Source organism: Dasypus novemcinctus, chromosome 3 (genome assembly GCF_030445035.2).
Source record: "Dasypus novemcinctus isolate mDasNov1 chromosome 3, mDasNov1.1.hap2, whole genome shotgun sequence".
Classification (NCBI taxonomy): domain Eukaryota; kingdom Metazoa; phylum Chordata; class Mammalia; order Cingulata; family Dasypodidae; genus Dasypus; species Dasypus novemcinctus.
The window spans coordinates 15,702,808-15,980,868 of NC_080675.1; the positions used below are offsets into that span (position 1 = coordinate 15,702,808).

The window sequence follows — 278,061 nt, forward strand, 5'->3', positions numbered from 1 at the left end:
CATTGCAATGTCGTTCAGGACAATTACAAGTCTCCAAAATGTCCCTATATTACATCTCTTTTTTCCTCTCCCGCCTTCAGTACCTCCAGTGGCCACTGTCTCCACATCAATGATATAATTTCTTCCACTGCTAGAATCATATTAAGTCTATACTAGAGTACTAGTAAATCCATATTTTATTCCCCAGTCCTGAGGACTCTGGGGTGGTGATGCCCTCTTCACCTCTAATTGAGAGGGGGCCTCAATGCCATATAACTGATGGATGGGACCAATTTGCTTGCAGTTGTCAACTCCCTCGGTTCCTCGGTATGGTGGTTGTCCATCCTCACCTCCTTGTTAGTTGTCCTGGGTGAGTCCAATGAACTGGAGAGTAGGTGTTGCAACTCTGCTGAGGCTCAGGGCACAAATGGCACATGGATATCCCAAAGATTCAAGTCTCTTGGATGTACACCTATCAACTCCAGCACCAACTATAGGTTCAAATAGAAGGAACGGAAGAGACACTTGGAGAGAAGTTACATCTGAGTCCAATTCTGTCACACTCCAGGAGCACAAACTCCAAAGTAGGGCCCACTGGCAAGGCACCAATGTCTGGAGCTATCTGCCATGACTGGGTGAGTCCAGAGCCCTCAGGAGCCCCAATATTTGGGGTGGTATCTACTTTGGCAGTCTATGAGAGCCTGCCGAGATGTGCATAAGTGTTACTTCTGGAAGACCTCCCTACTCACTTTGAAGTCTCTTAGCCATATAAACTCATTTGTCTTTACCCTTTCCCCCTTTTATTCAAGGTAGTTTTTCAGTTACATTGCTCTTTGGTGTTTGGTAGTAATCAGTGCCAGGGAGATTCATCCCTGAGAGTCATGTCCCATGCTGGGTGAAAGTAATGCATTTGTGTGCTGAATTTGACTTAGAGAGAGGCCACATTTGAGCAACAGAGGCTCTCAGGAGGTAACTCTTAGGCATCCTACAGCATGAGGCTAGATCGCAATTTCAAGAGCAAACGCGCATAAGCTTAATTGTCAATATCAAGGGCCCATCAATGGACCACCTGTCTTCACTAGTCATTGCCCTGCACCTTTTCTGAGTTTTGATAAATTGTGTCTTTCACAGAATTGTGCATTTCATCTAAGTTATCAAATTTATGGGCATAGAGCTGTTCATAATATTCCTTTATTATCCTTTAAATGTCTATGGGATTAGTAGCGATATTCCCTCTTTCATTTCTTTTTAAAAAATTTTTCCCATTATTTTTAAAGAAGTTTTAGATTGTATAAATGTTACATCGAAAATATAGGAGATTCCTCTATACCCCACGCCTGCCCCTCCCACATTTTCCCTATTAACAACAATTTTCATTAGTGTGGTACATTTATTACAATTTATGAACACATATTGAAGCATTGCTGTTAACTATGGTCTATAGTTTACATTATGATTTACACTTTGCATTGCACAATTTTATAGTTTTTGAAAAAATATTTAACAGCCTGTATCCACCATTGCAATGTCATGCAGGAGAATTCCAATGTTCCCAAAATGCCCCATGTTACACCTACTCTTCCCTCTCCCACCCCTCAGAACCTCTGGTGACCACTGCCTTTATAGCAATGTTACAAGTTCTTCCATTACTAGAATAATAAAAAGTCTACTTTGGCCCATGGTTGCATCTCGCCTCTTTCATTTCTGTTATTAGTAATTTGTGTCTTCTCTCTGTTTTCCTTGGTCAGCCTGGCTCTAGGTTTATCAATTTTATTGATATTTTCAAAGTACCAGCTGTAAGTTTCATTGATTTTCTCTATTGTCTTTCTATTGTAAATTTCATTGACTTTTGCTCTAATTTGCTTATTTCTTTCCTTCTGCTTACTTTGTCTTTAATTTGCTCTCCTTTTTCCACTTTCCTAAGGTAGAAGCTTAGATAATTGCTTTGAGCTCTTTCCTCTTTTCTAATATACGCTATATAATATATATGTTTGCTACAAATTTCCCTCCAAGCACTGTTTTTGCTTCATCTCACAAATTTTGATAAGTTGTATTTTCATTTTTATTTAGTTCAAAAGATTTTTTAGCTTCTCTTGAGACTTCAACTTTTTTATAAATGAATTTGAGAAAGATGGAAAGTTCTTTGAATTTTTGATAATTTTCCATTTGATGTTAAATTCATTCTTATATCAAAAATATAATTGCTTGTTAATGGGGAAAAGTGCAGGAGGGGGAGGGGTGGAGTATATGGGAATCCCCTTATATTTTTGATGTATCATTTATGTAATCTAAAGTTTCTTTAAAAATAAAATAAAATAAATATATAATTTGGTATAACATCATGATTATATGGTTTTTATATGCTATTTATTTTCTCCTATCTTGTGAAAAACATTTTTCTCAGATTACTAAAAAATGCACTTGAAAAATAGAGATATGCCTTGACAATGTGATGAAGATGATGAATTTTTAAATCCAACAAATGTTTATACTTTCAATGTAAATTGAATATATTTAACTTATCAGGCAAGTAAAAAATTTTTATGGGAAACGGATGTGGCTCAATCAGTGGGTTCCTGTCTACCCTATAGGAGGTCCAGGATTTGATGCCCAGGGCCTCCTGGTGAAGGCAAGCTGGCCCACCCAGAGTACCGGCCCACTCGGGAATGCCACCCCACATGGGAGTGCCGCCCGGCACAGGAATGCTGCCCCGCGCAGGAATGCCGGCTGACACAGAGAGCTGGTGCAGCAAGATGATGCAACAAGAGATACAGAGGATAGAAAATAAGAAGACATGGCAGAACAGGGAGCTGAGGTGGCACAAGAGAGTAATCGCCTCTCTCCCACTCTGGAAGGTCCCAGGATCAGTTCCCGGAGCTGTCTGATGAGAATACAAGCAGACACAGAAGAACACACAACAAATGGACACAGAGAGCAGACAACGGAGGGGGAGGGGAGATGGTATAAATAAATAAATAAATCTTTAAAAAATTTTTATTAGAGAAGTTGTGGATTTACAGAATAGTCATGCATAAAATACAGAGTTCTCATATACCACCCCATTATTAACATCTTCCATTAGTGTGGTGCATTTGTTACAATTCATGAAAGAACATTTTTATAATTGTAGCTTTAACTATAGTCCATTATTTACAATATGGTGTTGTATGATCTTGTGAGTTTTTCCTTTGTTCTTTTTAAAATTTTGTTCTAAAAACATGTATACAACCTAAAGTTTCCCCTTTTAACCACATTCAAGTATATATAATCCAGTGCTGTTAATTACATTCACAATGTTGTGGTTCCATCACCACCATCCATTACCAAAATTTTTCCATCAACTTAAATAGAAGTTCTGAACATTTAATAATTAACTCTCAATTCCCTACACCCACTCTGGCCCTGGTAACCTATATTCTAGTTTCTGACTTGTGAACTTGCCTATTCTAATTATTTCATATCAGTGTTTGACTTATTTCAATATGATGTCTTCAAGGCTTATCCATGTTGTTGCATGTATCAGAATTTCATTCCTTTTTAAGGCTGAATTATATTCCATTGTATGTGTACACCACATTTGATTTTTTTCATTCATCAGTTGATGGACACTTGGGTGCGTTTACCTACTGGTAATTGTGAATAATTCTGCTATAATCATTGATGTGCAAATATCTGTTTGAGTCCCTACTTTCAGTTCTTTTGGGTACATGCCTAGAAATGGACTTGCCAGGTCATAAAGTAATTCTATATTTAACTTTCTGAGCAACTGCCAAACTGTCTTCCATAGCAGCTGTACCATTTTACTTTCCCACCAATAATGAATGAATGTTACTATTCCTAGCAAGCCATTTTTGAGGGTGGAAAAAATCTGTTAAATTTAATTTACAAGACAATTGTCAAGAACCACACAGGATCTGAGATTTTATTCTACTTACAAGCTAGCAAGTTAGTCTGTTATTGTTTGTTGGATGCTGGCCAAGGACATAAAACTCCTGGATTAGAGACAAAGGACCTCATTAAAATAGGCATAGGGTCAGCATGATGCACATTCCAATTCCTTATGCCTTCCAAGTAAATGGAAACGGCACACATTAGTGGTGCCTAAACATGTTGTGGCTCCATTATAGGAGAAGAGCACTGAATTTGGGAAATTCACCATGGAAGGAAGACTGTTCTTGTCTAATGGGGACATTTCCTTATCCCTCAAGGTTGTTCACTGCAAACGCAACCCTGATAAAAGATAAAGATTAGCCAGGGTCTTGCATTCTTGGCATATGCAGCAGCAGCATGAAGGGGTGCTCAGGGTGCACGTGGATTGTCTCCCCCAAAAGCAACGCAGTGAAATATTAGTACAACTGTATCCTCAGAGTCTTTATCAAGTCATGCTCTGTGTTATGCAGCTTATACAATAAATCATACCTCTCCAACAGTTAATCTCCATTGAGGAAAAGCCCAAGCCACAGCTCTTTTTCTAGGTTACAATTGTATTCATAAATATCTTTAATATCAACTAGGGAGTAAATGTAGAGCTGAGTCAACTATTATATTATCTGCTTTTGTCATATAATAGGAAAAATAGTTGAACTTGAAGAAATGATTTCTTTAATACTTTGTAGTTGTTTATAGCAAAAGAACCTGAAAAATGATTGAATGGAAATAATTCTTCTTCTGACAGATGGAACTGCTACTTTTGTATGTTGTGATTTTGCTTTTCAACATGTTTGATTATTCATCAGGAATAATATATAATAAAGGTAAGTTTCAGTTTCTCTTAGACTCTCTGTTTCCTTCTCAGAACTCCTGATATAAATCAGAACTTATCTTTATCTTACTGTCCTTTTTTTTAAAAGATTTATTTATTTATTTCTCTCCTCTCCCCCACCCTCACCCCGGTTGTCTGTTCTCTGTGTCTATTTGCTGCGTCTTCTTTATCTGCTTCTGTTGTCAGCGGCATGGGAATCTGTGTTTCTTTTTGTTGCGTCATCTTGTTGTGTCAGCTCTCCGTGTGTGCGGCACCATTCCTGGGCAGGCTGCACTTTCTTCCACGCTGGGCGGCTCTCCTTACAGGGTGCACTCCTGGAGCATGGGGCTCCCCTACGCGGGGACACCCCTGCATGGCATGGCACTCCTTGCGCGCATCAGCACTGCGTGTGGGCCAGCTCCACATGGGTCAAGAAGGCCCCGGGTTTGAACCGCAGATCTGCCATGTGGTAGACGGACGGCCTAACCACTGGGCCAAGTCCGCCGCCTTACTGTCCATTTCCCCGCCCCCAGGAACTATCTATTATACTCTGGATCAGAGGTTTCTGATAACATTGTGAACCTATTGTTATTTAATTTTATACATAGAGATTTTTCTCTTGTTATAGTGTTTCATCACTTATAAGTCATAGCATATTTAAAGTTTAAAAAGCATTTAATATTGTAAACTTTAATTCATTAGAATATATCTTTTTAAATTTTTCTTCCATTAGTGGTTCCATGTAATATGACTTATAAACTGACTTACAAAGCTAGTAGATTGAGTTTGAAGAGAGTTTTCTGAAAGCAATATAAGGATTGGATTAGTCAGTAACATTTTTATGGTGGATAAAACTTTGTAAAAGGAAATAGACAAATCTATATCGACTTACATAGATTGTTTAGGTACTAGAGCATACTGTTCTGGATCCTAGAACACAGTAGATGCCCAATAAAAAATTTTAAACTGAATGAAAGAAGAGATGGATTCAGGCTATCTTCTATTCACTGGTATGTTGCAGAATTGAATGAGTTTTGGAATGACTCCAGTTGCAATGACTATTGCTACCAAATAATATATGACACCTACATGGATATAATTTAAGATGGAAGAGGCACAGACAAACTTGAGGTTTCATAGAAGAAAGAGGCTTCTTCTAGCTGGGAGGTTGGGAAAATAGCAATGTAGGTCCCCAAAGATGGTTAACATTTGAATATTCAAATATGGGAGAAGTATCCTATGAAGACATAACATCCTGGAGGATGAACAAAGTTATGGAGGTAGAAAATCACAGAGTGTATGAGGGGAGCAGTAAAATTTTCAGTGTACTAGAATAAAGGAAGAGAAGAAGTAAAATGTTTTGGAAAGATAGACTGGGGTATACTTAGAGGTCCTCTAATGTCAGGCTAAGGAATTTGGGGCTTTAGTCTATAATCATTGAGAAGCTATTGAAGATTGTTGGTCTAAAAGAGTGACATCATAGCTATAGTTTAAGAAGATTAATAGGGTAGCATTGTTTAAAATGAATTGCATGGAGTGGGGGCAATGAGAGGCAGAGAGTACAAGTAGAAGACCATCACAGTAGCTTCCATCAGGTCTTCAGTCTTTTTTGGTCATTCACCCCATCAATAAAAAATATTGAACTTACTCCCCAGTATTTATACTAATTTATTGTGTACCTTGTAAACCTATACAAGAAATAGGAGTTAAAAAGAGATTTAAAAGAATGAGTTAATATTTTTAAACCATTGTAATGTGTACTTATTAACATTAAAAACTTTTTTCTTATTTTAAAATTGTTATAAGATTTTTTGTGAGAATAATGTGATGAAACATATTTTTTAAAGTTTTTAATTCAAGCATTGTGTTGTAGAGATGTGAATATCTGTTTCTAATTCAACTTATTTTTCTATTTGACTTTAATGTCTTTCACAAAAATATGCCTATCTGAATGGAAGAAGTGCATGTTGGCTTAATTAAAGAAATCATGATACCCATTTTCAAACCACCTATCAATTTTGTAAAGTTTTTTTTTTATTGGTCTGTTTTCTTTTATTAGGCACAGCCTGTGTTCTCGAGAGACTGTTGCCTCTCTATTTCAGAACATAGCACGACTCCCCAGGATGGGAGCTCAATATTTTCCTGTTTATTGTGTGGGTCTCCCCCACTGATATAAGACACTATGGCAAGATGAACATTTGTGTATTCCACAGAAGCCTGCCCCAGGTGCACCCTGTCCTGTATGCCCCCCACATCCAACACACTACACCAGTAACCCTCTCCTGCCATATTTGCTAAAGGAACATTCCTGATGTTGTATTTTTAACCACAGACCTGCAAATCCCCAGAGTTCACCTGCTTCTTCCCCTGAACCCTCCCCCCAGTTCCAGGGATAGACCAACCCAACCCCCCACCCTACCCTCTTCATAGACCAGTACCGCCAAATCCAACAGCATCATTGCACCACTGCCACGCCCATCTGCTGTACAACTACACCCTTCCACCTTATCATAGATTTTGTCCATATGAGCATTGGCTCATAACCCTCTACTCTTTTGTAAAGATTTTTCTTGAAAAATTTTTGGTAAGTTTCCATATTTTTGTATGTCAACCAATTGCACTTCAAATGGTTTCAAACTCCACTGAAACATCTTTTGGAAATTTAAATCAGGTAAGAAAACACTGCTTCCAAGTTGTTAAAGTGTGAAGATAAGAGGGCTTTTTTAGTTGACATATTTATGAAATTTCTGGCATCAAAATTTCACAGTAGAAACATTTCTAAATGTCTATATTGAAATTGTTCTCTTTGTAGCATACATTTTTAAAAGGATTTCATTTCATATTAAATTTCGACTTAATTAGAAGGACAGATTAAGTCCTGCTTTATTTATTTTTTTTTGAAAATGTCTGCCAGGAAGCCTATTACTGATAGGTACTTGCCAACTCAGAAAAGTCCAGGAAATTTGGAACATTTTTCTGTTTTTGTTTTGGTAATGGGGTGAAAACCCACAACTCATCCTTAAATTAGACAAAAAAATTTAAGTACTTTGCCATGGTTCACCAGCAAAATTCATGCTACCTACAAAAGGCATTCATGGTCATTCCCCATCATGTCCATTAACATGCATTGCTGCAATTGTGTGACTATGAATAGAAACGAGTGATATATTTGTCCCAGAGTGTTTTTTATTCTAACCAAACCAAAATTTCATCAGTGTTTACACTCGTATAGTGTCCCTATATATCATGATTCTTATTACTGTTAAAGATGCAGCTTCTTGGTACATCTTTCCTTTAGAAGCTCACAAGAAATAGTTCTTTTGTACTTCACTATTAGAATCTAGAAAACCTATTGTTTGAGAATTTCTGGGCAACGGATCCATGTAGGTAGTTGCGGAGGTTGGGAGTTGCTTCTCTGGCTCCCTCTATGTCCTGTGTTTTATCCTGCCTCTACATTTACGACCCGAGTTCACAGGGGCCTGTTGATGAGTGCATAATTTACAAAATGATATCAAAGTGCAGAGGACAAACTGACTAGTTTAGCTATGAGACATGTATTATGAAAAGCTTCAGAGAGAAGGCAATATTTGAACCAGCTTAAAATGTGTTAAACTTTGAGGCAGAGAATGGAAGTAGAGAGAACCACATGAATTTTCCAGAGAAGTAGAGAGAACCACATGAATTTTTCAGAGATGCTGGAGATAGGTTGTGTGCAAGGGAGTTTGAAAGAGTAGCTTGGCCATTCAGGGATTGTCTGACAGAATAAAGAGAGAGTAGCCATTAGAGACAGAAGCAACTGAGTTCCAATCTAACTTTACCCGTTTTTAGTTGTATGACCTTGGAGCAATAACTCAGTCTTCCTGAGTTTTGGTTCCTTCTTTCAAGTAGGGACAATAATACATATGACACAAGGTATTGCAGGAATCGAGTAAAGTGACACATAAGCCCAGTATCTGGCTCAAAATATATTATTCAAAAGAGTTAGTTTCGGGGAGCAGATGTAGCTCAAGTGGTTGAGTGCCTGCTTCCCATGTATAAGATCCTGGTTCAATCCCCAGTATCTCCTTTGAAAAAAAGAGTTAATGTCCTTCTGCTTAGCTTCTTGCCCATTTAAGGAGTTTATTCATAGTCAAAAGGGTGTCAGTGAACACTTCTAAGCAAAGAAATGATTTGGAATTTAATCAGATCATAGCTTTAAAAATAGGTCTGATAGCAATTTTAGGTATCGGCAAAGTAAATGTGTGGGTTAAAAATACTTTGAAAACTGTTCAGCATTATAATCTCTTGAGACATGTTTTAAATCTTATTTGTGATACTTGCACAGATATGTTTCCTTTATTTTAAGAACAACATTGACACTGTTACGTTATATAAACAGTATGTATAATGTGTGATTATAACGTAAATTTTCCCATTTAAATATACTCTGTGGGGTTAATTTTTCTGTTCCTGGATGAATAATTTGGGTAGACCCCATGACTTTTTTGGTTACGGTTAGGTGATTCAATTATGCTCATTTCAGATTATAAAGCACCCCTCACATTTTAGTTGTAAATAAAATGTCCAAGCCCATAGAATAGTCAAAATTTAGCTCTTGTTTTGTAATTAGGCTTCTTCCTTCTTTTTCTGGGTGAGTAGGAAGCCTGCATTTAGGAAAAAGGTTAATATCAGCGTTTCCTTCTTCCCCACCTAGCGCTTAGGTTCCTTCTTGCCATTTGCTAACTGTGGGTTTTGGCCCTTCTGGTCAGCTTGTAGCAGAGGAGAGAAGTACGGAGAATGGCATATCTGCTCTCTGGATTCAGCAGATGTATAAAGCTGACTCTCAATCTCCTGGGCACTTGCACGAGTCTTCAGAGAACCTTCCTCCTCCCATTGTATTACTGGAGATCTCATATCTGTAGGTCTAATAAGAGCAAATCTTCTCTATTCCCTCTGGTCATTTATTCCTTCGCAGCTTCTGAAAATCCAGCTATGCCTTCAAATTCTTTCTGCTGAGATCTAGGTGCCATTTGTAGAGACCTCTGTGGACAGGACACTGGATGACTCTATGCTAGTTTTTTTCCCTCAGAAGTCGTTCACAATTGGATGACAGGAAGCATCCATGCATGTTTTGCCCCAGCAAACTTTGTTTGTGCACATCTAACAACATATCCCGCTCCTTCCCATCAACACATCTCCTGTATTCTCCACCAAACCATCTCTCACTCTGTAGATGCTTCATACAGGAGTATGAGTTTGTGCCCAAAACTGTAGGGGATACATGATATTTTTCTCAGTGGTCCCAAAAGTCTCTTTCCTAAGACTCAGGTAAGGAGAAGTGATTCCCACTGCCCCTCCACTCCCATCCAACTTTTTTGAGGTGAGGAGTTACCCTCATATCAATAGCTCTCTACCAAAACATACATTCTCTCTCCTGTCTCCAACCGTGGACCTTCAAGGGTGAGGAGTTTCAGAGTCATGAACAGGTTTTTGGCCACCTCCGACAATTTTACATCACAGTCTAGCATGTGGGATAGTTTATCTTAGTGTTTCAGCTGAACTTTCCTTTTTAGTTCCTGATATTACATCTTTAAAAAGATAAAAAAGTGAAAGATTGGAATTTTATCTAGAGTAATGAATTTAAATTATATAATTATAATAATGATTCTCTTAAAAAATTTTTGTCAGCCTTTAAAATATGGGTCTTCTAATGGAAATTCTCCTACTGGTGACCTAAAGTATATATATGTTTGTATTATTTAGGTGATCTGGAGTCATTCTTTGCTTGTTCTAGCCAAGGGGCCCCCCAAAAGAATGAAATAATCAAGCTGTACCTTTCCTCAGGTAACTTGGTAAGGTCCAATAATGGTGTGTATTATTGACCCTTTACATTCCTTTTAAGACCCTGTGTAAAAACCTATAGAACAGTACTCTTTTCAAATTCCTTCTACTGTTTTCAGACCCGGGGACGAGGAATTCTATATAACTAATCTTTTCTGTCTTTTCTATTCCATGTCCACTAAGATCAGGTGAAATACTTCAGTTAGCCATTGAGCATCCTGGGTGGTTTTGCTTTGTTTTTTTAATGATGCTTCCCTTTTCCCACATTTTTAAAAAAGATCATCTATAACTATCTTTTTTTAAAAAATGGAACTATTTGTGCTTTTGAAGTTTGGCAGATATTGCTTGTTAGAGAAAGAAAGTTACCACACATGACCTCGAGAAAGAATATTTTCCTTTTATAACTAGTACCACATGGCAATTGTCACTTTGGGTAAGGGATGATTTGATTCCTTTGACTCAAATTATGGAGCCTTTAAAAGAAAACACATGAACAAAATAGAATTAAAAGTCCTAATGAGGTAGCCATGAAGTGAATGCTAACAAAAACAAAAGTAAATAAAAATGCGTAGTGTATCTAAAGTTATAGACAAAATATAATAAAAACAAAGAAAACACCCCACCAGAACAAATATATATACCCAAAGTCTACTTTGATTTAGTCCTGGCCACTTCTTAATATGTCAAACATATATTTATTTTTAAATTTACTGCTGTGACATGTATGCCCTTTTAGAAATAATCAATTTTTCTGATTATATATTATACATATCATGGTAAAAGAATGGGTTTTGGAGGAAGACAGACCTACACATTTGGGATCAAATCTTAATCCTGCCATTTATGATCTGTGTGTCCTGGGGCAGGTTACCTAATGTCTCTGACCTCCAATTTTATCCCCTTAGAGAATAAAAACTTAATTTTTACATAGTTGTAGTGGCATAGTTCTAGTAATGGCATTAATAGTAATAACATCTAACATTTATTAGGTTTATGTATCAGGTATTGTTCAAAGTGTTTTATGTTCATTATGACTTTTAATCTTCACATTTAATCTTTTGTGAAATAAGTACTATATTTTTCCATAACAACCCTATTAAAATCATAATTACCCTCCCAAACTCCTGTATTCTCAATCTCCCTTTCCTACTTTATTCTTGTAATTTATTTATTTTACTTATTTTGTGTATCCAACCACCCACCCATCCATCCATCCATCCTTCCACCCACCCACCAATCCAGCCATCCAGTCTGTCTCCCTGCCAACCTTCTTTAGAATATAAGTTCCATGAGTGTGGGGGGTTTCTGTCTGCTTTGTTCACTTCTGTATCCCTTGCACCTATAACACTGCCTGATTCATTGTAAATAAGTATTTTTGGAATGAATGTATTTCTCCATTTTATAAATAGGGAAGCTCAGATAGGTAACTTACCCAAAGTGATCTTCACCACTAGGTGTACTAAATGAGATAAAGCACTTAGTATCTGTCTCATGTTTCAGTAAAGACCACCACTTATGATTATTGCATTTTCACATACTTTCTCGAAACTGGGGAACATGCAAGAAATAAATATGCAGTAAAATGAGTTTTGCTTTATATATCAGCTTCCTTTTTTACTTAGATTCAATATAATTTTAATAAAATGGGAATTTCTATGCATGATAGCACATGGTTTTGATTCTATGTTTATTAAAAATAATTTCATTCCTGTTTCTTTGACAGAAAAGATTATTATAATGATTGAATTGAAAGTCATATAACACCTGTGTAATATTTTACTGAGTTCTGAATGTATACTTTTAAAAATGGATTTTTTCCTAGCTATAAATTTAAATTAATAAAATATCAGTCTTTTGCACCATCTAAGTTTCATGATTTCTCCTCACTTTTAGAGTAATGTAATATCTTTCTCTCCACTAAATTAATTGTCAGTACTTATTTTCTCCCCCCTCTCTCCTAAAGAAAATCCAGTGTTTTTTCCAAACTGAAAATGAGAATACTTCAAAAGAAATTCTCAGCGTATTCACATCAGGAGGACTTGCTCCCAGTTTGGGGATCATAAATAGTACATATACTGGTATCTTCCACTTTAATTTAACTTTGGTAATTACATTTTATTTTATTCTGTGATATATTAACAAGAAGCATATTTCCCTTTTTAGGATGTGATTTTCAATAGCTGGTTCAGTAATATTATACCTATATATATGTTTTAAACCCAGCAGTGTTTTGCTTTAAAGTCATGTATCTTTTAAAGAAATTAAGAGAAAAGAAAAACATACATATGATTTTTAGCTTTTTACCAACATATTTACCATTTCTACGGCTCTTCATTCCTTTCTGTAGATACAGGTTACCATCTAGTGTCATTTTCCTTCAGCCTGAAGAATTTCTCTTAGCATTTCTTATAATGTGGAATCTGCTGGCAATTAATTCTGTGTTTCTTTTTCACCCCTGAAAATGTCTTTATTACACCTTCTTTTTAACAGCCCTATTGAGATATAATACACATACCATTCAAATCATCCATTTAAAGTGTACAATTTAATGATTTTTCTGTATAGTCACAGAGTTGTGCAACCATCACTACAGTCACTTTAGAACATTTTCTAACACCTGAAAGAAATCCTGTACCTTTTAATTATCATTCCTGAATCCTCCCATTCCCCCTCTCCTCCCAGCCCTTGGCAATCACTAATCTACTTTTTCTCTCTCCACATATTGTTTATTATTCTGGACATTTTATATAAATTAGTGGAATCCTAAAATATATGGGCTTTTGTGACTGGCTTCTTTTACTTAGCATTAATGTTTTCAAAGGTCATCCAAATTGTTGCATGTTTCAGTACTTCATTACTTTTTATGGCCAAAAAATATTCCTTTGTATGTATACACCACATTTTATTTATTCATTCCTCTAGATAGGCAGTTAGGTTGTTTCCACATATTTGACTTTTATGGGTAATGCTGCTCTGAACATTCCTGTACAAGTTTTTGTGTATATACATTTTCCTTTCTCTTGAATATATACCTAGTAGTGCAACTGCTTTGTCATGTTAAATGCTTAACACTTTGAGGAACTGCCAGATTGTTTTCCCAAGTGGCTACACCATTTTACACTCCAACCAGCTGTGTATGTGGACTCCAATTTCTCCACATCCTCACCTATACTTGATATAATCTGGCTTTTTGACTATTGCCATCCTAGTGGGTATGAAGTGGTATCTCATTATTGTTTTGGATTTCATTTCCCTGGTAACTAATATTGTTGAACATCTTTTTATGTATTTACTTGTCACTGTGTATTTTCTTTAGAAAAATGTCTATTGAGGTGTCTCATTTTTAAATTGGGTTATTTATTTATTTTTATTATTGAGTTTAAAAGCTCTTTATATATTCTAGAAATGGGTCCCATTTCAGATTTGCAAATGTTGTCTCTTATTCTGTGAGTCTTTTCAATTTCTTGATAGTATCCTGTGAAGCACAAAATTTTTAAATTTTTGTTGCACTGCAGTGTATCTGTTTTTCCCCTTTGTTGCTTGTGCTTTTGGTGCCATTTAACTAGAAACCATTGCCTAATCCAATGTCACAAAGATTTATTCTTATATTTTCTTCTAGGAATTTTATAGTTTTAGCTCCTAAACTTAGGTGTTTGATCCATTTTGATTTACATTTTATATATGGTGTGAGGTAGGGGTCTAACTAGCATTATTTGTTGAAAACATTATTCTTTACCCCAATGAATAGTTTTGGCACCCTTGTTGAAAATTAATTGACCATAAATATGATTTATTTATTTCTGGGTTTTTAATTTTATTGTATTGATCAATATGTCTATCCTTGCACCAGTACCACAGTCTGATTTACTCCTGCCTTGTAGTAAGTTTTGAAATTGGGAAATTTCTGTCCTGAAACTGTTAATCTTCTCATTTGGGTTAACTGGGCTTCTTGAATTGTCAGTTTACCAAATTTGGAAAGACTTCAGGCATTATTTCTTCAAGGAAATTTTCTGCTTCCTTCTGTCTTTTTTTTAATTACTGGGACACCAGTTACACACATGTTGGAACATGTAATATTGTCACACAGGTCTCTAAGGCTCTGTTCATTTTCTTCATTATTTTCCCCATTTATCAGTTCAGATCACTTCAATTGCTATATCTTTATGTTCACTTATTCTTTTCTCTGCCATATCCCTATTTACCTACTTAGTAAATATTCCATTTGTTATACTTTTCAGTTTTATTGTTTCCATTTGGGTTTATTTTTATATTCTTCATTTCCACATTGAGATTTCCTACCCATAAACTCATTAGGGCAACATTTTCCTTAAATCTTTGTACGTATCTGCTTTGAAATCTTTGTCTGCTATCTAAACTCATTGTGAATCAGTTTATTGTCTACCTTTTTCCATGAGCATAGGTTACACTTTCCTATTTCTTTTCACGTCTTGTGATTTTTGGTTGAAAACTGGACATCAAAGAACATAAACTGTATTAACTCTGGATTCTGTTATGTTCTTCTGAGTTTTTTTTTTTTTTTTTTTTTTTCATTCTAAAAGGTAGATAACTTGCCTTGGCTCAAACTTCAAACTTTCTTGCCTGTGGTTTTGCAGCTGATATTTCTGCTCAATTTTTTCAGTTTTCATTGCTGATTTATTTAATACCTGGTCCTCTGGGGTGGGGGTGGGGGTCTCTTCTGTGCCTGGATTGCTCAATGATTTGAACAGAGTTTGTATTTAGATTTTAATGTTTACCCTTCTTGTAGTTCCCTTGCTCCTGGGATTTTCCCCTTAAATTTCCAAATACTTTGTCATCCCCAACTTCTTCCTCTAACAAATCGAGCTAATAATGCTTCAGCTTTCTGCTACCTGGCCTTGGCTGAATAGAATTCCATTATATGGCTATTATTATTATTATATATAACTGATGAATATTTTAGATATTTTCAATCTTCTGTTGTTACAAAGAGTTATGTAAGAATGTTTTATTTCACATATGTGTGAGTATAATATTGGATAACTTACTACAGTGAAGTTTATGGGTAAAAGGTATATGCACTTAAAATTTTGACAGATACTTCCAAATTGGCCTCTACTTCAATTTACATTCATACCAATAATGTATGAGTGCCTATATCCCTCACACTTAGCCATACAAATATGTTATAGTTGTTGTTTTTTTTTTAACTTTGTCAATATAGAGGGTGGAAAAGAGTGTCATATGGTAATTTACTTTTCATTTCTCTTATGATTACTGAGATTGCCATCTTTTCATATGTTTAAGAGATATTTCCGATCCTTTCTTTTGAATTGTACGCTTTTGTCTTTTTTTAATCTGGAATTTTTTTTAGTGTTTGTGTTAAAATATCAAGGAAATTGCTCTTTGTGATGTGTTAAATATTTTTCCTGGTTCATTATTTATATTTTGACTTTGTATGCATATGTTTTTGTTAGATTTTCTTTTTTAAAAGATAGTCTAAAATATGCAAAAACAAGTGTTGTTATTACTATTTGTAAAGCATCGTTTTCTGATGTCTTTATTCAAGTTCAGTGATCGGGTTTACTGGTTGATTGATATACCTAGAGAAAACATCACAAAAAGCACAGGTAAGAGTGATCTGAATTAATTATTTTACCTATAGATCTGGATTTTCAGATTTAGCAAATTGAAAATTTATTATATTAAAAATTATTTGTAGTACTATGTAATATTGTTTTGCCATGTACATGTCCAGTATAATATTTGGAACAAATTTATATTACAAATTTTTTTGTTTAACTGAAACTAAACTTTAACTAGATAGCTTATATTTTATCTGGTCATCCTTTTACAGGTGGATTGGTTTGGTATGTATAATATTTATATTATCCTTTATTTAAATTAAACTCATTTTATAGAATTTGGAAATTGTATTGAGAACTTAGGGTACTAGATAATTTTACTAAAACTGAGTCATTGATCTTAAAATTTTATAGTCTGTAATATATATTGGATTATTTTATCGTGGGATCTACTGGTTAACTGTTATGTATCACCCTAGCTTTATATGCTTCTGTGTACATTCATGCAATGGAATATTACTCAGAAAGAAAATGGAAGAAACTATAACAACACAGATGAGTCTCAACTGGCTTATGCTAAGTGAAAGAAGACAGACCCAAAAGGCTACATATTTTATGATTCCATTTTTTTGACTGTGGAATAGGCAAAACAATAGGAGCAGAGTGCAAATCAGTGGATGCTAGAACCAGGGAGGAAATGAGTTGACTACACGTGGGGTAATTTTTTTGTGGGTGATAGAACTGTTCTGTATCTTCCTTATAGTGATTACACATTGTCTACATTTGTGAAATGCAGATTTCATTAAATGGTATGCTTAAAATGGTATATTTTACTGCATGTAAATTGTACTGCGATGGTTAGAATAATGTGTCAACTTGGCCAGGTAACGGTGTCAAGTTTGGCTGTTTGGTCAAGCAAGCACTGGGCTGATTGTAATGCAAGGACATTTATAGACTTTAGTCACCAGTGACTTTGCTACATAGATAGCTGATTACATCTACATCAGGCAGGGATATTGCAGTCAGCAATGAGTGACACTTTATCCAATCAGTTGAATTCCTTGAAAGAGGAAGTGATTTCATCCTTCAGTAAGAATTTCCCAGCTTGTCTTTGGACAGACAATGTCTCTCAGAAACTCATCAAGGACTTTCATCGGACTTTCATCAGGGCCCTGGTTTTCAGCCTGCCTCCAGACCCTGGACTTGTGCATCCATATGGTCATTGGACAGACTCTTATAAAACCTTATACTATTTACAGATGTCTCCTGTTGATTCTGTTTCCCTAGAGAACCCTGACTAATACATGTAACTTATTTTTAAATGAAAAAAAAAGAGAGCAAATTATGAAGAATAAATCAAGGAGGTATTTACTTTGACAGTTATATGCATTTCAAACTTCAAACATGGCGACATCTAATTTTGCTTTTAGTTTTAATTTACCTAATAACTAATTACATTAAGCATCCTGTTTTATGCTTGTTTACCATTTGGTGAGTGTCTGTTCAAATGTTTTGCCCACTTTATTATTGAGTTGTTTGCTTTTTAAGATTTTAAAGTTCATAATATACTCTGGCTACAAGTCCTTTATCAGATAAATCATTTGCAAATATTTTCTCCAAGTCTGTGGCTCGCCTTTTCATTCTCTTAAGAATGTTTTTTGAAGATCAGAGTTTTAAATTTTGGTGAAGTCTAATTTATCAGTTTTTTCTTTTATGGATTGTACTTTTGGTGTTATATCTAAAAATCTTTACCTAACCAAGTTCAAAAAGATTCTCTAGAGATTTATGGTTCTAAGTTTTGTATTTAGGTCTATGACTCATTTTTTTTTGTACATGTTGTGATGACCAAGGTTAATTTTTTGACTTATGCATATATAGTTATTCTGCACCATTTGTTGTAAAAATATTTTCCCCCATTGAATTGCTATTTCTGGAAACTATCCTTTCATCAATAGTATATCTTGATTATTATAGCTTTATAAATGTTATAATAAGTAATGTTAGTCCTTCAACTTTGTTTTCTTTTTCAAAATTGTTTTGGTTATTCAAGTTCCTTTCCCTTTCCATGTAAGTTTTAGGATCCACTTGTTTAGTTCTGTTTTTAAAAATCCTGCTATGATTTTTAAAATTTGAATTGCAATGAGTCTATAGATGAGTTTATGGAGATTAACATTTGCTCAATATTGATTGACACTTCCAATTCACTAACTCAGTGAATCTATCCACTTAATGCCTTCTTTGATTTATTTCATCAGGATTTTGTAGCTTTCAGCATAAAGATCTTAAACATATATTGTTCAATTTATACCTACATATTTCATGTTTTGCATGTTATTGTAAATGATATTTTAATATTTTAATTTCAATTATTCATTGCTAGTATGTAAAAATAATGACTGATTGATATCAAACTTGTATCCTGCAACCTTGCTAACTTTGCTTATTGCTTCTAGTTGTACTTTGTAGTTTGTTTGGGATTTTCTATATGGATAATCACACATTTTGGAATAGAGAGAATTTTATTTTTTCCTTTCCAGTATATATTCATTTTATTACTTTTTTCTTTTCGAACTGGCTAGGACCTCCAGTATGACGTTGAAAAGGAATGGTAGAAGAGGACATCTTTGCCTTGTTTCCAATTTTATTCAGTCTTTCACCATTAGCGATGATATTATCTGTAGGTATTTTGTAGATGCTCTTTCTCAGATTGAGGAAATTCCTTTCTAATCCTAGTTTGTTGAGTTTTTGCTATGAATTGGCACTGAATTTTATTAGATGCTGATTCTGCATCTATTTAGATGATTAAAAGGATTTTCTTTAATTTATTGATAACGGTGAATTACACTGACTCTTTTTTTAAAATACCAAACCAGTGATAATCTTAGGATAGACAACACTTGATCACAATGCATTATTCTTTTTAAATATTGCTGGATTCATTTTACTAGGATGTTTTTGAGGTTATCAGTCTGTGACGTTTTATTTTCTTTAAATATTTTAATATCATTATAGTATCTGGGTAGTGCTGTAATAATAAAAACAGTGTGGAAGAGTTCCCTTCTTTTCTTTGGTCTGTAAGTTTCTGTGGAATTGCTAACATTTAATCCTAAATATTTAATGGAATTCATCAATGAAGACATTTGGGCCTAGAGTTTTCATTGTGAGAAATATTTATAACATACAAATTCAATTTCTTGAATAAATATAGTTTCCTATTCCTTCTTGAGTGAGCTTTGGCAATTTGTGTTGTTTAATGAATTTGTCCCTTTCATCTAAATTATCAAATGTATAGGTCTAGAGTTGTTTGTGATATTTCATTATTATCCTTTTAATATCTGTAGGATCTGTCATTATGTCCCCTATTTCATCTGTGATATTAGTTATATATTTTTTCTTGTTAATTATTCTAGGTAGAGGTCCATGAATTTTATTGATCATTTCAAAGAAACATCTTTTGGTTTCATCGATTTGAATATTGCTTTTCTGTTCTTCACGTCATGGATTTCCACTCTATATCTTATCCTTCTGCTTGCTTTGGGTTTAATTTGCTCTTTTTTCTAGTTTCTTAAGTTGGGAAACTTTAGATCAGGGATCTTCAAAGTACAGCTTGCAGGCCAAATCTGGCCTGCTGCCTGTTTTTTGTAAATAAAGTTTTATCGGAACACGGCCACATTCATTATGTGTTTTCTATGGTTGCTTTTGTGTTAAAGGCAGAGTTGAAGTGATGTGACAGAGTCCAAATGGCCCACAAAATCCAAAATATTTACTGTCTGACCTTTTAAAGGATAAGTTGGCCAACACTAGTTTTGGATCTTTTTTTTCTCTCTAAAACTAGTATTTACTGCTCTATATTTATCTCTAAGCACTGCTTTATCTGCATCCCATAAATTTTGGCATGTTGTGTTTTTATTCATACAAAATATTTTCTAATTTCCTAGGTTATTTTCTCTTTGATCTTTGTTTATTTGGAAGTGTATTGTAGTGTCCAAACATTTGAGATTTTCCAGATATCTTTCTTTTACTGATTTTTCTAGTTTAATTCCATTATGTTCAGAGAACATGTTTTGTGTGATAGCTATTCTCTTAGATTTGTTAAGAGTGTTTTTTGGTGTATTTAGTGAATGTTCCATGTACACTTGGAAAAAACATATTCATTCCACTCTTGTTAGCTGGCGTGTCCTAGAAATGTTAATTAGGTTAAGTTGGTTGATAGTATCATTTAGCCTTTCTATATCATTACTGATTTTCTGTCAATTACTGAGAGAGAAGTTTTGAACTATCCACTGTAATTGTGGATTTGCTTATTTCTCCTTTCTAGAAAGCACCTGCTCTTGCCTGTTTAGCATAGTATTTTGAAGCATTTCTGGGCTCACTACTAAGATTGCTCCAATCATCAGCCTCAGGTGTTGTTTTGTCACAGTGCTGGCTTATTAAAACTGAAGTCTTTCAAATGATTCACTTGAAAGAGCCTTCAAGGAAATGGTAGCATTAGTACCCACTGTTCTGTGGAATAGATTTTAGATCTCCTTGAAAACACCTAGTATGTAGATGAGAAAGTGGCAGCCCATAACCAAATCTCCAGCCAAAGGGACTACTCTTGTAGGTTCTGGGCTAGGTGTAGGAGCAATTGAATGCATATAGTTAAAGAGATGACCTATTTTTTCAAAGTGGGACATCACCACCTTGGTCACTTATATTAATGGAAAAGTATTCTTTATCAAAGTAACAGAGTTATAACAGTTGGGTAGCCCTCTTTTTCATATTAATGTATTTTTCCTATTGTTTTCATTGAGCTCTTGAACAACTCAAATAGTTTGTGAAATAGATATGAGGATATGTGAGTCACCTACATAGGTTTATCTGGTGCTTTGGCATTGAACTCTTCAACTTCCAGGTTTGAAGCTACCAGATAATACTGTTCACACAGTCTCTTGGTTGTTTCATATGTATCTTTCCCTACATCAGCCACTTTACAGGGGGATCAATACTTCCTATGTGCTTAAAGTGAGCAGAATTAGTGTCACCACCAACAGGAGTGTGTACTGGTTAATAAGCCTGTAGAAAGAGATGTGGTTGGTGTAAAACCTGCCCAGAATATATTGGATATTACTGCTAATGAAAGGATCAAACCCATACTTTTCCTTATATTCAATCACTCCTTATACAATTGTATTAATCACATCAATATGTCTATTTCTAACAGGACTCATAGGAAGTTATCCAAGACCTATGGATCCTTAGGGCTCTTATTTTCATATTCAAAGATTTCAAGAAAGATTTGTGTATCCCAACTTTGAACAAATACCACCAAAGGCCAATTAAGCAAATTATCCAGCAGAAGATTGATATTTCTCATTGTGTTAGCCAGTCACCCAGGAAGCTCTTTTCATAGAAACATATTATATTTTCCTATACACATTATCTCTCACAAAGTCCTAGAACTGCTTGATGGAGAGTAGTGATAGTGAGAAGTTTTAGTAGCATTCGACCTGCTGGGCATTGGCTGCTTCATCAGCCGCTGGAATAGCTGCTAGAGTGGTATGTGGACCTATTGAGATTCCTGCATGACTATAATGGCTTGCACAGATGGGATGAATGAATTAAACATGTTCACCAGGCACATACCCCAGCCTTATCCTCAGCCTTGGTGCCACCACAGCAACCCCTACCTTCCTCAGGTCCTTCCTCCCCAAGAGGATAGAGTCCCATCTTTTAACTATTTTTATTTTAACTCATCTATGTCCTTATATTTAAAGTGGGTTTCTTATATAGGTCAATCTTGACTTTTACATCTAATCTCAAAGCTCTATCTTTTAATTCAAGTTTTAGGTAATTTACATTTAATGTAATTATTGATACGGTTGTATGAAATCTACCATCTTGCAGATTGTTTTCTATTTGTTGTATATCTTCCAGTGTCTGCTTTATGTACTTGGATGTACCCTGGTTAGGTGCATAAATGGTTATGATCTTTCTTCTTAATAGATTACTCCTTTTATTAATATATAGTGACCTTCTTTGTCTTTTAATATAGTTTTGCACTTAAAGTCTATTATTTCTGATATTAGAACAGCTACTCCTACCCTTCTTTAGTTATTGTTTCTATGTAAAACGGTTTCCCAACCATTCACTTTCAGCTTCTTTGTGCCCCTGGGTCTAGGTGAGTTTCTTGCAGACAGCATATAGATGAGTCACATTTCCTAATTCATTCTGCCAATCTGTTTCTCTTGATTGGAGAGTTTAATCCATTAACATTCAATGTTATTACTGTCAAGGAATTGCTTAAATTAGCCATATTATCTTTAGGTTTATGCATGCCATATGTTGTTTTTATTTTTCTTTTAATCTTTTTAGTTATTCTTACACTCTCCTCCAAATCTCTCTCTCCTGTTTTTTCCTTTTGACCTGCAGAATTCCTTTTAGTATTTCTTGAAGGGCAGGTTTCTTACTGACAAACTCTCTTAATTTCTGTTTATCTGTGAATATTTTGAACTCTTCCTAATTTTTTAATGACTGCTTTGCTGGATAGAGAATTCTTGACTGGAAGTTTTTTTATTTTAGCACCTTAACTATGTCATACCACTGCCTTCTTGCTTCCATGGTTTCAGATGAGAGATCAGCACTTAATCTTATTGAGCTTCCCTTGTATGTGATAGTTCTTTCTTTCTTGCTGCTTTCAGTATTCTCTCTTTGTCTTGAACACTGGACAATTTAACAAGTATATATCTTGGGGTAGGCCTGTTAGGATTTATACTGTTTGGTGTGGACTGCACTTCCTGGACATGTTCATCCATGACCATCTATAGAGTTGGGAAATTTTCAGCCATTATTTCCGCCAACACTCTTACTGTCCCCTTTCCCTTCTCTTCTCCTTCTGGGATGCCTATAATGCATATGTTTGTGCATTTCATATTGGCATTCAAGTCCTTATGTCCCTGCTGAATTTTTTTCTATCTTTTTATCTATCTGTTCTACTATCTGTCTGATTTCAGATGTACTGTTTCCATATTGCTAATTCTTTGCTCTGTTCAAATCTGCTGTTATGTGCTTCCAGTTTATTTGTGATTTCTTGGATTATGCTATTCATCACCATGATATCCATTATCTTTTTACATATGTTTACAATTTCTTTGGTATAGTCTCCCAGTGTCTTCTTAATATTCTTAATCTCTTCCTTCACTTCATTAAGTTGATTCATGATATTTTTTTGGACATCTCTGATTAGTTGTTCCATGTTCTGCATCTCCTTCTGTTTTTCCGTTTGTTTGTTGAACTTACCTGTGTCTTCCCTTTTCTTAGTATGGCTTGTAAATTTTTTTTGGTGTCTAGGCATCTGTCTTGATGGGTTTATTCAGTTGGTTAGCTTCTCTTTCCACTCTAGAGTTTTATTTTGTTGTTGGTTTTGTGTGTGTGTTAAAGTGAAACTTCATTCCTCTTATTTTATTTTCTTGCTGTTGTCTGTGTTCCCTTGTGAAAAAAAAGAATTAGGACCGAGAAAAGGATAGAGATAAGAAGAGAAAAAGAATAATAGTAATAATAATTTTTTTAAAAAGGTAGAACAGGAACTGTATAAGGCCTATGAAAATAAATAATTAAAACATAAAAAATCATAAGAAGCACAAAGGAGTAAGATTAAAAAAGTGGACTAGAAAAATGAAATGAGAAACAAAATAGAGAAATTATATAGAATGAATTAAAAGGCCAGAATGATGAGAAGAGAGGAAAGGGGGGGGGGGGGGAATAAGAAAAGGAAGAAAACAGAGAAAAAAAGAGAGAAATAAATTTTTAAAAAATTGAAGACCAAACAAAAAGAGATGGAATGGAAGAAAAACAACAGAAAACAGAAGATAGAAAAATGAAGGAAAGAAAAGAAATAACGTGGGTAGAAAAAATCGGTAAAAGAAAAAAAGAGGGGGAAACAAAGAAAGGGGAAACACAACAAACAAGAAACAAAACAGCAGCAACTTAAAAAAAGACTAATGAAGGAAAAACAGCTTTCCCTCTTAGGCCCCTAAGGAGCTTCTCAGTTCATCAGTCAATCATCTCTGCCCTCTGCAGGTAACGTACTGGCTTTTAGCGAGTAAAATAAGAGAGGGAAAAAAAGAAAAAGGAAACTTAAGAAAAAAACAGATCCAAGAAAACCTAACATAAAAAGAATGCTTATCTGTTCCCTGTCATAAGGTATCAGCTGGATTCCTGATAACCGGATGAATCACTTCTCCACTTCTCTAAGGAGACCAGGGAATTGAACAAGGGGCCTTGTTTGCCCAAGGTGGGAATGCCTCCAGTGAGCTAAATTGTCTCAAGTTGAACAGGCTTCAGAAAGCTATCTGCCCCCTTTCCGGCAAGTTTAGACTACAGCTCGCTAGAGTCCTGCAGGTTAGGCACCTGTTCCACCCTCTCTCTAATCTAGTTCCTTTCTCTCCCTGGGCTGGCGGGGCATGACAGCCTGCCTGAGCAGATACCCCTCCCCTCCCGAGATTCAAAGGGGGCTCAGCTGGCTAAATTCACCGCAAAGAAACCCCTCTTCCAGACCCCTCTTCCTCCCGGGGAACGCCCCCTCCCAGTCCGTTGGCAGCAGCAAGCCAGGGGCTCCACCAAGGTTACTTGCCCTGAGGGCGGGGTGTATGTTCCAGCCACAGGGACTAGCAACTCATGGTTTTCCTTTGGCCTCTTTATTTTTCCAGTTCCCTCCTAGATGACTCAGAGTACCTTCCCTTTCTTTATTTTTTTTATTTTATTTTTTTTAAGATTTATTTTTATTTATTTAATTCCCCTCCCCTCCCCTGGTTGTCTGTTTTCTGTGTCTTCTTGCTGCGTCTTGTTTCTTTGTCAGCTTCTGTTGTCGTGAGCAGCGAGCGGCACGGGAAGTGTGTGCGGTGCCATTCCTGGGCAGGCTGCACTTTCTTTCACGCTGGGCGGCTCTCCTTACTGGGCACACTCCTTGCGCATGGGGCTCCCCTACGCGGGGGACACCCCTGCGTGGCAGGGCACTTCTTGCACACATCAGCACTGCGCATGGGCCAGCTCCACACGGGTCAAGGAGGCCCGGGGTTTGAACCGCGGACCTCCCATGTGGTAGACGGACACCCTAACCACTGGGCCAAAGTCCGTTTCCCTTCCCTTTCTTTATATATCCAAAGTATTTCCTTTAGCTAGGTCCCTGCCTTCTCTTCCACGTTTTTTGTGAAAGGGTCAGACTCTGCCTTCCTACTTCCGTGCCATTTTCCCGGAAGTCCTCTTCCATATCTTATGCTTTACTTTTTTTCCTCTTTCTCTATCTTCATTCAAATTAATTCCATATTAGTTTGTTTTATTTATTCCTATAAAAAATTTTAGCAGTCATACTAGTGTTTACATTTTAATTAATCATGGTCTACTTTCAAAGAATATTCTACCACTTCACATGAACTGTCATAATTTGCTTTTTATCAAGCCACAACAGCTGTAGGAGAAAAATGATGATCCAAAATATTAATATCTGGATTCATTGCAGTGGTGGTAAAAGCACTTCATAATTCCCTCTTCCTTATTTTATCAGAAAAAAATTTGTAGGAAAAATGTGGAAAATGTTACATGTAAGTGCAGGCCAAATGGTTGGGAAATGAAAGGTAATTTTTGTTGGTAATGTTCATACTGCCTTAAATTTTACCAACAAGACACATGAAAAAATAGCTGATTATTTGTCTTTTGTTTTAAAACAGATATTGCATCTGTAGAAGAATGGTTAGTAAGGATCACTTTACACCATGGATTAAATATTTATACTACTGAAGGAACCTTATTGGATAGTGTTCGAGGTAAAAGGCAGCAAATAAAAGTAAAATAGAATTCATATATTCTTTAAAAACTTTGACACCTACTATATGCCAGATCCTGTGCTGACTTCCTTACCTTCCTTTTAATTTTTATTCTTTTATCCCACCTTGATATCATGCTAGATAGAATGTAGAGTAAAAATGAATAAGTATTACAGTTTAAGGTAAGAATCATCTGGGGAACTTAAAATGGTAATGCTATCAGACTCCACCACACACCAATTAAAATCAACTCTCTAGGTGGGGCCAGGCATCCATAGTTTAAAAAATCTCCCCAGATGATATGGATGTACAGTGAGAAGAAAGAACTGCCCTATCCCTAGGAAGCATATACAATTCTATTTAATCAGCATTATTTATAATAAAAAACTGGACAACCTAAATATCCATTAATAGGGGAAAAAACAAATGTTTGTATTTTCTGTTAAAAATGAAAGAAATAAAGCTATATATCTTATCATTGAGTGAAAAAATCAAGTTGCAGAAAAGAATCAGCTAACATTTATCTAAAATTTAGAAAATACATAGAACAACGCTATGTACTGTTCATGAATACATTTATTTATATATTTAGTAAAACATAGAAATGTGGGCTAGATATAAACTCAGCATTTCATAATAGTAGTTGCATTTGGGGAGAATTTGAGAATGGGCTATCAATGGGCAACGGGGTGCCTTCAATTCTATCTGTACTGATTTATTTCTTCAACGAAAATTAAAATGTCTGAAGCAAAAATGAATGAAATTTTTAAAATGTTTGTGCTTTCCTATTTTTTCAAAGTTTCCAAACTTAAAAAAATATTGAGCCAAGTTTTCATTTGTAAAGGCAATACTGAATATGGGAATTCTACTATTTTGATGTCCAGTGTTTTAAAGTACCAAAACACCATGGGAAAACTGTTATTTCAGTTCTTTTAAAAACTGTGAAATGTGAGCCATAGTGATTGAGTACATATTGAGACGTACTCAGAATTTTAGGCGCCACATTACAGTTTGACTTAATTTCTTGAGAAAGTACAGAGATACTGAGGCAGCAAACAGTCCCCCGTTAGGAGAATTAGACTTCATAGACTTATTCTGGAAAATAAGAACCATCTACTTTTAACTGATAAAAAGTAAGGTAATACTCTCATCAATTTGAATTATAGAATAGTTCCTTTAAATTTTCAAGAGAAAGTAATAATGTTCCATTTTCAAGAATGCTGCCACAATTTAAACACCTACGCTTGCTTTCCACAGAACCTATTCTTCAGTGGAATCTTGGGATGAAAATGAAAGAAGAGGATATTCGTAAATTACATCCACATGTGATCGATCTAAGGGTGGCAAAATGCCCCTGTGCCAATGATGTAGCTTTACTTGCTTTCATTTTGAATACAACACTTGATGGTAGGTTTACGGTTTTATTGATTGTTGGAAGTGGTGTTTTGTAATTTATAATAATAATACTTAACAGCAGTATGAATTAAGTAGTGAATATGCATAGTGAAATTTGAGTATTTCCCAAAAACACCTAAGAATTTACTTTTTGTCACTTCACCTTGTATACATGCAAGTATTTTTTCCTCTGTGACTTTTTGCAATGTTAATAGTAATTTTAGTATTTCTCCTGATTTCCTTTATTATCTGCTCTCTGTTAACATGTTACTTTCCCCTAGAAATTATTCACTGTGTTCCAACCCATCTGCCATTCCTGACGTGTGTAAATAGGTATTGTTATTCCTAATATATGACAGTTATTTTATTGTTAATGCATTTTTCATTTCTGTTGTAATAGCTAATAGTATTATTACATGTTTCAACTATTAGTAGTATTATTCTAATCATTGATGATGTCCTAGTCCCCAAATCTAATGGGAAAAAAAAAGAAGTAAAAGTATTTAAAAACAAAAAGCAAACTTTTTACTACTTATAATCTATGAAAAATCCAAAAGAATCTGTGGGGAAATTATCAAGACAAATAAGGGAGTTCTACAAGTTTGTGAGTCCTAATAACAATATGTTATTTGAAAACTAATTTGAAATTATAAATTTTTAAATCCTATTCATAAATTAACAAGCCCAAAAGATACCTAGGAATAAACCAAGAAGAAAAAAAATTGCCAGACCTGTTGTGGAGAAATTATAAAACTCTCATGAAGGCCATAAAAAAGACCCAAATAAATGGTAAGCTATTTCATGTTCATGAACAGAAATTTCTAGTATAATAAAAATATTAATTCCCTCCAAATATATCAATCAATTCAATGCAATTCTAGGAAAAAGTATAGCAGTGTATTTTTGTTTGCATGAAGAGCCAACATAATTTTAAAGTAGAATAAAAAAAATGGAACTTGCTCTATCATGTACCATGACCTATCATAAAGTAATAGATTAAAATTGTACATTGTTATAGAGATAAGTAAATAGACTTGCCCCGATTTTCTTTGAATTCCTGAGTAACTTACAGTCTCATAGTTACATCTGGTCTTTAGTATTGCTTTTGATGAATTAGTTTAGTTATAAATATTTCTCCTTCCCCTTTCTGCTCTCCCCGTACTACACTATACAACCCAGATGGAAACTTAGCTCGTTTTCTTGCTTTGTTCAATAGATGGTGTCTAGGACCATCCTCTTTATCCAACCACCAATTGGATCCTTGAACCACAGAAGAGGAACCATTCTCAGGTCTTCATGCTGGGTTCTACCACACAGTCTCAGCAAAATGGGATCACACCAACCATCTCAACATTCTAAAATAGAAACAGCTTAAGCAGCCAGTTATTTAGATGAAACCACATTTATTTTACCCCACTGGCCACCATGGTACTGAAACAAAAAGAGGTTCACACAGTATCAAGGTGCAGTTGCTTAAGCTAGTAGTTCGCTTGAGGAGGTTCTTGTTCATCCCCTCTCGCCTTCATACCACATGGAGTTAGTGGTGGGTGTGGATATACTGTAACCCTGCGTGTTCCTGTTTGGACTTATTGCCTACCTGCTTCCTCCAGGACACCCTTAAGACATATCCCAGCATGCCTCTTATTCCAGTTTTATCAGTCATCCCCAGAAACCTTTGAATTCACACTTTACCTTCCTCTGCTCCTTCTTGGTGGCCAGCATATAATGACCTCCTTGTCACTTCACTCATTCTTTGGTGAAGTTAGCCTTTGGATTCCTTCCTTTGTCTCCACTTTTCTTTTTGTCACTATTTTTTATGACTTCAGCATCCATATGGATGACCCATCTAATACCTTGGCTTTCTCAGTTTCAAGGACTCCTATCCTTCAATTATCTTTCTCCCTTCTTTTATGGTCACATTCTTGACCTCATCATCTCTCTTCATAGAGTTATCTCCAAAATCTCTACTACAAGCTCCTCATACTCTGTTGACCACCTCCTATTCTTTCAATCTATTTTAATACTCACTCAAAAATGTCTTCAATTTATTGTCCCTACCACTTTTTTTTACTACCCAACAACCTTATTCCTTCTACTCTCACCATAATTTTCATAGCCCATCATTATAAATAATTCTGTAACTTCTTTGTCCTTCTCTCTCTGCCTTGTCTGTACAACACCAACCCTAGTTAAAACCCCCTCCATTCCTGCCGTGGAGGAGCAGAATATTGCTAGGAAAAACACTTCATACTCATATAACTTTAAAATTACACTGACTAGTCTCACTTTAAATTCCTTATCAAAAATCTTGACTGGGCACTCAGCACTGCCCAGAAATCCTATCACTGTGCCCACTTATGTTTATTCTTCCACTCTAAAATGACTTTATTACACCTCTTCCCACTCTTCAAACACTCCATATCACCTTCTTTTCCTTCTCACTCTCAGAAGTGCCTTTGTCTAATACTTCAAGAAGAAAATAAAAATCACAATAAACTTCCTCATTTTTTCAACTTTCAAATTTACCATCCTATCTTCATTAGAACTTGTATACTTTGCTTTTTTCCCTGTTGCATTGTAAGCACTGTTTCTGCTCTATCAAACACCCTAACCCTTGTGCTCTGAATCCCATTCCTTCCTGCCACTTTTCCTACAATTCTCACCATTCTCTCCTGCATCATTACCCTCTGCCTTCTTACTGGATCATACCTATTAGCATATGAGCATACCCAAATATTCCCCATCTTAAGCAAAACCTCCATTAATCTCACTTTACTCTCATCCTCCATTTCTTTCTTCCACTTCAAAGCAAAATTTATGGAAAGAATTTTTTTGTCAATGGCACTACTTTTTCACCTTCTATTTTATCTTCCTTCCACTAAAAATTAAACTTTTGTTCTACCATCCACTGCAAGTTTTCAAGATTACCCATGATCTTCATATTGCCAATTCCACTGGCCAATTTTTGATTCTCACTTTATTTCCCTTTCAGTAGTATTCGATACAGCTGACCACTCTTCTTTTCTTGGCTCTCTTGACACTGCCTTCTATTGCTTTTCTTTTACCTCGTTGGTCACTACTTAGTTTTCTAGTCTGGCTCCTTTTCTGTGCGACACTTAAATGTTTATGAATCCAAGGTTTTGTCCCTGACTCTCTTTCTTTATCTAAACACATTCTCTCTCTGGCAGACTTAATATAGTCTCATGGTGGTAATGCCATCCTTGAGATGATAATTTCCAAGTCTGTATTTTTGGCGCTGACCTCTCCTCTGAGATAAAAAAAAAACAAACAAACTCCTGTATTCAGTGGTCTATTTTACATTTCTTTTTGATGTCTAATGAGCATCTCAAATTTAACAAGTCTAATCCAGAAATCTTAATTCCTTTCTGTCTCGAATCTGTTCTTCCCTAGTATTCCTCATACTAATTAGTATCCAATTGCTCAAAACTAAAATCTGGGACAGACTTCTGAGTGCTTTTACTCTCTCAGCATTTCAGAATAGTGCTACCTCCTATCCCCATTGTGACCACTTCTCTCCTCTGTTAAAACTTATGTCAACATTGTTTTTATACTGGAGCAAGTCACAGTCTCTTAAGTCTCCTTGTTTCTATTTTTGCTCCAGTACCACCCTCCATATAGCCACCAGAGTGATCTTCTCAAGTATAAATCACATCATTATCACTTCCTTGCTTCAGACAGTCCAGTGACTTCCCTTGACCATTGGAATAAAAATCAAACTCCTTATGATGGTCTGCAAAACCCTATAGGATCTGCTCATTTCTTTGACCTCTTACTCTATTATTCCTTTGTCCACTGTACTTCAGCCCTTCCTGATCTTTCATTTCTTTGCACATGCCAAACACATTCCCACAAGAATTTTGCATTTTGTTCTTTCTGTCTTGAACCCCAATCTTTATATGGGTGTCTCCTTCTCATCATTTATATCTAAGCTTAAACGTCACCTTTTTGGAGACTTCCCTAACCATCCTAAGTCAAGTAGACCCCTGTTAAAAAAAAACCTTTAAGTAGCTTTTCATTGCTTTTAGGATAAAGACTCCCTAACATGGTCCTCAAGGTTCTGCATGACCCATGCCTGCCTCCCCCTCCATCCTCTGGCTTTCTGTGTTCTGCCCCCATTGGTCTTCATTTAGTCCCTAGTCTGTGCCATTTTCCTGCCCACCCAGGTTCTTTACACTTGCTGTTTCCTCTGCCTGGAATGTTCTTTCTCCCTGATTTTCTTAGAAATTCTTATTCACCTCCATATTTCAGCTTAAGTGGCATTTCCTTAAAGAAGCTTTTTCTAACGTATCTGACTAGGGTGAATTGCTCTCTTATGGACTTTCATAACTCCATGTACCTTTAGTTAGGAGCACCTGTAACAGTTGAAATTTCATATTTGTTTATAATGAGTTTTATATTTAAAACTCTAAATTCCAAGAGTACAGGAAACTTGCCACTTCTTCCTTATCATTTTATCCCTAATACTCAGCACAATGACAAAAAATAGACACTCAATAAATGTTATACTCAGCTGCCTCTCCTCCATCAAGCTCCAGCAGTGCCAAGCTAACACTTGGAGATGTCCCTGTCTGGTGTTTCTTAGTGAACCCAGGGAAGAGGCTGTGGTCAGTATCCAACAGCTTCATTACAAAGGAACTTTGGTCGATGGGAGTGCTGGGATCTGGGGTTATGATCTGACGTTTTCAAACTGAGACTTCTCAGATTAACATCAATAAAACAGAGCAAAATAGAACTACCTGCTGTTTCTTTGTAACTTTTCATCATGATCAGATTCCCTAACTCTAGCAATAACAATCCAATTTTCTCCCTGTGATGATTTGGCTCATGTATCAACTCAGCTAGATAATGGCTCCCAATTGTTTGGTCAAGCAAGCACTGGGCTAATTATAATACAAGGGCATTTCATGAACTTTAATCACCAGTGAGTTGATTGCATAGATGGCTGGTTGTGTCTACAATCAACTGAGGAGATTGCCATCAACAATGAGTGACATCTCATCCAATCAGTTGAAGGCCTTAAAAGGGGAAGTGATTTTAGCATTTGGAGAGAGAATTCCCTTCTCTACTTTGAATAGCCAGTGTCTCCTGGGAAATTCATCAAGGACCTTTATTGGAGTCCCTAGTTTGCAACCTGTCCTAAGGAATTTGGACTTGTACATTCTACGGGGGTGGGAGACAATTTTATAAAATCTCATACTGTTTACAGATGTCTCCTGTAGATTTGGTTTCCTTAGAGAACCCTGACTAATACAGCTTGTTACCAGGACGGTTTTTAAGAAAAGGAATTTTAAAAATGGGATTTCTGAATTCATTCTGGGATTTTTCCAATTGCTTTCTGTTCTGATTAGATTCAAGGGAACTAATGACTCTGTTTCCAACAATAAGAGGCCACTGACAGTCCATGACATGAGCTGGCAATAGAGATATGCAAAATATCACCATTGGATGCAACTACTTCCATGATTATTAGAGGCAAGGATCTGGGTGAGAGTGTTTTTAACACCTTAACAGAGTTTTATGGCATTAAAAGGTATAATGATGTTGGCTGGCTATTCCTAAATATTCTGGATACAGTTACAAAAGAAAGGGACGAGCTGAAGTCTTCAAATTTGCAACCTAAGCACTGCATTCAAATGTGGTTTCTATGTGTACTCTGAAAGAAAATCTTGCTTTGTACAGCTGCAGAGTTGAGATCTCTGAAAACCAGACTCAGAGTCTCATTGTACAAGTAGCAGAGTTATAACAGAAACTAAAATCTCAACCTTTCAAAGTGTCTGCTATTAAAGTGAGGACATTGATTGGAAAGGAGTGGAACCCTGAGGATCGGGATGGAGACATATGGGTTGATGATGATATCAGAGGAAAATTGAAATTCTAAATTCTGCTGAGACTTTGCCATATAAACCTGTAATGGTCTGCTCTGAGGAGACCGCCCAATGTCAAGTTCACATCATCCAACCTCTAGCCTGCCCCAAGGAGTCCAGAGCTCCTCTCTGCCCTGAGATGGGTGCCACTCAATCTCAAGCTTGCACTATCCAGTCACCAGCCTGTCCCAAGGAGTCTTGACCTCCTCCCTGCCCTGAGGAAACCATCATCCAACCTCTACCCTGCCTTGAGGAATCTGCCATCCAACCCCTCCTGAAGAGATTAATTTTGTCTCACCAAATGACTGCAAGGGAATACCCTGAGGTAATTGGCTTGCAAGACACTTCTAATTCTTCTCCTCACCCATCCCCACCACCCCTCTTTTCTTCTAGAACTATAACTAGACTAAAGTCACAACAAGCCCCCAAAGGTGAAGTATTAAGTATTACCAATGAGAAAGAACACTACACTCTAAAAGAATTGCTTGAGTTTTCTGATTTGTATAGACAGAAATCAGGGGAATATGTGTATCGAATGGATATTAAGGGTATGGAAGGAATATAAAGTTGGATCAATCTGAATTTCTTGATATAGGTTCACTAAACAGAGATTCTGCATTCAATGCTGTAGCTCAAAGGCTTAGAAAGGGCTCTAACAGTTTATCCAGATGGCTGGCTGAAACACAGACCAAAAGATGGCCTATAATGCCTGAGGTTGAACTGTTTGTTTTACCTTAGTATACTGTAGACGAAAGTATCCAAAGGCTTAGAGAGATTGGAATGCTAGAATGGATTCACAATTTAAAACCTACCACCCACCCCAGGAAGTTCAAAGGGCACACCTATTTCCAGGACTGTGAGGAATAAATTTGTGAGACTAACTCAATCTTTCTTGAAAAACTCCGTGGTTGCTCTTCAGGTCAGATGTTACTGTAGGAACTGCTGTCATGGAACTAGAATCCTTAGTCACTGTGGGTATGATTGGATCCCAGTTGGCAGAAGCCAACTAACACCACTTAATCCCCAAGACAAGATGGGCATGGCTGCCACAAAGTAGCAATCAAAAGAGTCTGAATTATCTTGAGACAGTGTTTAGACCCAGAGTTTTGAGTGGAGACCAGAAAAAGAGGAGCTCTGAGATCCAGGCTGCTGTGCAAGATGCAATGCCACTTGGGCTATATGATCCAGCAGATCCAATGGTGCTGGAAGTGTCAGTGGCAAATAGAGATGCCATCTGGCCGGTATAGGAGAAACACAGCACAAACCCTTAGGATTTTGGAGCAAAGCTCTGCCATCCTCTGCAGATAATGACTCTCCTTTGGAGAAACAGCTTTTGGCCTGCTACTGGGCCTTAGTAGATACTAAATACTTAACCATGGGCCACCAGGTTATAATGAGACCTGAGTTACCTATCATGAACTGGGTATTGTCTGATCCATCAAACCATAAAGCTGGGTGAGCACAGCAGCACTCCATCCTAAAGCAGAAATGGCATATACAAGACAAGGCTCAAGTGGGTCCTGAAGGCACAAGTAAGCTACATGAGGAAGTGGCCCAAATACCCATGGTCATGACTCCTACCACATTACCTTCTCTTTCCCACTCCACAGCTATGGCCTCTTGGGGAATTCCTTACAGTCAGTTGACTGAGGAAGAGAAAACTTAGGCCTGGTTTACAGATGGTTCTGCATGATATGCAGGTACCACCCAAAAGTGTTCCTTTCTGGGAGGTCCCTGAAGGACAGTTTTGAGGGGAAATCTTCCCAGTAGGCAGAACTTAGGGCAGTCCACCTGTTTATTCATTTTGCTTGAAAGGAGAAATAGCCAGAAGTGTATTTGTACACTGATTCATGTGCTATTGTCAGTGGTGTGACTGGATGCTCGGGGACTTGAACATGATTTGAGAATTGATAACAAAGAGGTCTGGGGAAGAGGTATGTGGATAGACCTTTCTGAGTGGGCAAAAACTCTGAAAATATTTGTGTCCCACATTAATGCTCGCCAGAGGGTGACTTCAGCAGAGGAAGAGTTTAATAATCAGGTAAATAAGGTGACCTGCTCTGTGGATAGCACTCAGGCTCTTTCCCTAGCCACTCCTGTCATTACCCAATGGGCTCATGAACAAAGTGACCAAGATGGTACATATGGAGGTTATGCATGGGCTCAGCAACATGGGCTTCTGCTCACCAAGGCTGACTTGGCTACAGCCACTGCTGAGTGCCCAGTCTGCCTGCAGCAGACACCCATGCCTAGCCCCCCTCACCCCCCACCATATGGCACCATTCCCCAATGTGATCAGCCTGCTACCTGGTGGCAGATTGATTACATTGCACCACTTCCATCATGGAAGGGGCAATGATTTGTTCTAATTGGAATAGACACATAACTCTGGTTATGGGTTTGCCTTCCCTGCACATAATGCTTCTTCCAAAACTACCATCTGTGGACTTACCAAATGTCTTATCCACCACCATGGTATTCCACACAGCCTTGCCTCTGATCAAGGAACCCACCTCACAGCAAATGATATTTGGGAATGGGCACACACTCATGGACTTCACTGGTCTTACCATGTTCCCCATTATCCTGAAGCAGCTGAATTGATAGAATGGCCTTCTGAAGACTCAGTTACAGTGCCAACTAGGTGGCAATACCTTGGAGGGCCCGGGCAATATTCTCCAGGAGGCTGTGTATGCTCTAAATCAATACCCACTCTATGGTGCTGTTTCTCCCATAGCCAGGATTCACAAGTCCAGGAATCAAGGGGGTGGAATTGGGAGTGGCACCACTCACTATTACCCCTAGTGATCCACTAGGAAAATTTTTGCTTTCTGTCCCTGCAACCTTAAGCTCTGCTGGTCTACCTGTCTTTGTTACAAAAGGAGGAGTGCTTCCACCAGGGAACACAACGATTCAATTGAACTGGGAGTTAAGACTGCCACCTGGCCACTTTGGGTGCCTCATGCCTCTGAATCAACAGACAAAGAAGGGAATTATTATACTGGCTGGGGTGTTTTATCCTGACTATGAAGGGGAAATAGGACTGCATGTACACAATGGAGATAAAGGAGAGTTTGCCTGGAATACAGGAGATCCTTTAGGCTGTCTTTTAGTACTACCATGCCCTGAGATTAAAGTCAATGGAAAATTGCAACAACTCAATCCAGGCAAGACCAACAAGGGCCCAGAATCTCCAGGAATGAAAGTTTGGGTCACCCCACCAGGCAAAGAACCACAGCCTGCTGAGGTGCTTGCTGAGAGTAATGAGAACTTGAAGTGGGTAGTGGAAGAAGGTAGTAATAAATATGAACTTCAACCTCATGACCAGTTACAGAAACAAGGACTATAATTGTCATGAATATTTTCCCCGTTTTTGTCATGAGTATGTTTGTATATGTACTTAAAATGAATATCTTTGTTTTCTTCCCTAAACTTTCCCCTTATCATAGGACATAAGTTGTATTAGTTTCATGTCATAGTATTTAAGGATGCCAAGTTTAAAAGTGAATATTACCCAAGGACTTGTATCCCATTCTGGAGGGATTTAATGTGATTCTGGTTGTACACAGGACAATTGACTGTTATTAGAATATAGAAATAGAAATATATATGTACATATATATATACACATGCACACATATATATCTGTTGTTGTTTTTACCTGAAGACCAAGTATGGTTTAATATTAAGTAAATGGCTGCGAATTTGACAAAGGATAGACTGTGATTGTTAGACAGATGTGTCAACTCAGCCAGGTAATGGTGCCCAGTTGTTTTGTCAAGGAAGCACTAAGATCATTGTAATTCAAGGGCATTTCATGAACTTCAATCACCAGGGAGTTGATTGCATAGATGGCTGGTTGTATCTACAATCAACTGAGGAGACTACCATCAACAGTAAGTGACTTCTTATCCAATCAGTTGAAGGCCTTAAAAGAAGTGATTTCAGCCTTCAGAGAGATAATTCCCAAATCTACTTTGGACAACCAGTGTCTCCTGGGAAACTCATCAAGGACCTTCCTCAGAGTCCCTGGTTTGCAGCCTGTCCTATGGAATTTGGACTTGTGCGTCCCCACAGTGGTGGGAGGCAATTTTGTAAATCTCATACTATCTCCTGTGGGTTCTCGAGAACCCTGACTAATACACTCCCTCTTTCCTCATTAAAAAAGATGAAAGAGAGCTTTTTAGACACACTTCACACTCTTGGGTTCACATATGCAGTATATTATTCAATTTTTGAAAAGCAGAACCAGAAACTGTCATACATTTATAAATGTGGCCCTACCATCTAGTGATAGTAAATGCACCTGTATTTCTAAAATTAAAAATAGATCCTTTGTCTTAAAATTGTATATCAGCTTCTGTAATCCTAGGATACAAGTAAAGTCAGTTTTCCATAGAGAATGGCTTGTAACTTAATTTTAATCTAAAACATTAAACAAAATAAAGCACTTATTTACTGCTTACATCTCCGTGCAATATTTCTAAACTTTGAAGAGATTTGGTCATGTGATATCATGCTCAGCAGCTATAATCATTAATTTTCTTCTTTTGATTTTTTTATAACATCTGTTTTTTTAGGAAGATATAAAAGAAACTACTTGAATAATTACATACAGCTTGGAAGATATTTTCATAGACAGGATTAATACAGTTAAGGACTTAATAGCACTGTATTTTTCTTACAGGTCAATTAGATGGTTGGCTAAGATCCTGTGTTGTAACCCGAAGTTACTTCATCTTTTCAATGCCTGAGGAAGTGAGATTCAGACTGAGGGGAGGGGAGGTGGGGGAGGCAATGCACAGGCTGAAAGATAGAGCAGAGGCACGATTGTGCCCCTACAGACCTAACGCCAGAGAACTGAATTAATAACTTCGTAAATCAAATAGCTTTAATTGTCCTTTTCTTTCATGTTAGGTGTTTATCTAGGTCTAAGTTTTTCTGGATTTTGGAAATATAAAGATACCATATGGTATAACATGACAGATAGCATCTATTCTCAACTTGAAGAAGGTAATTCTTCTAGCTGTGTCTTCGACGTCAGCATTTCATTTATGTTAATTACTTGATAAATATTATGAAATATCTTTACTTTGTTGAGAAGCTCAGTTTTTTCTTCCTTTTTAACCCATGGTATGATTTTTTTTTCCTTTAGAAATAACAGGGCTTTCAGTGGTGGATCTGGTTTTAACAAATCATTTCTTAGTTATCCTCACCTCTTTGGGTCTTTTTGTAAGTGGAGATCTTCGTTATCCATCAGCCTCAGACTTAAGGGTATGTGCATTTCTTTAGAATGAATAATTAACCTTAAATATTTTTCTGTGATATCTAGAAGAAATATTTGATATTTGAGTTATGTTTGGTACATCTTAGAATTGAAATGCTTCTTCCTCTTACAAAATATAAAGGCATGATACAATTCTTCTTTTTTTTTTTTGCTTTATAGAGTTGTATATATAATTTGGAAGTTATGCTAGTGTTGTTACTACACAAATTATAATACATTTAAAAATACATGTTTGTAGAAAATATTTTTGCATGTACGTATGTATTTATGTATAGCTCTACATATTCCCAAAAATATTTTAAGGTAATTACAAAGATAGACAGAATATTACAAAATAACAAAAGATAAAAATAAGTGTTGGGATTGAGACAAGGGGACTATAGGTTTGGGTGAGAATACACGATATGTATAACAAGAAGTTATTAAATGTGTTAATAATTATATCTCAAAAAATTGCCATAATAGAAATAAGACACGTACAAGGATTTAGGAGCATTAGGGGAAAAAAGATGAGAGGAGGTATAGAAGGGGCAATTACATAGGTTGAGAGACAGATATTTCTTATCCATGGTAACCAGCATCTTTCTTCAGGTAGATGAGGGTCCAGTGCCTTCCTTCCCTCCTCACCCTTTACGAGAAAGTACCATCTGTTGCTCAGACAACATATCTGCCCTTTGTTTTGCTTATCACATAATTTCTAAAGTAGAGAGTTGAAGAAACTAGCAAGATTATACTGACCTTTAAAAACACAGAGATGTGGACATAGGCTGTACACCATGAGGTCTTGATCTCAGCACTTTACTGGGCTGGGCAGAAGAAAGAAAGTGACAAAGGAAAAGTGGTCAGCAGACTTAGTGTCTTCCTGAATACTTCTGTAACTTCGCTATTTGAATCACTAATAGGTGTGGTTTTGACTTCAAATCCTCTCTGGAATAAAGCTAAGGTTTAAATAAATAAAATGTGAGACAAGGCAAAGGCTGAGGGACAAATAAGAGGATATTGCGTTAACTATTTTGTGTTTGACAATTCTAACTACTGTGATATAAAAACAAAATTTCCTTTGGTATGATGGGAATTGTTAAGTTTTATTATTCCTTCTGATATGCAAGGAAAAATAAAATTTTCTTTATTTTCTTCCAGTTTTCGAGGGCAGACTTTTGTGGTTTTGAAAGGGTAAGAAACTTTAAATTTCAAAGGGTTGGTTAGAAGGTAGGTGCTTACTTGGTGACTTAAGAGATGAAATGCAAGACAATAATTCACAGTATATATTTAAATAATAATATCATTTAAATTTTAAACTAAGGCAAAAAGAATTTTTCCAGCAACTGTAAAACAATGATCTTCTCTTCTGTGTCAATAAAAGAAGTACCCCTCCTCAACTCAGAACAATTCCCATCCCTTCCTCATATGCTCTGGGCCCAGTGCCTTCTGTCCAGGATTGTTCTGATTGTTCAGGTTGTGTTCTGTACAAGGGCAACCAGTTGAAGAGAGTGGGGTGTGAAAGCTGGCTAACTATTTACTCCGTAGCCATGGACCCTGGTGTTAAGTCTTCACGTCACCACAAAAATGAATGCTTTTTTCTAATTTGCATGAAAGTGCTATCTGATTTAACATATCTGCTTCTGACCCTTTTGGATATTTTGTTCTATTGGTTATCTCCTCTCTCTGTTACAAAATCAAGTTTTGTGATGCAGAAGGGCATTTCCATTAGCATATAAGCCTGCTTCAGCATGAAAACAACAAAATTATGAGCATTCCCATATTTTTGCTGTGTCCTCTCCCCATTCCATCTTGATAAATGCAAATGTACATACACTCATACATTCTAGGAGGAGGGACCATTTATTTCTCAGAATGCAAATAGAACTGACTTAATGTACTAATTAGAGGAAAAATGAAGGTAAATAGGCAAAATTGATTTACATTAGAAAGAATAGAGAGTGATAACTGCCAAAGTGGAATTCCAAAGCTAGCTGAACTATATCGTACAAGAATGAGGGAAAAGAAATTTTCACATATATAGAGATTAAGTGAGTTTACCACCCACAAACCCATGAAGGAGTGGGATGACCTCAATGATAGCTAGAATGTAAGCCCTAAATTGTATGAGAGCAGGAATCTTGTCTGTGCTGTCACTACTGAATCCCACTGTCTAGGATTGTGCTGACACAAGGTGGGTACTTAGTAAGTATTTGTTGAAGGAATGGACTTGGCATAAATAATGACAGTTATAAATTTTGTCTTAAACAATTGGATGGAACTAAAATCCTAGACAATATAACAGGGAGGAATGGAGATACTTTGCAGTGGATAATCAAAGTATTTTAAGATCCTTGTTTGGGAAGAGGATTGATATGGTGAATAACTTTAGAATTCATAAGGAAAAAATGTATGTAATTCAAAATGTATGTTAAAAATTAAAAACTAATTACTAAAAAAAAGAAATATACCTAAAGCTTCCAAACTATCAGAGGAGGGAAAAAGGATTAAAGAATAATCTCTCAGTTCCACAAAAAGCAAGAAAGGAGGGAAACATGTACAGACAAAAGGATGGAAAATACACTATAAAGTAAGATGGTAGAAATAAATCCAAATATATCAGCAATTACAATAAAGGTAAATGGATATAGAAAATTAAACAAAATCTAGATCTATGCTAATTACAGCAGATATACACAAAACAGAATCACACAAAAGTTGTCAAATAAAGGGAGGAGGAAATTCTGGGAAGATTATGACCTGAATTGTGCTCTCTTCTCCTCAATGGCCATGAATTTCCACCTCTACTTTACCTGCATCCGTTAAGTCTCTGAAATCAGGTGAAGTCTCAAGCTGTAAGGGATCCCACTGAGGAGACCTGGTGTGTATTTCCTCTCTCACGGGTAAGAGATTGGAATGCAGGGGACCCTGGAGAGAGCTTGGCTTCCAGAGCCCTTTGAACTCCCAGAGAAGGTTTCTATCAGCCACACTGAGTGTCGGTCCTCCAGGGAGAAGCCCTACTAGGAGGGATGCACACTCCCTTTGTCTGCTGAGGTGGCATGTTGAAGGGGAGCCGCAAGCATTCTAAGTAAGACAATGGCAACCCAGTGGGGTAGAGGCCACTTTGCCTTCTACTACTCCAGTATTGCCACAGTTTGAGGTTCTCCAAAAACCAAAACATCTTAGTAGCCCAACATCCTGTCTCCAAAACATCTTAGTAGCCCAACGTCCTGAGAGAAAAACATCATTAATACAGATCATACACTAGAGCCGCTGGCGGAGAAGGCAACAACTGAGCAAGAACAACAAAATGTAATTAGTTCAATCATTTAACAAATATTAAATAAGCACCTACTATGCTGTTACTGATAGAAAAGAAGACAGTCAATGCCTGTAAGGAATTTCAAGTACAGCATGAAAATATTGTGGGACCAAATACCAAACATTGCAATTAAATAATAGATAGATTAACTGAAGGACAGAATGGCTACTGTTTAGATTCAGGTTAGTAAACAAAAGATCAAAAGGAATAAACTTTTCAATGTACCCAGTAAAAATTAGATAGTAATCAAGAGGGTAAAAACGAGCCCTTAAGGAGAGATCCAGATGATAGAGGTGAATGGTAGAGGTGACAGAGGTGAATGATAGAATCTACACAAGGAGTAAAAAAGGAACAGATAAGAGAGGCAATAATAACACAAATAATAGAAGAAAATTAAGCTGAAATTAAGAAAGACCCAAGGAGATTAAAGGGAAAATATTGCAAGCTTCCAAACAAAAGAGCAAAAGCAAAATATACTTCACTGATATTCGATTTCACTTCTACAACAGTAGAAGCTAGAAAACAGTGAAATGAACATCTATTAAGACAAAAGGACCAAATTCCAAGAATCCTCTTAGTAGCCAAGAGAGTATTCATCTTTCCTATTAAGAAAACCCAGAAATATATGTGGCTGTTTTGGGTGGGTGGTTAAAGGAGTTAGTACTTGATGACTCATTCATTCATTCATTCGTTCTTCCATTCATTCATTCAACAAATATCTGTCGAGCACTTCCTATATATCTTGCTTATTCAGATAGTGAGAATTCCATAGTGAACAAGATAAATAAAAATAAAGTCCCTACCCTCATGTAGCTGAACATTCTTTTGGGGAGATAGACTATAAATAATAATTTAAAAATACATAATATGATTTTAGACAGTAATAAGTGCTTGTTGAAATTGAAGTGGGGTAAGGGAAATGGAGAGTAAAATGAAGCTAATGTTCTGTTTTAGATAGGGTGATTATAGCAAGTCTCTCCAAGGAAGTGAAATTTGAACAGAAACTTGAATGTCTTGAAGGAATGGTTTCAATAAAGCATGTCCAGACAGAGGGAATAGTAAGTATAAAAACCCTAAAGTGAGAACTTGACATGAGGCAGTCTGTTAGTCATTCACCAAAATATGTTTAGTGGAAATAGCAGGGACTGTGGTCCCTTCCTTAAGGATAAAATTCAAACTCTTGGGAGACATGCAAAACCCTTCATAGTTAAAGCCTTCTTTAGCTCTTCAGCCTTGTCGTGACCTCCGATCAAGAAAAAACCTGTCTTTTCTGAGCCTATATCTTGTCCTGAGCTTGGGCTTGCTCCTGGCCTTAGGAATCCCCCCATTTATAGGAATTCCAATACCCCTCTACCCTCTATGAAATATATCCTCTCTTCTTGCCCTTCCCCTCCCCCCCCCATGCTATGTTGTATTTCCTAAAGCAGCTAATCCTTTGCCTCAGGCTACCCTGATGTAATTGTTTCTTACACTCCTTTAGATGTCCCCAAGTTGCTTCTGCCTGTAGGACAAGTCCTAGGAGAGCAACCCAGAGAGTTTCCTGATTCAGTGTTTCAGGCTTCCACCTGCTAGATAAGCACTAATATGCAGGCACCCTGTATGTTCATAGGAGCTATTCTGCTCCTTCCTGAGCAGGGTTAGGGACCTATAATGGGAATGCAGGCTGGCTCTATACCCCACTGGGAAGGGAGTAAGGGAGAGACCAGCAAGATCACCAGGAGCTTCTCCCATTCTCTTCAAAGCTACATTTTCTTGATTTAACACTTGCCCAGTTACTGCAACCCTTTAACTGTTTTCTGGAGTTTTGAGAAAAATGACTCTGCCAGTTTTTGCTAGTTATTTAAAGATTCTGTGGGGAAATGGCACCTTGTGGGGAAATGATATGCTGTGGCAAATCACCACCATCTCAATAGACCAAACTTAAAAAGATTTTTATGCATGGATTATACAGATTTTTATTACTGGTCTATAAAAATGCAAAAAGGTCTCCCTTATGTCTCCCCCAAAAATGAAAGTCTGACTCTTCCTATAAAAAGACTATCTCAAACTCTTGGCTATTATTTAATATCCAATATATACAATCTCACCTTCTTTGAAGTTTCTCTTACAACCCCAGCTTTCAAACCCTGCATTTTTTGTGTCTCTTTACATACTTAGAGTAGCATTAATAAATTGTATCCTCGGTTTAGATGGTGTTATGGTTTCTGAACCTTCCTTGCATATGAGGAGTATGGTTGTAAAGTCCATAGCTCTTCCAGAAAATCTTCTATGGTCTAGAAATAGTTTCCTTGGTTCCTAGATTCTAAATCTCTTCAGAGAAGTCCAGGGTAGAAAGGGCATATCCCAGATTAATCAGTCAGTCTTGGACTCTTGGAATGTCTTGGGAATTTGGGAGATCCTGAAAATGAAAGAGACACTTCTACGGTTCTGCTGAGGCTGGATCAAGAAGGCTCTCCAGAAACAATGCTCATTAAAACACATTTTGGAATATTTACCCTTTTGGAAACACATAGCTAAGTAATAATAATAGGAGAAGTTATTATATAAATTATTTAGTAAGAGATCACTCTGCCTTTGCCAAGTACTATGCTAATCATGTACTTTATCTCCTTCTACTTTCTCTGTAACTATTGTTGTTCTGGATTACAAATCTGGAAACAGGAAGTGAAGAGAGATGAAACAATATTCCCTTTAGGAGGTTTTGCTTTATTTGCGAGATTGAATTGGTTGTACCCTCGTGATACCATATTTCATCAATTTAACATGCCAGGGATTTTAAGATGCTTTATGTTATTAAATACTAAGAAAGAAGAAAAAATTATCAAATAAAAACTCTGACCCATCCCAATTGAAAAGATGTTCATATGTGGGAAAATATCCACAAAATGTAATAATCCTGTTGCTCCTTGCTGCTGTTCGGCTTCTGTGAAGGTGCCTCATACTTAGTTGCAGCTAATAAGGAATAAGAGATAAACATGTTACCCATTGTAGCTGTGATGAAAGGCTAAGAGCTCTTGGTAGCTTTAGAAAGAAGATTCATAGGTATGGGTATATTCATTGACATATGCAAATTAATGGGAAATTTATTTTCTTTTATTTCCTTCTTGTGTATTGTTCAAAATTTGTATTCCTACTGGGGGAATAAATGGAAGAAAATGTCACTGTACATACAGGACAGTAGATCTTACAGTGATGAAAGGCAAAATGTAAAAAAATGTTTTAAAAATATTTTTCATTATTTTTTAATATCCCAATTTTTTAGTTTTAGTTTTTTTAAAAATTTTCTTTATTATATTTATTATGTTTGAAACTATCATTATTATTTCATTTTCTTATTAATTGTATTTGGCTATTTTATTGGCTTCATTTTGGAAGAAGTTTTAGATCACAGAAGGGTTACAACTGTGGCCGGGGAGGGTGATTGATGTGGGGTGTCGTTGATGGGGGATACAAGGGAGGAAGTTCACCTGGGCATACATATAAGGCATATAAATATTTTCAATTTTTCATGAGGCATTGCCACAGTAGGTGCAGATTCACACAATAACCAAAAGAATATCAAATTCCCATCTTGGAGAGCTCTGCCACATTCTCTAATGGAACAGCAACAATCCCCCAAGTACAGGGGCATACTATGCATATGAGCCTTTGCCCTTGAAATTGAAACAGACTAGTGTTGTAGGGTGCCTAAGAGTTACCTCCTGGGAGCCTTCTTGTTGCTCAAATATGGCCTCTCTCTAAATCAAACTCAGCATATAAATGCAATAACTTTCCCCCAGCATGGGATATGACTCCTGGGGCTGAGCCTCCCTGGCACCAAGGGATTGCTACCAAGTACCAACAAGAAATGCAAGTGGAAAAAAGGGGGGTGGGGCTTGACCAAAAGGGGCAAAATGTAAAGACAAATGAATATACATGGCTAAGAAACTTCAAAGTGAGTTGGGAGGTCATTCCAGAGGTAATGCTTTTGCACATCTCAGCAGATCTCATTGACAGCCAAAGTAGATACTACCCCAAATAGTGGGGCTCCTGAGGGCTCTGGAAACATTCAGACACTAAGTTCAGGAGTTTGGTTCCTTGCCAGTGGGTCCTACTTTAGAATTTATGCTCCCCAGTGTGACAGAGTTGGACTCAGTTGTGGTTTCCCTACACATGGCTCTTCTGTCCTTCTATTTGAATTTATAATTAGTACTAACATTGATAGGTGTATATTCAAGAGACTTAAATACTTGGACTGTCCATGAGCCAACTGGGCCCTGAATCCCAACAGAATTGCAACACATACTCTCCAGTTCATTGGACTCATCCAGGACAACTAACAAGGAGGAGATGATGGATAACCAATATACCAAGGAACCGAGAGTGTCTACACTGCAAGCAAGAGAGTCTCATCCATCAGCCATAGGAGATCAAAGCCTTCTCCCTCCCCCAATTAAAGGTGGATTGGGCATCACCATCCCAGAATGCTCAGGACTGAAGAATGAACTATGGACTAAAATAGACTAGTATTCTATTATAGACTTATGTGATTCTAGCAATGGGAAGAAATACCACTGATTTGGAGGTAGTGGCCACTGGAAATTCTGAGGGTAGAGCAAGGGGAAAACAGGCATAATATGGGGGCATTTTTTGGGATTTGGGAATCATCCTGAATGACATTGCAATGACAGATACAGACTACTATATATCTTGCCTTAACCTAAAGAATTGAGTGGGAGAGAGTGTAAACTGCAGTGTAAACTATAATCCATGCTTAGTGGCAATGCTCCAAAATGTGTGTATCAATTGCAATGAATGTACCACGCTAATGAAAGATGTTGCTAATATGGGAAAATATAGGAGATGTGGGGAATGGGGCATATGGGAATCCCCTATACTTTTTTTTTTTTAAAGATTTTATTTTATTTCTTTCTCTCCCCTTCTCCCCTCCTACCCCAGTTGTCTGTTCTCTGTGTCTATTTGCTGCGTCTTCTTCTTTGTCCACTTCTGTTGTTGTCAGCGGCATGGGAATCTGTGTTTCTTTCTGTTGTGTCATCTTACTGCGTCAGCTCTCTGTGTGTGCGGTGCCATTCCCGGGCAGGCTGTACTTTCTTTTGCACTGGGCGGCTCTCCTTATGGGGTGCACTCCTTGAACGTGGGGCTCCCCCATATGGGGACACCCCTGCATAGCACAGCACTCCTTGCACACATCAGCACTGTACATGGGCCAGCTCCACACGGATCAAGCAGACCTCCCATGTGGTAGACGGACGCAGTAACCACTGGGCCAAGTCCACTTCCCCCTATATATTCTTCGTAACATTTATGTAATCTAATTATCTTTTGAAAAAGAAAAAACGAAAAGATAAAAAATTTATATTCTTGTTTCTTGTCCTTATTCTACAATTTTTTCTTTTATTTGCAAATAATTTGTCTCTCTTTTTTACCTGTTATTCTTGAAGTAGCAAACTTTAAATTTTTTAAATAAGTTTTTTTTCTGTTTTATATCTTAAGTCTACATATTGCCTAATAGATACTTTTATTTATTTCTATAGGTTGACTATATCAAAGGAAAATTGTGGTATAATGAAAAATGTTTTGCTAACAGAGAACGCTTTGAAGGTAAATTTCTCACCTCCTGAGATGGCTCCCTCATCTGTCTGTTTATTGTTTCTGCTAGCTGTCTGCTCATCTTTAGAAGGCACTGGGAACTGAACCTGTGACCTCCCATGTGGGAAGCAGGCACTCAACCACTTGAGCCACATCTGCTTCCTACTCATTGTGTCTGCTTGTCTGCTCCTTGTTCCTGCTCGTTGTGCCTACATGTTGTGTCTGCTTGTCTTCTTTAGGAGGCACCGGGAACCAAACCCGGGACCTCCCATGTGGGAGGTTGGCACCCAAATGCTTGAGTCACATCTGCTTCCCCCTGAAGATAAATTTTAATTGAAGATATATTAATAGGTTTTTTCCAACATACATAATATATATAGATTAAATAAAATTACATAAAATTAAAATAGAATAAAATGTAAAAATAACTTTGTTTTATATAAGTTAATGGCCTAAAACTTAAGAAGTTTTAATATAAATCAGAAATGGGCACACCCTATATAGTGACAAGAAAATTGTGTTTAAGTATATATTAACTGATGGTACATAACTTTCAGTATTTCTATTTATGAAGACTATTTTGTCAGCACTAACATGTCTAGTTTTAGAAGTATAAATGCTGCTTGTAATTTCTGTACCTTTATGTTTTGTAGTTGATTATGTTACTATCACATTTGATAGAAACAAGACCCTAAGTGAGGTATGGTATTAAATATTTTAAAAGGTAAGGAATTTTGTTGTGTGAATTTCATGGATCGTTATTAGTCTAAAAAATATCATCTGTAGACTGACAGACTTAACAATCACTCTTTGCTTCCAACGGTATCTCTACTTGGGTTTGATGGTAGTTACCTAGCTATTTTGAATCTGGACCTACACAGTGATGCCAGAAAAACAATCCATACCAGAAAGAGATGCTTTGAAGTGCCGTCTGAACTCATATCTCCCAGGAGAGAGGCACAGCTATTAGAGATTTTAAAATATGATTTGTGATCAATCAGGACAGCACAATGGGTCATTAGTTTGCCTAAAACCACTCACTCAGATTTACATTTCAAATGTGGCATTAACTTTTCCTTTTTCTTTTTTAAGGCAAGCTCCTGTTTTTATAGTGAAGAACCATTCTTTGAATGGTTACCTTGCTTACCTCGCATTTTAAAACTGAAAAATGTTCCTCAAGGTGTGATAACATTTCTTGTTGACCAGGAGCATGCTACTGGAGTCTGCCTTCTCCATGACAAGGTAGACCTTATATCCCGAAGGTGATTGTTCTGGTCACTAAGTCCTACAACAATGAAAATTTACCTTAGGGAAAGTTATTTCCAAGTTCTAATTGTCTTTGGCAATAGAACCCGATAAAACTAGCTACTACAAAATTATTTGTTTTTAAGACTCAGGAGTTTCTTGCCTATGATTATCGTTCAGTGTAATAAAAATGGAAAATACGATGATGTTTGCATAGTGAGTCTCCCTTGCTAATTCTCCAGGAGAATAAAAACTGAGTTTGGTTTAAGAGTCAATGAAATGGTTAGTTTAAGTGAACAACAACAAAAAAGGAATTGCCACAGATCTATATTTTCTATTCCAAAGGTTCTTAATGCTACCTGTGAATTAGAATTATTCTTAGAGTCATTAAAATACATAAACGCAGTAATTACCCTCAACATCATGATCCAATAGGATTAGGGTGAGGCCCAGGCACCCACATTTAATATAAAAGTTTGGCTGGATGGTTACTAGCATGAGTACTGGAGTCTGTCTGCTGAGACCAATAATGATAATAAATCTCCCTTTGCCATTTACTATGGGACTCGAGACAAATTATTTAGTCTATGGAACTTTACTTTCAACATCTATAAAATGAGTGCATGTGGGAAAGGGGTATGGAGTAAAGAGGTATCAATGATTGCTCATTCTTCCAGCTCTATGTTGGCTAATGGGTATGTCCCTATGTCAAACAAAACCCAATCAGTAGGGTTGAACATGTGCTACTAATGCTACCACTAATACAACTAATAATATGGCCTGCTTGTGTTTTGTTTATCTATTTGTAGAAAAAAACCTGGGCCTCTGTAAGCATCCTAAAAAATAACCAGCAAAATTTACGACACAAATTTCCAGTTTTTACATTTCCTTTATCATTTTCTGTTCCTGTTGGAATGGTATTCCATCCACGAAGTCATTTTCTGTATGCTTACGGTAATCAGGTGCGTACACATAGGATTTCACATTCTGGTATAGGTAGGTGTAAATCATTCACTTTCTCTATGATGAATGGCTGTGCATAAATTTTAAAAAAAGAGCTTCTTTGATTATCAGGGAAGTGGAAGAGAAGACAATGGATATTTATTGCCAAGTTATTGTGTGCTAACCTTAGTGCCTGTCTAACTTTGCCTTTTCAGTAAAGACACTAGCTAATAAAGATGAGCCATGGGTTCACCACAGTTACCTTGAATTTTTCCAATTTGACTACATCCTTTCCTGACTCTGAATGACCTGGATTTTGCCCTTAACCATTAAGAGTGTTTATATCTGGTCTTTCTAGCCTTTAATGTTTGCCTTTTCCTCTTTGACTTTGTCTAAGCTTGGCTCCCTGGAACTGTTGGTTTTTAATGTCCTTCTGGTAGCATTCTCCATTCTCTGGCCCCACCTTCAGTCATTTAATTCTGTAGCAGTAGTCTGAAAGCATGGCAAATGAGCAGTTAAACCATCATGGGGCATCAGGCAGTTTAAAAGTAAGGGCACGGCCTCTCCAGCTGCCGTGCGGCCTGGCTTTTGTATTCCTTGTTCTCAGCAGGTTTTGGGGCTTTGTGCCACAGCTGCTTGTCATGTTGGATTCTGGAAGTTATGGTCAGCCTGGGGTTGAGCAGCAAAGTTATTCTTCCTTTGGAAATCAAGGCAACCAAAGCTTTGGACAAACACTACAAAGCTATTCTGGCTATGGGCAAATGACTGACTTCTCATACGGACAAAACTGTGGTGGTTACTCCAGTATTAGACAAAGCCTATCAGATTATTCACAGCCCACTGGTGGTTATGAGAACCAAAAGCCAGTGATCTTATAATAATCAGGGACAGCAAAACATGGAATCATCAGGAGGCCAACGTGGAAGAGCGCCTTTATATGACCAGTCAGACCGTGGTCAGCAAGAGTCATATGGGCAGTGGTCAGGCTGTGATCAACCTCAAGGCTCACATGATGAGCAGTCCAGTTCGAGCAGTTGTATGATTCCTGTAATCAAAACCAGCAGTCCTACCTTTCACAAAGGGAAAATTACAGCCACCACACACAAGGTGACCGCCGTGAAGCGAGTAGGTATAGAGAAGATGAGAGGATGTGGCAGGTCACAGGGAGGAGGTAGAGGGCATGGGGGATATGACAAGGATGGAAGAGGTCCTATGACAGGGTCAAATCGTGGAGACTGCGTGGCTTCAAAAGGTTTGGTGGTCACAGGGATTACGGGCCCAGACCAGATGCTGATTCAGAATCCGATAATTCAGGTAACAGCACAATCTTTGGGCAAGGACTTGGAGAAGGTGTGTCTGCCGATCCATTGGGGGAGTTCTTTAAGCAAAAACGAATTATCAAGACAAACAGGAAGACAGGAAAACCAGTGATAAGTCTTTACACAGACAAGGACACCGGGAAACCAAAAAGGGAGGTGGCAGTGTCGTTTGTCGATCCTCCTTTTGCTAAGGCAGCCATTGATTGATTTGATGGAAAAGAATTCCACAGCAACATCATTAAAGTGTCCTTTGCTTCCAGAAGACCTAAATTCGTGAGAGGAGGTGGAAGTGGGGGTAGACAGCAAGGCTGTGGAGGGTGTAGAGCCCGTGGAGGTTTTCGGCGAAGAGGTGGAAACCCCAGAGGTGGGGACTGGGTTTGCCCTCATCCATCAGGTGGAAATATGAACTTTGCTCAAATTCCTGCAATCAGTGCAATAAGCCCAGACCAGAGGACTCTCATCCCTCAGGAGAAGATTTTCAGAAGAGAGGCTAGTGGAGAGAGGGGCTACAGAGGTCGTGGGGGCAGAAGAGGAGACCGAGGTGGCTACGGCAGGGACAGAAGTGGGTGTGGAGATGGAGGAGACCGGGGTGGCAGCTATGGAGGCAAAACGACGGCAGGAAATGATCAGCGCAGCCGACCGTGCTGATGACTGTTTTGAATGTTCCTTTGCCTCTGACGTGATCCTTAGTGAAATTGTCAGAGTTTTGCTTGCTGCGTTCCTTGTGGCCTCTTCCTGGGTAGTAATAGTAAGTGACATTTAGATTTTTATTTGGGTGGGAGGGCTGGGACAGTTTTTCTCTTAGAAATGTCCATTGAAATTTCCCTTTTTAGTTTCCAACCTTCTCCTTCCCAACCCTTGAGACTGAGTGTGTTGGAAAATATTGCCAAAATGCAAAGTGTTTTGTAATAGTGCAATAAAGGCTGCTTATTTTTGCGGAGGAAAAAAGTAAAAGGCACAATATTTGAATCATTAAGTGCACTGCATTGAGTTCCAATGAAGGCACCCAACTTCCTTTCCCAATGGTGTTTCCAAACACCCCTGTTCTATTAAAATTTTGGATATTTATAGTGATGATATTCCCTGTTCCTAGGTCTGCTTGAAACCTGCCTACCTTCTGTTTACGCTGAATTTTTTAAAACTCCAGTTTCCCATTTGATTCTCCTTTAACCCTTGAATTTTTGGCACCCATAACAAGAACACAATTGCTATTCTCTGGTGTCCGGGTAGTTACATAGACAGCAGGCAACCAGTGTCCATCTAGTGTACTTTTCTCTGAATTTCCCCAACTGCAATATAATCCTTTGACTTCATTTAGCCTTTCCTGCCATTTTTGCCGAAGCTGCTACTTCATTGTTTTCTGTTCTGGAATTCCTAGCGCCTGTGGATCAGAAACTAATGGTGATACAAGAAGTTACTGTATTTGAACTTAATGGTTACAAAGTATGTAGATCAGAAATTTGCTAGAACATGTTATACCTCAAAATTTTCATTTATGTTTGCTTTGTCTGTGGACAATAAGTAGATGGAATTGAAGTTATTGATCATAAATGGTGTCTTCCAAAACTAAGTTAAGTAAAGGGACCAACAGTTAAACACAAGCAGTTCAGGCAGGCCAAGGAATCGGAACTCTTATGGGAACAGATTAACAATAGCTAACACTGATGTGAGTCTAATAGAGGTTAAAATGGCCCAGTTAGATGAGAACATAAAATATATTGAGAATCCTGTGTATTTTGGAGGCAAATAGGTCTATAAAATCTAAGGTAATATTCTCGTAGGAATGCTCAGGGGTTGGAAGTAAATGATGCAGTTTCAGTATCCCCTTGGGCTTGGGTGTATATCTAATTTCAGTGTTCACTCTGCATTTTCCTGAATAGTTTGGGCACTTGTGATAAATTCAGGGCCAGTAAAAATATTATGGCTTGAAAGTGGCCTAGAGGGGCTAGATTGTGTCATAGGAAAAAAAAATATGTATGGAGTTTATCCATTGAGACTTACAAATAGCCTTTTGAATATAGTAGGTGCACCCTTTAATTATAACTCTTTGGATGTTGCGATGGATTTTGACCAACATTGCTAAGTATAGGTATCTGTCTACTGTTACCTGTTAACAAAATCCTGTGGCGATCATTGTTGACAGTGAAAATAGCTATTTCAAGGAGTGATAGCGGTGAAAGCATGGTGAAGAGAGGATGAAAGGAGTTAGTAACTGAATATAAGCACATCTTTTATAATGTTTTGCTGAAAAGTAGAGCAATGAAATGAGACAAAGTTTGAAGGGAGAAGAGAGGTCATCCAAGAGTGAAAGTTTTTTTCTTAAAGATTGGACGAATTATACTGTGTGCTGATGGAAATTATTCACTAAAGGAAGAAAAACTGATGCAGGAGAGGAGAAATTGCTGGAGTGATGCTCTTAAATGGGTGACAGGAGATGGTATCTGTGCACTAGTGGAAAGGTTAGCCTTAATAAGAGTCCAGACAAGCTTTTCTGGGTAACAGAGGGAAGGAAGAGTTTTGTTGTTTAAAAGCTGGCAGGTGGGTAGATGTGGTAATAGGAGGTCATGGAACTTACCTTCTGTTTTCTCAATGAAATAGTAATTCAAATTATTTGTCAGTGAAGATGAAGGAGAAGTGTTGAGGGTTTGAGGAAAGGGGGAGCAGAGAAAATAGTTGTCTATGAGAATGATGATTAAGGGAAATCAGTATGATTGCTTGAGCTTTGTGCTCACAGATTCGAAGTATGACATTCAATACTACTAAATATTTTTCTCCACATTCACCTGTGGGGGCACACGGTGAAGAAGGCAGAGAATTTTATTTAATCATGGTTGAAATTTTACCAACATATTAGTAAGAATTAAGAACGTGTCGGTAAAGGAATGGTTACAAGGATTGAAAATGGAATATTAGCTTTAAAGAGGAAGTGAGCACATGATGTTGAAGAAAGAGTGTTAGAACTATCTAGGAATAAGCCAAACAAAAAGAATGCAATGTCTTAATGGGGGAAATTAAAGTGTTATGCAAGTATTTGTATGAAGACCTGTGTATGTCAAGAGATATTCTAAATCCATGCGTGGTAGGATTCAATATTGTGAAAATATCAGATATCTCCAAATTAGTCTATATATGCCACAAAATATCCATTAAGCCATATAGTGTAATAATGATATAGGAAGAGAATAGGAAGAGAATAAAGGCTAGAATCTGAGGGATCGACATAAAATAACATCCTATTTTTTAAAATTTATTATTTATTTACTTCTCCCCCTACCCTCTTGTTTGCGCTTGCTGTCTGCTCTCTGTGTTTGTTCCCTGTGTGCTTGTCTTCTTTTTCAGAGGTACCAGGAACTGAAACCAGGACTTCCCGTGTGGGAAAGAAATGCCCAATTGCTTGAGCCACCTCCATCCCCAGCTTGTTGTGTATCTCATTGTGTTTCCTCATTGTGTCTCTTCATTTTATCATCTTGTTGCATTATCTTACCATGCCAGCCCATCTCTTAAGTTCACTGTCTTGCTTATCTTCTTTTGGAGGCACTGGGAACCAAACCCAGGACGTCCCATGTGGTAGGCAGGTTCCCAACTGCTCGAGCCACATCTGCTTCCCCACAAGTTTTGATATATTGCATTTTCATGATTTTTTAAAATTAGGTAAGTTACAGAAAAATCATGCATAAAGTACAGAGTTCCCTTATACTACCCAATTATTAACACCTTGCATTAGTGTGGTATTTTTGTTAAAATTCATGAAAGAATATTTTTATAATTGTACTCTTAACTATAGTCCATCAGGTACAATAGGGTTCACTGTGTTGTACAGTCCTGGTTTTTTTTTCTAGTAACATATATATAACCTAAAATTTCCCCCTTTTAATTCAGATATATAATTCAGTGCTGTTACATTCTGATTTTGATCTGAGGATAGCCAAAATTATGGAATTGCATAGTAGACATGGGCAGAAAAACTCCAAAAGAGACCCCAAAAGCTTGTTCTTTGAAGATATGCAAATGACCAGTGAGAATATGTAAAGATGCTCAACACTATTATTCATTAGATACCACTTTATACCCATTTGAGTGATTAAAATAAAACAGAAGACAATAAATGTTGGTGAGGATGTGAAGAAATTGGAATTCTCATACGTTGCTGGTTGCTTTGCTTTGAAAAACAGTTTGGCATTTCCTCAAAAAGTTCCTATTAAACACTCTAGGCCTTACTTGTGAAATGTTCCAAATATTTGAGGAAGAGCCAACACAAATCTTATACAAACCTAGGATATTGTATATATCTGAGGAGAGGCAGGTGGATACGTATGGGGAGAAACACACAGGTAGATGTAAATTACTGGCAATATGCTAATTCTTAGTTTGGGTCGTCAGTTCACCCATCTTCTGTGTAATAGTAAATAAAGCCATCCATGGACAATATACAAAATACTTAGATTCCAGTTGACCAAGATGATGGTGTAAGAACTCCCAGGGTGCCATTCCCCCAAAGAATCTTTGAACAGTCAGCAAAAACTGGAAGAGTCATTTTCCTCAAAACTCTGGAAAACAAAGTGTTTCAGTAACTGGGTGAGGGCTGAATCAAGAAAAGGCATCTTTAAAAGCAGTGGGAGAGGCTCGTGGCACCCTTGCTGGCCCCTCCCTCACCCCCTTCCTGGCATGGTGAGGAGCCAACCTGAGTTCTCATTGTGGGACCCTGGCCCTTTCCTAAGGGAGCAGAGTGACCTCTGTGTGCTTTTCAGGGGGCCTGTATGCCAGTGCCAATCAACCGGGTGGGTGCATCAAATATTGAGCTAGAAAACTCATCTCTTGCTTGCCCACTCAGTACTTACCCTGCAGACAGAAGCATCTTGTAGACAGCTAAAGCATGTAAGAAACTATTCAAAGTGACCAGGGCAAAGGAATACCTGCTTTAAGGCATACAAGAGAATACCCAGGACGGGGAGAAAGTCTTGTCCATGGAGAGCAGAGGGGGCATTTGAATTTCTCTAAATGGGAGAATTCCCAATGAAAGGAGCAAGTACAAGTCTAGGACAAGACACAGGCTTAGAAAAGACAAAAAGGACTCTGCAATTCTCGTTTGCCTTAGGCTGATCTTGATAGGTGGGCTAACCTCTGAAGAAGAACCCAAGCCAACACAGAGCCAATTTGCAAAGACAGTGAAAGGTGTTTTTTTGCCTTGCTTTGTTTGCTTTGTTAGTCCTAGCACTCAAGTAAGGAACAGAGAACAGAGACTAAATTCCAAACTAACACTTTAAAATATTAAAATGTACACTGTGCAAAAAAATATTAAAAGACAAAAAAAGAAATGGGTAATGATGTCCCATCCAAAGAAACAGGATAAAATCCAGAAACCATCAATGAAGGAGATGAGACTTTGGACATTTAAGACAAAGACTTTAAGAAAAAATGATCCTCAATGTGGAGGCTTGGAGTTATGTGCCCCCAAAAAACACGTTCTTAAACTTAACCCATTCCTGTGGGTATGAGCCCTTGTAAACAGAACCTTTTGATGAGGTTACCTCAGCTAGTGTGTGGCCCATCTGACTCAGAATGGGTCTTAGTCCCATTACTGAAGTCCTGATAGGGAAGGTTACAGAGAGAGAAAGGCAGAGGTAGCAGCGAGGAGCCAGAAGTCAGCAGAACCCAGAAAAGAAGCCAGGAGAGGCTGCCAGCTCATTGCCATGTGACAGAAAGCCACAGACCATGGACTGCCTGTGGCCACACTCAGAATGCAACTATATGCTGGGAGAAAGTATTGCCTTGATGACACCTTGCTTTCAGACTTCTCCTAGCTTCAAAACTATGAGCCAATAAATTCCAACTGTGTAAACCAACATATTTGCTTGGGCAGCCAGGAAATTAGAACAGTGTTCGGTACCAACAGTGTGATACTGCTGTTGCAAATATCTAAAATGTGAAAAAGACTTTGCAGTTGGGTAATGGGTAGAGGCTGGAAGAAGTGTAATGTGCTTGATAGAAAAAGCCTAGATTACCACCACACCAGAAAGCCAAGACTGCCTACAGCTGCAAGCAGGAGAATTGCATCCATCATCCATGTGGAATCTAAACCCCCTCTTGATGTAGAGCAGGACTGGACATAGCCATCCCAGGTCCACAAGATGGAGGAATAGAGTATGGATTAGAGTGAACTTACTGGTGTTCTGCTGGGGAAATATTGTGATTAGTAAGGGAAGAAACTGTAGTAGTGATGTGGAGAGGGTGGCCATGGTGGCTGCTGATGGTCAGGAGAGGGAAGAAAAGATATGGTGTGGGGGCCTTTTCAGGATTTGGAGTTGTCCTAGGTGGTGCTGCAGGGATGGATGCTGGATGTTGTGTGTCCTGTCGTGGCCCACTGGCTGGACTGGGGGAGAGTGTGGACTACAATGGGGACCGCTGTCCATGTGCTGCAGCGGTTGTCCAGAATGTATTCACCAGGTGCAGTGGATGCACCACAATGATGGAAGAGTTTGTTGATGTGGGAGGGGTGGAGTGGGTGGAGTGGGGGGTATATGGGGACCTCATATTTTTTTAATGTAACATTTAAAAGAAAATAAAGAAGAAAATGAAAAAAAGAAAAAGCCTAGATTGCTTTGAAGAGACTGTTCGTAGAAATATGGATATCACTTGAGCTACATCCACTCCGAAATAGGGATACCAAAGGTACTTCTGATGAGGTCTTAGAAGGAAATGATGAATGTGTTATTAGAAATTGAAAGAATGGTGATCCTTGCTTGAAAGTGGCAGACAACTTGGTGAAACTGAGTTCTGATGTTGGATGGAAGGCACAATTTGAAAGTGATGAACTTCAATACTTAGCGGATGAGATTTCCAAGCAGTGTGGAAGATGCAGTCTGGTTTCTCTTTGCAGCTTATAATTAAATGAAAGAGCAAAGGGATAACCTGAGAAATGAACTCTTAAGCAGAAAGAAACCAGAAATTGATGGTTTGAAAAATTCTGAGCCTATCCAGTAGTGTGCTCTGATACTAGGGTTAGAAGCATCTCTATCAGGGATTTCCTTGAGCTTCCAGAATGCAGGTCCCCAGAAATTGGGTTCCATGTGAGGGATATAGATCTAGCCAATCATATCAGTGGAAGTCAGGATTAGAAATGCAGTTATGCAGGATGGATCTGTGGAAGGTGCTCTTTTTTTCTTTTTTTAATTTTTTTACATTTTTAAAAATTATCTTTTTTCTTAAAAGATACATAAATCACACAAAATGTTACATTAAAAAATATAAGAGGTTCCCATATACCCCCTCTCCCCATTCTTCCCCCCACTCCTCCCACATCAACAACCTCTTTCATCAGTGAGGCACATTCATTGCATTTGATAAATGTACTTTGGAGCACTGCTACACAGCATGGATTATAGTTTACATTGTAGTTTATACTCTCTCCCAGTCCATTCAGTGGGTTATGGCAGAATATATAATGTTGCACTCCCCAATGGAGCAGCAACGACCCCCCAAGTGCAAGGGCAAAGAACAGTGAAGGATGATACAATGATCATCTTTATAAGCCTGTGTGCTTGAAACTTCAACTAGGCCTAGAGCTGCAGGGTGCCTAAGAGTTACCCCCTGAGAGCCCCCATGAAGTTCAAATGTGGCCACTCTCTAAGTCAAACCCAGCATGTAAATGCATTACCTTCCTCCTGGCATGGGACATGACTCCCAGGGATGAACCTCCCTGGCACTAAGCACCAGCTGGTGAAGCAACTGAAAAAATACCTTGAATTAAAGGGGGAAATGGTAAAGACAAATGAGTTTATATGGGTAAGAGACTTCAAAATGAGTCAGGAGGTCATCAGAGGGGTCATATTTATGCACGTCTCCTCAGGATCTCAGACACAGCCAAAGTAGATACAACCCCAGGTACTGGGGCTCCTGAGTGATACGGAGACACCCAGGTCCTATGGTCATGACAGATGGCTCTGGAGCTCAGTGGGCCCTACTTTGGAATTTGTGCTCCTGAGTGTGATGGAGTTGCATTCAGATGTTACCTCTCTACACATGTGTCTTCTTTCACTTTTAGTGAACTTGTGCTTGGTGCTGGGGTTGGTATATGCTCAGGAGACTTGAATCTCTGAACTGTCAATGTTCCAGCTAGGCCCTGAGGCTCAGCAGATTTGCAACACTTACTCTCTGGTTTGTTGGACTTATCAGGCCAGCTAACAGGGAGGTGAGGATGGTCAACCATCACACCAGGGAACTGATAGAGTCTACAACTGCAAGCAGGAGAATCCCATCCATCAGCCATGTGGTATCTAAACCCCCTCTCAATTTAGAGGTGGAGTAGACATCACCATCCCAGGGTCCTCAGTATGGAGGAATAAAATATGGATTAGAGTTGACATACTGGTATTCTACTATGGAAGAGTCTCTTGTCTGATGGTTTGGACTCCTGTGAACTACATGCAAAGCTGACATTGTGTGTGTGTGTGTGTATGAAATTTGTATGAGCAGAACCACTACCAGCATGGAATTAAAGGGACAGAAAAGGATCAAATTAAAAGAAGAATGATTTCAAGTGCAGATCCATGGAAGCTGAAGTCTGGGCTGAAGAGATCTCTGGGCCAAGAGAGTAGGCCCACCAATGTTCATCGCTGAACATTGAAACAATGAAAGGGCAGGTTCACCCCTGTGTTTGGAGGGGTCAGGTAATCTGATCTGGTACTTGGGAGGGGGCGTGCCTTGTACCCCATTGTTCAAGGGTGCAAGTTTCCATTCCATTGTTCATAGATGGTGGGGCTTGTGCCCCAGCATTCTCAGAGAGACTGGACACCACCCCAATGCTCAGAGAGGGTGGGGCCTGAGTCAAGGCATTTGTGGAGAGACTGGCCTCCATCCTGATGCTGGGAGAGGTTAGTGCCCAGTGACCACTGAGGAAGAGCTTGGAAAGAGTCCATCAGGTCAAGAGGACAAAACCTTAATCCATAGATGACTTCAGAATTTGGAACTAATGGAGTTTTCCCTGATTAGTTTTTTAATTGTTTGGGACATGTGACACCTGTTTTCATTCCAGTTTCTCCCTTCTGGAATGGGAATGTTTATCCTACACCTGTTCCTCATTGTATAGTGGAAGGAAATAACTTGTTTATTAGGTTTCACAGGTTCACAGACAACGAAATTGTGCCCCAGGACAGATCAAACCCATAACTGAATTTGATGAGACTTTCCACTTAGCATTGTTTCTGAAATGACTTGAGGCTCTGGGGATGTTGTGATGGAGTGAATGTATTTTGCAACAAAAAGAACATGTTTCCTCAGGATTGGATCCGGAGGGTGCACTGTGGTGGTTTGGAACTATGTACCACAGGAAAACATGTTCTTAAACTTAATCCATTCTTGTGGTGTGAACCCATTGTAACAGGAATTTTTGAAGCAGTAACCTAAACTAGCATGTGACCCAAGGTGCTCAGGATGGATGGGGGGGGAGGGGGGAGTGTGTCTTAATCCTATTACTGAAGCCTTATAGTGAAGGCCACACACACAGAGAAAGACAGAGGGAGTACTGAGTAGCCAGCAGTCAATGGGACCTGGAAAAAAAAAGCCAGGAGAAGGTGCCATGTATATTGTCATGTGACAGAAAAGCTGTGGACCACAGATCACCAGCAGCCAGCTCCAGAATGCCACAGTCTTCTGGGAGAAAGTATTGCCTTGATGACACTTTGACTTTGGACTTTTCCTAGCCTTAAAACTGTGAGTAAATAATTCCCACTGTGAAAGCCAACACACTGCATGGTATCCAGGAAACTAAAGCACTCAATATACCCACAGAGGTAAAGGAAAACACCAAGAAAGAACAAAGGATATCAGGAACATGATAAATGAACAATATAAGATTTTCAATTAAGAGATAGAAATTTTAAAAGGAACTGAACAGGAATATTGGTGCTGAAGTCCACAATATCTGAAATGAAGAATTCCTCAGAGGTTTTTAACAATAGATTGGAGCTGGAAGAAGAAAGAATCCATGAACTCAAAGGCAAGACAATCGAAATTATTCAGACTGAGAGGCAGAAAATAAAAGATTTAAAAGGTGCAAATAGAGCTTAAGAAACTTGTGAGTCACCATCAAGCATACAAATATATGAATTATGGGAGTCCCAGAAGGAGAAGAAAGGGAGAAAGGAAAAGAAGGGATATTCAAAGTAACAATGGCAGAAAAATCCCCAAATTTCATAAAAGACATGAATATGCACATTCAAGAAACCCGATGAATTCCAAACAGGATAAACTTAAAGAGAAATATGAAAAGGCACATAGCAAACTGTCAAATGCCAAGGGCAGGGAAAGTATTCTGAAAGGGCAAGATAAAAGCAACATATTATATACAATGGAGTCCCAATGAGATTAAGTGCAAGGAGGCACTTCTGGAGGCAAGAAGATAGTGAGATAAAATACTTAAAGTGTTGGAAGAAAATAATTGTGAACCAAGAATTTTATGATTGGAGAGACTGTCTTTCAAAAATGAGGGAGAGATTAAGTTATTTCCAGATAAATAAAAGCTGAGGAAATTTATCACTACTAGGTCTGTCCTACAAACAATGTTAAAAGTTCTTAAGAATGAAAGGAAAGGATGCCAAACAGTGGAACAAAGCAGCATAGGGATAAAAGTAATGATATGGGTAATTATAGATACCAGTACTATTGTTTTGCCTTTTTTTTTTTTTTGTCATTTAACTCCACTTTTTACTTCTTACAGGTTGTAAAATGCAAATGTATAAAAAGTAATGAACTAAAGATAAATGAGTTTGTATGGCTAAAAGACTTCAAAATGAGTCAAGAGGCCATCCCAGAGGTAGTATTTATGCACATCTCAACAGGATCTCATTGACAGTGGAAGTAGATACTACCCCAAATAGCAAAGTTCCTCAGGGAGGTGGAGACATCCAGACACTGTAGTCAGGGGAGATAGCTCAGGAATTTGGCCCCCTGCAGAGGGCCCTAATCTGGTGTTTATGCTCCCCAGTGTGACAGAATCAGACTCAGCAGTGGTTTCCCTATGCATGTTCTTCCGTTCTTCCATTTGTAATTAGTACTAGAGTTGGTAGGTGTACATCCAAAAGACTTAAATCTTTGAGCTGTCCATGTGCCAACTGAGCTCTGAATCTCAACAGAGTTGCAACTCCTACTGTCCAGTTCAATGACCTCACCCAGGAGAACTAATGGGGAGGAGATGATAGACAAACATACCAAGGAACCAAGAGTGCCTACAACTACAAGCAAGAGAGTCCCATTCATTGGAGGTATAGGATCAAAGCCCCCCTCAGTTAATGGTGGAGTGGGCATCACCACCCCAGAGTCCTCAGGATTGGAAAATAAACTATGGGCTAAAATAAACTTAGTAGTATTCTTCTACGGATTTATTGTGATTCTAGCAATGGAAAATATACCATTGTTGCAGAGGCAGTGACCCATGGATGTTCTGGGGTTAGGGAGAGGGAAAAACAGGTATATTAGGGGGACATTTTCGGGAATTGGGATCATCCTGAATAATATTACAATGACCGATATGGGCCATTATATATCCGGCCATAACTTACAGAGTCAAATGGGAGTGTAAACTACAATGTAAACTATAGTCCATGCTTAGTGGCAATGCTTCAAAATGTGTTTATCAATTGCAATGAATGCACTACACTGATGAAAGATGTTGCTAATGTGAGAAAATGTGGGAGGTGTGGGGAGCAGGGCATATGGGAATTCCCTATATATTCTCTGTAACATTTATGTAATTGAGGTATCTTTAAAAAAAATTTTTTTAAGTGAAAAGAAAAAGTATTTGAAAAGAAAAAAAGTATTGAAAAATTTCTATGGATTGGAACATACAATGTATAAAGATAAAATTTGTAACAAGTACAACTAAAGGTGGTCAGAGGGATATAGGAACAGTGCCTCTGTACGCTATTAAAGTTGGTATCAAATCACACATAAATGTTATATATTTAGGATGATAAATCTTACCCTGATGGCAACCACAAAGAAAATATGTAAAAAATATGTATGAATAAATAAAAGAGAAAGGACTCAAAATTGTGTAGTACAACAAAATCAAATAAATATGAAAATAGGTTTTAATGGAAGAATTGAGGGGAATAAAGGTATGGCACCTAGAAAGACCATGTAGCAAAATGGTAGAAGAATGCCCTGCATTATCAGTAGTTACATTAAATGTAAATAGGTTAAACTCTCCAGTTTTTAAATTTTAACTCAAAAGGCAGAGATTGGCAGAATGGATAAAAAAGTATGATCCAAATATGTGCTGTTTACAAGAAAATTACATTAAGTTCAAAGACAAAAAAAGGCTAAAAGTGAAAGTTATGAAAAAAGTCATACCATGCAAATAGTAACCAAAAGGGAGCTAGAATAGCTATACTAATATTAGACAAAATAGACTTTAAGGCAAAAACTGTTATGAGGGGCAAAAAAAGTGACTATATACTGATACGTCAACAAGAAGACATAACAAGTATAAATATATATGCATATAAGAGAGATGATCAATAAGGAAATAGAAGACTTGAATGATTCTCTAAATCAAATAGATCTAACAAATATATAGGACATTTCACCCAACAGCAGCAGGCTATCCATTCTTCTCTAGTGCACATGAATCATTCTGCAGGATAGACCATATGTTAAGATGCAAATCATGTCAATAATTTCAAAATATTGAAATAATACATTGTATCTTCCCTGACCACAATGGAATAAAACTAAAAATCATTAGCAAAAGGAGAACTGGAAAATTCACAAATATGTGGATATTAAACAGTGCACAAACAACCCTGAAGAAATGATGAAATATCTTCAGGCCAATGAAAATGAAAATATAACATACCAAAACTTATTGCAGCAAAGGTGGTGCTGAGAGGGAATTTAATAGCTCTAAATACTTATCTTAAAAAGAAGAAAGATCTCAAATGAGAGAGCTAACCTTAAAACTGGAGGATCTAGAAAAGAAGAACAAACTAATCACAAAGGAAGCAGAATGAAGGATGTAACAAAGATTAGAGTGGAAATAAATGAAATAGAGAAAATCAACAAAATCATAAATTGATTCTTCAACAATATCCATAATATTGACAAACCTTTAGTTAAAGACTGAAAAAAGAGAGAGGGCATAAATAAAATCAGAAATGAACAGAGGACATTACTACTGACCCTATAGAAATAAAAAGGATTCTAAGAGGATACTATGAACAACTGTACACCAAAAAATTAGATAACCTAGATGAAATGGACAAATTCCTTGTGGCAGTTTGATATTATTTATGAATTCTAAAAAGAGATATTGATTATGTTTGTAAACTGGTCTTTCTCTGAGTGTAATACCCTTTGATTGTGTTAAATTCAAGGGCTTTACATTTTACTTGATTAAATCAAGATTAGGGCTTTGATTTGACCATGTCATTAGTGAGTTCAGGGTTGATTCCCCACCCTCTTGATGGGCTATATAAATGGACGCTCAATCAAGAATACAGAAGTAGATACATGGAAAAGAAGTAGATACACACAGAAAAAGAACACAGAGGAAGAGAAACAGCTCCATAGACATGGCAGAGGCCCCGGGAAGAGAGATGAGCCTGAAAGTTTGCAGTCAAAGAGAACAGAGCAACTGAGAAGACCTGAGAGGTGAGTCTTTTACCAGCCTACAGCTGAGATTGGAAGAAGCTGGAACCACAGAGCCTTAAGAGGAAAAAGGAAGGCTGAACCCTGGCAGACATCACCTGCCATCTTGCTTCAACACGTGGCAACAGAATTTGGTGAGAAAGTAACTTTAAGGTGGACTCTTTAGGACACTGTAACTTCCACCCCAGATGAATATCCTTTATAAAAGCCAACAGATTTCTGGTACTTTGCATCAGTACCCCTTTTGGCTAATATATTCCTAGAAACACACAAACTATACTGACTCAAGGAGAAACAGAAGAACAAAACAGACCCATAACAAGCAAAGAGACTGAATCAGTCATCAAAAACCTCGCAAGAAAGAAAAGCCCAGGACCAGATGGCTTCATGGAGAATTTCACCAAACATTCCAAGAAGAATTAATACCAATCCTGTTTGGACTCTGCTAAAAAACTGAAAAGGAGAGAATACTCCCTCAATCATTCTGTGGTCAACATCACTCTAATACCAAAACTGGATAAAGATACCACAAAAAAAACGAAAATTGGAAAACGGACTTTGGCCCAGTGGTTAGGGCGTCCGTCTACCATATGGGAGGTCCGCGGTTCAAACCCCGGGCCTCCTTGACCCGTGTGGAGCTGGCCCATACGCAGTGCTGATGCACGCAAGGAGTGCCGTGCCACGCAAGGGTGTCCCCCGCGTGGGGGAGCCCCATGCGCAAGGAGTGCGCCCATGAGGAAAGCCGCCCAGCGTGAAAGGAGAGAGCAACCTGCCCAGGAATGGCGCTGCCCACACTTCCCCTGCCGCTGACGACAACAGAAGCGGACAAAGAAACAAGATGCAGCAAATAGACACCAAGAACAGACAACCAGGGGAGGGGGGGAAATTAAATAAATAAATAAATCTTTAAAAAAAAAAAACACGAAAATTGCAGGTCACTATCTCTTATGAATATAGGTGCAAAAAGATCAACAAAATGTTAGCAAGCCAAATCAAATAGCACATTAAAACAATTATATACCATGATCAAGTGGGATTTAGTCCAGATATTCAAGGATGGTTCAATATGAGAAAATCAGTTAATGTAATTTAACTACTACCACATTAATAGAACACAGGAAAAAAACCCACATGATCATCTCAATTGACGAATAAAAGGCATTTTACAAAATACAGCACCCTTTCTTTTTATTATTGTTAATATTAAAGAAATTTTCCATTACATAAATGTTACAATGAAAATATAGGGGATTCCCATATGCCCCACCTCCTCCCCCTTTTAAATTTTCCTCTATTAATATCGTTTTTCATTACTGTGCTACGTTTGCTACAACTGATGAACAAATATTGAAGCAGTGCTACTGACCATGGTCTATAGTTTACATTATGGTTTACATTTTGTGCCACACAATTTTATAGGCTTTGGCAAAATGTATATTGGCCTGTATCCATCATTGCAATGTCATGCAGAACAATTCCAATGTCCCAAAAATGCCCCACGTTACACTTATTCTTCCCTCTCTTTCTCTCCCCTCAGCACCTCTGGTTACCACTATCTTTCTATCAATGTTACAAGTTCTTCCATTACTGCAACAATACTAAATCTACTTTAGTCCATAGTTGCTTTCCCCCCTTGTGTTTATTCATGCCTCAGTCTTGAGAATTTGGGGATGGTGATGGTCACTCTGCTTCTGGTTGAGAGGGGGCTTAGATCCCATTGGGGCAGATGGATGGAACTGTCTTGCTTGCAGTTGTGAATATTCTCTGTCTTTTGGAATGGGTGTTGTCCATCATCACCCTTTCGTTAGCTGTCCTGGGCGAGTCCAATGAACTGGAGAGTAGGTATTGGCCACAACTCTGCTGAGATTCAGGGCTCAATCAGCATATAAACATCAGGAAGTCTTTGGGACACATATTGAATGAGTATAGTGCTAATTATACCTTCAAATAAAAGGATGTAAGAGCAATGTGTACTAAAATTATAAATGTGTCTAACTCCAATACGTTGGAGGGATAGGTTGTCATATATTCCAAGGTGAGGCTCACTGACAGGGTGCCGAATACCTGGGATTGTCTGCCCTGCCTATAGTTTCTAGAGGTCTCTAGAGCCCTCAGGAGCCCCGCTTCTTGAGGCACTGTTAACTGTGGCAGCCCGTGAGGTCTTCCTGAGACTTGCATGAGTGTAATCTCTGGATGACCTCCCAACTCACTGTGAAATCTCTTAGCCATAAAAACTCATTTGTATTTAATATTTCCCCATTTTGGTCAAGGTATTTTTGCAAACACATTGCTGATTGGTGCTTGGTAGTAATCCCTCAGTACAGCACCATTTTTTTTTTTAATTTAAAAAACCCACTTAGAAATCTAGGAGTAGAAGGAAACTTCCTCAACAGTAAAGGACATATTTGAAAAACCCTCAGCTAACATACTTAATGAAAGACTGAAAGCTTTCTCTCTGAGATAATGAATAAGACAAGGTTGCCCACATCCCCACTGTTTTCTATACTGTGCTAGAAGTTCTAGTCAGAACAATTAGGCACAAAAATAAGTGAAAGGCATCCATATTGGAGAGGAAGAAGTAAAGCTTTATTTGCAACTGACATGTTCCTACATAAAGAAAATCCTGCAAAAACCACAACAAAGAGATAATAAATAAATTCTGCAAAGTTTTGTGGTACAAGATAATAACACAAAATCAGTAGTGTGTCTATAAACTAGTCATGGGCAATCTGAAGAAAAAGTCAAGAAAAAAATTCCATTTACAATAGCAGTGGAAAGAATAAATTATGTAGGTATAAATTTTACCAAGGATGTAAAGGTCTAGGACATGAAAAACTGCAAAACATTCCTAAAAGAAATCAAAGAAGACCTAAATAAATGGAAGGACATTCTGTGTTCATGGATTGGAAGATTATATATTGGTAAGATGCCAATTCTACCCAAAGCAATTACAAATTCAATGCAACCTCAATCAACATTCCAAAAACCTTCTTTGTGGAAATGGAAAAGCCAATTATCAAATTTATATGTGTCTTCTGGGACTATAAAAATATAAGACCTAGGGCTATAAAATTTCCAGAAAAAACATAGGGAAACATATTTAGGACCTTTGTTAGACAATGCATCTTTAGACTTTAAACCAAAAGCATGGGTAACAAAAGAAAAGAAATGATAAATGGGACTTTATCAAAATTAAAAACTTTTGTGCATCTAAGAACTTCATCAAGAAAGTTAAAAACCTCTTCTGTTTTTTGAAGGTAACATTAAAGAAATAAAAAATAAATTTAAAAAAGAAAGTAAAAAGTCTGCTTACAGAATGAAAGAAAATCGGAAACCACATATCTGATAAGGATCTAATATACAGAATACATATAGAAACCCTACAACTCAACAACAAAAAGACAAATAACCCAATTTAAAAATAGGCAAATATATTACATTTCTTGAATAGACATTTCTTCAGAGATATTGCAGATGGCCAAAAAGCATATGAAAAGATGCTCAACATCATTAGCCATTAGAGAAATTCAAATAAAAAACACAAGATACCATTTCAGACCCACTATAATGGTTACTATTAAAAAATGAAAAATTACAAGTGTTGGAGAGCATGTGACAAAATGAATGAACCTTGAAGACATCATGTTGCATGAAATAGGCTGACACAAAAGGGCAGATATTGTATGCTCTCACTGATTGAAAAATTAGAATAGGCAAATTCATAGAATCAGAAACTAGAATACAGGTTTCCAGGTTACTGGGTGGGGATAGGGAATGTGGAGTTAATGCTTAATTGGTACAGAATTTCTGTTTGGAGTGGTGGATAAGTTTTGGTAATTGATGGTGGTGATGGTAGACAACATAGTGAATATAATGAACACTACTGAATTATACATTTTGTTGTGTTTAAAGGGGAAATTTTAGGTTGCATATATATTACATCAAAATGTTTTATAAAACCATAGGACTATACAACACAGTGAGCCCTACTGTAAACTATGGCCTATAGTTGATGGTGTAATCATAATACTCTTTCATCAATTATAACAAAGTACCCCACTAATGCAAGGTGTTAATAATGGGGTTGGAGAGGTATATGAAAACTCTATTTTCTATGCATAGCTTCTGACTTAGCAACTCAATTTTTTCAGTATTGTTCTATTTTCTATACATAACTTTGACTCAGCAATTCAATTTTTTCTATTGCACTTGAACATTAGTATGTACAGGCAGGTGAATGTATGTTCACTACAGTATTTTTTTATTACAGTGAACATTTTGATGCAACTTTTAAATTTCCATCAGTGGGAGTGTAGGATGTCTCAAGTGTGATATATCCAGGTATTACTTATTAAAATTAACTTTAAATATTTAAACACCAGAACTCATCATTTTAATGCTACTTAGGATATTAAAATAGGTAATGTGTTAGTCAGCCAAAGGGGTGCCAACGCAAAGTACCAGAACTCTGTTGGCTTTTATAAAGGGTATTTATTTGGAGTAGAAGTTTATAGTCACAAGGCCCTCAAGAATCCAACTCAAGATTGCATCCAGCATCCATGTGGAATCTGAGCCTCCTCTTGACATAGAGGTGCAATGGACACAACCAATCCAATGTCCACAAAGAAGAGGTGGCATTGGATTGGGAAAAGTGGACATGGTGGACGATGGGTATGGGGAAAGGCAGGAAGAGATGAGAGGTGGAGGCGTCTTTAGGACATGGAGCTGCCCTGGATGGTGCTTCAGAGGTAGTCACCGGACATTGTAAATCCTCACAGGGCCCACTGGATGGAATGGAGGAGAGTATGGGCCATGATGTGGACCATTGTCTATGAGGTGCAGAGGTGCCCAAAGATGTACTTACCAAATCCAATGGATGTGTCATGATGATGGGAACGAGTGTTGTTGGGGGGGGAGAGGGGGGGTGGGGGGTGGGGTTGAATGGGACCTCACATATATATTTTTAATGTAATATTATTACAAAGTCAATTAAAAAAAAAAAAAAAAAGAATCCAACTCAAGATACCATAAGAGGTGCTTTCTGACCCAAAGTCATTTACCATGTTTTGAAGCAAGATGGAGGATGATGTTTGTGAGGGTTTAGCCTTCCTCTTTCCTCTTAAGGCTCTGTGGACGGAGCTTGTTCTGATCTCAGCTGCAGGCTGGCATAAGGCTCTTCTCTCTCCCTGGGGCTCATTTCTTTTCTGGCTCAGCTGCTCTGGTCCCTTCACAAGGTCAGCTGTAGACTATCAGGCTCCTCTCTCTTCCCATACCTGGTTTGATTTATCCTCAAACAATTATGTAAAGATGAGAAAATAGAGAAATGTATTTGAAATAGTGGAGTTTGTAATTTGGGGATTTACTAAGGTCTCAGGGGATGCTCCTTGCTGCTATCAAGGGGCTCTTTATGCAAAACATGTTTATATCCATATTTGTCTAGAAAGTGAAGTCTCTTATCAGTGTGGGGATAAACCCTCTCCCCTAACCCAAATATACCCAGCATTCCATCCTTTTTTGAATAAGAGGCCCTATTTGGAGATGATGGAAATAACCAGTCTTTTATAATTCACCATGTGTCCTGTGTAGACCTAACACTCTACCACATATACTGTCATACAGGATGGAAACAGAGTAGACCTCAAGTAAGTAAGGAGTCTGTGTGCTTATATGTGTTTGTGTGTACATTGCATCTGTGCGTGTGTGTGTGTGTGTGTATGAGAGACAGAGTAAGAAAGAGAAAGGTAGGGTGTGGGAAAGACCATACTACATGACTTCTCTTATGTAGGAAGATCATGCTAGTAGATAATTGCTGACGGTTAATATCTTTATTGAGGTATTATCTTTTTATTCCTCTAGGTTTGGCTTTCAGTGGATGGCGGCAACACTTTTGAGCTGATAGCTGACTTTCATGGTGATGTCATAAGGAAGTCTTATCATAGTTTTTATACGTCAGATATTGCTTTTGTTTCCCAAAGTGGAAAGGTTTACTTGACAAAGGCAGGTAAGGAATTCCGACTTTTATTGGTCTAAACACTAAATGTGGGCCAGGGATTAGAAGATACATGAAAAAAAAAAAATCGGCCTTACTAATCAGCCAGTTCTAAAGCCTCAGATCTCTTATGGGCAACGGATTTGTAGAATCTACAGAAATAGGATCATATTAACAGCCCTGAAAAAGGAGGAGCCTGGATTATCATGTTGTATTCTCACTCTCAATTCCAGTGATGTTTTACTTTCCATAAATCATGTAATAATAGCTGCCTATTATTGGGTTAGTATTGAACTCAGCATTTTACAAATATCATCTCATTTAATATTCACAACACCCTGCTGAAAAAGGTACAATTAGCTTATTTTTACAGATTAAATAATACAACTAAGGCCACAGCAGTAAGAGACGGAGTTGTGGACATGATCTATGACTTTCCATCTACTTGATTTGGTAACTCTTGTGGCTTCAATGATCAACTCCACATAGCTTGTATCAGTTTACATATCAAAAGAAACAAAATTAGTACTGATTGAAATTATGGGCAGATGCTCACTTCTTTAAAACTCATTTGAATTTTGCTAACCAGTTGAAGAGCCTAGAATGATAAAGGGGAATGTTTTTATATTTATTTCTTTATCTCTGAGATCTCCATTTTAATTTCATTCTGTCATTCTATCATTGAGTCTTTGAGATATTGTTTTGTTGAATTTATTAACTTTAGGTCTTTTGTTCCAAAACATGGTGGAAAATTAACCTCCTATCTTGACATATGCTTTGTATCAACTGGATTCTTTATATATTTGCATGCTGTTAGTCCCTTCCCTGCCTTTTCTTCCCTTCTCCCCTCCCTGGCCTCCTCATTCCCTCCTTTACCTCTTTTCCTTCCTCACTTTTCTGCCTTCTTTCTATTCCCCATCCTCCTCTTTTGATGTAGTTCATCATTAAAGTGTGCTGCTCTGGTCAGATCTTCTCTTTGCTCTTATATAGTATAGATATATTATTATTGAGATCATTTGCCCCTCCTCAACTAGACAGACCCTGGGTTCATTTTCTCAATTCAATGCTCTGTCTTATAAAGTTGTAAACCTGGCTTCATTCAAGGGGGCTTGGTTTTTCCTTTTTTTCCTTTGGACACCTTTTTCATCCACTGTTAAGTTCTCTCTTGTTTGGAGGGTATTATTGAGAGTACTAAGGATTATGTTGATTTACCTTCCTTTTTATCAGTATTGTATCAAAAGACTGGATGTGACTAGTGTGACCTGTTACACAAGAATTTTCCTTAGCTCTTACTTTTCTACATCTTGGCATAACATCGTTCTTTTCCCATTTTTGATTGCTGCTGATGTTTATAATTGTGTCGTTGTAGTTTTATTATAATTACTATTTTATTATTGTTTTATAATAGCTTTACAGAGATAAAATTCACATACCATACAACTCACCATTTTAAAAACATACAGCTCAGGGGAGTGGATGTGGCTCAAGCAGTTAAGTGCCTGCATCCCACATAGGAGGTCCGAGGTTCAGTTGCTGGTGCCTCCTAGAAGACAAACAAAAAACAAACAACAAGCAAACAAATGAAAAAATCAAACGCAGGGGAGTCGATGTGGCTCAGCAGTTGAGTGCTGGCTTCCCACAGTCGAGGTCCCAGGTGCAATTCCCATCCCCGGGACCTCAAAAAAGGAAAAAAATAGTACAATACAGTGGGTTTAGTATATTCACATAATCGGACACCTATTACCAATATTTAATTTTAGAACATTTACAGCTCTCCATAAAGAAACACCATATTCACCAGCAGTCACTCACTATTCTTCTCTCTCCTCCCCAGCTGCTGGAAATCACTAATCTATATTCTAGCTCTATGTTTTTGCCTATTCTGGACATTTCATTTAAATGGAATCATACAATATTTGGTCTTTTGTGACTATCTTCTTTCACTTAGCATATTGTTTTCAAGGTGCATCCATGCTGTATCATGTATCAGGACTTCATTCCTTTTTATGCCTAAATAATATTCCATTATATGGATATAGCACAGTGCGTTTATCCATTTATCAAGTGATGGAATTTGGATTTTTTCACTTTCTGGCTATTATTAATAATACTGCTATGGACATTGTGCGGACATATGCTTTAAATTCTTTTTGGTATATACCCAGGCGTGGAATTTCTAGGTCATATGTAACTCTCTGTTTAACATTTTGAGGAACAGTCAAACTGTGCCTGCATCATTTTACATTCTTGCCAGGAGTGTATATGCATTACAATTTATCTTTACCAACACTTGTTATTGTCCAACTTTTAAAAATTATTTTAGCCATCCTAGTGGGTAAAAATGATACATCATTGTAGTTTTGATTTCCATTTCCCTGATAATGTTGAGCATCTTTCCATGTGTTTATTGGCTATTTGTCTATCTTCTGTTCAAATTCCTTGCCCATTTCTAAATTGGGTTAATGGTCTGTTTAATGCTGAGCTGTAAGAGTGTTTTATATATTCTGGATACAAGAGCCTTATCAGACACATGATTTGCAAATATTTTCTCCCATCTGAAGATTATATTTTTGTTTTCTTGATGGTTTCCTTTGAAGTACAAATGTTTTTTTTATTAATATTAAGTTCAATTTATCTATATTTTCTATTGTTGCTGGTACTTTTGGTGTCATATCTAAGAAATCATTGTCTAATCCAAAGTCATAAAGATTTACTGCATTTATTCTAAGAATTTTGTCATTTTCTTACATATTTTATTATTTTTGTTGCTTTATTTTATAAGGTGTTCATAAGATAATGAAACGACCAATTTCATAAAAGTGAAACAGAAATTAATAACTTACCAGGCAAGGGAGATTTGCCTTAAGAAGTATAGTATTATAGAACTCAAGTAGGACTTTTATAGATTATTGGGTAAACTTGGAGATTGACATCTGCTTGGAGATTTCTGATTAGGTCTAACAGGAGGGAGAAAAACACTGATAGTCTCCAAGACAAGAGTGAGGCTGTTGTTTTTGTTTGTTTGTTTGTTTTTAACATTATTAGCATTCTTGGTTGTCTAGCTTAAAACCATTTTCTTCTGGTCTTGTAAGTCCTGTAAAGCTTATTGTTTTCAAACAACAATCTTTCTAAATGTTTCTGGTATGACTTCACATAGCACAGTGTCTTAGGCCTCAATGTTGTGTCTTGGATGCTCATCAGCAGAAGAAATTTTATATTTATACAGTCTCCTCTTTTGATCCTTCCTTATTCAAGGATAAGGAGAGACTATGACATTCTGATTCTGTTTCCTTTTGTCTTCACCATTGTGTTTATTTTTCTTAATTCTGTCAATAAAACTTTTGTTCAATTTATGTTGGGACCAAGGTTAATCCTTCTGGTTTATGTGTCTAAATAATTTGTTGGAACAGTATCTATGCAGTAGCATTTGAGACTGGTGATCAGGCATCATATGATTATGAAACAAACAAAAATGGGGCAACTATTATAGAAGAGATTAGAAGGCAGGTCAAGGGATGTAACATTTCCAGAACTCCAAAAGCTCCTTCATTCCACTTTCCTATCAGTACACACTGCAAGGGTAACCATTCTAATTGCTTATACCATATATTAGTTTCACCTGGTTTTGAACATCATTTAACTGAAATTACACAGTGTATATACTCTTTTGTGTCTGACTTTTTTCAATCAACCTTATGACCCTGAGATTATGATGGCTAAATTCATTTATCTGCTTAACTAGGTTGTGGTGTCCAGTTGTTTTGTCAAGCAAGCACTTGTCTGATTGTTACTGTGAGAGTATTTTTGTGGATTTAAATCATTAGTCAGTTGATTGCATCTATGGCTGATTACACCTGCAATCAAGAAGGGGGAAATTGCCTTCAACAGTGAAAGAAGTCTCATCCAATCAGTTGAAGGCCTTCAATGTTTAAGACCTGGTGATTTCAGCAGTCAGAAAGAATTCTCTCTCTACTTCAGCCAGTTAGCTTCTCTTGGGGAATTCACTGAAACCTCCATTAAAGTTCTCAATTTGCTGCCTGCCCTATGGAATTTGGATGTGCCAACCCCCTTGGTCACATGCGCCAATTCCTATAATAAATCTCAGAATATTTACTTGTACAAGCATAACTCAGAGCTATTGCATGTTTGGTTCAAGACCACTGCAATAAAGCAATACTGCAATAAAACAAGCCAGGAATTTTTTTGTTTCTCGGTGCATATAAAAATTATGATTACACTATATGGTCATCTATTAAGTATGCAAAAGCATTATGTCTAAAAAAACAATGTTATACCTTAATTTAAAATTATTTATGCTAAAAAATGCTTGCCATCATCTAAGCCTTCTGCGAGTTGTCATCTTTTTGTTGGTGCAGTCTTGATTCAATGTTGATGGCTGCTGACTGATCGCGGTGGTAGTTGCTGAAGGTTAGGGTGGCTGTAGCAACTTCTTAAATAAGACAATAAGGAAGTGTGCGGCATCAACTGACTCTTTCACAGAAGATTGCTCTGTAGCATGGTCTGCTCTTTGATAGCATTTTACCTACAGTAGACCTGTTTTCAAAACTGGAGTCAATCCTCTCAAACCCTGCTGCTGCTTTACAACAAAGTTGATGTAATATTCTAAATCATTTGTTCTCATTTCAACAATGTTATAGCATCGTCACCAAGAGTAGTTTGATCCCAAAAAATCACTTTCTTTGTTCATCCATAAGAAGCAAGTTGTCATCCCTTCAAGTTTCATCATGAGATTGCAGCAATTTAGTCACATCTTCATACTCCACTTCTCTTTCTAGTTCTCTTGCTATTTCTACCACATCTTCAGTTATCTTGTTAAGTAAATTGGGGCAGGGAGGGGGAGAAAAAGGGAGGGGACTGTGTCTGTGAGGTTATGGCCATGAGAAGACCCTCAGAAAGATTTGTGGTTCTGATTTTCATTATCTGACTGGTCCAGTGAATCTCAAGGTATGAATTTGTTCTCTGGACACCTGGCAAAAGCAAATGAAAATCCTCACCCAAGGAAGACATCACCCAAAGCTTCATAGACTGCTCCAAACATTTTCAAAGGCAATTTCCAGTACACAGTGAAAGGCAACCAAATATAAAAGGAAACAAAGCACCATGAGTAAGATAGCACAGTAATAATAGTCAGGAAAATCAGACAAAATTTTTCAAACTTGGTTGTTGGAATTATTAGACAAACGTTAAAAAAGCTACTATATTTACTGTGTCTAACAAAATAAAAGGTATGCTTGAAAATATCTGCAGGGAACAGAAAATTAAGAAAATGATCTATTAAGTTAAAAATATGAAATAGAACTTCTGGTAATGAAAAACACAATACCAAATCCACATCATGAATCAAAAGGTTTAACAATAGATTAAACACAACTAAAGAGAGAATTAGTAAATAATATGTGTCTGTCAAATAATCCGAAGTCTAACACAGAGAGGTAAAAACAAAAACAAAATGAAACAAATAATAAAATATTTTAAAAATAAAATAGAAGTTAAGAGACATGAATTTAGAATGACAAAGGCTAAGTTAAGTTTATTCAGAATTCCAGAAAGAGTAAAGATAAAGAATTGAACAGAGACCATTTTTGAAGAAATACTGGCTAAGACTTTTCCAGAACTGATGAAGGCATCATTTTCTAAATTCGGAAGTTTAATAAATTTCAAGCAGGATAAATAAAGAGAAATTCCTAGTCATGGCAAAGTGAAACTGCAAAACACTAAAGACAATGGGGAAAATAATAAAAGACTGTAAAGAAAAAAACCAATACCTTCAATGGCAGTAGTTGGGCTGATAGCTTTCTCAACAAAACAATGGAAACTAGAAGACAGGAGAATAATTTCTTCCATGTGATGTAAGAAAATAACTGCTAACTTAGAATTCTATAAAAAAGCAAAAACATCTTCATAGAATAGGGGACTCTGAGAGAATTTGCTTCATGTAGAACCAAAGAATGTTCTTCAGGCAACAAAGAAAATAATCCAAGATAGAAGACCTGGGATATAAGAAGGAATGATGAGCAGAGGCTTCATATAATAACAACAATAATTATTTCTTATGGGATTAAAAAGCACTAGATACATCTAAATTATACAAAATAATTTATTAGTTAAAAGGTATTAGTTGCAGTCAAGGTATTCTAAGATCATCTGGGAGGAGGAATAAGTATTAAATTACTCTTTTTTTTTAGGACTTATTTTTTATTTATTTTCTCTCCGCCAACCCCCCCCCCCCAGTTGTCTGCTCTCTGTGTCCATTTGCTGTGTGTTCTTCTGTGTCCGCTTGCATTCTTGTCAATGGCACCAGGAATCTGTCTCTTTTTGTTGCATCATCTTGCTGCATCAGCTCTCTGTGTATGGAGCACCACTCCTGGGCAGGTTGCACTTTTTTCATGCAGGGCAGCTCTCCATGTGGGGTGCACTCCTTGGGCGTTGGGCTCCCCTACATGGGGGATACCCCTTTGAGGCACGGCACTCCTTGTGCACATCAGCACTGTGCGTAGGCCGGCTCACCAGTGGTCCTGGGTTTGAACCCTGTACCTCCCATTTAGTAGGCAGATGCTCCATCATTTGAGCCAAATCTGCTTCCCTAAATTACTCTTAACAATGATAAAAGAATTAAGTATATTGTATTTCCTAGGGAAAACAGTAAAAGAACAGAAGTGGAATGTATACATTACAAACTAGCAGAGGAAAAGAATAGAATGATTTTAAAAATTATTCAATACAACAATAAGGAAAGAAAAAAGAAATATAAAAGGTGGAACAAAGAGAAAGCACAACATAAAATGTTAGAATTAAACCCCCAAATAGCAGTAATTTAATGACATGTAAGTGGACTAAATGCTCCAGTTCAAAAGTCAAGATTGTCAGACTAAAGGAGAAAAAAAACCATTTATTAGAACAAAATGGTAATGATAAAAAAATATTTAAAGTAAAGGAATGTAAAAAGATATATCATGCTACTAACCAAAAAAAAAAAATCTGGCATAATTAAATTACTATCAGACAAAATAGACTTTAAGACAAGTAAGATTACTAACATAAAGAAGTATATTATTTTTTTAAGATTTTTTTTCGTTATCTATTTTTTTGTCTTTATTTATTTTTTCAATATTACATTAAAAAAAATTAGGTCCCCATATACCCCCCCACCCCTTTCACCCCACTCCTCCCCCCATAGCAACATTCTCCTCCATCATCATGAGACAGTCATTGCATTTGGTGAATACATCTCTGAGCACCGCTGCACCTCATGGTCAATGGTCCACATCATAGCCCATACTCTCCCACGTTCCATCCAGTGGGCCGTGGGAGGACATACAGTGTCCAGTAAATGTCCCTGCAGCATCACCCAGGACAACTCTAAGTGCCGAAAATGCCTCCACATCTCATCTCTTCCTCCTATTCCCCACACCCAGCAGCCGCCATGGCCACTTTCTCCACACCAATGCCACATTTTCTTCGAATACTAATCACAGTAGTTCATGAATAGATTATCAGTAAGTCCACTCTCATCCATATTCTATTCCTCTATCTCTCTCCCCTTCTTACCCCGCCCCCGCCAGTTGTCTGCTCTCTGTGTCCATTCACTGTGTATTCTTCTGTGACTGCTTCTATCCTTATCAGTGGCACCAGGAATCTTTGTTTCTTTTTGTTGTGTCATCTTGTTGTGTCAACTCTCCATGGGTGCAGCGCCATTCTTGGACAGGCTGCACTTTCTTTCACACTGGGCAGCTCTCCTTACGGGGCACGCTCCTTGCATGTGGGGCTCCCCTACGCAGGGGACACCCCTGTGTGGCATGGCACTCCTTGCGTACATCAGCACTGCGCATGGGCCAGCTCCAACACGGGTCAAGGAGGCCCAGGGTTTGAACCGCGGACCTCCCATGTGGTAGGCAGACACTCTATCCATTGGGCCAAGTCCACTTCCCAAGAAGTATATTATTAATCCATCCTGATTAAAGTTTCAATTCATTGGAAGATATAACTCTAAATTTGTATGCACCTAACAAAATAGTCTCAAAAAATATAGAGCAAAAATTGATATGACTGTAAGGAGAAATATACAAATTATAATCATGGTAGAAGATTTTAATGTACTTGTTTCAGTAATTGTTAGAACAAGCATAGAAACCCCTAGAATACTGATGCAAAATCCTGAAAACTATCAGCTAACTAAATCCAGTTATATATAAAAAGATATTGTATCATGATCTTGTTTGATTTATACTAGGATCCCATGTTGTTTCAGCATTAGAAAATCAGTCTGTAAAATACTGTTATAGCTTACAGGAGAAAAATCCTATGATCATCTCAACAGGAGCAGAAAAAGCAGTTGATAAAATTCAATATCCGAAACCTTAGCAAACCAGGAATTGCAGGGGGTGGGGGGTATATGGGGACCTCATTTTTTTTAATGTAACATTTTAAAGAAAATAAAGGAAAAAAAGTTATAAGAAATGTCCAGTCACATTAAACATTAACACATTAAAAGCTTTTGCTTTGTAATCAGGACAAGACTCAGATACATGCTATCACTTCTATTCAGCATTGTACCAGAGGTCCAAATAGATGCAGAAAGGCTAGAAAAAAGTGTAAATAGAGTAAGGTTGGAAATGAAAAAATAAAACTGTCATTATGACAAATGATATCACTATAAACATAATTTAAATAAATCTACAAATTATTAGTTTAGCAATGTAAAAATGTATTGTATTTTAGTAAATCAAATGCTTAAAAATGAAAATTAAAAATATATGACATTTAAAATAGCATTAAAATACCAAACACCTAGATTATTTCTAACAAAAGATGTGCAAGACTTCTACAGGGAAAGGTTACAAAATTTGACTGAAGGGACATGGATGTGGCTCAACTGATAGAGCATCCCTCTACCATACGGAGGGTTCGATCCCCAGGGCCTCCTGACCTGTGTGGTGAGCTGGCTCACATGCAGTGCGGCCATGTACAAGGAGTGCTGTGCCATGCAGGGGCACCCTCGCATAGGGGTGCCCCATGCACTAGGAGTACGCCCCGCACTGAGAGCCACCCTGCATGAAAAAAGCAGTCACCCAGGAGTGGCGCCACACACACACACAGATGAAGCAGCATGATGACACGACAAAAAAGAGACGCTGTTTCCCAATGCCACCAGATAATGCAAGCGGATGCAGAAGAACACACAGTGAATGGACACAGAGAGCAGACAACAGCGGGGAAAAGGAGAGAAATAAATAAAATAAATCTTTAAAAAATTTTGACTGAAAAACATTAAAGAAGACCCAAATAAATGAAGAGTTATATCACATTCATAGATTGGAAGACTCAGTATTGTCCAGATGTCAATTTTCTCTAAATTTAAATGGAAATATAAGAGTTAATCTCAATTAAAATACTAAAAGTTTGTTTGTTTTGTGGAATATAAAATTGACATGATGGAAAGCAAAGGACCAAGACTAGCTAAGTCATGCCTGTAAAATAACTTCCTCTACTAGATATCAAGTCTTCTTATAGAGCCATAGTAATTAACGCACAGCATGGTATTTATGCAGAACTTGACAAATTGACCAATGAAACAGAATATTCAGAAATAGACCCATTCCTATGTGGGCCCTGGGTGCATGCCCAAGATTGTACTATATAACAGTGTAGTGTTATTGGTGTCTATGTAGAAAAAGTGAAATTGAACACTGCGGTGGAGACAGCCAGCTAAAAAACAACTTTATGTTACCTTCTATAAAATTGAACTGTTATTGGGAAATGATTGTCTTTTATCCAGGTTGGGCATCTAACAACTTCTCATGAGGCATGGGAAAGACACTAAGCAAATAAAATAGTAAAATGAATATTGTGTCAGATGTTTATAAGTTCTATGGAAAAATAAGCAAGGAAGAGGAATAGGGAATATATGGGGAAGGGTGCAATTTAGATAAAGTGGCCAGGGAGGGCCTTACTGAGAAAGTATCTCCTGAGCAAAGACTGGAGGGGGTTAAATTAGCTTTGAGGAAGAAAATAGAGAGACTCCTGGAGAAAATGTGCCTGCAGGGAATGTAAAGGAGGCCAGTGTGGCTGGAGCAGAGCCAGCAGAGCCAGCAGAGCAGAAAGTGACAGATGATAAGGTCAGAGATGTCACCAGAGTCCAAATCATATTGGCCCTTGCAGGCAACTAAGGACTTTGTCTTTTACCCATTGGGAATTTTGATCAGGGTTGTAAATAAAGTGATTTACATTTTTAAAGGATTAGTTTTGCAGGTCTTTGAGAAGAGCCTGAAGAGGGATCTGGGTAGAATCATGAGGACAAGCTAGATGCTAGGGGCAAAAGAGATGATGGTGGCTTGCCTGGGGTGATCATGGTGGCAGTGGAGAGAGGTGGTTGGAGTCTGTACTGATTTTGAGAGTATAGTCAATGGGATTCGCTGATGGATTAGGTGTCAGGTGTGAGAGAGAAGAATTAGAAATGGCACCAAGATTTTGGAATGAGCAAGAAGAATAGTGGCGTTGCTCTTAATGGAAGTGAGGAAGGCTGGGGGTGGAGGTGGTTTGCGTGAAGATCAGCAGTTCAGTTTGGGATGAGTGCATTTTGGGATGCCTGACTTTCACCTGGCTTATAGTCTGGAATTCAGGAAGGCCATCCTAGTGACAGATTTGAATTTGGGAATCATCTGTATAAAGATGGACTTTAAATCCTAAAACTGGATAAAATCTCCAGAAATAGTGAGGAAGGAAGTCTAAGAATTGGGTTCTGTGGCACCCAGAATTTCGGGGTCAGGGATGGGAGAATGAAGCAGGAGTGCTTAGACTAACTGGGTGGGGTTGAGATGTTTGAAATGGGGAGAGCAGTATGTGAATTAGCCTTTTTCATCCTGAAAAATGAGCTCCCACTCTAACTCCATCCAGAAGGGACTCTCTTTCCCTGGATCAGGATCTGTTTGGATAAATAAATGCTGCTGTGCTGCCAAATTACTCAAGTACATGTCAACTTGTCACATCTAAGGCATGAGAGAACCAGAGGACACTAAGTCTGGTTCAACATATTAATCCTAGTATAGCCATCCAACCAAATATAGTGTAATTCAGTATAGACAGGAGTCTCTACTGGCCATTCCCTTGCTGTCCTGAAAGTTGTTTTCTCATTGCCTTCTTCCTATTCATGATTTGCTAGTAGTAGGAAGAGAAACCACTACCAGGAAAAGCTAACCTCTTTTCCACTAGACCCCTTTAGTAAACATCTCCTCACTCTCTTCTTTCTTTCACCTACTTTAATGAACAGGTTCTATAGTGAAATAGAGCCTGAAAAAACTTTCCAGGGATTTGACAAAAACTAACACTTACTTTACTAATTCATGGGTCTCAGAACCCTACTCCCACCCCTTTGTCTAAATGAAGGACTGTTTACTTGGTAGAGTATTAAAAGTATTCTAGTTGTAGTAAATCAATATCAAGAGACTTCCGTTTATTTCTTAATAGGATTAATAAGATACAGAGAAATTGGATCTGTTACTGATAAAGTTTTTACATTATACTATGATCATTTGGGATTCATACATAAACTGGCTCCAGATTATTTTGCAGCGGATGGGTCACTTTCATCCCTTGGAAATTCTAAAGGCATTTTTGGAAAGGTCAGTGATATAATGCTTTGGAAGAGTTTGCCTTGTTTATGAATAGATGCATATGCACAAAGTGAGCTAGGTGAGAGGAATGGTGTTTTACTACTTCAAATTTGTAAAAAAAAAAGTCTTCATTTTCTCGTATGGAAAGTTGAAATTATTGAAATTAAAAGTCTGTAGGGATTTTTATACTCAGGATGAGTTTGAGGAACCCCACTTAACAATCTCATCCACCATTCCCCAAATAAGCCATGCATGCATCCTCTGGGAAAAAGTAATTGTTTGGCTCTTACTATGTGCCAGTTTCTGTTGTAAATTCTTAATCTTTATAATAGCTCTTTATTCCCTCTTTACTTATGAGGAAAGTGTGGCACAGAAAGGCTAAATAGATTACCCAAAATTACACAGCTAGGAAGTTATGGAATCAGGCATTTACCCCAGGCAACTGGCTGCAGGCCTGTGCTTTTTGCCAGTACGCTGCCTGTCCCAGGGTTTAAAAATGCCTTTCATGAGTGGTTCCTGCCACCCCAAGGCTAGAATGTCATAACGAATTCTAAGTGTTTTTCAACCTTTTCAGTAATTTTCAAGAGTCTTCAAATCTATCTGTCCCATGTTTATTCTCCTTGCATCTCTTTCCTACTTACTCCCTTTCTCAATGCATTCCCACATTTAAAAGACTAGGAAAAAAGACGTGATAAAAATGAGTCTTGGAGGCATTACCTGATGGGTGTGCCCCCAAGCAGCCTGCGCTATCTACCAGCCAGTCCTCTGGGTCCTCAGTCCTTCAGAGCAACAAGATCAACCCCAACATCCCCTGTGGGGCTGGTCTCCACCTGTCTTCTCACAACTAAAGCTTCCAAAAGCTAGATAGGATTGGGACTGGAGAAGGGTATTTTAAGAAGACCTCTGGGTCAGAAGCTAGGTCAAAGGTTCCTATGTTCACTGCAAGGGAAAACTTTGTGAATTAGAGGAAATGAGAAAGACCTGTGCAACCTGAATTGGGAGCGCCACGCAGGAGCTGAGCAGGTCACCAGATGAGACCAGGAGCAGCAGCTTTCAAGTGGGGCGAGGTGCTCCACAGCCCCTTTCCTGACTAAAATTCCAAGTAAGAACCCAGGTCTGCACCTCCGAACTCTTCCCCACAACACAGTGAAACTTGAGTTTCCATATTTCCACTTCAGCCTTTGTACACAGGACTCTTAGCCTGAGTAAGAATCATTAGAATTTCTTCTCCTCCTCAACAGAAAAACACATTTACCTTTGCATACATGTGGATATTCAAACAGAATATGTTGAAATATTTCTCCAACTGATAAGCAAAATAGTGTTGTTTTAATGTGAACTGTAAAAAATCTGCCATTTACATTTTTGTTATAATTGAAATATAAAATATTTTAAATACAATATACTTCTTTCTTCTTCTAGCCTCCTGATATGGGCTTTGAGACGGCACTTGCTCCACAGTATATCTCTTTAAATGAAATGATTTTTTATGCATATGTACCTCTGACTGAACCTGAGGAAAATATATTCATGAAGACATTCAACAATATTCACTTTGGAAAAGTGATACACTCCAGGTAATGATTTGCCTCACATTTATTTAGATTGCGTACTGATTTCTTGATTCTAAATTCTGACCCTACTTTTCGGAGTAATTTTCTTGGTCAAATCAAGTAAGTCTTTTTCTTTTCACATCCCACAAGGACAAATATACTTATAGATTCCAAGTTGTGTCTCATGATGCCCCAATTTTAGAAACATGGGGCAATTTACATTAGCACCATTAGATGCCAAGCTATAGAAATATGTGTTTGTCAGCTTCCAAATCAGAAATGTCTGGGCCAAGTGGACACTGCTTATCCACAGTATTCAGTCATACAGCAAGTCTTGTATATCCTAGAGATAAGCACATTTAATGTTTTGGGGAGCATCTTGTGTGAAATACAGCATAACAGAGGATGCAGAATTCTCAGGAACACTGACTTCTAGAGAGACCAGCAAGAGCTAATAACCCTTAAAGCTACCTCAGGTCAGTAAGTTTTATTTATTTATTTTATTAAATTCTTTTTAAAAGATACATAGATCATAAAAAATGTTACATTATAAAATATAAAAAGTTCCCACATACCCCACTCCCCACCCCCCCCACTCCTGCCACATCAACAACCTCTTTCATCATTGTGGCACATTCATTTCATTTGGTGAATACATTTTGGAGCACTGCTGAAACACATGGATTATAGTTTACATGGTAGTTTGCACTCTCCCCAAATCCATTCAGTGGGTTATGACAGGATATATAATGTCCAGCATCTGTCCCTGCAATATAATTTAGGACAAGTCCAAGTCCCAAAAATGCCCCCACATCTCATCTCTTCTTCCCTCTCTCTGCCCTTAGCAACTACTGTGGCCACTTTCTCCAGATCAGTGCTACAGTTTCTTCCATTTCTAGTCACAATAGTTCTATAGTAGAATACCACTAAGTTCACTGTAATCCATATTTTATTACTCTATCCTGTGGACCTAAGGTTGGTGATGTCCACTCCACCTCTGTATCAAGAGGGGACTTAGAGACAACATGGTTGATGGATGGTATTCTCCTGCTTGGAGTTGTAGGCACTCTCAGTTCCCTGGTGTGGTGGTTGACCATCTTCACCTCCCTGTTAGCTGACCTGTGCAAGTCCAACAAACTGGAGAGTAGGAGCTACAACTCTGCTGAGGCTCAGGGCCCAGCTGGCACATGGCCAGTCCAGAAATTGAAGTCTCCAACCCCAGCACCAACCGCAGGTTCAGTAAAAGTGACAGAAAATGCATGTGTAGAAAGTTCACATCTGAATCCAATCCCATCACACTCAGGAACTCAGCATGTAAATGCATTACCCTCCCCCCCACTGTGGGACATGACTCCAGGGATAAGCCTTCCTGGCACTGAGGGATTACTACCAATCACTAACTGGTGATGCAGCTATAAGTTTTATTTTAAAGACAGTATAAGTCTACAACACCAAAAGCTTAATAACCAGAAAAGGGAATGATTTCAGGTTACAAAAAACTCACCTGTCCCAAGAGTGGTGAGTCCCATACTTCCAGTGGGTTGAAATCTATATATCTTGCATGTGTTAGGCTGTCAATTCATATCTTGTCCCATAACTAACAACTCCATGCATCATGGGGCAGCTTACTCAAAGGTGGAGACAAATATGGGAATTAGACATAATCTAACAAATGCTGGCAATATTTTCATTCACAAAGACTGTAGAACTTTCTGTCACTAATAAAAGTATCAGTGATCTCTGGAATTATTTTATGTTATAGATGGATTTTTATAGATGTGATATTCCAGATCACTTAATTTGTATTTATATAGGTATGTCCTTATAGAAAACCCATAGAATCACATTTTAAAAGTTTAACCTAAGAATAATATCATGTCAGTGTTGAGAGTAATTTCTCATATTCAAGAGTTATGTGACCTGGAAGATAGAGTAAAAAAGATCTAATAAACCTTCATTCTAAATTGGAAAGGAGATGATATAGAGAATATGGCAGAGGCAATGTTAAAAAAGATAATGACTAAGAATTTTCCAGTAGTGGTGAAAGATACTAATTTCAGACTCAAGAAAATCAGTAAATCTCAGGCAGAATAAGTATAAAGAAATCTACACACAAATTCAGTATAGTGAAACTGCAGATCAGCAAGGTAAAAAGTAGGGAAAATCTGAATTTTAAAAATTACTCAAAAGAATTCTAATTAGATGGAGATCTAATGGAAGCTAGAAGACAGTGAAATTTTATCTTCAATATGCTGAGGGAAAATAGCTGCCAAAAGAAATGTCTATGTGAAGGTATCATTCAACAACTATGAAGGAAGTAAATACAGTAATGTGATAGTGCTTGAGAGTTAGAAGGGTAAGTCAAGCAAAGAGGCAGGAGAACTTTCCAGGCAAAAGAAATTGTAAGTACAAATACAGTGCAAGAAAAAGTTTGGGTGTATTTACTAAACAAAAAGGAGGCAATGCAGATGATGCATAGTGATATGGTATGGGTGGAAGAGTCAACAAGGAGGTAAGCAAGTGCCAGATCATCTAAGATAGTTTAAAGATTTATTTATTTATTTCTCTCCCCTTCTCCTCCCCCCCACTGGTTGTTTGCTCTCTGTGTCCACTCGCTGTGTGTTCTTCTGTGACCGCTTCTATCCTTACCAGCAGCACCAGGAATCTGTGTTTCTTTTTGTTGCATCGTCTTGTTATGTTAGCTCTCTGTGTGTGTGGTGCCATTCTTGGGCAGGCTGCACTTTCTTTTGCACTGGGCAGCTCTCCTTACGGGGCGCACTCCTTGTGTGTGGGGCTCCCCTATGCGGGGGACACCCCTGCGTGGCACGGCACTCCTTGCACGCATCAGCACTGCGCATGGGCCAGCTCCACATGGGTCAAGGAGGCCCAGGGTTTGAACTGCAGACTTCCTATGTGGTAGGCGGATGCCCTATCCATTGGGTCAAGTCCACTTCCCCTAAGATAGTTTAGACTGAAAAAGAAGGGGAAGCCATTGAAGACTTTTGCAAAGAAGAGTAAAATGATCTCATTTACATTTTTGAAAGATCATTCTGACTGCTGTGAAAATTATAGGACAGAATGAGGGTGGAAGTTGTCAGATGCCTTAGAAAGCAATTGAAGTAATTCAGATGAAAGATGGCGGTAGATGAAGTGGGTGCTCTCAAGCAAGCAGACAGGATTTCATGATGGGTTGGATGCTGGAGATATGATCAAGAAGAAATTAAGAATTATCTAGGTTTTTGGTTTGCAGTTAGGTGGATGGTGCTCTCATTTTCTGAGATTTAGAAGAGAAATATTAGGCAGGGTAATTGAGAGTTCCATACTAGAATTTTTAAGTTTTAAATGTCTATTACATATCCAAATGAAGAAGTCAAGTTGGTAGTTGATGTGTGAATTAATAAATCAGAAAAGTCAAGGCAGCAGCTCCACATTTGGCAGTTGTTGGGGTATAAATGCATGACTTACCTGCTGGGGAAGGTGTATGCAAGGAAAAAAAAAATTCCAGGAGCACTCCATTAATAGATTGCACAAAGAAGGAGGAACCCAAAAGAAAGCTGAGAAGGATCAGTCAGTGAGATGGGAGGAAGCCAGGAAAGTGTAGGGCCACATAAGCCAAAAGTAGAGGGTATTCCAGGAAGTATGGAGTCAACTATGATGAATGCTGTTGTGACTGAGTAAAATAAGGACAAAGAAATGACCTTTAGATTGGTAGTAGCCTTGATGAAAGCAGATTCATTGGCATTGGGGAGTGAGGGTGGAGGCTGGGAAACAGCATTGACATTGGAATGAGAACCTAGAATGCATAGATAGTTAAGTTTGCTGATGTTTGTCTTTTGCAGTCTTTTCCCCACTCAACAATTTTTCCTCTTCGTTTCAGGAGCCCACTAACTCTTAATTTAAAAAAAAATTTTTTTAAAAGAAGTTTTAGATTACAGAAAAGGAACATTAAGAATATAAAGGACTCCCATATAGCCCACTCCTCTCTCTCTCACATTTTCCCCTATTAATATCTTACATTAGTGTGGTACATTTGTTACAATTGGTGAACAAATATTGAAGCATTGCTACTAAGCACAGTTTATAGTTTACATTATGGTTTACACTCGGCACCCTACAATTTTATAGGTTTTGACAAAGTGTATAATGGCCTGTATCCATCATTGTAATGTCAGCAGAACAATTCCAATATCCCCAAAATGCCCTATGTTCCACCTATTCTTCCCTCCTCCTCCCCTCGGCACCCCTGGTAACCACTATCTTTATATCAATGTTAAAAGCTCTTCTATACTACAATAATTATGAGTCTACTTTGGTCCATGGTTACAGTCCCCCCTTATGTTTCTACACTCCTAAGTCTTGAGAATTTGAGCATGGTGATGTCCACTCTTCTTCCGATTGAGAAGGGACTTAGATCTTGTGGGGCAGATAAAAGGAACTGTTTTGCTTGCAGTTGTAGATACGTTTTTGGGATGAGGATTGTCCATCCTCATCATTTTGTTAGTTGTACTGGGCGAGTCCAGTGAACAGCAGTGTAGGTGTTGGCCACAACTATACTGAAATTCAGGATTCAACTGGCATTTACAAAGACTGAAGATTTAAGTCTATGGGACATATATTTAATGGGTATAGTGCCAATTCTATACATAAGTCAAATAAAAGTGGTAGAAGAACCGTGTGTAGGGAAATTAGAAATGAGTCTAATTCTGTTACATTGGGGAAATAGAGTTCAATACAGTTCAAGGTGAGCCCCACCAAAGGGGTGCTGATTTCATGGGGTGCGTGTGTTGCCTGTAGTGCCCAGATGTCTCTAGATTATTGGGGAGCACGCCGTTTGAGGCTTTGTTTACTGTAGCAATTAGTGAGATCCGCCTGAGACACACATAAGCGTAACCTCTGGAATGACCTCCCAACTCACTTTGAAATCTCTTAACCCGGAAAAACTCTTTTGTATTTAGTGTTGCCCTATCCTTCATTGACCAGATTTTCTTCCCTCCTCCTTTAAAAGCTGATTTCTCGCCTCTCCTGGAAAAGTAGAGGTTGATTACCTTTAAGAGCAATCCTAGACATTTAAACACAAGGGACTCATTGATTTCTTCAGTAGTAGGAGAAGTAGGGAAACAGCTTTGGTAATTAAGGTGGCTGCCTGGCTTTGACAGATTATTGATTTAAGATGCAAAGAGGTAAACATTTATAAATACATTTTCTTCTTGAGTATAAAATTAAGACATGCTCATTGCAGAAATTTCCTAAAAGACAAAGGTAAAGAAGAAAATTGAAATCATGACTGTTAATGCTGATGAATGACTGATTAGCCTTTTTACGTGCTTTTTAACATTTTTCAACTTGCTTTTTTACATTTAGACATTATAATATGATCATTTTCCTTATGTAATTAAAACCTTTGTAAATGTCATTTTAATAGCTGCATTTTTATAAGTAGTTAATTTAATCATTTACTTAATAAGGTAATGAACATCTTTGTGTAGAAAGCTTTTTATGCCCTGTCTTTCAAGTTATTTCCTTAAAATAGAGCCCTAACAGTAGACTTAAAGAATCAGAGGAAAAATAATATTAGAACTTTTAACACATACTGTCAAATTGCTTTCTAGGAAACACGTACTGATTTACAATCCTAGCAGCAGTAGTTGAGTGCCTATCTTCACTAAATTCTCACCACTACTGAACCTTGTTATTTAAAAATCTTTGCTAATTTCATAGGTAAAAATTTATATACCATTGCTGTAATTGGAATTTCATTGATCACTAATGAGGTTGAACAAATGTTGATCAAATGTTCATTTGATAGCCACTTGTAGTATATTTGCTTAGAAAATATCTGTTCATAAACTTGCTCATAAGCCACTGTTTTATTCAAATTACTTAATGTTTGTTGGTTTGTTTTCAGAAAAACTGGAACAGCTTACATAAGAAAGATACTGCAACATACAACTCCTAAAGGATTTTTGTCCTCAGTTATTGCAGAAATTATAGAACCTTTTGGACTAGAAGATGTGAATGAGAGCTCTTGTTTGTCTAGTTCCCTTTCCATTCATGAAAATGGTAGTTTCTTCTATAAACTTACTCTTCAAAGTAAGTGTAATAATATAATATATCTCTGATGCCTAAAAAATAAATGAAACACTATCTTTTGGGAAGACAGTTATGCTCATTTTTAGAGTAAAAGATTTTAAATGTTAATCCAATTTACAGTCCAAGGAGTCTACATATACTTAAGCTCATGTCAGAATTATTTATTTCTGGCTATAAATTCATTGATGTTTCATCAAGAGTAGTAGCTATAATTTATCCCTATGAGGTTATTTTCTTTAAGTGCCCCAGAGAAGTGAGAGAAAATAAATAGTTCATGGGGATTTTGTCCTGTTGAATAAAATAATTTGAAATCACTGTTATATAGGATATTTCTATTTCAGAGGATCATATGATAGATACATAGCATATATCAGTATATTTTATTTTAAGGGTTTGGGTTTTACTCTGAGTAAATGGGAAGCTATTGGAAGATTTTGAGCAGAAAGTGATATTATCTGACATGTTTTAACAAGATCACTGGCTTCTGTGCTGAGAATAGACCAGTTAAGTGATGGATAGGATCAAGTTTGGAAGCAGAGAAATCAGATAGGAGGATATTGCAATTACCAGGTAAGAAATCATATTAAATTTAAGATGCCTGTTACCTAAGTAGAGAAATATGGAGTTCAGGGAAGAGATCTGAACTAGAGAGATAAATTTAGGAGTTGTCAGCATATCACCTGGAAAAAGAGCATAGAAAGGAAGAGGTACAAAGTCTAATCCCTAGTATCCAATATTTATTGGTTAGAAAGATGGGAAAGAATCAGTAAAGGAGAATGGGTTAGGCAGGTCAAGAGAAGAAGTAATAGAGCACTGTCTCGGAAGTCCAGCACAGAAGGTTTATCGCTGAAGGAGTACTTCTGTGTTACATGCTCCTAACTGGTCAGGTAAAAATGAGGACCAAAAACTAGCCATTGCATCTATGATAAAGTTATTGGCAAATTTGATACAAACTTTTGGGTGGAGCATTGCAGACAAAAGTTTGATTGGAATTGATTTTTAAAGTTTTGACAGGAGAGGAATTGATGACAGTAAGTAATGGTAATTCAGCGAATTTTGCTTTTAAGGGGAAGGGAGAAATCATGTGGCAGCTGGAGAGAATGTTGGAAGGGATTTTTGTTGATTTGCTGAAAATGAGAGAAATTAGAGCAGGTGTGCATAATAAAGGGGATGATGGCATTCTCTTCTGATTCTTTTTCTTTTTTTTTTTTCCAGAGTGAGAAAGGTAGTATTGTCGTTGATTTGTTTCAGGACTTATCAAAAACATTTGACAATGATGACCTCGCTCTCCATGAAACACAACCTTCCTTCAGCTTTCCTGATACCTATTCTGATGGGTTTTCAGTTTTCTCTAATCATTTCTTCTTTGTTTTCTTTGTGGGGTCTTTTCCCTTCTCTGTCCCCTAAAATGACGGTGTTCCTGAAAGTCCTGCTCTAGAGCCTTTTTTCCAAACCTTCATGCTTTTCTTGAACAATCAATTATTCATCTATTCAACAAATATTTATTGAGCACCTTTTATGTACTAGGCCCTTCTTTAGGCACTGGGAAAATGCTGGCTATATTAGCCTTCTCTTGTAGAATCACTATAAATATTCCAGACTATTAAAAGATCTTAGCATTTCTGTAATAAAGTAATTATCATAATTATTTAGCCCTAAAACATTTTTTTTGGCTGAAAATTTCACAGAACTAGTTTCATAGTAAACATTGTGTTTGAGGTAGCAAAGATAAACATTGTATAAAATAATTTTAATTATAGCCTGAAATCTGGCATATGTTCTCTAGTTAAGACCATAGTTTAAAACCTCAAAAAGAGTGTTCATCAATTATATCCACCAGTATGCTTGTTGAACAAGGGCAGTTTTATTTTATATCAAATCTTTTCTGTTTTAGATCCAGATGTTCATTCCTCATTTCAAGATTCGGATAGAGAGAAGACTGTGGTGATTCCTGGTTACAGCAGCTTCCTGATCCTAAATATTACAGAGCAGAAACATGCTCTAGCTATTGCTACCATGCCTAATAGAGTACCACTGAACGTGGTCTTTCAAAAAGGCTCCTGGTTCTTATATAACTTTGGGCAGAGGAAGGGACGAATGTGGAATATATATTCAAAACATTGCAATTATTGGTTTCAGCAACATGATGATTCACTATCACTCAGTGCCCTGAAATATATCGATCTGGGGAAATACCATGTTTTAAAAGTTAAGATCATACCTAATACGCAAGGTAAGTTTGTTTTTATTGAGAAACATCAGGAGATCTGAGATGTTACTTTTCTTGAATGTGAAATACATTCTTTTGCTTTTTTAAGATTTATTATTTATTTATTACCCCCCCATCTGTTCTCTGTGTCCATTTGCTGCATGTTCTTCTTTGTCTGCTTCTGTTGTTGTCAGCAGCACGGGAATCTGTGTTTCTTTTTGTTGCGTCATCTTGTTGTGTCAGCTCTCCATGTGTGCGGCACCATTCCTGGGCAGGCTGAACTCTCCCTCGCGCTGGGCGGCTCTCCCCACAGGGCGCACTCCTGCATGTGGGGCTCCCACACGGTGGGGGAGGGACACTCCCGCGTGGCACGGCACTCCCCGCACGCACCAGCACCATGCGTGGGCCAGCTCCACACGGGTCAAGGAGGCCCAGGACTTAAACCACGGACCTCCCACGTGGCAGATGGACACCCTATCCACTGGGCCAAGTCCACCTCCCTGAAATATAATCTTTGAGATTGCCTTTATCTTTGTTTTCTATTGTAATTGGCCATCTACTAACAGTATTTGCTTCTAATTATTGAGCACTTAGTGTGTGCTACATTCTATATTAAGTATATTTATACATTTATTTAATGCTTATAACAACCCTAAAATGCTAGATTATAAGCCTCATTTTACAAATGAAAAACAGAGGTTAACAGGTCAAGTTTACATAGGATTTTAGTTTAGATTTTCTTTTCATATGACAAAAAAAAAACCGCTTTTAATTACTTTAATATTCTTGCATTTATTTTGAGTATTTATTTAAGCCAAAAATGGCTTTTGCTAGCATTCTATGCTTCTTCCATTTTTCCAGGTATTAGGTTTTGATTATTAAAGTAACACAAACTTATTAAGAATGCTGGGGAAATGTCATGCTGGAAAAAATAAAACAAAAAAAATTAATAAATAATGAGCTAGAAAGAGAGGAAGGAAAGATGAAAGGAAAAGAGTGTGTTAGAAAGGAGAAAATTCTGACACAATAAATGAAGAGTGTTGAGAATTGAATCATATCCCTTACAAAAGACAAGCCTTAATCCATGTTTCTTAGTACCTGAACAGATTTGCAAATAGGACCTCTGAAGATGCTATTATTAGTTAAGGTTGGCAAAACTGAAAGAGGGTGGGCCTTAATCCAATATGATTGAATTCCTTATAAGCAAAGGAAATTGGGCATGGAAGTAGAAGTCAGAAGCCAGAAAAAGCCAAAGTATGAGGCACATGGGGATGACGGAGGCAGAGATGCAAGCCGAGGAACCCCAGGGATACGGCAAGCCAGCGCCAGAATGCTACTAAGCCCAGGAGAAAACATGGCCTGTTGAAACTTTGATTTTGGGTTTCTAGTCTCCAAAACCAATAAATTCCTCTTGTTTAAGGCAACACATTGTGTAGTATTTGTCATAGATGCTCCAGCAAACTAATACAAAGAGGGAACTCAAAGCCAAAAAATTAGCTAAAGTATGCTCCTTGAAGAATTCCAGGCTCAGATATCGGCCATGTGAGACTGGGTTTTAATGCCCAAGAAGACCATGTGGCTTTGGAACTTCCTACTTTGCAGAAGGGAGTTGGAACTGATTCCATTAAGGAAAGCTGGAGCCATCAAATTGAGAAGGAGGTATTAGGAAAATTCTACCCACCAGCCCAAAGAAGCAGCCAGGGAGATTGCCATTGCCATTGGGCTCAAAGTAGGGAAAAAGAACCCCCTAGTAAAAAAATAAAATAAAAAGAAACTCTAAGACTATATCACACCCAGAGACTACCCACCAGATGCAGGAATCCCAAACTGAGAAATAATTATAACACCTGGATTCCAATGTAAGCAGGCACAAAACCCTCTGTAGGAATACCTTCTTAACCCAGGCAATATGGGCTTCCGTGGAAACTTCAGTCTCCATTGAACATGAATTTTAAAACTCTGTAAGGAAATGATCCAACATAGAGAGTCAACAGTCATAAGAAACTTATGACTTTTCTTGAGATAAGAGAAAAATCACATACTATAAAATAGGTAGGTGTACAATTCTTAAATAGATAAAAGAAGATATATGACCCATAATGAAAGGGCAAAACAGTAATGTTTAATGGCTTATTTGAAATCAGAACCAAATGCAACTTACATAAATTAAAATTAGAGGCTTTGAAAAAATTGGACATCTATTGCCATCAATATTGTGGATTAAATATCCTGACAAGTTTTCTTCTTAAACCCTTAGAAAACCTTTCCCATCAGTTATAAGACTAATTGTCTATATTTCCTTCAAGTGATTTTAAAGTTTTAATTTTATGGTTTTAACTTTCCATTTAATTCTTTAATTTATCTAGATATTGTTTGGGTGTATTGTAGCTGGTTAGCTAGGTGTTCCAACATCACCTATTTTCTTCACAAATTTCAAAATATGATTTTATCTTAGTATGCAGTTTACCAATTGTTTTGACCATTTCTGGATTTTTTATTCTGTTCCATTGTTCTCCCTTCATATTCTGTCACCAATCTACAACATTCTAAGCATTTTAACTTTAAAATATACCAAATTAGTTCAAAGGTCCCAATCAGTTTTACTCATTCAGTTTGATGGGTGCACTAGTAATCAGCAAATCAATTCATTGCCTCTTTGTGAAGAAAAGCTTCGTCCTTGCTACTCAAGATGTGGTCCCTGGACCACCAGCATCATTGCCTGGATGCTTGTTAACAATGCACACTCTTAGGCCCCATTCCAGTCCTGCTGAATCAGAATCTGTGTTTTAACAAAATCCCCAGCTAAAGTTTAGAAAACCCTGGCCACATCATTTTGGTTTAAAGGAAACAGCTGCAGATGAGATCTCCGGTGAAGTCTTTTACTCCTTTTCAGCTCTAGTTTACTGATTAGTAAGGATGGAAGTTAGACTTCTTATAACAATTCAAATCTCTTTTTCCTTTGAATTTCTCAATATGGAGAGTTTGCAAACATGAGGCCTGCAGACAGAAATTGGCCTGATAACATTTTTTTTTCATTTTTAACATAGTTTTATTAGAGAAATTGTAACTTACAAAATAATCATGCACATGTGCAGAATTCCCATTCAATACCCCTCCACCAACACACTACATTGTTGTGGAACATTTGTTACAAATATGAGGCAATATTATCAGACTATTACCACTAACTATGGTCTATAGTGTGTATGTGGTATATTTTTGCCCATACCCCGCTATTATTAACTGAGTACATCTTTGTCTTCCAAGATATTTTTGTTTGAAATGCCCAGGAGTTTTCTCTTGGCAACAATTGACTGACAGCCCTTCAAATGAAGGTGAACTCTTCAGGTTTTCTAATGAGTTAACCGCCTCAGTATGGCTAGTATTATCCAACTTACAAAAGCACTTTATATGCTTTTGAGAACCTGGCTGAGGAATGAGGGGTGGAGAAGAGAAATATTTATGTAAGTAAATAGGAGAAAATATTTGTGAAGTTAGACTTGTCTAAGAACTTTTAAAGTTGACTACATATAAATTGCTAACTTTATTTGTAGTCATTATGGTGCCTTCATAACGGATTCTGCAGATGTTCTAAAATCCTCCTTAGCCAATCATTATTAAATTGATTTTAACTTTTTGTATTATTTAATATTGACTGTTGACCTTGCTTCCACAGGTGAGCGAACACTTGAAGTACCGTTACTAAAAGTATTGGTTGGAAACCCAGCTTTGTTAGAAGTTAAAGCTAAAGGCTCTTTTGATAATACCGATAGCTATCTAATGGAAATTTTTATAGCTAGCAAAGATTTACGTCAAGTAAGATTTTCCTTAATTACCAAAAAATCTCTTAATTATAGAAAATTTAGAATATAAACTAAGAAAAAGAAGAAAAATGACTCGTAATCCTAGCTGTCAAGGAAGACTAGGCACTATTAACATCTGGGTATTTGGAAACGGCTGGGAAGGAGCAGGGAATAGTGTTCCAAAGAGTGAGCTCTGGAGCAGAGGACCGGGTTTGGAGTTCACTCCTGGTGTCGTCTCTGTGACCAGGGAAAAGTTCCTGTACTGTGGCTAAGTTTCCTCATATATGAAGTAGAGATGCTAATAATAGTACCTACTTCAAAGGCTTGTTTTGAGAATTAAAAGTGATCATTCAAAATAGACACCTGAAACAATGACTGGCATAGAAAGTGCTCAGTAACGATTAACTTACAGTATTTTTCTATTTCTCTTTTCTCAAGATGGGAGAGCATTATAAATACACTTAAAATTTTGTTCTTTTCACTTCACTAGGTATTTTAATCCTTTCAAGCCAATAAATCTTTTTCTGCATACTCTTAATTTTTTTTTTATCTTGAAAACTTTCAGATATAGACAAAAGTAGAACTTGCATATACCCTTCACCCAGATTAAACAGTGGGCAGGATTACGCTACTTTTGTTTTATCGACCTTGTTTTAATTTTTCCCTTTTGTTTATATTCGGACTTATTTTGAAACATGACACGTCATGTCATTTTACTCTGTAGTGTGTTTGAATTTGAGGATTTTGAAGTTGAGCGAGAGAGATTTGGCCACTAGATGACAGTAGCACATAAACTATATGGGGCGGGGGGAGGCGGGGGAAAGACGGCACAGCTTTGGCAGTGGAAGGCAGAAGGCCCTAGGAGCAGGAAACTTTCCAGAGGCCAGCAGTGGGCAGAAGACACCAGTGAAAGGGGGATAGGGGGAAAACTCCCAAACTCCTCAGGGAGAGAAGAAAGGAAAAGGGGTGTGTGTGTGGGGGGGAGGGGGTACTTCTATTCCAGGCAATGGTTTAGAGTAGTATAATGGGAAACCTCTGGGCCAGAATCTTCCAAGAGCTGAAGGGCATCCGGCTTATGAGTGCAGCTTCTTCTCTTGCCAACAGAGGCAGAGGTGGGGCTCAGTTTCACAGGGTAGGCAAATTAAGTTAATGCTAAATGACTGAAAATTGCTTATTTGGACTAATTTTAAAAGAATTGGATGTATAAGAATTTCAGTTTGGTGCCAAAAGGTTTTCTAAAGGGTCTAGCCTGTTGTCACCAAGTAGATGGGCCACTACACAGAGGCCATTGTTGGCTCAGCTATATAACACACTCCTGGATGCTTCATTACACATCTCTAAAGTGGAGTATCTCTCATATAATCACAAGGCCATTATCAGGCCCAAAACTTGTAAAAATAGTTTTTTAGTATCATATAAAATCTAGCCCAAAATCAAATTCCCCAATTTTTTTCACAATCAGTTTGCTTGAATAGGATCCAAACAAGATTCATCTAGTTGTTTTGTCTCTTAAGTCTCTCTTAGTTGAAGGCAGTGCCACTCCATTTTCTTTCCCCATCATTGAATTATTGCAGAAATTTAGTCAGCTGTTCCATAGGATGTCCAACATTATGGATTTTTCTGTTTGCCTCCTTGTGTTACTTAACTTGTGCCTCTATTCTCCCGTGTAGCCTTCAATAGTTGAGTTTTGCTTAGATTCAGGTTCGATATGTTTTGGCATATCATAGAAGGTGCTACATCATTTTTAATAGTTACAGAGTATGGGGACTGGGGTAAAACTATCACTACCAGAGTCTACTATACCACTGTAGTTATTAGTATGTCTACATTTTTTAAAACTCAAAAAGTTCTTTAAAAGTTAAACAGATAGTTTAATATTGTTCAAGGATGAAATACATTTACCAAGCTAGATTCCTACCAAAAATATCCTTTAATGAAATACAGTAATTGCTAAGTGAATAACTCTTTTTTTTTTTTCTCCAAAAAACTTAGGCCAAGGGAAATTATTTTACTTATATCATCAAAGCAAATGTCCGGGTGCTTTTCAGTGAATGAGGGAAGCCTCATCCATCTGAGTGGGATATAATAATGGCTTTTATTAAATAAGACCTTCTTGATCCTTGCTCATTTGCAAATGTTTCCCACAACCAATTAGGTTGGAATGTATTTCTTCCTAGAAAAGAGTGTTTTCTGTTATAATTTATTCTCAAACACATCTTTATTGTCCAATATCATGCTTCTTCTGTTGAAACTTCCTCTTTTGTTGGTTACTGATTTGAAACCCTCATTTATTTGGTCATTTCCAGGGTTTAACCTCACTGGCATTTATGATCTGGGAAGCATCAACCGAGTGCTTTGTTACAACAATTGTGTCAACATTGAAAAGCAGCTGTAGTTATCTCAGATCTATGCATCACATTCCTAGTAAATTTATCCCGTTGGAAGACTGGATTAAAGGGATTCACAAAGACCATCACGGCTTTAATCTGATCAAAACTCTGCCGGTAAAAACAATTCTAAGCAGATTGTTATTTTAAGTAGAGTACCAATGATATATTACTCTTGTGTAATCGGCTGCCCATTCAATTTTAGCATTTCTTTTCTTAGATGCTTGAAACAATTCACAGTTACTTTTCATTCAAGTCATTTCAAAGTTGTGATGAATATTTTTTTCCTAAATAGTAAAAACTTTATGAAATCATGATTTTTCTTGGTAATTTAGTCTCACTATTATCATGTTATGCTATTTTATGGTGGTTTAATCTTGGGCTATTGTGATATATACAGTTATTTTCCCTTGTGTTTACTTGCCCGAGGCTGATATATTTTGCGTGTTCCATTTCAGTGTAATAATTATAATTGCTGCCTTTTTCGGAGTCTATACTATTTTTAAAATATAAAGTATTTTAAAGTATAACCTCTTTTTAAAATAGGTTATTACTTAAAATTTTCTTTGTGACAAATAAACTTGAAGAATTATTTACTAATTATGCCACTAATTCTCTTTCATAAAGTATTAAACTTTATTGCATTAACTTTAATGCATTATTGCATTAGTATTAAACTTTATTGCATTTATTGCATTGCTATAGTATTAAACTTTATTGAATTAAACTTTATTGCATTAGCTTTATTGGCAGCTATTTTAGGTACAATACGTTTTTCACTTGCTTACAAGTTCCAATTTATATTACAATGCATTACAATGCTGCAATTCCAGAAAAGAGGAGGTGGGGGTGTTGGGTGAAGAGACACTTTAATACCTCAAGCTAAAAATGAAATGTTTGCTTTGAATGCTTTTTTTTGGGGGGGGGGGGGTGGAGAGGGAATCAAGAGATTTAAATTAAAGATTTAGTATATAATAATAAATTAGATATTTTCTTTGTTTAATTCAATTGCAGATAAACTACAGGCCTCCATCTAATATGGGAATTGCTATTCCGCTCACGGATAATTTTTATCATGCAGATCCTAGCAAACCTATACCAAGAAATCTATTTCACAAGTCAAAGGTAAATAATTTTGAGTCCATAAAATTATTCCGTAAAATTACATGAGGACCAAACTGTGGGGATTAAGTGAGAGGGTGCTTTCAGTACACTGGGTCACACGACATTTACTACTGCCGCTGCTGTTCCCAGTGCTGCTCCCCTAGCTGCCTCTCCTCTCGCTACTCCTCCAAGATACACTTTTGAGCCAAGAAGTCTGAATGGACTCTTTGCCCTTGACTTCCCTCTGTTCTCATTTGGAGTTCAATGGAGAGATGGGATGAGAGCAGCTTTTCTCAATTGAAAGGAGCCCCCAGACCCATCTCACATCTCCATGAAAGGAGAAGTGTAAGAGGGAAAAAAGAATGTATGCTCCAACATTTGAACTCTTGCTAAGAGTCTGCCTAGAAAATAACCCAACCCAGCAGCACCCAACCTCTCTGGAGGTGGGGCGAGCAAGGTAAAAAAGCAGAGAGGAAGCATTAGTTTCAGAGGAAAAACTTCTCAAGGAAACCTCATAGGTGCCTGTGGAATCTCTCTCACCTGCCTGTATACATACCAGGACATAGCTACTCATGCACATGCACATACAGCCATAAAGATATAAAACTGTCGTTTCTTTGGTTCAAAACTCTCCTATCTCTTCCCATCTCATTCAGATTTTAAAAAATTCTTACAATGGGTTATAAGGTCCTCCGTGACTGGCCTTGTATTTGCATTACATCTGACCTCATTTCCTCCTGCTCAATCTGCTCTAGCCACACTGGCCTCCCTGCTGTTACTCAAATATGCCAGACATATTCCTACCTCAGGGCCTTTGCAGCTGCTAAACCCTCGGTCTGGAATGCTCTTCATTCCATGGCTCACTCTGTCACCTTCTTCAGGTTTTTGCTTAAATGCCAGCATCACAGTAAGGCCCTCTTTGACCGCTCTGTTTAGAAGCGTAACCGCCCTCTTCCCTGCCTCCACTTTCTCTTCCCCTTCCCTGCCTTGCTTTTCTCCATAGCACTTATTACGATTTTACATATTTTACTGATTTGTTTTATATATTGTCTTTCTCCCCCATGAGACGATCTATATATGCCAGGTCTTTGTTGTCTATTGTAGCTCCAATATCCAGAAAAATGACAGACATAGGGAGTGCTTTAGAAATTGTTGAATACACTAATAGTACATATTTATAAATATATTATTACTATTATTACATACACATGCACACACACATGCACGTGTTGGTGAGGTTAGTGAACTTCTGGTTGATTGGATTCCAAGATAAGAATCTCTGCTCTAGGCAATGATCAGCCCTGCTACTGAACTCTTCTCCAAGTCCAGTTTCTCCCAAAGGCAAACCTGTTGTGTCACTAGGAACAAGCTTCCAGCACTGAAATATGACTTACACTATATTTACACAGAAACCTTTAGTTTCTGGGAGGCAAATGTGACTCGAGCAATTGGTCTTCTGTCTACCATATTGTTACCAGATTTTATTTAGGTTCTTGGCTATATTGCAGAAATGAGTTTCAAGAGAGTGCCAGGTGAGTTAGGCCAGTAATTTATTCAGGTAGGGAGGGAAGAGAAATGGGAGAAAATAACAGAGCAGGGGTCCCAGGTAGAGAGGAAGGAGGTGAAAAGGGATAAATAGGGCTGATTTACAAGCTACAATTCCCCATTATAGATTATAAATCCCCAGGTTTACTTGCATGGCCATGTGGCAGAGGAAAAATGGTGAGAGCGGTGCACAGAGGGCAGGAACGGGTCCAGAGGCAGGAGAGCAGAGCTCACGGTCTGCTTTATAAACTTAATTATCCCACCCCTTTGCTAATGGCAGGGGAGGAGTTCCAGCTGTTTGCTGTTTTGATTGATTGCCCCACCCATCAATCCCCCAGTGAGGACCCAATGATAAAGTTGTTGGAGAATATCCGGGGCTGTTCCTTGTATCCAGAAGAAGACTTTGTTCTGGGTGGCAGAATCTTGGGGTGGGGGTCTTCCAGCAGCCATCTTGGGGGTTACTGATGTCCACATGCGCTCTCTGCCAGGTTCCAGATCTATTAATTCCCTATCTTACCAGCCTGCTTCAATATGGGAGGACCCGGGTTCAGTTGCCAGGGCCTCCCGGTAAAGGTGTGCCTGCATGGCGAGCCAGGCGGCAAGATGATAATGCAACAAAAAGAGAGGCACAGGGGAGAGTCAAGGCGAGACGTAACACAAACCAGGAACCGAGGTGGTGCAAGCAACAGGGAACCTTTCTCCTACATCGGAGTTCTCTGGGATCAAATCTCAGTGAATCCTAAAGGAGAAAATGATAAGACAAGAAATAAAAGAAACAGACACTGAAGATCACATATCATATGGACACAGACAGTGAAAACAGCAGGGGAGGGGGAGAAAAAAAAGGAAACCTTTAGTTTCTTTTCAGGCTTTTCTGGGAGTTGAATAGAAAATATCTCTGATTTATACCTAACTAAATAATTTTTTCATTCAACTTTTATGCATTCAACAAATGTTAATTTCAGCATCTCTAATATTATCATTCATCACATTCATACAGTGATGAACAAGATAAACATGGTCACTTCATAGGCCTATTCTCTAGGGGGAGACCAGGCCTGAAACAGAAGTTATGTAATTAAGAAGTGTCATGCAGGGCCAGTGTTTCTGAACAGTATGGCTCTGGACAATACGAGCCAAAATTATCTAGGACTATTTTTACAATGCAGCTTTCTCAACCCCACCTCATAGCTACTGAATCAAAAACTAAGGGGTAGGGAAGCGGATTTGGCCCAACGAATACGGTGTCCACCTACCACATGGGAGGTCTGCGGTTCAAACCCCGGGCCTCCTTGACCCGTGTGGAGCTGGCCCACGCGCAGTGCTGATGCGCACAAGGAGTGCCCTGCCACGCAGGGGTGTCCCCCGCATAGGGGATCCCCACGCCCAAGGAGTGCGCCCCATAAGGAGAGCCGCCCAGCGCAAAAAAAAGTGCAACCTGCTCAGGAGTGGCGCCGCACACACAGAGAGCTGATGCAGCAAGATGACGCAACAAAACGCAACACAGATTCCGGGTGCTGCTGACAAGAATACAAACGGCCACAGAAAAACACACAGCAAATGGACAGAGAGAGCAGACAACTGCGGGGGTGGGGGAGGCACGGATGGCTGGGAAGGGGAAATAAATTTTAAAAAATAAATCTTTATAAAAAAGCACAGAAAAACTAAGGGGTACAGTCCTGAAATCTTCAATTTAAAAAAATTCTCCTCAGACAATCCTTATTTACACTAAAGTTTAACATATACTCAGTAGTAGAGCTAGACACAAAGCCAACAATGTGACCCCGTATCAGGGATGCCTAACCTCTTGCCGGTAGGAAATGTGATATTAATACATTTGCATCAAGGGTGAAGGTTGAGTAGGGGTAAACAAACAAAGGACGAGGGAGGGGTAACATAGAATAGGGAGAAAGGAAGGGCCGAGGAAGCCACTGCAGAGGGTGGAGATGGGAAAGGGCTCAGGGTCTTTGAAGAACTCCATGACCGTTCGGGCTGGAGCATGGGGCGGGGGGCCAGCAGGGGTCACAAATCAAAGTTGGAGACAGCAGGCCTAAGTGCTACAGGGCTTTGTAGGCCACGGAATGGATTTAGAATTTTATCTTAAGAGAAATTGTGATTCATTCAAGAGTTTTAAGCAAGGGAAAGACATGATGATATTTGTATCTGAAAAAAATTGGACCGAAATGACAAGTATCTACACTCTCTTCTGAACAAATTCCTTAAAACATTGGTACAATTGTTTTTGAATCGAATACAACAGGAACTAAAAAGAGAGAGAGAGAGAAAGACCAGAAAATTGGAGTCGTCACAAGTGTCATAAAAAAAAAATTTTTTTTTAAACACAACTGATCAACTGATGCCTAAAGAAGAGTTTCAAGAGAGTTGCAACTCCAAAGTCAAAGGATTCAAAGATGGAGAGGTTGTCTGGATCATTGGTCAGGGAAAGTGCAGCAAAGCTGGCCAGGCTTTCCACAAGTTGTACTACGCCGGGAGCAGCCAGAGCAGCCCGGGGACAGGGAAGCAGATCAGTTCCAGCAGGTCCTGACTATTGAGAATGCATTAGCATTCCTACTTGCAGTACATTCCTACTGGCAGTGCATTCCCCCCAGCTGCCTTAAGGAGAACTATGAATGCTGTAAAGCCTCTTGCTCTGCAAAATCATAGGTCAAGTGGAAAACCACTGAATGGACTGGGGGCGACTATAAACTACGATGTAAACTATAATCCATGTGGTGCAGCAGTGCTCCAAATTGTATTCACCAAATGCAATGAATGTGCCACAATCATGAAAGAGGTTGCTGGAGGCGGCGACTTGGCCCAGTGGTTAGGGCGTCCATCTACCACATGGGAGGTCCGCGGTTCAAACCCGGGGCCTCCTTGACCCGTGTGGAGCTGGCCCACGCACAGTGCTGATGCGCACAAGGAGTGCCGTGCCACGCAGGGGTGTCCCCCGGGTAGGGGAGCCCCACGCGCAAGGAGTGCGCCCCGTAAGGAGCCACCCAGCGCGAAAGAAAGTGCAGCCTGCCCAAGAATGGTGCCGCCCACATGGAGAGCTGAAAAAACAAGATGACACAACAAAAGGAAACACAGATTTCTGTGCCGCTAACAACAACAGAAGCGGACAAGAACATGCAGCAAATAGACACAGAGAACAAACAACCAGGGCAGAGGGGGAAGGGGAGAGAAATAAATAAATCTTTAATAAAAAAGAAAGAAAGAGGTTGTTGATTGGGAGGAGCGGTGGAAGTGGTAGGTGGGGTATAAAGGAAACTCTTATGTATATATATATTTTTTAAGATTTATTTTTTATTTATTTCTTCCTCCCCAGCCCCCAGTTGTCTGCTCTCTGTGTCCATTTGTTGTGTGTTCTTCTGTGTCTCCTTGTATTCTTGTCAGCAGCACTGGAAAACTGCATCTCTTTTTTGTTGTGTCATCTTGCTGTGTCAGCTCTCCAAGTGTGCGGTGCCACTCCTGGGCAGGCTGCCCATTTGTCGTGCTGGGCAGCTCTCCTCACGGAGCACACTCCTTGCACGTGGGGCTCCCCTACATGGGGGACACCCCTGCGTGACACGGCACTCCTTGCAGGTCAGGAGGCCGTGGGTTTAAACCCTGGACCTCCCATGTGGTAGGCAGATGCTCTATCAGGTGAGCCAAATCCACTTCCTTCTTATAGTTTTTAATGTAACATTTTTTGTGGTCTATGTATCTTTTTTAAAAAAAGACAATTAAATAAAAAAATTTTTAAAAAACAGGAAGATAGTGTTGGGGCAGGCCACTCAAAACCTATGTAATTCTGCCTCTGATCACTTCAAAATAGAGTGCTGGGAAAAACTGCAATATAACATCACTCCAAATATGGGTAGTAGCAGAATAGACTATACAAGCATGAGCAGACAGCTATAAAATTCCAAATATTTAAAGAAAATTTACACAATTAATAAAAAACCTGATGCCTCAATGAACAGAGTTAATCTCATAATTAGAAACAATCTTTAAAATGACTATAATAATTATTTTCCAGAGATTCAAGAAAATAAAATATCACCACCATGAAAAAATTGGACATATCACCAAAAAGTGATGGTGGAAATTTACAATGTTATCAATGAAACAGAGAACTTAATAGATTGACTGAATAGCTGAGAGGTTCCAATGAAACAGCAAATTAGTGTGTTGGAAGATGAAATCTTCCAGACACTATTGGCAAATTAGCTCTATGTGCCTAATATCAGAACTTCAAACTGTATAAAGTGAAAACAGAAGAAAATCCAAGGAAAATTGACAAATACATAATAGTAATGAGAAGCTTTAATACAACTCTTAGAAATGATCATTTCATGTAATCAAAGGGACAAGTAAGGATATAGAGGATTTTAATATCAAACATACATATGCCTATGTATACAACATAGAATATACATTCTTTTCAATCCATACAAAGTGGCTATTTTATAATAAGGTCTTAATGAACTTTATAAAGGTTTAATATAGTCCACATTCTAAAACACTAAATTATTAAGTTTAAATGAAAACCAACAAAAAAATGACAAAACACTTTCCACTTTGACATTTTAAATTCCATTTTAAATAACTCCTGAGTTAGATAGGAAATTAAAAGGAAAACACCACTTACAGAGTTTGCTCAAAATGGGGCTCAACCCAAAGAAGGAATCAACAAAAATTTGCAGCCTTAAGTGCACATTTTAGAAAATAAGAAATTGATACTGTCTATATGCTTCTGCCAAAGAAAGTGAAGGTTATCAATGTTGAGAAAAAAGAGAAAATAACACCAAATTCCCCAAAATGGACAGAAGACATAAATGGTATCAGAATTTAAGACAAAATAATAATTATATATAGAATGGAGACTTAAAAAGTCAGAATACTTACATATACTTACAGACAATAAATCTGAAAATATAGGTGAAAATAAAAATGAACAAAGTTGACTCAGGAAATGATAGAAAACCTGAAATGTACACTAAACAAACAAGAAAGCAAAATACAATCAGGGAGCAAATGTGGCTCAAATGGATGAATGCCTGCTTCTCACATGGGAGGTCCCAAGTTTTGTTCCTAGTACCTCCTAAAAACAACAAAAAACAAACAAATGAAAAAATCAACTTGGGGTAGCTGATGTGGCTTAGTGGTTGAGTGCCGGCTTCCTGCATACAAGGTCCTGGGTTCAATCCCCCGTCCCCGTACCTCAAAAAAATAAAATACTATATATATATATATATAATATAAGTAATTCACTTTATAAACAGATTAACAGAAAACTAATTTTAATAGAGGCCATATAAATATTTAATACAATTCAACACCCATTCCTGATCAAATTTCTGCAAACAAAAAACAGAAGAGATATTCCTTAGTATAATAAATAAAATCTGCAAGAAATCTATAGCAAACATCATAAATAAAAATTAATAGGGGAGTAGATGTAGGTCAAGCAGTTGGGCATCTACCTCCCACATGGAAGGTCCCACATTTGGTTCCTGGTGCTTCCTAAAGAAGACAAGCAGACAGTGGACTCATTCAATGAGATGACACAATGAGCTGACTGAACAAGGAGACACAACAAGGAGGCACAATGAAGACACACAACAAGCAGGGAGCAGATGTGGCTCAAGCAGTAGGATACCCACCTCCCACATGGGAAGTCCCAGGTTTGGTTCCTGGTGCCTTCTAAGAAGATGAGCAGGACACAGCAAGTAGACACAGCAAGCAGGACACAGCCACCAGACAGAGTGTGCAGACAATGAGTGCAAAAACAAGCAGACATGCAAGAGAGCCATCTCGGAGGGAAATAAATAAATAAATAAATAGTTTTTTAAAAAATTAAATGTTAGAAGCATTCCCCCTTAAAATGTCTTTATTTGATTTTGTTCTATAGGATCTAACTAAGGCAATGTGACAAAAAAGATAAAGTATAAATATTGGAAAGAAAGAGAAAAAACTATAACCATTTGCAGACATAATTATCTACCTAGAAAATATGGAAAAATCAACTAACAAACTATTAAACTAATAATAATTATTAATAATGTAATCTAACAACTAAAGATTAACAGAGAAAAATCAACTTTCCTATATATCTATAATAACCAATTAGAAGACATATGAAAAATTACTAAATTTTCATTTGCATGAAATCAATAGATATAGAATTTAAACTAAAATACGTGCATGAAAATGTTATAAAAATATTATAAAAAACACAAGCACCTAAAAACACTGAATAAAGTGAGAGATATCCCATGTTCCTGAATGGGAAGACTCACCATTATAAAGATGTCGTTTCTCTTCAGATTAATCTATAAATTCAGTGCAGTAACAATTGAACCCCAACAGATGTTTTGGGGGACAAGATGGATTTATTCTGGGAAATGGACTTGGCCCAATGGATAGGGCATCCGCCTACCGTGGTTCAATCCCGGGGCCTCCTTGACCCATGTGGAGCTGGCCCACGCGCAGTGCTGATGCGCGCAAGGAGTGCCCTGCCACGCAGGGGTGTCCCCCGCATAGGGGAGCCCCACGCGCAAGGAGTGCACCCTGTAAGGAGAGCTGCCCAGCGGGAAAGAAAGTGCAGCCTGCCCAGGAATGGCACTGCACACATGGAGATGACGCAACAAAAAGAAACACAGATTCCTGGTGCCGCTGATAAGGATAGAAGTGGTCACAGAAGAATACACAGCAAATGGATACAGAGAGCAGACAACTAGGGGGGAGGACAGGGAGAGAAATGAATTTTTTAAAAAAATCTTTTAAAAAAATGGATTTATTCTAAAATTATACTGGAAAGAAAATATGTACAAATAAATATTTGTAAGACCAAACAATGAATGAGGGATTACTACATATCAAAAAGTAATTAAAACTGCAGGATATAATCATAGGAAAAACAAATAAGTAGATCAAATTATAGCTTCCAGGAACAAAAAGATATATGTGAATGTTCTGTATATTTAAAAATCTGTTTGTATAAATCTCTAAGACAGGTGGTTCTAAACCAGTGGGGAATTACTTTGTAATCTATTGTGCTATTGATTTGGGGGAAAAAAATAATGTTAGGCCTTTCTTCATTATCATACAATAAAACAAACTCCATTTGGAGTAGAGAGCTAATGTAATATGTGTGACTGTGAACACGTATGTGCGAGAAAGAGAGAGAAAGACAGGAAGAGAGGAAGAGAAAATAAATCAGAATATTGGATGATACTTTAATACTTTGGGGTGGCCTGACCATTCAAGACTCTAAACTTAGAAGCCCTATAATAAAAGTTTGCTGTATTTGACCTTATAAAATGAAATGTACCTCTGGGAAAAAATAAATGACAAAATATGTGTAATATATTGGGAGAAAATATTAGCAACATATTTAACAACCAACACATTGTATCTAAAGTACAGCAAACTCCTGTAACTCAATAAAAATAGGGCAAAATTAAACAGAATATGCAAGGAAGGAGAAAAACCTATAAATGGAAAATGAACATAAAGGTAATCTTAATATCACTAGTAATCAGCAAAATCTAAATTAAATGATATGGTTTGCTTATCATGTTGGAAATACTTAAAACAATGCACAACAAAAAGAATGGGGAGAAAATCAGACAGGCGTTCTCATGCAGTATTGATGGGAATGTAAATGGATGATTTTTTGGAAGGCAGTTTGACAGTATTTACCAAAAGTCCATGACTTAGTGTTTACTCTTCTAAGTATCTACCATCCAAAAATACATGTGTTTTCAAAGTTAATTGCAATATTTTTTCATCTTAGAGTAAAATATAAGCAATAAAATAAATATCCATCAATTAAGAGTTGCATTCATACTACAATATGTTCTGCACCAGATAAAAAGAATTAAGAGAAAGATCAGCAAGATATATTGTTAAAGAGAAAAAAGTTGCAAACCATATGTGTTTGTACATACAAACATATGATATGTATATACAAGGATGTTATGCTAAACTATATATATTACATATATGCAAAATTATACAAACATAATAAATATACATATAAATATATGCAAGGCTGTTTCAGCATGAAACATGCAGATATCCAGTTAACTTTTTTTGAAAGAAAATTTTGAAGTATATCATTCATACTTGAGCATAAACAATAAATGTATATAAAATAAGTGAATTTACAAAACAAACATGCAACTCATCATACAAGGCTCCCATATATCTCCCTACAACCAATACTTGGCATTGTTGTGAAACATTTATTTTAAACTAAGCAAGAGCATCGTCAAAATATTACTAACTATAGCGCATATCTTACGTTTGGTGTATTTTTCCCCCAACCCATCCAATTATTAACACCCTATATTAATATTATATATTTGTTATCATTCAGGAGAAAACATTCTCATTATTTGTCCTGTTAAACACAATCCATCATCCGCCACTGGATTCCCTGTGTTATACAGTCCCTTGCTTTGTACAATCCATTCAAAGTATACATTCAGGGGCTCTCTTTTTCATCACAAAGTTGTGCTGTCATCATCTCAGTCAATTTTAGAATGTTTTCAATACTCCAAAAGGAAAAATCCCATATGCCCTTAAATCCCCTTATATCCCCAATTGTTGTTTCTTAGCATTGAAATATCTTCTTGACATTGCTGCAAAATACTACAACATTGTTGTTAACTATCATCCATACTTACATTAATTGTAATTTTTCTATGTACTTGTCCTTAGCACTTTGTAAAAGAAGAGCATTCTTATATTTATACCACTAACCACAATCTTCATCCATCACCAAAATCACTATGTCATATATATCTTAGATTATTCTCTAGTTTCTTTTCAATTGACATTTAATTCCACGTACTACACCTTTCAGCCACAATCACATTTATAAATCAGCAGTGTTAGTTATACTCATTTTAATGTGTTACTCTCTACTCATTTCCACTTTTACAATTAACCTCACTAATAAGGCTACATACATTAAGCATCATCTTCCATTCTCAAGTCACCTTCTATTTCCTGGTAACCTATACTGTAGAGTACCTCCATGAGTTTACTCATCAAATTTAGTTCATATTAGTGAAACCATACAATATTTGTCCTTTTGTGTCTGGCTTATCTGACTCAACATAACATCCTTTGGTTTCATCCATGTTTTCATATGCATCCCAATTTCATTTCTTCTTACATCTGAATAGTATTCCATTATGGGTCTATACCACATTTTATTTATCCATTCATTGCTTGATGGATACTTGGGCTGGTTCCATATTCTAGCAATTGTGAATAATGCTGCTATGAACATTGGGGTGCAAATGTCAGTTCCATTCTTGCTTTCAGTTCTTCTGAATAGATTCCTAGTGATAGGATTGCTGGATCACACAGCAGTTCTGTATTTAGCTTCTTGAGGTACTGCCAAACTGTCTTCCACAGAGGCTGCACCATTCTACATCCCACCAACAGTGAAGAAGTGTCCTTATTTTTCCGTATCCTTTCCAGCACTTGTAGTTTTCTGAATTTTTAACAATGGCCATTCTGTAAGGTGTAAAATGGTAACTCATTGTAGTTTTGATCTGCATTTCCCTAATAGCTAGTGACGTTGAGCATTTTCTCATGTGCTTTTTGGCCATTTGTATTTCCTCTTTGGAAAAATGTCTGTTCAAGCCTTTTGCTGATTTTAAAATTGGGCTTCTTGTCTTTTTATCGTTGACTTATATGATCTCTTTATATTACATGAATACCAAACTCTTATCGGATATGTCATTTCTAAATATTTTCTCACACTGAATAAGCTGCCTTTTTACTTTCTAGACAAAGTCTTTTGAAGAACAAAAGTGTTTAAATTTGAGGAAGTCCCATTTACATATTTTTTTCTTTTGTTCCTCATGCTTTTGGTGTGAGGTTTAAGAAACTACTGCTTACCACAAGATCTTGAAGATGTTTTCCTACATTTTCTTCTAGGTGTTTTGTAGTTGTAGCTTTTATATTTCAGTCCTTGATCCATTTTGAGTTAATTTTTGTATAATATGTGAGATAGAGGTCCTCTTTCTTTCTTTATGATATGCATATCCAGTTCTCCCAGCACTATTTGTTGACCAGACTGTTCTGGCCCAGCTGGGAGGGCTTGACAGCCTTGTCAAAAATCACTGGACTGTAGACGGGAGGGTCTATTTCTGAGTTCTTGATTCAGTTCCATTGGTCAATCTGTCTTTACACTAGTACCATGCTGTTTTTACCACTGTAGTTTTAACATGCTTAAATATGCTTTATTATGTAATATGCTTTAAAGCAGGGGTTCTTAACAAGGGATCCATGAGCTTGAACTGAAATTCAAAGAAACATTCTCATGGGAACATGTTGGTATGGGTGTGATATACTTATTAAATAATATACAATATACTGTGGACTTAGTAAGGGGTCCATGGCTTTCACCTGCCTGGCAAAAGGGTCTGTGGAATAAAAAAGGTTAAGAACCCTTGCTTTAAAGTCAGAAAGTGAGAGTCCTCCAAATTCATTCTTCTTTTTAAAGATATTCTTGGCATTTGGGGACCCTTTACCCTTCCAAATAAATTTGATAATTGGCTCTTCCATTTCTGCAAAAATAACTAATGGGATTTTTACTGGGATTGCATTGAATCCACTAATCACTTTGGGCAGAACTGACATCTTAATGATATTTAGTCTTCCAGCCCAAGAACACAGAAGGCCCTGCAATTTATTTAGGTCTTCTTCATATGTTTCACTCCCACATCTCCTTTGTGGCCCTTCTGCAAGAAAAGGTGGTCTTTGCATAAATTCCTCTTGGGGGCTATTCTCTGCCTTTCTTTTTCATGGCTCTTTCATACAGGCTACTGCCACTCAGAAGGGGTCTCCCAGCTCTTCTCTAAACTGGATTACTCTTCTGATTATGGGAAGTTTTGTTCCTTGCCTCTATTATTCTTTCTACTGTAATCCACAATATTGCTTCATGTACTTGATTGTCATCTGTGTGCTAGGCTTTGCATTGACAGATGAGCTCTCTCCTTGAACAAGAAAACCAGCACAACTGGTATAAAGCAGAGTCCAATACACACCAGGGAATTGTCACATTCACTGAACTTCATTTTGCAGGGAAAGCATGGTGGGATGTTTAAAGGGTCGTTGTGTGTTATTAACAGGAAGTTTGTTAGAATCCTTAAGTCCATGTCTTTGAATTGCTGCTAGGAGTAAAAGAAGATTTCTCATGTCCCAGAGGGGGCTACCCTGTTATAGTATCTTGGAGAGTGTGGGGGAAGTATCTGGTACATAGAAATCTGCTCTTGACTCACAGGTGACCCACCTAAATAGCACTTGAGTCTTAGGTTACTATTACCCAAGGCATTGGCTGATTAAACTACATCCTTGGGATTGCGGGTATTGAAGTCAGTATTGAAACCCCTAGAATGGCGGCTGGATCCTCAAATGGGTATTTGGGGCTATGAGAAGGGTCTCCCATTTATTTGGCATAGAGTTTTCTCCTTTCTCTCCCCTTCCAATCTCCAGCAAAAACTGGGTATCAGGAAGACAAAAATTCAAAGTAAAACTTGAGATGAACTTAAGAGTGTCTTGGTTCTGGATAAGGTCACTGCCCTGGGTGCTGGGTGGACTGAGCAAAAGACTCCGTGGGTGAACTGGTGCAGTGCCTCAAAGAATAAAGAACAGTATTAATCCCTCTGAGGGAGCAGAGTCCTGCAAGACAGTGTCCATCTGGAAGGAAGCTCACTTAGTTCCATGAGAGCAGCAGCACATAACAAAAGCTGGACTTGCTCCTCAGGCATGCAATTTCACTTACAAGGTATAAGAAGCAGCCCAGTAGCAGCACCAATAGATGTAGCAGTCTCCGGCCCCAGTTACCCCACACCCCAAAGGAGAAGTTTAATGTGGCTCAACATAGCACAAACCTCTAGGAAAAATGAAATTAACATCACCAATGTGTAATCCAGTGAAAATCTCCTTCTTTGGGGTGTGTAGGTGTGTGGACATCCATTTGTGTGTGTGTGTGCTCATTTCTATGTGAGTCTCTACGTGCAACCCTCTACCAACAGCCTCCCTGTGCACTTGGTCTTATAGTGCTAGCCAAGAACTCTCACCAGGTTGGTGCCTGAACATCTTACTCTCGTCAGTCAGAGGCTTGCTTGTTCTGTGCAGATTTTTAAGTTTTCTTTCTTAGCCCTAGGCTGGTTAGGACCTTTACATCGTCATTCTTTTACCATTAAACAGTGGCCTTTTCAATATTTTTCTCTTCCCCCCTAATAAACTGCTGAAGCCACAGAGCACATTTTTGGGGATCATAGAAGGTTGGGGTTCCAGAAAGGCATTTATGTGATCATTCCATTCGCCATGGGATTACCCTACTTGCTTTATTACTGTATCGTCAACTTCTAATAAAAAGAACCAAATAGAAAAAAAAGGAACCAAACAGAATGACTGGTATTAAAGATGACTTAACTGAAATTAAAAAGTCCCAGAAGGGTTTCAACAGCAGATTGGAGCTGTCAGAAGAAAGAATCAGCAAACTTGAAGACAAGACAATTGTGAGGCTGAGGAGCAAAAAGAAAAAAGAATTATAAAAGGGAAAGTAGCCTAAGAGACCTGTAGGATACCATCAAATATACCAATATATGCATTGTGGGGAACCCAGAAGGAGAAGAAAGAGAAAGGGGCAGAGGGAATTTTTTTTTAATGGTAGAAACTCCCTAAACTTAGCAAAAGGCATGAATATGCACAACCAAGAGATCACAAAACAGGAAAAACCTGAAGAAAAATAAAACTTGTTATATGCTGATCAAACTGTCAAATGCAAAGAGCAACAAGAGAGTTCTGAAAGCTGCAAGAGGAAAGCAATATGTTATGTACAAAGGAGTCCAATTAGATTAAGTGCCATTTTCTCATCAGAAACCATGAAGGCAAAAAGATAGTGGACTGAAATTCTTAAAGTGTTGAAAGAAAACAATTGTCAACCAAGAACTTTACATCTGGTGATATTTTTTCCAAAATGAGGGAGAGATTAAGACATTCACAGATAAAAACTGAGGGAGTTCATCACCACTAGACTTGCCCTACAAGCCCTGCTGAAGGGAGTTCTTTAGACTGAAAGGACTAAAGAACAGCCTAAAGAAATAAAGATCTAGAGTAAAATTAACTATTTGTATAATTATAAATGCCAGTTTAATTGTACTTTAATTTTTGGTATGTAACATCTCTTCTTACTTTGTACAGGTGCTAAAATGCAAAGGCATAAAAAGTAATAGTAAATCTATGGCTTTGGGTATACAGTGTATACAGGGTATACAGCAAAAATAGAATTTGTAATGGTACAAAAAAGGTGGGATTGGAGAGGTATAGGAACACTGTGTGTGTATGCTATTGAAGTCAAGATAGTATCTAATCAAATATTATTATATATTTAGGATGTTAAATTTCAACCCCATGGTCACCATAAGGAAAATATACAAAAATTATATCCAGAAAGAAATGAAAAGGAATTCAATATGGTAACTACAAAACAATCAACTAAACATGGAAGAAGGTTTTAATGGAAGAATAGAGTGACAAAAATGGCAAAGTTATAGAAGAAACTCCTGCATTATCAATAGTTACTTTTAATGTAAATGGACTGAACTCTCCAATAAAAAGACAGAGAATGTAAGAATTGATAAAAAGGCATGACCCAGCTATATGCCGTTTAGAAGAGACTCATCTTAAATTCAAAGACGTAAGAAGGTTGACAGTAAAAGGATGGGAAAAAATGTACCATGCAAGTACTAACCAAAGAAGATCTGGGGTAGCTATAGTAATATCAGATAAAATAGACTTAAAGTAAAAAACCATTAGGAGAGACAAAGAATATCATTATATACTGTTAAAGGGGTTAATTCAACAAGACATAACAATTTTAAGTATATATGCACCTAAGAGCAGAGATTCAGAATATGTGAAGCAAATATTAGCTGATCTGAAAGAAAAATGGTGGCTTTACATTAACAGTGGGAGACTTTAATACACCACTTTCAATAATGGATACAATATCTAGACAGAAGAGCAATAAGGAAATAGAAGACTTGAATGATACTCTCAACCAACTAGAACTAACAGACATGTATAAACATTTCACCTAACAGCAACTAATACATATTCTTTTCTAGTGCACATGGACCATTCTCCAGGATAAACCATATCTTAGGTCACAAAACAGATCTCAATAAATTCAAAAATATTGAAATCATATAATGTATGTTCTCCAACCACAATGGAATGAAACGAGAAGTTGGTAACAAAGGAGATATGGTGAATTCACAAGTATGTGGAAATTAAACAACATATAATTAAATTAACAATGGGTTAAAAGAGGAAATCATAAGGGAAATTAGGAAACGGCTTGAGGTGATTGAAAATGAAAACAAAACAAAACCTACCAGATACATAAAAGGCAGTACTGAGAGGGAAAATTATAATTCTAAATGCTTACATTAATAAAGAAGAAAGATCTCAAACCAGATACCTAATCTCAAAATTGGAGTATCTAGAAAAAGAAGAGCAAACTAATCCAAAGCAAGCAGAAGGAATGAAATAACATATATTAGAGCAGAAATAAATGAAATAGAGGTAATACAATCTACAAAACTAAAAATTCATTCTTTGACTAGATCTGTAATATTGACAAACCAATAGCTAGACTGACAAAGAAAAAGAAAGAGGACACAAATAACTGAAATCAGTAATGAAAAGGGGGGCATTACTACTGACTGATGCTATAGAAATAAAAAGGACTATAAGAGAATATTACGAATAATTGTACACCAACATATTAGATAACCTAGATGAAATAGACACATTACTAGAAACGTGCTACATAAACTGACTCAAGAAGAAACAAAAGATCCCAATAAACAACTAGTAGAACAATTGAACAAATAATCAAAAACCTCCTAGCATGGGAAGCAGAATTGGCCCAGTGGATAGGGTGTCCATCTACCACATGGGAGGTCCACGGTTCAAACCCTGGGCCTCCTTGACCCTGTGGAGCTGGTCCAAAAACAGTGCTGATATGCGCAAGGAGTGCCTTGCCACGCAGGGGTGCCCCCCGCTTGGGGAGCCCCACGCACAAGGAGTGCACCCCGTAAGGAGAGCTGCCCAGCATGAAAGAAAGTGCAGCTTGCCCAAGATGGCGCGACACACACGGAGAGCTGACACAACAAGATGATGCGACAAAAAGAAACACAGATTCCCGGTGCTGCTGATAAGGATAGAAGCAGTCACAGAAGAACACACAGCGAATGGACACAGAGAGCAGACAACTGGGGCAGGGGAAGGGAGAGAAATAAATAAAAAATAAATCTTTAAAAAAAAACAACCAAAAAAAACCTCCTAGCAAAGAAAGTCCAGGACCAAATGATTTCATGGGAATTTTACCAAACATTCCTAGAACAATTAACACCAGTCCTGCTCAAACTCTTCCAAAAACTTGAAGAGGTGGGAAAACTACCTAATACATTCAATGAAGACGAAAGCACCTTCATATCATATTGAAAGATAGCAGTAAGAAAAGAAAATTAGAGACCAATTTCTCTTAGGAATATAAATGCAAAAATCCTGAATAAAATACAAGCATACCAAATCAAACAGCATATTAAAAGAATTATATGCCATGATGAAGTAGGATTTATCCCAGGTATGCAAGGGTGTTCAACGTAAGGAAATCAATCAATGTAATACACCACATTAACAAAATGAAGGGGGGGAAATGCATGATCATCTCAATCAATGCAGAAAAGGTATCGAACAAAATACAGCAACACTCCTTCATACAAAAATATTAGAAAACTAGGAATAGAAGGCAACTTCTTCAACATAATGAAAGGTATGTATGAAAAACCCACAGCTAACATCACATTCAATTGTGAAAGACTGAAACTTTCCCTCTAAGATCAGGAACAAGACAAGAATGCCCACTGTCACCACTGTTATTTAACATTGTACTGGAAGTTCTAGCCAGAGCAGTTAGGCAAGAAAAAGAAATAAAAGACATCCAAATTGGAAAGGAAGAAGTAAAACTTTCCCTATTTGCAGATTACATGATCCAAAATATAGAAAATCTTGAAAAATCCAAAACAAAGCTCATAGAGCTAATAATTCAGCAAAGTGGCAGGTACAAGACGCATGCCCCCAAAACAGTAGTGTTTCTAGACACTAGTCACAAACAATGAGAACAAAGATCAAGAAAAAAATTCCATTTCTGATAGCAATTAAAAGAATCAGATGCCTAGCAATAAATCTAATGAAAGATGTAAAGGACTTGTACACAGAAAACTACAAAACATTGTTAAAAGAAATCAAAGAACACTTAAATAAGTGGAAAGATATTCTGTGTTCATTGATTGGAAGACTATTGCTAAGATGTCAATTCTACCCAAAGTGATTTACAAATTCAATGCAATCAAAATCAAAATTCCAAAAGCATATCTTGCAGAAATGGAAAATTCAGTCATCAAAATTATATGAAAAGGTAAGGGGCCCCAAATAGGCAAAAGTTTCTTAAAAAGAATGACAGTGAAGGCATTACACTTCCTGATTTTAAAACTCACTATAAAGCAAAAGTGATCAAAACAGCATGGCACTGGCACAAGGACAGAGGTATAGACCAATGAAATTGAATATAATGGTCAATTGATTGTTTATAAAGCTGCCAAGTCCACTCAATTGGGAAAGAACAGTCTCTTCAACAAATGCCTGGGAAAACTGATATTCATGTGCAAAAGAATGAAGGTGAACCATTATTTCACACCCTATACAAAAATTAACTCAAAATGGATATTAAATATAAGAACCAGGACTACAACAGTCCAAGAAGAAAATGTAGGGAAGAATTTTCAGGACCTTGTGTTAGGCAATGATTTCTTAGCCTTTACACCCAAAGTACAAGCAAAAAATATATAGATAAATGAAACCTCATCAAAATTTAAAACTTTTGTGCACCAAAGGACTTTGTCATGAAAGTAAACAGCAGCCTACACAGTGGAGAAAATACTTGGAAATTGCATATCCAATAAGGGTTTAATATCAATAATATATAATGACATCCTACAACACAACACACACACACACAAACAACCAATTTAAAAGGTGGACATAAGATTTGAATAGACGTTTCTCCAAAAAAGAATTACAACTGACTAAAAAGCACATGAAATGATGCTCAACATCATTAGCCATTAGGGAAATGCAAATCATAACCATGATGATACCATTTTGCACCCATTAGAATGGCTACTATTTTAAAAATGGAAAATTACAAGTGTTGAAAAGGAAATGGAGAGATAGGAACATTCATAAATTACTGTGGGAATGTGAAATAGTGCCACTGTTGTGAAAGGAAGTTTGGGCGTTCCTCAGAAAGTAAGTATAGAATTACCATGTGAGCCATCTGTCCCACTTCTGGAAATATACCTAAAGGAACTTAGGGCAGGTACTCAAACAAATATTTGCACGCTGATGTTTATAGTGGAATTATTCACAATTATCAAAAGTTGGAAGCAATCCATCAACAGATATAAAAAGGTATGAAGTCTGATATACGCAACAACATGGATGAACCTTGAAGACAGCATGTTGAGTGAAATAAGGCAGATGAAAAAGGACAAACATTGTATGGTATCAGTGATATGAATTAATTACAATAAGCAAACTCATAGAGTCAGAATGTAACATACAGATTACCAGGGTTGGGGTGAGGCTAGGTAATAGGGAGCTAATGGTTAAATTTCACAGAGTTTCTATATGGGATAATGGAAAAGTTTTGATAATGGATCATCATGGTGGTTAGTGCAACATTGTGAACATAGTTAGCAGCACTGAATTATATATTTGAATGTGGTTAAAAAGGGGACATTTTGGGTTATATATATGTTTCTAGAATAAAATTGTTTTTAAAATCCATGGGACTGGGAAACAAATGTGCCTCGAGCTGTTGGGCACCCACCTACCACATGGGAGCTCCCAGGTTCAGTTCACACTGCCTCCTAAAGAAGACAAGCAAGACAGCAAGCTGATGCACCAGGCTGATGTGACGGGCTGACGCAAAGAGATGCTGCAACAAGATGATGCAACGAAGAGACATAATGAGGAAACACAATTATAGACAAAACAAGTGGGAGAGGAGGTGGCTCAAGCCATTGGGCACCTCTCTTCCTATGTGGGAGGTTCTAGGTTCGGTTTCTGGTGCCTCCAAAAGAAGACAAGTGCACAAAAACATACACAAAGAGCAGACATCAAGCACAAAATAATGGGGTGAGGAGGGGGAGAAATGAATAAATAAAACAAATCTTAAAAAAAATCCATGGGCCTGTACAACACAAACAGTGAACCCTTTGGTAAATCATAGACTATAGTTAATAGAACAGTAATAAAAATGTGATTTCATCTATTGTAACAAATATACCACACTAATGCAAGGTGTTAATAATAGGGTGGTTTATGGAAACCCTATATTTGATGCATGATTTTTCTGTAAAAAAGAACACTGTGAAGAAAGTGAAAAGACAACACACAGAATAGGAGAAAATATTTGTAAATCATATATCTGATAGGGATCTAGTATCAAGAATGTATAAAGATCTCTTACAACTCAACAACCAAAAATCAAACCATCCAAATAAAAACAATTTCTTCAAAGTTATACAAATGGCTAATAAGCACATGAAAATATGCTCAAGATCATTAATTAGAGAAATGCAAATCAAAGCTACAAGGAGTTATCACTTCACACCCAATAAATTGATTATAATAATTTTTTTAAAAATCAGAAATTAACAACTGCTGGTGAGGATGAGGAGAAATTGGAACCCTCATACATTGTTAGTGGAAATGTAACATGGCAAAGTCATTGTGATAAAGTTTGGCAGTTTCTCAAAAAGTTAAAAATATAACTGTTTATGACCCAGCAATTCCACTACTAGGTATATATCCAATAGAATTGAAAACATATGTTTAAACAACTTCATAGCAATGTTAACAGAAAAAAAAGCAGAAATAACCAAATGTCTATCAACTGATCAATAGATAAAATATACTATATCCATATAATGGACTCTTATTCAGCCATGAAAAATGAATCAAGTACTGTTACATACTATAAGATGGATGAACCTTGAAAACATTATGCTAAATTAAAGAAGTCAGACACAAAGACCACATATTGTATGATTCCATTTATTTAATATGTTCAGAATAGGCAAATCCATAGAGACAAAAAACACATTATTTGTTGTCAGGGGCTGAGGGAAGGGGAGAAAGGGGAGTGGCTGCTACTGAGTACAGGATTTCCTTTTGAGGTGATAAAAATGTTCTGGAATTAGTGGTGAAGTTTGCACAATATTATGAATATATAAAAACCACTAAGTTGTACACTTTAAAATGGTTCCAATGTTGAATTTCATGTTATGTGAATTCTAAGGGAAAAAAGAAAAAAACAAGTTTGGGGGAAATGGTAATCCTAATGAAAGAAGGAAGGATCATTTAAAACATAGAGCTGATTATCAAAATCAAAAGCCATTTCTTTGAAAACAATCAATAAAATTAATCTCTAGGAAGAGTGCTCAAGTGAAAGAAAGGATGACACATGAACAGAAATGGTGGAGATTTAAAATATCATTAATGGGGGACAGACTTGGCCCAGTGGTTAGGGCATCCGTCTACCACATGGGAGGTCCATGGTTCAAACCCCGGGCCTCCTTGACCCATGTGGAGCTGTCCCATGCGCAGTACTGATGCGCTCAAGGAGTGCCCTGCCATGCAGGGGTGTCCCCTGCATAGGGTAGCCCCACATGCAAGGAGTGCGCCCCATAAGGAGAGCCGCCCAGTGCGAAAGAAAGTGCAGCCTGCCCAGGAATGGCACCGCCCATGCGGAGAGCTGACACAGCAAGATGACACAACAAAAAGAGACACAGATTCCCGTGCCGCTGACAACAACAGAAGCGGACAAAGAAGATGCAGCAAATAGAGACAGAGAACAGACAACCGGGGTGGGGAGGGAAGGGGGAAGAGAAATAAATAAATAAATAAATCTTAAAAATATATATATATCATTAATGAATGCTATGAGGACAGACAAGTATGACATAGTAGCTTTGGAGAATGTGCCATAGTGTCTGCAGCCCCATAATATCAAGTTTGTTTTTTTGGTCCCTTTTTTGATGCCCTTGATGAGAGGGGCCACAGGAGATTGGGCAGGCAGAATGTGTCACTCAGAATGAAACTAGCTTTCTAGGTACTTGCATGTTAACCACCAACTGCACGCGGAGCTAAACTGGCCAGGAGCTAAGTGATACTTGGGTTCACATCACCAAACAAAGAGACAATTAAAATTCAGAAATGTTGTACTTTTGCTTTACTGTTGATATTTCCCCCCTTTTAACTTCTCAGGAATTTCATTCATTTAGGGGACAGATATTTATGGAACTTACTCAGTTTATAGAAATCCTGCAACAAAAAAATCAAGTCAACCTATATTATTTCTATTTACAGAAAACTGGTAAATTCAAACAGTGTGCTAATATGACTACTCGAAAGGAATGTAATTGCACAAATGATCAGAAGTTTTCATATGCTGTTGCTTTCTCCGACTGCAGAGAAAAAGTAAGATAATGTCAATTACTTGAAAACAAAGTATTTCCGTATTAAGTTAATAAGATTTTGAAATGTTCTTTTTGGTTAAACATGAAAAGCTAAGACAGAAATAATGAATTTTCATTATTTTAATAGTACTAAATATTATGACACAGAACTGAAAAGATCTGGATTTAAATGTACCCAGACAAATCAATTAACCTCATTTGTAAAATAAAGTAATAATACCTGTATAACCCAGTCCATTTCACAGTATTCTTATAAATACATACATTCATACATGCATGCATACATATACACATAACAACATACATACATACACACATATATCCATATGAAAGCAATTCGTAACCTGTAAATCATTATATAGGATTATAGCAAATATTCATTCATTAGAAAATTGACAGTTACTGGACATTGTATGTCCTCCCATGGCCCACTGGGTGGACTGTGGAAGAGTGTGGGCTATGATGTGGACCATTGACCATGATGCTCAGAGATGTATTCACCAGATGCAGTGAATGTCTCATGATGATGGAGGAGGTTGTTGTTATGGGGGAAGGAGTGGGGTGAGGGGGGTTGGGGTATATGGTGACCTCATATTTTTTTAATGTAACATTAAAAAAATAAAGACAAAAAAATTGACTATAATATGCATCAGGTCTTGGAAATGTGAAAGTCAAAGCCCTTGTCATCCAGGAGCTCAGGCTAGTGGTAGGGACAAATTAAAAACAGTATAATATATTGGTTAAGAAAAGGGGTTCTATGTCAAATAATATTTCATTCTGTTAACATCAAAGTTTTCAAAAACTGTATCAAGTTGGGGAATAGATGTAACTCAGTGATTGATCACCTGCTTCCCATGTGTGAGGTCCAGGCTCGATACCCCATACTGCCTAAAAACAAACAAAAAAACAGCTCTCCTTGGGGAGCAGATATAGCTCAAGTGGTTGAGTGCCTGCTTCCCATGTACAAGGTCCTAGGTTCTGTCCCGGGTACCTCCTTAAAAAAAAGAAGTGTATCAAGTTAATATTGTTGTTTGTTGTATTGCCAGAGTCAATTGTTGGTATTGTTTTCAAACAGATCAATACATATAATTGCATGTGTGTGTGTGTGTGTGTATATATATATATGAATATATCTATACCACTTAATACAATGTTGGGCATAAAGTCAGCATCAAATACATCATGAGGTTTGTTATTATATATCTCCACAACCCCACCCTTGCTGAGTTACAAAATTTCTTGAGCATTTGCTTTCTACTAAGTACTGCTGTAAATCTTCTCCATGATTTGTCTCATTTAATTCGAGATACAGAGAAGCCAGGTAATTTTTCAAAGATCCCATTATTAATATGCAGTGGAGCTTGATTTGAACTCTGACTGCAGAGGCTGAGTTTCAAGGGTGTGGCCAAAATATTGTGACTGGCAGGGAGAAGGGTGTGAGGGAGATGGGCAAAGTCCAGTTCATGCAGAAATTCATGGAATACGGTTTAACCAGAAAAGTTGGGATAACATCATAGTAAATGCCTGTGAAAAGGGTCAGTAGAATGCTAAGAGTCTTGTTACTACAATGTTTTGTGTATTACCTTTGAAATGCACATTGATTCTTCTGTAAGAAAATTTTTTTCATGCCTTAAGAAGTACATTTCATTTAGAATAGCCAACTTATTGGGGATATATCTATTAATTTTTTTGTCAAGAAATAAAATTAGTATTGAATTTTCCTAAATTGCATTCATTGTTGGACCTTGTATTTTAGGTTCCTCGTTTTAAGTTTCCAGTTACGCAATATCCAATTTCCCTGGAAATTTACAACAAGGATGGAAATATCCCAGTGGAAACTCCATATCTGGTTACTGTGACTGAAGTGAATATGAGGGGAAACTGGAAACTAAGTAGGTTTTGCTCTTTTCTATATTTTTCACCTTATAAGTAATGTTGTTATTACCTAGATCAGTGGTTTACAAAGTCTATTTATACAAGAGTTCTATGGAAAAGATTTAAAATCAGTTGGCACACTGCTGTTTCACTCTACTCCCATTGTCTCCCATTTTCTCCATTATCACTCTCAGTGACCTGGATTCTATGGCTTAAAATCATTTTTGAAGTATTTGAACGGCCAAAAACCTGAAATGATTTTGTAGATTAGAAGCAAAAAGGGATTGAATCTGTGCTACATTTTGGATTACTGTCTCCTTACACTTCTTTTCTTTGACGACTACTTGCTCCCTGTTACAGAGGAACTTATAAAATATGAAGATGTTGGATCAATGTTCTGATTATACAAGTAAAGATTCTTGATGATATTATGGTAAATTAATTGAAAAAATGCAGAAATATTTTAAATTAAATAAAAGGAAATTTAGTGGAGTCCAATTTTACCACATATATGTAATTTTTAATTTAATTTTTTAACTAGAGAAGTTTTATGTTTACAGAAAAAGCATGTAAAAATAAAGCATTCCCATATACTTTGCATTAATGCGGTACCTTTGTTACAATTCATAAAAGAATATTATAATTGTATTATAAACCATAGTCCATAGTTTACATTAGGATGTATTTTTATTCCCCATATAATACCCTATTATTAACAACTTACATTAGCATGGTACATTTGTTATAATTCATGAAAGAACACTTTTATAATTTTACTATTAACTATAGGCCATCATTTAAAATAGGGCTTACTGTATCATACAGTCCCATGTTTTATCTTTTAATTTTTATTCCAGTCATATATATAAAACCTAAAATTTCCCCTTTTAACCACATTCATATATTAAATTTAGTGCTATTAATTACACTCACAATGTTCTGCTGCCAGTACCACAATCCATTTCCAAAACTTTACAATCAACCCAAATATAAATTCTGTACAAATTTAAGCATTAACTTCCCATTCACAAACCCCAACTCAGCCCTGGTAACCTATATTCTAGAGTCTAACTCTATGAGTGTGCTTATTCTAATTATTCCTTATCAGTGTGATCATACAATATTTGTCCTTTTGTGTCTGGTCATTTTACTCAACGTAATGTCTTTGAGATTCATCCATATTGTTGCATGAACCAGAATGTCATTCCTTTCTAATGCTGAATAATATTCCATTGTTATGTATATACCACATATTGTTTATCCATTCATGGGTTGATGGACACCTGTGTTGCTTCCATCTTTTGGCAACTGTGAATAATGCTGCGGTGAACACTGGTGTGCAAATATCCGCTCAAGTCCCTGTTTTCAGTGGTCCCGGGCATATACCTAGCAGAGGGACTGCTAGGTCATATGGTAATTCTATACTTCTCTTTCTGAGGAACTGCCAAACTGTCTTCAACAACAGCAAGGAATTAGTGTTCTTATTTCTCCACATCCTCTCCAACATTCAAGTGAGTGTGAAACAATATCTAATTGTAGTTAGGATTTGCATTTCCCAAAGCACTAAAGATATTGAGCTCCTTTTCATGCATCTTTTAGGCATTTGTATATCCTCTTTGGAGAAATGTCTATATTCAAGTCTTTTGCCCATTTTTAAATTGGGTTGTTTGTCTTTTTATTAAGTTATAGGATTTCTTTATATATTCCAGATATCAAACCCTTATCAGATATATGGTTTCCAGTTATTTAAAATATTTTCTCCCATTGAGTAGGTTGTCTTTTTCACTTTTGTGATACAGTATTTTGATACACAAAACTTTTTAATTTTGATGAGGTCCCACTTATCTATTATTACTTTTCCTTTAGTTGCTTGTGCTTTGGATTTGAAGTCTAAGAAACCACTACCTAACTCTAGGTCCTGAAGATGCTTCCCTTCATTTTCTTTTAGGAGTTTGAAAATTCTGGCTCTTGTATTTAGGTCTTTGGTCCATTCTGAGTTAATTTTTGTATATGGCAAGAGATAGGGGTCCTCTTTCATTCTTTTGCATATGTCTATCCAGGTCTCCCAGCACCATTTATTGAAGAGACTATTCTTTCTCAATTGAGTGGACTTGGGAGCCTCAGCGAAAATCAATTGGCCATAGATATGAGGGTCTATTTCTGGGCTCTCAATTCGATTAGCTTGGTCTATATATCTATCCTTGTGCCACTACCAATTTGTTTTGACCACTGTAGATTTGTAATAAGCTTTAAAGTCAGGAAGTGTGAGTCTTCCAAGTGCATTCTTCTTTTTCAAAATGGTGTTGGCTATGTAGGTCCCCTTACTTTTCCAAATAAATTTGATAATGTCTTTACCATATCCATTTCTGCAAAGTAGGCTGTTAGAATTTTTACTGAGATTGTGTTGAATCTGTACATTATTTTGGGTAGAATTGACATCTTAACAATATTTAATTTCCCAATCCATGAGCATGGAATGTCCTTCCATTTATTTAGATCTTCTTTAATTTCTTATAGCAAAATTTTGTAGTGTTCTGCAGATAGGTCCTTAAATTTATTCCTAGATGTTTGATTCTTTTAGTTGTTATTGGAAATGGAGTGTTTCTCTTGATTTCCTCCTCCAATTGATTATTACTAGTGTATAGATACAGTACTGATTTTTGCACTTTGATCTTGCATACCACCAATTTGCTGAGTTTGTTTATCAGCTCTAGTAGATTTGTTGAAGATTTTTGGGGACTTCCTATATAAGGATCATATTATCTGCAATAGGGAAAGTTTTACTTCCTTCTTTTCCAACTTGGATACCTTTTATTTATTTTCTTACCTAACTGCTCTAGCTAGAACGTCCAGTACAATGATGAATAACATTGGTGACAGTGGGCATCCTTGTCTTGTTCCAGATCTTGGAGGAAAGCTTTCAGTCTTTCACCATTGAGTATGATGTTAGCTGTAAGTTTTTCATATGTACCCTTGATCATGTTGAGGAAATTTCCTTCTAGTCCTATTTTTCTAAGTGTTTTTTATCAAGAAAGTATGCTGAATTTTGTCAAATCCCTTTTCTGCATCAGTTGAGACGATCTTGTGTTTTTTCCCTTTGTTTTGTTAATTGGTGAATTACATTAATTGATTTTCTTCTGTTGAACCACCTTGCATATCTGGATAAATCCCACTTGATCATGATGTGTAATTCTTTTAATGTGCTGTTGGATTTTATTTGCAAGTACTTGTTGAGGATTTTTGCATCTATACTTATAAGATAAATTTGTCCGCAATTTTATTTTCTTGTAACATGTTTATCTGGCTTTGGTATTAGGGTGATGGTCTTGGCTTCATAGAATGAATTAGGTCCTATTCTCTCCTTTTCCATTTTTCAGAAATTTTGAGAAGGATTTGTATTAATTCTTCTTGGAAGGTTTCACCTGTGAAGCCGTGTGACCCAAGGTTTTTGTCTGTTCAAAGATTTTGCATGACTGATTCAATCTCTTTTCTTATAATTGATCTGTTGAGATTTTCTCTTCTAGAGTGAGTGTAGGTTGCTCATGGTTTCTAGGAATTTGTCCATTTCATCCAGGTTGTCTAATTTGTTAGCATATAGTTTTTCATAGTATCCTCTTATGATCCTTTTTATTCCTGTGGGGTGAGGTGTGTCCCCACCCCCCCTTGTTTCAGAATTCATTTATTTGTATTGTCTCTCTTTTATTCTTTGTCAGACTAGCTAAGGGTTTGTCCATTTTATTGATCTTTTGAAATAACCAACTTTTGGTTTTCTTAATGCTCTCTATTATTTTTTTAAATAAAATTTTATTGAAGTATACCATTCATACATGAACATATAAAAGCAATAAGTATATAGTAAAACCAATACTTTGCATTGTTGTGAAACATTTGTTACTAATTATGAAAGAGAATTGTTAAAATATTACTAAATATAGCCCATATCTTTCATTTGGTGTATTTTCCCCCCAACCCACCAGATTGTTAACACATTGTCTTAGTATTATACATTTGTTATATAATAGTTCATGAGAGGACATTCTCATATTTCTCCTGTTATTCTTTATTTCATTTATTTCTGCTCTAATATTTGTTATTTCTTTCCTTCTGTTTGCTTTGGGTTTAATTTGCTGTTCTTTTTCTATTACCTCCAGGTGTGTTGTTAAGTCTTTAATTTTAGCTCTTCCTTTTAAATGTAAGCATTCATAAATTTCCCTCACAGCACTGCCTTTGCTGCATCTCATAAGTTTTGATATGTTGTGTTTTTGTTTTCTTTCATCTCAGGATATACAGATTTTCCTTGTAATTTTTTCTTTGATTCACTGATTGTTTAAGAATGTTAATTAACTTTCATATATTTGGAGATTTTCCAGTTCTCTGCCTGTTCTTGATTTCCAGTTTCACTCCTTTATGGTCAGAAAAGAGGCTTTGTATAATTTCATTCAGTTTAAATTTATTGAGACTTGTTTTGTGACACAACATGTGATCTATCCTGGAGAACAATCCATGTGCCCTTGGAGAAGAATGTATATCCTCCTGTTTTGGGTTCTGTTAGGTCTAGTTCATTTGTCGTATTATTCAAATTCTCTGTTCCCTGATTATCTTCTCTCTAGATGTTCTATTGATGAAAGTAGCATGTGGAAGTCTCCATCTATTATTGTAGAAGTGTCTATTTTTCCCTTCATTTTTGCCAGGTTTTGCCTCATGTATTTTGGGACACCATGTTTGGGTGCATAAATATTTATAAATATTTCTGATTGTTACTTATCGTTGACTGATTGACCCATTTATTAAGATATAATGCTTGTCTTTGTCTCATATTACTTTCAACTTAGCCTATTTTGTCCAATATTTTATAGCTACCCCAGCTCTGTTTTGGTTGCCATTTGCATGGAATATCCTTTTCCAGCCTTTTACTTTCAACTTATTTGTGTCTTTGGGTCTAAGGTGAGTCTCTTGTGAACAACATATAGTTGGTTTATGTTTCTTATCCATTCTGCCAATCTATATCTTTTGACTGGGGAGTTTAATCCATTACATTCAGTATTAGTCCTGTAAATGCAGTACTTATTTCATCCATTCTGTTCTTTGGTTTTATATGACCAAATATATTTCCTTTATTGCAACCTCTTTTTCTGTATAGTTGATCTTTTGTGATGTATGTGACTGATCTTTTCTGCATTTCTGTTTCTGTATATTTCTAAAATACTTCCTTTGTGTTTACCCTGAGGGTTTGTATTACAGAACCTACATCTACAACCTACTAATAAGAAAAGATACCAACTTAGTTTCAACAGTATATATGTTCTCTGCCCCCGGTTTCCACTCTTTACATTGTTTTTTCCTATAATACCTCTTTTTATTTTGTGTGACCATTACCAGGAATATGTTTTTTTCTTGTTCAATTGTATTCTGACTCTTAAAGAAATTAAAGAGTCAGGTAATATTGACAATACAGTAATATTGGGTTTTGTATTTACCCTTTTGGTTACTGTATTAGTCAGCCAAAGGCATGCTGAAGCAAAATAACCAGAAATCTGTTGGTTTTTATAGAGGGTATTTATGTGGGGTAGAAGCTTACGTTACCAGGCCATAAAGCATAAGTTACTTCCCTCACCAAAGTCTGTTGCCATGTTGGAGCAAGATGGCTGCCAACATTCATTCTTCCTCTTCCTCTTAAGGTTCTGTGGTCCCAGCTTCTTCCAATACCAGCTGTAGGCTGGGATAAGTCTCCTCTCTCCTGTGATAAGTTTCATTTCTCTCTAGGCCCCACTGCTTTGCTCTATCCTATGTGTTTACTTCCCAGGTTCCAGTTCAAAACTCAAAACTCCCTTCTTTGTGGTGCAGTTTCTCTGTGAGTCCCCATCCACCAAGGGGGCAGGCGCTGACCATCCTACTGTCATGGCCCAATCAAAAGCCTTAATCATTATTTAATCAAGTAAAAGTGAAACCTCTGAATCCAATACAACCTATTATGCCCAGAGGAAAGACAAGTTCACAAACATAATCCAATATCTATTTTTAGAATTCATAAACAATATCAAACTGCTACAGTTACCCTTACTGAATATCTTCATTTCTTCACACTACTCCAAGCCATTCTCTCCTCCAGGACATCCTTTATTAATTCTTGTATATCAGGTCTTTTGTTGATAACTCTCTCAGTTTCTGTTTATCTGTGAATACTTAAACTCCCTCATTTGAACAGACAGTTTTGCCTGTTAAAGAATTTTTGACTGGTACTTTTTCTCTTTCAGTACCTTAAATATATCAAAACACTGCCTTCTTGCCTCCATGGTTTCTTTTGAGAAATTGGCACCTAGTCTTATTGATGATCCCTTGTATGTGACAAATTGCTTTTCTCTGGCTGCTTTCAGAATTCTTTCATTATTTTTGGCATTTGACATTCTGATTAGCATGTGTCTCAGAGTAGGTCAATTAGGGTTTTTTTCTGTGTGTGCTTCTTGGACATGTGTATTTACGTCTTTTGTAAGAGTTGGGAAATTTTCAGCCATTATTTCCTCAGATATTCTTTCTGTCCCTTTTCCCTCCTCATCTCCTTCTAGGACACCCATGACATTTATGTTTCTATGTTTCATGGTGTTCTTCAAATCCCTGAGACATGCTCAATTTTTTCTATTCTCTAACTGTGTGATTTTTTATTTTCCTGTTTTCTAGTTCATGGATTCTTTCTTCTAATGAAATCTGCTATTATATGCCTCTACTGTATTTTATCTCTATTATTGTGCTTTCATTCCCAGAATTTTTAGGTTTCTTTTTTTTTAAACAAATCAATTGTATTGGTACATATTAATAAAACATACAATTCAACAAAGTGTACAATCAGTGGTATTTGGTATAATCACATAGTTGTACATCTATCACTTCAATATTTATTAGAGTATTTTCATTATTTCAATAATAATAATAAACAAAAAACAGACAAAGTAAATTCCTCACCTCTCAATCTCTCTCTGTTTCCCCTATGTACATAGCTGCTATTTCTGGCTATTCTTGCACAATTATTTATTTGCCTATTAAGCAAATTTATTTAGATATATTCTAAATTTATTTATATATCTATTTATTTAAATATATTCATATGCCATATGATCTATCCAAAGTGTATAATCAGTGGCTTTTAGTATAATCACAATGTTGTACATTCATCATCTCCAAATATTTAGAAAAATGTCATTACTCCAAAAAGACTCGATGCCCCTTAGCATTCCTTCCCCAGCCCTACATAACCACTAATCTAATTTCATCTTTATAAATTGATTTATATTTACATTTTCTATAAATGGAATTATATAATATGTAGTACTTTGTGTCTAGTCTCCTTCACTTAGTATAATGGGTTTTTTGGTCTGATATTAACATTTTGTAGTATTAATATATGTTTGTTCAACTTCAAAGAAGAATGGTCTTATATATACAATTTTACCCAAATTCATATATCACATAATATATTTAGTTCATAATAGGGCAATCATACAGTATTTGCCTTTTATATCTGGCTTGCTTCATGCAACATAATGTCCTCCAGGTTCATCCATGTTGTCATGTTTCACAACTTCATTTCTTCTTACTGCTGCATGATATTCCGTTATGTATATACACCACAATTTGTTTTTCCATTCACCAGTTGATGGACACGTGGGTTGTTTCCAACTTTTGGCTATCGTGAATAACACTGCTGTGAACATCAGTGCGCAGATGTCTATTCATGTCACTGCTCTCATTTCTTCTGGGGATATACCTAGCCATTGTATTGCTGGGTCCCATGGCATATCTCTATTCAACTTACTTAGGATCTGCCTCACACAGTGGCTGTACCATTCTACATTCCCACGAACAGTGAATAAGCCTTGCTATCTCTCCACCATTTACAGTTTTCTGACTTTTTAATAGTGGCCAGGCTAGTAAGTATGAAATGATATCTCATTGTAGTTTTGATTTGCATTTTCTTAATCACTAGTGATTCTGGACATTTTTTTTCATGTGTTTCTTCATTTGTATTTCTTCTTTGGACAGTTGTCTTTTCAAGTTTTTGCCCATTTTTTAATTGAATAGTTTGTCTTTTGTAGTTGAGTTGTATGATCTCCTTATATATCATGGATATTGAACCCTTATCACATATGTGATTGCCAAATATTTTCTCCCATTGAGTTGGGTACCTTTTCACCTTTTTGACAAAGTCCTTTGAGGTTCAAAAGTGTTGAATTTTGAGGAGGTCCCATTTATATATTGTTCCTTTTGTTGCTTGTGCTTTGGGTGTAAGGTTTAAGAAATTACCACCTACCACAGATCTTGCAGATGTTTTCCTACATTTTCTCCTAGGATTTTTATAATTGTTGTTTTCATATTTAGGTCCTTGATCCATTTTGAGTTAATTTTGTATAAGGTGTGAGATAAGGGTCTTCTTTCTTTCTTTTGGAAATGGCTATTCAGTTCTTCCAGAACCAAATGTTGAATAGACTGTTCTGGCAAGCTGGGTGGGTTTAACAGCATTGTCAAAAATCACTTGACTGTAGATGCGAGGGTTGATTTCTGAGTTCTCAATTCAGTTCCATTTGTAAATCTGCCTGTCCTTATGCTAGTACCATGCTGTAGCTAAGTAATATTCTTTAAAGTCAGGAGGTGAGAGTACTCCAATTTTGTTCTTCTTTTTTAAGACATGTTTGGTTATTCAGGGCCCCTTACCCTTCCAAATAAATTTGACTACTGGCTTTTTGATTTCTGCAAAAACGGCTGTTGGGATTTTTATTGGAATTTCATTGAATCTGTACATCAGTTTGGGTAGAATTGACATCTTAATGATATTTACTCTTCCAGTCCATGAACATGGAACATCCTTCCATTTATTTAAGTCTTCTTCACTTTCTTTTGGCAATGTTTGGTAGTTTTCTGAATGCAGGTCATTTGTGTCTTTGGTTAAGTTTATTCCTAAATATTTGTTTGTTTTAATCACTCTTAAAAATGGAATTTCTTTTTTGATTTCCTCCTCAGATTGCACATTAGTAGTATCTAGAAACGCTATTGATTTTTGCGTATTAATCTTCTATCCTGCCATTTCACTGAACTCATCTATTAATTCTAGTAGCTTTGTTATAGATTTTTCGGAATTTTCTAGATATAAGATCATGTCATCAGTGAATAGTGAAAGTTTTATTTCTTCCTTTCCTATTTTTGACGTCTTTTATTTCTTTGTCTAGCCTAATTGATCTAGCTAGAACTTCTAGCACAATATTAAATAATAATGGAAACAGCGGGCATCCTTGTTTTATTCCGGACTTCAGTGGGAAAGCTTTAGGCCTTTCACTGTTGAGTACGATGCTACCTGTATGTTTTTCATATATGCACTTTACCATATTGAGAAAGTTTTCTTCTACTCCTATCTTGTGGAGTGTTTTTATCAAGAAAGAGTGCTGTATTTTGTGAAATGCTTTTCTGCATCAAAAGAGAGGATCATAAAATTTTCCTTCTTCATTTTATCAATGTGGTTTATTACACTAATTGATTTTCTTGTGTTGAACCACCTTTGCATACCTAGGATAAAACCCACTTTATCATGGTGTATAATTCTTTTAATATGCTTTTGGAATTCTGTTTGCAAGTTTTTTTTTAAAGAGCTTTTGCATCTATATTCATTAGAGATATTGTCTGTAATTTTCTTTTTTTGTATTAATAGTATCTTTATCTGGTTTTCATTTAGGATGATGTTGGCTTCATAGAATGAGTTTGGTAGCATTCTTTCCTGCTAATTTTTTTTGTGGAAGAGCTTGAGGAAGATTGTTATTAGGTCATCTTTGAATAATTGACAGAATTTACCTGTGAAGACATCTGGTCCTGGGCTTTTCATCTTTGGAGATTTTTGAAGACTGCTTTAATCTCTTCATTTGTGATTGGTTTGTTGAGGTCTTCTATTTCTCCTAGGGTCAGTGTAGGTGGTTTGTGGACTTTGTGTAGGAATTTGTCCATCTGGTCTACATTTTCTAATTTTTAGGCATACAGTTTTTCACTGTATCTTCTTATGATCTCTCTTATTTCTGCAGGGTCAGTGGTAATGTCCCCCCTCTCATTTCTAATTTTATTTATTTGTGTCTTCTCTCTTTTTTTCTTTGTCAGTCTACATAAGGTTTTGTTGATTTTTGTTGATCTCAAAACAACAACTTTTAGTTTTGTTGGAACTCTCTATTGTTTCTTTGTTGTTGTTTTGATTTCATTATTTCTGCTCTGATCTTTACTATTTCTTTCCTTCAGCTTGGGTTGGGATTAGTTTGCTGTTCTTTTTCTAGTCCCTCCAGGTGTGCAATTAGGCCTTCAATTTTAGCTCTTTCTTCTTTTTTAATATAAGCATTGAAGGCTATAAATTTCCCTCTCAGCCCTGCCTTTGTGGTGTCCCATAGGTTTTGATATGTTGTGTTCTCATTTTCATTCATCTGAAGATATTTGCTGAATTCCTTTACAATTTCTTCTTTGATCCGCTAATTATTTAAGAGTATGTTGTTTAACCTCCATATATTTATGAATTTTCCTTTTTTCCATCCATTATTGATTTCTAGTTTCATTGCATTCTGATCAGAAAAAGTGCTTTGTATAACTTCAATCTATTTAAATTTATTGAGACTTGCCTTGTGACCCAAAATATGGTCTATCTTGGAGAAGGACCATGAATGTTTGAAAAGAATGTATATCCTGCTGTTTTGGGGTACAATGCTCTATAGATGACTGTCAGATCTAGTTCATTTATCATATTATTCAAGCTGTTTCCTTATTTAACCTCTATCCAGAGATTCTATCCAATACTGAGAGTGGTGTATTGAAGTCACTATTATTGTAGAGACACTTATTTTACCCTTCAGCCTTGCCAGTGTGTGTCTCATGTATCTTGGAGCATGGCGGTTATATGCATAAATATTCAGTATAGTTATTTCTTTTTGCTGAATTGCTCCCTTTTATTAATATATAATGATCTTCTTCATCCCTTATAACAGTTTTGCATTTAAAATTTATTTTGTCCAATACTAGTATACTAGTATTCGTATCCAGCTCTTCTTTGGTTACTATATGCATGGAATATATTTTTCCAACCTTTTCACTTTTAACATGGTTGTGTCCTTACATCTGAGTTGAGTCTCTTGTAGACAACATATAGATGGCTCAAATATTTTATCCATTCTATCAGTCTGTGTCTTTTGATTGGGGAGTTCAAGTCATTAACATTCAATGTTATTACTGTAAAGGCAGTACTTCATCCATTTTGACTTTGGTTTCCCTATTAGTTGATTCTGATAGGTCGACTTCTCCAAGGAATGTCTTACCTTGCCATGTGTTGATGACATTACTCCATATATGCAACTTTTGTTGCACCTTTTGTATTTTTGTATGACTACTTTGAGGAGATAATAGATAGATGACATAGACTGATGTCTAACATGTATGCACTTTTTTAAAAGAAAATCCAGCAAAGTAAAACTACTGAATATTTTGCTTTAACTGACATATCATATTCTGTAGTTTGTCTCTCACCAGCTTGTTTGCACTGGTTGTTAAATATTCAGGCACTTTGTGAGCATGTTGTTAAACCATCGGTAGCTTGTAATTAGCCATGCTGAGAGCATTTATACCATGGAAATGGGCATATAGTACAATTAGAACTTTTTTCTCCTTTACTTCTCATGTACCAGTACTCCACTACAGTTTATAAGCTCCACCCTACATATCTGGCTTTAGAAAGAATGACAAGAAAGGCACTTCTTTTGGAGAATATTTGTGATTATATTGTGAAATTCTTCTGCCACTTTATCGAAAATCATTTACCAACCACTAAGGATATCCTGAGATGATCTCCCTGCCAAAGATAGAAAGTATGTGCAGGACAGGACTGCACATTAGCATGGGGTTAGAAGGAAAATATCAGTCTGAATTAAGGGGGTCATAGGTCTTGTCCTTCTTGAGCATGCCCTGAGAGCACTGTGAGATACTGCCCCTTACTTACCCTAAAGATATCTTCCACAAAGTCAAGCATAACTAAAAGTATGGGATAGCTTAGTCTTGTTGTGGAGTGGAATCTTTCCTTCTACCTTAATGTATGTAGTAGAAATTTTATGTAAAATTAGAAAGTAGCATAAGTATGCTTAAAATATTTTTTCATATATTTTTAGAACACACTACACCAGGGAATATTGAAAAATTGAAAAATTACTTAGAACCAATTCTCAAAGCTCCAGTATATAATCCTAAAGGTCTCAAATTAAGTATAATGGTAAGTTGACATGATTTTGTTTTCACTATTTTGGTTTAGATGAAAGTAATGCCAAAACTAAGACTGATTTTAGTTTTAAAGTATAATGAGTGTTAGTGAATGATGGAAAGAACATCTTTAAAGTGTATGGAGATTATTTATTTCTCCTCCATCTCCCCTGATGTTATTATTTCTAAAGATAACTGAAAGCTGAATTAAATGTTAAATTACTGTTCTTTGAGCCAATAGGTAAGATTAATAGACCATCTAGTAAGGTGGAGCAGAAAGGGTATAGTCAAAGGGGTGCTGATGCAAAATACCAGAAATTGGTTGTTTTTTATAAAGGGTATTTATTTGGGGCAGGAGCTTACAGATACCAGACCATAAAGTATTACCTCACCAAAGTCTATTTTCACGTGTTGGAGCAAGATGGCTGCCAACATCTGCGAGGGTTCAGGTTTCCTGAGTTAATCCCTTCCAGGGTCTTGTTTCTCTCTAGGTTCAGGCTTCCTCTCTTCCTGGGGTTCCAGCTTAAGGCTTCAGCATCAAACTCCAACATCAAAACTCCAATATCAAAAAACCCCTAACTCTGTCCTTTGCCATGCCTTTTATCTGTTAGACCCCACCGACCAAAGAGTGGGGACTCAATGCCCTACTGCACAAGAGGTTTACATAATTATTTAATTTAAGCAAACCTCTGAATCCAATATAATATAATATGCCCAGAGAAAAAGATCAGTTTACAAACGTAATCCAATATTTCTTTTTGGAATTCATCAATAATATCAAACTGCTACTGGGAGGAAATGGCCTCAGTAACCTTCAACTGTACATACACAGATACATGTTTTTTTATTCCAGTTGCCTTTGAGAACAGATAAAGTTAATACAATCCAAGTAATTTTTCTGAAAGCCCACAAAATTAGGGGACATATCCAAACATAGAATACAAAGATCGGCCTAAAATACTCATCAAAGCCAAGTTAATTTTCTGTTTCTTCATTCCAAAAAATATCGACTATCAAATCCACCTGTTTTAAATGCTTCTCCTTCCATTTTTATTTTGATGCATGGATTGTGTGACCGAGAGCCTTAGAAGGGGGGTGGGAATCTTTCTATTCAACATCTATGGAAAAAGTGACCCAATGTATATTTTTGCTTAAAGAAACATACATGTTGGTGCTGCTAATGGTGTGTTTTTTCCCACAGGGTTCTGAGCTATTCCACTTTAGAGTGTCCGTTGTTCCAGGGGTCACCTTTTGTGACTTAGTTGAAGAATTTCAGGTATACTAAATGAACAAAGTATCAAATGGGGTGATGGCTGGGGTTATCTAATATTATAACAAGCATCAGTCCAAGAGACACTGAAGAGAAAACATTGACAGGGTTTGTGTGATGGACAAGGCGTGGAGACTGAGGATCCTGGAGAATGGTGGTGACATTGTCAGTACTGGTGAAGCGAGGCTATATGACCAATTGATGCTGGGGAAAATTAAATAACTGGCTGTTTTGTTTTTTCCTTCTCCATCTCCCATATTTAACTCAATTTCCTGACTTTTAATGCTTTTCTTCTCACCCTGCCTCCCTGCAGAAACATGTCCATAACATTTTAGTTTCCAATATTAACCTGTTTATTTGCATTGTAATGGTAGAGTCTTACATACTCCAAGAGCTGTCAAGATCTCACAGAATTGGGAACCAAAATCAGTCTTGAAAACAATGACACACTTTGCTCATTCATATGACATCTGCTGCCTATAGGAGGTGGGAAAGAATGAGGATTTGATTAAATTGACTAATGACTCATGCAGTGTCAAACACCAATGGCACATTACCAAAAACAAAGTGTCTTTTGGGGGCACACAAAATATGAAACTAGGAGTAAATGCATAGTAATTCTGAACTGATGAGGTAGGACTGAGATATGAAAATTATGTAAAGAAAAGCATTCATGATTTGAGCAAGTTTATGTGACCTAAGGATAAAAGTTCAAGACCAAGCCTCTTGCAGGTAGTGATGACATAGTAATGAAATGAAGTATCAAATATCTATTCACAAATATGAGCAAAAGAAGGAAATAGTTATTGAAAAGCTTTGGGGGAGCCCATGTGGTTCAGTGGTTGAGCGGTGGTTTCCCGCATACGAGGTCCAGGGTTCAAATCCCAGCCCTGGTGACTTAAAAAAAGAAAAGCTTTTTTGTTTTAAAGATAAGGAAATTTGACTAGTTTAATAACTGAAAAGCAAACTAGTCTAAGGCAGGAATTAAAGATTTTAGAGATGGAGTGGAATGCATAAGAGAGGTCCCTTCTTAGAGCTAGAGCAGATGGGACTCAGCTCACAGTGTCTGTCAAGTTAACCTTTGAGAATCAGAATATCTTTGCATACTATTCCTTTACATAAAAATCCGTTGTAGTTCCAGGCAAGATGAAGTAAGCCTTCTGCATCTTCTCTCTCCCACTGATTACAACTAAAAACTCTAAGCAAAATGTTAACACACACACACACAAATAATGTTAACACAGACACGTATACACACACACACACAACTACCTGAGGACTGAAAAGTAAAAAATAGTAGGCAGATTGGGGAGCAAAGACACGAAAAAGAGACCTACAGAGCAGTGGCAAGTTTCCAAGATTTTTCCCCCCTGCTTTATCTCTCAGCTTGAACTGAAGGCAGGCTAAATTAGGAGCTGGGTAGCAGATGAAATCAGCAAAAATTCCTCAAGAACCCCTTTCTGGTCAAAGGGCCAGAATGAAAAAGGTTCTGTGAGCCAGAGAGTATGGGAAATCCCCACCTGTCTCTCTCTCTTTCTTCTCTTCTGACCCTGTCAAAAGCCACCCCCAGCCAAGGATCTTCAATTCCGAGAGGGAGCAGCCATGGCAGCGATGTGATATCTAAGACCCTGAGAGAAAATCCATCCCACTAGACAGAGGAACTTGAAGAGATGTACCTGTCCCATGAAAAGTGTAGGGAAAATCCTCGTTTTTCCCCTCTCTTTTCTACCTCTTTACGCCCCAGGGCATCCCCAATTGTTGGAAACAATCTATCCTCTAGGAACTTGTTTTTTATAAATTATCCATTCAGGCAGAAAAACATTTTGAATACGCCAAAAGTTTCCTATGAAAACACTTTCTGGAAGATTTTCTAAAGAGATGATAGCTTGAAAGAGCACCTGCACTTTCCCCATCTGGCATGTCCTTTTTTCTCCTCTCCTTCTTCAAGAAATCCAGCTCAGAAGACACAATCCCTGACTGTCCTGGGCAGCTGGGTGTTCTCCCCACTGTGGTGCCACAGCACTCTGCCCATTCCTTTGTGACTGAATAAGAAGTTTCCCACCATGTAAGCATTCTGCCAATCTCTACCACTAAAGACCCAAAATAATCAATGGAATCCTTATTCCCTATTTATTGTGTGTACATTGTTGTCAGAATGTCAAGAGATTTCTAAACTCATGTAGATGCTGAATATCTGGGTAAGCCTGGTGATTAGTAGTGTTTCCACCACTACAGTATTCATATAAAGTTCAGTGTTCTGAATTACTGGATTCAGAGAACTTAAAGACTTGCTCTTTCTGTTGCAGATTTATGTTGATGAAGCACCATTGCCATTTCCAGGGCATACACTTATTGCTGTCGCAGCAGCTGTTATGCTCGGGGGATTAATTTTCACAGTGTTTATGTTTCAACTGCGTAACATCCACCCATGGAATCTGTGCCAAAAATGGATTAGAGGAAACAAAGTGAACTCACCAAATATCAGTGCTCAGAGATGAAAATCTGAACAGTGAACAAATGATAATCATAATTTTCTCTTTATTTCCTAGTTTCACTTAGCAATTCCTAGAACAATATATTTAAATGTAAATATACAGAGTAGATTAAATACTACAGTTTACCATGCTCTTTGTCAATATGTTTGCCATTCCATTTTCTTATTTTGAATACATGGAAAATTTCTTATGTCAGCACTAACTAACATAGAGTTTCCTTGAGGTTTTAGAAAAAACATAAAAATGATAACCACATCTGTGTAGAAATTGCTCTTATTGACCATAACCCATTCTGTGGGATTAGAAGCCCTGAACCCTGCTCTTTCCAGGTAGGAGTATGAGTAGAATGCAGCCATGCCAGAGCAGATGGGTGATTAAGAAGGCAAATTTGCAGAAGTACTTTTATTTATTTATTTTGTTTGTTTGGAGTTTTTATCTCATTGTGGGGTTTTTTTCTGTTTGTTTCTTTTTTTTTTCATTTTTTAAAAAAATATTATATTCAAAAAATATGAAGTCCCATTCAACCCCACCGCCCCCACGGTAACACTCTCTCCCATCATCATGACACATCCATTGCATTTGGTAAGTACATCTCTAGACATCGTGCAGAAGTACTTTTAGAGCAACATGGGTTTCCTGAGGTATCTTTAAACCAGCTCATGGTACCTGAAGAAAGGGACGAGTAACCCATCATGGGAATGTTGGAAGAACATTGAAACTGGGGGAGTCCTTGGTTTCCAAACCGGTGTGCAGCAGGTAAACTTTCAAAGGAGGTAACTGTGTAACTGTGTGCTCTTAGAGTAGCTGCTCCTGAGCACTCAGAAGGTGGCCAGTACATTCAGAGGCTGGAGAGTTACACTCTCCTGAGAACTCAGGAGGTGCAGCGCACTGATTGGACAACACAAGGACAGTATAGGCATCTAGTTCTGAAGAGTCCAGCTCTGAACACTGCAAACAGTGGCCATGTCTGTATATATTTAAAGTTATTTTGAGAGGGCAGTACAGCAAGGTGAACAAGAGAATCAGACTCTGGACTTCCTGGGTTCGCCACTTATTTGATGTGTGAACTTGGGCAACTTACTCAACTTAGTTGTGCTCCACTTTCTTCACCAATATCCACCTAATAAGGTTGTTGTGAGGATCAAATGAGTTAATATACATAAAGTACTCAGAACAGTGCCTGGCATACTGTGAGTACTTTAAGTGTTAGCTATTGTTGTCCTTATGTGTCTTGCCTCTTTCAGATTTTTTTTCTTTTAATACACTTTTAAATTTTATAATATTTTTAGATTTACAGAAAAGTTGTGAAGATAGTGCAGAGCTTTCTCTATACCCCACACTCAGTTTCCCTTATTGTTAACATCTTACACATGTTCTTTCAATCTTCCTCTTTTACTTACTAGCTATATGACTTTGGTAAATTTATTTAACCATCCTAAGATTCAATACTGTGGTCTATACCCACCACCCTTTGGCTATTCAGCAATTATGCACATGCCATATACACATCTATCTTCCCAAACATTCAAAGATGCCCCTGGTAACATAATCCAGCTATTCCACATGGATCCACGAATACACTAACCTCCTCCCGAAAGGGAGACCACCCAAAGTCATATCTAGCTCTGGGGTCCAGAGGTAATATTATAGAGCCATTGTTCTTGAAGTTTAGGATTTCTAGGTGGCATTAATTTCTCTTAGCTTCCATTCAAAATGAGGAAAAATGGTGCTAATATTACACTTTTGCAGGAAACAAGATATGTGAATAAAGTTTATGGCCCGTGTTTCTGTAACTAATACTAAGACTGACTGTGTGGTTAGGCTAATGTGTCAACTCAGCCAAGGAATGGTGCCCAGTTATTTGGTCAAGCAATCACTGGGCTAACTGTAATAAAAGAGCATTTCATGGACTTTAATCAGCAGTTAGTTGATTGCATAGATGGCTAGTTATATCTACAATTGACTGTAGAGATTGTCATCAGCAATGAATGACAACTCATCCGATCAGTTGAAGAACTTAAATGGAGAAGTGATTTCAGCATTCAGAGAGAGAATTCCCATCTCTACTTTGGACAACCAGTGTCTCCTAGGGAACTCATAAAGGATCTTCATCAGAGCCCCTGGTTTGCAGCCTGTCCCATGAAATTTGGACTTGTACATACCCACAATCACATGAGACAATATTATAAAATCTCATAATATTTACAGATATCTCCTGTGGGTTCTGTTTCCCTAGAGAATACTGACTAATACACTGATATGAGACTTAGCTCTCCACTACACATTCCGTGTGTCCCCTTGCCTTTAAACTGCACTCCAGCTTCTTAGGATCTTTGCCCAGAAGGATGAACTACTTCATTCCTGAAGGATCTGAGCATTTAGTGGTCCTGTACTTAAAAGTTGTAGTTGTTTTCCATTGATTTTTATCCTTAGCCATGGTAGAAGTATCTCACCCAGGATCCACCCAAATTAATCTTGGTTCCCATTCTGTTATAGCATCCCTATTTTCCCTCAATAGGATCAATTATCCTCCTTTTCCCTTTTTTCCCCAATATACCAGGAACCAAAAATGCTACATGGGAGTCTTGGTTTCCAATTCAGCAGAATCACTGTTATGTTCACCGGTACAAAGATTTCTACCTTGGTTAGAAAGGCACAAAATTTAGAGCGCAAAATCTAAAACTTTTGGTTAGTGGTTGTGTTAGTCTATGCAAAGCACCAGAAATCTGTTGGCTTCTATAAAGGGTATTTATTTGGGGTAAAAGCTTATACTCCCATGGCTGTAAAAAATCTAACTCAAGGTACCAAAAGAGGTACTTTCTCACCCAAGTCAGCTGCCACGTGTTGAAGCAGGATTGCAGGCCATCTCTGTGAGCTTTCAGCATTCCCTCCTGGGTATCCTCCCTCAGGCTCATCTACTCCGTTTCTTCCTGATTTCAGCTGCAGGCAGGCATAGGGCTTGTCTCTTAGGGGTTTCCTATATCAGTTTCACCTGCCCCACTCTCTTCACAAGGTCAGCTGTAAGCTACCAGGTAAAATGGCTTATCCCAAGGCCTCAGCTGTTTGGAGCCTTCTCCTTTCTGACACATGGCAGGACCCAAAACGGCAGAGCTCTCTCTTCCTGCATATCTTTGTGAATGTCCACTTGTGTCAGATCCAGCAAGGGAGCAGGGACTCAACCTGAGTCACACCTTACTGAGATACTGGAATCAAAAAGTCCTAGAAGTGATCTTGACAGGTAATCTAATCAAGGCCCCTCAGCTGAACTTAATACAATCAGAGGGTATCACACCCAGAAGAAGAGATTCGTTTACAAACACAATCTCTCTTTTTTGAGATTCATAAAAATAATCTCAAACTGCCACAGTGGTTTATTAGGTGAAATCTTAAGAACCACTTACTTGGGAAGTGGACTTGGCCCAGGGGATAGGGTGTCCATCTACCACATGGGAGGTCCGCAGTTCAAACCCCGGGCCTCCTTGACCCGTGTGGAGCTGGCCCATGTGCAGTGCTGATGCGCACAAGGAGTGCCTTGCCACGCAGGGTCGTCCCAGCATAGGGGAGCCCCATTCACAAGGAGTGCGACCCACAAGGAGAGCTGCCCCATGTGAAAAAAGCACAGCCTGCCCAGGACATGTTTGACACCACACACATGCAGAGCTGACACAGCAAGATGATGCAACAAAAAAGAGTTTGTTTCCCAGTGCCACCAGATAATGCAAGCGGATGCAGAAGAACACACAGTGAATGGACACAGAGAGCAGACAACAGGGGTGAAAGGGAGAGAAACAAATAAAAAATAAATCTTAAAAAAAAAAGATGAGGTATTGTTCTTCTTTCCTAGTGGTAGGGAATGCAAAGTGTCATGGCCTGTCCTTTACTTTGGAATGAGATATCCCCATATGCTCCAGAATACTAGACTAACCCAAATATCACTAAAGCATATTTTTGTTGGGTTTGATCTTCTACCCCATCACACCTATATCTTCTAAAGATATTTTAGGAAGCTGGTTCTTCATGCTCTTCAGATTCTTTTTTTTTTTTTATTCTTTTTTTTTAAAATATTACATTAAAAAAATATGAGGTCCCCATTCACCCCCACCACCCCCACCTCACCACTCCCCCCACAGCAACACTCTCCCCCATCATCATGACACATCCATTGCATTTGGTGAGTACATCTCTGGGCATCGCTGCACCTCATGGTCAATGGTTTACATAATAGCCCATACTCTCCCACGTTCCATCCAGTGGGCCATGGGAGGATATACAATGTCCAGTAATTGTCCCTGCAGCACCACCCAGGACAACTCCAAGTCCAGAAAATGCCTCCACATCTCATCTCCAACTCCCATTCCCCACACCCAGCAACCATCGTGGCCACTTTTTCCACACCAATGCCACATTTTCTTGATTACTAACCACAATAGTTCATGAATAGAATATCAGTAAGTCCACTCTAATCCTTTTTTTTTTTTTTTTTTAAAGGTTTATTTATTTATTTAATTCCCCCCCCTCCCCTGGTTGTCTGTTCTTGGTGTCTATTTGCTGCGTCTTGTTTCTTTGTCGCTTCTGTTGTCGTCAGCGGCACGGGAAGTGTGGGCGGCGCCATTCCTGGGCAGGCTGCTCTTTCTTTTCACGCTGGGCGGCTCTCCTCACGGGCGCACTCCTTGCGCGTGGGGCTCCCCCACGCGGGGGACACCCTTGCGTGGCACGGCACTCCTTGCGCGCATCTGCACTGCGCATGGCCAGCTCCACACGGGTCAAGGAGGCCCGGGGTCTGAACCGCAGACCTCCCATATGGTAGACGGATGCCCTAACCACTGGGCCAAAATCCGTTTCCCTCTAATCCTTACTGTATTCCTCCTTCCTGGGGACCTTGGCTTGGTTGTGTCCATTCCACATCTATGTCAAGAGGGGGCTTAGATTCCACATGGATACTGGATGCAATCCTCCTGCTTTCAGTTGTAGGCACTCTAGGCTCCATGGTGTGGTGGTTGACATTCTTCAACTCCATGTTAGCTGAGTGGAGTAAGTCCAATAAACCAGAGTGTAGGAGCTGAAGTCTGTTGAGGCTCAGGGCCTGGCTATCATATTGTCAGTCCAGAGATTCAGATCCCCTAGATATATCTTAAACCCCAGCACCAACTACAGTTCCAGTAAAGTAGCAGGAAAGGCTTGTGAAAAGAGATCACATCTGAGTCCAGCACCATCATGCAGAAACACCAACTCCAGAGAAGGGCCAACTGACATGGCAGTGAACTCCATCTGCCATGACCATAGAACCTGTGGGTCTCTTTAGCCCTCAAAAGAACCAATACCTGGGGTTGTATCTACTTTATCTGTCTCTGAGACTCTGCTCAGGTGTGCATAAGGGCAATCCTTCTGACAACCTCCAGATTCTTTTTTAGAGACTCATAGCCATATAAACTCATTTCTCCTTTCCATTTCCCCTTACTTTAGGTCAAACAGCATTTTTAACTCCTGTTATTATATGTAGACAGGGATATTCTGCTGGTCTGCGTTGAACCTTTAATTCAAGGTCATTTTCTAGTTATGTCATCAGCTGGTACTTGGTAGTGATCCCTCGGCACCAGGGAGGCTCATCCCCAGGTGTCATGTCCCACCCTGGGGGGAAGGCATTGCATTTACATGCTGAGTTTGGCTTTGAGACTGGCCACATTTGAGTAACATGGAGGCTGTCAGGAGGGAACTCTTAGGCACAGTGCTGCTCTAGGCCTTGTTCTTATTTCAGGTGTATCGGCTCACAAGCATAGTCATTAGTATCAGGGGCTCACTGTTGGACCCTCATTCCTTCCTGGTCCTTGCCGTTGCACCCGGGGAACTGCCACTGCTCCCCTAGGGACCACGACAGAGCCCCCCCTGGCCAGGAACCCAGTGCCCCCCCAGCTGTTGTTTTTAATTGCTTCCACTATGAGTATATCCAAACATTTCCATGCACCCTGGACACATGCCCTGTATAACTAACTCCCTGTCAACCATATGTCCCCTGTCAATAACATCCCATACCAGTATTCTTCCACTGCCATTGTTGAACCACTCTGTGATCCAAAACTTCCTGAAAAGTGAAGCCCAATATAATGCCAGGTTCCCTTAATAGTAAAATGGAATATAGCAATGAGTTTAAAGGTTAGATATAGAATACATATTGATTTGGAAAAATTCTACATCCTATCTTTTTCTTTTCTTTTTTCCTAATTATTGAGCTTCTCTTCACAAGAGCCATAGATCACAGTAATTCATATATACAATATACAATACTCCCACATATCCATTATAAAACCTTTTCCCTTTCACAGCAATAATCTTTTAACTTATTCATATCATATTTACTGAAACTGATGTACAGATATTGAGACAATAGCTTTCAAACAAGTTAACATTTGTGTTTACATTGTGGTTTATACTTTAGGCTATACAGTTTTCTAAATTTTTTAGTTAGCCTATGTTTTACACTATGATTTAGGTTATTAGTCTGTCGTCCCCTATATGTTTTTGGTGTAATATTACATGTTTTATATCCATCCTTCTGTACTCTTGTGAAACACTTCTTTTGCCCTCACAGTTACTTTGGTTCCATCTATTCAATATCTATTTCCCCCTCCCCTTGGGGCCCACAGTGACAGTCAATCTTCATTTCTTGAGGAGACATGTTCAGAGATACTTGCAACAGTGTTGAGGGCTTGACTTGCTCAACTGCCCTAATGCCCTGGGAGCCACCATTTCTCTTGAGAGATACAGTTCTCTCTATTTGATGGCATTAGTCCTCCCCAGGATGTGGGTCTACCTTCACTCTCATTATATGGGTCTCTACCCAATGGTATAACCCACTCTGGCAAAATGAGCATTCAGATATTCCCTAGGAGTTTGTCCTGTGTCAGATTATCCCCTTTGAGTATCTTAAACAGGTAACTTTCCTAATTATATTTTGAAAAGGTTTTCTCTGCATTATACTCTCAACCAACACCTGACAATCTCCTATGTTCGTATGTTGCCCCTCTCTCCCCCCAATTTCTTGGGCAATATTACCCATCCTTCATCCCTAGCCCCCCTCAAACCCACAAAGGCCCACCCAAAGGTAACCCTATGCCCCATTTTATCCCTTCCTTGTACACATACTTACCTCCAGCTTATCACTGATTTCACCATGTAGATGTCAGCTTACATCCTTCCTCTACCCCCCGATTTCCTGTAAGCCTATCTTCCAGTCTCTAGCTCTCTGAGCAGCTTGCTTATTTCATATCATTGAGGTCATGCAGTATTTGTCCTTCAATGCCTGGGTTGCTTCACTCAACATAAGGTTCTCAAGATTCATCCATGTTATCATGTGTGTTTGTAGTGTATTTATTCTTAAAGCCGAGTAGTATTCCATTGTGTGTATATACCACATTTTATTGATCCACTCATCTGTTGATGGGCTTTTGGATTGATTCCAACTTTTGGCGATAGTGAACAATGCTGCTATGAACATTGGTGTGCATATATCGGTTTGTGTCCTTGTTTTCAGTTCTGCTCGGTATATACCCAGCAGTGAAATAGCTAGGTCATATGGCAAAATCTATGGTTAGTTTTTTGAGAAACCGCCAAACTGTCCTCCAGAATGGTTGGATCCTTCTGCATTCCCACCAGCAGTGGATGAGTGTTCCCATTTCTCCACATCCTCTCCAGCATTTGTATTCTTCTGTTTTTTTCATAGCTGCCAATCTTATGGGAGTAAGATGGTATCTCATTGTAGTTTTGATTTGCATTTCCCTGATAGCTAAAGATTTGGAGCATTTTTTCATGTGCTTTTTAGCCATTTGTATTTCTTCTTTGGAGAAGTGTCTGTTTAAATCTTTTTCCCATTTTTTAAATGGTTGTTTATCTTTTTATTTTCAAGATATAGGAGTTCTTTATATATGCAAGTTATAAGTCTCTTATCAGATATATGGTTGCCAAATATTTTCTCCCATTGTGTAGGCTCCCTTTTTTTCTTGACAAACTCCTTTGAGGTGCAGAAGGCTTTAATTTTGAGGAAGTCCCATTTATCTATTTGTTCTTTTGCTGCTCGTGCTTTTGGTGTGATGTTCATGAAGCCATTTCCTATTACAAGTTCTTGTAGATGTTTCCCTACACTGCTTTCCAAGGTCTTTATGGTCTTGGATCTTATATTTAGGTCTTTGATCCATCTTGAGTTGATCTTTCTATAAGGTGTGAGATGGTAATCCTCTTTCATTCTTCTACATATGGCTATCCAGTTCTCCAGGCACCATTTGTTGAATAGGCCATTCTCTCCCAGTTGAGAGGGTTTGGCTTTATTGAATATTATATGGCTATATACATGAGGTTCTACATCAGAACTTTCAATTCGATTCCATTGGTCTTAAGACATAATGTTCTTTGGGGCATAGAGTCAGAAGTGGCACACTATTGGGACAGAACAATGAAAGTATATTGCTGTACTGCCAGGAAAAGACCTCAGACCCCTATATATTAAAATAAAATTTTTAGGAGATACTGGGGATGGAACCCATGACCTCATACATAGGAAGCAGGTGCTCAACCACTGAGCTACATCTGCTCCCCAACAAGAGTTGGTTTTTTCATTTGTTTTGTTATGGGAGGTATGGAAATTGAACCCAGGACCTTATACATGGGAAACAGGCCCTCAAGCACTTGAACTACATCCACTCCCCCTATATATTAAAATAGAACAATATCAAGTGTTTTAGTTTCCTAAGCTGCTCAAAGCAAAAAGTATCATGTAATGGGTCAGGTTAAAAAATGGGACTTTATTTGCTCACAATTTTGAGGCTGGGAAAATGTCCATATAAAGGCTTCATAAAGGAAACGTTTTTTCCCACAGACCAGCTGTCAGTGATCTTTGGCTCCCTGTCACATGACAAGGCACATGGCAGCATCTGCTGGTTTATTAGTCAGCCAAAGGGGTGCTGAGGCAAAATACCAGAAACTGGTTGGTTTTTATAAAGGGTATTTAATTGGGGTAGGAGCTTACAGATACCAGGCCATAAAGCATAAGTTACTTTTCTCACCAAAGTCTATTTGGAGCAAGATGGCTGACAACACCTGTGAGGGTTCAGACTTCCTGGGTTCCTGGGTTCCTACATTCCTGGGGCTTGCTTTTCTCTGGGTTCAAGGTTCCTTCCTTCCTGGTGCTGGCTTCTCTTTCCTCTGGGTGCTGACTTCCTCGGTCTTCAGCACCAAACTCTAACATTAGAAATCCCCAACACTTTTCTTCGCCATGCCTTTTATTTATGAGTCCCCACCCACCAAGGGGTAGGGACATAATCCCCTAATTATAACTCAATCATGCCCAGGTACAGATCAGATTACAAGCATAATCCAATATTTCTTTTCGAATTCATCAATTATATCAAACTGCTACAGCTGGTCTCTCCCTTCTCTTCTGGGTTTCACTGATTTCAGCTTCTTCCTTCCATGGCTTTCTGTCTTTCTCTCTCTGTCAGAATTTCATTCTCTTATAAAAAATTCCAGTAATAGGATTAAGACCCATCCTAACTGAGGTAGCCTCATCAAAAGGTACTACTTACAATGGGTTCACACCCACAGAAATTAATTAACTTGAAGAACATGTTTTTCAGCTTTAAACCACCATACCTTCATTAATTTTCTTTCTACCATGATTTCTGTGCCCACTTCATTGTCATTAAAGTGAGTACACCAGACATGATCACCCTAGGAACTTCCCAATTCCATCGATATCAGATCCAATTTTGCCGGCAGCCTTCATCCAACCCTACTATAAAATGTGGCAATTAAGAGCTTTGACTCTGGAGTAGAAATATCTGAGTTTGAAAAATGCTATCTTGACAATTTCTGGCTGTATAATGTTGGGAAAGTTATTTTAACTTCTGTGTCTCAGGGTTTTTTGTCAATATAATGACAAATGGGAGATTGAATGAGTTAATATATGTAGGGATGCATATTAGTCTGCCAAAGGGGTGCCGATGCAAAGTACCAGAAATCTGTTGGTTTTTATAAAGGGTATTTTTTGGGGGGTAAAAGCTTGCAGTCCCAAGGCTGTGGAAAGTCCAGTCAAGTTACCTAAGAGGTACTTTCTCACCAAAGTCACAAGTTGAAGCAAAACAGCAGGCGATCTCTGCTGAGTTTCAACCTTCTCTCTGGGCTTCTCTTCCTCTTGAGGCTCATGGATCCAGCTTCTTCCCAATCTCAGCCATAGGGTGGCATAGGGTTTGTCTCTCAGGGCTTCCTGTATCAGTCTCTTCCCCAAGGTCAACTGTAAGTTATCAGGCATATAGCTCCCCAGGGCACCAGGATGAAAAAACAGAGCTCTCTTTCTTCTCGTGTATCTTCTTGAGTGAATGCCCATTTATATATGCCCACCAAGGGGACAGGGACTCAAGTGAGTCATGCCTTACTGATGTGGTTGAATCAAAGTGCTAATCTTAACAGGTAATTTAATCAAAGGCTCCTTAAATGAATCCAGTATAATCAAAAGGTATCAAACCCAGAAGAGTAGATTAGTTTACAAACAATATTCTCCTTTTTGGGATTCATAAATAAACTGTCACAGTATGTATAGATAGCTATATAGAAGTATGCATGTATTGAATGAGCTAACCTCATAACATGCTTATAATAGAGCCTGGCCTGCAGAAAGTGTTATGTGTAAGTGCCAGCTATGTACAGAGAAGGTCAGGGAGAACTCCTTTCAAGGTTCAGATGCTTCCCTTATCTGTCTGCACCTAATGTCAAGAAAGGGAAAAGAGGCAGCGGACTTGGCCCAGTGATTAGGGCGTCCGTCTACCATATGGAGGTCCGCGGTTCAAACCTTGGGCCTCCTAGACCCGTGTGGAGTTGACCCATGCGCCGTGCTGATGTGTGCAAGGAGTGCCGTGCCACACCGGGGTGTCCCCACGTAGGGGAGCCCCACGCACAAGGAGTGTGCCCCGTAAGGAGAGCCGCCCAGCACCAAAGAAAGTGCAGCCTGCCTAAGAATGGCACCACCCACACGGAGAAATGACACAACAAGATGATGCAAGGAAAAGAAACACAGATTCCCGTGCCATTGACGACAACAGAAGCGGACAAAGAAGACGCAGCAAATAGACACAGAGAACAGACAACTGGGGTGAGGGGGGAAGGTGAGAGAAATAAATAAATCTTAAAAAAAAAAAAAAAAAAAGAAAGGGAAAAGAGACTGCTGCTGTTACCAGAGTTTGAATTTTTCTCTATATACTGTTTCAGATGCTTTCGGGCCTCTCAATATTACCTAGCATGGTGCAGATATAGGACCAGATGTGCATTCATCAATCTAACTATTAGAATCCCAGCTAGCAGCCTCAGCCAGCATGTCTGTGGTAGTTTGAGACTGTATGTATCCCCAGAAATCATGTTCTAAAAGCTGGCCCATTCCTGTGGATGTGAACCTATTGTGGTAGGACCTTTGTTTAGGTTATTATCCAGTTAAGGGCCTTTTGATAAGGTCACTTCAATTAAGGCATGACCCAGGGTGGGTCTTAATCCTCTTAGTGGAGTCCTTTATAAACAAGGTGAATATGGAGAGAAAGACAGAGAGAGAAGGTCACAGGAGTGGAGAGAAAGCCAGAGGAAGCCAGAAGTGGAAGCAACAAAACCTGGAAGAGAAGGGAGAGACCAGGAGATGCCGCCATGTGCCTTGTCATATAAGAGAGTAATACAGGACCATCAGCAGCCAGTCTTCAGGGAGAAAACATTGCCGATGATGCCTTGACTTGGACATTTTCATCACTCAAAACTATAAGCTTGCAAGTAAATAAATCCCCATTGTAAAAGCCAACTGATTTCCAGTATATTACATTATTCCAGTATATTACATTTTGTCAGCCTAACAAACTGAAATGGCATTGAACACAGTGTCACATGGGAGTACACTTATTTCAGTGAATTGAGAATAATCAAATAATCACATATTATGTTTTTCAACCTTTGGTCAAACATCTTGAAAAATCCAGGCCCTTAAAAACTTCCCCAGATTTTTGACAATAAAATGAACAAATATTTTCAAATTGTAATTCTGTGGCGTAACTTTTCTCTTCTGATTAAGCTTTTCACCCTTCAATTTATTTTGAGTTGGAATCTATCATCCTACAAAGAGTATGGTTTAGGATTTTGAGATCTAGCCTGAAAGGGAGGCACATCAGGAAATCAGCAAAGGTTTTATTGTTGCAAAAATTGTTTGCAAAAGCAACAATCCTCAGATTTCAGTGGCTTACAACAACAAACATTTATTTTTTGTTCACAGGTCTGTGGATTGGCTTTGGTGGCCCTGCTCCAGGCCAGTATGTTCCATGTACGTCTCATTCCGGGAAACAGGCTAAAGAGTAGGGGCCCCTTGGAAATCTTTTTCTCATGATGCAGAGACCGGGCCAAACTATGTAAACCATCTGAATCCCAGAAATGATGTACATCGTGTCTGCTCACATTCCGTTAGCCAAATCAAGTAATGTGGCCAAGCTCAACATCAGTGGGGCAAGAATATATTATACTACTTTAATTCTAAATGTCAAGTTTCAGGATCCCATTCTTACCTGGTTGCTTCAGTTTACTATTGCTGTATAACATACTCTACAATTTAGTGAAGAACCATTTTATTTGTTTAAGAATGTATAGTCTGAGCCAAGCTTAGCTGGGCAGTGCTGTTGGTCACTTATGCATTGGGCTGACACTTTGACAGGGAGCGAGGCTTAACTTTGGCACCAAATGATTGAGCTTCTTTCCCTCTCCATGTAGTCTCAAGACCTCTCTCTTCCCAAGAGACCTCTCCACATATCCTCTTTATGGGTAGTTGAACTTATTTGACAGCCCAGGTCTCCCAAAAATGCAAAGATGGAAGCTGCCATGCTTGCCCAAGTACTGGCACCAAGCACTACACATTCTTTTTTTTTTTTTATTTCTCTCCCCTTCCCCCCACCCCCCAGTTGTCTGCTCTCTCTGTCCATTTGCTGTGTGTTCTTCTGTGACTGCTTCTATCCTTATCAGCAGCACCAGGAATCTGTGTTTCTTTTTGTTGCGTCATCTTGTTGTGTCAGCTCTCTGTATGTGTGGTACCATTCCTGGGCAGGCTGCACTTTTTTTCATGCTGGGCGACTCTCCTTACAGGGTGCACTCCTTGCGCATGGAGCTCCCCTATGTGGGGGACACCCCTGCGTGGCACGGCACTCCTTGCGCGCATCAGCACTGTACATGGGCCAGCTCAGCACGGGTCAAGGAGGCCCAGGGGTTTGAACCGCGGACCTCACATGTGGTAGGTGGACGCCCTGTCCATTGGACCAAGTCCACTTCCCTACACATTTTGTTAGAACAATAGTGATTACAGCAAATCATGAACCCAACTCATATTCAAGGGGAGAGGACTATACAAGTGCATAAATACTGAGATTTGAGGTTCATTGAAGGCCACTAATGCAACACTACTAGAATCCACCCTCTTAGCAAGTCTAGGCTCCTTTACGTTTCCTCTGAATTCTGCTCTTGAATATCCACATGGGCTTGAACCCTATTTCTAGTACCAATTTCTGTTACAATTATATCCTGCTATGTAATTAACCCAAAACTTAGTGGCTTAAAATAACAACAATCATTTGTCTGTTCATGATACTATAAAGTGAGCAGAGCTGGACCGAGAGATCTTGCCTCTGTTGCACATGGAGTGAGATGGAGCTGGAATATCTAGAATGACTTCCTAACTCATGTCTGTGTCCTAAGCTGGGTTGGCTGAAATAGCTAGGTGCTGATCAGACATTCCTCTCTCTCTCTCTCTCTCTCTCTCTCTCTCCCTCCCTCCCTCCCCCGACATGGCCTCTTCATGTGACTAGCTTAGGCCTTCTCATAGACTTCATAGTTTTGTGCTAGTTGGACTTCTTGCATGACAATTGGCTTCCACCAGAAATCAAAAATGGGTACTACCAGGTTTTTTTTTAATAACTGGACTCAAAAACCCCAGAAGGTCACTTCTGTCTCATTCTGTTGGTCAAGGTGGTCCTAGAACCAGTCTAGATTCAAAGGGAGGGGAAATAAACTCCACCTCTTTTGAGTAGCAAGGTCACATTGCAAAATAGCCTGTGAGTTGGGAGATACTGTTGCAGTCATCTTTGGAGATAGAATCTGCTACTCTGATGCTCATATGAGTAGCCTCTTGGATTATGAACTCAAATTGGCGTTCTCTTTCAGACACCTACAAAATCATTTCTGAATTAGTTTTTTGTCATCTTAGACTCTGGCCACAGGAAATAGAACTTCATTTGGAAGTGTCACAAAATACTTCTGACCAAGACGGTATTGTCTAGATCAATAATTTTGTAATGTGAGTTTCTCAATGCCATCAGAAGCAACCACCCAAACTGAAAGTACCATCATTCCTCACCTTCTTTCATTAGTCCACAATGCCCACCTCCTTCCTCCACTGCTACCTTCTATCCCTATCTCTTGTCATGCTCAGTGGGCCCATGATTCTGGCACAAACCCAGGCAACTTCAGGGCTGCAGCAGTAAGAGTTCCTAGTGAGACCTTTTCACTGCCAACGTGTGACTAAGCTCCCCTTTGGCAACTTCCAGGTTGGTCTTGGGTCTTTTAAGTCCCACTGGCTGAGGGTCTGGATAGGATGGTTAGCCATAAATCAATCTGGCCGCCGTACAGTGCTATGCAGCCTAAGCTTGGACTGGGACCATCCCCAGAGAAGATGGAATCATTTAAAAAACAAAAACTTGGTAATCCCTCTCATTGGTGAGGAAAAACAAGACTTGGGACCTGCTATGGAGAGGAGAGAGGCTGGTTGAGTGTGGTCGGTGTCAATGAATGTGAAACATGAAAGAACTTTGCAAAAAACAGTATTATACAAAAATGTGAAGAAAGAAAAGATTTGGGATTTGTAAATGGTAAAGTTGGAGGGTGAGTAAACAAACCAGCATTTCTCCTCCTCCTTCCACCACCCACCAACAAAGTAGCCTGCTCCCACCCCGCAGGTCCTGATGTAGAGGTCCTTGTGGCTACTGAACACTCAGTAGATTGGCTTGACTACTTAAGACGCCTGGTCGACCTACTAGCGTTTTACGCCTGTGGGAGACTCGACTTAAACAAGGAAGGGGGCTATGACCAGACTTCCCATAACCAAGTGTCATCTGCTTTACTCCAGAAGGCTTGCGAGCACTTTCTGCTGATTTTCAATGGGAAGGTCTAGGGGATGCGAACTACTGCTGACTTCCAGGCTCCTGTGTCCCTAACGGAGGCGCGCAGACCGGCAGTGACCGGCAACCGCGCCGTGAAGGCCAGGCTGGCCCTCAGGTAGGATCCCGGAGGCCTGGCCACCCCTCCTGCTGGGGCGCTCAGGGAGTCGCCTCAGCCTGGGCCTCGGGGGCAGGCGTGGAAACGGGGTCGGTGTAAGGCCTGACATTGACTGAATGCCTCAGGACACCGGGAGGCGCTCCGTGGGGCCCGCGGAAGGCGCCAGCCGCTGTGATTAAAGGGGCCTGGCGCGGCCCTGACACAAGGTTGGGAGGCGCCACCATCCCCGAGCTCACCCGCCAGCGTCCAGGAAGCCACTGCCCTCGCCCTGGCCGCCTCCTCCCTGCCAGCCTCCTGTTCTGCTGTCAGCCTCCTTCTCCCTACTAGCCTCCTCCTCCCTGCCAGCCTCATCGTCTGTGCCAGTCTCCTCTTCGTTCCCAGCCTCCCGCTTTCTCATCCAAGGACATTTCTACCCCTTTGAAATGTCACCTCTTTCGACCCGTCCCCCGCTCCGCACACTTTGATATTTAGTTTTTTCTTCGAGTAGCATAACATTTCTATAGTGCTCTTTTTTCCCCTTGTCCAGCTTTTTAAAAAATTTTTATTAAAATTAATAGATCACAAAGAACGTTACATTAAAAAACATAAGAGATTCCCTTACATCCCCCACCTCCCCACCCCACTCCTCCCACACCAACAACCTCCCCCATCACTGTGGCACACTCATCGCACTCGGTGAGCAAATTTTGGAGCCCTGCTGTGCCACATAGATAATAGTTTACCCTGTAGTTTACACTCTCCCTCAGTACATTTAGTGGGTTATGGCAGGATATATAAACTCCAGCATCTGACCCTGCAATATCATTCAGGACAATGCCAAGTCCAGAAAATGCCCCCATATCACACCTCTTTTTCCCTCTCTTGCTCTTAGCAACTCCGATGGCCACTGTCTCCACATCAATGTACAATTTCTTCCATTGCTAGAGTCACAATAATTCTATAGTAGAATACCAGCAGGTCTACTCTAATCCATATTTTATTCCTCCATCTGAGAACCCTAGGATGGCGATGTCCACTCCACCTCTAAATCAAGAGGGGATTAGATCCCACATGGCTGATGATGGGATTCTCCTACTTGCAGTTGTAGACTCTAGGTTCCCTGGTGTGGTGGTTGACCATCCTCACCTCTCTGTTAGCTGACTTGAGTAAGTCCAATGAACCAGAGGGCCCAGCTGGCACATGGGCAGTCCAGAGATTCAAGTCCCCTGAGTATGCACCATCCCTAGCACCAACCACAGGTTCAGTAAAAGTGACAGAAGAGACATGTGTAGGAAAATCACATCTGAGTCCATCCCCATCACACTCAGGACTACAAATTCCAAAGTAGGGCCCTCTGACATGGCACAGAGCTCCAAATCCATCTGCCATGACCATATAATCTGTGGGTCTCTGTAACCTGCAGGAGAAGCAGTATCTAGGGTTATATCTACTTTAGCTTTTCCTGGGATCCTGCTGAGGCATGCATAAGCACGACCCTTCTGATGAACTCCTAACTCTTTTTTGAAAACTATTAGCCATATAAACTCATTTGTCTTTGCCATTTCCCCCTTTTATTCAAGGTCAAAAAGCAGTTTTTAACACATGATCCTACAGTAGGCTGAGATATTCTGTTGCTCTGAGTTGACCCTTTTATTCAAGGTCTCTTTCTAATTGCATCATCAGCTAGTGATTGGAAGTAATCTCTTGGTGCCAAGGAGGCTTATCCCTGGGAGTCATGTCCCACACTAGGCGGGAGGGTAATGCATTTACATGCTGAGTTTGGCTTAGAGAATGACCACATTTGAGCAACATGGAGGCTTTTAGAAGGTAACTCTTAGGCACCCTGCAGCTCTAGACCTAGTGCATATTTCAGGCACATAGGCTTATAAGCATAGTCATTAGTATCAAGGGCTCATTATTGGACCATCCTTCCTTTTTGGTCTTTGCTGTTGCACTTGGGGGATTATTGTTGTTCCCTTGGGAAATGTGACAGAGCTCCCCTGGGTAGGAACTCAGCACTCCCTCAGTTGATGTTTGTAACTAACTACTATGAAAATACCCAACATATATCTGAACATTTTTATTACCCCTCTATACATGTCCTGGAGAACTCCCTCCATTGGGAGGATGTGTCCCCCATCAATAACACTCCACACCAGTGTTCCTCCCCTGCCATAGTTGAACCTCTCTGTGGTCCAAACCTTCTTCAACAATGAAGCCTAATATATTGCCAAATTCAATTAATAAGAAATTGAAATATGGTGATGGGGTTAAAGTTTAGAAATAGAATACATACTAATTTAGAAATACTAAAATAAAATAAAAATAAATTGGTGTATTTAAAAATGAAAAATACTATAAAGCTTTGTTTTTAATGTTTGCCTTTCATCACTGTAATAGGTGTTGCCCTATATGTACAGTGGCAAGGCATTTTCTTTCATTTCTTCCTCAGTGTCTACATCCTTTCTTTTTTTTTCTAATTTTTAGTTTTGTCTTCAAAATTGTTTTAGATTACAGTAATTCACATATACAATATAGGAACTTCCATCTATCCAACATCAAACCCTTTTCCCCTTTTCCCAGCAATGATCTTTTTACATGATCATATTATATTTGCTGCAGTTGAGGTACAAATTTTGAAACATAGCTATCAAACATGGTTCCATTTTGGTTCATATTATGGTTTATATTTTAGACTGTACACATTTTTAAATTTTTAGTTGCCTTATGTTTTACATTATGGTTTACATTTTAGCTTATAGACTTTTATACACGTTTGGTGTTAGTTAATATGTCCTATATCCATCATTACATGATCTTGTGGAGCACTTCCATTGCCCCCCAGTTGCCCTGCTTCCATCTATTCTATACCTCTCTTCCCCTCCCCTCACGGCCCACAGTGACAATCAATCTTCACTACTTGAGGGACCAGATTTACAGATACTTGCAACAATGCTGAGGGACTGACATACTAGACTGCCCTAAGCAACTGGGAGACCCTGACTCCCTCAAGAGACACAATTCCCACTATTCGAGAACATCAGGTCTCCCCAGGATGTGGGTACAACTTCACACTCATTGTATGGGTCTCCACCCAATGATATAACACACTATGACAAAATGACACTCCCTAGAAGCCTTCCCCTGTACCAGATGCCCCCCCCTTAAGCATTTTAAACATGTTATCCTTCCTTATTACATTTTCTAAACAGTTTTCTCAACATTATAGTTTCAACCATATATCTGGCCATCTCCCATATTCAATTGTACCCCCATCCATCCCCCCAATTCCTTGGGCCATCTGACCCACCCTTCCAACCCTAGCCCCCCTCAACCCTGCAAAGTCCCACCCAAAGGTATTCCTATGCCCCCATCTTATCCCTTCCCTGTACAAATACTTATCTCCAGCTTATCATCGACTTCACCCACATAGGCGTCAGCTCACAACCTTCCCTCTCCCCCCAAATTCCTTTAAGCCTATCTTCCAGTCTCTAGCTCTCTGAGACACCTTGGTTTTCTTGTTTCTTATCAGAAAGTTCATGTAGTATTTGTCCTTCAATGCCTGACTTGCTTCACTCAACCTAAGGTCCTCAAGATTCATCCATGTTATCACATGTGTTTGTACTGTATTCCTTCTTATAGCTGAGTAGTATTCCATTGTATGTATATACCACATTTTATTTGTCCACTCATCTGTTGATGGGCATTTGGGTTGATTCCAACTTGTGGAAATAGTGAATAATGCTGCTATGAACATTAGTGTGCATGTATTGGTTTGTGTACTTATTTTCAGTTCTTCTGGGTATATACCCAGCAGTGGAATTGCTGGGTCATATGGCTCTATAGCTAACTTTTTGAGAAACAACCAAACTGTCCTCCAGAATGGCTGGATCCTTCTGCATTCCCACCAGCAGTGGATGAGTGTTCCCATTCCTCCACATCCTCTCCAGCACTTGTAGTCTTCTGGTTTTTTTGATAGTTGACAGTTTTATGGGAGTAAGATGGTATCTCATTGTAGTTTTGATTTGCATTTCCCTAATAGCTAGGGATTTTGAGCATTTTTTTCATGTGCTTTTTAGCCATTTGTATTTCTTCTTTGGAAAAGCGTCTGTTCAAATCTTTTTCCCATTTTTTAAATGGGTTGTCTGTCTTTTTATTTTTGTGATACAGGAGTTCTTTATATATGCAGGATATAAGTCTCCTATCAAATATATGGTTACCAAATATTTTCTCCCATTGGGTAGGCTCTCTTTTCACTTTCTTGACAAACTCCTTTAAGGTGCAAAAGGCTTTTATTTTGAGGAAGTCCCATTTATCTATTTGTTCTTTTGCTGCTTGTGCTTTGGGTGTGAAGATTATGAAGCAATTTCCTATTACAAGTTCCTGTAAATGCTTCCCTACATTGTTTTCCAAAGTCTTTATGGTCTTGGCTCTTACATTTAGGTCTTTGATCCATCATGAGTTGATTTTTGGATAAGGTGTGAGACAGTAATCCTCTTTCCTTCTTTTATATATGGATATCCAGTTCTCCAAGCACCATTTGTTGAAGAGGCTATTCTCTCCCAGTTGAGTGGGCTTGGTGGCCTTGTCGAATATCAGATGAGTGTATATATGAGGATCTGTATCAGAACTCTCAATTTAGTTCCACTGATCAGTGTGTCTATCCTTGTGCCAATATCATGCCATTTTCACTACTGTAGTTCTGTAGTATGTTTTGAAGTCAGGTAATGTGATTCCTCTGATTTTGTTTTTCTTTTTCAATATATCTTTGGCAATTTGGGGCCTCTTTCCAAATAAATTTCATAGTTTTTCTAGTTCATTAAAAAGTGCTGTGTTGATTTCTATTGGGATTGCATTGAATCTGTAGATCTGTTTTGGTAGGATAGACATCTTAATAATATTTAGTCTTCTAAACCATGAACAGGGAATATTCTTCCATTTATTTAGGTCTTCTTCAATTTCCTTAAACAATGTTGTGCAGTTTTCCATGTATAAGTCTTTTACATCTTTAGTTAAATTTATTCCTAGGTATTTGATGTTTTTATTTACTATTGTAAATGATACTTCGTGATTTCCACATCAGATTGCTCTTCATTGGTGTACAGAAATGCTACTGATTTTTGTGCATTGATCTTATAACCTGCAACTTTACTGAACTCATTTATAAGTTCTAGAAGCTTTGTTGTAGGCTTCTCAGGTCTCTCTATGTATAGAATCATGTCATCTGCAAATAGTGAAATTTTAACTTCTTCCTTTTCTATCTGGATCCCTTTTATATCTGGTTCTTGCCTCAGTGCTCAAGCAAGTACTCCTAACACAGTGTTAAATAGAAGGGGTGATAGTGGGCATCCTTGTCTTCTTCCTGATCTTAGAGGGAAAGATTTTAGGATTTCACCATTGTAAATGATGTTAGCTGTGAGTTTTTCATATATACCCTTTATCATGTTCAGGAAGTTTCCTTCTATTCCTATCTTTGGCAGTGTTTTTATCAAGAAAGGGTGCTCTATTTTTTCAAATGCTTTTTCTGCACCTATAGATATGATCATGTGATTTTTTTTCCTTCAATCTGTTTATGTGGTGTATTACTTTAATTGATTTTCTTATGTTGAACCATCCTTGCATACCAGGAATGAAACCAACTTGGTCATGGTGTATAATTTATTTAATGTTTTGTTAAATATGGTTAGCAAGTATTTTGTTGAAGACTTTCACATCTAGGTTCATTAGAGAGATTGGTCTGTAATTTTCCTTTCTTGTGGTGTCTTTGTTTGGCTTTGGTATTAAGGTAATGTTGGCAGGAAGCAGACTTGGCCCAATGGATAAGGTGTCTGCCTACCACATGGAATGCCTGTGGTTCAAACCCCGGGCCTCCTTGACCCATGTGGAGCTGGTCCATGTGCAGTGCTGATGCATGCAAGGAGTGTCGTGCCATGCTGGGGTGTCCCCACATAAGGGAGCCCCATGTGCAAGGAGTCCACCCCATAAGGAGAGCTGCCCAGCATGAAAGAAAGGGCAGCCTGCCCAAGAATGGTGCCACACACATGGAGAGCTGACACAACAAGATGATGCAACAAAAAGAAACACAGATTCCCAGTGCCACTGATAAGGATAGAAGTGGTCACAGAAGAATACAAATGGACACAGAGAGCAGACAACCAGGGGGGTGGGAAGGGAAGAGAAATAAAAAATAAATAAATAAATCTTTAAAAATAAATAAATAAAATAAAATTAGTTAGGCAATGTTCCTTCTGTTTCAATTTTTTGGAAGATATTAAGCAAGATTGGTGTTATTTCTTTCTGGAATGTTTGGTAGAATTCACCTATGAAGCCATCTGGCCCAGGGCTCTTCTTAGTTGGGAGGTTTTTAATGAATAATTCTATCTCTTTACTTGTGATTGGTTTGTTGAGATCATCGATTTCTTCTTTCATCAATGTAGGCTCCTTATGTGTTTCTAGGAATTTGTCCTTTCTGCTAAATTGTCTTTCTTGTTGGAATATAGTTTTTCAAAGTATCCTCTTATGATAGTCTTTATTTCAGTGGGGACAGTGGTGATAGCCCTTTTCTCATTTCTTATTTTGTATATTTGCATCTTCTCTCTTTTTTTCTTTGTAGTCTAGCTAAGAGTTTGTCAATTTTATTGATCTTCTTGAAGAACCAGCTCTTTGTTTTGTTCATTTTTTCAAGCACTTTCTTATTTTCTATTTCACTTAGTTCTACTCTGATCTTTGTTATTTCTTTCTTTCTTCTTTCCTTGGGGTTAGTTTGTTGTTGTTTTTTTTACTAATTCTTCCAATTGTGCAGTTAGTTCTTCAATTTTAGCTCTTTCTTCTTTTTTGATATATGAATTTATGGCTATGAATTTCCCTCTCAGTACAGCTTTTGCTGCATCCCATAAGTTTTGATATGTTGTGTTATCATTTTCATTAGTTTCAAGGTAGTTATTGATTTCTGTTTAGATTTGCTCCTTGGCCCACTGTTTTTCTAAGAATGTGTTGTTTAACTTCCATATCTTGGTACCAAATCTGGGTCTCTGGCCCTTGCAGTTTTCCAGCTTCATTGCACTGTGGTCAGAGAAATTATTTTGTATGATTTCAATTTTTCTGAAGTCATTGAGACTTTCTTTGTGGCCTTGCATGTGGTCTATCTTGGAGAATGATCCATGTGCACTTCAGAAGAATGTATATCCTGCTGTATTTGGGTGTAATGTTCTGTATATGTCTATTAGGTCCAGATCCTTTAATATATTGTTCAAAGTCTTTGTTTCTCTATTGATTCTATCACCCAGTGGTGATAGTGGTGTGTTAAAGTCCCCTACTATAATTGTAGAGTCATCTATTCCTTCCCTTAGTTTCTCTGGTGTTTGCCTCACATATTTGGAGTCACCCTTGTTAGGGTCATAAGTGTTTATGATTGTTCTTTCTTCTTGGAAGATATCCCTTTCACTGATATGTAGTGTCCATCTTTGTCTCTCACAATAGTTTTGCATTTAAAGTCTATTTTGTCCAATATTAATATAGCTATTCCTGCCCTTTTTTGGTTATCATTTGCCTGTAAGATTGTTTTCCAGCCTTTTACTTTCAATCTCCTTGAATCCTTGGGTCTAAGATATGTTTCTTTTTTTTTTTTTTAAAGATTTATTTATTTATTTAATTCCCTCCCCCCCCCCCCCCACCCGGTTGTCTGTTCTCTGTGTCTATCTGCTGCGTCTTGTTTCTTTGTCCGCTTCTGTTTCCATCAGCGCCACGGGAAGTGTGGGTGGCACCATTTCTGGGCAGGCTGCACCCTCTTTCATGCTGGGCAGCTCTCCTTATGGGTGCACTCCTTGCACGTGGGGCTCCCCTACGCGGGGGACACCCCTGCGTGGTGCAGCACTCCTTGCGCGCATCAGCACTGTGCACGGGCCAGCTCCACACAGGTCAAGGAGGCCCGGGGTTTGAACCGCGGACCTCCCATGTGGTAGACGGACGCCCTAACCACTGGGCCAAGTCCGTTTCCCTAAGATATGTTTCTTGTAGACAACATATAGATGGGTCATATTTCCTTATCCAATCTTCCAATCTCTGTCTCTTAAAAGGTGAGTTTAATGCATTATCATTCAGTGTCATTACTTTCAAGGAAATACTTTAAAAATATATTTATTTATTTATTTATTTCTCTCCCCATCCCCTCCCCCCACCCCAGTTGTCTGTTCTCTGTGTCTATTTGCTGCATCTTCTTCTTTTTCTGCTTTTGTTGTTGTCAGCAGCAAGGGAATCTGTGTTTCGTTTTGTTGCATCATCTTGCTGTGTCAGTTCTCCATGTGTGTGGCACCATTCTTGGGCAGGCTGCACTTTCTTTTGTGCTGGGTGCCACTCCTTGTGCGTGGGGCTCCCCTACATGGGGGACACCCCTGCGTGGCATGGCACTCCTTGCGCGCATCAGCACTGTGCATGGGCCAGCTCCACACGGGTCAAGGAGGCCTGGGGTTTGAACCACGGACCTCCCATGTGGTAGATAGACACCCTAATCACTGGGCCAAGTCTGCTTCCCTCAAGGAATTACTTATATTAGCCATATTTTCTTTGGATTTGTGTTTGTCATATGTTGCTTGATTTTTTTTTTCTCTCTTTTTATCATTTTGGTTGTTCTTATACTCTCCTCCAACTCTTTCTCTCCTGTTTTTTTCTTTCCTCCTGCAGAGCTCCCTTTAGTATTTCTTGAAGGGCAGGTTTCTTGTTGGCATACTCTTTAGTTTCTGTTTATCTGTGAATATTTTGAACTCTCTGTCATTTTTGAATGCTAGCTTTGCTAGATAGAGTATTCTTGGTTGGTAATTCTTTTCTTTTAGTACCTTAACTATGTCATATCACTGCCTTCTTGCCTCCATGGTTTAAGATGAGAAATCAGCACTTAATCTTATGGAGCCTCCCTTGTATGTGATGGTTCTCTTTTCCCTTGCTACATTTAGTATTCTCTTTGCTTGCACATTCAATAATTTGACAAGTATATGTCTTGGGGTAGTCCATTTATGCTGTTAGGGGTGCATTGTGCTTCCTGGACTTGTATATGCATCTCCCTCAGTAGGTTTGGGAGGTTTTCAGCCATTATTTCCTCCAACACCTCTTCTGCCCCCTTTCCTTTCTCTTCTTCTTCTGGGATACCTATAATGAATATATTTGCATATTTTGCATAGACATTCATGTCCCTAAGTCCCGTTGGATTTTTTCTATCTTTTTATCAATCAATTCTACTGTTTAATTTCATGTGTACTGTCTTCCACATCACTAATTCTTTCCTCTACCTCTTCAAATCTGCTGTAATTTGCTGAGAGTGTACTTTTGATTTCTTGGATTATGCTACTGATCCCCATCATATCTGTTATCTTTTTGTACATGACTATAATTTCTTCTGTATGCTCTCCATACAGAATATGCTTAATCTCTTCCTTCACTTCATTAAATTGGCCCATGATACATGTTTTGAGAGCTTTAATTAGTCATTCAATGTTCCACTCCTCTTCCTGGTTTTTAGTTTGTTCATTGGATTGGCCATGTTTTCCTGATTATTTGTATGGTCTGTAGTTTTTTGTTGCTGTCTGGTCATCATTTTATCTTATTGGGTTTATTCAGTTGATTAGCTTCTTTGTCTGGGGGTTTAATTAGTTGTTGTTTTTGTGTGCATGTTAAGTCTTCTCTTTGTCACTTTGTTTCTCCTATTCTATTTCCTTATTGTTGGCTAAGTTCCCTTGAAGGAAAATATTAGGGCCAGAGAAAGCAAAAGGTGTAAGAAAGAAAAATATAATAGTAGTATTGATAGTGAATGTTAGCAAAAGAACCGTGTGAGATCTAGGAGAATGGATATTGAACTCATATAAGCTGTGTAGAGTTATAACAGTAAAAAAGCAGAGTACCTATAATGAGATAGTAAACTGCATATGGGGAGGAATATAGTATGAGTTAAAAGGCCAGTGTGGTCAGGAGAGAGGGAAAGAGAAAAGAAAGGATAATAATATAAAGAGCAAATAAAAGATAGAAAACAGAATAGAGGTATTAGAGATAAAAAGTCAGAAATATCAGAGGCTAAATAAAGAGAGGTGGAATGTAGAAGAATAAATGATGGAGGATAGAAAGATGTAAAGGAAAGGGGATAGCATTGGTAGCCAAAATCAGTACACACAGAAAAGAGGAAATTGAGGATGAGGAAGCACAGCAAATAAGAAATGTTGCCTGCAGCACCTAATATTAAAAAAAGAAAAAAGAAGAAAAAGAGTAAAGGGGAAAAAGAAAGGGGGGAAAAAAAGCAAGGAAGGAAAAAAAGGGCCATGGGGAGATGAAGAGGAAGGAAAAACAAGAAAACAAACCAACAAAAAAAAAAAAAAAAAACAGGCAAGGAATCCTCTTTGCTATTGAATAAACTGCTTAGGAGTCTGACCTTCCCCCTTTCTTCCCTTCCTCACTTCCCTCTCTCCCAGGGTAGTATGAAGGCTGTGTGAGGGTTCCCGTAGGAGATTCAAATGGGTCCCTGGTGAACCAAATCACCTCAGAAAATAACGTCTCTTAATTTATTGAGAGAGAGCACCCACCCCTTGCCAGGAACCCTAAATATGCTATTGGAAGCCTGCAAAGCACATCCTACTGTCCCTCTCCCTTAGGTGTGTTATAGGAGGGCTGGTTAATTTTCCACCTCCACCTTCTCCCAGACCAAGTTTCCTATCCCAGGGCGTTTAGGTAAATTGGGCTCTCTCAGCAAATTCACCTCTCCTCTTTCCCTAGGCTCTCCCCAAGTCAGCTGATATGCTCCTCCAAACTCAGTAAAAGGGGGAGCAGGGCAGAAAATTGAACCTGCACTCCTTGAGCCCCTCTGCCCCTCCCACCTAATCCCTCCCACTCTCGGAGTTTGTCTGGGACCAGACAGCTAGGAGAATGCCAGATTTCTGGGTGTGCTGGGCTGGGAACAAAGACCTGGGAGAACATGGACTCGGGGTATATAGGTCTGTGAAATGTCGGTTGCAGGGGCTCTGGAAAGATGGGCTTGGGGTTCACGCGTTTGGGGAACACGGAGCTTGGAAATGCTGCTGCACAACCGGCAGTTCTCAAGGAGTGCTGCAGCCCTTAGCCCTAGGTGGAAGGGATTTACCTTCCCACTGCTTCTGAGTTCAGTGTTAGAAACCTGCAGTTTTACCTTGAGGAAGCACTAATTTTGTTGCAGTCTCTCCAGATTGACGTCCAAACACCTCCTGCTTTGTAGGCTCTTGAAACAGCCTGCTCCAGCAGGATTCCATTACTACTTAGCCAGTCCTTTGCAAGAGAGATGACGATGGTGTACTTACTTGGACACCATCTTGCCCCACCTCCCTCTATAGTGTTCTTTTGTTTGTTTGTTTGTTTTCATGCTAATTCTTTTTTTCTCTATATTATTTAAACGTTACATTAAAAAAATATAAGAGGTCCCCATATACCCCCCATCCCCCTCACCCGACTCCTCCCACATCAACAACCTCTTTTATCATCATGAGACATTCATTGCATTTGGTGAATACATTTTGGAGCACTGCTGCACCACATGGATAATGGCTTATATTGTAGTTTACACTCTCCCCCAGTTCACCTAGTGGGCCATGGCAGGACATACAATGTCCAGCATCTGTCCCTGCAGTACCACCCAGCACAATTCCAAGTCCTGAAAATGCTCCCGCATCATATCTCTTCTTCCCTCTCCCTACCCTCAGCAGCTACCGTGGCCACTTTCTCCACACCAATGCTACAATTTCTTCCATTACTAATCACAATAGCTCCATAGTGGAATATCAGTAAATCCACTCTAATCCATACTCTATTCCTCCATCCTGTGGACCCTGGGATGGTTATGTCCACTCCACATCTATATCAAGCGGGGGCTTAGGTTCCACATGGATGATGGATGCAATTCTCCTGCTTGCAGTTGTAGGCACTCTGGTGTGGTGGTTGACCTTCTTCACCTCCCTGTTGGCTGGCCAGGGTAAGTGTTCTTACAGCCTGGCTTTGCTGTCTGCATACTTGTCTATCATCTGCACTAGACACAGTGCTAAATTTCTGTAATATTGCTTTTTAATGCCAGCGTGGTATAATGCCTAACACATGGCTGGTGGTCAGTAAATGACTGAAGAATAAAACACTGTTTTAATCAAATTCAGGGGAGAATACAAGAACATAAATATGATACAAGAGCATCTGGTACAAGAAAACTTTAGGTAAAGTAGCGCTGTACCTAGCATCCTACAGGCACAAAGTAGACACCCAGTGGATAGTTGTTGAAAAAATGAGCAAATGAGTACAAAAAAAAGACCGGAAAGAGGAAGCTTTGGGCATCATTAAGATACATATAAAATTATAAAGCACTGTATTGGGAAACGGACTTTGGCCCAGTGGTTAGGGCATCCGTCTACCATATGGGAGGTCCGTGGTTCAAACCCGGGCCTCCTTGACCCGTGTAGAGCTGGCCATGTGCAGCGCTGATGCACGCAAGGAGTGCCCTGCCACGCAAGGGTGTCCCCCGCGTGGGGGAGCCCCACGTGCAAGGAGTGCGCCCGTGAGGAAAAGCCGCCCAGTGTGAAAAGAAAGAGCAGCCTGCCCAGGAATGGCGCCGCCCACACTTCCCGTGCCGCTGACGACAACAGAAGCGGACAAAGAAACAAGACGCAGCAAATAGACACCAAGAACAGACAACCAGGGGAGGGGGGAAATTAAATAAATAAATAAATCTTTAAAAAAAAAAAAAAAAGCACTGTATTATTTTTTTTACAGTTGCAAGAAAAGTGCGGATTTTATTCAGTCGCTCTATTTGCCAGTGTATCTCCTGGGTAGTGAGATGCTTAATAAATAAGAGTGAAGGGCAGGAATTTGGATAAACTAGAAGCAGGGTGACTTTTCAGCCAGAGTTGTAAACTTGAGTTGGCCCCTACACTTCTGAGGAACACGGAATGTTTCAGCTCTGAGATGTTCTTAACAACTGAGAAAGCAGAAATAATAAGGCCAAAATGTGCAGCCCTGTCTACAAAATGCTCCATATCCTGTTTAATGAGGAGTTTCTTGATCTTTTATTAACTTGGTCCCAAAGAAAGAATTAAAGTCTAAATAAGTAAATCTTCCATCTGCCATTCCCTGAAGCATGGAGATGAAGCTGGGCCAATTACTTTTTCATGTCTACTTAGCTGCCAGAGTCTGTCTGGTGTTTGTTAATTTTAAAAAAAAAGAAAGAGTCCTTTGCCCAGTTTATTGATAGCTGGCAGCCCCGGATTGTACTGAACTTCACCATATTCATTCCTGCTGAGCTTGAGTGGATGGCTTCAAACCAGGGCAGACAGGCAGGGGTCATTATTGTATTAAGCCATCTGCTCCTGAAAAGCCCACTTTTTTTTTTTTAAGATTTTATTTATTTATTTAATTCCCTCCCCCTCCCCCCTCCCCCTCCCCCCCCCCCCTTCCCCTCCCCTTCCCCCCCCCTCCCCCGGTTGTCTGTTCTCTGTGTCTATCTGTCGCGGCTTGTTTCTTTGTCCGCTTCTGTTCTGGTCAGCGACACGGGAAGTGTGGGCGGCGCCATTCCTGGGCAGGCTGCACTTTCTTTCGCGCTGGGCGCCTCTGCTTATGGGTGCACTCCTTGTGCGTGGGGCTCCCCTACGCGGGGGACACCCCTGCGTGGGGCAGCACTCCTTGCGCATCAGCACTGCGCATGGGCCAGCTCCACACGGGTCAAGGAGGCCTGGGGTTTGAACTGCGGACCTCCCATGTGGTAGACGGATGCCCTAACCACTGGGCCAAGTCCGTTTCCCACTTTAGAATGAAAGAAACATGTCAAGGAGCTATCCAGAAAACATCTGGGTTCCTATTGTGACTACTTCCCAAGCATTCTCATGCTGACTGCTCAGAGGATGTCTGCTGTGCACAGGGGAGAGTGGAGATATCAGGTTAATCTGTATGTGGCTTATGCCTTCCCATAATAGGCTCCCTCCTCCCCCTTTTTTTCTGACTCTGGGTGGAAAATCCCCACCCATTTCAATGTGATGGTCTCTGGCCTCCTGTAGTGTGACCAGCAGTGACCCAGAGGTTATGCTCCTCACCCTTTTAAGTCGACCCATACCTGGATATTAAAATCTGTGTTCTCGAAAGTGTGGGGCTGTGTCTCCTCCCAGGAACCAAATACCCTGCCAAAGAGATAAATGCAACTTAAGGATAAAAATAGAGCAGAAAAAGCCAGTGCCATTGGAAAAAGGAAAAAGTTAGAATGAACTGGTGCTCAAAGCTCCTGTGATTCAAAATATCTGGTCATGTATTCAAAATTTGCTGCACATATCCAGCAAAAAGAAAGATGCAATAACAAAAGAAACGTCTTACAAAAGAGAAAGACACAGAGCTCTCAAGTTCCTTTTGGAACAGGACTCTTCTGTTTTGGTTATGTACAGTTAAGTTCATTTAGGGTCTGATCCAGTGTCTGATGCAAGCCCACATTCTCCTCTTTGGCCTGGGCAAGTTTTTCTTCCGGGTCATCAATCATCTTTTCCAGTTTTGCAACAGTTCTCACTGCAAATCCGGCACAGGTCTCTTTCAGCTTGTCAGACGAAAGTTTGGTTTCTTCCTCATATTTACCCTCCTTGTCAGAACACTTCTCCGAGGCAGCCTCGAGCGCCTTGGGGCTGTTAGTGACATTTCTGAATTCTTCCACGCATCACCACATTTCAGTTCAGACACCTCGGCGCGCTCCTCGGCTGACTCCAGCTCGCCCTCCAGAAGAGCCAACGTAAGAGCCACCTCTTCGTCCGCGCCGTCAGCCCCCTTGCCCCCTCTGGCTTCTCTGAGCTGCATCTCCAGGACCTCCACCTTCTCCTCATCTTTCCTGCCCCGATCAGCTCCTTCATTCCTCTCTCGCCCTCCCCGGCAGCCTCCTCGGCCTCCTCCAGCTTCTGCAGGGCTGTGGGCAGCCGCCCCTGGGCGCCGGCCAACTCCTCCTACGCGGAGCCGCCACGTCGCCCCCGGCCTGCTCGCGCCGCAGGCCCGCGCGCTCCGCCGCCTCCTCCGCCGCCTGCTGCGGCGCCGCGGGGGAGCTGAGGCCGGCGGGGGCGCGGGGGCGCGGAGGAGCTGAGGCCGGCGGGGGCGCGGCGCCGCGGGGGAGCTGAGGCCGGTGGGGGCGCGGGGGCGCGGGGGAGCTGAGGCCGGCGGGGGCGCGGGGGCGCGGAGGAGCTGAGGCCGGCGGGGGCGCGGGGGAGCTGAGGCCGGCGGGGGCGCGGGGGCGCGGAGGAGCTGAGGCCGGCGGGGGCGCGGCGCCGCGGGGGAGCTGAGGCCGGTGGGGGCGCGGGGGCGCGGGGGAGCTGAGGCCGGCGGGGGCGCGGCGCCGCGGGGGAGCTGAGGCCGGCGGGGGCGCGGGGGCGCGGGGGAGCTGAGGCCGGCGGGGGCGCGGGGGCGCGGGGGAGCTGAGGCCGGCGGGGGCGCGGGGCCGCGGGGGAGCTGAGGCCGGTGGGGGCGCGGGGCCGCGCCCTGGGCCCCCTTCCCCACCGCCGCTCCCCGTCCCCCGCCCGCCCCGGCTCCGGGCCGATGAGGCCAGCCGGGCCGGGACCTGACGTCGAGCCTCTTTAGTCTCTGCCCTTAAAAGTACAGTGGAAAAAAAAAAAAGTATGGAGAAAAAAATTCAGATTTTACCCAACCTCACTTAAAATTTAAGTGTATTTTCCTAGGCTTTTTTCTATGTTTTGTGTGTGAATCATAGTTAGTACATTAATAGAAACATTCATTGGCACCTAAATGGAAGATAATGTGAAAAGAGTGCTACCAAATGATATCTACAGTTCATTACGTGTCATAATATATTAATTTCATAATAAAAATACCAGAACCCTCAGTTAGTACATTGATTCAGTATGACGTTTATTAAAGATGCTAAAAATTATTTAACATGTTTATTAACAATAATGTCCATTATGTTGATTTTTGTTGGTTTGTTTAGAATAATCCTTGCATAGGTCCCTCCATCTTAATGGTTCATCCACTGAGCTAATTTTCATTTGTTTGCTTGTTTCTGTACTGGTTATCAATCAAGGAAAGATGTCCCATCTGAACTGTGTTGTCTAACGATATGGCAATATTTTACTGGTCCCAGAAAAAGCAGGGAAGCAGAAAAGAAAGAGCTTGTTTCCTTTGAGGAAAAACGCCTATATTTTGTTAGATACTAACAGATTTTTTTTCCTTTATCCTTATAATTTAAATTATTTTCAGAACATAGCACCTAGAATCCAATGATCCCTTGGTGCGTATTCAGGTCTTTTTGTCAACTCAGGAAAGTTTCCTTTAGTGATATCTTTGAATATTACTTATCAAAATTGTTGATATCTGCTTTAAGAACCCTTATAAAGTCTTAGTTTGCTTCTCCATTCTTTGTCCTCTATATCTAAAGAAATACATTGTTATACACAATCATATATAGATTAAGGAGCAAAAAATAATCTTTACTATTATATAAAGAGCTTTATTACAATCCATACTCATTTACATTTCCTATGTTGTGAATTTAGGTCTAACTGATGCTTATCCTTTTAATTAAAACATTATGTCCAAAGGTAAAGAAAATAACACCAACATTTAATGAGTTCCTACTCTACTATTTTTTTATCACCATTCTATTGTAGTTTTTCAGTTATGTTAGTTACAAAGAAAATTATAATTTAAAATAATGTAGGTATTGTGATGGAAAATAAATCAGATAATGTACCCTACCAGTGTGTGGCAGTTTGAGATTATTTATGAATTCCAAAAAGAGAGATCATGTTTGTAAACTAGTCTGTTCTTCTGGGCATGATAACCCTTCAATTGTATTAGATTCAGCTGAGATGACTGATTAAATTATGTTAAGATTAGGGTTTTGATTCAACCGTGTCATTACAGTATGACTCAGGCCCGTTGGTGGGCTGATAAAACAGACTCTCACATGGGAGTAGATACACAGAAGAAGAGAGACAGCTCATTACACATGGCAGAGGCCCTGGGAAGAGAGATGAACCTGGTAGTCTACAGCTGACCTTATGAAGAGAGCAGAGCAGCTGAGCCAGGAAAGAAACGAGCCCCAGGGAGAGAGAAGAGCCTTATACCAGCCTACAGCTGAGATCAGAAGAAGCTGGGACCATTGAACCTTAAGAGGAAAGAGGAAGGCTGAACCCTCGCAGATATTGGCAGCCATCTTGCATCAACACATGGCAACAGACTTTGGGCGAGAAAATACCTCTTACAGTACCTTGAGTTGGACTCTTTAGGGCCTTGTAATGGTAAGCTTCTATCCCAAATAAATACCCTTTATAAAAGCCAACAGATTTCACCCCTTTTGACTAATACACAATGTTTAGGGCATTCTCTTGGGTATTTCTGGATTACACTGTGGTTGTTCCCAGTGCCTAGAATGCCTTTTTGCCCAATTCCCTCAATCTAGATCAGTTTATAGAAGCATCTATCATGTTAGGTCCTGTCTCTGAGTAAGGGATTGTAATTAGTCTTATCTCATAATGTTTCTTAAAGAGAGCCAGGGCTCACTCTCTTGATTTGCCATGATGTCATTCATAAATATCATAGATTCTGTATGTGATAAAGTTAATGCTTAATCATTTTGGTCAATTTTCTTATGCTTTAATCACATAATGAGGGGCATTTTTCCTTTGAGATTTAGATGAAAAAAAAGACTCCTTTTTTTTTCTATAGTAGAGACTGATCTATCTAAAATGAATAGCAAGTTCATGACTATTAAATAAAATAGTTCTTTTTGTTCACAGAGATGGAGTTAAGACTTTTATATGCCACAGTTTCAATTTTGGCAATGTCTGGTTTTCCTTTCTCAAACTATCTGTACTGGGCAAATAAAACTCAGTGTCTATCTGTCTTCTTTATGATTTTGTGTTTTTTCTAAAGACATTTCCACACTAGCTTTTGAAAAATGTAACAGATTAGTTTGCATTAAATTGTATAGTATAAATGTAAATGTAGATCTGCCATTATTAGGAACAGAAATTGTGTAATTGACAAGATTATCTCTGAGATATTAGGTACCACTTCTTGGACCCACTTTGGGTAAGACAAATAGATAGTAACTTTTTCCTTTTAAAGAAAGAAAAGATTTTTTTTAAAGATTTTTTTCTCTCCCCTTCCCCCCTCAACCCCCCCCCCAGTTGTCTACTCTCTGTGTCCATTTGCTGTGTGTTCTTCTGTGACCTTTTCAGCTTCTATCCTTCTCAGTGGCACCGGGAATCTGTTTCTTTTTGTTGTGTCATCTTGTGTCAGCTCTCCGTGTGTGCAGCATCATTCCTGGGCAGGCTGCACTTTCTTTCGCACTGGGCGGCTCTCCTTACAGGGCGCACTCCTTGCCCCTTGTCCCTACGCAGGGGACACCCTGCTTGGCACAGTATTCCTTGTGCGCATCAGCACTGCTCATGGGCCAGCTCCACACAGGTCAAGGAGGCCTGGGGTTTGAACCTCGGACCTCCCATGTGGTAAACAGACGCCCTATCCATTGGGCCAAGTCTGCTTCCCATGAAAAGAGATATTTTGATAAACTAATCAAAATAGCTGGTCACATCATCAATGAACTTAATCAAAATGCTTCTGACCTACACAGAAAAGTAAAAACTAAATAAATCTGTCTCTGATAAACAGAGGCCTTATTTCAATACTGAGTGACTGAAGTGAAATCAACCTGGAAAGAGTTCAAAATTTGGCAGGGATGGAGTAGAAGTCAAGGATACTAGTAAAGCAATGTAACCAACCAGCAAGGAAAAGTTTGTTAAAGGAAACTTCTTCAGGACAAACTGTAATTGCAAAATTTCTTTGAATGACCCCTAGGATTTACTCAGTTGGCCCCACCCATACAGGAAAACTTAGATAGTTCAAGGATCACCATCTCTCTGGTTCTTCCAGTTTGATTACCAGACTCTTTCAGTGTTATTATTTGAAGGGGAATAGATGTGCTCTGGCCAACTTGAATCAACTCCTGAGTTAGAAGATATAAATAATAAAATAAAAGGTACAATTTAATGGGTGCCTACATATGTTCTGCTTCTTATACCAATTCCATAAGGTAAGTATCACTTGTATATTATAGAGGAAAAGCTGAGGCTCAGAATAGTTGAATATCTTGCTTAGACGATAAAAGGCAGCGCTGGGATTTGGACAGAGGTCAGACCTGCTCCAAAGCAATGCCTCCTGCATTAGCCAGGCAACCTCTCTGTTTCATGACTGGAATTTGGAAGTAAAGGTATTCTATTTCCATTTTTACAATAGAAGAATAGCCGTGGTATCATTTGAATATTGAAATCTATTTAGCATTTTAAGGACCATTATCTTACTGTGAGATGGGAGGAAGAATATTGGATTGTTTTCGAAAGATAGAGATTCTGCCGCCTCTACAAGGGGGTATCCTTAGGTTTACCTGAAGTTTAGATCTTAAACACAGAAGCACAAGGCCACCAAGCCTAGTCCGAGGACCTGGGGCAGGAGTCACAGCTTGCCCCGGGCAGCATCCGGGCCTGCTCCCCGGAGGGCTCCCTGTCGCTGACCTCGCAGCCTGCAGGAGCCGCTGTCAGCGAGCGCTCAGGGGCGGGGACGTGAGAGCCGCCCTGGCTGAGGGGGCCCGCGTCCGAGAGGAGCAGTGTCTCCTACAACAAGTTCACAGGCAGGTACTACACTCAGGGGGCTCCAGAATGTTCAGGTATTTATAGTTCTCACAGTCTAGATGCGACTTACCCAACAGGGATCATTTCTATCATAAGTAATATTGCCTAGTAACACCACTGGCACACCTTAATGATCAGGTTACCAGAGGAACGGGGATAAAACGTTAACGAAATGTCAAAATCTCATCTCATGGAGAGGGGAAAAAAATTTTGTTAACCTTTTACCCATTAGTTCTAATCTGGTTTTTGTTACTAACTAGCTACGTATTTTGAGCAAGTCGCTTTCTGGGTCTCTGTTCTATCATCGGTTAAGTAAAAGAGTTTTATTATTACTTCCATCCCTCTATTCTGATATTTGGCACGTATAGTGAGGCAGTATTTTGTTAGAAGTAAAAGATTCTAGGTTCTAATTCCTTTAACCACCTCTCCTACTTATTATTTATATGTCCTGGCAATAATATAATAGTACTGGTATTAATATTAGGATCAAAGATTAGAATGTATATAATAATGCTTTGAAAGCTATATAATACAACAATGCAAAGGAAGAAGGCTGACATGTATTGCACACCTCTGATGTTAAAAGCACCATGTAAAGTGTTTTCCAAAAAAAATACTTGTTAGATTTAATCTTCACTGGAACAACACAGATTGATTTTCCCAGTGCCCTGGGCGCGTTATTTGCAGAACTGAAATTCAAAGATTGTCTGATTCCAAAACATGTTTTTTCACTGTATCATCATTACAACCTTACTAATATAATCTATTGTTCTAAAACTATAATTGTAAAGGGCCTTTTTGTTAAATTGAATTAGATGTATTAATGGCAATATCTGTCTCTTGTTTATAAGTTCTTTGAAATCTCCCCTTATTTAAGGATAAATTTAAGACCTTCCATCTAAATCAGGGGCTCTTAACCACAGACCCACAGACCCCCAAGGGGTCCGTGAAAAGATTTCAGGGGGTCTGTGAGCTTGAATTGAAAATTCAAAATAACATTATTCTTGTGGGGACGTGTTGGTGCAGGTGTGTGTATTTATTAAATAATACACAGTATAGTGTGGACTTAGTAAGAGGTCCATGATTTTCATTTGACTGGCAAAGGGGTCCATGGAACAAAAAAGGTTTAGAGTCTAAGTTATTACTTAACCTTTTTTCCCCGAAGAAAATTTGTTATTTCTTAAAGCAAGATACACTTTCAAGAGACAGAGAGGAGATTTTAGCCCTACTTACATCAAGAGGACTTGTTCCCAGTTTGAGAATTGTGAATAGTACTTTTACTGATGCCCTCAATTTTAACTTGACTTTGGTAATTATTTTTCAAAAGTAAAATATTCTGATAATTTATCCTTCCCTAAAAATATACTCTCTTAAATGTAGCAAAATCTGTGATAAGATTTAAGTCAGTGTTTAAAAATGTATATAATGATTCAATTCAATGAATATTTATTGAGTGTTAAGTGTTGGCTGGGTACTGAGTTAAATAAATAAACCATGATTCCTTTTCTCCGGGAGCTCACAATCTAGTGGGAGAGTAACAAGCAAGCAGAAACAATTTCACATAAGACAGTTATGCTGAGAACAATGTTAAAGTAAATAGGAGGTGCTGTTAGATATAGAGGAAGGAACAGTTCATTGACTTTTGGATTGGCCTTTGAATGATGATAAAGGTTTTGAGGAGCCAAAAAGAGGAAGCACACAACCCAGGCAAAGAAAACATCAGTAACAAAAGAATAGATAGACTGAAAACTTTCAGGACTTGAAAGAACATTAAGTAGCCTCAGGTTGTAGAAGAGAGTATGGTAGGCTGTATGGAAAAGCATTTCAAGTCATGTATGGATTTGAATCTGTAACATTCTTTACTTTCAGTTTGTATGTCTGAAAAGATAAAACCAGACCAATAAATCTGAGGTTTACTAACAATGAAAATAATCTACACGTTATATATAGTGGTAGGTTAAATTAACATGGGCCAGTGAATTTATATTACCCATCGAATGAACCAACTCAGCAATTTATATAAAAATTCAGTTCTACCGGGTGAGTTGGGGGAAATATACACCAAATGTAAGATGTGGTCTATAGTCGGTAGTAGTATTTTGATGATTCTCTTTCATAGTTGGTAACATGTGTCTGACAACAATGCAAGGTGTTGGTGGTAGGGTGATGTATGGGAGCCCTGTATGATGATATGCATGTTTGTTTTGTAAATTCACAACTTTTTACTATATAGTTATTGTTTATGCATGTTTATGTATGAATGATACACTTCAATAAAATTTTATTTAAAAAGAATCCAGAGAGAAACATTTAATGTGTTAATGTGCCCCTTAAGAAGGGATTTGTGGTACATCTGTCTTCATTTTTACTCTGTACTAAAGATTTGCCTCTCTTCTTTTTTTATAATATAGTAACACATGTTTCAGACCTGAGCTGCCCATTTTCTTTAATTTTAGAGTTTAAAAATAGCTTATGTATCATGAAGCATCATGAAGCTAATATTTGGTTTTAGTTTTGTAGAAATAATTTCGTTTTCTTTTTCTTTTTTAAATTTGCAACCATTAATATTTATTTATCTGTACATTCATTTAGTAATTAATCATATATTTATTGTGTCTTCTGGGTACCAGGATGCATGCCAGGTGTTGGTGCTGTAAAGATGCAGAGAGTATAGTCCCTTCTTTTGTAGAACTTAAAGACTATTGGGTGGGAAAAACACATATGTTTAGCTAAAAATATTCAGGTACAATTGTATTACAAAGCAGTAATTATCAACATGACTAATGTTGAAGGAAAGGAGGTTAAAATCAAAATTAGCAAAGACTGGGAATAGGAAAAAAAGCTTACCCTATTTGTGATTACCAGGAAATGTTGTACATTTGAGTTCGATCTTAAACATAAAGAAGGAAGGGTAATGTGAATTGTTACTGTTTTCACTGTGGTATTTCCAGATTATGGCTAGATTCTGAATAAAGTCTGGGTATAGCTAACTATCCTAGAAATAAAAAGAGACTCAGAATTGTAAGCCTCCCCCACCTCTCTTTTCAAGAGTAATGCTGGCCATCATCATAACCCTCTTAGTCATTCTTAATCAAAATATGTCCTTCCCCCACCTACTTGATATAGAACAAAAGAATGGCTTAAAATCTGACTACTTTTCAGGATTTTTTTTTAAGGTAAGGGGCCAGGGAATGAGCCTGGGAACTCCCATACTGGAAGCAACACTCCAGCACTTGAGCCACATCTGTTCCCAAGATTTTCTTTTTGATAAGTACATTACAATTATAAAACCTTGTCATAATGTCTTCTTTGTTAAAGAAAATTTATGTGGTAGTCTGCTTGCTTGATATTCCAAGAGAAAACATCACTGATAGTCAAGATAAAAATGATTTGTATTACTTCTCTTACAAGTAGGTTGTAATTTAAATGTTAATAATACGTTCATGGGGTTCTATTTTTCAGTTAAACTAATTTTAACCACAATTTAAAATTGACAAAATTGGTCAATCTACCTACCTCTCTACTCATCTATCTATCCATTTATCAGTCCGTTTTCTAAACTCATGCTCCTTGAACACTTAATACTACATTTCCTAAGAACAAGTATATTCACTTATGTAAACCACCTAAAATGCAGTTCTCAAGCTCAAGACATTGAGCTGATATAAAGCTTACAGTCTATTTTGCATTTTTTTTCATATTTCCTCTAAAATGTCCCTTTTCTTCTCACTTGCTAAATCTAATCCAGGATCACACATTGCACTTAATTGATATTGTTTCTGTAGTTGTTCTTTCTTTCTTTCTTTTTTCCAATTTTGGGAACATATATGCAAAATAAGCTTCCCCATTTCAACCACTCCCATAGCATACCATTCAGTGGGATTAATCACATTCACAATATTTTAGCACCCTCACCACCTCCCATTAATAAAACTTCCCCATCTCCCCCCAAAAAACCCTATACTGATTATACATTAACTCCCCACTCTCCCTGCCCCCCACCCCTGACAACCTGTACTTTAATTTCTGTCTCTATGAGCTTGCATAGTCTCCAATATTTTTTTAGTTACCATGGGGTTTAAACTTAACATCCCAAATCTGTAACAATCTCATTTGCTTTTATACTAACTTAATTTCAGTGGTCTACACAAACTATGTTCCTATACCCCTCTGTCCCACACTTTTATGTAAATTCTTGCCACAAAATACATGTTTATACAAAATGAGTCCAAAATTACTGATTTATCTTCTCCTTTAATTAATGCATCTGCTTTTATATCCTGTAGGAAGTAAAAACTGGAGTTACAAAGTAAAAACACAATAGTACTAGCATTCATATTTACTCATGTCATTACCCTCACTGGAGATCTTTATTTTTTCATATGGCATCAATCTATTAAATCCTACAGAAATTATTAAATCCTACCGAAGTCTCTTTAGCAACTCTGTAGAGCAGGTGTAGTGGTGACAAACTGCTTCAATTTTTCTTTTCCAGTGAATGTCTTTATCTCTTCCTCATTTTTTGAAAGACAATTTTGCCAGATGTAGAATTCTTGGTTAGCTGTTTTTGGCTTTCAGCACTTTGTATATATCATCCTACTACCTTCTTACTGCCATGTTTTCCAATTAGAAATCAAAATTACTCTTCCTGTGACATGTTGCTTCTCTTGTGGCTTTCAGAATTCTTTCTTTGGCATTGACAGATCATAATACGCCATGATGTGAGTTTATTTGGGTTTATCCTATTTGGAGTTTGTAGAGTGAATTGGATGTATATATTCACATCTTTCACTAACTTTTCAAAGTATCCACTTATTTTTTCTTTGAATATTCTCTCTATCCCATTCTTTCTCACTTCTTCTCTGGGACTCCCATAATACATTTATTGCTACACTTGATGGTGTCCCACAGGTTCCTCAGGCTCTGTTCACTTTTCTTCCTTCTTTCTTCTTTTTACTCCCCAGAACAGATTATTTCTAATGTCTTAGCTTAAAGTTCTCTAATTCTTTTTTTTTTTTCCTCTTTACTCCAATCTGTTGTTGAACCCCCTAGGGAAATTTTAATTTATTTTACTGTGGCCTTCAGATCTGTTTGGTTCCTTTTCATAATTTTCATCTCTTTATTGATATTCTCTTTGTGATCATCTTTCATTTTCCTGATTTCCCTTAGTTCATTCTCCATGTTTTCTTTGCATACCAAGGGCCATTTCTATTTTTGTGTGTGTGTTTTTTTTTATTGGAGAAGCTTTAGGTGTACAGAAAACTCATACATAAAATACAGAGTTTCCATTTATAACCTTGTTATTAACACCTTGCATTAGTGTGGCGTATTTGTTACAATTCGTGAAAGAACATTTTTTTATAATTATACTATTAACTATAGTCCATCATTTACAATAAGGTTTACTGTGTTGTACAGTCCTATGGGCTTATTTTTAAATTTTACTTTAGAAACATATGTAAAACCTAAAATCCCACCCCCTTAACTACATTCACATAGATATAATTCAGTGCTGTTAATTGCACTCATGATGTTTGTTACCACTGCTCCCATCCATTACCAAAATTGTTCAATAAGACCAAATAGAAATTCTATACAACTCAAGCATTAACTCCCCATTCCCTACCACCAATCCAGCCCCTTGGAACCTATACTCCAGATTCTGATCTATGAGTTTCCTTATTTTAATTATTTCATGTCAGTGAAATCATACTTGTCCTTTTATATCTGACTTACTTCACTCAACATAATGTCTTCAAGGTTCATCCATGTTGTCACATGTATCAGAACTTCATTTTTTACATCTCATAATATTCCATTGTATGTATATATCATATATTATTTATCCATTCATCAGTTGATGGACACCTGGGTTGTTTCCAGGACAATTGTCAATAATGCTGCTATGAATATCAGTGTGCAAATATCTGTTTGAGTCCCTGCTTTCAATTCTTCTGGGAATATACCTAGTAGTGGTATTGCTGGGTCATATGGTAATTTTATACTTAGCATTCTGAGGAACTGCCAAACTCTCTTCTTCCACAGTAGCTGCCATATTTTACATTCCCACCAGCAATGAATAAATCTTCCTATTTTTCCACATCCTCTCCAATATTTGTAATTTTCTGGGTTTTTAATAGCCATCTGAGTGAAGATGAAATGATATCTCATTGCGGTTTGATTTGCATTTCCCTAGCAACTAATTATGTTAGGCATCTTTTCAAGTGTTTTTTTGGCCATTTATAATCCTCTTTGAAGAAATGTCTGGTCAGTTGGGTTGTTTCCCTTTTTATTGTTGAGCATTTATTATATATTCTGGATATTTTTCTTATATGTTTTCTTATTTTTTTTTCTGATATTTTCTGGATGTTAAACCTTTATTGAGGGAAGCAGACTTGGCCCAATGGATAGGGCCAAACCCCTGGCCTCCTTGACCAGTAGTTAGGGCGTCCGTCTACCACACGGGAGGTCCGCGGTTCAAACCCCGGGCCTCCTTGACCCGTGTGGAGCTGGCCCACACGCAGTGCTGATGAGCACAAGGAGTGCCATGCCATGCCGGGGTGTCCCCCCACGTAGGGAAGCCCCACGCGCAAGGAGTGCACCCCGTAAGGAGAGCCGCCCGGCGCGAAAGAAAGTGCAGCCTGCCCAGGAATGGCGCTGCACACACAGAGAGCTGACACAACAAGATGACACAAAAAAAGAAACACAGATTCCCGGTGCCGCTGATAAGGATAGAAGCGGTCACAGAAGAACACGCAGTTAATGGACACAGAGAGCAGACAACTGGGGTGGGGGGAGAGAAATGAAAATAAATTTTTAAAAACCCTTATTGGATATGTGGTTTCCAAATATTTTCTCCCAGTGAGTGCTTGTGTTTTAACTGCCATGATAAAGTTCTTTGATACCCCAAAGTTTTTAATTTTGATGAGGTCCTATTTATCTATTTTTTCTTTTGTTCCTTATGCTTTGGGTGTAAATTCTAAGAAACCATTGCCTAACACAAGATCTTAAAGATGCTTCCCCATGTTTTCTTCTAGGAGTTTTATAATCCTGGTTCTTATGTTTAGGTCTTTGATCCATTTTTAGTTAATTTTTAAGGTCCTTTCATAGTATTATACATAATTTTTGTATAAGGTCCCAATACCATTTGTTGAAAAGACTGTTCTTTTCTATTTCTGCAAAGAAGGCTGCTGGAATTTTGATTGACATTTCATTGAATTGAAAATCATTTTAGGTAGAATTGACATCTTAACACTATTTAGTCTTCCAGTCCATGAACATGGAATTTCCTTCCATTTATTTAGATCTTCATTGCTTTCTTTTAGCAAAGTTTTATAGTTTTCTGCATATAGGTTTTTACATCCTTGGTTAACTTTATTCCTGGATATATCATTCTTTTAGCTACTTTTGTAAATGGAATTTTAAAAATTGATTTTCTCCTCAGATTGTTCATTACTAGTGTATACAAATACTACTGACTTTTTGTGTAAGTCTTGTACCCTGCCACTTTGCTGAATTCATTTATTAACTCTAATAGCTTTCTTGTCAATTTTCTGGGACTTTATGTATATAGGACCATGTCATCTGCAAACAGTGAAAGTTTTACTTCTTCCTTTCCTATATGGATGTGTGTTATTTCTTTTTCTTACCTAACTGCACTGGCTGGAACTTCTAGTACAATGTTGAGTAACAGAGGTGACTGTGGGCATCCTTGTCTTGTTCCAGATTTTAAAGGGAAATTTTCCTTATTTCACAATTGTGTATTATATTAGCTGTGGGTTTTTCATAATATGCCCTTTATTATACTGTGGAAGTTTCCTTCTATTTCTAGTTTTCTAATGTTTTTATCAAGAAAGGGTGCTGGATTTTATCAAATGCCTTTTCTGCATCATTTGAGACAGTCGTGGGTTTTTTTCCCTTCATTCCTTAATGTGGTGTATGACATTAATTAGATTTTCTTATTTTGAACCACCCTTGCATGCCTGGGATAATTCCCACTTGGTCCTGGTATACAATGGTTTTACCGTGCTGTTGGATTTGATCTGCTAGTATTTTGTTGAGGATTTCTGCATCTATATGCATAATAGAAATTGATCTGTAATTTTCTTTTCTTTTGGTATCTTTATCTGGCTTTGGTGTGAGGGTGATGTTGGCCTCATAGAATGAGTTAGGTAGTATTCCCTCCTCTTGTATTTTCTGGACAAGTTTGAGCAGGGTTATTATTAAGTTTTCTTGGAATGTTTGGTAGAATTCACCTGTTACACTGTGGCAGTTTGAGACTTTTTTGAACCTCAGGAAAGATCATGTCCTTAGAGCCAATACTTTCCTGTTGGTATGAACCAATTTAAGGGGGTCTTTTGATTAAGATTACTTCAGTAAGGCATGACCAAGGGTGGGTCTTAATCCTCTGGAATCCTTCATAAATGGGGTGAATACAGACTCCTAAGCTGCATGGGGCTGAGTGAGGGGAGGGGTCCAGACTGGCAGGCCCAGGTCATGGATCTCCTACCTTTTTTGGTGTTTTACCCTTTCGTCAATTCAGCACTTGTGGAGTCCTTCTCTAGTTTCTACCATCCTTCAGAATTACAAAGAAATGGGATTTTCCCCTTTTGTAAGTTGTTTTTTGAGGGGAGACTTTTCAAGGGGATGTCTTTTACTGCCATGCTTATGATATCACTCTGAGGGCCACTTTTTATAGCTCTGTCTGGTATAGCTCAAGTCTTTCCCTCCTCATTGGTGATTTTTAATGCTTTAATCTTATCCTTTGCATGGGCCATTTCTTCCTGTTTCTTTGTATGGTTTATCATCTTTTGCTGAAACCAGGACATTTTGATATTTTAGCACATTATTCACTAAAGTTTAGACTCTGAGGTGTCTGTTCTTTGAGCTTCTATCCAGCTAGTATTATCACAGGGTTTCCTTGAATGCAGGGAGCTAACAAAAAATAAAAGAGGTAAAAATAATAACACTTTTCCCTCTCTTTGCAGATTGGTCTGTGCAAGTACTGTCCTTCAGGGCTAATCCATACAGTGAATTCGGAGAATAGCTCCAGGCCAAAGCATAGCGGCCTCCTTGATCTTTTTGTGCCTGTGTCTGTCTTGAGCATGTGTGTGTGGCCCTGGGAATTCCCCCATTTACAGTCCCTCAAATCACCATCAGATAGATTGAGCTGAACATGTATGTTCTCAGTATGTTCATGAGGGTTACTTTGCCCCTCCAGAATTGGGGTCATGGATCCTTACTGAGAGTGTGAGCTGGTTCCACATGAGCTTAGGAGGGTGAGACAGGGGCAACCCAGGGCACCATAAGAACTCACCACTTTTCTTGATTTGGCACAGCACTCACCTTATTACTACAGACCTTTAAATGTTTTCTGGGGCTTCGAGTAAGATGTTTCTGCCAGTTCTCGCTGTTTGTTCAATATTTCTGCATAGAGCACCGAAGCATCTCATTCCACCATTTTTTGGGGGTGGGCTCCAATATTGTCCTTTTGAGCCTTTTCTCACCCCCCATTAAGTTCTGTTCAATATCACGTTTTGGGTTTAATTGTCTTTGTCTCTTTAGTTGCTCTTTCTTCTTTCATTCTTTCATGTAGTTGTGAGGACATATGTACAACATGAACTTTCTCATTTCAGTCACTCACAAACATACCATATGATGAGATTAATCACCTTCACAATGTAGCAGTACCCTCACCAATTTTCATCACTCAAACCTTCCCATCTCCCCAAACAGAAATCCTACAGACACTATGCATTTACAACAAATTCTCCCTTCCTCCCACCCCTGGATACCTGTACTCTAATTTCTGTCCCTATTAGCTTTCATATTCTCTGCTATTCCTCTGTGATTACCATGGGGCTTAAATTAACATCCTAAATTAATAAAAATCTCATTTGCTTTGATACCAACTTTACTTCAGTAGTATACAAAAGATGTCTTCCTATATTCCTCTGTCCTCCCATCTTTGTGTAGCTCTTGTCACAAATTATATATCTATACATTATTTGCCCAAACCCACTGATTTATCATAATTTATTATGCATTTGCTTTTTAGATCCTGTAGGAAGTAAAAAGTGGAGTTCCAAACCAAAAACACTGGCATTTATATTTATCCATGTCATTACTCTTACCAGAGATGTTTATTTCTTCATGCAGCTTAGATCTACTGTCTGTTGTCTTTTCCTTTGAACCTGCAGAACTCTCTTTAGCATCTCTTGTAAGGCTAGACTAGTGGTGATGAACTCCCTCAGCTTTTGTTTATCTCAGAATGTCTTAATCTCTCCTTCATTTTTGAAAGATATTTTTGCCAGATATATAATTTTTGTTTGGCAATATTTTGCTTTCAGCACTTTAAACATGTCATCCCAATGCCTTCTTGCCTCAATTGCCCCTGATGAGAAATTGGCACTTAAAGTTATTGAGACTTCCTTGAACATAATACATTGTTTCCTCTTACAGCTTTCAAAATTCTCTATCTTGGCGTTCAACAGTTCAATTATAATATGTCATCATGAGGGTCTAATTAAGTTTATTTTATTTAGTTCATAGAACAACTTAGATGTGCCTATTCATATCTTTCATTACATTTGGGAAATGTTCAGTCCTTATATCTTTAAATATTTTCTCTTCCCCTTTCTCTTTTTCATTTTCTGGGACTCCCACAATGCATATATTGGTAAGCTTGCTCCTCAAACCAGATTATCTAAAATGTCTTATATTCAAGTTCACTGATTCTTCCTTTTGCCAGCTTCAATCTGCTCTTGAACTCCTCTAGATCATTTTTCATTTCTGTTACTGTGGTCTTCAGCTCTGCTTGGTTTCTTTTCATAATTTCCATCTATTGATTCTCTCATGTTCACCTATTATTTTCCTGATTTCCTTTAGTTCTTTGCCCTAGTTTTCCTTTGGGCATATTTAAGACCATTTATTAACACCTTCATCTGATGTGTCTGGGATATGACCCTCTTCACTGAGTTCCTAAGGCCTAGACCTCTCCTTTCCTATCCTTCCACTAACCATCAAACTGTAGCCTGCAACATTCCCTTCAAGTTCTGATTCTTAATTTTAGATTTCCCTTTGGTGCTTTTCACACTGAGTGTAGACTCCTTTCTTTGGTGATAGATATCTACTGGTGCTATTTGAATTCTTCTCTGGCAGTCAGGACCATTAAAACTCCCTTTGTCTTGCCTCCCTTATACCCATACCATTTCTGATAGCATATGGGTCTTTTAGCTATTTGTTTTCCCATCTTCTTATATTTTTTCATTTACTGTGGTACCTTGTCTCCTAGAATTTTGTAGATGTTGTCCATGACGTTTTGTTTTGCTATCCTGACTTCTCTGTCTGTTATTTGGGAATATTTTCAGAGGTTCAAAAACCATGCTGCCATCACCAGTTTCCCAGAAAAAATTTTTTAGTTTTATTTTTAAAGAAGTTTTAGATTACAGAAAAGTGAAATAGAAAATATAGGGGATTCCCATATATCCTATTCCCTCCCCCTCTCACATTTTCCCCTATTAATAACATCTTCCATTAGTGTGGTACATTTGTTACAATTGATAAACAAATATTAAAGCATTGCCACTAACCGTGGGTCTATCATTTACATTATGGTTTACACTTTGTGCCATACAAACTGTATAATGGCCTGTATCCATCATTGCAATATCATACAGAACAATTCCAATATCCCCAAAATGCTCCCATGTTACACCTATTATTCCCTCTCCTTCCTCTTAGAACCTCTGGTGATCACTAGGTGGCACATTGTAATAATCCCTCAGTGCTGGGGAGGCCTATCCCCAGGAGTCATATCCCATGCCAGGGAGAAGGAAGGGTGTCTATATGTTGAGTTTGGCTTAGAGAGAAACCGCATTTGAGTAATAATTTAATAGTTGTTGGTTATTGTGTGGGTCTCCACCCACTGAGATATTACCCCATGACCACATGAACACATTCATATTCCATAGAAGCATGCCCCAGCTACATTCTTCTTTCACACCCTCCCCATCACTGACAACCTGCACCAGTGATCCTCCCCTGCCATAGTTGTAACTTTTCTGTATTCCAAAATCTCCTTAAAAACAACGCAAAAAAAATTCTTGTAATATTCATCACTGTAAGGTCTGTTCTCTTATATATGTTTACAGTTTCTTCAGTATGTTCCTCTAGTGTCTTCTTATTTTTTTCACTTTATTTTCAAAGAAGCTGTAGGTTACAGAAAAGTCACATTGAAAATACAGAAGCTTCCCATATACCCCACTGCCTCCCCCATCACATTTTCCCTTATTAATAACATCTACATGAACATGATATATTTGTTATAATCAAACAAATATTGAAGTATTGATACTAACATAGTCTATAGTTTACATTATGGTTTACACTTTGCACCATACAATTTTATAGGTTTTGACAAAATGTAAAATGACCTGTATCCGTCATTGCAAAATCATGCAGAACAATTCTAATGACCTAAAAATGCCCTGTGTTCTACCTATTCTTCCCTCCCCCTCCCCTTCGAACCTATGATAACCACCAAGTTCCAACTTTTCAACAATAAGGTTCATAGTTACATGCATTAATATTGAGGGCTTGACATACTGGTCTGTTTTCTTTCATTACACACTGACTATGTACTTGGGAGATTCTTGCCCTCAGAAAATTTTAAAGGACAAAATGTGGTACCTAAGCATAAACTAAGAGTTGATGAGGGAAAATCCTCTTAATAGAAGTATTTCGACTAACAAATGAAGAAGGAATAGAATTAGAGAATCACAATTTGACATTTATAATGAAATAGTGAATATTCAATGGAACATCACAAAGAGAATGAACAAGGCATTTTGTACAACCTAATGACTTTCACATTGCCACCTATAAAGCATTCTTGCCCCCCAAAAAAGATCAAGCACAAATGTAACCAAATCTCTAGGTTTAGCTATCAATTTATAGGAAACAGAAAGACAGAAGACATGTTAAATAACATCAGAGCAATAAATGGTTAGATATAGAACAATACAGAACAAATATAGAACAAACAATCATGATTTTTCAAAAGCTAAATTGCAAAGAAGATAAAAATGAGGAGAACCATATAGATTAAAAGAAACAAGAGACATTAGCAGAGTAGTGGGAAGATGGCATCAGAATAAGCAGGCAGGATTCAACACTTTCACAAAAGCAATGAAGAAAGGGCCAAAAGCTGTCTGAGGAGCCTGCCCTGGGGGTCAGCAGACTGGGACAGTGCTGCACAACTCCTAGGACGGCAAAAGACAGAGAGACAAAGAACCCAAAACAACAAATGTGAATTACTAATCCCTCAAGGCAGTTAGGAAGGGCTCCATCTCCCACCCTCAAGACATTAAGCCTGTTTAAAACCCCTGGCTCACTGTAGCCAACTGAAAGGAGAACAGATATCTTCTTCCCTGTCAGCTATTACAAGGTAAGAGGGAGGGTGAGTTGAACGGATTCTCTTCAGTGAATTTGGCCAGCAGAGTAAGCTTTGAATCTCAGCTCTGGTCAGACCAGAAACACAGGAAAGTGGAGTTGAAAAAACACCCCCATGGAAAGGTTTGTCAATGAGCACCATCTGCTGGCCAGTCAAGAAATTGCAAGGAGAAAAACTGCTTTAGGTCTCTCTCTAGTCCCACCCCTGGGATAAAATCTTTGCCCCATTAGTGAGTCCCTGGCCTGATTTTGATAACTTAAGCTGGGCAATTTTAAAGACTTAGAATAAGTTGAACCAAAAATAAAAGGAGAGCTGTGAACAAAAACAACAACAACAGGAAGCAGACTCAGCCCAATGGATAGGGCAACCACCTACCACATGGGAGGTCCATGGTTCAAACCCAGGGCCTCCTTGACCTATGTGGAACTGGCCCATGCACAGTGCATGCAAGGAGTGCCATGCCACACAGGGGTGTCCCCCGCATAGGGGAGCCCCACATGCAAGGAGTGCACCCCATAGAGAGAGCTGCCCAGTGCAAAAGAAAGTGCAGCCTGCCCAAGAATGGTGCCACACATGGAGAGCTGACACAACAAGATGATGCAACAACAACAACAACAAAAAACACAGATTCCTGGTGCCACTGATAAGGATAGAAGTGGTCACAGAAGAACGCAGCAAATGGACACAGAGAGCAGACAACTGAGGGGGGGAGGGGAGAGAAATAAATTTTTAAAAATCTTTAAAAACAACAACAACAAAGCACTAGGCAAGAGAGAGAAATTGAACATCAGAATAAATTCATCAATATATACTGATGTGTAGACATCAGCAAAAAATTACAAGCCATACTAGGAAACAGGAAGAGATGGCCCAGCCAAAGGAACAAATCAAATATCCTGATGTGATACAGGACTTAAGACAACTAATCAATGATAATCACACAAATCACCTAAATCAATTTAAAGAATTGATGGAAAATATGACTAAAGAGAGAAAGGATATTAAGAAGACACTGGGTGAGCATAAAGAACAATTTGAAAGTTTGCAAAAAAAGGAATAGAGCTTATGGGAATGAAAGACACAGCAGATGAGATTAAAATACATTAGAGGCACATAACAGCAGATTTGAATACTCTTAGAATTAGTGATTTCAAGAAGAGAGCATCTGAACATCTGAACTGGAAAAGATACAGAGGCACATAAAGAGAAAAGAATGGAAAAAATGAAATGGTCTCAGAGAATTGAATGACAATACAAAATGCACAGACATATGCATTATCAGTGCCCCAGAAGGAGAAGAGAATTGAAAAGGGCCTGAAAGAATACTTGAGGAAAGAATGACCAAAACCTTTCCAATCCTTAATGAAAGACATAAATATCAACATCCATGAAGGATAACACACCTCAAACAGAATAAATCTGAATAGACCTACCCTGAGACACCTACTATTCAAAATGACAAATAACAGAGATAAAGAAAGGATTCTAAAAGCAGCAAGAGGAAAGTAAAGCATCACATACAAGGGAACCTCAATAAGATTAAGTTCCAACCTCTCATTAGAAACCATGGAGGTGAGAAAGGAGTGCTATGATGTATTTAAGGTACTGAAAGAGATAAACTGTATCCATCAAAACTGTCCTTAAAAAAATGAGGATGTTTAAAGTCTTTACAGACAGACAAAAACTGAAAGGGTATGTTACAAAAAGACCAGAATTACAAGAGATACTAAAGGGAGTGTTGCAACTTGAAAGGATAAAACAAGGGCAAGAGACTTGGGGAAGAATATAGAAATGAAAATTATTAGGAAGGGTAAATTAAAGGGCAAAAAGACAGACATAGTATGGTATGACAACAGAAAGCCAAAGGACAAAATAGATGAAGTAAAAACAGCCTTTACAACAACATTTGATATTAATGGATTGAACTCCACCCCCACCCCCCCCAATGAAAAGACATAGACTGATAGAATGGATAAAAAATATATGAGCCATTTATATGCTGCCTACAAGAGACTCACCTCACAGGTAAGGACAAAACCAGGTTGAAAGTGAAAGGCTGGAAAAAGATATCCCACACAAATAGTAGCTTAAAAAGAGCTGGCGTAGCAATATTAATATAAGACAAAATAGATTTTAAATGCAAAACTTATGTAAAGGATGAAGAAGGTGGTTATGTATTAATAAAAGGGGCAATTCAACAAGAAGAAATAACTGCAATAAATATTTATGCATCTAACTTGGGTGCCCCAAGATACATGAGGCACACACTGGCAAAACTGAAAGGAGAAATAAGTGCCTCTACAATAATAGTTTGAGACTTCAATACACCACTCTCAGTACTGGATAGAACATTTTGACAGAGGGTAAATAAAGAAACAGGGAGCTTGATTAATGTGATAAATGAGCTAGACCTGCAGATATTTATAAAGCATTACACTCCAAAACAGCAGGATATTGTTTTCAAGAGCTCATGGATCCTTCTCCATAATAGACTATATGTTGGGTCACAAGGCAGGTCTCAATAAATTTTTAAAAATTGAAATTATACAAAATACTTTGTCTGGGCTCTCTCTGCCTAGAGGAGCCCACACAAATGTTTGGTGTGTAATTCCATCTTTCTCTCCCATTTCTCAGCAAGCTCTGTTCGTTCCTCCATTTCCCAAATAAATTCTTATTACTGGCCTAAAAAAATACTTTCTCTGGCTAAAAAGGAATGAAGATTGAAATTAATACAGTGAGAAATTCATAAACATATGGAGATTAAACAACACAGTCTTATATAATCAGTGAGTCAAAGAAATTGCAAAAGAATAAATATCTTGAGATGAATGAAAGTGAGAACACAACATATCAACCCCTATGGGACACCACAAGGGTAGTGCTGAGAGGGGAATGTATAGCCCTCAATGCTTTTGAAATGAAGAAAGAGAGACTTCTAGGAAAATTGAGAATTAGAGAAGAAGAGAGATCATTTCTTTACCAGAAAAAAATAGCTAGAAGTCAGGCAGAGATGGTCTGGAGGGCTCAGGACACAAAGGGAAGGCAAGATACCACCCAGAAGAGAGAGAGGTGAAGGAAATAAGTCTTAGCTGGCTGAAAAATCCAGCCAGCTGTAAAAACAGCTGTGGGCTCCCACATATGGAGCAAATTGCAGCCTGCAGACTGCAGCAGCTGTGGACTGCAGTGTCTGCAGACTGAGAGTGTCGCAGGGGTGGTCCCATTCCCCAAGGAAGGGGAGAGGGAGAGACACAGCCTACAGAAAATTAATATTTTGACTAGCAAACTCGGTCAGCTGCATTGGAGGGCTCATACACACACTTGCAGGCTGGGTGGAATGGTGACATTATTTGCCCTGAGAGCCAGCAGGGTGCTAAAGTTAATTTGCCTTCTCAAACACCCTTCATACTGCCCCAGGTTGGTTGCAGAAGAGGCAGAGGAAGGAAGGGTGTGGCCAGTCAAAGGTGGAATAGAACCTCAGAGAAAGTTGTTTCCTGAGGCTTAGACAGCCCTGAGGACATTGCTTCTGTACCACACACTTACCTAAGGAGTTACACTGAATGCATTCCCCTCTAGCACCTGGAGTCTGAGCTGAGAGGTCTGCCAATGTGTGCTATCTGCTGGCCAGACCAGAAAGTGCAAGAAAAAGGAAAAATAAAAATAAATAAATAAAAGAGACAAGCAGGTGCCTTTACTGCTCTCCTCTCCAAGGCCCTTGGAAACTGGCATGCACCCCATTACTAGATCCTTAGCCCTGGTTTGAGCAGTTGAACAGGAGCACTTCTAAATGTCTAGAACAAGTTGAACCAAGAGTCAAAGAATGGTCTTAGCATGCAACTACTTAAGAGTAAATCCCTAAGCATGAGAGAAACTGAACATCAGAGTAACCTCAGCATCATAGTCAGATGCCAAGACATCAGCAAAATATCACAAGCTATACTAAGAAAAAGGAAGATATGGCTCAGGCAAAGGAACAAATCACAGCTCCAGATGAGAGACAAGACTCAAAGCAGCTAATTGACGAGATTCATACAAATATCCTAAATCAAATCATGGAGTTGAAGGACAACATAGCTAAAGAAATAAAAGACATTAAGGAGATACTGAGTGAGCACAAAGGAAAATTCAAAAACTTGGATAGAAAAATAACAGAGCTTATGGGAATGAAAGACACAATAAGTAGATTAAAAATACAAAAGAGGCATACAACAGCAGATTTGAAATCATGGAAGAAAGAATAAGTGACTTAGAGGAATGTACATCTGACATTGAGGAGAAAGAACAGAGAGGGAAAAGAATGGGAAAAACTTTAGCAGGGGCTCAGGGAATTGAATGATAACACAAAGCACACCAACAACATACATGTTCTGAGAGTTTCAGAAGGAGATGAGAAGGGAAAAGGGGACAAGAAAGAAAGAGTATTTGAGGTGGAAATGGATGTGGCTCAAGTGATTGGGCTCCCATCTACCATATAGGAGGTCCATGGTTCGATTAGGGGTCTCCTTGTGAAAGACAAGCAGACACAGAAGAACACAGAGAAAGCAGACAATAAATGCAAAACAATGACGGTGAGGGGCTGGAGAAATAAATAAATAAAATAAATCTTTAAAAAATAAATTTATTTTTAAAGAAAGAGTATTTGAGGAAATAATGGCCAATAATTTAACAACTCTCATGAAAGACATGGATATACATGTCCAGGAAGCACAGCATACTCCAATTAGAATAAATCCAAATAGACCTTCCCAAAGACATATACAGAATGCCAAATGCCAAAGATGAGAAGAAAATTCTGAAAGCAGCAAGAGAGAAGTAAACCATTACACACAAGGGACATTCAGTGAGACTTAGTGTGGATTTCTCTTCAGAAACCATGGAGAAACCAAAAGAGAGTAGAGTTAGCTATATCAGTGTCAGATAAACAGACTTTAAATGCAAAAAAAAAAAAGTGATAAGAGATGCAGAAAGCCATTATATACTAATAAAAGGGACATTCCACCAGGAGAGAGTAACAGTCATAAATATCTATGCACCTAAGCAGGATGCCCCAAAATACACATGAGGCAAACTCTGGTAAAACTGAAAGGACAAATAGATGTCTTTATAATAATGGCTTGAGACTTCAACATGCTACTCACAATAATAGGTTGAGCAACTAGACAGAATATCAACAAGGAAACTGAGAACTTAAGCAATATCTTAAACAGGCTGGGCCTGACAGACATACACAGAACATTTCACCCCAAATCAGCTAGTTGTATGTTCTTCTCAAGTGCTCATGGATCTTTTTCCAGGAAAGACCATCTGCTGGGCCATGAATAATAGCTCTCAATAAGTTTAAGAAGATTAAAATTATACAAAGCACCTTCTCTGATCATAATGGAATGAAGCTGGAAATCAATAATGAGTGGAAAAGAGAAAAATATGCAAATATCTGAAGCTAAACAACCAGTGCATCAAAGAAGAATTTGCCAGAGAAATTAGTGAATGTGGCAGCTTGAAATTATTTTGACTCTCAAAAAAAGAAACGTTATGTTTGCAAACTAATAATCTAGTCCTCTGGGTGTGATACCCTTTGATTGCTTTAAATTCAGTTGAGGGACCTTTGATCAGATTACCTTTCAAGGTAACTGTAGGGCTTTTTATTGGACCGTGTCAAATTTTTAAAACCTGAGTCACAACCCCTTTGCTGGGTCTGATATAAAAGAGAACTGCCATGTTTGATTCTGCCATGTAAGAGAGAGGATTGCTTAAGCATGAAGCCCCAAGATGCTGAGAGCCCAAAGAATAGCTCAAGAGAAGACCAGCCCTGCTATATGCCTGATACCTTACAGTGAACTTGGGAAGAGAATGAAACAGCAGAGACTGATATAGGAAGCCCTAAGAGACAACCCTATGGCAGCTTGTAGCTGAAATTGCAAAGGAAACGGAGTCACTGAGCCTGGGAGAGGAAGATGGGAGGGGAAGGAGACACCAGGTGGAGACAGCCTGCCATCTTGCTTCAACACATTGGCAGTTGACTTTGGTGAGAAAGCACTTCATATGGCTGTAGACCGTTTTCTAAGGAAGAAATACAAATGGCAAAAAAAGCACATGAAAACATGTTCAACATTTTGATTTGCATTTAAAAAATGCAAATCAAAGCTATAATAAAATATCATTTCACACCTACTAGAATGGTCACTATTAACAAAAGAAAACTACAAGTGTTGGAGAGGATGTAGAGACAGGAATGTTTATTTGCTGTTGGTGAAAATCTGGTATGGTACAGCTACTGTGGAAGTGTATATGGTAGTCCCTAAGGAAGTTAGATACAGAACTATCATGTGTCCCAGAAATACCACTGCTAGGTAAATACCCAGAAGAAGTGAGAACAGTGACATGAACAGACATCTGCACACTGATGTTCATAGTGACATTATTCACAGTTGCCAAAAGAAGGAAACAACTCAGGGGTCCATCAACTAACGAATGAATAAACAAACCATAGTATATATACATGATGGAATATTATTCAGCTGTAAGAAGAAATGAAGTCATGAAGCATAAGACAACATGGATGAACCTGGAGGACATTATGTTGAGTGAAGCAAGCCAGGCACAAAAGGACAAATATTGTATGATTTTGCTATTATGAACTAAATATAATGAGCAAACTCATGGAGTATGAGTCACAAGAAAATAGAATTTGGTTAGAAAATGGAAAGCTGAAGTTTAATGTGTGCAGAATTGGTAAAAATTTGTTTGTGTTTGTAAATGAATAGAAATGGTGAAAGCACATCATAGGATTTGTAATTAATAGTGCTAACATATGGGTATAATAGTGGTTTGTTTTATTGTATTATTTTCCTTTTTTGGAGTAATGAAAATGCTCTAATACTATTCAAGTAATTAATGCACAACTTGGTAATTATATCAAATGCCATTGATTATACACTTTAGATAAATTATATGGTTTATGAACCAAAAAAAAAAAAACATTAGGGTGGGTTGGGGGAAAAATACACCAAATGTATGATATGGGCTATAGTTAGTAGTAATACTTTGACAATGCTCTTTCATAATTTGTTGCACATGTAATTTGTTGTTTCACAACAATGCCAGGTATTGGTGATGGGGTGATGTGTGGGAGCCCTGATGATGTTATGCATGTTTCTTTTGTAAGTTTACAACGGTTACTATATACTTATTGTTTATATATGTTTATGTATGAATTATATTACAATATATATATATTTTTAAATAAAAGCAAGCAAAAAGACATTACGAGGAAAGTGAAAAGACAGCCTCCAGAATATGAGAATTAGGTAAAAAACATTTCTGATAAGGATTTAATACCTGGAATATAGAAAGAAATTTCACAATGCACTATTTTAGAAAAACAACCCAATTAAAGGGTGGGCAAAGGATTTGAACAGATTTTTTTTCCTAAAAGGATATACAAATGGCCACTAAGAATATGAAAAATACTCAACATCATTCGCCATTAGGGAAAGGTAAAGCAAAACCATGATGAGGTACCATTTCTCCATCAAGGATGGCTATCAATAATAAAATGGAAAATAGTAAACGTTGGAGAAGTTGCAGAGAAATTGGAACTCTAGTACACTGTTGGTGGGAATGAAAAATGATGTAGCCACTGTGGAAAACACTATGGTGGCTCAACAAAAAGTTAAATATAAGAATTACCATATTACCTGGCAATTCCACTCCTAGGTATAAACCCAAAGAAAGTGAAGACAGGGTCTGAAACAGATATTGTACACCAATGTTCATAGAGGCTTTATTCACAATAGCCAAGAGGTGGAAACAACCCAATTGTTTATCAATAAATGAATGGATAAACAAAATGTGGGACATACACATAATGTAATAATATTCAGCCATAAGAAGGAATGAAGTTTTGAGACATCCTGCAACATGGATAAACCTTGAGATACTGAGTGATATAATAAAAACAAATAACAATCAATACTGTAGGATGTCTCTTACATGAGATATCCGGAAATAGAAATTTACAGAGACAGAAAGTAAATTGGAGGTTACCAGGGGATGAAGGGAGGGGGATAGGGAGTTTTTGTTTCATAAGTATAGAATATATGTAAATAAATAATATTAAATAGAGATTGTAAAACAAGTAAAAATAGCTGGTAATGAATAAAGAAAATATTTTCATCACATATCTAAGACAATGAAATGATATCCAGACTATCAATCAGTAAGAATGTAATTAACACCACTGAATTACATATTTGAATGTGGTTAAAAGGGAAATTTTAGGTTGCATATATGTTACTAGAATAAAAAAATTTTTAACTATAGGATGGTACAATAAAAAATTTTTAAACTATAGGATGGTACAATGCAGTGAACAATAATATAAAAAAAACAGACTCTAGTTAATAGTATAATTATGATATTCTTTAATCAATTGTAACAAAAGCAATATTTTCTGCATGATTTTTCTGTAAACCTGCAATTTGACTCATTAAAAATTATTATTTAAAAGCATATAGTGAGGGGGTAAACAGGTTATGTATGACATTATTTACATAAAGTTTTAAAACGTATATGTGTGTATGCATGTGTGTACACATATATATATTACTATCTGGTAATATGCATGCATGAAAAACACCAAGATAAGAATAGTGGTTACCTCTGGGGACAGAACAAGGAGGTAGGATGGGGAATGGAGGGAGAAAGGGGAATGGGCTGTGCAAAGGCTTCAACTATATCTGTATTGGACATTATTTTTTTAATCTGAAGAGAAATGAAAGTATGTTAAGATTTTGTAAAACTGGGTGGTAGATATATGAGGATTCATTATATTGTTATCTACAACTTTTTTTATAGCTGTGGTATTTCATAATAAAAATTATGAAAAAATAAAAATACAGAGGTGCTTTGAAAAATCTATATACTTAATCCTCAGGTTAGTTTTTTCAGTATTTTACTTAATAATGATAGCAACGTCAACTTGCTTTGTTTCCTGATTATCTCAAGGTTGATTTTATTTTTGTTCTTTGAACTAGAGTACCAATGAGATTCTAGGTCAATGTTTTTTTTTATGCTGAATAAATTAGGTTTTTTTATGTTGATGTTTTACCTATTTACCTATGTATGCCATATAAACTCTCTAAACTGTCAATGAAAACTTAAATTAGGTTCAATCTAACAGTCGTCCATTAAAAAATCATTTAATTGACAACCAGCAAGATGGCAACAGAGTATGGAGCTCCTAGAGTCAGCTCCTGCCACAGGGTAGTTAGTAATCACCCAGAGCTATCTGGAGCTAGCTGAAACACCAGTTTGGGGGCTCCAGGAGGCCAGAAGAGCATCCTGCAACATCCTTGGAGTGGAAGGAGGAGATTGCCCATCTGCAGAGAAGACTCATAAGTAGAGTGCTCCACGTCATGGAGGCTGGTGTCCATCCTCTATGGGAGGTACAAGCTGCCTCAGGAGCTGTTCTGTGGCTGGAACTGAAAGCTCCACTTCCCAAAAATGGGGGAGGAAGAGCACCAGCTACAGCTATTGATGAGTAAATCCAGCAGGCTAAAGTATAATCCTGAGAACAGCTAAAGTTTGAGCCTGTCCAAGTCAGAAAGAGGCCAGTGGCTGCCATCTTAACCCTGTGCCTGGCATGAGGGGAAGTGGGGTGGACTGAAAATGACAGTGCTGGTGGGGACCGGCTTCTTTCCATCCAGATCAGATTGCAGCTCTAGCCTGGGGCCCAGTCCCACCTCCAGCAAGGGGGAAGCTGCAGGCACCTGCACCAACATCTCCGGGAAATTACTGGTCAAGCCATGTAGCCAGTAATTATCCTCCTCTGGCAGCATGAGCCACCCAGGAGCTATTCTGTGGCTGGAATTGGAAGTTCCATTTCCCAAAAAGAGGGGAGGAGGAGACATTGGCTGCCAATTTCAGCTACTTATTGGTAGACTCAGCTGGCTAAGATATAACCCTGGGAACTGCTAGGGTGTGAATCTGTCCAAGTTGGAAAGAGGCCAGTGGCCACCATTTTGACTCTACCCCAGCCTGAGGGGAAGCCAGGCTGACCAAAAATCACAATGAGTGTAGAAACCAGTTTCTTTCACCCAGATCAACTAGGTTTCAGCTGCACCTCTGGCAGGGAGGAGGTTGGCAGGCCCTGCACCAGCCTATCCAGGTAACTGCAGGTAACTTTGGCTGGCACAGACTGAAAATTGGAAGTCTACCAGGCCAACTGTGGTCATCTTGGACCTGCACTGCATAGATTGTTGTGCACACCTGCAGCTCCATCCCCACCCCAGGCAGGGGAGAAAGGGACATGAAGCTTCATCAGTCTCTCTGGGCAACTAGAATCTAGGCCAGCATGATTTGGATTATTTCACACAGCTATGACTCTGTCCCTACCCCTGGCAAAGGAGAAAGTTGGGAGAAGCTTCATTGGTCCCTGGCACAATGAGGGCAGCTTGAGCCTCCATAGTTTATAGCACCAATTAAAACCTTGGCTTCTACTGCACAACCAGCAAGGAAGAAAGGGCAGGAAGCCCCAAACTAAAGAGAAAAACTGCACCAAGAATAAACACTCTAGTAAGCCAGATGCTAAGACACCAAGAAATAGGAAGCCATGGCCCATCAAAGGAACAAGGTAAGCCTCCAGATGACATAAAGGAGTTGAGACAATAAATCATTTCCCAACGCTACTGAAGGACATAGACATCCAGGTCCAAGAAGCACAACATACTCCCATCCAAAAAAATCCAAATAGACTAACTCAGATACACATAATCATCAGAATGTCAAATGCCAAAGACAAAGAAAATTCTGAAAACAGCAAGTGAAAAGTAGTAAGATTAAGTGCTGATTTCTCACCAGAAACCATGGAGGCAAGAAGACAGTGGTCTGATATATTTAAGATACTACAAGGGAAAGGCTTCCAGCCAAGAATCTTATACCCAGCAAGACTGTCTTTCAAAAATGAAGGTGAGATTGGAATACTCACTGATAAATAGAAATTGAGAGAATTTCTAAGCAAGACACCAGATTTTCAGGAAATACTAAAGGGTGCTGGAGCCTGAAGGGACAGGACAGGAGAGAGAGGCCTGGAAGAGTCTAGATATGAAGATTATGTCAGTAAAAGTGACTAGAGGTGTCAAAAGAGTAGTGAAAATAAAATATGACAGATAAAACGCAAATAGGAATAAACTTAACCAATGATGTAAAGCATTTGCATTCAGAAAACTGCAACTCAGTGTTAAAACAAATCAAAAAAGGTCTAAATAACTAGAACATTCCATGCTCTTGGATTGGAGGCTAAATATTAAGATGTCAATTCTATTCAAATTGATTACAGATTCAATGCAATCCCAATAAAAATTCCACCAGCATTAAAAAAAATTGAAAACATAATCAACAAATTTATTTGGGAGGGTAAGGGGTCCTGAATAGCCGGAAACATCATAAAAAGGAAAAGCAAACCTTCATCTCCAGACTTTAAATCACATTACCTAGCTATAGTGGTAAAAACAGCATGGCACTGGCATAAAGACAGACACATAGACTAATGGAACCAAATTTATGGTTCAGAAACAGAACCTCACATGTATGGTCAAGTGACTTTTGACTAGCTTGTCAAACCCAAACAGCTCGGGCAGAACAGTCCATTCAAAACATGGTACTGAAAGAATTGGATGTCCATAGCTGAAAGAAGGAAAGAAAACCCCTATATCACACCTTATCCAAAAATTAACTCAAAATGGGTCAAAAACCTAAAAATAATAGCAAGAACCATAAAACTTCTAGAAGGGATTGTAGGAAAATATCTTCAAGACCTGACGGTAGGTGGTGGGTTCTTAAAAGAAAAAAGAGGACTGAGATGGACTACTGATGTATGAATGTAGAAGTTTTAATTAGCTTTACTGTAAAAGTGTGGAAATATATAATGTGGATGTTAACACATAGTGAGTAACAACTAGTTTATAAATGGGGATGTGGCTGAAAATTGTAGTCTAGGTATATATATGTCAACTGACAGAATGCTAGAGAATAATCTAGAAACTGGATAGCACAGTAAACCAAGAGGTGGGTGAGAATTGTGGTTGATGGTACAGATGCAAGAGTGTCCTTTGTTAGCTGGAACAAATATATATTACTACTGCAGGGTGCTGGGAATGTGGAGAAGCATGGGAAAAATACAGTTGGAGTGACGTATGGACTGTGGTTAGCAGTAATAATATTCTTGCATCTATGCGAAAGAAGTACTGTGTTGATAATGAGGCAGTATGGAAAATGTGAGCCAAATGTACACTATGGACATGGTAACAGTCAGATGATATTATCTTATCTGTAGCAAATGTTCCAGCACAGTGTGGTGTGTTGATGGAGGGGTGTTGTTTGGGAATTCTGCACATACGCATGATTCTTTTATAAGTTTACAACTTCTGTCATAAAACTATATTTAAAAAATAATAATAGGGTGGGTTGGGGGAAAAACACACCAAATGTAAGGTAAGGACTGAGGTGAGGAGCCCCCGCTTCTCTAGACAGGGGGCTCGGGGTGGGGAGGCGCAGGCGTGAGAGGACGCACAGTGGCTCGAAGGACAACTGCGGAGTCGAGGCGGATGGTGCAGGTCTCCTTTATTGAGGAAGTACAAGCAGTTCTATAGAGTATGAAGAGAGGGGATTGGTGGAGGGTGATTGGGTTCTGATAGGCTAGATTAGCTGTCGTTACCTTATAAGGGCATAGAAGCAGAACCCGTCTACTAGGCTGGTCAGTAGTCACTAGGGAGAGCTTGAATTTGAGAGGGCTGAGCTGGATAGCTCGCTGATAGGTGGAAGAGAGCAGGCGTGTCTTTACGAGGTAGGAGGCCCTGAGATTGGCCCAGACGGAGGTGGTGTGAGGGGGCTTGCGTGAGTTTCCCCTGCGGGGAGGCGTAGGTGCATACCTCGTCCCGAGGGGCCAACCAAGGGAGGCGTATTTCGTGCCTCAGACCTCGGAGGCGGCCAGTTCTGAGAGCCAAACTTTTGCATGCTTGCCCTCAAAGGACTATGATTAGTAGTAAGATTTTGACAATATTCTTTCATAATTTGTAATAAACGTCTCACAACAATGCAAGGCATTGGTGGAGGGTTGATGTATGGGACCCCTGTATGATGTTATGCATGTTTGCTTTGTAGGTTCACAACTTTTACTATACACTTAATTGTTTATGTACTTATATATAAATGATATAAAGGTAATACTAATAGGGTTGGTTGGGGGAAAAAGACTTTGGTTAGTAGTAATATTTTGACAATGATCTTTAATCATTAGTTAAGAAGGTTTAACAACAATGCAAATCATTGGTGGTAGGGTGAGTTATGAAAGCCCTATATGATGTTATATATGTTTGTTTTGTAAGTTCACAACTATTATTATACACTTATTGTTTATGTATGTTAATATATGAGTGATATACTTCAATAAATTTTTAAAAAACTTTTAATTCTTTGCATGTGCAGTATATATTGTAATGCTCATGTAACAAAACTTTTGACATGATCATATATCCCATTCCCTGACCATTGGCACCCTTTGGCTTCTTATTTTGCCTTTTTTAAAGGAACTGTCATCACTGTTTTAAAATAAACAAAATTTTTTGGCCTCACTCTCAATGTGGTACTATATTGAATTCAGCTTTCCTTTAGACAGTGATCCTTTGAAATTCTCCAACTCTGAAATTCTCCAAAATACAACTTTCCTGCCTGGATGTCTTTGCAGTTTAAAAAATTATAACACTCTTTTTTATTTAAAACTTTGTTTTATTTTTATTTTTCAAGAAGGTGGGGGTATGAGCAGAGAAAGACCACAAAAATTTGTACCTTAATTTAAAATATTAAAAGCTTCATTCCATTTGAATAATTTTTAAAGAATCCAAGAAAGTTATAATTAAAATAACATGATTGATCCTATTAACGTCTTATTGACTTGGGATTTCTTTTATTTAGGCCAGGTGGATCAGCTTATGCAGGAAAATTTTTGAGCCATTTGTATCTAACAGGATATCCAACTTCAGCAATTGCAGATATTGTAGGACCTTTTGGGATGGAAAATCATCCCCAAAACCCTTGTTTGTCTAATTCCCTTAACACTGGTCAAATTGGAAATAACTCTTTCATCCTCACTCTAATACCTAATGGTAAGTTTGATATGGGCATGTTAGTGCTTTGTGCCTGAGGAACTACGTCTGTAGGTTCTCAGAGGAAGCGCAGGTCTTTGCCCTTTCATCAGAGCTTATCTTAGGCTAGCCGCTACAACGGGTGAGAGGCAGGAAGCAATAGTTTATTCTATAGTGGTTCCATCTTCTCATTTATTCAGAAAAAGTTTACTTTCATATTTTACAAGTAAAAGAAAGTAAAGTCAGTAATATGTAAGAGCTTTTATTTTGGCGTGGTTTTTGCTACTATTATGTTATGCTGAAAAGTAAATAAAACAAAATTCTAATAATAATATGGTTGATTATACCACATTATGTTGTGTAATTATGTGGGCAAACTGTATCTCAAGGCCCAAATATGGCTGCCACCTGTTTTTATAAATAAAGTTTTATTGACCACAACCACACTCATTCTTTTAATATTGTCTATGGCTGATTTTCAGCTACAATGGCAAATTGAGTGTTTGCAACAGAAAATTTATGGTCTGCAAAACCAAAGATATTTATGGAACTTTGGGGTAACATTATAAAAAAGGAATGAAGAAAGGGAGGAAGAAAGAGTGGGACACAAGGAGGGAGTAGAGAAAAATAAAGGAAAAATATGGACCATGCATGAACCAATGAAAAGAAAGTCATGAGCCATTAAAGCCAAGAATAATGAGTAATGCATTTCTATACATCTAATGTGCAGAAAATAAATATTTTAAGAACCAAAAAAGGTCAAGTAGATAACTACTTTTTTCCAAATAGCTTGTCAATTATCCTGATGCAATTTTCTGGAAAAAAATTTTTCCACTGAACCTAAGATGCCAAAACAACATTCCCATTTACATTTGGGTTTATAATTAGACACTTCTTGCTGTCTCTTTCTGCATGGTGCCCACTGTTTTTGTTATTCTTACTTTATAATACACTTTAACAACTGGTAAACTAGTCTCCCTTCATTATCTTTCTTTATCACAATATTTCCAGCCAAAGTCATGCATATTTTCCATATGAACTCTGAAATCAACTTATCTTACTCAAAGAATTATCTTGATATTTTTATCAAGATAAAATATATTTAATAATTTAGGGAGAATTGTCTTCTTTAGTAATAATTTCAGTAATAATTTAGGGAAAATTGTCTTCTTTTATGTCCCTCAGAGTTTTAAATATTTTTCAATTAGGTCTTTCTCTTGGTGGCTTTGGAATTATATTCAATGAACAACAGTGTAGAAAAAAAGAGTGATATAAAATTTATTGTTTTGAGGAAACAATAATTTTGAGTTATTGAGGTTCTGAGACATATAGTATATGTAGGGAGCCAGTATAGCTCAGTGATTGAGTGCCTGCCTTGCGTGTATGAGGTCCCAGGTTCAATCCTGGGGTACCTCTCTTTTAAAAAAAGTGATGAAAAGTTGACAAAGATGGAAAGTATAAAAATACTTAATGTTAATGAAAACAGCGTTTGAATGTCATTTGATAGAATCTTACATAAAGGTAATTTGGCAATACATTTCAAAATCTTTAAAAATATTTATACCTTTTTGTCTTAGTCGCTTCATCTCAATGAATTTATCCTAAGGAAAAAACCTTAACTAACCACTTCGAATTATGTAGAAGTAGTACCAATACTCAAAAATCTCCAAAAATTGAATGGAATCAACCAATTAGCTTTCAGGATTTTACCTTTAGAAACATCCCTGCTGGCAAAGATGAGCTTGATACCTGTCCCTCATTTTTCACCTTACCCCGATTTTATAAAAAATTGTATCTACTATTTTTACTAGATGTGAAATAAAATTTGGTTAAATTAGATTATAGTTCCTTCTGAAATAGCATTTTTTAAATTCTCTTGAATTTTCAAAATTCTTTCATATAAAAACTCTAGTGTTGTTTTCATACATAGGCCTTTTTAAAATAGCTTTATTGAGATATAATTTACATACCACAAAATTGACCTGTTTAAAGTAAATAATTTGATGGTTTTTAACTTATTTGCAGTTTGGCAATGATTACTATTACCTAATTTTAGAACATTTTTATCGCCCCCAAAAGAAACCTCATACCCATAAGCAGTCACTCCCTTTTTTTTTCCATCCACCCCCAACCCTAGGCAAAGAGTAATCTAATTTCTGTCTTTATAGATTTGCTTTTTCCAGCCATTCATATAAATTGAATCATATGGCATATGGTCTCTTTGTTTCTTACTTCTTTCCCTTATAATGTTTTTAAGGTTCATCCATACTATAGTATATATCAGTACTATATTTTTTTTTATTGCTAAATAATGTATGGATTATATGGAATATGGATTGCTAAATAATGTATGGATTATCTACTGTATGGATATACCATATTTTGTTCATCTATTCATCAGTTGATGTACTTTTGGTTTGTTTTGACCTTTTGGCTACACGAAATATGCTGCTATGAACATTCACACATGAGTCTTTATGTGGACATATGTTTTCATTTCTCTTGGGTAGATACAAAGGAGTGAAATTGCTAAGTTATAGAGTAACTTGAGGTGTAACATTCTGAGGAACTACCAAACTGTTCTCCAAAGCAGATGCACCATTTTACATTCCTATCAGCAATGTATGAGAGTTCCAATTTCTCCACATCTTTGCCAAAACTTGTTATTGTTTGTCTTTTTTATTGTAGCCATTCTAGTAAGTGTGAAAAGATTTATCAGTATGATTTCCATTTGCATTTCCCCAATAACTAATGTTGTTGAACATATTTTTGTGTGCTTATGGGCCATTTGTGTATCTTCTTTGGAGAAATGTGTATTTACTGAAAAGACCATTCTTTCATATAAGTGACTCTTTAATAGTAAATTTTATTATATATGCTTCCATTTTAAAGCAATATAAACTTGTGGAAACTTTTAAAATATAAATAATAGGGAAAGTCATATTACTTCTACCTAAAAATAAACACTTTTAACATTGTTAAAATATACAGTGTTATGTGCATGTATATATTTAATATATTACACCATATTATGCTGTAAATCTTATTTGGATTCTTCCTTAATCATTCAACATTTTTTCTGTCTGTACATCTAGCCTGTTGCTTCTATCTAGTGCATTCTACCACACATTATGTAGCCATTTCCTTAATAATCAACACCTGGAGTACTTCCAACTTCCCCAACCATAAACACCACCATAACAAACATATCAATAGGGTTTCTGGGTCTAAGAGAATTTACGTGCTTAGTGACTGTTTCTAGAATGACCTTACTAGCTTACACTTTCATCAAAAATGCAAGAGTCCCTTGTACCCCATCTTCTCCAGTACTTAGTAGCATACAGCTTTTATATTTATTGAGAGCTGCATTGTGCCCTAACATGTCTATCCTGGAGAAAGATCCACAGGCACTTGAGAAGAACATATAACCCACTGAGTTTAGATGCAGCATTCCATATAAGTCTGTTCGGTCTAGCTCATTTATCATATTGTTCAAGCTCTGTTTCCTTGAGGATCTTCTGTCTAGTTGTTCTATCTAATGATGTAAATGGGGAGTTGAAGTCTCCAAAGATTATTGTAGAGATGTCTATTATCACTTCAGTTTTGCCAGAGTTTGTTTCATGTATTTTGGGGCACCCTGGTTAGGTCCATAGATATTTATGACTGGTATATCTTCCTGATGGATTGTCTTTTTATTAATATATAATGGTCCTCTGTATATCTTATAACATTTTTGCATTTAAAGTCTGTTTTGTATGATATTAGAATAGCTACCCCTGCTCTTTTTTGGTTACTATTTGCATGGAGTATCTTTTTCCAACCTTTCACTTTCAACCAGTTTGTATCCCCGCATATAGGGTGAGTTTCTTGTAAGCAGCATATGGATGGCTCATGTTTTTTTATCCATTCTATCAGCCTGTATCTTTTGATTAGGGAGTTTAATCCATTTACATTCAATGATATTACTGTAAATGCATTATTTACTTCCACCATTATTCTTTAGTTTTCTTATGTCATATCAGATTTTTGTGTATGTTTTTACTCTTTTGGTTATCTTTTCTCTATTCTCTCTTATATAATCTCCTCTAAGCCTCTTGCTCCTGTCCTTTTCTTTCAGCTGTAAGTCTTCCTTTAATATTTCCTGCAAAGGTGGATTCAATTTGCAAATTCTCTTCATTTCAGTTTGTTTGTGAATATTTTATATGCACCTTCATATCTGAAGGACAATTTTGCTGGATAAAGAATTCTCAGCTGGCAATTTTTCTCTTTCCATGTCCTAATTTTATATACCACTCTCTTCTCACTTCCATGGTTTTTGAAGAAAAATCTGCACTAACTCTTACTGGATGTCCCTTGGACTTGATGATTTGTTTTGCCCTTGCTGTCTGAGAGTTTTCTCTTTATCTTTGACATTTGACATTCAGAGTAGTATATGTCTTGAAACAGGTCTATTCAGAATTATTCTCTTTGGGGAACAGTGTGCTTCTTGGACATGGAAGTTCATTTCTTTCATGAAAGTTGGGTTCCTCAAACACTCTTTCTGCCTCTTTTCCCTTCTCTTCTCCTTCTGGAACTCCCATGACACATATGTTGTTGCATCCCATGTTGTCATTCAACTCCCTGAGCTCCTGCTCAATTTTTTCCATTCTTTTCTCTCTTCAATTTCAGCTGTTCTGTCTTCAGTATTGCTTATTCTTTCTTCTATAATTTCGAGTCTGCCTTTTATGCCTCTAATGTTTTTTATCTCACATATTGTGTCTTTCATTCCCATAAGTTCTGTTACTTTTCTGTTCAGGTTTTCAAATTCTTCTTTACACTCACTCAATGTCTTCTTGATGTCATTTATCTCTTTAGCCATACTGTGTTTCAACTCTTTAATGTGATTTTGGAAATTTGAGCACATTTGCTAATTACTTCTCTCAAATCCTGTGTCTCTTCTAGGGCTTTGATATATTTCTTTACTTGGGCCATTTCTTCCATTTTCTTAGTGTGGTGTCCAGGCATCTGATTAGGTAGTACTTTACTCAGCTGCTTGATTTCTTTCTCTTTTGTAGGGATTTAGTGGTGGGTGGCTGTGTATTACCACTGCTTTGTGATTCTTGGCTCAACTTGGATTGTTAGGATTGTCCCTGCTAGTTGCTCAAAACCGGATTCTGGACCCAGTAATTGGTTGCAGATCAGCTTCCTAGGGCCTTGGAGAGGGAAGATATAAAAGCTGGAAACAACCTTTCTTTTATTTTTAATTTCCTCATGTGTACTTCTTTGTTTTGCCATCAGACGGCATTGGCAGTTCTCAGTTAAATGCCTGGTCAATGTGCATTTGTTGCAATACAGACCAGATCAAAGTGGTAGATCTTTCTGCCTGGAGGCTAAGAGCCTTGTAATTCAAACTTTCTCAGTGACAGTTCTCCAGCATTCTCTGGCAACCCCCTTCCTTTTCCCAGGCCAGAAATATTTCCACTCCCCCCTGAGCGCTCAATAAGCAGTGCCTGTTTGTAGAGGAGATTGTGAGGGTTATATATCTGTAACCCCTTGCTGGCTCCCAAGACAGACAATGATGTCTTCCACCCAGTCTGGAAGGGCTCCTGGGGCACAGCAGACCAAATTTGTGAGTCAAACCTGAGTCAGCCTTAGGCTGTGTCCCTCTCACCCCCTTTCCTGGGGTGGTGGGTCCCTGGAGCCCCCTTTGTCTGTAGTGGCAGGCCCAGAGGTCTGAGAATTCAGATGTGTCCTTAGTGTGGGGGAGGGTGACGGCAGCAGCCTCTGGCTTCAATTCACAGTTCTGTCTTTGAGACTTCCCTCTTTTGCCTTTCGCCTCTGGGTGGTATCCAGCCTTCCCCCAGTGTCCTAAACCCATGAAGATCTTTTTCCAGGCTTTTTCAGCCTATCCTCTAACTATTTTTCTGGAGGATAAGAGAATCTCATGTCTTTTAGTCTGCCATCTTCCCAGAAGTCCTCATATATATGGTTTTAATTTATATTTTTATTTACATAATACATATACACAAAATTGTGATAAAACAGTAAATTTCCCTAATATTTGTTATGTAGTCTTATATTTTCTATAATATTCTAGTTTTTTAATGATGCTGATTGCAGTCTTCTAAATCAAAGTTATTACCCACTTATGGACTAAAAACCACCATCTGAAAGCAATTGTCCTTGATGTAATTTCTGGTCAGTTGTAGACTTGCAAACTTCTTCCAGTCTGTCATATCTATGTTAACTTTGCCAAAGAGGCATTTTTAATTGGAAGCTTTTTATTTGGGGATATTTAAATTCATCCATTTGGGGAGTCTTGTTTAGGAAATTTCCCTCCACTTCTCATTCACATAGATATTCTCCTACATTTTCTTCAATTATACTTTTATCTTTGGATTTAAGTCTTTAGTCTGAGACTCACTATTTTTATTTAATATAAGATGGAGATACAATTTTATTTTCTTCATTTTTCTCCCTAGAGTACACTAATTTTCCCAGTATCATCGGTTTTTTGGGGGGATGGGACATTCCTTTGTAGTGCCATAATTATCATATACAAATTCACACATAACCTGGATTTATTTCTGTTACGTGTATTGATCCATTTGTTGGTTTTTGTACTATTATTTCATCACTTTTTAGTGTGCTTTATATCAAAGGCAAAAACAAGACAAGTAAGGAGATTGATTTTATTCAGTCTATTGCAATAGGGAGAGTCTGCCAAATCCGAAGAATGATTTTCAGCAGAGTGGTTTTGCCTTGAACTCTTATGGGGAAAAGTAGACAAGTTGTTGATGAAATGATTAAATTCAGATTGTTTTGCAAACGGAAAGTCTCAGTCAATAATCTGAATAAGAAAATTTTTTCTCTATGGTAAGCAAGTTTCAGGGGACAAACTGTTCTCATCCTAGCAAATCAATCATGAGACAAGAACTGGAAGTTGGAGAGTTAGTGCCTGGCATTGTCAGAAGATTCAGGCAAAAGGGGAAAGGTTTTATTTGGCCTTTTCAGTGTCCCCTCTTGTTTAACACAAACATTATTTGTCTTGAAGAATCTTAGAGAATAGAATAATTTCTGTGTTTTTTTTTAAATCAAGGTTTGGTGAAATAGTCTATAGAATCAGCAGTTTCTTGTTGGTGATCTTCTTGAGAACAAGCTGTATCATCTTTTGTGCTCTGATGTAGGTCTGAAACTAAGAAAGGGTTCTAGAAACAAGGCAGGTAATTAGGGGAATAACTATAATAAGCGGAAAAATTATCATCAGATGCTGTGTCAAGGAGTAAAATCAAGATTTGAGGCCAGCCTACAACCAGTCCAGTAGGTTCCAGGAAATTGGTGTGGAGAGATCCTTCAGTGGCAGGGTCAGGACTGTGGGGGAGGTGCAGAAAATTTCTTGGTTTTTGTTTTGTTTTGTTTTGTTTTCATGTAGAGATCAGAGAAGTTTTGGGGAACTAATGTGGAGCATTTGGGAGCCATAAAAGTTTATAATAAATAGGGAATGGAAGAGAAGGAAATGATAGGGAGAGTAAAAAGGAAAAGGGTCGACATGACTCAAGGACATTATGAAACTAATGAATGACAGGAAAATAAAAGGAGGTTGATGAAAAAAATACAAAGGAGGATTATGGGGGGGGACTAAATAGAGGAATCCCAGGGGATTTTGTTCTGATGTCTTGGGTAGAAGGTGACCACTTTGCCATGTCATCTGCTTGTTCCAAAGGTCTTGGGAAAGTGGTCTACCTCATATGGTTGGATGCTTCTGGAAATTCTTGAAAGGACCTGTTTAAGGTCTGTGATTGGGATGGATTTCCATTCAGAGTAAGGTTTGTGTTTTGTAAGTTGTGAACCATGAATCCAAGGTCGTATTCCTTGTAGTTTTCAGTAATATTCATATTTAGGAGGAAAGTATAAGGTTCTTTCCACCTAGGTTCAAGACTGGTCTGTTGGTGGTGTCTTTTCCAGAAGACTAAATCTCTGACCTGAAGATCATATAAAGGCTGCAGTGGGATGTCTAGAGAAAGGTAGATTTGGCCTGTTGGTGATAGGTATGAGTAAATTTAATAAGACCTTGGCACTATGTAAGAATACCAGATTGGATCAGATTAGAGTCTCCTAAGGCCCAGGAAGATAAGGAATCCTCATTGGCCTGCCAGTAATTATTTCCTTTTTTTTTTAAAAGATTTATTTATTTATTTATTTCTCTCCCCTTCCCCCCCCCCGCCCCCCCCACCCCAGTTGTCTGTTCTCTGCGTCTATTTGCTGCGTCTTCTTTGTCCGCTTCTGTTGTTGTCAGCGGCACGGGAATCTGTGTTTCTTTTTGTTGCGTCATCTTGCCGCCTCAGCTCTTCATGTGTGTGGTGCCATTCCTGGGCAGGCTGTACTTTCTTTTGTGCTGGGTGGCTCTCCTTACAGGGAGCACTCCTTGCACGTGGGGATCCCCTATGCGGGGACACCCCTGTGAGGCAGAGCACTCCTTGCGAGCATCAGCACTGCACATGGGCCAGCTCCACACGGGTCAAGGAGGCGCCAGGTTTGAACCGCGGACCTTCCATGTGGTAAACGGTCGCCCCAACCGCTGGGCCAAGTCCACCGCCAATAATTATTTCTTAAGGGAATAATCAATGTTGAATGGAAGACGAGAATGAAAGGATCCCCACAGCTAACAGCAAGACTGGGCCAGGGCAGCTTGAGTTCCTCAGAGAGTTTGGTTAGTTTTAAGAGCACCACTGGCACATTCTATTTTTCCAGAGGATTGCGGGTGGTAAGGGCAGGGCACTTTCTGTGAGAATGGAAGTATTCATTGAATATCCTGAATAACCTTACCACTGAAGTGAGTTTATTTATCAGTAGAGGGGAACAAAGGGATACACCAAGTGGGAAAAGTTTTTTCTAGTAACAACTTAGCTACAATGGCAGCAGCAGCTTATTTGCAGGGAAAAGTGTTGAATCATCCTGAAAATATGCAGACTCATAGATATAAATACGTAGAACATATTTAAACCCTTGAGACACTGGAAGTTTAAGAAAATCTATTTGCTAAGGGAGAAAGGAATCAAAGTTAGTTCTCATCCTTGCCCCACCTTTACATTTTTATCAGGATTGTGCTTCCAGAAGATGGGACAAATTGAGGTTACCTGCTCAATATGAGGGCTGAAGTGTCCCTGCCAATATTTGCAGAAGAGACCTTTAATATTTCCTTTGTCATGCCTCATGGAAGCAATGAACTAAATTTCAGGTGAAGGACTGAGAAAACAGGTAGCCATCTTGGTGTCTCCAAAGTACATCTGAGTATATAAAACATCCAGCTCATTTCCAATTATCTTTTTCAGCTTCAGGTGCTGGATGTTTTTATGCCTTAAGTTCCATAAGTAGAGTTTCTGATTCTAAAGAAAGATGACCATAAAAAAACACATTAGAGAGAACCAGCAAGATGGTAGCGGAGTAAGGAGCTCCTAGAGTCAGCTCCTGCTACAAGGCAGTTAGTAAATACCCAGAGCTCTCTGGAGCTAGCTGAAGCACCTGTTTGGGGGCTCCGGGAGGCCAGAAGAGCATCCTGCATCGTCCTTGGGGGAGTGGGAGGAGGAGACTGCCGATCTGCAGAGAAGACTCCTAAGTAGAGTGCTGCATGCCCCGGAGGCTGGTGCTCATCTTCCACTGGAGGCACTAACTGCCTCGGAAGCTGTTCTGCAGCTGGAATCGAAAGCTCCACTTCCCTAAAACGGGGGAGGAAGAGATGGTTAGGTACCAGTTTCAGCTATGATGAGGAAATTCAGTGGGCTACAGTATGATCCTGAGAACAGCTAAGGTTTGAGCCTGTCCAGGTTAGAAAGAGGCCAGGAGCTGCCATCCTAACCCCGCGCCTGGCACAAGGGGAAGCGGGGTGGACTGAGGATCCCAGTGCTGGTGGGGACTGGCTTCTTCCCATCCAGATCATATTGCAGCTCTAGCCTACGTCCCAGGGCCACCTTCAGCAGGGAGGAAGCTGTGGGGACCTGCACCAGCCTCTCCAGGAAATTACAGGCCAAGCCGCAGAGGCCAGTGATTGTCCTATTCTGGTGGCACAAGCCGCCCCAGGAGTTGTTCTGTGATGGGAATTGGAAGCTCCATTTCCCAGAAACGGGGAAGGAGGAGATGGGTTGGCTGCCAATTTCAGCTACTGATTGGGAGACTTGGATGGCTGAGATATAACCCTGGGAACAGCTCGGGTGTGACCCAGCCCAAGTCAGAAAGAGGCCAGTAGCCACCATTCTGACTCCACCCCCAGCCTGAGGGGAAGCTGGGCTGACTGAAACTCTCAGTGTTGGCAGGAACCAGTTTCTTTCACACATATCAGCCTGCAGCCTGCCTAGGCTTCAGCCCAGCCTCTGGCAGGGAGGAGGCTGAGGAACCCTGCACCAGCCCATACAGATAACTGCAGGTAACTTTGGCTGGCATAGACTGAAAATCAGAAGTCTACCAGGGCAACTGCGGTCATCTTGGACCTGCACCATATAGACTGCTGCCCATACCTGCAGCTCCATCCCTGCCCCAGGTAGGGGAGAAAGGGACATGAAGCTTCATCAGTCTCTCTGAGCAACTACAGTCTAGGCTTGCACATGGATTATTCCACATAGCTGTGTCTCTGTCCCCACCCTGGCAAAGGAGAAAGTTGGAAGAAGCTTCATTGGTCCCTCGTGCAATGAGGGCAGCTTGAGCCTCCACAGCTTACAGCTCCAACTACATGCTTGGCTCCTACTGCATAACCAGCAAGGGAGAAATGATAGGAAGCTCTAAACAAAAGAGAAAAACTGCACCCAGAAAAAAATACTCTAGTAAGCCATATGCAAATTCACCAACAAAAAATTACAATCCACACCAAGAAACAAGAAGGTATGGCCCAGTTAAAGGAACAAGATAAGCCTCCAGATGACACAAAGGAGTTGAGACAACTAATTATAGATGTTCAAACAAATCTCCTTAATAAATTCAATGAGTTGGCTAAAGGGATTAAGGATATTAAGAAGACATTGGATGAGTACAAAGAAGAATTTGAAAGCACACATAGAAAAATAGTTGATCTTATGGGAATGAAAGGCACAATCAATGAAATTTAAAAAACATTGAAATCATATAATAGCAGATTTGAGAAGGCAGAAGTAAGGATTGGTGAGCTTGAAGAAATGACTTCTGAAAGTGAACATACGAAAGAACAGATGAAGAAAAGAATGGGAAAAATTGAATAAGGCCTCAGGGAACTAAATGACAGCAAAAGGCATGCAAACATACATGTCATGGGTGTCCCAGAAGGAGAAGAGAAGGGAAAAGGGGCAGAAGGAATATTTAAAGAAATAATAGTAGAAAATATCCCAACCCTATTGACATAGATATCCCTGCCCAAGAAGCAAAATGTACTCTCATCCAAAAAAATCTGAATAGACCAACTCCAAGACACATACTCATTAGAATGTCAAAGGCCAAGGACAAAGAGAGAATTCTGAGAGCAGCAAGAGAAAAGCAATGCATAACTTATAAGGGATATCCAGTAAGATTAAGTGCTGATTTCTCACCAGAAACCATGTAGGCAAGAAGACAATGGTCTGATATATTTAAGATACTACAAGAGAAAAACTTCCAGCCAAGAATCTTATATCCAGCAAGACTGTCTTTCAAAACTGAGGGTGAAATTAGAATATTCACAGATAAACAGAAACTGAGAGAATTTCTATGCAAGACCAGAATTTCAGGAAATACTAGAGCCTGAAAAGAAAAGACAGGAGAGAGAGGCCTGGAAGAGAGTCCAGAAATGAAGATTATATCAATAAAAGTAACTAAAAGTGTTAAAAGAGTAGTGAAAGTAAAATATGACAGATAAAACTCAAATAGTCAGGAATAAACTTAACCAATGATGTAAAGCATTTGCATTCAGAAAACTGCAACTCAATGTTAAAAAATTTAAAAAGCCCTAAATAACGGAAGAACATTCCATGCTCATGGATTGGAAGACCAAATATCATTAAGATGTCAATTCTGCTCAAATTGATATACAGATTTAATGCAATCATGATAAAAATTCCACCAGCAATAAAGAAAAAATTGAAAACATGATCATTAAATTTATTTGGAAAGGTAAGGAGTCCTGAATAGCCAGAAACATCATAAAAAGGAAAAGTGAACCCTCATCTCCAGACTTGGAATCATAATACCTACCTACAGTGGTAAAAACAGCATGGTACTGGCCTAAAGACAGACACAATAGACCAATGGAACCAAATTTATAGTTCAGAAACAGACCCTCACAGGTATGGTCAAGTGATTTTTTGACTAGCCCTGTCAAACTCACACAGCTCAGGCAGAACAATCCATTCGACAAATGGTGCTAAAAGAATTGGGCATCCATAGCTGAAAGAGGACCCCTATCTCACACCTTATCAAAAAATTAACTCAGGGAAACGGACTTTGGCCCAGTGGTTAGGGCCTCCGTCTACCACATGGGAGGTCCGCAGTTCAAGCCCCGGGCCTCCTTGACCCGTGTGGAGCTGGCCCATGCGCAGTGCTGGTGCGCGCAAGGAGTGCCGTGCCACACAGGGGTGTCCCCCGCGTAGGGGAGCCCCACGCGCAAGGAGTGCACCCATAAGGAGAGCCGCCCAGCGCGAAGGAGGGAGCAGCCTGCCAAGGAATGGCGCCGCCCACACTTCCCGTGCCACTGACGACAACAGAAGTGGACAGAGAAACAAGACGCAGCAAAAAGACACAGAAAACAGACAACCGGGGGAGGGGAGGGGAATTAAATAAATAAATAAATAAATCTTTTTTTTAAAAAAATTAACTCAAAGTGGATCAAAAAACTAAAAATAAAAGCAAGAACCATAAAACTTCTGGAAGAAATTATTGGAAAATATCTTCAAGACCTGGTGGTAGGTGGTGGCTTCTTAAAGGAGATAAGAGAAGGACTGAGTGGACTACTGATGTTTAATGTATGTAGAAGTTTTAACTACCTTTACTGTAAAAGTGTGGAAATGTATAGAGTGGATGGTAACAAAGTGAATAACAGCTTGTTTATAAATGGGGATGTGACTGAAAATTGTAGTCTAGGTATATAAATGCCAATTGACAGAATGCTTGAGAATAATCTAGAAACTGGATAGCACAGTAAACCAAGAAGTGAGTGAGAATTGTGGTTAATGGTACAAATGCAAGAGTGTCCTTTGTTAGCTAGAACAAACATATGTCACTACTGCAGGGTGCTGGGAATGTGGAGAAGCATGGGAAAAATACAGCTGAAGTGACCTATGGACTGTGGTTAGTAGTAATAACATAATATTCTTGCATCTATGCAAAAGATGTACTGTGTTGATACTGAGGCAGTATGGAAAATGTGAGCCAAATGTACACTATGGACATGGCAATAATCAGATGATATTATTTTATCACACCACAGTGTGGTGTGTTGATGGAGGGGTGTTGTTTGGGAATTCTGCACATGTGCATGATTGTTTTATAAGTTTACAGCTACTGTCATAAAAAATATATATTTAAAATAATAATAGGGTGAATTGGGGGAAAAACACACCAAATGTAAGATAAGAACTATGATTAGTAGTAAGATTTTGACAGTGTTCTTTCATAGTTTATAACAAACGTCTCATGACAATGCAAGGTGTTGGTGGAGGGTTGATGTGTGGGACCCCTGTATGATGTTATGCATGTTTGCTTTGTAAGTTCACAACTTTTACTATACACTTAATTGTTTATGTATGTTCATATATAAATGATATAAAGATAATAATCGGATTGGTTAGGGGAAAAATACTTTGTTTAGTAGTAATATTTTGACAATGCTCTTTATTCATTAGTTAAAAAGGTTTAATAACAATGCACGTTGTTGGGGGTAGGGTGAGATGTTATATGTTTGTTTGATGTTATATATCTTTGTTTTGTAAGTTCACAGCTATTAAAAAAATAACCAAAAAAATGTAAAGAAAGGTGACCAAGGAGAAGCATACCTGAGATTGAGGAAGCATTTTCCTGGGAAACAGCTGTCTTAGCATATTTGTCAACTAAGGAATTTCCTTCAGTTTCAGCCGTCTGGCTTCTAACGGGAGCTGCAATTTTGAGAACAGCTCATTTGCTGGGTAGTAGAAAGACTTCTAATAGGTTAGCAATTGGGATTCCATTTTTTATGAATGTCCCTGCTGCTGTCAGGAAGCCTCTTTTTTTCTGTAGCGTACATATGCAACTTTAAAAGCTATCTGTTATTTATGTAAATGTTAGCTCTCTATCTTGTGCTAGTCTGCAAGTTTGGATGAGGGCAGTTAAATTCAGATAGGCCAAGGGCTACAAGGTCAGCCGCTGGGGCCAATTTAACCTCAAGTAGGGTTTTGAACTCAGTAGATTGTTGAAATTCTGCCTTAAATTTCCCATTTGTGCACCTAAGAACCATCTTCTTAAGCTTCATAAGTAAAGTTTCTGACTCTAAAGCAACAAAATCTATCGAGGATTTGGCAATAAATTTTAAAAGACCAGGACTTCTGTGAAGGAAACTATTAAACCTTTTCAAGAGGCACAGATTTGAACAAATGGCATCATGCTCTTGGCTGAGAAAACTTAATATTAGTTAATTTAAAATTCTTTAAGTTAACACATAAATTTAATGCAACTCTAATAGAAAAAGATATAGCATTTGGGCTTTTAGTTTTGAGTTTTGAGTTTTGGAATTGGACAGATTATATTTAAGCTTATATTGAGGAATAAGTCTAGAATAGCCAAAAAAAAAAGTTTAAAGAAAATACAATGAGGGGAGTATATTCTCTACCAGATATCAGAACACGTTCTAAAGTCATTGTACTTGAGTCAACATAACATAAGAATGGAAAAATAGATTAGTGGAATCTATTTGTCCCTAGTATAAATATATGAGGTTTCAAACTAACAAAGGTATTGTTTCAAATAGGTAGAAAATTGTGAATTATTTATTAAAAAGTGCTGGCACAACTGGCTAGACCTCTGGAAAAAAATAAAATTGAATTCCTATCTTAGCACCATATACAAAATAAATTCTATTTGGATTAAAAGCAATAAACTGCAAGAAAATATAACATACCACATGTATAGTCTAGAGGCAGGAGTGATTATAAATAAAGCTGGAAACCAAAGCTAAAAATGAAAGATGAACATTTTTGGCTTGCCATGTGGGCACTCATGCAGGCAATTGGCTCAGCATGCAGGCACTGGCTCACCATGCAGCACTCACAAGGGCACTCGGCTTGCCACGTGGGCACTCAGTTCTCCGCATGGGCTCGGCTCACCATGCAGGCACTCAGCTCACCACACAGGCATGCTTTCTCTTCTTCTTTTTCACCAGGAGGCCACAGGGATTGAACCCGGGTCCTCCCATATGGTAGGTGGAAGCCTTATCACTTGAGCCACATCTGTCTACTGAAAGTTGAACATTTTGACTCCACAGAAATTAAAATTATTTCTGGAAAAATGATATAATTAAAGGCTATATACATAACAAATTTGGAAAAATATTTTTAAGGCAGAGAACAAAATTTTTTAAGACCTCTCAGATACAAAGAGTTCTTACATTTCAACAAAAAGAGATTAGACATCCCAATGGAAAATTGAATTAAATTAAATCAGATAAGCAAATCCAAATAATGACAAACATGAAAAATTGCTCAAACTCAGTGGTAGCCAGGGAAACAAAAATTAAACTAACAGTGAGACAATCTTTTACTAGCAGCCTGACAAATAAAAAGATATTTATAATTTATAAGGATATAAGGAAAAGAGTACTCCCATATACTACTGATGGGAATATCAGCTGTTAAAGCCTTTCTGGAAAGTAATCATAGCCAGTAATCCCTTCCCTGGAGATCTAGTTCATAGAAATAAATGCACTGGTACTTAAGAACACATGCCCTTCAGGGAGAAGTTGTAGCTCAATAGCTGAAATCCTGTTTCACATGTACAAGATCCTGGGTTCTATCCCTGGAAACTCCTTTAAAAAAAAAATTCTGATAAAGTTTATTACAGAATTGTTTGAACTAGCAGAAAATAAAACAACACCTAACTTAGATGAATTTCCATGAGATAGAATAAGAAAAGCAAGCAAGATGGAGATAAGACCATTTAATATGATGCCCATTTTGCAAAACGATGTATGTGTGTGTATGTGTTTATTTTTTATATGATTAAATGAGTACAAGAAAAAGATGGAAGGAGGTGAGTTAGCTATCCACATAAATTACCCTGGGGGTGAAGGTAAGAATGATGTAGTAGAGGAAAGAAAGGAGAACAGAGTGTGTGGGAAGCAACCAAAAAGCTAAAGGAAAAAAAAAGCTGCAATACATACCCATTTTTATAAAATTATAGGTGTGTGTTTTCATAATTTTATATAGAGAGAATTTTTTCTAAGATATATTTTATTTATTTATTCCCCTTACCCCACCCCCACTGTTTGCACTCGCTGTCTGCTCTCCGTCTCTGGTCATTGTGTGCTCTTCTTTTTAGCAGGCACCAGGAACCGAACCTGGGACCTCCCATGTGGGAGGGAGGCACCCAATGGCTTGAGCCACCTTCACTCCTACTAGTTATGTCTCTCATTGTGTTTCCTCCTTGTGTCTCTTCATTGCGTCAACTCGTATCAGCTCTCCATGCCGGCTTGCTCTCTTACCCATCTTCTTTAGGAGACATCAGGAATCAAACCCAGGATCTCCTATGTGGCAGATGGGTGCCCAACTGCTTGAGCCACATCCGCTTCCCTATCATATTTTTAAAAACTTGGAGTTGGGGAGAAAAAAAATTACCTTACTGTGTTTTCCGTGCTGCAATACTTGAACATTATTAACAACTATATATTTATAATGTTCACAGTAATCTTATTAAATATCTGCTTAGTTCTGGTGGTTTGGGCATTTCTTTGGCTTTTATAGTTATACAATGATGCCACATTTTAGTCTCATCATTTCCAACAGCTAGTTCTTATGTTTTTTTTCATGCCTTAATATATTATCAATACGTTAAAAATAATAGGAAAAAAATGGTGAAAATATGCCTCCTTGTAATATTTATGAATTAGAAAAGAGTGCTAATTCAAACTCAAATGGGTTCACAAACTCAAATGCCTCTGGGGCCAGGTGTGTCATTTTAACCCAGTTGAGTGTTCTAGAGGCTCCCCCTTGTGGAAGCTGCTTTACCAGGCATTGCCATTTTCAGTGTTAGCAACTAATTTCGAATTTTTAAATGGTGTGTGGACCAGATGTAATAGTGGGGATGCCAATTTATGGCCTCTACTCCAGGATTTTGCCACTGAATATAATGCTGACTCTTATTTTGGTAAGATAGGGGTTTTTTCATTATCTTACCGGATGATTGTTAATAGTTGTTCATAGTTCCACTGCTGCAGCTGGAGTATTGCATGTAACATTTATGCAAGCGTTAGCTGGAAATCCAATATGCTTAAAATAAAAGTAAAAACTTACTGGGATAATACTGACAGCTACATAGTGGGAATTACAGCTGCCATTAAATTCTGTCATCAGGTAACATGTCTGTCTCGTTCCCAGCACAATGTTTTTTTTCTTTATAAAGAAAACTGGCCTTGGTAAAGATGTTGAGATAACTTTGGTTTAATTTTCAGTTTCAGTGAAATTTTCTAATGGAAATTAGAAAAAAGAAAGAGAGGAAGAGAGAAAAAGAGGAAGAAAGGAAGAGAAAAATTGATTTATTGATTAAGGAACTTCAAAAGTGACAGATAATAGAACTGTGAGAAATTTTCATCTTTTTAAAGTGCATTGAGTTTTTGAAAACTGATCTTCTTACAGACATAGGAGAAATAAAACTGGTCCTATGACTCATCAAGTATGACTTGTCTTGACAGCAAGGCACTTTCATTTTTCTGAGAACATTCATAAATGTAAGGGCCTACAAGAGCCAAGTATCAATAAGAAGCAGACAAGTGAAACAGAAAAGGAAATGGTAGCTATCGCGGCAAACTGGACTGAGCATGGTCTCTCTAAAGTTAATTTCTACTTTATATCACCAACCCATTGTCCTATGACAATGTAAGCCCAGTGTGGCCATATTTCCCAATATCTCAAGAGAAATCAGAAAAATCAATTTTTATGTAAAACTTCCCAATTTCTAAAAATATTTTTAATACCTATCGCTCCCCCCCACCCCCCCCCCCGCCCCACGCCATGGCTCATCTTCTTTAGGAGGCACCAGGAACCAAACCAGTGGCCTCCCATGTGGGGATGAGTGCCCAACTACTTTAGCCACTTCCGCTCCCTGTTGGGTGTGGCCTCTGCTGGTTGTGGCCTCTGCTGGTTGCAGCATCTGCTCGTTGCAGCAGTTGTCGTGTCTGCTCGTCTTCTTTAGGAGGCACTGGGAACAATCCTGGGACCTTCCATGTCGGAGGCAGGCACCTAATTACTTGAGCTACATCCACTCCCCAAATTTCCCAATTTTTAAACTCTGTAGGCAAACGTATTAGGTCAGTGACTTGAACTGGTACTTTACAACCTCTAATTAGAGGAAAAAAGAGTTTTTCCTGGTAAGGGACTGAAGGTATTATGCATGCAGAAATCAGAAATGTGTCAATTAGAATTTCCTATGTCATTAATGGGCCAGAAATGCATTGGACATCAACTTTTTTTTATCCCTTTCTCCTTATTTAGAAACATACGAAATATTCTCAATTACAAATACCTTTTTAAAAGCATTCTCACATATAGTTTATCAAATGCGCTAACACATTTTAAGTGTTTGTTTCTAATTTGAAACTCAAGAAGTGAATATCATTATGAGTTTTCAAAGGGCTGACTCCTTTGAACTTCCTGGGACAGAAGCTAAAGGAGAGGGATGATTTCTCTAACGAAAACAATTTTAGTTACTTTCACCTTGTAAAGTAAGTTGCCAAGACAGGAAGAAATATAGTTATCTTTTTTTTTTTTTTTTTGAGGTACCAGGGGCTGGGAACCAAACCCTGGGCCTTCCATTGAGGTGCATTGAGGTGCGAGCTCAAATGCTCGAGTCACATCCACTCCTGATACCTTTCCTTAGTAGGTTTAGAAAGATTTTCGCTACCTGAATTTAGGTACATATTCACTATCCGGCTCGGATAGGAAATGCAACAGAAAGCTACATGGGGAGCCCTAGGGTGGCCAAAGCATTCAAGGATTGAAATCCTTTTTCAATGCCTGCAAAATTAGAATTTCAGTATGTAAGCATTTTTACTAACTGCTTACATAACAAGTTTTGAAAATGGCACCAACATTTAGATCACTCTGGCAATCAGTTACACAGGTGTGTCCCCAATCTATTCTGGATGGTTTATCCAGTTCTCCCTAGTGCAATAATTTGCTACCATTTCAGGGAATATATCCCCAATTTCCATGCAGTCGTACTTATTTTTGCATGTAAAAAGTGCACATGTAATCACTTACTCTTTTTTGTAACTGGCTGTGAAAGGAGGCTGTATCAATCAGGATTTACAAAAGATACACAGAAAGGGGAGGTGGAAAATGAAAAATATATAAAGAATAACTTGGACATTTTAGAGTTTGGCCTAATGCAGCTCTGGTCATGTCATGCCAAATTATCTTGTCTTGTTTAAGCATGTGTTCATTCTCTGTTCTAAAGTTAGAAGGTAATGTAAAGGACACCCAAGTACTCTTCCGTGCTTTGTAATCCTTTGATTTTTTTTCTCTATAGTATTTTGTATTCCTTAGGATTATTTGTGTGATTTCTAGATTTAAATTTATCTAATACAAGTAGAATCCCAATATTAAACACTTGGTAGATAATGTAATTATTATATTTGAGCCATATTCTGATGCTAAAGTTTCATGACAGGATGCTACAAACGTTTTTTAACACTTTTTAAATAAAAAGTTGACATCCTTTCCTATACATATTGCCTTTGTTATTAAGTAATAACAAATTATGGCTTTAAATAAAATTTTAACAGAGAGCATATTTAATACTCCTCTTGTATGTATTATAATACGCACCTAATAAAGTGGCTTCTTAAAGTATTATATTGGTTATTTGAAGAGGAAAGCCTATAAATCTCATTGATGAGATAGTTAAATGTGGTATTAATAGAAAGAACATTGAGCTAGGGGTCCAGAGTCCATGTTCAAGCTTCATCTTCTCTGTTCCTAATTACGAGAACCTTGGGCAAGTCCTAATCATGGAACTTGTTTTCTCATGGAAAGCCTGGACTTCATGATTCCCAGGGTTCAATTGTACTCGAATCATATAATTGTATTTGTTTTTATTCTTTTTTACTTTTATTTTTTTTATTTTTATTTTGGCAAGGGAAGCTTCTGGGCACAGGTCTTTTGTCTTTCCAGGGTTCTGAAATTTATCTAATTTTTTTTTTGTAAGCCTTAACTCCTTACTTCCTATCCCCACTCTGCCCCTTGTAACCTATATTCTAGATTCTGGCTTGTGAATTTACCTATTCTAATTATTTCAAATCAGCAAGATTATACAAAATTTGTCATTTTGTGCCTGGCTTATTTCATTCAACATGATGTCTTCAAGATTCATCCACGTTGTTGCATTATCAGAACTTCTTTCCTTTTGTCTGCACAATATTCCATTGAGTATATACACGACATTTTTTATTAATTAAGATTTAATTTATGTAAGTAAAATTCATCCTTTTTTTTTTTTTGGTGTGTGCTCTGAGTTTAACAAATGCATATAGGGAAGTGGACTTGGCCCAGTGGTTAGGGCGTCCGTCTACCACATGGGAGGTCCACGGTTCAAACCCCGGGCCTCCTTGACCCGTGTGGAGCTGGCCCGTGCGCAGTGCTGATGCGCACAAGGAGTGCCCTGCCACGCAGGGGTGTCCCCCGCGTAGGGAGCCCCACGCGCAAGGAGTGCGCCCGTAAGGAAAGCCACCCAGCACGAAATAAAATGCAGCCTGCCCAGGAATGGCGCCACATACACATGGAGAGCTGACGCAGCAAGATGACACAAAAAGAAACACAGATTCCCGTGCCGCTGACAACACAGAAGCGAACAAAGAAGACGACACAGCAAATAGACAGAGAACAGACAATCCGGGTGGGGGGGAGGGGAGAAAAATAAATAAATCTTTAAAAAAAAAAACAAAAAATAAATGCATATAGTCATGAAACCACCACTACAATCGAGATGTTGAAAATGTCAACTCTAAAATAACCCTTGTTCCTCAATATCATTGCCTCATTTTGATATCAAAGAAAGGTTGATTCATAAAATTAATTCTGAAATATTCTCTCCTTTTATTTTTCTGAAGTGATTGGGGAAGATTGTTATTATTCCTTCTTTAACTGTTTCATTGATTTCAGTAGCTAAATTATATGGGCCCAGTTTTTTAAATGTGAGAAAAATTTTAATTACAAATTTAATTTCTTCATAGGGCAGTTCAGATTAATGGTTTCTTCTTGTGTCACTTTTTGGTAATTTTGTGTATTTTAAGGAAATTTTCCATTTTGTCTAAATTGTTTCATTTAATGGCATAAAATTTTTCGTTCCATTCCTTTTAATGACTTTAGGTCTCCAGTGATATTCCCTTCTTTCATTATCAATATTGTCATTGTGTTTCCTCTTCTCTTAGTCTAACTTGATGTCTTTAATTTTATTCATTTTTTCAAAGATCCAGCTTTTTATTTCAATGGTTTTTTTAAATTTTTCCTATTTTATATTTTGATGATTTCCAGTTATCTATATTACTCCCTTCCTTTCATTTATTTAGATCAAATTTGTTTTACTTTTTCTAGCTTCTTAATGTTGAAACTTAGAACTTGATCGGAAACTTTCCTTCTTTTCTGATATAAAGAGGAAAAGCCATAATTTTTTAAGCACTATTTTGGCATTATCCCACAGGTTTTTTGATTTGCTGGTTTTTATTGTCATATTTTCCTTGTGTTTTTCTCTTTATTTTTTATTTTTATTCTTAAAAGTGCTCCCTATGTATTTTAGGCTAGTCGATGAAAACCATCAAGTAATAAAATATTAACCATTTTTAACAGACTGCCAAATGAAACATCAGTCTCACTTTTTACATGTTATTTATAAAAATAAGATTCTATTTCAGTTACTAATGTTTAGCACACAATTCCTACATAACTAATATTCTATTTGAGCTTACGATTTGCTAATGTTTAATACTCACTATCTTTTTCTAGAATAAAAATAATCCTAATGATGACCTTATAGTCAAATTTTCTATATTGAACTCTCTTCTCTTTAGTTGGTATTAAATATAGTTCGATTATGACTTGTTCCCAGGGTTCAATGTCACTTGCCTTGGTTGTATGGATGTCATCAACCAAATACTTTATATCAGCAATCGTCTTGACCTTGGAGAGCAGCTGTAGTTATATTAGAAGTCTCTACTTCATCCCCAGATATTCTGTTCCCTTAAGTGATTTGGATAGGAGGGTATACCGAGACTCTAATGGTTTCAATATGATCAAACACTGCCGGTAAGGAATTTAAGTAAATCTGATTCGAGTAAACAATGTGTACAAGTGATTTGGTACCAGGACGTTCTAATTTATTTCCTTTCCTTTGAGATACTTAAAACCTTTAAGACAAATTTTTATATAAATATGCTTTTTAAGGCTTTCAATTTAACTAGACAAAAATAATAAGAGAATAATATAAAAATTGATTTTCTAGTAATTATTCATCTTAACAGAATGACATAATCACAAGAATATCTATATTTAATTTTATTTTGCATCATATCACCCTTTGGGGGATGAATGGTGGTCCCTAAATTTATGTATATATATCCACACCCTTAATCCCTGGAACCTGTGACTATTATCTTATTTGGAAAAGGGTCTCTGTAGCTGTAATTAAGGATCTTGAGATGAGGAGATTATCCTGGGTTTTTGGCTGGACCCTAAATCCCATTACAAGTGTAAGGAAAAGGCAGAGGGGGATTTAATAGACACACAGAGGAGAAGACAGAGAAAAGGAGGAGGTTCTGCAACCACAAGGGCTGAGATGGGAATAGGCAGCCACAAACCACGGAACATCTGCACCACCCGAAGCTGGAAGAGGCACAGAACAGGTCATTATCCCCTAGAGTCTCTGGAGGGAAGGTGGCCCTGCTGACACCTCGATTTTGGACTTCTAGCTTCCAGATTGTGAAAGAATAAATTTCTGTTGGTTTAAGCCACCTAGTTTGTGGTGATTTGTTACAGCAGCCCAAAGAAACTAATATATCACCTCAGTTACATTCTTTTTATTTTTAATATATTTTTACTAGAGAGGTTGTGAACTTAGAAAACAATCATGCACATGTGTCGAATTCCCATACAATACCCCTCCACCAACACACTACATTGTTGTGGAACATTTGTTACAAATTATGAGATACTATCATCAGACTATTAGCACTAATTATGGTCAATAGCATATATTTGGCATATTTTTTCCATACCCACCTATTAGTAGCACAGTATATCTTTGGCATTGATCCAAGAATATTACAGCATTGCTGTTGACTATCGTCCATAGGTTACATTAATTTATTTTTCCCATACCTTCTCCATATTCTTACCACCTTGCATTAGTGATGTGCATTTGTTCTAGTTCATAGGCGGAAATTCTTGTATTTGCACTATTAACCACAATTCTCATCCACCTCTGGGTTCACAATATTATTCAGCCCTAGATTATTCTCTATATTTCTTTCAAGTGACATTTACATCCCCAGACTATACTTTTCAGTCACAATCCCATTTACAAACCAGCTGTGTTTGTTCTACTTACTATAATGTGTTATCATCAACTCTATCCATTTCCACACTCTTACAGTCAAGTTAATTAATACTTCTACATTCATTAAGCATCAGTACACCTTCTCAGCCCTCCTCTTATTCCTAATAAACTATACTCTTGGTTTTAACTCCATATGTTTATTCTTTGTATTTAATTCATATTACTGCTACCATACAATATTTGTTATTTTGTGTCTGGTTTATTTCATTAATATAATGTCTTCAAGTTTCATCCATGTTAACATATGCATCCCAATTTCATCTCTTCTTAGAGCAGCATAGTATTCCATCGTATGTATTTACCACATTTTTGTTTATTCATTTGTTGATGGACACGGGTATTTCCATCTTTTGGCAATTATGAATAACACCACTGTGAACATTGGTGCGTAAAGGTCTGTTCATATCACAGTTTTCAGTTCTTCTGGATATATTCCTAATAGAGGAATTGTTGGGTCATATCGCAGTTCTATATCTAGCTTCCTAGATTATCCACCACCAAGGAAGGAGTGTTTCTATTTCTCCATATCCTCTCCAGCACTTATTGTTTTCTGCTTTTTAAATAATGGCCAGTCTTTGTGCTTTAAGATAATGTCTCATTGTTTTGATTTCCACTTCCCTAGTAGTTAGTGATATTGAACATTTTTTCATGTGCTATTTGGCCATTTGTATTTTCTCTTTGGAGAAATGTCTAAGTCTTTTGCTCACTTTTTAATTGGTTGCTTCCTCTCTTATTGTTGAGTTGTATTATCTCTTTTTATGGAATGGAAATCAAATCCCTATCAGATGTGCGGTTGCCAACTCTTTCTCCCATTGTGTGGGTTGCCTTTTCATCTTCTTGACAAAGTCCTTTGAACCACTTTAAGTTTGAGGAGGCCCCTTTTATCCATGCTTCCTTTCATTACTCATGCTTTTGGTATAAGGTTTAAGAATCCACCACCTACCACCTACCAGGTCTTGGAAATGTTTTCCTAGATTTTCTTCTAGGAGTTTTATGGTTATTGATTTTATAGTTAGGTCTTTGATCCATTTTGAGTTAATTTTTGTGTACGTTATGAGATAGAAGCCCTCTTTCTTTCTTTTGACTACAGATATCCAGTTCTCCCAGCACCATTTGTTGAATAGATTGTTCTGCCCCAACTGCCTTGTCAAATATCACTTGACCATAGGTGTGAGGGTCTGTTTCTGACCCATTAATTCAATTCCATTCGTCTATGTGTCTATTTCAATGGTGGTGCCTTGCTGTTTTTACCACTGTAGCTAAGTAATATGATTTAAAGTCCAGAAGTGAGAGTCCTCCATCTTCACTCTTCCTTCTTAAGATGTTTCTGGCAATTCTGGGCCACTTACCCTTCCAAATAAATTTTATAATTTTGTTTTCCATTTTTTAAAAAAATGCTTGTGCAATTTTTATCAGGATTGCATTGAATCTGTATGTAAATTTGCATAGAATTGACATCTTAACAATATTTAGTCTTCCAATACAAGAGCACAGAATGTTCTTCCATTTATTTAGTCTTTTTTAAAAATTTCTTTTAGCAGTGAATTGTAGTTTTCTGAAAAAAACATGTACTTTATAACCTTGGTTAAGTTTATTCCTAATAATTGATTCTTTTTGTCACTATTGTAAATGGAATTTTTCCTTACTCCCTCTTCTGATTGTGCATTACTAGCATATATAAACACTACTGATTTTTGCATATTAATCTTGTACCCTGCCACTCTGCTGAAATTGTTTATTAGCTCCAGCAGCTTTGTTGTAGATTTTTTGGGACTTTCTAGGTATAGGATCATATCATCTGCAAATAGCAAAAGTTTTCACTTCTTCCTTTCAATTTGGATGTCTTTTATTATTTTCCTTGCCTGATTGCTTTAGCTAGAACCTCTAGAACTGCATCCCACAGGTGTACCTCAATGGCAAGTTTGTGGGTGGCTGTGACATTCTTCTGAAGATGCACCAGAACGGGGACCTGGTGGAAGAACTGAAAAAGCTGGGGATCCATTCCGTCCTTTTAGAAGAAGAGAGAAAGACCAAGACTCAAAGTGAGGGTGGCCCGTGTCCTCGCGAAGCAGAACGTCCTGCTGTCAGGAGAGGAAGCCGTTGGTGTCACAGACTCACTGCCAGAAAAGCCTTATCAGTTTTGGGTTTTATCATTAAGGCGGCAACTGCTTGCACTAATTCTTCAGGTCTGTGAGCAGTTGGGTGATTTTAGTTTGTCTAGTGTCTGGGCTAAGAATATTCTATAGAGAATTATAACCACTGCACTGTAGTAATTCAGTGTTGTACTATGATATTGCTGTAAACAAAATGTGTTCTCATATTGGCATTTACTCTTTGCCTGATTCAGGAGTAAAACCCGGGGCTTTTGAGTCATCGTTAGCATTCATGGCTCCTCTATAGGCGAGTCAGTCTGCAAAGATATTATATTCCCTCTCCCCAGTTTTGTGACTTTCTGTTAAGGGAAGGAAAATGTTATAACTGGGGTGATGTTTTTTTAAATAAACTGCCAACTCAGAGATACAATGAATGAGTCATTTGTTCTGAATAGTAGTACACCTGTAAGAAGTGATTGTTATATTCTCCTATTAAATTTGCCACACACACACAAAAAAAGTATTTAGTTGAAGATTTTTGCACCCATATTCATTAGAGAAATGTGTCTATAATTTTCTTTTTTGTAATATCTTTATCTAGCTTTGGTATTTGGGGGATATTGGCTTTACAGAATGAGTTTGGTAGCATTCCTTCTTGTTCAATTTTTCTGGAAGAGTGTAGTAAGTTTGGTATTAAATATTCTTTTGATGCTTGGCAGAACTCACCTGTGAAACTATCTGGTCCTGGGCTTTTCACTTTGGGAGTTGTTTGATAACTGTTTCAATCTCATTACTTGTGATTGATTTGTTGAGGTTTTCTATTTCTTCTAGGGTTGGTGTAGGTGGTTCATACATTCTTAGGGATTTTTCCATTCCATCTAGATTGTCTACTTTGTTGGTGTACTGTTATTCATACTATCCTCCTGATATCTTTTATTTCTGTGGGGTCAGAAGTAATGTCCCCATTTTCATTTTTTAGTTCATTTATTTACATCCTCTCTCTTTTTTTCTTAGTCAGTCTATCTAAGGGCTTGTCAATTTTGTTAATCTTCTTGAAGAACTACCTTTTGGTTTTGTTAATTCTCTCTCTTTTTTTGTTCTCAATATCATTTATTTCTGCTCAGATCTTTGTTATTTCATTCATTCTGCTTGCTTTGGGCATAGTTTGCTGTTCTTTTTCTAGTTCCTTCAGCTATGTAGTTAGGTCATTGATTTTAGCTCTTTCTTCTTTTTCATGTAAACATTGAGGGCTATAAATTTCCCTACCAGCACTTCTTTTCACTGCATCCCATAGGTTCTGATATGCTGTGTTCTTGTTTTCATTTGTTTCGAGATATTTATTGACTTCTCTCACAATTTCTTCTTTGTTCCACTAATTATTTAAAAGTGTATTGGTTAATGTCCATATATTTGTAATTTTCCCTTTTTCCACCTATTGTTGGTTTCTAACTTTATTCCATTATGATCAGAGAAAGTGCTTTGTATAATTTTAATCTTGTTGAATTTATTGAGATCTGCTTTGTGACCCAACATATGGTCTATCTTGGAAAAAGAGTCATGGGCACTTGAGAAGAATGCATATCCTGCTGTTTTGGGGTGCAATGCTCTGTATGTCTACTAGGTTTAGTCCATTTATAATATTATTCAAGCTTTCCATTTCTTTATTGGTCCTCTGCCCAGGTGTTCTATTCAATGCTGAGAGTGGTGTATTGAAGTGTCCAACTATTATTGTAGAGATATCTATTTCTCCCTTCAGTTTTGCCAGTGTTTGCATCATGTAATTTGGGGCACCCTGGTGAGGTGCCTATAAATTTATGATTGTTACTTCTTCCTGGTGAATTGCCTATTTTATTAATATATAATGTCCTTCCTTGTTTCTAAAGAACAGTTTTGTTTTTAAAGTCTATTTCATCCAATATAAGTATAGCTACTCCGGCTTTGTGTGTGAGTGTGTATGTGTATGTATGTATGGTTACTGCATGAGTGGAATATCTTTTTCCAGCCTTTCATTTTCAATCTATTGGTATCCTTGGGTCTAAAGTGAGTCTCTTGTAGACAGCATATTGAAGGTCCATATTTTCTTATCCATTCTGCCAGTCTATATCTTTTGATTGGGGAGTTTAATCCATAAATATTCAATGTTATTACTGTAAAGGCAGTTCTTACTTCACCTATTTTGACCTTTGGATTTTATCTGTCATATTTTATTTTCATCAGTCGTTTTACATTTTTAGTGACTTTTACTGATATAATCTTAATTTCTATTCTCTCTTCCAAGCCTCTGTTTTATGACTTTTCTTTTCAAGCTGTAGCACTCCCTTTAGTATTTCCTGCATGGCTGGTCTCTTGGTTACAAACTCTCTCAGTTTGTTTATCTGTGAAATTCTAAACTCACTCCCATTTTTGAACAACAATCTTGCCACATATAAGATTCTTGTGTTCTAGTAAAAAATCTTAAATATATCATACCACTGCTTTCTTTCTTCCATGGTTTCTGATGAGAAATCAGTACTTACTCTTACTAGGTATCCCTTGTATGTGATGCATCACTTTTTTCTTGCTGCTCTCAGAATTCTCTCTTTGTCTTCAATATTTGTCATTCTGATTAGTAAGTTTCTCAAAGTAGGTCTATTTAGATTTATTCATGTGGGAGTACCTTGTGCTTCTTGGACACAAATATCTGTGTCCTTCAATAATTTTCAACCATTATTTCTTCAAATATTCATTCTGCCCCTTTTCCCTTCTCTTCTCTTGTCTTGTCTTGTCTTCTCTTCTCTTCTCTTCTGGAATACCCATGACACATATGTTTGCACATATTTTGCTGTCACTTACTTCCCTAGGCCCTGTTCAATTTTTTACTTTCTTTTCTTTATCTGTTTTTTTAATGTTCTTTTTTGGAGGCCATGTCTTCAAGCTCACTGATCCTTTCTTCTGTCTCTTCAAATCTGCTGTTATAAGCCTCCAGTGTATTTTTTATTTCATTTATTGTGTGTTTCATTCCCATAAGATCTGCTATTTTTCTATGTATACATTCAAATTCTTCTTTGTGCTCACCCAGTATCTTCTTATATCCTTAATATCTTTAGCCATCTTATTGAATTTATTAAGGAGATTTGTTTGAACATCTATGAATAGTTGCCTCAACTCCTTTATGTCATCTGGAGGCTTATCTTTTGCCTTTGACTTGGTATATCTTGGGTCATATCTTCCTGTTTCTTGATATGGATTATAATTTTTTTGTTGATGTCTTGGCATCTGGCTTACCAAATGTAATAGTTAGCCAAAGGGGTGCTGATGCAAAGTATCAGAAAGTTGTTGGCTTTTATAAAGAGTATTTATTTGGGGTAGAAGCTTATAATTACAAGGCCCTAAAGAGTCCAACTCAAGGTACCATAAGAGGTATTTTCTCACCAAAGTCTGCTGCCAATCTCTGCAAGGCTTCAGCCTTCCTTCTTCCCCTTAAGGCCCCATGGTCCCAGCTTCTTCTGACCTCAACTGTGGGCTGGCATAGGGTTCATTTCTTTCTGGGCTCAGCTGCTCTGTTCTCTTCACATGGTCAACTATTAACTATCAAGTGAATGGCTCATCTCTTTTCCCATGGCCACAGGATCAAAGCTGGTAAGTTCTCTCCTAGGCAAATGCTAGTCTTCTCTGACATAAAGTACCTTCATTATTGGCCTCAAATTATTTTTAGAGGGAAGCAGACTTGGCTCAGGGATAGTGCATCCGCTTACCACATGGGAGGTCCACAGTTGAAACCCAGGGCCTCCTTGACCTGTGTGGAGTTGGCCCACGCACAGTGCTGATGTGCACAAGGAGTGCCGTGCCACACAGGAGTGTCCCCCACATAGGGGAGCCCCATGCACAAGGAATGCGCCCCATAAGGAGAGCCACCCAGCACAAAAGAAAGTTCAGCCTGGCCAGGAGTGGCACTGCACATGAGGAGAGCTGATGCAGCAAGATGATGCAGCATAAAGAGACACAGATTCCCGGTGCTGCTGACAAGAATAGAAGCGGACACAGAAGAACACACACCGAATGGACACAGAGAACAGACAACTGGGGCGGGGGAAGAAAAGGGGAGAGAAATAATAAAAACAAATCTTTAAAAAATTATTTTTAGAAATAATTTCTCAAATACAATGTTCAAATTATAGGCAAAGAATATTTTTTAAAAATCAGACTCTGTGAGAGTATTAAAAGCAGAAGCAAAAACAAGAGAAACAGACCCACAAAGTCTTCTGGCATTGGAATTACCAGATATGTTCTATAAAATAACTGTGTGGGAAGTGGATGTGGCTTAAGTGGTGGACTCCTGCCTACCTCATGGGAGGTCTGTGGTTTGGTTCCCAGGTCCTCCTAAAGAAGACAGCAAGCTGATGCAACAGGCAGGTGTGGCAAGCTGACATGACAAAATGACACAACAAGAGACAAAAGAAGAAAAACATAATGAGAGATACAACAAAGCAGGAAGCAGAGGTTCCTGGTGTCTCCTAAAGAGGAAGAGCAGGATGGCAAGCTGGCACAACATAATGAGGCAACAAGAGACACAATTGGAAAAACATACCAAGAGACACAACAAAGCAAGGAATGGAGGTGACTTAAGTGATGAGGCACCTCCCTCCCACATCAGAGGTTCCTGGTTTGGTTCTCAGTGACTCCTAAAGAAACAAAGAAGATCAACAGACACAGCAAGTGGTCGTGGTCCCTAGGGGAGCAGTGGCAGTCCCCCAGGTGCAGCAGCAAGGACCGGGAAGGAATGAGGGTCCAACAGTGAGCCCCTGATACTAATGACTATGCTTGTGAGCCTATATGCCTGAAATAAGAACAAGGCCTAGAGCAGCACTGTGCCTGGGAATTTCCTCCTGACAGCCTTCATGTTACTCAAATGTGGCCAGTCTCGAAGCCAAACTCAGCATGTAAATGCAATGCCTTCCCCCAGCGTGGGACATGACACCCGGGGATGAGCCTCCCTGGCACCGAGGGATCACTATCAACTACCAACTAATGATGAAACTGGAAAATGACCATGAATTGAAGGTTCAATGCGGATCAGCAGAATATCCCTGTCTACATATAATAACATGACTTTAAAATGCTGTTTGACCTAATGTAAGGGGGAAATGGAAAGGAGAAATGAGTTTCTATGGCTACGAGTCTCTAAAAAAGAGTCTGGAGGCTGTCAGAGGATTGCCCTTATGAACAACTGAACAGAGTCTAATGAGACAGATAAAGTAGATACAATCCCCAGGTATTGGTTCCTTTGAGGGCTAAAGAGGCCCATGGGTGCTATGGTCATGGTAGATGGGGTTAACTGCCATGTCAGATGGCCCTTCTTTGGAGCTGGTGTTTCTGCGTGATGAAACTGGACTCAGATGGGATCTCTTTTCATAAGACTTTCATGCTACTTTACTGGAATTGTAGTTGGTGTTGGGGTTTAAGATATATTTAGGGGATTTGAATCTCTGGACTGACAATATGATAGCCAGGCCCTGAGCCTCAACAGACTCCAGCACCTACACTCTGATTTATTGGACTCACCTCACTCAGCTAAGATGGAGTTGAAGAAGGACAACCACCACACCACGGAGCCTAGAGTGCCTACAACTGAAAGCAGGAGGATTGCATCCAGTATCCATGTGGAATCTGAGCCTCCTCTTGACATAGAGGTGCAACGGACACAACCAATCCAAGGTCCACAGAGAAAAGGTGGCATTGGAGTGGGAAAAGTGGACATGGTGGCTGATGGGTATGGGGAATGGCAGGAAGAGATGAGAGGTGGAGGCGCCTTTGGGACTTGGAGTTGCCCTGGATGGTGCTTCAGGGGCAATCACCGGACATTGTAAATCCTCCCAGGGCCCACTGGATGGAATGGGGGAGAGTATGGGCTATGATGTGGACCATTGACCATGAGGTGCAGAGATGCCCAGAAATGAGCTTACCAAATGCAATGGATGTGTCATGATGATGGGGTGAGGGTTGCTGGGGGGGAATGGTGGGGTGGGGGTGGTAGGGTTGAATGGGACCTCATATTTTTTTTAATGTAATATTTTTACAAAATCAATTAAAAAAAAAACAGACACAGAAGTGCAAACAATGAGGAGTTGGGGAGAGATAAATAAATAAAATAAATCTTTTTTGAAAAACTGCTAATTATGCTTAAAGAAATAAGAAACAAGTTTAAAGATATCGCTAGAGAAAGATAGAGGGTTGGTGAGCTCGAGCATAGGTCATTATAACTAAGCAATTCAGTTCAAAGATGTGTTAATCTTTGGAAATGAATAGAAAAGGTGAAACCCAACATAATGCTTGTAACTAGCAATATTATTATGTGGGTATGAAAGTAAAGGGAAGCCTAAGGTCATGTTATTTCTAAAAGGAATGCCAAAAATTGTAACAGGGAACTTTATAGTATACTAAAACTCTATATGAATATGGGCAAAATTGCATATATAAGACCATTTTTCTTTGAAACTGAACAAATGCATGTTAATACTATAAACTGTTAATATAAGGGGGGAAAAACGTTATGCTAAGTGAAAGAAACCAGACACAAAGTACTATGTATTGTATGATTCCATTTATATAAAAGGTAAATATAAGTCAATTTATAAAAATGAAATTAGATTGGTGGCTACGTAGGGCTGGGGAAGGAATGCAGAAGGGCTGTAGATTTTTTCTTTTGGAGTAATAAATTTGTTCTAAAATTTTTTGTGGTGATGAATGCACAACATTGTGATTATACTAAAAGCCATTGATTATACACTTTGGATAGATTATATGGTATGTGAATATACTTCAATAAAAACTGCTAAATAAATAAATAAGTAATTGTGCAAGAATAGCCAGAAATAGCAGCTGTGTACAGCAGGGGAAGCATAGAGAGATCAATGGGTAAAGAAATTTCTTGTTTGTTTTCTGTTTTTTTGTTTCTTATTTTTATTGAAATAATGAAAATGCTCTAACAATGTTTGAAGTGATGAATACACAACAATGTGATTATACCAAGTACCATTGCTAGTAAATTTGGATGAATTATATGCCTTATCAATATGTATCAATAAAATTGATTTGTTTTTTTTTAAAAACAGTATCAGACTAGATTATAGAGACAAAAAGATTTTTAAAACCACAGAAAATATGGTAAAAGACTTAGAGGAGGCAATAAGGAAATCTAAAATACAATCTGATGATATCCCTGTCTACATAAAATAACATGACTTTAAAACGCTGTTTGACCTAATCTAAGGGGGAAATGGAAAGGAGAAATGAGTTTATATGGCTACGAGTCTCTAAAAAAGAGTCTGGAGGCTGTCAGAGGATTGCCCTCATGCACAACTGAGCAGAGTCAGAGAGACAGATAAAGTAGATACAACCACCAGGTATTGGTTCCTTTGAGGGCTAAAGAGGCCCATGGGTGCTATAGTCATGGCAGATGGGGTTCACTGCCATGTCAGGTGGCCCTTCTTTGGAGCTGGTATTTATGCGTGATGAATCTGGACTCAGATGGGATCTCTCTTCTTAAGACTTTCATGCTACTGTGCTGGAGTTGTAGTTGGTGTCAGGGTTTAAGTTATATTTAGGGGATCTGAATCTCTGGACTGACAATGTGATAGCCAGGCCCTGAGCCTCAACAGACTCCAGCACCTACAATCTGATTTATTGGACTCACCTCACTCAGCTAAGATGGAGTTGAAGAAGGACAACCACCACACCACGGAGCCTAGAGCGCCTACAACTGAAAGCGGGAGGATTGCATCCAGTATCCATGAGGAATCTGAGCCTCCTCTTGACACAGAGGTGCAACGGACACAACCAATCCAAGGTCCACAGAGAAAAGGTGGCATTGGAGTGGGAAAAGTGGACATGGTGGCTGATGGGTATGGGGAATGGCAGGAAGAGACGAGATGTGGAGGCATCTTAGGGACTTGGAGCTGCCCTGGATGGTGCTTCAGGGGCAATCACTGGACATTGTAAATCCTCCCAGGGCCCACTGGATGGAATGGGGGAGAGTATGGGCCATGATGTGGACCATTGACCATGAGGTGCAGAGGTGCCCAGAGACGTACTTATCAAATGCAATGGATGTGTCATGATGATGGGAATGAGTGTTGCTGGGGGGGGGAGTGGTGGGGTGGGGGTGGTGGGGTTGAAGGGGTCCTCATATATATATTTTTTAATGTAATATTTTTACAAAATCAATTTTAAAAAATTAAAATAAAATAAAATAAAATACAATCTGATGGAGTCTCTGAAGGAGAGAATAAGAGGGCAGAAGGCAATATTTGAGGCAATAACGGTTGAGAACGGCGTACAACTGATGAAAAACAATTGCATCTCAAGAGGCTCAACAAATCCCAAGCAAGATGAATAAAAAATAAAATAAATAGTTAAACGAAAGAAAATCAAAGGGGTAAAACTGTTTAAAAGCAGCCAGAAAAAATGAAATATATTATTTTTAAAGCAGCAACTATTACACTGACAGCTGACTGCTTCCATGGAACAAGGAAAGGCAGAAGACAGTCAGAAAATAACTGCAATATATTCAAAAGAAAGTAATCATCAACCAAGAATTCTATACCAATCAAAAATACCTTTCAAGAATCAGAGAAAAATAAAGATACTTTCAAACAAACAAAAACAGAGACACTGCCAGGAATATACCCTCACATTAGGAAATTACAGAGGATATAAAATATTTTAGTGGCACAATGAGTGCACTAGACCTAACTGCCATATATAGAAGAACTGAACATAACTACATCAATATTAGATTCTTTTTAATTAGATACAGGAAATTTATAAATATTGACATATACTGGCTACAAAGCAAGTTCCAGCAAATTTCAAAGGAATTTAATTCTTCTATGTTCTTATATCACACTGCAATTACGCTAGAAATCAATAACAAAACAACATGGCAATTAATCCCCTCGTGTCAAAAAAACAAATCATAGTGACCTCATAAAAAATCTTAAGCAGAATGATAATGAAAACATTTCATTACACATCTGGTTGGGGAAAGCAGCTAAAGTGGTATTTAGAGGGAAACATTTCATCTTAAAAAGCATATACTGGTATTTGAAAAAAACAAAGGCTGCATATCAATGAAATTAGCATCCATCTCTTGATGTTAGAAAGAACACAATGCAAACTCAAAGTACAAGGAATTAAATAACTAAAAAAGTAGAAGTAAGTGAAACAGAAAATAATACAATAAATGGAATGAAATAGGCAAGACTCAACTATCTTATTGAAAATGTGAACTCAGGTTGTAATTAGAAAGAAAAGCAAGGAAATTATTATCGTAGAATGTCAGGACAGAGTTTACTTTTAGGGCAAGGGAGTAATTCTGAGTGGGAAGAGGCTTGCAGTGGACTTCTAAAGTGCTGGCCAAGTTCTTGTTTTCTTAACCTGGGTGGTGGTACACAGTTGTTTGCTTTACAATCCTTTTTTTTTTTTTAAGATTTATTTTATTTATTTATCCCTTGCCCCCTCACAGTTTGCGCTCGCTGTCTGCTCTCCGTGTCTATTCGTTGTGTGCTCTCTGTGTCTGCTCATCTTCTTTTTAGGAGGCACTGGGAACCAAACCCAGGATCTCTCATGTGGGAGAGAGTTGCCCAATCACTTGAGCCACCTCTGCTCCCTTCTTTGTTGTGTTTTTCATTGTGTTTCCTCACTGCGTCATCTTGTTGCATCGGCTCGCTGCATCAGCCCACCCCGCACCAGCCCATCAGTTCAGCTTGCTGTCTTGCTCATCTTCTTTAAGAGGCACCAGGAACCAAATGGGGACCTCCCATGTGAGAGGCAAATGTCCAGCTGCTTGAACCACATCTGCTTCCCTATAAGGCTTTTTAATAAACATCTTATTTTGAGATAATTATAGATTCACATGCTGTTGCAAGAAATAATAGAGAGAGATTCTGTGTGCTATTTCTTTAAAGTTTCCTTTAAAGAAAAAATTTGCATAACTATAGTACAAAATCACAATCGGGATATTGATATCAGTGAAGTCAAGATGCAGAACATTTCCATCACCACAAGGCTCAATGGTGTTGTTATGCCTTCTTTCCTCTGGCCCCCACTTCCTGCCCCTGGCAACCACTAATCTATTCTCCAATCCTATTATTTTGTCATTTTCTGTTTTTCCGAGAATGTTAAATAAATGCAGAGAGTATGCAATTTTTGTGAATTGGCTTTTTTCACTCAGTACCACTCTCTAGAATCCATCCAGGCTGCTGTGTGTCTCAATAGTTCTTTCCTATTTGTTGAGTAGTATTCTGTGCTAAGGATGCGTCACTTTGTTTAATCATTCACCCATGAAAAGACATCTGGGGGTTTTGCAGTTTGGGGTTATTATGAATAAATCTGTTATAAACATTTCTATCCAGGTTTTTTGTGAACATAAGTTTTCATTTCTCTGGGATAAATGCCCAGTAATGCAATTGCTAGGTCATATTTATTTTAGTTTTTTCTAAGAAACTGGCAAACTGTTTTTAAACAGTAATGTATGAGTGATCCAGTTTCTCTGCATCCTAGCAACGTTTTGTTACTATTTTTAATTTTAGCCTAATTCTGTTAGGTTTGTAGTGATTTACAGTATGGATTTAATTTGCATTTCCTTAATGACTAATGGTGCTGAAAATCTTTTCATGTGTATATTTACCATCTGTTTATCCTTTTGGGTGAAATGTCTCTTCTTGTCCTTTGCTCATTTTCAAGTTTGAGTGTTTGGTGTTTTTTTGGGGGGTATCTTTTTAAGATTTATTTCTCTCCCTTTCCTCCCTCCCCCCTGCCCCCCAGCCATTGTTTGCTCTCTGTGTCCATTCACTGTTTGTTCTTCTGTGTCTGCTTGCATTCTTGTCAGCCGCCCCGGGAATCTTTGTCTCTTTTTGTTGCGTCATCTTGCTGCATCAGCTCTGTGTGTGCAGCGCCACTCCTGGGCAGACTGCACTTTTTTCATGTGGGATGGCTTTCCTTGTGCATGGGGCTCCCCTACACAGGGGACACCCCTGCATGGCACAGCACTCCTTGCGTGCATCAGCACTGCACATGGGCCAGCTCACCATGGGACAGGAGGCCCTGGGTTTAACCCTGGACCTTCCATATGATAGGCAGATGCTCCATCAGTTGAGCCAAATCTGCTTCCCTATTTGGTGTTTTTTGGTTTGGGGTTTTTTGTGTGTGTGTGTGTGTTTTACTGTTGAGTTTTGAGAATTCTTTATATATTTTAGAAAAAAATCTTTTGTGGACACTTTGTTCACAAATCTATTCTCCCAGTCTGCAGCTTGTCATCTTATTAACAATGTGTTTCACAGAGCAAAAGATTTTTAATTTTTTATTAAAATCCAATTTATCAATCTTTCCTTTTATGAATCATACATTTGGCATCAAGTCCAAGAATTCTTTTTCTACCCCTGGGTCCAAAGGATTTTCTCTTATGTTTTTGTTAAATTTTATAGTTTTATATTTTGCATTTAAATCTGTGATCCATTTTGAGTTAGTTTTTTATAAGATATGAGACTTAGATAAAAGTTCATTTTTTTCTCTATGAGTATCCAATTGCTCCAGCACCATTTAATAAAAAGGCTACCTTTCCTCCATTGAATTGTTTTTACACCTTTGTAAAAAAAAATTTTTTTAATTGGTTGGGCATATTTGCAGGGGCTTTTTCTGATTCTTTGTTCTGTTCCATTGATCTATGTGTCTATCCCTCCACCAATACCAGACAGTCTTGATTACTCTGTCTATATGTAGTTGGCCAAATGGCAGCCCCAAAAAGGTATGTCCACATCCTAATTCCCAGAACCTGTGAATATAACCTTATATGGCAAAAGATGTGATCAAGTTAAGGATCTTGAAAAAAGGATTGCATCCTGCATTATGAGGTGAACCCTAAAAGCCATCACATGTTTCCTGATAAGAGAGAGACAGAGGCAGTTTTGAGACAGAAGAGGGGGAGACAATGCAGCCATGGACACTAAGATTGGAGTGATATGACCACAATCCAAGGAACACCTGGGACTACCAGAAGCCGGTTAAAGAAAATATTATGCATGATGGATCTATGCAATGGAATATTATAAAGCTATAAAAAGGAGTATGCTCTTTATATATTCTTATGGAACAGTATATAAGTATTATACAGTATAATTTGTATAGTATACTACCATTTAGGTAAAAAAGAAAGTAAAGTAAAAATATTTGCTGTGTTCATTGAATACCTCTGGAAGTATACATAAGTACCTAGTTATATCTGCAGAGATAAACTGAATGGCAAGGAATAGTAAGTAGACATTTCACTACATATTTTTTTCCTTTTTTCTTTTAAACCATGTAAATATGTTACCTATCCAAAAATGAGTTTTACATTATTTTAAATACATTAAATAACAGGACTTTATATGATTAAATACATTTTAGATACCAAAGAAACTGCTTTTTAAAAAAAAATCTAAAGCTTCTAATTAAAAAAATATATATGCATGTATGTATATATACCTGTCATACTACCAATTGAAAATAAAACAACACTTCAAAAATAGCTAGCAAAATAATTCCCTTGGGAAATGTTAAATTGAAACAGAAATAAGTTGAAATGGAAAAATGGGGGAAAAGCAAGTAAACAAATAAAGATAACTTTAATATAACTGAAATCCATATTACCAAAATAATCCAATTCAACCTAAATTAATCTCCTACTGATTGCCAGGTAAAGGGCTCTTTTCAGACTTCTCTTGGATGAAAGTTTCTATGGTATTTGACACTGTTAACATTCCCTTCTGACTGAAAGGGAAATGTTCTTGATTTACAAGACACTTGACTTACAAAACACTATTGTTTCTCCTAGATATCCTGTCATTCTGGTTGCTCTTTCTCTCTCTCTTTACAGGCTTTTCTTCCTCTTCTTCCTCTTTCTTTTCCTTCCCTTAAATAATCACTCAAGTGTCATCTTCAGATTTCTCCTTCGCTCACTCTAGGACCTTTTAGGCTCAGCCTAGAGGTGGTTTTAGTTACCACCCATGTAAATGACTTCACAATTTCTTGTCCAGAGCTCCAGAACTCAATAGTCAACCACCTGTCAGACTCCTTCCCTTGGAGGTTCTCACAGGCATAATACACTCAACATGACCCAAACAGAATCTGTTGCCCCATTACAGACCCCAGCCTCCAGGCTGTAAATTTGTGAATGACACCACATAACCAGTTGCCCAAACCAGGAAACTGGGAATCATGCTAGACTTGTCCTTCTCCCTCTAACTTGTCATGTCTTGCCTTCTCTGGGACAGTAAGTTTATAAATGGTCTCCCCCACTTCGATTGTTACCACAATGCTTCCATATGATCTTCACAAAACACAATTCTAGTCATTACACTTCCCTACTTAATATCCTTTCATGAATCCCTGTAGGCTCCAGGATAAAATGCAAAACAGAGAGAGGCCTTCAGGATACGGGCTCTGCCAATTCTTCTGGTACCATCTCCTGTCACTCTTCTACAGACCCCCGCACTCAAGGCACGTCAAACGACTTGTCAGAATCCAGGCCCTTCAGCAGACCTGCAACTCCTACCCTCTGGTTTATTGGACTTACCCTGGCCAGCTAACAGGGTGGCGAAGAAGTCAAGAAGCACACAAGAGAGCCAAGAGTGCCTACAACTGCAAACAGGAGAATTGCACCCATCATCCATATGGAATCTAAGTCCCCTCTCGATATAGAGGTGGAGCAGACATCACCATCCCAGGGTCCACAGAATGGAGGAATAGAGTATGGTTTAGAGTGGACTTACTGATATTCCACTATGGAACTATTGTGATTAGTAATGGAAGAAATTGTAACATTGATATGGAGAAAGTGGCCACAGTAGCTGCTGAGGGTAGAGAGAGGGAAGAAGAAATATGATGTGGGGGCATTTTCAGGATTTAGAGTTGTTCTGGGTGGTACTGCAGGGACAGATGCTGGACATTGTATGTCCTCCCATGGCCCACTGGGTGAACTAGGGGAGAGAGTATACTACAATGTAAACCATTATCCATGTGGTGCAGCAGTGCTCCAAAATGTATTCACCAAATGCAATGAATGTGCCATGATGTTGAAAGAGGTTTTTGATATGGGAGGAGTGGGGTGAAGGGGTGGGGGGTATATGGGAACCTCTTACATTTTTTTAATGTAACATTAAAAAAATAATAATAAAGAAAAAAAAAGATAGGTTAAAAAAAAAAAAAAAAAGAATCCAGGTCCTGACTGAACTGAGACCCTGAAGCAAAAAGAGAACAGAAAAAAATACCAAAATAACTTTCTTTTCTCCTCCCATCTCCCACTCTACTGTCTTTTGCCCTTTCTCCTGTTGGCCCAGCCCAACCAGAAGAAAGAAGCCAAAGAGCAAGAGCACCAGGGTGAAGCAATCTGTGGGGATCAGTCCCCCAGGTCACAGATTAGGTAAGGAAAGGGCAACGTATGAAAGTGGCTGGGGAGGGCAGCCAAATGGAGAACAACCAGCACACTGAACTTGAAGCCAATTCAAGTGGCTAGTGCAGCTACAGACCCACAAGTCTCGTCTTGCCAATGCCATTCTTATCCCTGTAGATCATGAAATCCTCTGACAAAGTTTATCATTGTATCAATTCCAGCACCCCAAGTCCGGATTTATATAATTTGAAGTGTGTTATACAAAATGCCATTTTCATTTTATGGATAGAATCATTACTTTACTCTCTATATTTTCAAAATTCTTCTATTCAACAGGGGAACCGTAATTATACCCATAATCAAAATCTGGTTAGTAGATGGTTTAAATACATATTCAAACTATTCTTACTGATCAAAACATATTTTCATCCCATTTACAATAAGCATTTCTAAAAATGTAGACTGTTGGAGCTTTAAAAAAAAATTAGGGGGGAAGCAGTAAAGCAATTGAGCTCCTGCCTCACATAGGAGGTCCAGGAAAGACCAGCAAGACAGCAAGCTAAAGCAACAGGCTAGCATGATGAGCTGATGCAACAAGATGACACAACAAGAGACACAAGGAGGTAAACATAATGAGAGACACAACAAAGCCAGGAGTGGAGATTGCTCAAGCAATTAGGTGTCTCCCTCCCACATGGGAGGTGCCAGATTCAGTTCCAGGGACCTCCTAAAAGGAAGATGAGCACACAACTAACAGACACAGCCAATGCAAACAATGAGAGAGTGGGGAGAAATAAATAAATTAAAATTTTTTTTTTAATTTAAGGAAAAATTTCACTGTAAGTCTACCCAAGGGGTTTTTAAACAAATAAATATCTTTGTTATTACATGTAGTTACTGTTATGCTGCACAATAGCTGCTAGAATCCAGAAGAAGAGCTTTATATGCTTTGGAAACTGTTAGGTAAATATGAAAAAGTAAAGAATAAATATTTATTATTCACTTGAAAGCAATATTACTTGGACTGACTGCAATTGAATAACAGATATATCCAACAAATAGACATTTAGTAAATAACAGCAGAGGTAATTTCAGTGTCTATGAGATTTTTAAATCATTCACTAACTGAGCTAGCCCTAACCTGCTCCTTTAAGTTTTCCATTTACTTATCATTTTTACCAAATGTGTACCTGCACATAATTCAAAAAGTCTAATGTTTCCACAGGCTTATTAATAATGAAAAATAACAGTTCCCTGTCCACATCCCTCCCCCATGTCCCTTTCCTCAGAGACAACCATATAAAATTCTCTTAGCTATTTCTTTGTGTATTTACACTTTCATCAATAATAACTTGCTTATTCTGCCACTTAAAAAACAAGTTATAAGTATTATTAACTTTTCACAGTGGAAGATGAGGATTTAACTCTCTTCCAAGCCCCACCATAACCACCATACATAAACACTCTTCCCATCTCTCCAACATAGTTTTATCAGAAGTTTGATCAAGTCAATATTCACTGCTTACATTCTCATGACTGTGTAAATCACATTCATAGCTAGGCCACACTTCTTTTCCTTTCCTGAAAATTTTATTTTCCTTGATGTTAATAATGTTCTTTTATTATTGTTGTTGTTGTTGTTATTTTATATACTTTTCTATTTTTTTTTAAAGATACTTAGATTACATAAATGTTACATAAAAAATATAGGGGATTCCCATAGACCCCACTCCCTAACCCTCTCACCTTTTCCCACATTAACAACATCCTTCATTAGTGTGATACCTTTGTTACAACTGATGAACACAATTTTTTAACATTGCCACTAAGCATGGATTATAGTTTACATTGTAGTTTATACTCTCTCCCACACAATTTTGTAAATTATGACAAGGTATACAATGGCCTGTATCTGTCTTTTCTTTTTTTAAGATTTATTTTATTTATTCCTCTCCTCTTCCCTCCCATTGTCTGTTCTCTGTGTCCATTCGCTGTGTGTTCTTCTGCATCCGCTTGCATTATCCTGTGGCACTGAGAAACTGCACCTCTTTTTTGTTGCGTCATCTTGTTGCATCAGCTCTCTGTGTTTGCGATGCCACTTCTGGGCAGGTTGCGCTTTTTTCATGTGGGGTGGCTCTCCTTGCGGGGCACACTCCTTGCACATGGGGATCCCCTATGCAGGGATGCCCCGTGTGGCAGGGCACTCCTTGTGCGCAGCAGCAGCACCATGTGTGGGCCAGCTTACCACATTGGTCAGGAGGCCCAGGGGATCAAATCTGGGACCCTCCATATGGTAGACAGATGCTCTGTCAGTTGAGCCACATCTGCTTCCCTGTATCTGTCTCTAAAAAATCATTCAGGAGTGATTCCCAAGTCCCAAAAATGCCCCCATATTACATCTATTTTTCCCTCTCCCTCCTCCCAGAATCTGCAGTGGCCACTGCCTCCACTTCAGTGACAAAATTTTTTCCATTGCTAGAGTCACAACAAGTCTATAGTAGAATAACAGCAGGTCTAATCTAGTCCATCATTCATTCCCTGATCCTGAGGATTCTGGGATGGTGATGCCCTCTCTGCCTCCAACTGAGAAGGGGCTTAGGTCCCATGGGGCAGATGGATGGGACTATCTTGTTTGCAGTTGCAGACTGTCTGTCCCTTGGGATGGTCATTGTCCATCATCATCTCCTTGTTAGTTGTACTGGGTGAGTCCAATGAACTGGAGAGTAGGTATTGCAACTCTGTTGAGATTCAGGACCCAACTGGCACATGAACAGTCAAAGATTTAAGTCTCTTGGACTTACACCTATCAACTCTAGTACTAACTATAGGTTCAAATGGAAGGGGCAGAAGAGCCATGTGTAGGGAAACCACAGCTGAGTCCAACTCTGTCACATTGGGGAGCATAAATTCCAAAGTAGGGCTCACTGACAGGGTGCCAAACTCCTGAGCTGACAACCCTGCCTATAGTGTCTGCATGTCTCCAAAGCCCTCAGGATCCCTGCTTTTTGAGGCAATATTTACTTTGGCAGTCAATGAGATCCTGCTGACACATGCATAAGTGTAACTTCTGGGAAGCCTCCCAACTCACTTTGAAGTCTCTTAGCCATATAAACTTTCCCTTTTCCCCTTTTTGTCAAGGCCTTTTTCCAGTAGCATTGTTAGTTGGTGCTTGGTAGTAATCCCTCAGCACCAGGAAGGTTCATCCCCAGGAGTCATATCCCAATTGAGAGGAAGTTAGTGCATTTATATGCTAAGTTTGGCTTAGAGAGAGCCACAAGGAGGGTCTCAGTAGGTAACTCTCAGGCACCCTATAATACTAGGCTAAGTTTCAATTTCAAAAATATTCATAACTACAGTCATCAATATCAATAGTCTGTCAATGGTCCATTCTCCTTCATTAGTCACTGTTGCTTTACTCAGGGGATTCTTGCTCTCCCATTAGGGAATGTGGCCAGAGCTTCCTAGGATGGGAATTCAATATTCTTTCAGTTAGTGTATGAATCTCCACCCACTGGGCCATGTTTATTTTCCTTTCCTGAAAAACTTATTTTCCTTGATGTTAGTAATGTTCTTATTTTCAGTTAGTTTTCTATGTACTTTGCACTATTTCACCCCCATACTCTCCCCCATCTGGATCTTGTTTCCTGTCTCCCATATATTCTACCTCATTGGTTCAATACCTCATTTGGGTGGAACACATCTTCCAGCAACTTCTAGAAAGTACATGGGTGACCAGTTTTTTAAGATCTTGCATGTCTGAAAATGTCTTTATTTCTCACTTGATTGATAGTTTGGCTGGGTATAGAATTCTATTTTAGAAACCATTTTCCTTCAAAATTTTGAAAGCATTGCTCCATTGTCTGCTAGCTTGCATTATTGCTGATGAGAAATCTAATGCCATTATTTTTCCTGGTTCCTTTTTAAGAGAAGATGTAAATATCTTTATGTTGTCCCTAGTGTTCAGACATTTCATAATAATGTTCCTTGTCTTTGTTCCATATCCATGCAACGGGGTGGATATTGTAGTAAATATGTCCTTTTTCTCTAATTTCAGGAGATATCCTGAAGAGATATCCTCAACTATTCTTTTCTACCCATCAGTTAAATTTTTCATTTATCACCCTTTTAATTTCTAAGAATTTTCATCAGTTTTCTATGTCCCTTTCTTAAAGCATCCCATTTTCGTTTCATGGATGCCATATCTTCTCTCTCTGGAGAAAGTTACAGTAAATTTGGAGATATTTTTTCTAAGAATAGTTTCTGTTTCCCCCAACTAGCTTTTTTCTGCTTGTTTATTGTTTTGGATTATCTTCCATGCCATGTGTTTTTCTTCAAATGCCTCGTGATTCTTTGCTGTCTACTCATATTCAAGAGTGGGACACTAAAAAACTGTTTGAGAACTATGTGAATGGGTTAGATTTTTCAACATGAATCCACTGTAGAATGATCTGGCTAGGCCATTTAATTGAGAAACCCAGTGATAAAGCATCTTTAAGACTTTTGTCCCTTATCAGATTCTGTAGAGAAGAGTATGCCAACTGCTTGCCTAAGTAGGAAAAAAGTCTTCTCAGGGGTCTCAAGCTTCAATATGAAGACTTTCACTTAACCACATTTTTTTTTTCAAATTAGTCCCCATACTCTCAGATTCACCTGCCTTTTATTTCAGGCATCACAGCACCAACCAGTTCTACATGGGCAGTGATCAGATCCACAGAGGTTCCACTTGACAGCCTCACCACAGGCCTGTATCACATGCGTCTCCCCTCTCACCCTAGGTCTTATCTGATGCCATAATATGGGATGCTGTGAGAACTTGCTTTAGGCCCATGTATGCATAACCCACAAGTACAATAGCATTAACACTCCATGGGATAAACTCTTGGCCCAGTGACATGGGAGCCAATGAACAAATGCTTCTCCTTTCTCTTCCCAGACTGATAGTCCAGTGGTATCAAGCGGTCACTGTGGCAATGGCTATGCTAACACCTCCCTGTATTGACTCCTCCATCTCTGCTTTGCTCCCTCTTCCCTGCTTTTCTCTCTAGGATCACACTCCCCAACAAAATACTCATTTTCATGTCTTTGGCTCAGGCTCTGCTTTCTAGGATATCTTGGCTAAAATACCCCAACTTCAACTATGCCTCATGTCCTCCAAAGACCCTCCTTTTCATTCTTGACCAAAGAATGAATCTTCAACCATCTGCTGGTACAAGTGAAGATAAAAGAAAGAAGGGATCTAAGGGGTCTAAATGCCTCTTAAACATACTTTCAGTCAAGCTTTCTGTTTTCAGTCCTGCATGCAGCTCTACTTCTAGAGGTGACTGGTACCACCAATTTCCTGAACCTTTTTGGAATTTTGTGATGAAACTGGATAGCATAAGTTTCTGGTTTAGAATTTGGCTTTCTCAATTCTGTAAATCAGTTTTGAATTACTCATCTGCTTCCCACGTTTTATTGTAGTTTTCTCCTCTTCCTAATTCTTTTTAGGGCTTCTGCCTGTTGATTTATCCTTTTAGTCATTTTAGTAGATTTGGGAAGAATTTAAAGGTAAATTTGTGTATTCAGTGTGTCATCTTTAACTGTAAACCACCTGCGTTTTTTTAGAAACCTCATTTCTATCCATTTACATCTCTCCCGATAAATTTCCATGTTACTCTATCATGTCCCACAGTTTTCCTGGACAATTAGGCCAAGTTTTTAAAGCTTTAGTCTAACTCTTACCTCTGGGGTCCTCCTGTGGTTCCTGCTAGTGGGACTTTTGATGTTGTCCTTGGGTTCACCTCCACCCTGGCCTTGAGATCCATGCTGGGAACAGTGGCTGGGCCAGGTTATCAGGGGATATCACATGAAATGCCAAACAGCTCAAGTACACCGTTCAAGACAAATGATTTTTTGTAAGCCTACTAACTGTTAACTCATTAATTTGAAAACATATTTATTTTTCTTCCTTTATTTTTTGCTGCTGTTTTTCAATTACATATAGGTAAACTACAGGCCTCCATGTAATATGGGAATTGCTATTCTACTCACAGACAATTTTTATCACACATACCCTAGGAAACCTATCAAAAAACCTCCTTCAAAAATCAAGGGTAAGTATGAAAACAACCCAAGAGTCCATTAACTGATGAATAAATAAACAAATTGTGGTCTATACACATGATAGGCTATTACAGGGCCACTTTGGTAGTTGTGTATCTGTTTCTGTATGCGATTTGACAAACCTGTTTTTTTTTTCAAATAAATGGCTTTTTTTAAAAAGCTAACAACCTCCTAACCAACAAGTTTTGTGAGCTATAGGCCTCATTCATTGCTCTCAGAGATGTAAAAGTTGCAGCTAGCAAGTAACTAAATTAAATGGTTGGTTAATTAGGCACAGTTCTAAGCTCTTGATAGGTACTAACCCACTTAAACCTCACCATCAGTTGATGAGTTAGGTTATTATTATTCTTCCATTTTATAAATGAAAAAACTGAGATACAGAGAAATTAAGGAACTTGGCCAGGGTTACACAGCCAGCAAGTTGTAGAGCTGCAACCTGAACCTAGGCAGAATGGCTTCTAGTCACTGAATTGTGCTCTTGGTCACTGACCTGTGGTGATAATGAATTGTCTATAAGAGTCCGGCTTGAGCCAGACAAATTACAGGCAAGGTCCCTAGGACTCTTTCAGGGCAGAGCAGACAAGTTGAGCGTAAGGAGGATAATGTCTTTCTGATCATTATGTATTCGAACAGTTCTTATATTTAGAAATAGGGCTTGATGGCAACTCAAAAAGAAAATTCTAAATACACAGAAGGATCATTTCTTTCCCCTTCCTTTCTTTTCCTTTCCTTTCCCTTCCCTTTCTTTCTCTCTTCTTTTGATGATAGAAAAGAAGAAGAAACCTAAGTAATTAGAAAAGGTACTGACAAGAAAACCAAAATACCAGTAAGAAAGCCTTAAAGGGGAAAATAAACCAACTGAATGCAAGGAGAAAATAGTGCACATTTATGGGACTAAAACCAGTAATTAAAAAACAAAACCAAAAAAGGATAAATAAGTTAAGGATATAAAGGAAAGAAAAACCTTGGATACTTTATTTAAAGAGATTAATGAAGGAAAATGTAAATTTTATATGGAGGAAAAAAACTTCTCACAGTACACTGGAGTGTACTGCCAGGTCCCCTGCCCTCACATAGTGCACATCTGGTGTGGGGAGATAACAGTGTGCAGGAAACAAATATGCAAACAAAATCATAAACACAACCCTGCAGCTGGGGCAAGGAGGCCAGACCCCTGCCCATCCGGATTCAAGGAAGCAGAGTAAACAAGTCAACAAACACACAATGCAATTGTGCAACTGCAAATGGTGAAAAGTGTCATAAAGAAAATTAATTGGGTCAGAATGTTTTTCTCAGGAATCACCATCATGTTTGTCTGAAGAATACAGTTCATCAGACTTGTATGACAAACGAGAAGTAGATCAATATATATAAAACCAGGCTTTTGCCCAAGTCTTTGGCATAATTTTCACAAAATCATGATGCTATCAATTATTATATAGTTACAGAAACAAACTGGCCAAGAATTATTTCCAAGGAGGGGAAGAAAGATGAATTAGAGAGAATACATTAAAGTTCTTTCAACTGGGATTGGCCTTCAGGTTAGTGATGGATTTCAAATAACAGAGAAGACTCATAAGATTTGCCAAACAAACAAATTTAGCTATCCTGAGAACAGTCTTGCTACATAGTCTTCTGCTGCAATCAGTGAAGGAATACGAAGTAAGCACAATGAGCAGCTCTTCTATTCAGAGGTAAAACAAGGGGGGAAAAATGTATCTGAACAGCAGTAAACTTTCCAGAGACCCCAAAGCTTTCTGCTGGCATGTAGCGTCTGTTTCTCCACCCTAAATTTGAGAGCCAGGTGGTGAGTGGGAATAGTCTAACATTTCGTATTTTCTCTAGCACTCTCCCCTGGCATATAAGCCTCTTAGAAGGTAGATATACAACCAACAGACTCTAGGTTCTAGTTTGAAAGTTAGGTCTATAACCTTCAACTAAAACCAAATGTTGGGGGCTATACATAGTGCACTCTAACTTAATCATACGACACCTTCCATGTTCTCCCAGTAGACTCCAAGGTGGAACTGACCAGAAACCTTCAGAGAGAAGAACATTTCTGGATCACATTATTATGAAATTCAAAACAGCCCCAGGTAATGCATGATTTTGATGCACTTTAGAAAGTCTAATGTCTTTCAAGACAGAGTTCCTTTAATTTACTATGAATTCCTTACTCCCAAATTCCTTCCTTTATTTCCTGATTGAGATTTTCAACTTCTCCTTTCCTTTGCAGATATTTGGGAAATACCAACAGTGTACAAATAAATCCAATCGGGAAGAGGGCCATTGCCTTTTACACTAGAAGTTCTCCTCTGATGTTGTGTTCTAAGGCTGCAGGGGAGAAGGTAAGACAATTTAGTTACATGAAAACAAATTACTTTAATAAAAAAATAGTATTTTGGCCAGAAGTCTTATCTTAGATGATTTTGAAACAAAGGTATCAATAAATTATAGGAAACAAAATGAAAGTCAAAAACTGCAACTCTGCTTCCAGATGTTGAAAATTTGCCTCTACTTAACCTTTTTAGCCCCCCTTTCTCACTTTTCTTTTGCTCCATTTTCTTTTATTTCCTTATTATTTCTTTCTCCTTCTCAACTTATTCTGTCATCACATTTCCTTTATTTTAACCTGCATCCAATATTTTTCTTATTGGGAATCTGGATTAACATGGGTCACAAATTCAATGGAATTGCGCTATGAAAAACTAGAAGAGTAAAATATGAAATTCATCCCTTAATAAATGCTTTTGGCTTTGTAATAATGCTCCCGCTGCCGCCACCACCACTGTTGACATCTGTTGATACTAGCCACACTCTCCTTAACTGTTTCCAGAAGAGTCCTAAACCCACTTTCTAGCAGTGCACTTTTAATGTACTATGAGGCAAAGTCAGTCCAGAGAGACTTTCACGAAGAGGGTGGATTAGAGGACAGAGGGACCACCTCTTTCCCAGAAAAAAATAGCTAGATGACAGGCAGAGACTGTCTGGAGGGCAGCTCTTGAGCTTAGGACACCCGGGGAAGGAGAAACACCACCCCGAGGAGAGAGGGGCAAATGGAAGGAGTCAGGGCTGACTGGGAAAATTCCCTGAGTAAAGCTGCAGCTGCAGCTGCTGGCCCACCTACACCCACCCTTGGAGCACACAGCAGTCTGCAAACTGCAGCGGCTGGGGACTGAGGAGGCTGCAAGGGTCCTCTTCCCCAAGAGAGGGGAGAGGGAGGGACACAGCCTACAGCAAATTCAGATTTTGGCCAGCAAACTTGGGCTACTGTGTTGGAGGGGTTGCAAACTTCAGGCCAATGGAGCACTGCACTGTTGGCCCCGAGAGCTGGCAGGGAACTGAAGAAAATTTGCCTTCTCCAACACCCTCCCTACTGCCCTGGGCTGGTTGCTGAGGACAGAGGGGGAGGGAGGGGGAGGCAGGCCAAGGGAGAACAACTTCTGAGAAACTTTGTTTAAGACGCTTGGCTAGCCTTGAGGACACTGCTTCTGCCCATCCAGCCAGGGCGGGGTCACAGTGAATCCATCCATTTCCTCCCCGGCCCCATCCCAGCATCTGGGGTCTAAGACGCACGATCTGTCAGGGAGCGCCACCTGCTGGCAAACCGGAAAAGGGCACAGCAAGAAAGGAAAAATCGTTACTTTTTAAGAAGAGACAAACAGGTGTCTACTGACACTCACTCCAAGGCCCTTGGAAAATGGCATGCACCACATCACTGGATCCTTACCCTTGGTTTGAGAAGTTAGTCAGGGGCAACCCTAAATATCTAGAACAAGTTGAACTAAGAGTCAAAGCTCAGTGGTAGCACACAGCTACTTAACAGTAAATCTCCAGGCGAGAGAAAATGAACACAGAGTAAACGCAGCATCATAATCAGATGCCTAGCCATCAACAAAAAATTACAAGCCATACTAAGAAAAAGGAAGATATGACTCAGGCAAAGGAACAGATCAAAGCTGCATATGAGACACAGGATTTGAAACAACTGATAATGAGGTTCATATAGATATCCTAAGTCAAAGCATGGAGTTGAAGGACAACGTGACTAAAGAAATAAAAGACATTAAAAAAGACACTGGGCAAGCATAAAGAAGAATGTGGAGAGTCAGGCGTGTAACCAGCCGCAGCGGCAGTGGCTGTGGCAATAAATCCGTGGCGCAGGGAGCAGTCACCCTGGGGGAGCGCGAGCTGCGGGGAGACTGGCTGTGCAGACCCGGCACAGCCCGAGGGGTACTAGATTTTGACAACTTCTCTCCATGCGTGAGTATAAGCTAGTCGGTCCTGGCTCAGGAGGTGTTGGAAATTCTTCTCTGACCGTGCAGTTTGTTCAAGGAATTTTTGTTGAAAAATATGATCCTAAGATAGAAAATTCTTATGGAATGCAAGTTGAAGTTAGTGCTCAATAGTGTATACTTGAAATCTTGAATACTGCAGGAATGGAACAATTTACAGCAATGAGGAATTTGTACATGAGAAATGGACAAGGCTTTGCATAGGTTCATTCCATCACAGCACAGTCCACTTTGAATGATTTTCAAGATCTGAGAGAACAGATTCTTCGAGTAAAAGACACTGATAATGTTGCAATGATTCTGGTTGGTAATAAGTGTGACTTGGAGGATGAAAGAATTATAGGAAAGAAACCAGGTCAAAATCTAGCAAGACAATGACAACTGCATTCTTAGAATCTTCTGCAAAATCAAAAATAAATGTTAATGAGATCTTTTATGACCTACTATGGCAAATTAAGAGAAAAACTCCAGTGCCTGGGAAAGCCCACAAAAAAGACATCACATCAGCTGCTTTAATATACTAAATGCATTGTAGCTCTGAGCCAGGTTTGAAGAACTGTTGCCCAATTCAACAGTTTTGTTAAACTTACGAACATCTTAAATGGACTTTCCTGTGGTGGTACCCTTTCAAGAGGCAGGTGAAAGTTACTACATCAGTTTGCACATTCTAATCACTTTCCAGTATCACAAGAGAGATTTTTACTTATATCGTAGTCCTAGAGTATGCAGCTGGTAAACTCAGAGGCTACGTCCAGTATTACTGCTTAAGAGACATTCTTCATCCACCAATGTTGTATATGTATGAAAACTGTGTCCTGTATGCTTTAACACGCCCCATAAACTTTGTACTGGAGAGTACAATAATGTAAATCTTAAGAGCACCACTATTTTAGCTTAATAAAGTCCAAAGAGCTCCAATATAGACTACTCCAGATAACTTCACTTCTTTGATACTTGTAGCTTATTGTAATTTTTTAAAAGAAATTCAAGGTCATTATCATTGTACTGTACAAAATAAGCATTTTGATTAACACAGCTCTGTAGTTTAATTTTTGAAAAACCTGTGGAGACAGTGATCTTGTCTTTAAAATATGATAGCCTTTCAGTAAAATGTCTCAAAGACATTGCCTTTAATATCTGTTGGGAAGGAAATGTCCAGACTTTTCAAATCTCCTATTATGTTTCCTTTTTTGTTTACATAGGGAACAATGTTTATAGTTGAGTGTACTGTGGGGGTCTACAACAAGAAGTGAATATTTTCAAACAATTTTTTTAATAATTTAACAATTTTTATAAATCATTTTCAGGCTTCTGCAGCTCTAGATTCTCACTTTGAATCCCTTGTTTGCTCATGCATAAGTGTATTTGCAATACTAAATATACAGGTTAAGTATTTTTGCCTGTTAGTGACTGTTTCACATGTGTAACGTTTTGGATGAAATGTTCAATGGTGGATGAGTACTGTAGATGTGGATGTGGGAAGTAATTCTAATCATGTGTAACTGGCCACAAGGCCTAAGTTACAATAAGGATTGCTGTTTTATTTAACAATGTCTTGTTCCTTTGTATGCATTAACATTTGGGTATAAAGATTGTGTGTCTATCCAACAGGGAGCCATAGTATTTAAACTGACCAACTTAACATTACAACTACTTTGAGATGGCCAAATGTAAACTAAAAGCCTTAATTGAAGGGGTACAATTTTGTATAACTTAGTATCAATAGTTCAATAAATTTGGATTGCCATGCAAGGGCTTGCATTATAATTACTTGCCACTTGAATGTTTTGTGTAATATTTAACAGTGCTAGTAAATAACTATGGGTTTAACTTTTTAAATGTAATAGGTGCATTTTACACTGTGTGGTTTCATAAAAACATTTGGGCAAGCAAGAGTCATTCATTAATTTTAGGAATGATGAGTAAAAGATGTCAGCTCTTTCTAGTATTGTTTGAATATCCATATAACTACCTTTTGAACTTTTCCTTGGGAAAGAATTTTGTAAATCAAGCAATATTACTTAAGACAAATACCTTCTTGGTAATTTTCAGTAGCTCTTTGGGGGTGAAGGGAGGATTGAAACTACTTTGGATGTTACACTGATAGATTATTTCAAATGTAGGATGAAGTTACACTTAGAATATCATGGTTACAAAAATGTTTGAACGAAGTGGAAAAAAGAAAAGAAAAATGTGAAACCTTGGAAAGAAAAGTAACAGAGGGAAGCAGATATGGCTCAAGAGATTGGGCTCCTGTCTACCATATGGGAGATCCAGGGTTCGATTCCTGGGGTCTCCTGGTGAAGGCAAGCTGACCTGAGTGGAGAGCTGGCCCACGCAGAGTGCTGGCCCATGTGGCAAGCTGGCCTGAGCAGAGTGCTGGCCCACCCAGGAGTGCTGCCCTGCATGGCAAACTGGCCTGAGCAGAGAGCTAGTGCAACAAGATGATGCAACAAAAAGAGACACAGAGGAGAGACAATAAGAGATGCAGCAGACCAGGAAGCCAAGGTGGCGCAAAAGATTGAGTACCTCTCTCCCACTCTGGAAGGTCCAGAATTGGGTCCTGGTGCTGCCTAAAGAAAAGGCAAGCAGACACAGAAGAATGTACAGCAAATGGATACAGAGAGCAGACAACGGGGTGGGGGGGAAGGAGAGAAAAAAATAAATAAATCTTTAAAAAAAGAGAAAAAATAACGGAGCTTATGGGAATGAAAGACACAATAAGTGAGATTAAAAATACAATAAAGGGGAATGGATATGGCTTAAGCAATTGGATGCCCACCTCCCATATGGGAGGTCCTGAGTTCGATTCCTAGTGCTTCCTAAAGAAGATGCAACAAGCAGATGCAATGAGCTAACACAATGAGCAGACACAAGCAGGAAGCGGATATGGCTCAAGTGGTTGGGCACCAGCCTCCCACATGGTAGGTCCCGGGTTTGGTTCCTGGTGCCTCCTAAAGAAGACAATCAGACAAGTGGACACAAAGACTGGACATAGGGAAATGGATGTGGCTCAAGTGACTGGGCTCCCATCTACCATATAGGAGGACTAGGGTTCAATTCCTGGGGCCTCCTGGTGAAAGGCAAGCTGGCCCATGTGGCGAACTAGCCTGAGCAGAGAGCTGATCCCCATGGAGTACTGGCCTATTCAGAGTGCTGGCCTGCACAGGAGAGCTGTCCCACACAGGAGAGCTGCCCCACATAGGAGAGATACCCCATGCAGGAGTGCTGGCCCATGCAGGAGAGTTGGTGTAGCAAGATGATGTAATAAAAAAAGACACAGAAGAGAGACAACAAGAGATGCAGCACACCAGGGAGCTGAGGTAGCACAAAAGATTGAGTGTCTCTCTACTACTCCGGGAGGTCCCAGGATCAGCTCCTGGTGCTGCCTGAAGAGAAGACAAGCAGACACAGATTGCAGAAAGCAAGTGCAAAACAATGAGAGGGGGGGTAAATAAAATAAATCTTTAAAAAACAAAAGAGTGGACACAGTGAGCAGACACAATGAGCAACCACAGCAAACACACAATGAGTGGGAAGAACAATGAGCAGACAGACAATGGCACCATCTCGGGGGAGAATACAATAGAGGCACACAACAGCAGATTTTAAATAATGGAAGAAATAATCAGTGATGTAGAGGACAAAACAGCCGAAATTGAAAGAGAAAGAAAAGAATGGAAAAAAGTTGAGCAGGGGCTCAGGGAGTTGAATGATAGCATGAAGCACACTAATATACATGTTATGGGAGTTCCAGAAGGAAACATGAAGGAAAAAGGAGCAGAAAAAGTATTTGAGAAAATAATGGCCAAAAATTTCCCAACTCTCATGAAAGATGTGAATATATGAGTCCAGGAAGCACAGCATACTCTAATTAGAATAAATCCAAATAGACCTATCCCAAGACATGTACTATGCAGAATGCAAAATGCCAAAGAGAAAGAAAAAGCAATGAAGAAGTGAAACAACACATACAAGGGAAGCCCAGTAAGACTTACTGCAGATTTCTCTTCAGAAACCATGGAGGCGAGAAGACAGTGGTATGATATGATATAATTAAGGTACTGAAAGAGAAACTGCCAGCCAAGAATTCTTTACCCAGCAAAACTGTCTTTCAAATATAACAGTGAGTTTAAAATATTCACGGATAAACAGAAACTAAGAGAGTTCATAAACAAGAATCCAGCTCTGCAGGAAATACTAAAGGGAGTTCTGCAGCCAAAAAAGAAAAGAGAAGAGAGAGAGGCTTGGACAGAGAATAGAAGTGAAGACTATCAAAAAGGGTGACCTAGGGTAAAAAGATAGACAAAAATAAGATATAAAATATAAAAGCCAAGGGATAAAATGTTTGAAATAAGTAATGCCTTTATGGTAATAACATTGAATGTTAATGGATTAAAGTCCCCCATCAAAAGACACAGGTTGACATAATGCATAAGAAAACATGAACCATCCATATGCTGTCTGCAGGAGACTCACCATAGACTGAAGGATGCAAATAGACTGAAAGTGAAAGGTTGCAAACAGATACTTCACACAAATTGTAACTAAAAGAGAGCAGAGGTAACTATACTGGTGTTGGACAAAACAGACTTAAAGCAAAAAAGTGATGAGATGCAGAAGGCCATTATATATTAATAAAAGGAGCAATCCACCAAGAAGGAATGATAGTCATAAATATCTATGCACCTAACCAGGGTGCCCCAAAATACATGAGGGAAACTGGTAAACTGAAAGGAGAAACAAACATCTCTACAATAATAGTTGGAGACTTAAACATGCCACTCATATTATAGCTTGAATAACTAGACAGAAGATCTACAAGGAAACATAGATCTTAAACAAAATGATAAATGAGCTGGACCTTATAGACATATACATAACACTGTACCCCAAATCAGCTGGTTATACATTCTTCTAAATGTATAAAAAAGAACAGCAAACCAATTCCAAAGTGCTCATGGATCTTTCTCCAGGATAGACCACAAGTTGGGTGACAAAACAGCTCTCAATAAAGTTAAGAAGATTGAAATTATACAAAATATCTTCTCTAATCTTAATGGAATGAAGCTGGAAATCAATAATAGGTGGGAAAGGGAGAAATCCACATATACAGGGAGGTTAAACAACACACTCCTAAACAATCAGTGTTGTCAGAGAAGAAATTGCAAGAGAAATTAGTAGATATCTTGAGACAAATGAAAATGAGAATACAACTTATCAAAATTTATGGGATACAGCAAAGGAAGTGCTGAGAAGGAAATTTATAGCCCTAAATGCCTGCATTAAAAAAGAAGAGCTAGAATCAAAGACCTAACTGAACACCTGGAGAAAATACAAAAGAACAACAAACCAATGCCAAAACAAATTGAAAGAAATGACAAAGATTAGAGCAGAAATAAATGAAATTGAGAACAAAAAACAATAGAGAAAATGAACAAAACCAAAAGCTGAGTGTTTAAGAAAATCGATAAAACCAACAAACCTTTAGCTCAACTAACAAAGAAAAAAAGAGAGCATATGCAAACAAATAAAACCAAGAATGAGAGGGGGGACATTATGACTGACCCCACAGAAATAAAAAGGATCAGAGATGATATTACGAGAAACTGTAGCCTAATGTGTTAGATAATATAGATGAAATGGACAAATTCCAAGAAACACAGAAACAACTTAGATAGACTCTACAAGAAATACAGGAATTTAACAAACCAATCTTAAGTAAAGAGATTGAATCAGTCATCAAAATCTTCCAACAAAAAAAAGCCCAGGTCTAGATGGCTCCATAGATGAAGTCTACCAAACATTTTGAGAAGAATTAACATCAGTCCTGATTAAACTCTTCCCAAAAAATTAAAGAGGAGGGAAAATTAACCAACACATTTTATGAAGGCAACATCACGCTAATACCAAAGCCAGATTAAGATACTACAAGAAAAGAAAATTACAGACCAATCTCTCTAATGAACATAGATGCAAAAATTCTCAATAAAATACTTGCAGATTGAATCCAACAGCATAGTAAAAGAATTATACACCACGATCAAGTGAGTTTTATTCCTGATATGCAAGCGTGGTTCAACATAAGAACATCAATTAATGTAATACACCACATTAACAAATTGAAGGCAAAAACTACATGATGATCTCAATTGATGCAGAAAAGGCATTTGACAAAATCCAGCATCCTTTCTTGATAAAAACACTTCTAAGGATATGTACAGAAGGAAAGTTCTCAACATAATAAATGGCATAAATGAAAATGGCGACATGACAAAATGTTCAACACCATTGGCTGTTAGGGAAATGCAGATCAAAGCTACAATGAGATATTATTTCATACCTATTAGAATGGAATGTGTGGTCAAACCCACATTTTGTGACTTAGAGAAAACACTTCACACCAGACCCTAGAAGCCGGATCTGGGAAACTTCAGGGCATTCCCAGTTCTAACCCAGTAAGCATGCCACCTGAGCTCAAGCTTATGGAGCTTGACTGTGGAGCTGGGGATTCAGTGGGCAAACTTGAATGCCTCTTACGAGGCTAAGCAAACCTACCAGTGATACTCATGTTGAGGCTGGGTCAGCCACATATGAGTAACTGATTTGCCTAACATATCTAACACTAATGGATAGAAACATCCTAGCCTGCCAGAAAGAATACTCCTGACCTTGACAACAGTGGCTGAAACCAGGATTCCCTCCTATTCTTCCTCTGATCTTCACTGGCATTTCAATGCCATCTTATCCTAGGAAAATCCTAAAGCCAGCCTACTGTTACCATGTGTGAGCTTTTCAAGCAAACTCATCTGAATGGACTCCAACTATCCATGTGGAAAAGGGTCTTTAGGACACATTTTAAGTAGATACTTACATTTGGAGGTATGTTTGCTGGAATTCAAATCAAGTCATATTGCTTCATTGACTCTGAGCCCCTAGAGGACAGGAACTATCTCTTATTCACTGTTGTATTCACAATGCCTCACAATTAATTCAAGTATCTGTTGAATGAGTGCATGGACCTATCTGCTAGGGAAAATGCTAGAAATAGATGCATTGGCCATTATTCCTCCCCTAGTTTATCTTGAGCATCTGAACATTCATGATCAGGTCAAATATTCTACTTATACCACTGTTTTCCTCATAGTGGGTCAAATAGGGCTATATTATATATTCTTTCATGTCTTCTGGAATTTCTGTTTAGTGTCCTGGCTGCTAAAGCAAATAATACAATAGGTTGACTTAATAACAGGAATTTATTGGCTCATGGTTTCAGAGGCTAGATGTCTTGCTTCCTACCAAGGTGTGTATCTTCTGGCTAGCCGTTAATCTTTAAGGTTCCTGGCTTTTCCGTCACACAGCAATGCCCATGATGGTGTTTTCTCCTTTCTCTTCTGGGTTTTGCTGATTTTCAGCTTCTGGCTGCTCCCATAGCTTCCTCTCTCTATGACCAATTTCCTGTGTGTGTAAGGACGTCAGCCATATTGAATTAAGGCCCATCCTCATTCAGTGTGGGCACAGCTTGACTAACAACACCTTCAAAAGTCTTATTTACAAATGGGTTCACACTCGCAGGACCGGGGGTGGGACTTGAACATGCCTTTTGTGGGAGACATGATTCAGTCCCCAATATCTGGTAACCAAACAGAAGCCCATACTCTTTTTTCCCCACCATCTTCTCCTACATCTACTAATAACTGAGAAAACTAAAATTGCGATCTAGACTGTACCAAATTCTCAATACCAGAAGAGACTATAAAACCAGATGAATTGGGAAGAGGATGGCCCACAGATTGGATCTGGGATCCTATTTCATGCCTGTTATCATCTCACTCTGATTAATGGGAGGAAACCAAGAGACAGGAAGGGCGTACCCCTCACCTCTTTAAGACATCTTGGGGTAATAGTTGGCACAATGGCCCTTAACAAGTTACAAAACACCCATTCCAAAAATATTCCTGCCTCCTGATTACCTGGACATTTTTCCTGGACTCCTCTCCTTGGTTTCTGCTCTTGATTACGTCTTTTGGTCCTGTCTTGCAAAGCTCTAGTGTTTCCTCGTGGTCTCCCTGAATCAATGTTGGCTGAGAATCTGCCCCTTAGACCATGAACTCTCTCCTTTCCCACACTAGTCTTGCTTTGATCAGTTCTGCATAGAACCTGGGAAAGAAACGCTGACCTTTAACTGCCACTCAGAAAAGACACAGTGTTCCCATTCAGTTGTTAATCCAACTTGTAACTATTACAGTTATCATTACTGATAAGGGAAATTACTCATTTGCTTGATTCCATCAGGTAAATCTCAATATTCCCACACACAGATTTAAGCCTTTGAACACCTGTTCCAAGTTCAAAATAGATTCCTTAATCTATTTTAACAAAATTCATTTATATTATTCTCAAACACAACTCAAACCCCACCTCTTGGATTAAATTTGCCAGTTATACTTACAATGCCCATGTTGCCCCTCCATTTATGGGAAATGTTTAGTTTAATCTTTGTTTACTGGGAACTTATAGTTTATGTTTTCTTGATTGTATGTGTAGATGTTTACCAGTTTTCTATTGCCAGTCTCTGAAAAATAATAGCAACTTGAAAATTTTAAATGTGCCATCTTTATACTCTGTAAACCCTCTGAGGCACATAAAACAATGTCATCAACTCAGAAGGTATACCTGTTAAGATTCTCTGGTTACAAGTGACAAAAACCAATTCTGGTTAACCACAACAAAAGCCATTTATTGGAAGGCTACTGTGTAGTGGAAAGGAATCAGGAAAACTCCAGAGACTTCAGTGGTAGGAATTCAGTATTCAATGGCACTGTCGAGATAACTCAGTTCCACCTGCCTCTCTCCTCATGGGTTTCTTCTAAAAGTCCACATTCTGGGAGAGTCAAATTGGCTAGCATGGCCACTTGACCACCTCATGGTCAGGAGGACAGGGTCCTATGATTGACAGCCTAAGAAAATCACATGGAGGTAAAGAGTGACAGATCCCCAAAGGAAAAAAATATACAAAAAATATCCACTAGAGTGGAACTGGAATGATCAATTACATTGGTTTAGCAAACAGCCAATCAGTCATGTGGACAGACTGCAATAAATGCTATATTTCTAGACTCATCTAATGGAAACCTGATTTTAAACCAAAGGAAAGCTCTGAGAGTATATAATACTGTTTATATAGTATTTATGCCACACTGACCTTGTTGAATAAATGATTTTCCATACCTGAAAAAAAAAAAACACAAAAATTTGCAGGAAATGTGCATCTTAAATGTCTTTTCAAAGGAGATAATCATTATAAAAGTGCAAAATATGTTATTATTATATTTTAAGGGACATAAAATGCACTCTTGTAATTTGTATTTTAGGTCCCTCACCATAAGTTCCCATTTATCCAGTATCCTATCCCTCTGGAAATTTACATTAAAAAGGCTCAGTCCCACTGGAATCACTGTATCTTATTGCTGTGACTGAAGTGGATATACAGAAACACTGGAAAATCAGTAGGGCTTATCACTTCTGAAAGACTTTACTTGATAAATAAATGTTGAATAGACAAGTAATTTTGAAAAAGAGTCTCATACAGTCCTTTGATTCCACAGGAGGGTACTTTGGAAAAAGGTTTTAGAAATTCGTTTGTGCCTGGAGCTGGCTTAAACTGATCCACAAGAGCCGACTGTGCATTCCCACTTTGCAATCAGTTATCTCACACTGGTAACTTAAAATTGGCTATGGTGGGAGCAGATGTGGCTCAAGCAGTTGAATACCTTCCTCCCACATGGGAGGTCCTAGGTTCAGTTCCCCATGCCTCCTGAAGAAGACAAACAATGAGCAGACAACAAGCAAGCAATGAGCAAATGAGCAAAAACAAACGAGCAGGGAAGCGGACTTGGCCCAGTGGTTAGGGCGTCCGCCTACCACATGGGAGGTCCGTGGTTCAAACCCCAGGCCTCCGTGACCCATGTGGAGCTGGCCATGCGCAGTGCTGATGCGCGCAGGGAGTGCCATGCCACGCAGGGGTGTCCCCACATAGGGGAGCCACATGCGCAGGGAGTGCGCCCTGTAAGGAGAGCCGCCCAGAGTGAAAGAAAGAGAAGCGTGCACAGGAATGGCGCCGCACACACTGAGCTGACACAACAAGATGATGCAACAAAAAGAAACACAGATTTCCGTGCTGCTGACAACAACAGAAGCGGACAAAGAAGAACACACAGCAAATAGACACAGAGAACAGACAACTGGGGTGGGGGAGGGGGGGAGAGAAATAAATTAATTAATTTAAAAAAAAAACAAGCAGGGAGTGGATGTGGCTCAAGCAGTTGAGCTCCTGCCTCCCCCATGGGAGGTCCCAGGTTCAGTTCCCAGTGCCTCCTAAAGAAAAAAAAACAGACAACAAGCAAAAAAAATTTCACAAAATTGAGCAGACAAGCGCAAACAATGAGCAAATAGATGAGGGAAACATCTGGGAGGGGCAGGAATTGGCTATGGTATGAGTATTTACAGGATGGAAACTGACCAATGCTACAAATTAGGGTTTTTTTTCCACCACAGTCAGCTATTAAATTTTACCAGCACACCACTGGAAATAACATACATGTCTGATGTCCTCATTTTATGACTTTGATCACTTGGGTTCTATGACTCAAAGGTATTTTCAAAATATTTCAATTGTAAAGAGTTTGAAAATAACTTTACTAAACTAAGGAAAAATGGTTTGGAATTCGTGATACATGTTATTAACATCATGGGAGAGTATTTTCTCTTTTTACTTGTTTCTTTATTAACTCTTAACCACTTATTGTTTGGGGTTAAAGATTTAAATGTTAAAGTGATGAATAAAAATGATAAAATATTTTAATAATGAGAAGAAAATACTGAAAATTAAATAGTCACCATCAGATAAATCCACTTTCATTTGGTTACTCCCTATATCATATTTCTTCACACCATGAATAAAAAAATTTAAAATCAGCCCATTAATAAAGAGCCATAATTTTTGCATTATTTAAAGCTAGCCATACTCTTCTCAAATACAAAGAATATTTGGGGTGGCAAAAACTAAGGCACAAACATTTGATTTCTGATTTTAAAATAGTTAAATAAAAAGATTCAATACTTTTATATTAACACCATCATCCTTGGCTACCTGTACTACCTTCTTGGTTATTAAAAGGTTGAAAAAAGAAATTGAGGGAAGCGGTTGTGGCTCAACTGATAGAGCATCCGCCTACCATATGGGAGGTCCAGGGTTCAAACCCAGGGCTTCCTGACCCGTGTGGTGAGCTGGCCCACGCGCACTGCTGCCATGCGCAAGGAGTGCCACGCCATGCAGGGGTGTCCCCCGTGAAGAGGAGCCCCACACGCAAGAAGTGCACTGCGCAAGGAGAGCCACCTATGCGATAAAAGCACAGTCCACCCAGGAGTCGCGCCGCACACATGGAGAGCTGACGCAACAAAAAAAGTGACACAGTTTCCCAGTGCCACCTGACAAGAAGCAAGTGGACACAGAAGACAGACAGCAAATGGGCACAGAGAGCAGACAAAAGGGGGGAAGGGGAGAGAAATAAATAAAAATAAAATCTAAAAAAAAAGAGAAGAAATTGAGGGAGCATATGTGGCTCAAGTGTTGAGTACCCATCTCCCACATGGGAGGTCCTGGTTTGGTTCCTGGTACCTCTTGAAAAAACAAACAAGCAAAACAAATGAAAAAACCAACACAGGACCGCTGACGTGTCTCAGTGGTTGAGTGCCAGCTTCCCACATATGAGGTCCCCAGTTCATTCCCCAGTTCCCAGTACCTCAAAATAAAAAGAAAATAAAAAAGAAATTGAGAAAAATTGAGTGCTTTTTTTTTTATTCAGAAAATACTTATATCCTTTTTGCCAATTATCTGAAAAAATTACCTACTTCAAAGCAGCCTTGGAAAATAAGAAACCCTTCTGATGGGACACCATGGATATTATGCTGAATATAACTCAAGGTTGGGGTTCAGTAGGGTTGCCAGACATAAAAGAAAATCCAGATTTGACATGACCCAAAATGAATCCAGTCTACTCAGATAGGGACAGGACTGGGGGAAGTAGACATGACCTTTTGAAGGTCTCCTCAAAACTCAAGCAGATGTCAGTTTTAAAAGAGAGGGTTTCTTTTTGTATTGTAAAATTTTGATATTAGAAGTCAGAATTCTTAAGGAAAAATGTCTAAGAACAAAGCCAAGGTTGTATTAGAAACATTCTTCTTCTCATTTCATAGAGGAAAGAGTTCCAGCAAACCCTATCAAAATCAAAAGGCTTTTACAATATAAATATCAACACTCAGTATATAATCCAATGGATCTCAACATAAGCATAACCACAAGCGAATTTTAGTTTATCGTTAGTTAAAATCTTACATTATGAGGGAGTGGATGTAGCTTAAGTGTCAACAGTTCCTGGCATTACCTTTTGTAACTTAGTTGGAGAATTTTAGGTACAGCAAATACTAGGGTAATGACCAAAGAAATAAAATAGTAGAATCAAATACATAAGGTGTAAAAGGAAAGAAAATTAGCATGCCTTGGAAAGGAACTAGTTTCAAGGGCAAAGAAAAGATGTGAAAATGACTCAGAAATTTTGATCTGAAGTGTTAGAAAATGGCTCTGGAATAACTTGTTTTATAGATGCTTCATTTCAAATATTCATTACCCACCTGTACACTCAACCTAATAAAGCACTCTTGACACCAGTCCCTAAAACAGAATAAGGAAGGAGACTTTATTTAGCAGGTGTGGTGGAGAAAAAGGAAAAGATATATTGGCATCGCTCATCTTTCTACCAATTTCCCTCTACTAGACTCAAAACAGTCAATCTCAGACCATAATGTAGTTAATTCTGGACCTCTGCTTTCCGTTGCATGGCTGTTCTTACTCAGGTATGAAAGCACCAACAGAAGCAGCATGGTGTACACCAGAGCAGAGAGCAGAACCTGCCTTCCCAGCAGACACCAGCGTTTCATGCCACAATTCAAAATCCCTTCCACCAATATGGTCCATTACAGCAAGATTTTATTTTCACTGGCCCCCTCAGTAGTGAGAGGAATTTTCTTTCAATGGCTCAAGTGCTTTATCTTATTTAGAAGATGAAAATAGAATACCTTACTTAAAAGGAAAACAGAAATAAAAACATTTGTCTGGCTAGATAGTACATATTTGTACAAAAGTGTCTCCAACTATAATGCAATGAATGTTTTGGAAGGGAGATGAGTGAAAGCAGTGAGGCCAGTTATAGAGGATGTTGTAATAATTTAGGCAAGAAAAAAAGTAGATTGTATGTGTTATTAATCTGTATCAAGAAAATTGATTTGTTAAAAAAAAAAACAGTGAGCAGGTATGGCTTAAGTGGTTGAGCACCTGTTTCCCACATGGGAAGTCCTGGGTTTGGCTCCTGGTGCCTCCTAAAAAAACAAAAACAACAAGCAAAACAAATGAAAAAACCAACTCAGGGGAACCAATGTGGCTCAGTGGTTGAGTGCTGGCTCCCCACATATGATGTCCCAGGTTCAATCCCTAGTATCTAAAAAAACGATATCTTAGGCCGCAGTGATAACAGTGAAGATAGAGATAAGTTGGCATATACAAGAGCTATCTGGAGGTAGCTACAACAGTTCTGGATTGAATTTGGGAGTTAGAGAGAGGAAGGAATCAAGAACATTAGTTTTAAAGAAGAATATTCATAATTGTAGGATTATCTCCAGCAGTGTTGCATGGGTATAAGCACAGAAAAGGGGAGCAGTAACAGTAAACTAAGTCTGAGGTTTTCCTAGGTGGATAAAATAAAAAGAAAATAGGCAGATGGGGCTGAGGATACCAGCAAGAGAATGAAGTAACAGGTTAAGGAATTTAAGTTAGAAAAACAAAGGTATAGACAGTAGGGGGGCTGGTAAATATGGAAAATACACAGGGAATTCTAATGAGTTCTCAGAGTTGATGTTTTAAGAATAAGTAAATAAGAAAGCTGGTTGCATTCAGGAAAACTGTGATGACTATATATGTTATTTCAGAAATGAGTACTTTAAGGGATTGACAAGCTTCAGGATGTAAGCTAGGCAAACGTGGCTAGAGAAGAGAAGAGAAGATCATTGGCGGTATAGAGGTCAAAGATAAGGAACCAAAAAGACCATATATTGGAATGGTCATCTATAAGGATGTGGGAATCACCCAAGATGATGGTAGCCCTTAGGGTAGAAAAGATTTTGAGTGAGGTTCCAAATTTTTCAATGATGGGAGAAAGAGAAGGTGTAACACAATTACAATGAGTTGGAGAAGCAAGAGTTTTTACCCATGGGCAGAATCTGAGATGGATAAGACATTAAAAAAAATACTATCCACTTGGAGAGGCTAGAGGTTCAGTGATATCTTCTGAGTAATTCCAGGTAAAATTGAACCACCAGTAAAGAGGAAGTTATAGTGTTTATTTGTGTTATTATTTACCAGGGGACACAGAGGAAAGGGTGAGGGAAAATAGGAGCAATAGGAGATTGGGTCAGGGAAGAGAAAGCTATATGGGGCTGAGAGTATGGAGAAGAATAGATAATTTAAGGCTAACATCTTGGGTGTGAGCAAGAATAATAACAGTAAGGAAGTGTCACATGGTAGATGAGGGTAGTTAATCCTGTGGAATGGAGAGGAGAAAGGGAGTCACCTGGAGGCCACCTGGGTTTGTGACAGTGGAGTCTTTGTTGGCTGAGGAGGCTCTGGTCCCTCTGGAAAGAGTCAGATGCAGTAGGAGCCAGGAGAGAGGCTTGGGGCCTAGACTACAGGAACACTATTATTATTGTTATTGCTGTTGTTTCAGGATACCTCTTTACTGATTCTCCTATTACCCCATGATCAAATTACATTTTTTTTAGTGTGTCACTATAAAATATGAGCAGAAAAAATGAAAAAGTTGCCAGACATTTTAGCAGAACTTCTAATATAGAATACATGGGCCAAAAATAACCAAATGAATAGAAAAAAAATGAATTGGAGGATATAGAAACAATGCAGAGAATTTTCTTTAATTCTCATTTTTATCTTCAAGAAAGGTATGAGAAGATATTGCATCCATGAAGCAAGAATTAGATGCTATGCTATAAAAAGAACATTCAGAGAACATCTCAATGACAACAAGTTCTGAGAAACTAAAAACATAGGAACAGAAATGAAAAAAAGATGAGTTGGAAGAAAATATAGAGGAAACTCCCAGAAAAAGAAATGGAAATTAGGAAAGAAAAGACATGACTATTACAGCAGTTCAGGAAGTCTAAACTTTGAGTAATAAGAATTACTTAGAGAACAGAGAAAATGAAGGGGAAGAAATCAATCAGTGAAATACTTCAAGAAAATTACCAGAACTGAAGGATGTGTTTCTAAGTGTAAAGGATCCCACAGGGCCCAGAAAAGTGGGTGAAAAAAGGTCAGTGGCACATCATTGTGAAATTTCAGAATGTAAAGAATGAAGAGAGAATCTTGAAATCTTCCAGAAAGCAAAAATATTAGGTCACATACCAAGAATCAGGAATCAAAATGACTTCAAATTTTTCAACAATCAAGGCAGTCTGAAGATTGAAGCACTTGATATAGAGGGCAATCAATTTCTGTGGAAACAATATAACTTAAAAGACAGAAATATTGAGGGCTTTCATAAAGATTCTCATTAACATTATGACATCTTAGCCATGTGCAAATGAAGTTTCTCCAAGCAGGTATCCCAGACTCTAATATTTACCTTCACTGATTTATTGTCAACATTGCCACTGAAATTCAGCTTCTGAAGTATAAACTTATTGTGTCACTTTCCTGCCCCAGTAGCCTTACATGTCTCTTCAATCACCTTCAAAATAATATCTAAACACTTTAGAATGACATATATGGTTAATTACTAGGCCACTTTCTAATTAGACTGTTTAGCATGAAGTTCAATATCTACTGAACATTAGCCAAATTCCAGGCAATGCACTTGGCACTGAGGATATACAAAAAGAAAACCATGTCCTGCCTTCAAAACTTTCACAAGCTAGTAGAAAAATCAGGCATGTAAATAAACAAATAGTCTACAGGTGATCATATAAATGTTAAAAGGACACAGACATATTATAAAAAAGGGAATAATTAAGGCTGTATAGGATGGAAGCTGTCAGGGCAGGTTAACAGAGTAGGTGATGCTTATGCAGGATTTTAAGGGAAACCAGGCAGAAAGAGCATCCCAGACAGAGACATAAGGCTGAGAGACACAAACCAAAAAGTGCTATGTGCAGGGAACTGGAAGCAGCCAGCATGCCTGGAGATCCATCCAAGGGGCAAGTGATGGATCATGAAGGGATATACTGAGTGTTTTGCATACAAAGGTATAAAAACCCTTTATAAAAGCCAACAGAGTTCTGGTATTTTGCATCAGCACCCCTTTGGCTGACTAATACACTACCGGTTTGTCACAAATATTACACAGCAAATTAAATATTTATGTAACTTATTGTTGTGGGAAACTGGCTTACCTATTTGTTGCTTCCTGTTATTGTAGATGTTGCAATTTGCTTCCTGTTATTGTAGAAGATGTTGCAAGTTGCTTCCTGTTATTGTAAATTATCTTATTGGAGATGTTGCAAGTTTCTTCCTGTAGCAAACAGCTGCTTGGTTAGCTTTCAAATAAATACAATGTGGAAACTAGGGTTGAGGCTCTCAGTTTCAGAAGCTGTGAAGTCCCCTGGTCCCATCTTTGTTTCCTCTCTTGTGTCTTTCTTTCTGTCCTTTTATTTCTTCAGTTCTGCATCACCTCCCCTTCGTTCAGATCTATTGCTGAGCTGGTCTCAGCAACTTATTAGAATGTTTTAGAATAAAATAGATTATTTTATCATTATTGTAATTTTTTTGCTAAGTATTTTTTCTGTTGATTATTTTCACCTATTTATATTATATGGTGCTTTATAATACTCTTGAATGTCATGAAAATGTTTGTGTATAATTGTATTATCATTTGACATTATAGGGAGAATTTAATGATTTCTATTGTTCTTATTATCATCATTACACACTGTATTAGTCAGCCAAAGGGGTGCTGATGCAAAGTACCAGAATCTGTTGGGCTTTAGAAAGAGTATTTATTTGGGGTAGAAGCTTACAGTCAAAAGGCCCTAAAGAGTCCAATTCACAGTACCATAAGAGACACTTGCTCACCCAAAGTCATTTGCTGCATGTTGAAGCAAGATGACAGGTGAAGTCTGTGAGGGTTCAGCCTTCCTTCCTCCACTTAAGGCTCTGTGGTCCCAGCTTCTTCCGATCTCAGCTGTAGGCTGGCATAAGCCTTGTCTCTCTCCCCAGGACTTATTTCTTTCCCAGCTCAGCTGCTCTGTTCTCTTCACAAGGTCAGCTGTAGTGTATCAGGCTCGTCTCTCTTCCCAAGGCCTCTGCCATGTCTAATGGAGCCTTCTCTATTCCTGTGTTCCTCTCCTGTGTACCTACTTCTGTGTGAGAGTTTGTTTTATCAGCCCACCAAGGGGGCAGGGACTCAACCCTGCATACCCTAATGACATGGTTGAATCAAAGCCCTAATCTTGATTTAATAAAGTAAAAGTGAAACCTCTGAATTTAATACAAGTAAAGGGGTATCACGCCCAGAGGAAGAGATGGGTTTACAAACATAATCTCTCTGGAATTCATAAATAATCTCAAACTGCCACACACTATTATAGAGTTTAAAAGCTAGAAGTGTTCTTAAAAATCATCTCATTCAGATTAGAAAACCAAGGCCCAGAGAGGTTAAGGAACTTATCCAAGATCACCAATTTAGTGATTGAACCAAAACTACAACTCCACTCTTGAATTGTTTGATGGCATGCCCTTCCCACCCTGCAGCCATTATTGTCTTCACTGTCAAACACAAAATGCATGTGGATGGTGCACTCTAAAGTTGAGCATTGCAAATCCAAGACCCTATCCTTGCTCATTCCAGGGTTTTTAATTTGAAGCAGACGACACTATAAAAAATGAATGTAATGTGGATAAGTCACACAGAGTAGTACAAATATTTCATAATAGGTTCCATTGCATATTTTACAAGTGTATGTTATGCATGTACATGAAGGTACTAGGGCTCAGTGGGAAAGTTTCATGTTTAAAGCAAAAGAGGAATCAGTCTCTTATTTAACGCTTACAACAATCTAAGAGATTATTATTCTTATTTTAAAGATGAAGAAGCAGGCAGAGTGGCTAAGAAACTTGCATACTGAGGCAGGACCTGGATTCACAATTCAACTTCCACACCCTTGAACGTTATGACAATGTATTTTTGAGATGTGCAACTTCCATTATCAAACTTCCTTAGGAATTTTGTTTAATCCTATGTCATTTCTACATGATTCATGATTTAAAAATTATTAGGGGAGGGGAAGCAGATGTGGCTCAAGTGATTGAGCTCCCACCTACCACATGGGAGGTCCCAAGTTTGGTCCCCAATGACTTCTAGAGAAGACAAGCAAGACAGCAAACGGGCATGATGAGCAGGTGTGGTGAGCTGACACAACAAGATGATGCAACAAGGAGGCACACAAAAAAGAGGAAAGACAATGAGAGACATAGCAAAGCAGGAAGCTGAGGTGGCTCAAGCAATTAAGCACCTCTCTTTCCCAGACTTGGTTCCCGGTGCCTCCTGAAGAGAAGATAAGCAGACACAGAGAGCACAAAATGAATAGACACAGAGAGCAGACAGTGAGCACAAACAATGAGGGCAGGGCAATAAATAAACTAAATAAATCTTAAAGAAACATGATTAGGGGAGATTATGTGGCTCAAGTGGTTGAGTGCTTGTTTTCCAAAAGGGAGGTCCAGGATTCAGTCCCTGATGTCTCCTAAAAACAAAACAAAAATAGAAAAAACAAACAACAGGGAAACTAATGAAAAAACCAACTCAGGGGAGCCAATGTGGCTCAGTGGTTGAGAAACAGCTTCCCACATACTAGGTCCTGGGATCACTCCCCAGTCCTAGTACCTTAAATAAATAAATATATAAAGATTATAATTTGAAGTACTTTCTTTGCTATTATTTAAGATTGTATTAAAAATTCATTTAAATCTAACTTTTAGTATTATTTATAACATACAATTTTAACCTTTTTTCCATTTAATAGTTCCTGTTCTTTAATTTATTTTAAAAGAATTCTATAAGAATAAATATAATTTTTCCACAAATAAGTTATTTCATACTTGGTTTAAGGATCAAATGAATATTGACATGTGAATAAATTGAACAATGTCATATTGAATAAAAAATAGTGCAAACTGTTCTCATGTCCTGATGCTTGGAATTATTTCACATTTTAGAGATAGCAAATATTTTTGTTTTTATTTATTTATTTTTAAATTTATTTCTCTCGCCTCCCCACCCCCTGGCTGTCTGCTCTCTGTGTCCATTCACTGTGTGTTCTTCTGCATCCGCTTGCATTCTTGTCAGTGGCACCGGGAAACTGTGTTTCTTTTTGTTGCGTCATCTTGCTGTGTCAGTTCTCCGTGTGTGCAGCGCCACTCCTGGTTAGGCTGTACTTTTTTCACACTGGGCGGCTCTCCTTACGGAGCGCACTCCTTGCGTGTGGGGCTTCCCTACACGGGGGACACCCCTGAGTGGCACAGCACTCCTTGCGCGCAATAGCACTGCATGTGGGCCAGCTCCACACGGGTCAAGAGGCCCTGGGTTTGAACCCTGGACCTCCCATATTGTAGGCAGATGCTCTATAGTTGAGCCAAATCCACTTCCCTTTTGTTTTTAAATTATGAGTTTCAGGCTGCTGCAAGCTCTTCTTTTCCTTTGACATCATGGGAGAGAACATTCTCAATTTCTGATTTTGAAACTGAAAGTCCCACATCCTAGGAGACCCCTTAGCCCCAAGCAAAGAAGGTTGGTTATGCTCTTAGGACCTATTTCTAAATAGATGAGTATAACACAAACTACACTGCAGTGTTGTTAAAACTCATGGTAACTAGGAAGAGGATTTGCCTCAATGGATAGAGCATCCACCTACCACACGGGGAGGTCCAGGGTTCAAACCCAGGGCCTCCTGACCTGTGTGATGAGCTGATCCACGCGCGGTACTGATGCACGCAAGGAGTGCTATGCCACGCAGGGGTGTCCCCCATGTAGGGGAGCCCCATGAGCAAGGAGTGCCCATGAGTAAGGAGAGCCGCCCAGTGTGAAAAAAGCGCAGTCTGCCCAGGAGTGGCACCCACACACACGGAGAGCCGACGCAACAAAAAGAGACACAGATTTCCGGTGCCACTGACAAGAATATAAGCGGACACAGAAGAACACACAGCGAATGGACACAGGGAGCAGACAACTGGGGAAGGAGGGGAGAGCGGGGAAGGGGAGAGAAATAAATAAAAAATAAATCTTAAAAAAAAAAACAACTCATGGTAACATTAAACTCCTGAATCTGCCAAAATGGTAGCCACTAGCTACATGGCTATTGAGCAATTGAAATGTGGCCAGTGCTACTGAAAGCCTGAATTTTTTATTTTAATTAATTTAAATTTAGATTTAAACTTTGAGGAAGCTGGCTGATTAGAAAGACATGGGACTCTTCTCTCCCAGAAAAATACAGGACAGGTAGAAAAGGCCTGGGGAAAAAAATCTAGGGTTTAGGACACCAGAGGAAGACTAGACACCACCCAGAAGAGAGAGGGAGAAAGCAAAGAATTGCTATGGCAAAACTGTAAGGTAAAACCAGCAGCTGCTACTGCTGCCACCCTCCCCCACACTATAGACACTTTTGAATTATCATACCTCAGGCTTGCAGCAACAGACAAAGGGGGCCCACCTTCCAGGAAAGGGGAGAGAGAGGGACACAGCCTAAGGCTGACTCAGCTTTTGATCCACAAATTTGGTCTGCTATGTCCCACAACCAGGATCTGCCCAAGTTGCATCGTTTGCCTTGGAAGCCAGCTCGGGACTGTAGAGATCCAAGAATAAAGAGACCCCTCTCTACTAATCAGGACTAAATGTTGATGATGTAGAGGGGAGTGGAATTACGTCCTACCTGAGAAAAGGGAGGGGGCTGCCACATAAGGCTGGAGAACTGTCTCTGAGAAAGCTTGAATTACAAGGTTTATAGTCTCCAATAGGAAACTCTATCACATTAACATGGTCTGTGTTGCAGCAAACACACTCTGACCAGGCACTGATCTGAGAGCGCTGTCAAAGAGCACCATGTTCTGAGAGACTAAGGAAGTGCACATGAGAAAACTAAAGGTACATAAGAGGTGGTAGAGGGGTGATGAATGGGACCCCTGTATGATGTTATGTGTTTATTTTGTAAGCTCACAATCTTTACTATACACTTATTGTTTATGCATATTCATGTATGAATGATGTACTTCAATAAAAATATGTATATTTTAAAAAGCAAATGAAAGCAGCTTTTTCCGACCTTTATAGTCTCCCTTCCCAAGGCCATAGGAAGCAGGTCTGCAACCCATTACTGGGCCCAGAGCCCAGTTTTGAGCAGCTAGTCATTAGGGACAATCCTAATGACCAGGTTGAATCAAGCATCAAAGAACATCAATAACACACAGCCTCTGACCACAAAATCCCTAGGAAAGAGAGAGAAATTGAGCATCTGAGCAAACTTACCCTCCTAATCAGATGCCTGGACATCAGCAAAAGATCATGAGCCATACTAAGGAAATGGAGGACATGGCCCAAGAAAGGAATATATCAAAGCCCTAAAAGAGATACAGGATTTGAGACAACTAATTAACAAGATGTATACAAAGTAATGAGTTGAAAGACAATTATGTCTAAAGAGATAAAGGACATCAAGAAGACACTGAAAAAAGGAATAAATTAAACAATCCAATTATTCTTTTTAAAAAAGACACTGAGTGAAGAATTTGAAAATCTGAATAGAAAAGTTAACAGTGCTCAGGGGAATGAAAGACATGATGGGTGAGATCAAAAACACATTAGAGGCATAGAACAGCAGACTCGAAATGATAGAAGTAAAAATAAGTGATACCAAAGAAAGAACAGCTAAAATTGAAGAGAGAAAAGAACAGAGAGAGAAAATAATGGGAAAAAATGAGCAGGGGCTCAGGGAGTCGAATGATAACACAAAAATGCAACAACATACATGTCATGGGATTTCCAGAAGGAAAAGAGAAGGGAAAAGGGACAGAAAGAGTATTTGAGGAATAATACCCAAAAATATCCCAACTCTCATGAAAGAAATGAACTTACATGTCCAAGAAGCACACCATACCCAAATCAGAATAAATCTGAATAGACCTACTCCAAGACACATACTACTCAGAATGTCAAACGTCAAATATAAAGATAAAATTCCAAGAGCAGCAAAAGAGAGAAGCAAACCATCACATACAAGGTATGCCCAGTAAGACTTAACACAGATTACTCATCAGAAACCATGAAGACTAGAAGACAGTGGTATGACTCAGTTAGGATACTGAAAGAGAAAAACTGCCAGCAGAGAATTCATTACCCAACAAAATTGTCCTTTAAAAATTAAGGTAGTTGAAAATATTCACAAAAACAAACAGAAACTAAGAGAGTTCATAAAACAGAATCCACCTTTGCAAGAAATATTTAAGGAAACCTTACAACTGGGAAGAAAAAGACAGGAGCGAGACACTTGGAGAAGAGTATAGAAGAAAGGATAGCAGAAAGGATAACCAAAAGAGTAAAAAGATAGACAAAAATAAGATACAACATATGAAAACCAAAAATGGTGGAAGTAAATAATATATTTACTGTAATATCACTGAATGTGAATGGATTAAACTCCCTAATTAAAATATACTATGGCAGAATGGATAAAGAAACATGAGCCATTCATAGGCTGCTTACAAGAGACTCACTTTAGACCCAGGTATACAAAATGGCTGAAAGTGAAAGGCTGGAAAAAGATACTCCATGCACAGCAACCAAAAAAGAGCAGGGGTAGCTATACAAATATCAGACAAAACAGACTTTAAATGCAAAAAAGTGAAAATATATACGGAAGCTCATTACATATTAATAAAAGGGACAATCCATCAGAAAGATCTATGCACCTAAAGGTCATAAATATTTATGCACCTAACCAGGGTGCCACAAAATACATGAGAAAAACTCTGGCAAAACTGAAGGGAAAATAGACACCTCTACAATAACCACTGGATACTTCAACACACAACTCACGTCATTGGATAAAACATCTACAGAGAAGATCAACAAGTAAAGAGAGAACTTCAACAATATGATAAACAAGTTAGACCTAAGAGACATATACAGAACATTTTATCCAAACTTGGCAGGTTACATTCTTCTCAAGAGTCCATGGATCTTTCTCCAGAATAGACTAGGTATTAGGGCACAATGCAGCTCTCAATAAATATAAAAAGACTGAAATTGTACAAAGCACATTCTCAGATCATACTGGAATAAAACTAAAAATAATTAATAGAAATGAGGTAAATTTGCAAATGTGTGGAGGCTAAACAACACACTCCTAAATAATCAGAAGGGTCAAAGAAAAAATTGCAAGTGAAATCAGTAAACATATTGAGACAAATGAAAATGAGAACACAATTTATCAAAATTAAGGGGTACAGCAAAGGCAGTCTTGAGAGGGAAATTTGACAGCCTGAAATGTCTATATTAAAAAAAGAAGAGTTAAAATCAAAGCTCTAACTGTACAACTGGAGAAACTAGAAGAAGAACAGCAAACCAATCCCAAAGCAAGCAGAAGGAAAGAAATAATAAAGATTAGAGCAGAAATATATGAAATTGAGAACAACGATAATGAACAAATAGACAAAATTTTTAAAAAAACAAAAGCTGGTTCTTTGAGATCAATAGAAATGACAACCCCCTAGCTAGAAAACAAAGAAAAAAGAGAGAAGATGGAAATAATACAATCAGAAATGAAAGGGGAAGTCGTTACTGACCCCACAGAAATAAAAAGAATCATAAGAAGACATTATGAGAAACTCTATGCAAAAAAACTAGACAACCTAGATGAAATGAACAAATTCCTAGAAATGCACAAACAACCTGCACTGATGCTACAAGAAATACTAGAACTTAACAAATCAATCATGTTTAAAGAGATTGAATCCATCAACAAAAATCTCCCAACAAAGAAAAGTCCAGGAACAAATGACTTCGCAGATGAATTCTACCAAGTATTTAAAAAAAAAAAAAATTAACACCAGTCCTGTTTAACCTCTTCCAAATAATTGAAAATTACCTAACAAATTTTATGGAGCCAAAATCACCCTAATAACAAAGCCAGATAAAGACACTAACTACAAAAAAAAAAAAAAAGAAAGAAAGAAAGAAAGAAAATTACAGACCAATCTCTCTGATGAACATAGATCCAAAATTTCTCAACAAAATATTTGCAAATCTAATCCAACAGCACATTAAAAGAATTATACACCATGATCAAGTGAGTTTTATTCCTGGTATGCAAGGATGGTTCAACATAAGAAAATCGATTAACGTAATACACCACATGAACAAATCAAAGGGAAAAAATCCACATGATCATCTCAATTGATGCACAAAGGACATTTGACAAAATCTACCATCCTTTCTTGATTGAAAAAAAAAACTTCAAAAGATAGGAATAGAAGGAAAATTCTTCAGTATGATAAAAGGCATATATGAAAAACCCACAGCCAACATGATACTCAATGGGGAAAAGTTGAAAGCGTTCCCTCTAAGACTGGAAAGAAGACAAGGATGCACATTGTCACCATTGTTATTTAACAATGTGCTAGAAATTCTAGTTAGAGCAATTAGATAAGAAAGGAAAAAAAAGAAGCATTCAAATAGAAAAAGAAGTAAAACTGTCACTATTTGCAGATGACATGATCCTATATTTAGAAAATTCTGAAATGTCTACAACAAAGCTACTTGAGTTAATAAATGGTTCAGCAAAGTGGCAGGATACAGGATCAACAGGCAAAAATCAGTAATGTTCTGAGGAGGAAATCAGGGGGAAAATTCCATTTACAATAGCAACAAAAAGACCCAAATACCCTAGGAATCAATTTAATAAAGACATACAGGACCTATATGGAGAAAACTACAAAACAGTGCTAAAAGAAATCAAGGTTGACCTAAACAAATGGAAAGACATTCCATGGCTAAACATTGTGAAGACAACAATCCTACCCAAATTGACCAATCAAAATTCCAACAGCCTACTTTGCAAAAATAGAAAAGCCAATTACCAAATTCATTTGGAAGAGAAAGTGCACCCAATTAGCCAAAAGCATTGTAAAAAAGAAGAGTGACATGGGAGGAATTTCACTGCCTGACCTTGAAACATATTATAAAGCTACAGTGGTCAAAACAGCATGGACTGGCATAAAGATAGGCACATCAATCAGTGGAATAGAACTGAGAGTCCAGATAAATAAATCTTCACCATTATGGCTAACTAGTTTTTGACAAACCTACCAAGTCCACATTACTGAGACAAAGCAGTATC

General features: G+C 38.3%; 1 protein-coding gene, 1 long non-coding RNA gene, 1 other non-coding gene and 3 pseudogenes across 3 annotated transcripts; 4 read left to right on the plus strand and 2 right to left on the minus strand.

Annotated features, from left to right (window-relative positions):
- The first annotated feature begins 4,654 nt into the window (after positions 1-4,654).
- On the plus strand, positions 4,655-139,349 carry CATSPERB (cation channel sperm associated auxiliary subunit beta). The gene is made up of 28 exons (XM_058294913.2): positions 4,655-4,733; positions 10,463-10,551; positions 12,504-12,644; positions 16,086-16,146; positions 25,806-25,901; positions 27,159-27,308; positions 38,099-38,194; positions 38,337-38,455; positions 39,609-39,641; positions 47,304-47,370; positions 48,012-48,058; positions 48,451-48,579; positions 48,927-48,948; positions 49,238-49,329; positions 49,413-49,565; positions 70,365-70,509; positions 81,982-82,136; positions 83,550-83,704; positions 89,586-89,776; positions 91,671-92,003; positions 95,656-95,795; positions 98,089-98,286; positions 99,184-99,294; positions 121,342-121,452; positions 123,208-123,343; positions 135,494-135,594; positions 136,783-136,857; positions 139,158-139,349. The coding sequence occupies exons 1-28, from the start codon at positions 4,655-4,657 to the stop codon at positions 139,347-139,349; spliced, it is 3,417 nt and encodes a 1,138-aa protein (XP_058150896.2).
- LOC139438080 (pyruvate dehydrogenase (acetyl-transferring) kinase isozyme 3, mitochondrial pseudogene) lies at positions 20,416-21,810 on the minus strand (annotated as a pseudogene).
- LOC111759668 (small Cajal body-specific RNA 6) lies at positions 31,770-32,012 on the plus strand. Its single transcript, XR_002793578.2, has one exon. It is a non-coding gene; the product is annotated as a small Cajal body-specific RNA 6 (non-coding RNA).
- Positions 50,187-51,512, plus strand: LOC139438081 (TATA-binding protein-associated factor 2N pseudogene; annotated as a pseudogene).
- A 71,342-nt stretch (positions 139,350-210,691) lies between the features above and the next one.
- Positions 210,692-211,578, minus strand: LOC131278108 (uncharacterized). Its single transcript, XR_009185361.1, has 2 exons — positions 211,397-211,578; positions 210,692-211,260 (listed from the first exon to the last, which is right to left on the minus strand). It is a non-coding gene; the product is annotated as an uncharacterized lncRNA (long non-coding RNA).
- Positions 211,579-252,516: 40,938 nt separating this feature from the next.
- Positions 252,517-253,076, plus strand: LOC101424161 (ras-related protein Rap-1b-like; annotated as a pseudogene).
- Positions 253,077-278,061: the final 24,985 nt, after the last annotated feature.

What these genes read in the sequence shown, in the direction of transcription:
- CATSPERB (XM_058294913.2), top strand. Translation starts at nt 4,655, where the DNA reads ATGGAACTGCTACTTTTGTATGTTGTGATTTTGCTTTTCAACATGTTT. An exon ending in ACTTTTGTGGTTTTGAAAGG is followed by an intron (nt 39,642 to 47,303) that starts GTAAGAAACTTT and finishes TTATTTCTATAG; the next exon opens with GTTGACTATATCAAAGGAAA. An exon ending in TCTCCGACTGCAGAGAAAAA is followed by an intron (nt 121,453 to 123,207) that starts GTAAGATAATGT and finishes CTTGTATTTTAG; the next exon opens with GTTCCTCGTTTTAAGTTTCC.